General features: G+C 40.9%; 1 protein-coding gene across 1 annotated transcript; it reads left to right on the top strand.

Annotated features, from left to right (window-relative positions):
- Positions 1-110,439: 110,439 nt before the first annotated feature.
- Positions 110,440-235,697, top strand: LOC126106889 (histone acetyltransferase Tip60-like). Its single transcript, XM_049913299.1, has 9 exons — positions 110,440-110,560; positions 111,212-111,269; positions 111,363-111,431; positions 141,959-142,317; positions 172,152-172,370; positions 187,292-187,375; positions 203,132-203,456; positions 214,878-215,040; positions 230,616-235,697. The coding sequence occupies exons 1-9, from the start codon at positions 110,516-110,518 to the stop codon at positions 230,830-230,832; spliced, it is 1,539 nt and encodes a 512-aa protein (XP_049769256.1). The 5' UTR covers positions 110,440-110,515; the 3' UTR covers positions 230,833-235,697.
- Positions 235,698-286,526: the final 50,829 nt, after the last annotated feature.

The raw sequence follows: 286,526 nt of genomic DNA, 5'->3' as shown, positions 1-286,526 counted from the left end.
GTCCCCTCGACGATCACCAGTGGTGTACGGCCAGTGTAGGAGATCGCTCCCCACACCATGATGCCGGGTGTTGGCCCTGTGTGCCTCGGTCGTATGCAGTCCTGATTGTGGCGCTCACCTGCACGGCGCCAAACACACATATGACCATCATTGGCACCAAGGCAGAAGCGACTCTCATCGCTGAAGACGACACGTCTCCATTCGTCCCTCCATTCACGCCTGTCGCGACACCACTGGAGGCGGGCTGCACGATGTTGGGGCGTGAGCGGAAGACGGCCTAACGGTGTGCGGGACCGTAGCCCAGCTTCATGGAGACGGTTGCGAATGGTCCTCGCCGACACCCCAGGAGCAACAGTGTCCCTAATTTGCTGGGAAGTGGCGGTGCGGTCCCCTACGGCACTGCGTAGGACCCTACGGTCTTGGCGTGCATCCGTGCGTCGCTGCGGTCCGGTCCCAGGTCGACGGGCACGTGCACCTTCCGCCGACCACTGGCGACAACATCGATGTACTGTGGAGACCTCACGCCCCACGTGTTGAGCAATTCGGCGGTACGTCCACCCGGCCTCCCGCATGCCCACTATACGCCCTCGCTCAAAGTCCGTCAACTGCACATACGGTTCACGTCCACGCTGTCGCGGCACGCTACCAGTGTTAAAGACTGCGATGGAGCTCCGTATGCCACGGCAAACTGGCTGACACTGACGGCGGCGGTGCACAAATGCTGCGCAGCTAGCACCATTCGACGGCCAACACCGCGGTTCCTGGTGTGTCCGCTGTGCCGTGCGTGTGATCATTGCTTGTACAGCCCTCTCGCAGTGTCCGGAGCAAGTATGGTGGGTCTGACACACCGGTGTCAATGTGTTCTTTTTTCCATTTCCAGGAGTGTATTTTATTGGTGCGGCAAGCTATAAAATTAATATTCACCCAAACTGTGTCCTGCACATTATGTTAATTAAATTCGTGGAGAATGTATCACGTCTGTAATGTATTTAGTAAAAACAGTGCATTCTGGATATTGCGACAAATGCAGTGTTAAACAGTGCCCAATGTGTTCATGTTGATCGACCAACGGACACTCCAGCACACACTGAAATACAAACAGCAAGACATCATCTTGGCCTTTAACGCAGTGTGCTGACATTAGTATGTGCACGATCTTCGCGTAGCTGAAGTGAAACTATGTTCCCAGATATGATGGAGCATGTGGAACCAGTATCATGTCATTAGTCATCAGAATATTAACCAGTGGTTGACAACTCTCGTCTTACACCAGTAGGAAGAGAACTTACTTGCAAAGTAAGATGAGGTGACTTCAGAATTTATGCAACACAAACAAAAAGAACGAAAGAGCTGTTCTGCACTCGATAGTAGTACACAAGTAAATAGATTTTAAACATGGCTGCAACAGCAACTGTTGAAATTCTTCACAATAAAGGATGACAGCCAAAAACAGTTGCAGGATAAAAATTTATTAAAATTCTTGACCAAGGTTTCGGTACATATAAATATACCTTCATCAGAAGTAAAAAATCCTGAACAGGAAGACACTTTCATTAGAAAAGCCTTAGCATCCGAAGTGAGAAACACAAAAGCTTAAGTAATAGTGAAATTACCAGAGTAATACAGGCATAAAGTCTTTAGTTACTTACTAAAATTACATCATGCAATGGAGATTAATAAAACAATTGTGCCAAAGGCGTCGTCAATAATTAAGACATCTTCTCCATTTGTACAACATGACTATAGGCACAGGGTCAAAGCGAACAGTTTAGCACCATTACTTCGCCTATGAACTATCGAGACAAGACTGTGAAAGCACTAGGGCAGATGGTTTCGCCGAGAGAGGGCACTTGTCTGTGCCAGACACTCGCGCATATTAAAATCTATGAATACATACATAAGCGCATCAAACATTTTTAAAAGTTGTGTTATTTCAAACTTTCTGTCTTAATAAATAAAACATATCAGACCATTTAAAAACATTTATGTAAAATATAAAATATAGAAACAATTTACCTGTGTCCTAGTGTCAAACGGATAAAGCTTGCGCTGTGGAACATCTAACGAGAGGGGGCACTAGTGTAATGCGCGAGAATCCCGCGTAAAGTAGGCGGTGAAATACATACTAGCGAAAACAACCAAAATGTTATAATAAAACGAAACCATCTGTCGTTGTGAATAAAAACATACTTGTCAATTAACCACACATACACATCGAAAATCACAAACAAACATCCTGCAACTGTTTTTGGCTGTCATCCTTTATTGTGAACAAGTAAATAGCTTTCTGAGAAGCATGTAACTCATTTCCTTTGCTCGCATCAAAGCACTTGTTTCAATGTGAAGTGAGAAAATAAAAATTTTAGGGTTGTTTATCATAATCTGACACCAGATTCTAATTACAGTCCTGATCAGAAACGATATAACCCGAGAACCGCTATTCTTTCATGTGTAACTGCTGGTAAAAAATTCTCGTTCATCGACATAGTCTTGTGAACCTTGCGTTACCTTACTCATTATGGTATGGGGACATGTAAGGTTGGAGAGTATCCTGGGCCCCCCCCCCCCCCCCCCCACTCCCCTACCCGCATAATGCCGTGAACATCTTTGCGCATGTGTGCATTCAGCACTGACTCACAGTAGCTATAACAGTTGACAGAATTCATGCATGAGGCAACACAGCTGTTAGATCATTCAGACAGTATTAAGTCGACAGGACGTGGACTGATAATCAAATTGACATCAGTTCTTGTGACGTATTCATCCAAAAATAGAATATTACTCAAAGCAGTCAAGTGTTCCAGCAATTGCTCCTAGATAATTCCCATACAAATAATTTATTAATGGAAAGGCCCCATTAGTGTGAAACTGTTGGGAATTTATTAAGATCAAACTCAAGAATTGAGGCACAATGAAAATATAAATTCTCATCTACAAGGCATTTTTCATGTTTGTTGACAAAGCACCAGCAACAGTTACATTGCAAGCATCACAGAGATTGCTCGATGTTGTCTTCCCTTTTTAAGATCAGCAATTCTTATGAGGCTCTGTCTCTATCATCCTACTCCACAAGCTAAGCACTGTGGGTAAAGATCTCTGCCCTTTATCAGTATGAGACAAATTTAACTATTATTGGGTGAGGTTTGGTAGCACCTGGTAGTTTTTGTGCCAATTTATGGCTCCTGTCAATGTATGTCAGTCACTTCAGCACCTAATTTTTCATGTGCGACCAGTATAAGCAGGTTGTGTGTGTCTTCTTCCTTATTTCCTGCTACACCATAGAGTCGTAGACTACTGTGCCTTTGGAACTGTTCTAGCTCGTCTGTCATGGCAGATAGTTTTACTTCAAACTCTCGTGTGTTTTTCTTGTACTCGGACAGGTGTTTTTAATGCTGTAGTTTTGGCAAGATTGACCTCAACAGTTTCACACATTTTGGCCAATACTGCTGCTGTTACTGCATCTGACATAGTGTCTGCTATCACATGGAGATTGTCTTTGTCGTGAAGTGCAGTCTTTACTTCAGAGCGGACCAGTTCTGCTATACTGGGAGCTGCAGCCTAACCTTCTGCAAAGAGCAGGCCTGCCACATGTGCTGCTTCCCCACTGCTGGTTGTGCTGCTGTTGACTTTCCTGTTTACCATTTTTTCCAGCATAGATATTGGTGGAGCACAGAAAAAGTAGCACTACTGCACAAAACACTGTTGTTTACACAATTTCCACTAGTGCTAGACAACACCACTTGCGAAAGCACCCTCGAATTCAACTAAAATTAGCGAGCCGAACTTAACACGTATTACGCTGCAGCTGCCATCTTGGACCTTTTGACACATGATATGCTCTGTAGATTCACACAAGTAAAGGAAGATAGATTATTTCTTCACAAATAGTGATGACTGAGCAGGAGAGACTATCAATAAAAAGATGGAAAATTGCTTAGCTTTTGCTCCAAGTTGTCACAACTCACAAAATTCACTATGCTCTCCCTGTTCATTATTTTGAAAATCTACTTTTCTGCTGCTCTTTAATAGCATCAGTTTGCCTAATAAATTGTTCTCTGTATTCATTGGTCACATCATCATTTTCCACAAAATAATTAGTATTACTTTCTAGTTACCCCAATCATAGGTCATTGGACAGCTTGTCTTCTATTTCTCCTTTCCCTGGTTCGGTGACTGTGTTCCAGCCAGCTTTGTTCAGCAGTCCAGAAAATGGTCTCGGTGCAGTGTGTCCCTGATTGACACATACGACACTCTAGTCACGTGCCAAATATGTCCCCATAAAGCCGGTCAGAGTACAGCTGCCTTTGCACTATCCACAATGTCATCATTGTGGTTTGCTCTGAGTCCACTGCTTTCTTGTCGAACAGAGGTGTCTCTCTTGACAAGTGGTGTTAGTCAGCGTGCCATTCACAATATGCCTGTGCTGGCTTCTTTGTATGACATGCAAGCTGGGAAGATCCTTATCTGCGACAGTTCGCAGTGGCTCCAATCCCAGCTGTGCTGCTTGGTCACAGATAGTCACACTCCATTGATGACAGAAGTTCTTTTTTCCCATCAGGCTTCTGCCAGGCAGCACTCTTTGCATTTTGGACTGCTCAGCTGTGCTCACGCCCCACCATTACCTCCATGCTTCATTGCCAGGCATACCTCCCTGTGTCTCACACAGTTCCTTCTGACATCATAAACAAAATCAAAAGTTGTATATAATCACAGGATATCTACATAAGACTTCATTCATTTAGGTAAACTTCACCCTAGCTCCAGCTACATGTGCTTTTTAATCAGGCAAGACTGATAAGATTTTACTGAGACAACGTTATAAACGAGGATGCTTCAGCTGATTATTGGTGCATCAGTTCAGTTGAATTGGTATGCACAATTCTTGGTATATGGAAGGGCCCCTTATAAATAAGAATAATTTTTTATTCTAGTTTGTGGTCTTCTTTTACAGATCACACGTCTTCACTAACACCAAGTCACTTCTGTTGTATTTAATTGAGTTAGCTTTTAAGTTGATCCTTTCTTTCTGCTTGCCTGGAGCCCTAAACAAATTTTCCCTTGTCTTTTCTCTGACAGCCGCTTGTGTGCTGTGTAGGAATTTAATACCCTTGCGTGAAAGATATGGGTATTTCCTGTAAAAAAAAATCTCACACGATGCATATTGCGTACACCCAAGTGATGAGACTTCATTATGTCATCTAGTTCACCAGTCCTCATCACCCCACTTACCATGTTCGCAATGTGTGTAATACGCAATATTCAACCAATTTCTCTTGACACCTGCACTGCAAGGATGGAAGGAAGATATTTCCTGATGTAAATTGATTTAATCCCTTTCAAACGGCACACTATCCAAATAAGGTCATGTTGCTGGTGTTTTACTTGCTACTTGTCAGCCTATTTGGGAATTATTTGCTATAGGCAAGGATCTCTCCTTTGTTCCTTCACATGTCCTCGTACAGCTGGTATAGGAAATTTTAAAGTGGTACCTGCTTCAGGCAGAGTATTTTTGCCTTCCCTCTTTTCCTCCTTCAGTCAGAGGATTTTTCTCTTCTCCTTGTGGTACGTGAAATAGAGCATTGGCTACTTCATTCTCTTTGCCTGGATGAAACCTGATCTCAAATTCGTACAAATCTAGTGCCAAAACCCTTTCACATGAGAGTTGGGCACTGAACAAGGATGCCAATTATTTGTGATCACTCCACACCATTTTCCTTCAAAGCAAAAAGTGCGGAAAACTTTCAAATGCTCGCACAACTGCCAATGCTTCCAGTTCCATCACTGCATAGTTCAGCTTCCATTTGTTGAGCACTCGTACTTGTAAAAGCCACAGTTCTTCCTCCACCATTTGAAATAAATCGGGCTCCCTGTTCAAAAATTGAGCTGTCTGCCACAAGATGAATTTATTGTGTAAGGTCCGAATGTTGGCATCAACACATCCCACCTCCACACGGAAAGGTGACTTGTGAGCGCTAACAGGTGGGAAGCTTTGAGAACTTGGATTTCTCCTAAATTTTCAATAAAAGCATGCACTTGTCGTGTAATTCTCAGCTCAAGTGCTTCTCCTGTATACTTAAGTTTTGATGGGTCTGTCAGTATTCCTTCAAGGCTGATTGTGTGTCCTAAAAATTTAACGTGCCACTGTCCAAATCCAGAGTTCCTCAGATTTACTGTTAGTCTGTTGTCATAGGTGATCTGAAAACTCTCGGTTGAGTGGTATTGTGTTCTATCTGGCATTCTGTGGCTGTTAGCAAATCATCAATGTAAACAATCACCTGCTTTGGTTAGTCATGGTGCAGCTTTTCACCCAGGGCTATTACAAAGGCCAGTGTTGATACATGAAGACTGAACAGGTAAATTGGTATGTTTTTTCCCCGTACAGAAAGGCAGTGTAATGTCGACAATACGTTGCTAGCCTGATCTACCAATACCCTTCCGTAAAGTCCAGACTAGTCACAGTTCACACCCTGTCAGATCTTCGCAACAACTCATTTGCCAATTCAGGCTAACCTCTTTGCTTTATGAGAATTATATTTAGTTTCTTAGTATCCAGCACCAGTCAAGCTCCTCCATTCTTAAAAACTATTGTAGGGCTCTTTTATTTTACTTATGGGATAGGCATTCAGTAGGTAACGCAACCCTTTTTTCTGAAAGCAAGTTGGTTTTAGCCAAGATTCCAACACATTATATTATTCCACACTCTTGTGGCTACAAAACAATTTTTTTTTTTTTTTACATAATATCTCTTCAGTGAGACGGTCTTTCATCACTCTAATGGTTGGTGGTAAAAGTCAGCATCACTGCATCAATAACCTCACCCTCACCTAGGCAGAGCTTCTTGCATCCTTCTTCGGGCCAAACATGTGGAAGCTGGAAATTGCAAGGTGAAGGCTGTAGGGTGGGCGAGGAAGAACAATCCATTGAAGTTTTGTTAACTTCACTAGAGTACGCAGCCTGATGTGAGGCCTTGCATTGTCATGAAGAAGTAATTCATTTCCATTTTTGTGGCAATGATCACACCGAAGTTGTTTCTTCAGTTTCCTGAGGGTAGCACCGTGCACTTCAGAGTTTATCATTGTACCATGAGAGACGAGATGAAACAGACTAACCCCTGGAAGACTTGCCATCACTTGGCCAGCTGAGGGGCAGTTTTGATTTTTTGGTTCAGAGCAAAGGTGGCATGGTGCCACTCTGTAGGTTGATGTTTAGTTTCTGGTTCAAAATGATAAACTCATGTTTCATCATCTGTGACAATGTTCGAAAAAAAAAATTGTCACAAATTGCCTCATAATGCACAAGCATTTCTGCACAGGTGGTTTTTTGTTGCTCTTCATGGTCTTCTGTTATGCTGCGAGGAATCCAGTGGTCACACACCTTTGAGTATCCCAACTGGTGGATGAGTGTGTCAGCACTAACGGACATCCAGTTGAGTGGCGAGGTTTGTGATGGTGATCTGCTGATAGTGTCAGCAAATTAAAGTGTCCACATGTTCCAACATTGCAGCAGCCACACCTGTGTGTGGCTGGCTGGCACACGGGAGATCGGACAGGTTTGCACCACCAATTGTGATGCTGACAGCTGCCTCGCCCAATGACTCTTCGTGCTTTTGTTCACTGCCAGCTCTCCATAGGAATTCCTCAAGCTCCTACAAATATATGTGATCTGGTTTTCTGCCAAAAGAAACTCAATGACAGCTATCTGCTTGGAACATGGCTCCACTACAGATGCCGCTTTGAAGGCTATGTACAGTGCCTCCAGCTATCAGAAGTTCATGAAATGGTAGGGGCTGAAGAAGAAATGTTTCACAAATATTCACAATAAATTCTGCATTTTCCAACCAAAATTGATCATGAAAAAAATGTTGCATCATTTAATGAATGTCCCTCTTATTCATAAATAATTGTTGTTTTTTTAATTATCCTTCAGTGTGCCTACATTATACTTCCACAATTACCCTGTTTTGTATTCAACCATTACACTTTTCAGCCATCATAAATTATTACAAAAAACTGATTACCATGAAAAATATAAAAGTTACACAAAAATAACAAAAGAATGTTGCAGTTGTAAACAGGGCTGTGAACCAGCAAGCATACAAGAATATGATTTGTATAATATAGGCAACTAGTTTGTCGCAAGATGTAACATGACCTCGTTTGTAAACCAATGGTACATGTCACTAAAAATTATAGCTATGGGACATAGCACACTGTGTGCTGCTGTGGGCTGTAAGAGGAAATAGGCACTAAGTCTCGAATTTGCACAAAATATGGTCACAAAAATAGTCACGCCATCTATTAACAATTGAAGAAGTTACCTGCTTACATTAAGAGAAATATTTTAAATAGTATATAATTGTTCATCTTGCAAGTCAACAGCCAGTATTATGCAAAATGAAAATTTATGCAGGCCAACGCAATAATAAATATTCTATTAATTTCATGTGAAAACAAATTACAATGTAATAAATTAAAAAGAGAGAGGAAGATGATATTTCAAAAGTCCATTCTGAGGAAAATGACAAATCGGTTTTAGGCGTTTCTAAATAACGGCTTTACACCATCAAAGAAATTATTACATAACTGCAACTGTTCATTCAGAATGAAACTGTCATTAATAGAAAGAGATGTTCTTTAAATCTAACAGAGCTGCTCCACGACTGATGAAGTATGGCCAACTGTCCACACATTATGTAACTAACCATGTAACTCTTTAACTGAAGAATTAAAGGTACTCACCAAATACCTTTCATATATTATGGAGCACTTAAAAATGTAGAATTCATAATATTTATATAATTTGCACAACCACCCACCTCATATCTAAAAGTAGAAAACGCCAGAAACTGCTTATTGTGGTATTTAGTGCATATTCCTTAATGTAATTCTAAAATTTGTCACAAGAATGAGGCACTGGTGAGGAAACATTATGCTTTCGTAGGTACACCATCTTCCAGGTACATTCAGTGATGTGTTGTCACGTGATATGTTCAGAACAGGAAGAATCTGGATACATCTCTAATACACAATCTTTCAGATATCCCTCAACCAGAAGTAACATAGATTTATGTTGTGGGGTTTGGAAGGTTGAACATCTTGAAGTTGTCTGAAGATAACGTAGTTGTCACAGGTGGTCTCTAGAAGCAAATATTTCCCCTAGTAAGCAACTGCGGTGTTCCCCATCTTGCATTAAAACATTGGTGTGTCCACAGTTGCATTCTTGCAAAGCTGGAACCACATGTCGCACAAGGAGAGCCTTATAACGTGCATATGTCACTGTACGTGTCACAGGCCCACGAGGTGTCATCTTCTCAACAGACTGAGAATGAATGAGCTTTTGAAACTGACTGCACTTGAGGAAAAAACAGGCAAATGTTTATTTTATGACGAATGGTTTTGTTCGACCAACCTTGGGGATTGACAACCCCAACAGACCCTAGAGGTTCACCATTAAGCATAAAAGGATGGAAATTGACACGAGGAATCACAAATGAGGATGGAATTCTATTCCCTGTTGCACTTATTATGCAAATCAGCCTCTATGGTTCCTCTTTCAGCAGATGTTGTTATTTCTACAATTTGTTTCTAACTTTTTGAAGCAAGTATTTTTGGGAGTTCAAAAACAGTGCTGATTGAGGGCCCACCACAGCTCCATGTCACACGCTTCAAGTTTGTGATGTCCAAAACATGTATGTAATTTTTAAATATGGCTGCCACATTGTGTTTGTTGAAAGCTCTTCCATGAGGTGTGCTTGTGGTTTGAAGCTCCTGAAGAGATAATTTATCATTGTACTTTTTAGGAAAATCTCATAACCATTGCTTTCCAGTACTTTTACACTTTTACTTGCCAACTAAGGGGGGGGGGGGGGTCCGCAATTTTGTTATTCACTTTTGGAAATTCATAAACCAATCTCATTTCTCTAGTTTTCAATAATCCATGATGCATGTTTGCTGTCAAAGTAATCAATTAATAACAAGTCCTCTTATTAGTAAAGACCTTTCTCGGCTTTATCAGAGAATATTTATAGACTGAGGTACCAGCTTCTTCAAACTTTTTAAGGTGGAAAATTGAAGCTGGTTTTTTCAAATAAAAACGTTGTGCTGCTTCACAAGCATTCATTTTTTTTTCTCTTGAACTGACATATCAACTTGCAGATCATCTTTATCATCAAACCTTTAACACCAGGTTTGCTTCTTGGCGTCTTTACTCAATTTTCTAAGTACCTAGCACAAAATGAACCCAAACATACTAAAATTTCTATCTTACATAATGCTAAAATTACTGTAAGTAAAAATATTTGCCTATTGTGAAGTGATGATGTACCTTTGACCTGGTCAGAGGATCAACACCCCAAACTGAAAAACTTTTAAAGTATGATGATAGATGGCAGCTCTAACAAGGGTGGTCAAATGTGCATCACCTTCCCCTATATGAAAATGGGAATTAATTTTATAAACTATATTGCAAAGGTTCTGTAGTTATGCTGCACAATGAAAGATAATTACATTTAGGTAGAATTCTGTATTCTACAGATGGAAAATACTTTACATAAAACAGCCTGTTTTCGTCCGATGTAAGAGCAGTAGTGTAAATTGTACGTAAGTTGCAATAGTCCTGAGTGACAATAGTGTGATGTGCAATTAAATAGCGAAGAAAATTAATAAAATTATTTTTATAATGCCGAGTAAACACTGTACATTGTATATTAACTGTAAAGTTCTGCATAAGTAAGTGTTACTTTTTAACATTGACAGTGAGTTTTGATTCATTATCGTAAACAAATAATACTAAAGTAGATCTCTTAACTAGTACCACATGGTATTGTTACACAAATGAGCTGGTGCTCACAGAGAGCACAAATATTTGTTATTTTGTTCAGTGATATATTTCAGTAGTAGTGTGTGTGATCTTGTTTGGTATATATGCGAAGTTAACTGACTTTTATAAACTCTCATAGCCTTTTATGTTCACATAATTCTCTCTCGTTGTGAATAAAATTCCTTCTAATAAAAAATGTAATACATAGACACGCTACTGAAAGACAGGATATCAAAAGAAAATTTGTGTAGTGGAAATTACTTTAGTAACTTCTTTTGCTCATCTGTACTTTAACAATTGGTACAGATAGTGTTTTAAACAAGGTTAGAACACTATTTGCCTTGGGAATGAGAAATGGGCGCGTATAACAAGTAGTTTACCCACTACAAGGACAGATGCTATGATAAATTGTGACATAATACAGTGATTGATCAAAAAAGAAAATGCAGGCCATTTAGTGTACACCACCTCCTCTTTCATTGAAGAGGAATTTGACTGGTTTTGTTCCATTTGTGCACTAACAAATGCCACTAGTGGAATCACGAATAAATAAGTAAAGAATATTATCATTGTTGGCAACAATGTAGCCTTCTCAGTCACAGTTGGTGGGTTAAATAATATAAAGAGTTGAAAAAAAGACAATTAATAACTAACATAATTCAACAGAAGACCCCGTGGCAGGAATTTTCTGTTTCTTCTAATTGTTCCCATTAGAGAAGTGCCAACTGAATACAGCTTTTCTCCCAGGGGAATAGATGTAAAAAAGTTATCACAAAACACATGATAACCTTTTTGCATGTAGCTCCCAAGAGCTAGCAGTTTTGTGACAACTACATATCCCAGGCCATTCTCTTTTATTTTATTTTTGTCATCACAGTGTACTTTGAACCGTAGGTAGTAATTTACTACTGAATCACATAGCATCCAAAATTTGACTCCCCACCTGTGATGATGTTTATTGGGGAGGTACTGGATTAGCTGTGTGTGTGGGCCTTTGTCCCAACAAGACTTTCATCAACACTCAGTTGCTGGTGTGGAGTGTAGTGGCGACGGAAAACACTGTTGGCAATATCCACCAACACTTGAAATTTGGCTGTTGGATCATATAATGGGTGACCAGCATCATTTAAGACTGACCAGCATCATTTAAGACTGATTATGCCTTTCAGCATTCAGTCTGGAGCATAGCCCCCTTATGAAATTCCTCCATGATCGCCTATTCAGTGCTAACGTTGGTGCCTCTTCTGATGTTAAACCTATTACTTCAAAATCATTCTTAACCGAATCCAGGTACCTTCTCCTTGGTCTGCCCCGACTCCTCCTACCCTCTACTGCTGAACCCATGAGTCTTGGGTAACCTTGCTTCTCCCATGCATGTAACATGACCCCACCATGTAAGCCTGTTCACCCTGATTGCTACATCTATAGAGTTAATTCTCAGTTTTTCTTTGATTTCCTCATTGTGGACACCCTCCTGCCATTGTTCCCATCTACTAGTACCTGCAATCACCCTAGCTACTTTCATATCCGTAACCTCAACCTTGTTGATAAGGTAACCTGAATCCACCCAGCTTTAGCTCCCATACAACAAAGTTGGTCGAAAGATTGAACTGTGCACAGATAACTTAGTCTTGGTACTGATTTCCTTCTTGCAGAAGAGAGTAGATCGTAGCTGAGTGCTCACTGCATTAGCTTTGCTACACCTCGCTTCCAGTTCTTTCACTATGTTGCCATCCTGTGAGAATATGCATCGTAAGTACTTGAAACCGTCCACCTGTTCTAACTTTGTTCCTCCTATTTGTCACTCAATCCGTTTATATTTCTTTCTCACTGACATTGCTTTTGTTTTGGAGATGCTAATCTTCATACCATAGTCCTTACATTTCTGATCTAGCTCTGAAGTATTACTTTGCAAACTTTCAATCGAATCTGCCATCACAACTAAGTCATCCGCATATGCGAGACTGCTTATTTTGTGTTCACATATCTTAATCTCACCCAGCCAGTCTATTGTTTTCAACATATGATCCATAAATAATATGAACAACAGTGGAGACAGGTTGCAGCCTTGTCTTACCCCTGAAACTACTGTGAACCATGAACTCAATTTACCGTCAACTCTAACTGCTGCCTGACTATCCATGTAAAGACCTTTAATTGCTTGCAAAAGTTTGCCTCCTATTTCATAATCTTGTAGAACAGACAATAACTTCCTCCTAGGAATCCGGTCATATGCCTTTTCTAGATCTATAAAGCATAGATACAATTCCCTGTTCCACTCATAACACTTCTCCATTATTTGCCGTAAGCTAAAGATCTGGTCCTGACAACCTCTAAGAGGCCTAAACCCACACTGATTTTCATCCAATTGGTCCTCAACTAATACTCGCACTTTCCTTTCAACAATACCTGAGAAGATTTTACCCACAACGCTGATTAAAGAGATACCTCTGTAGTTGTTACAATCTTTTCTGTTTCCATGTTTAAAGATTGGTGTGATTACTGCTTTTGTCCAGTCTGATGGAATCTGTCCCGACTCCCAGGCCATTTCAATTATCCTGTGTAGCCATTTAAGACCTGACATTCCACTGTATTTGAGAGTTCCGATTTAATTTCATCCACCCCAGTTGCTTTATTGCACTGCAACCTATTGACCATTTTCTCCACTTCCTCAAATGTGATTCTATTTCAATCATCATTCCTATCCCATTCAACCTCGAAATCTGAAACATTACTGATCGTATTTTCACCTACATTGAGCAACTCTTCAAAATATTCCCTCCATCTACCCCGAGGCATCCACAGGATTCACCAGCAGTTTTCCTGACCTGTCCAAAATACTTGTCATTTCCTTCTTACGAGGGCAGTTCAATAAGTAATGCAACACATTTTTTTTTCTGAAACAGGGGTTGTTTTATTCAGCATTGAAATACACCAGGTTATTCCCCAATCTTTTAGCTACACAACACTATTTTTCAATGTAATCTCCATTCAATGCTACGGCCTTACGCCACCTTGAAATGAGGGCCTGTATGCCTGCACGGTACCATTCCACTGGTCGATGTCGGAGCCAACGTCGTACTGCATCAATAACTTCTTCATCATCTGCGTAGTGCCTCCCACGGATTGCGTCCTTCATTGGGCCAAACATATGGAAATCCGACGGTGCGAGATCGGGGCTGTAGGGTGCATGAGGAAGAACAGTCCACTGAAGTTTTGTGAGCTCCTCTCGTGTGCGAAGACTTGTGTGAGGTCTTGCGTTGTCATGAAGGAGGAGAAGTTCGTTCAGATTTTTGTGCCTACGAACACACTGAAGTCGTTTCTTCAATTTCTGAAGAGTAGCACAATACACTTCAGAGTTGATCGTTTGACCATGGGGAAGGACATCGAACAGAATAACCCCTTCAGCGTCCCAGAAGACTGTAACCATGACTTTACTGGCTGAGGGTATGGCTTTAAACTTTTTCTTGGTAGGGGAGTGGGTGTGGCGCCACTCCATTGATTGCCGTTTTGTTTCAGGTTCGAAGTTATGAACCCATGTTTCATCGCCTGTAACAATCTTTGACAAGAAATTGTCACCCTCAGCCACATGACGAGCAAGGAATTCCGCACAGATGGTTCTCCTTTGCTCTTTATGGTGTTCGGTTAGACAACGAGGGACCCAGCGGGAACAAACCTTTGAATATCCCAACTGGTGAACAATTGTGACAGCACTACCAACAGAGATGTCAAGTTGAGCACTGAGTTGTTTGATGGTGATCCGTCGATCATCTCGAACGAGTGTGTTCGCACGCTCCGCCATTGCAGGAGTCACAGCTGTGCACGGCCGGCCCGCACGCGGGAGATCAGACAGTCTTGCTTGACCTTGCGGCGATGATGACACACGCTTTGCCCAACGACTCACCATGCTTTTGTCCACTGCCAGATCACCGTAGACATTCTGCAAGCGCCTATGAATATCTGAGATACCCTGGTTTTCCGCCAAAAGAAACTCGATCACTGCCCGTTGTTTGCAACGCACATCGGTTACAGACGCCATTTTAACAGCTCCGTACAGCGCTGCCACCTGTCGGAAGTCAATGAAACTATACGAGACGAAGCGGGAATGTTTGAAAATATTCCACAAGAAATTTCCGGTTTTTTCAACCAAAATTGGCCGAGAAAAAAAATGTGTTGCATTACTTATTGAACTGCCCTCATACCTCCCTTTCGAAGATTGCTAATTACACTCCAGAATGGTTTTCCAGCAGCTTGACCCATAGTCTCCAACCTGTTTCCAAAGTCTTCCCAAGATTTCTTCTTGGATGCTGCAATTATCTGTTTGGCTTTGTTTCTTTCTTTAACATACCTTTCTCTGTCTACCTGAGTTCTAGTATGTAGCCATTTTTGATACACCTTCTTTTTCCTTTTACAGGCTGCCTTGACTGTGTCATTCCACCAAGCTGTTTGCTTCATCCTACTTTTACACACTACTGTTCCAAGACATTCTTTAGCCACTTCTAGTACTGTGTCCCTGTACCTTCTCCATTCCTTTTCCAATGACTGTAATTGACTACATTCAACTAACTGGTACCTTTCTGAGATCGCTGTTATGTACTTGTGCCTGATTTCATTATCCTGAAGTTTCTCCACTCTTATCCTCCTACATATGGACCTGACCTCCTGCACTTTCGGCCTCACAATCCCAATTTCACTGCAGATTAAATAATGATCAGTGTCATCAAAGAATCCCCTGAATACACGTGTGTCCCTAACAGCCTTCCTGAATTCCTGATCTGTTGTTATATAGTCAATGACAGATCTGGTTCCCCTTCCCAAGTATACCGGTGAATGTTCTTATGTTTAAAAAAGGAGTTTGTGATTACTAAGCCCATACTGGCACAGAAATCCAAGAGTTGTTTCCCATTCCTGTTGGCCTCCATATCCTCTGCAAATTTACCCATAACCTTTTCATACCCTTCTGTTCGATTTCCAATCCTGGCATTAAAATCACCCATCAGCAGAACACTGTCCTTGTCCTTCACTCTAACAACTACATCACTGAGTGCCTCATAAAAACTATCCATCTTATCTTGATTTGTCCCTTCACAATGCGAATATACTAACACAATCCTAATTTTCGTGCTAGACACTGTCAAATCTATCCACATCAGTCATTCGTTTACATGCCTTATTGCAACTACGCTGGGTTCCATTTCTTTCCTGATGTAAAGCCCCACACCCCATTGTGCTATTCCTGCTTTGACTCCTGACAGGTAGACCTTGTATTCTCCCACTTCCTCTACTTTCTCACCCCTTACCCGAATGTCACTAACAGCTAAAACGTCCAGCCCCATCTTACCTGCAGCCTCTGCCAGCTCTACCTTCTTCCCAGAGTAGCCCCCATTGATATTAATAGCTCCCCATCTCATTACCATTTGTTTGCCAAGTCGTATCTTAGGAGTCCCTGGTTTGTCAGTTAGAGGTGGGACTCCATCACCTCCAAAGGTCCGAGGCATTATTGCCAGCATCATATTTAAAGTACCAGGGAAGCAGGTTGCTAGCCTTACTTGCCCTGAGTCCCATTGGGTTTTACCACCACCACCTAAAGAGAAGGCCGCGGCGCGCTCTTGTGATGTCACGCAAAGCAGGCCAGGGTTGGCTTGGCGCTGTGCTTAAAGAATTGAGACGCACGGCCTGCAAATCTTTGTCAAACGGTTTAACAGAACCTATTCTGTCAAAAATAATTAATTTCTGAAATACTTTTAGCTTTATATGGCAGCTTCATGATGAAGTGCCAATCATTTCGATAATGGTCATAACTATTGTGGTATTTCACAGATGAGTATCAAATTTGAGAACGTTGCCATCAAAAATAGGGGTCGCTATGAATTTGTGTTTGATGCATATTACACATTCTATTACTGAGTATGAAATACAGATGAGGTTTTGAAATTTTTGTAAAACTTTGGATCAATATCTGCTTCCAATCTCGAAAAAATTGAGCATCTGCAGCAACTTCACTTCCGATCGCAACGCGCGGGAATGAAATATTCATAACGCCTGTCATATCTCGTAAACCGCTGGAGATAACGAAACGAGATCTTGGCAAATGATACCACGCAAAGAGGAGAATACTTTGCCGAATGGTTGAAATAAGTAACTTTATCAATCGCGATATAGCAGAAACTATAGTTTATAAATTTTTTTACCGGTAATGTAATTGCATAAGACTTATCAATAGCCAGTGAAAACGTACGAGTGCGGGATGTGAATAATATTGCGATATACATGGTAAAACAAGGTACATTTGTGAAAAATGCACTGTGATAAAGTACATTCTTTCTGGACCAGACAACTATTATTTACACTCACTTGAAAAATTCTGCACTAATACAGTGTATAATATTAAATTCCTCTGCCTTTAGTATCCTAAATAAATATTGTGTAGCTGTTTATAGAGCTCCCTCAGGAAAGCTGAGTACATTCCCCAAGCAAACAATCACTTTTAACTCACCTCACATAAACAATTATGCGTTGTTATTGTAATGTAAATTTTCTTTCCTGTAAAAATATGGCAGATTTTGAGCGTAAGTCAACAGTGAAAATCTACAAACCTTCAGTAGACATTTGCAGCAGTTGGAATGAGACAACATGTCAAGCTAAAAACGTCAATAATAAATTTAACCTATTTCTAGATTAATTTGTTCCATTGTTTGACACATCGAAAAATAAAACAGATATGCTTCATACAGAGAGATCGCTTTTTAAACATGAAAACAGCAGTTTCAACATTCGTTAGCACTCATGCTAACTAATGTGAGACTGAAAAACAACACCCACTCGCAAATAGAGAATAAAACATAATGGTAATGCGTAACAAAATACGAACTGCAGAGAAATTTAAACACGAATAAAAAGTAACACGAGCCACAAATTTATATTTCGTTTTCAAAATAAAAATAAAGCCACTTGATAACGAATACTAGCCCTATTTACTGCGAACTTTTGCTCACAATTTTAGTCAAATGTGTCCAAAATGCAAGATATTCCACCAGAAAAAAATAATAATTGTACTAGGTATATAGTTTTTACATACCTTCGTGTGCTCAGTGGGCTGGAAATTGTCCCGATGAATCGCTGAAAGACATTACCAACGCAGATTCGCATCTTTCGGAAAGGAAAACAACATTACTTTCGGTCGAGTTCCGTAATTCCCACGACACCTTGGCACACAACACTTGTAAACCATGTTCACAGTAGCTTCACTACACGTAAACACTGTAATCGCTAGTTTTAAGCACGAATATAGCACTCGATCCAACAAACGTGTAAATAAACAAACGCTTCGAAACACAACATGGTGGCCCGCTTGGAGTGACGTCACGACCTGCTATGAATTTCGCGCCGCGGCCTTGTCTCTAGATGGTGGTGGTTTTACCCCTAATGGTTGAGGGACTAACCGGTGGATTTGGTAGTCTTTGCCGTATGAGCACAAAGGTGACCACGACTCGGAATATGTCCGAGATGCCCATCCTTATTCCAAAGTAACTGGTATCCCGACTGTCGGGACCACTTACTTGGCCACTCATACGTTGCCCGTGGTTCATGAACTAGGACATGATTACAGGAACCCACACCATGAACCACATGAAAAGAACAAATTGAAAAACATCAGTTGGTGTGGCATTTTCTGGTATATGTTTAGGCCCTGGTAGTTCTACATAAACAATGCTTGGAGGGGGCGGATTGTCTGATGCCTCATCCATTATTTCAACAAAAGTATTTGCACTGCAATTGAGTTGTTTGGTCTTCATCGTGGTCATTTGCTGACACACAATCATCGCTTGAAGAAGAAAACGAGTCCTCTTCTCCACTGGACATCTCATCATCCGATTCACTTTCTGCAAAGCCACCTTCACTTTCACACTTGACGACGCCATGTTGCCGCGAAATACTCGGTAAATAAACAACACCAGAGAAGTTTATTTTAATTGACATATCGCACTGACAATCGAAAAGATGATCTATATGCAGTGCCTGTGACCTCCCTTCTGCGTCTTGCCTAGGAAACAGTAACATCTTTGCCTTCATGCGTGGAAAAAATGTAAGGCACAGTGAAGCAGTCAGCCCCAACACAAAGGCAGCAGAGAACTTCTTTAGCCACTTCAAGTTGCCCATAGATCCTGTAAGTTCTCTGCTGCAACAGGTTTCTGTTCTGGAAAAAGATGCCGAAACATACCTTTATAACTGCAAAGGAGAATGCATTGCCAGGTCACAAGCCAATGAAAGACTGTCTTGACTGCTGTTCTGTCCCAATGCAAGTGGCAAGTTTAAAATTAAACCACTGCTTGTTTACCATTCAGAAATTATATGAGCCTTTAAGAAGTATAAAATCCAAAAGAGCAGGTAAAATGTGATGTGCAGGTCCAACAACAAGGTTTGGGTAACACGTCTTTTTTGTAACCGGATCAACGAAGTATTCGGTCCTTCGGTGCAAAAAAAAAAAAAAAAAAAAAAAAAAAAAAAAAATTTCTTCGAGATGAATCTGCCACCCCATGTCTTGCTTGTTATCAACAATGCTCCAGTCCATTCCCCGGGCCTACAAAACCACCACCTTGAAGAATTTCAATTCATCAAGATCCAATTTCTGCCTCCTGGCACCACTCTGATACTCCAGCTTATGAAGCTGTAGATTATTTGTAACTTTAAGAAGCTCTATGATAAAGCAGTCTTCGAGCATTGCTTTGAGTTTACTGAAGCTATCAATTTCACTCTCGCAGAGTTTTGAAAATATTACTTCAACATCATTGCCTGCATAAGAAGCTCGAAAAAGTGTGGAAGGGGTTACCAAAAGAACTCTCACTTCTGCGTGGAAGAAACTTTGGCAAGAGTGCTTTGTCAGATGTGACTCTGAGGCATTTACGTCAGTACCTATGGAGTCTGTAGTCAATGAGATTGTGTCTTCAGCCAAGAGAATGGAACTAGAAGTGGATAACAATGATATCGATGAGCTTGTTGATGACAACTGAAGAGCTTACGGAGTTGGAATGTGTTCACAGCAGGAAGTTGTGGAGAGGAGTCCTTAGGAGGAGGTGGTGGTGGTGTGGTGGTAGGTGGTAACAGAAAAGCAGCAATCTTCTGGCACAATAAAAGAAATGCTGAAAGCATGGAAATTGGTTACATTGTACATTAAAAATCGTCACCCCAATAAAGCAGTGGCCATGCACTGTACAAATTTATTTGACGATAATGATGTGTTGCATTTTTGCCAAGTGTTGAAGTGCTGGCAGAAACAAGTGACCATAGACAGCTTCCAAGAAAATTATTTATGTACCGTGAACAATAAAATACAAAATACTGCATGTACAGTTTTCTTACAATAAATGGCATGAATAAGGTAAAACTTTTGATAATTTTTCTGTGTGGACCATATTATTATATTTTAATTAATTTACACTGTGATCTAAAGTATCCGGACACCCCCACAAAGATATGTTTTTCATATTAGGTGCGTTGTGCTGCCACATACTCAATATCAGCGACCTCAATAGTCATTAGACATCATGAGAGAGCAGAATGGGGTGCCCCGTGGAACTCGACAGACTTCAAACATGGTCAGGTGATAGGGTGTCACTTGTCATACGTCTGTACGTGAGGTTTCCACACTCCTAAACATCCCTAGGTCCAGTGTTTCTGATGTGATAGTGAATTGGAAATGTGAAGGGACACGTATAGCTCAAAACCGTACAGACCAACATCGTCTGTTGACTGACACAGACTGCCGACAGTTGAAGAGGGTCGTAATGTGTAATAGGCAGACATCTATCCAGACCATCACACAGGAATTCCAAACTACACCAGGATGTACTGCAAGTGCTTTGACAGTTAGACGGGATGTGAGAAAACTTTGATTTCATGGTGGAGCAGCTGCTCATAAGCGACACATTATGCCGGTAAATGCCAAGTGATGCCTCACTTGGTGTAAGGGGTGTAAACATTGGACAATTGAACATTGGAAAAATATTGTTTGGTTGACGAATCACGGTACACAATGTGCAATCTGATGGCAGAGTGTGGGTACGGTGAATGCCCGGTGAACGTCATCTGCCAGCGTGTGTAGTGCCAACAGTAGAACTCGGAGGAGGTGGAGGTGGTGGTGTTATAATGTATCATCTTTTTCATGGAGGGGGCTTGCATCCCTTGTTGTTTCATGTGGCACTATCACAGCACAAGCCTACATTGATGTTCTAAGCACCTTGTTGCTTCCCACTGTTCAAGAGCAATTTGGGGATGGCGATTGCATCTTTCAACATGATCGAGCATCTGTTCATAATGCACGGTGTGTGGCTGAGTGTTTACATGACAATAAGATCCCTGTAATGTACTGGTCTGCACAGAGTCCTGACCTGAATCCTATAGAACACCTTTGGGATGTTTTGGAACGCCGACTTTGTACCAGGCCTCACCGACCGACATTGATACCTCTCCTCAGTGCAGCACTGTGTGGAGAATGGGCTGCCATTATCCAAGGATCCTTCCAGCATCTGCTTGTATGTATGCCGCAAGAGTGGAAGCTGTCATCAAGGCTAAGGGTGGGCCAACTCCATATTGAATTCCAGCATTACCGATGGAGGGCACCACGAACTTGTGTCATTTTCAGCTAGGTGCCCGGATACATTTGATCACAGAATGTATCTGGGAGAAATTGTTTTGCTTAATGAGTGTTTCGCACTAAGAGTAAGATTGTGGAATTAATTATGCTTGCTATGAAATTTGGTAATCAAACAAAAAGAAAAAAAAAAAAAAAAAATTAAATAGCGTGTGACCACGTGTTACAGTATCTGGGTACTTCCTTAAGTAATTTTTTCTGAGTTTCCTAGAGACTGTCATGTTGATTTTCGTAGACTTAGCAGATAGGGTAAACAGATAGGGTATTCTACTGAAGTTTAGCTTAGCAAAGAGATAGACAGTACTAGGCAAGTAGTGAGATCATCGAAGGTTGAGGATCCTCTTACCTATTTCATATTGAAGGTAGTATCTTATTGTGTAAAGTTCCGTGGAATGTCTTGGCCACTGACAAATGGGCCAAGCATTTCCTTGTAAAAATGTATATAAAAAAGCATTTCCTTTTAGCCAGCAATGGCCATGAGTAGAGCATACAGTTACATCCCAGAATACTTACTGATGAATGTTTTATGAGCTATCCCAACCTCCAACAAATGGTCTAAGCATTAGTTTCATGGAAGTATAACTTCAGCATTGGGCAGATCATAACTATACTATGTATCAAGTTAAATAATTTAAATTTTTCTCAAAATGATAGTAGCATTAGATTATGTAGAGATTTTGACAATATTTAAACAGTAAAGAATAATTTGGCGTAATGTCAGAACAGATCCATTGAAAATTTATATTAGTATGTAGACATTACCTAAAATAATAATTAGTAATGTAGCTTGACTGTAACAACTATCGTGTGTGAAAAGCTGATTTTTTCACTTGTCAAATATTAGTAGCAACATGTTCAAATTTTTCTTTGCTGTCTTCTGTCTTACTATTGGTCAGTTAGCATAGGCAGCAAGCAAGCATTCAAACAAGAAATAATCATGATATACAGTAAAGTCTCAAGAAAGGTCCCTATTTACGTAAAAGTTTCAAAGTGGACTAATGAGTCTCATCTCTAACCAAAACAAAGAACACAGTGTCAGCTCAGTTTATATTTTGCAATCAGTTCAATAAGGTAATCCCCCATTTAGATAATTATGGAATTATTGCCCACTTTTCTCAAGTCTGAATAATCCATTACATTTTTTATTATGAGCATTTATTAGAATGGTGAGACAGCTTTATTATAATTCATCATCAATCGTTAACTTTTTATATAGTCAGCAACAATATACATTGTTAGTATTTCATATTCTCAGGCCAAAGCTGTCATTTACATAGTCATTTATTGAATTTCAGATACTAATGGCAGACCTATGTATCAACAACTTTGCAATAATTCTTAATGCAACCACAGACCTTAATATCTCATCAATTCACCTTATTCAGTATATCATTATAAATGTCAATATAAAACATTACAAACAGAGCCCAAAGAAATCCCTAATACATCCCTTCCCTAACATGTTCGTCATTAACGCAGACTACTTGACTAGAAATCATCATTCATCATCATAATATCTGATGAATCATAAATATGAAACTTCATGGCAGATCAAAACTGCGTGCCTCGAACTCAAGACCTTTGCCTTTTGCGGGCAAGTGCTCTACCAACTGAGCTACCCAAGCACGACTCACGTCCCATCCTCACAGCTTTAATTCCGCGAGTACCTCGTCTCTAACCTTCCAAACTTCATTCTGGAACCATAAATATCATTGTTGAACCCCCTATAAGTCACTGCAGAAAATCTCATCTTCAAAACTTCCTCTCAAATAAAAAATGCTTTAGCAATAATACATATATACTTCCTCCATAACAATAGCAATATCTCACTTATTTTGGCTAACTACAGCATTGCTCAAAATTTGACTGGATTATTGCATTCTTCTTCAAATTTAAAATAACATTATCATTGAAGGTCTTGATAGTAGTTCCAATTTTTTTCCTTTCTTTAATCTTTAGCTGTGATTCTAATTGTTCACTAGTTGATCCTACTTTTGTGTTCAGATCTCTCATATTAACTTATATACGGTTCATCAATTCATGGAAGTTTGGCTTTTTCTTTACTTGCATCTGTATCATTTTGGCAGTTCCCATTAATATATTTCCTAAAACAAAGTAAATTTTAAGGTATGTTACAACTTATCTTCTTGTTCGCTGTGCAGTTTGGTGCGACAGTCCTCTGAAATGTTTTTAAGAACTTTCATGTAATGTATACTTCTACATGCTTATTCTTCCATGGTAATTATGTGCTGCACATGTTTTCAACATGTAATATTTTTTATCCTTCAGATTCCATGGGCTCCATCAAGCAAATATTAACACATACTGTATTTTATTGTTCTGTTCTGCAAGAAAGAAAACTGTTAAACTTCATAATCAATTGCATTATCTTAGTCATGGCTCCATGTGTATCTATCTTCCACTGCATAAGCTGTATTGTAGTCCTGATCTCGTGATGTATCCCTGTAGGTACATCTCTTCAATTCCCAAGACTTCCATATCGTGTTTTGTTACACGTAACACATTCATAAATATACCTTTAAATTAAGAAATTGCCTGTGGTGATTTGAAAAGCCAGCAATGTATTGTGAAAAGCTCCATAAAATGTGTTGATGCAGAGTTTAGCTGGCTGCTGCTATATGAGATAGTCCCATACAAATGTTTAGTGAGATAGGTATTTGCATGTTCTATGGGTCATAACTGTGACCTCTTGCTATGAATGTGGACAGTCAGTTTTACAAACTCACTACACTTTCTCAGTGAAAATTATGGTGACATTCTACTTTCACAATCTATCAGCAAATGCATTACATGCAGTTTAGTAACAAAATTTCTCTGCTAATGCATTAAAATGTAGCAAATAACTCATATATTTGATGTGACATAATAGGTAATGTGACATAAAAGATAATGTTATTTTAAATTTCAAGAAGAATGCAATAATCCAGTCAAATTTTGAGCAATGCTGTAGTTGCACTGCCATGACTGAAGAAGTTGGAACAGGTGGAGAAATATTCATGTCTTTGGTAAGGGCTGGTGCAACTTGCAGTGCATAGCCTGGTATTAAGAATAAGTTGAATGTGGAGAGAAGAAGGAGAAGCAGAAGTTGAGACCATTCCTGTAAACTAATTGTGCTATACGGGAACATTTCTATGGGGAGATTATCTTTCTTAGATAAATGGAATGAAATAGTTTACTGATAGATAAATCCATTATCTGAGACACTACAGTGTTTTAAGAAATGTCAAACTGGTTGTATTGAGGTATTAAATGACACTCATTACTTGTAGGCCTACATATAACTACAATCAGTAAAGGCATACTGGAGAGTGATGCATATTGTCACAGAAGCATTGAAGCTTCATGGTGATGTAATATATTAAAGAATAATAGAAATCTTACACTCACTTCCCACTACCTTTACTCTTTAATGGTTTGTGTTGTGGATAATGATAGTTCCCAGAAAAACATTCACAATACAAGACACAAAAATAATTTTCATGTTGACATTACCTCATCATTTAGCGTTCAGTGTGGAATTATGTACTTCAGTGATAAGATGGTCAGCCAGCTCCCTTCTTTCATAAGGCAAGCAACTATTTAAAAAGTAATTAGCCACTCTTTCTACAAAAATGTAAATAATTCTTTTCTTTGAAAACTATAGGTACAGAACTTAATCATGTAAAAATGTAGTGGCGATAAACAGCAGTACCCTATATAACTGAAGCATCTATCCCCCCCCCCCCCCCCCCCCTTTACATTTAAATGCTGTTAACTTTTATTTGATTCATTTCGTCACAACCATCTGCACCTGGGAGACGACAATGTTTGCTGGGGTCTGACTGGCAATCCAATGCTATGTGTTCTGGCATTTTTCTTAAATAAGCCACCACAGTCTGTCCAAATGCTTCTAGTTTTGGAGGCTCTGTTGTCTTTTTTACAATATCGTGTCATGCTGCTACTGCCTGAGATACAGCTTCAATTTTTTACTCTGTTTATTCGAATTACATTTCATTTCTCTGCAAATCCTCTTTGGGGTGTCTTGGGTCTGTGACGACCCTGGAGAATCAACCAAGCTACTATAACTTGCATCATCTATCAATTGAATACTGTTTGCAGTGTCTGCTACTACTTCAGTTGAATCGTCTCCATCTTGACTTGGTGTATCCTAAAAAAGTCAAAACAAATCAACATTATATAGAACACATTGAACCAAAATAGTAATTGTGAATATTTTACAGCATTGACAAATTTAAATCTTGCGGCATGTAGTATGTGAAGCATTTTTATGACTTCCCACAAGAAAGATTTCTCACACACAACATATATTTTGCAAAAATATTTTTCTTGCACCCTAAATTATAATAAACCAGCCTGACAAAGACAAAAATGAATTTCAGCTACAGTTAATAGACAAATACAATGTGATTACATGTGTTGTAACATTTCAGGGACATAAAAATTAGCAGCTAAAAATCATTACTGCTTGGTCGTTCCATGGTCATGAATGTAAGATTTGTACACCTGACAGTGAAGTATAAACATGGAAATAAAACCCCACAAGTTAATACTTAGCTAATGTGTATTAATGTGAAATGTTGATTAGCTTCATCAGAGAATATTTCCATAGCTTTAATATTATTTTTTGGTACTGAAGTATTCTCTGATTAAAAGCATGAACAGTTAGCTTCTGTTACAGATAATCAGATACAATAGCATATGAAACTGGACAAATAACTGTTTTAGTTTCATTAAATATGAAATTATGGGTGTGGGACAGTTTTCCCTAAACAATTTTATTCTCTTGCCTCTAAAATGTAAAAAGTATTTCCAACTATTGTTTGAAACTGTTTGGAGATATTGAATACAATGAAATTTACCAAATACATGAAATCTTCAACAGTACATTTTCAGTAAAATTATAATCTACTGGTCATTATGGTGTGAAATATTGTAGCTACAAAGTCAGAAATTATACAATGTATCTTTTGAATTTGTGTACAAGAAGACAAAATCTATTGGGTTTCAGAATTATTCATTTTGATTTCACTTTTCATGGAATCACTGGAATTCTTGTCTGAAAGGTACAGAACTTTACTTGGGCGCAGATCAAACAGCTGTACATATTATTAAATAAGATGTTTTGGAAACACAATAAATGTAAAATATTACTTACCAAAGTGTTTCTCGTCTCTCTTGTCTCGACTACATGTTTTAATAACCGGTCTGCAGCTTCAAACTAAGCAAGGCTGGGTTTATAAATACCGTCTGTAGACACACCACTCTTAAGTGATTTCAGTACTTTATGTTCATTCATGTAAGCATTTCAAATGCTTTGAATTTTTAATTTTGTTGTAGCTACATCAATTCCAGGTACATATTCACGTATACTGTTTACTATTTCAATTAATGCAGCATCTCTCAAATTTCTGTCTTTGTATGATTTGCTTTTGTGGTTCCAAAGGCATTCTCGTTCTTGATACACCTCCAAGAATCTCATAATTGTCGCTGTTGATCACTTTTTTGACATATTAATAGCAAACGCACAAACAAAAGCACTATCTGGGAACAAATATGCACTAGAAAGGTTTGAATCCAGCCGCGTGGTAGCAATCGAATGACGTTATTCGATTGTGGAGAAGACAAAATGACGCAACAAAGTAGAACCAAGTTCAACTTTTTGTGGTGTGACAAAAGTTGCACTTCTTTAATGGCACCACCGAAAACTAGGAGTTCACACATGCAACTACAAAGCAACTGCAGTTCGCCATTAGCAGTGGCGATACTTTTGTTGCCTGTGTGAACCCGACTTTATAGAGTGAACGATGCTATCGTTAAGCCATTGCATAAAAAGGGGGATAGGCCTGATGCCAACAACTACCACCCAATCTTACTTCTGACAATGTTATCCAAAATTCTTGAAAAAGTAATGTATTCAAGAGTAGTTTCACATATTTGTAAAAATGAAGTACTAACAAAATGTCCGTTTGGTTTTCATAAAAGGCTTTTCAACAGAAAATCCTATATATGCTTCCACTGATCAAATACTAGATGCTCTGAATAACTGAACATCACCCGTTGGCATTTTTGTGATTTTTCAAAGGCTTTTTGACTGTGTAAATCATGAAATTCTTCTAGTTAAGCTCAAGTATTGTGGTATGAGTGGGGCAGTCTGCAAATAGTTTAATTCATATTTAACTGGAAGAATGCAGAAGGTTTAAATAAACAGTACACATAATGTGCAAAAATCAGCAGATTCTTCAAACTGGGGAGGTATCAAGAGTGGTGTCCCACAGGGTTCGGTCTTGGGTGCCTTATTGTTCTTGATATATAGCAATAACTTGCCACTCTATATTCATGAAGATGCAAAGTTAGTTCTTTTTGCTAATTATGCAAGTATAGTGATCACACCCAACAGACAAGAACTAACAGAGGACATTGTATGTAATGTCTTTCAGTAAATTATTACGTGGTTCTCTGCAAATGGACTCTCACTGAGTTTCAAGAAAAAAACAGTATTTACAGTTCTGTACCATAAATGGCATAACACCATTAATAAATATAGATGTTGAACAGAAATCTGTTGCTAAGGCAGAATATTAAAAATTTCTGGGTGTGTGCATTGATGACAGATTGAATTGGAAGAAACATGTTGATGATCTGCTGAAATGTTAGAGTTCAACTACTTATGCTATGAGGGTTATTGCAAATTTTGGTGCTAAACATATTAGTAAATTAGCTTACTACACCTATTTTCATTCCCTGCTTTCATATGGCATCATATTTTGCGGTAATTCACAATTAAGGAAAAAAGTATTCATTGCACAAAAGCGTGTAATCAGAATAATAGCTGGAGCCCACCCGAGATCGTTTTGCAGACATATATTTAAGTAACTAGGGATAGTCACAGTACCTTCACAATGTACATATGAAATTTGATAATAACCCATACCAGTTCAAAAGCAATAGCAATGTGCATAGTTACAATACTAAAAGAAAGGATGACCTTCATTATTCTGTTAAATCAGACTTTGGCACAAAAACTGTTGAATTATGCCACCACAAAAATCTTTGGTTATTTACCAAAAAGCATTAAAAGTCTTAATACGTAGCCAGTCGGCATTTAAAAACAAATTAAAAGAATTTCTGAATGACAACTTCTTATACTCAATAGATGAATTTTTTTCATACAAAGTAATTCAAAAAACTCAGTTATCTCATGTACAGATACCTTTCATTAAACTGACACATTCCACATCATTACAAAGTATTGTATTCATGATCTACAGAACAAGTATTAATGTAATGTACTGTACTGTATCTTCTCACTATAAGCATAAATACTTACATGAGTACTGCATTGAATCGTAGGTTAAACAAACCTTGAGTTTGCCAATATCCAATAGTGGTCTGTGTTAAGTAAATGCTTTCTTTGAAGTATTAAATAAATACAGCAGCCAAGTAGTTAAAAATCAAGAGTAGAACACGTGTTGATGTGCCATATCGTAGATTATATAAATCACGGAACAACTACCTAGGCTAACAGGTTAAGCATAGATTTTAAAGAATTGCCTGTAAATATTTTAAAAGCTACATTGCATAAGCTACTAGTAAACAATGTTTATTATACAGTTGAATTTTTTGAAGATGGACATACTGCTTTCTAACACACAATTTCTTCTTTTACCTATTTCATGTAAAAGACATTACATTGATATAATAGATAGTGTAGAATTGTATGCTCTTGACTTTTGTCTTTTGCTTTAATGAGTTAAATGACAAAATTTTATCATCATCATCATCATTTGTTACAAAGTACAAGCTGACTTTACTGGACTAGTCTGCAGTGGCTGCTCCTGCCTATTAATGATTAACAGTAGTAGTTTCACATTTCTGAATGGTCTCTTAGTTGATGGGATCTAAGGAACATGATGCACTATTGGAACATGAAAGGCAGAAAGACACTTTGGCAAGTAACATATGTATTTATTGTATTTTGAATACATTTTATTCAATAGTTACAGAAAATTACAAGTTAAATCATAGAGTCTTGCCATGGAACACTTCCCATTGTCATGAAGAATTGACAATATTGGTCCCTAACAAGTGCTGCTTCTCGTGAGTGATTGTTGCTTCCAAGACATGTCACTTCCTGAAGCCCGGCAGTATGAATGTCCCTCCATGAACCTAGTTATACTTCTCCTATCACAAGGTCTTCATTATCGGGCAGGCCTCGAGTGAGATACGAAGTTGATGTTCTGCGCAACCAGTTGTGCAATGCACAACAAGAAAGCACAATTTTTTCTACCTTTTCTGCCGATAATGTTATTGGCTTTTTGAATATGCGAAACTTTGCAACCAAAATGCCAAAGGCATTTTCAACAATCCTCCGAGCCCTGCTTAAACGATAATTGAAGAGCTTTTGTCCATAACTTAATACCCCACTTCTTGGGTGTGGCTTCATTAGATAAGTTTTCAGAGGAACATCATCCCCCACAATCACTGACGCGTCTGGTATGCATAATGTATTATCGTCTATAGCTGTTTTCAACTGTGAATGAGAGAATACACCACTATCAGATTCTTGTCCTGCTGCCCCAATGTCTATGTACTGGAAACAGTAGTTGCTGTCAACCAATGCCAGCAAGATGATGCTGAGTGCTCCTTTATATTTGAAAAAGGTGGAGCCTGATTTCCTCGGGCACTGAATCATTACATGTTTTCCATCAATTGCTCCAATGCACCCTGGGAAATACCACCTCGTTTCAAATCCCTGTGCCATCTTTTTCCATTCAGTCTCAGTAGAAGGTGTCTATAAAAAGAAAGGATAAGTCAGTTGTTTACAAACTAGCAGACCATAAAAATTTGTGGTTACAAAAGGAATGACAATGAATAATTTATATAGTGACTCTGTATGAAGTTTATATTATCTGACTCAAACATAGAAGGGTATTGCAGCAGACTTCAGCAGCAAGTAACATTCACCACGTATCAGGTGCCACTGGCTGGTCAGATTGAGTAAAATAAATGTCACTCTTTCTTTCATGTTCACACATAAAAACTGGTCACAACTATGAAATAAATTCCATGGAGGTAATTTATTACTGAAGTCACAATAGTAAAATTCTGAGCATCTAATGTTTTATTGCAAGTTCTTACAAATTGTGGTAGCAAAAATTCTTGACTGAATTAAGTGTAGCATAAAATAATCTTTGCTCATCTTGTTTAAAAACTAGGAAGCAGACAGAAATTGTGCTTCTAGGAGGAATGACATAATGAAAATATATAAAAATTACATCATGGGTAAACAATTATTAGAACTATGATTGAAGAACAGTTCGTTTGTACTTTCATCTATGATTAGCTCATTCCATAAGTAATGAAAGCTAGGGATCTGAAATATTGAGAGTATATTTAGACACTGTTAATTGCTGCATATTTCCAACACAGCAGTTAAAGCTCTGGCTAGTGAATCTGTGAAATATCTAAAGCAATGTTTCTGTGGGCTGGTTGTAAAAAGATTTCAGCTACACATGATATGTAAGACAAAATACTGAAATAGTATACAGGGTGGTCCCGAATTCATGGTACAAACTTTAATGGTAGGTGCAGGACATTGTAACAAGGATATATTGTATAGGAATGTATAGTCCCAGGTGACGCGGTGAGGCATAAACAGGGGAAATAACGGCCGAAAGGAAAACGAAAGATTTTATTGAAATCGTTGTTGACAAGTGTCATGTTTACAGTAAGTGTTCAAAATTGCGTCCACCATGAGCAATACATGCTTGACAGCGTCGGTGCAGCGATTGGCGTACACGTTCAAAGATGCCTGGTATTTCACGCACACCTGCAGCAGCTACAGATATGCGAGCAACGAGATCCTCATCTGAGTCAACTGGAGTCTCATAAACAAGACTCTTAAGATGTCCCCATAAAAAGTAATCGAGGCAAGAGAAATCAGGAGATCGGGGTGGCCAAGGGACTGGTCCACCACGCCCAATCCATCTAGCACCAAACGTGGCATTCAGGTAATTCCGTACAGCAGTGCTGAAGTGTGCTGGCGCTCCATCGTGCTGAAACCACATGCGGTTACGAATGGCGAGCGGAACATCTTGCAGCAGTTCTGGTAACACTTCTTGCAGAAAAATACGATAGCTTTCGCCACAGAGTCGCGTGGGTAGTAAGTATGGCCCAATCAAAAAGTCGTTCACAATACCAGCCCACACATTAATACCGAAACGTTGTTGATACACATGTGGACGCGTTGCATGTGGATTATCTGTTGCCCACACATGGGAATTGTGCGCATTAAAGACACCCTCGCGTGAAAATGTCGCTTCATCTGTAAATAGCACATGACCTACGAAATCCGGCTGCAACGCACATTGCTGCAACAACCACTGGCAGAAGTTCACGCGAAGAGGATAATCTGCCGGATTCAATGCTTGTACTTTTTGAAAATGGAAGGGGTGTAAGCGATTTTCATTTAACACTCTGCATACAGTCTGATGACTCACATGTACGTCACGCGCAACAGTTCTTGTGCTTGACTCGGGTCTATCAGCCACTATGTTCAAGATGCGTTCTTCCAGTCTTGGAGTGCGTACAGCTCTTAATCGACCAGCGTCATGTCTGTTGACGTCGAACGTACCTGTTTCACAAAGTTGACGATGTAACCGTTGAAAAATTCTATGATCCGGCATTCGTCGATTAGGATACTCCGCGCGATACATTCGTAACGCAGCTCTGGCGTTACCATTTGCACGGCCGTACATGTAATGCATGTCTGCTTTTTCTGCATACGTAAAGTCACCCATCGTCTACGGCAGCACAATTGTGAATGGCGCTTGTCCCTACTGCGATACATCATGTTCATCTACTGCCCTCTACCGGCAGTGACACCAACCGATCACTCCATTTCTCTTTCCCCTGTTTACGCCTCACCGCGTCACCTGCGACTATACATTCCTATACAATAAATCCTTGTTACAATGTCCTGTACCTACCATTAAAGTTTGTACCATGAATTCGGGACCACCCTGTATATTGCTGCTTAACGAGTGCAGAAACTTTCAATTCGGTGAAAAATCAATTTACTTTCACTGTTGAGAACAGCGAAAGGGGCTATGTTTTATCACTTACCTTCAAATGAGACTTAAGGGCATCGTAAATAGCATCCACACTTCGTACAAGAATACTGAAATAGTATTTTTTGGGACACGGTAGGTGTACTGGAGAGATGACATGGAATCACCACTTGCCAAATATCGGAGAGTTACTTGAAGTTTCACACGAGCAGGGATTGCATCTCTCATGTGTGTATCCGATCTTTGAATAGAACTTGGTACATAGCTCAACAAGTACTCGAAATTTATCTTCGACATCCGAAAATGGTTTACGAATGAATTTTCATTTTGGAATGTTAATTCTTTCATGAGCGTATTTGTTGCTCCCATATAATTTCTGTGCGATATCCACTTACGGATCCATATGCGTTTCCGTTTCCTTGTTGTTAACTCTTTGCTCAGTTCTAATGCCACAATTTGCGCTACAACATTAACACAGGCCTGAATCATTTCAGCTGAGACAGGTGACGCCATTTTGCAAACTGCGCAATTACGAAGAATTTGTGGCATCTTGTGTGAACGGTAGCTCACAGCGCCACTCCAGAATGACTTGACTTGTGGCGATACTTTCGTTGCGTGTGTGAACCCGGCTTAAGATACAACACGTTATTTCTCCTGGCTGCCTCACTGTATGATTAAGATCTTCGAAGCAGATCAGCACAGATATGTCTGTAGTTAGTTGACGAAGAAGTATTGGATGTCGTCAACAGATGGCAGAGCAATACAATTTTACCTAGAGAGCCTATATAGTAATGTGACCATATTTTCTAGACTCAAATTCGGGACATTAACATATTCTTTTGGCCCAAATCCAGGACACATTAAAAATTTTGCAAAATAGGCTATATTTATTTATTTATTTATTATATGAGAAGAAGGTTTCAATTAAATGTAATAAATCCAATATCAATTAAATTTGTAACAAAGAAAAGCACATTTACATTTTATTCAAATGGTTCAAATGGCTCTGAGCACTATGGGACTCAACTGCTGTGGTCATAAGTCCCCTAGAACTTAGAACTACTTAAACCTAACTAACCTAAGGACATCACACACATCCATGCCCGAGGCAGGATTCGAACCTGCGACCGTAGCGGTCGTGCGGTTCCAGACTGTAGCGCCTTTAACCGCTCGGCCACTGCGGCCGGCTTACATTTTATTAATTCCTTCTAAGATGAATGAGTGTGATCAGGGCAACTGTATTTATCAGTGCTGTGAATTTTCTTCATCAATTCTGTATTTTTCAACAACATATGAAAAAACTCAACACAAGTTTCATCATAATTTATTCTACTTACTAACATTGCTTTCATGGTTTCCACAGCCAACTGTGTTTTGTCACTTGTCCATATATTGTTCATGTGGGAAAATACCCTTTCAGTAGCAGCATTAGTGCCAGGAAGCAGAAAAGAAACTCCACTAGCTTGAGTACATTTGCGAATGGCACATGATTCTGGCTGAAATGAGATATCATCTCAACCCATCTTTGACCTGGTACCGTGTTCTTAGCAGTCCATTCAATGATTTTCTCTGTGGTTACTTTTGTGTTAGAGAGCCAACACCATGTTACAAGTGGAGGCCGAAATGCATGCGTTTTAGCTCATGCAGGCTGGCGTGAGGAGGGAAGAACATACTGACATGAGGTCTGGAACATGACAAGGAATGAGAATTCAGAAAGCGGACGTAATTAGTTTGATACTTAACTTTAATCCATTAATGATGAACGTCGCTCTTGACAGTACATGATTCACAATATTATCTGTTCAGAATACTTTCTTGAAGATAGTAATTACAGTAACTGAATATGGAGCCTTGCTAGGTCGTAGCAAATGACGTAGCTGAAGGCTATGCTAAACTGTCGTCTCTGCAAATGAGAGCGTATGTAGACAGTGAACCATCACTAGCAAAGTCGACTGTACAATTGGGCGAGTGCTAGGGAGTCTCTCTAGACTAGACCTGTCATGTGGCGGCGCTCGGTCTGCAATCACTGATAGTGCTGACCGCGGCCAATTTAAAGGCTACCACCTAGCAAGTGTGGTGTCTGGTGGTGATACCACAGTTACAAACTGTTTGACACTGACATACTCATCATACATTACACTTTCTGCAAACTGAACATATGGCACAGTTTCGTTAACTAGAGAAGTAGTTCTTTCAATGTCAACCCATACAGGTATTTGATTCAAGGTAACCCAATTGTAGCAGTCCAAGTTTTGGAAACTTTTTTCAATCCACTTTTTTTTTTTTTTTTTAAGTAGGATAGAGCAGTTTCATAGAAAAATAATACAGCACCATGAAAACTATTTACCTCTGCTGGAAGCAGACCTACCTCTGTTTCAAGAGTTTCAAAAATTGTTTTAACTCTTGAGGGAAGGAACTGGTCTTCAATTTTGGACTGCAATGTAGTTTTCAACTTACTAATACAATCAGCCACTTCAAATACAGTGACTGTCTGTCCTTCAACTTTTTTAACTGCTTCATGAAATGATCAAGCCTGACTATGAACAAAATATAGCCATATTCATCAATTTGCTCGAAGACAAATTCTTCAGTAGGTACGACTCTACGGAATTAGGTATTTTATCCTATCCCGATACGTAGATGACATTTTGATTATACAGGGTTATTACAAATGATTGAAGCGATTTCACAGCTCTACAATAACTTTATTATTTGAGATATTTTCACAATGCATTGCGCATACATACAAAAACTCAAAAAAGTTTTTTTAGGCATTCACAAATGTTCGATATGTGCCCCTTTAGTGATTCGGCAGACATCAAGCCGATAATCAAGTTCTTCCCACACTCGGTGCAGCATGTCCCCATCAATGAGTTCGAAAGCATCGTTGATGCGAGCTCGCAGTTCTGGCACGTTTCTTGGTAGAGGAGGTTTAAACACTCAATCTTTCACATAACCCCACAGAAAGAAATCGCATGGGGTTAAGTTGGGAGAGCATGGAGGCCATGACATGAATTGCTGATCATGATCTCCACCACGACCGATCCATCGGTTTTCCAAACTCCTGTTTAAGAAATGCCGAACATCATGATGGAAGTGCGCTGGAGTACCATCCTGTTGAAAGATGAAGTCGGCGCTGTCGGTCTCCAGTTGTGGCATGAGCCAATTTTCCAGCATGTCCAGATACACGTGTCCTGTAACGTTTTTTTCGCAGAAGAAAAAGGGGTCAACCGTTTCTTCGCTCACTGCAGGCCGACCCGTTGATTTCCACTTACAGAGGCATCCAGAAGCTTTAAACTGCGCATACCATCGCCAAATGGAGTTAGCAGTTGGTGGATCCTTGTTGAACTTCGTTCTGAAGTGTCGTTGCACTGTTATGACTGACTGATGTGAGTGCATTTCAAGCACGACATACGCTTTCTCGGCTCCTGTCGCCATTTTGTCTCACTGCGCTCTCGAGCGCTCTGGCGGCAGAAACCTGAAGTGCGGCTTCAGCCGAACAAAACTTTATGAGTTTTTCTACGTATCTGTAGTGTGTCGTGACCATATGTCAATGAATGGAGCTACAGTGAATTTATGACATTGCTTCAATCATTTGTAACAGCCCTGTATACAATGGCACTAATGAAGGAGTAGATGAACTGTTCAATAACCTCCATGAAAATAATTAGTTTCACATGTGAGTTACAAAATGAACGCCACGAGTTAAATTTCCTAGATCTGAAGTTGGCGATAATAGAGAATAAAATAATTTTTGAGATTTTTCAAAAACCCATGAGTACTGATCATACTGTACCTACAGACTCGACACACCCTCAGTCTCATAAGAAAGCTTTCTTTCATTCAGCAGTTCACTGTGCCCTGGTTACTCCCTTATAACCAGAAAAACTGCAAAAAGAAATTGATGTAATTAAGACAATAGCATTTAATAGCGGCTATGAACCCACATTAGTGGAAAACATCCTTAAAGAAAAAGCTAAAGGAGGAGTCACCACTTTAGGTACTGGTCAAACTAATAATAATGATAAAAAGTACATCTCAATACCCTTTTTAGGTAACATATCGTATAGGATTCAGCATCTGTTAACTAAAAAATACGGCTGCAAGGTTGCTTTCTCCATACATAAATAATTTACAAAAAAATTTAATTCATTAACTAAAAGCTTCAAACAAACCTTTACATGGATCAGGTGTATATAAAATTTCCTGTAATACATGTCCAGCATTTTATATTGGACAGATAGGCAGAGCTTTTTACAAAGAACATCTTTTAAGCAAAAAAGATACCAATGTGCAAAATTCAACATTTGCAGAACATCTTTTCATAACAGGGCATAACCCCAAAGAATTAAACGAAATGACAATTCTGCATAGAGAAAAGAAAGGGAGAAAACTTGATGTCTTGGAAGAACTTGAAATTTTCGGGCACACACCAAATAAAGATGACATGTTGAATGAACAAGTACAGTTGAAAAATAGAAATTTCTTTAATGCTTTTAAACCAGAGCTCTCAGTTTTATGATACTTATAATCTAGGTCCTCTCCTCCTTTTCAGAAACATTATTTTACCTCTGTTAAGTTATGCTCATTACTAACACACCATATGACCTCTGTTCCCTAGTTATGCAAGCATTCTTTTCAAATTTTGTGTCATATAATGAACTGATGTTCTTCATTACGTATATAATTCCAGTCGTATTTAACTCTGGTTTTACCTGTGCTACATGAATCGTAGCGAACTTTGTACTATTTTATCCTGTTTGAAGCCCATTTATAAATGTTACTCGATAATTTGTAAAATTAATTTTTGTTAAAAGCTATATTGGCTATACATCATATGATTTTCTTCAGAAAATGTGTAATATACAAAATTGTTTTTCTCACGTTACTAGTGGCCCACTTGTGGCGCACCCTACATTACGTTTACTTGGCAGCATGACTAGTTGCCACACAGTCAGTCTCCTCACACTACATCGGTGTTACTTATGTTTTAATGTTTGACTTTTTGAAGAACATTATGTCGTATATTTTAATGTATGACTTGAGCAACTCAGCTCTTAAATCATTGTACATCTTTGACGATAGTTCTTCATGTAAGTACTATTTGTTTCACACTCGTTTACATTATGTAAACTTTAATTAGATAAGATATTTAATTTGACATATTCATTTTAGGTAATTACCGTACCTTCTGATGACGTCACCCTTAGAGGTGACAAAACCTGGTCAAGGTATATACATAGAAAATCTATGCAAGCGGTTGGTAGATTTTTACATATTTTTCAAAAAACTCAGACAAATAGTTTTTCTGTGATGTTAGATAGAGGAAAACTGAACAACCTTTGCACCTTATTTTGGTTTTATTCGTGCAGCCAATGTTCTTACACCTCATGCCATTTTTCAACCCAGTCATTTCTGGTAAATGGGTTACAGAAGGTGAAAGTGACTGTGGCGACAATAATCTTCGCCTTTTAGGAGTTGACTTCTCACCATCTTCATCAGAATGTCGTTCCTCTTGGCCCCTTAATAAATGTTCATCAATTCTAATTTTGAAATCGAGGTACTACAGGATATTCTTCTTTGGCTCGTCATTCTTAATTTGGTCACTTCTGTACTGAATCCAGCTATTTGCAATTCCCAGATCTATGAAGTGAAAAATAGTTTTTACGGGCCACTTTTTGGTTCTGGTGCAGATCCTGTAAAAACTCATCATTGTGTCAATCAGGTCTATGCCACCCATATTTTTATTGTAGCAACTGATTACTGCTGGATGGGAAACCTGAATGTATCTCCGATCTTTTTTTGACCACCTTTTACATTGATCCATAGGGTTCTTCCCAACCTTCGTCGATTCAGTTATGACAGGCTTTTGGTCGTACCATTTTACAATAGAAATGCGTTTGTCTTTTCTCATAGTCTGGTCAACAGACCCACATCATTGATTTGCAAGAATCTTGTCTGCTGTCAGATGGACTGCTCTGGGTATTCTTGACTTCATGATTGTTCCAATGGCAGGCAAGATTTTTTTTTTTTCAGTCAATGATTCCAGTAAAGGAACAGAGGTAAAATACCTATCAAAGAACACGTGTGTTCCTTCAGGAAGACTCTGGCAAAGCCTGAGGACTGCTGAGGCTCCTATTCCTTGTTTTAATTGTTGACCAATAGCTTCTGGGAAAGTTCCTTTGCCCTGATAAATCTCAAAGTCAAGGACTAGTACTGAAGGAGCAGCCAACACAAAATTTTTAAGCCCTTCAGGATTTGGCTTTCCCATGAAAAAAAGTTTTATTGCACATGCTCCAGTACACGGGATCATTTGTTCATCCACTGCCACTTCAGGAGTTCGAGGTAAACTGAGGCATGCTCTCTTTACACGTTCTAAAACTGGCCTTCTTTTCCACAACTTATCTTTCCTTCTAGTTTCCTCTGTTACAGCATTATCGTCTGTCACCTTCAAATTACTTCCAATGGTGAAGTATCGGTCTCAATTCATTATTTCAGTAATGCTAATAACTCTTGTTGTTTTATCCCAGTACGTCCTAACTCTAGGGTATCTCAAACAAGACATTAGTATCGTTGCTCCAATAAATACTTTTAATTCCTTGGCAGGCAGCTTTAAAGACCTTCCAGTCTGCTGTAAATATCGCATATTGGTAAGTTCAGACGTATCCTTAAAAAAGGCCTAGTAAAAGTATTGCTGAAAGTAGTCCATGATCTGCTTCTCATTATGTTCTGCAACTTCTGTGATGAGGAGGTAGCCTGGAGTCCCTCAAACCTGAAATTTGGAAACAAAGCATGAAGGAAAGATCGAAAGTTTCAGGAATAATAGAAAATTATTTACAAGAAGGTATCACACTTACCTTTTGCGTTTCTCCCCAAAACGTCCTGCGACTCTGTGAAGAACTCTCATCGTCATCAAAATTCTCGTCATCATCAGAATTATCAGTGCTGCTGCTACTCTGTTCACTTGGGAAGGAACATTGCGTTGCTGCACAGCATCATCTGCCAGATCAAAATCACCATACTCCTCTTCACTAATCTCAAGATCTGACACGTGTCCATTCGAAAGAGGTTCTAAAATTTCTTCTGAACTGAGCTTTGATCTGTATCCTTTAAGAAAATGATTGTTTTAACATAGTGTCTACTTTCCTTACAGAAAATAATGATAGTACAGTAGTGCATCAGATAATGTCATTGAGCAACAGTCACAATACGAAATGTATTGGAAATTAGCGAAGGTAATCACCACTAATGCCTACGAAATAGTGCTCAGAAATGTGGCTGCAAGTCCCAGCGGACATTACTGTTTTGCAATGATAATTTATGGAAATGCACAGTACTACCAAACCTCATTGCATAGAAAGGTCATATAAGCAACACTTATAGATACTGTCTACAATAGGTCCTTTTTTCATAAAATAAATTTCAAAAAATACACAATTATGACGGAGAACTCACCTGCCATTGTAGCATGTCGTAAACAAAACTGCTACTTGACACCAAGTGATCGTAGTGACAGTTTCTCCTGCCAGGTGGCTGCAGCATACAGTCCATTCAAATGTGCCACAGGTATTACAAAGGAAAATGCAGAATCTTCGACAGCAGAACAGGAAACTCGATGTCCATTATAATGGACATCAGGTCTCAGGAGGATATATAGGCTCTCTAGTTTTACCTTCGAGACTACAACTGGCAAGTACGTGGTCGGGGTGCCGCTAGTGCGGACATTCGCAGCGCGGGAGTACATACTCAGACTCCTGGCTTAAGGGGTTAGTATGTGGTGTGGTGTCTACAGGCAGCAATGCAGGCACTGACTCTGGCATCCAGTTGATTGTACAGTTGGGGAATACTGTCTTGGGATATGTTATTGTACACCTGTTTGAACTATTCATGTAGTTCTGTAAGAGTTGTTAATTGACGAGTCGCACGAGTAACTTCTCATCCCATCATATGCCACACGTGCTTGATTGGAGACAAGTCCGGAGACCAGGAAAGTTGCTGCATGTCTTACACAGCACATTGCGTTTCATGGGCAGTGTTTGGATGAGCATTGTCCTCTTGGAACAATACATTACCTTCCTTTGCAAGAATGGCAAAAGAACAGGTCTAACATCCTGCACATACCAAGTGCTGGTTAGCAACCCCTCCAGAAACACCAAAGATTAACAAGAGTTTTAACTTATCGCACTCTGGACCGTAAGGCTTGGAGTGGGGTGAATTATGTCGTGGACGAATGCACTCTATGAGACAGTGGTCACCAGATGCATCCAGAAGCTTTTGAGGATCAGTTTATTTTGCTAATTTGATAGGATTCAGTGTGTTTTTTCGTTCAAGCTCAGGAAATCTTGGAAATTGTTTGCCCAATGTTTCCTTAGGTTTAAGATCTTTTTCGTCAAAAACCATGGGTGCACTGAAAGAATCTTTAAAAAGTTAAGTAAAAGGATTTTTCTTTTCCACCAAAAGTCATGTTTTGTATTCCTGGTACCTTTCAGACGAGTTATTTGTCTAAAGAACCTTCCAAGTTACAGAAGAATCCTGTATATAAACTACTAGAAATTTGCTGGTGCAACTGTTTACTGGTGTTATGTGACTAACACCTCCTTTTGACTTTTTTTTTTCGTTTTCAGTAACAGCAATATCCTGGTCACACTTCATAAATAAATGACCTGCTACCAAAAACAGCCATCCACACAATCAGTTGGGGCGCTGGCTACAACATAACACCAAAACCTAATGATTATAGCACTCATATTGTGTCCTCCACAGTTACTGCTAAATGTGACAATGTGTTTGACAGTAGATGGTGAGTTCTCAGTATATTTTAGTAAGCAGGATGGAATTTCCTGACAACTTTGCTCAGCTTGACCTTCATACCAAATGAACATTGTGGCCATAGAAGTTTTTAAATCATGGGTGCAAAAATTGTATGTCCACTACTGTCTGCAATGAAACATATTGCTGCAGGTGAGTGCTGAGGTTGGGAGAGTCATCTCTAAATCAAAATGCATGACTGCAGTAGACTTATCATCTCTAAAATGTTAGACTGCATTAGTTTTTGCTCGCTTTGCAGCTTTTGCTTTTGTCAGATGAATATCCTTCTGAATTTTGGGTGCACAAACATTTCGATAAACAAGTTGTGCATGGATCAGTGTGAGGTTTTGAACATAAGATTAAAATGGTTTGCAAATATACAGGGTGATCCAAAAAGAAAGAACAGATATCAGTTGTTTGTTACACACAAACCATCAAAGATAGAAACACATTTGTGCATGTCACTGGATAGAAGAAGGTTCAGAGTTTTTATGTTCACACAGACACTGTACCATACACTGCCTATGAGCACCCTGCATTGCTTGAGAAACATTAAAACTGTAGTCCACTTCATTCAATACTCGAATCAGGTCGCTGTTTATTGAGTTGACAGCTTCAACAATTCAGTTTCTCAACTCTTGAAGAGTAGCTGTGTGGCTGTCGCTGCGCTCCTCTTGATTATTGGTAATATTACTTGTGATAACCCAACACGATAAATCATCGGACTTCATATAGCGCAACTGCACACGGATGCGACAGATTGTACGCAATGACCTGTATCTTGGTGCCTGGAGTTTACAACCTTCACGCTATGTTTATATTATTGAATTTTTAAAAGCGCATTATTGCGCAACAACACACTTTTTCCGTAAGTACTCTTCTCGTTCTGCATCTTTTTAATATGAACCCCTCCATAAGATGTTGTTTTGGTAATGTATTTTTAAATAATTAATAACTTTTAGTGCACTTAGTAATTAGTCTTGGCCTGCTCACGTGCGATACGTCTGCTGCCTTGCTACCCCATGATTCGAATGCTCAATGTTCTTTCTTTCCACGGCCAGCTAGGCTATTCCGTTTGGGCTACCTGGGTGAATCCCCACCTTGCTACTTTTGCAAAATTAACTTGTACATTTACTTATATCCTATTTGCTTTCATACATTGTTTTTCCATCAGTCCATATTAATTACCTTTTTTATTCATTTAATTATTATCTATATTCCTTAAAAACTATTGAATATTTACTAGAGAATACTGGTCGTATAGTAATGCTTGCAGTACCGTTCACCTTTTGGCCGCTCGATGGCTCTCCTTGCCTGTCTCCAATCACTCCTGCCATCTCGTGCCATTCCTTTACACTAATACTACTGCTCTCAGCGCTTGTAGCGTCTTGTAGCATCTTAGCTGCCTTAGGTGGGTCAAACACTGTCTTTTGTGTATCCCCATTGAAAAAAATCACACGGTGTGAGATCTGACGACCTGGGACACTAAATCAATGAACAAGATCTTGGTGCCCACCTCTCCCAATCCAATGTTGTGGGGTGATGTTGTTAAGGGAACACTGCAACTCTGGGTGAAAGTGAGTTGGGACATAAAAATGAAAATGTTGGAATCTTAATGAAGTTGCAGAAACAATCAATTTTGCAGCATGTCCAGGTACGGCATTCTTATAACATTTTCCTCTGCAAAAAAGAGGGGTCCATAAACTTTATGAACAGAAATGGCTCAAAACCTACTCAATTTCAGTGAGTCATTCATGTTTGACAGTGGTGCCAGCAATCTGTGACCACCAAATTCTTACATTATGGGGGCTTACTGATGTAATGCCAATTCATCCAAAAAGATGAGTCATTTGGAATAAGTGTCCTTTCAATTTTCCTAGCGAATTGAAATGTGAAATTCATACCTTCTGTTATGATTGCCGGGAAGCGATTGTTTCAGTAACTGCAACTTGTTCCTAGTCTGCCCCTCTTGTCGTCTTCCAAGGGCTCCGTGTGAACACATCTGGGATACACTCGACATTTTAATCAGAAGTGTGTCGCTGACCGGTGCTTTCCCTTTGCATATGCAACCAATGTACAAGAGTTTATAAATCATCTATTTGTGCAGGGGCTGCTTCCTGCAGAATCGACAGTGGAATGTACATTGAACTTATACAGTGCATAGACTTAGTGCAAATTTCAACACAACATATGATTTCTCCTGTGATGTAGTCACCACATTGCTATAAACCAACAGTGCACCTGTTTGAAAACTTAGAACATTACTCTGTCCAGTGACGTGTGCAATGTATAATCCCCCTCCCCGTCCTTCCTTCTTCTATCTGTTATCCACATTAAACAATGTCCAGTCCAAGTAAAGTCTTTTACGAAGATTTGAGAGGAGCAAAGATTACAATAAACTTTCAAGTTTACTTACCTTGTCATGCTGAGATGACTCCAGTGCTTCTTGTCTAGGGGTCTGATTCTTGAAGCTGAAAATCTAACATCAGGTCGTCATGGTTGGTTTGAACTAAATAAATTGGAAGATCATTGCTGCAGATTTTTTTTACGTAAATATATTTTCCACTGATTTTCTCACATTGTAGTATATCATACAGTATTTTGATTTTTCACATTAACAAAGCCGAAATTACATTGTTCCCACCTATTAAACAAAAATACGTCCAGTCACCTCAGAGGCAAGCTTTGACTCTCCCACTCTGTGGAAATAACAATATTTCAAAGGGTTTACAACTATTCATTAACAAATGAATTCCCATTAGTTTTCATTACATTATTAATTTTGATTATCATTTCATAAATAATTAATCCAGAAATAAACACGATAAACAGTACAGAATTGCATAATTAATAATAGAAATTTTAAGTGTGCAAATAATTTATAATTTCAAAGCTTTCTAAAAATAATAATAATAATAATAATAATAATAATAATTTTAACTGTGCATTCAGAACTAGTACTTATCGATTGTAACAATTAAACTAAAACATTTCATAAAGTAATTCCTTCTCATAAATTTTAGCTTGAAATATAACACACTCTGTATAAAATTATGTGAAAGTTTCCAGAAAAGCAATTAAGATGCTATTTTTAGAATTTTGGGCAGGTCAATATTATTGGTATTGACAACTACTGTTGACGGAAAGTGATGCTAGAAGAGGATGTCCCTTCACAACATCCTCTTCACATAATATGGAAGCAATGTGTTTACAATATTTTGTGACCACCTATAAGGTTTGCCAGACAGTGTACAAAATGATGGCAAAAGATAGAACATGGATTGTGAAAGTTAAATTCCAAAATTGCAAGAAAATTTTAGGTTGTATAACCGTCACTTCCATACGAACATAAGTATAGGTTACCTTACAAAAAACTGCAAAAGGTATAGAAGGAAATACACAGATTCTGACAAATTTCTGATTATAGCAAACATAGTTCTTCTTGCTTACAATTTGTCTATAGTCCTTATGTGTGAAACGTGAGTAGTGAAATGGCAAAATTAACATAAAATTACAGACAAAATTTACACGAAGTTCCTCTAACATATCTAGCTTCGTACAGAATGGTCTAATCTGGTGTAATCTTTAAGTCTCCTTCAGCATTGCAGTGAATGCGGTTTAAGTGTCTATTAATGTTACGTAAAAATAAATAAATAAATTATTATAGGAAAATGTTACCATAATAACCTAATGTAAATGAACATAATACAAAAGTGAAACATTATTTCTACTAACATAGTAAATACCACAAGCGTTACGTGTATTAACCATCACGTTTTGAAAGACCTTTGATGTGCAGAAACATGTACGCTGCATATTTTTGTATTACGAAGGTATAAATTCGAATTCCACCAAACACTACACGTCACTTTCCGAAGCATTGAAATCGAGATTGCGATGCGCTTTTGTAAGCCAATCATAGCTCATGTCACGTGATCTCGCCAGCTGATGACAGCATAGGACACGTGATGTAGTCAGCCAATAGCAAGATCACTCTTAAGTAGTGCGAACACACAAATAAGAAAAGTTAATGGTTTAAATTAATATACACAGCATTCACCTATAATATTGGTCTCTAAGATTAATAAGATGGAAGAGAAGCTAAGCTGCCATATATAATGTTGATCTTTTTTGTGCTTGTTACACTTTAAGATACATCACACAAATATGCCAGTAAAATGTTTAGTAACGACGTAAATGTCTGATCTTCTGGGCTCGAAATTCTTCTAAATGGTCGTCCTCAAAGAGTTGATTTTGAAATGAGAGTCAGTCGTTCGCAGGAGAGCTTCTGTAAAGTTTGGAAGGTAGGAGACGAGGTACTGGCAGAAGCGAAGCTGTGAGGACGGGGCGTGAGTCGTGCTTGGGTAGTTCAATTGGTAGAGCACTTGCCCGCGAAAGGCAAATGTCCAGAGTTCGAGTCTCGGTCCGGCACACAGTTTTAATCTGCCAGGAAGTTTCCCCTTTCATTATGTCATAAAAGAAGCAAGACATTAGAGGATACTTCAAGAGCGTCGGAATTTCGTGAACCATACTAAAACGCATAATTCGGCTTAAAATGCACATTCGTATGCAAATTTTCTTGGAGTACCAGTACTGTATTATCTCATGTTTGATACTTTATTACGGCATAATGCCATACGTGCACTTGAATTGCAGCGAACAGTTGAAACTAGCCAATAGTGTGAAATTTAACACTTCGTTTCAAATAAATTGACTGCCTCAACAGAAAAATCAATAAAAGCCAAATCTCTTTAGCAAACCGGCCAAAATAACTTCATTGTTCTATAAGGCGATTAATGCTTGACTGTCAGAATGGTGGAAATAAAATCTAAAACTAATAACATATTTTAGCCTTTCATAATTATGCAAACGTATTTTAATTCATTTGATATCTCCCGGCCACAAAAATCCGTTTTATTATCATTTAACGTGAGAGCAATAAACAAAGAGGAAACAACAAAATCATTAAACGTAAACAGGCCACCACAACATAGACTGCTCTGTGCTTCAGCCCCAGATTTACTAATTTCCGAACTGGGGCAATATTAAGTAGTGGTGCCCAGCCACACTTTTGTAACCGGAAGCGGGAGAAGGTACTACTCATACGCGACTCAACTGCGCATGCGCAAGAGCCCGCCCGCAACTGCTCACACGAATCTAATTTAACCCTCTATTGCCCAAATTATTATTTCCTGTAGAAAAAAATATTTATATGCACAGATTGTTAGAGAATAATGTATTTAACACATATAAGGTGAATTTTTGTTTTTGAAATAATTTATTTTTTTAAAATAGTTCTGTGACTCTGAGGTCACAGTGGGCAGTTACATTTTTTTGTTCACTCTTGTACATATAATTTAGTATTTCTAATTCGAGACAAGAATGGAGCTGCATCTTACGTTAAAATTGGAAGTAAGTAAAGAATAATGAGATAACAATTAATTACAGATAAAAACATACGCAATACAATAATTAAAAAAATACAAACTTAGAAACTGATTTTAATATCGGCAATTTTCTGGTTATTTTTAGTTTCTGACATGAACTACTGAGTATGAAAATCAAAAAAACAGTTAGAATTTGGTGTGAAGCAAAGATGCACTTTACATTTTGTGCAAAATACTTTTGATGCACCATTACATCCTGGTTTTTTGCAACGACCTCTTTTTTCTGAAAATTGAGGCCAGTGGCCAATTCCATCCTTCCTCACTTCTTTTTCAGGCAGTGGTGCTGCTGACCCAGTCTTCTTCTTCAACTGAATTGCAGTTTCCATTGACGAAGTACTAGGTCTTCCCCTTTTTTCTGACCATCCTTATTCTGTTTGCAAAGACAAGCAGCAACAGTAGCTTTGAAGTCCAATAGGCTGAGCTGATCTAGTTTTCTCACGTTACACTCTGTACAATCTCTTCTGTATAGTAGCCAAGCATTGACTACAGTCAGATCAAGCAAGTGAAATACAATTCTCAAATACCATTTCTTCGACCGGATCTTGATGCGATACAATGCTATCAGTGTGTCCAACAGATCAACACCACCCATGCACTGATTGTAATAGTGAACAATACTGGGGCATTCAACATTTATTTTTTCTTTCTTTGTACGGTCCCATCTCTCCAGTCCCGTCTCTCCACTGTTGATGTTGGATGAGCACCAGCAAAAGTACTGAGCAAATGAACAGGCTTGTTATCATACCATTTTACTGCACTGCCATCAATTTTAGATAAATGTTCCTCATAACTCCCTAGACCCTTCTTTTTTGTGACTTTGTCAGAAGTGAACAGCCTTTGAGCCGATTAGGTCTCACAGTTCCTAAAGACTGAATACCCATCTTTTCTAGTTCAACTTCTAACCGAACTCCTGTGAACCAATTATCAAAATACAGTTTGTAAAACGTGTCTAGGTATTACAGAAGCCAATCTGAGAACATCATTTCCACTCACACCTACATCAGGTAAGGATGGGTCATGTTTCACTTTCCCTGAATATATCTCTAAATTATGTGCGATTCCATGTGAATCGCACAAGACAAATGCTTTGTAACCCCATTTTTTAGGTTCATTTTTGACGTAATTCTTCAAGGTGTGTCCTCCCTTGAAAGGAATCATCTGTTAAACCACTGACAATTTTTCACTCATGGGAATTCTTCGAAAATTTTCAACCAATGTCTCCATAAAGGGTATTATCTTGTACTATGTGTCAGCTTGATCTATAGTTTTCTTGTCATTGAAATGGAGTCATAATTTTAGCTGCTCCCACCTATTGCGGCTCATTACATCAGCAACAGCTGGAATCCGAGTAGTAGTTTTCCAATACATACGAGACGATGGAAGTCCATAAATGGACATGTACATACAACCACCAAAAAATTGTTCAATCTCATTTTTATCAGTGTTTATTGGTTTAGAAATGTCTTTCTGTATTGCATATAAGTTGGTTTGATCTACAGCATTTTCCACAATTTTAACGTCTAACAACTGCCTAAAATAGGTCATAGGTAGATGAGGTTCTTCCGGTGCACAAGGGAGACAACACTTCCATGGTTAAACAGGACGAATAATACGATTGCTAGAATGTCTCCAATCATAATTGACTTGAAATTCATCACTAACATTCTCGTTATCACTTTCATTATTCACAAGTACAGCATTATCACCGTCCTCTGCACTATCATTATCACTCTCGCCTATAATTATGTCACCTTGACGCTGTTTCTGACAGGCCTTCCTGTCAGCATCCAGTATATTTTCTTCGCTGTCCTGTGACCACGGTTGTCATTGCATAGCTCTTGTCTATGTGATATTGTTTTACATGGCAGATCTTATACGTGATGTGGCTCATGTCTATTGGTGGTTCTTCTGATGCAGGTTGCATTCTTCTTAGGAGTGCTGCTGTGATGCTGTCTTGGTTGTCCTCCTTGATTTGTAGCGTCCTTTTTAGCAGAGGCATCGCACATTTCGTTTTTACTTCCACAAGACCGAGTCGTCCTTCCATCGGTAGCAAGCATGTTTCCTGCGCCACTTTGAAGATTTCTCTGTGCCACAGGAGGTAGTATGCAGCTCCTGTTATTGCCTTAGCTATTTCTTCGGGTATGGTCAAGATCTGTGCCAGGTAATAGGATAGGCTTTTGATAGGATCGTGATATTTATGAGGTCTGCTCTTTGATGGAGGGTTAGTTTTCTGTTTGAATGTATCTCATGAGGCCTCATATTATATTTAGTGCATTTCTCCAGTTGTATGTAACCATTTTCTGTGGGCAAGGCTGCATGAAGATGCCGAGTACTTTATGGTTTTCGACTACTTCATACCACTGATTTGCTGCATTTATTTGCTATTCCCAATTGGCAGTAGCACTGTTTTCTTCTTGTTTATTTTTGCTCCTGACGCTTCTTCGAAAGACTGCAGTATTTGTTCTACCATTGTTATTTCTTCGTGTTGTTTGATGAAGATTCCCATGTCATCAGCGTAGGCTACGCAAGCCACTGTTTTATCTTCCACCGTGTAGCCTGCTATGCTATTGGCGATCTTCTTCAATAGCGGGTCTAGTGCTACTGCAAAGAGGGCCATTGACAGGGAGCAGCCTTGCCTCACAGACCTGTTTAGCGCTATGTATTTGGTTATCCAGCCATTTATGGCTATTCTGGATTTGGCATTCTTCAGTAATTTGTCGACAATGCTGTTAAATTTTGGTCCGAACCCTAGTCTTGTTTGCATCTTCATCAAGTAACTGTGCTCGATTCTATCGATCTATGGATATTATGGCTGCTGTACTACTGTTGGTCGCTGTGTGTGCTAACACATCTCTGTACATGGAGGTAGCGTTAAATATGCTTCTACCCGGCACCAAACGTCTGCCACGGCCTTATCGCTTTAGTCATAGCAGTTTTCATGTTGTTTGCAAGGCATTTTGCTATTAACTTATAATCAGCATTTAGGAGCGTGATGGGACGGTAGTCTTCAATTTGTCGTGCTTTTTTTCTGTTTTGGTATCAGTATGATCGTCCCATCCATGAGTGTGGCTGGTATCTCTGCTCCATTGAAAATCTCATTTATCATCTCCGTCACTTTTACTTCGATTATGTCCCAGTCTGCACTGTAAAATTCGGTCGGGTTGCCATCAGCACCCGGTGCTCTTCCTTTGGCACTGCTCTTCAGGACTGCTCTGACGTCATCTTCATTGACGGTCTCCGTCAGTTTTGCTCTGTCTGCCACTGTTAGTATCAGTGTTGTGTGTTGCAGAATGTTTGTTACTGCTCGCTGTTTTATTTCTTCTTTTTGGAAAAGTTGTTTGAAGTATGTCTCAATATGTATTTTGATTTTTGTGTTTGATTTGAGAGATCGCCCATCTCCGTCGCACAGTTCTTTAATAGTCTTGCTCGCTGTCCCTTCCCTCTCCCTGTTGATGTTGTGCAGCGTAGCGGGCTCGTCATCCACTTTGCCGTATGTTTTGCTTCTTGTTATTACTCACGTCAATTGTTGCTGTTTGATCTGTAGCATTTTGGCTTTGATCCTTCTCACCCTAGCAAGAATGATTGGTCATCTAGTGGCACGTTTAGGGCATCTTTGAGACACTGTTGGTAGAACTCGGCAGTATTCGTCCGCCAGAACACTCTTATGGCGCAGAATCGAATTAACAGATTTCTCAGCGCTGGTTTCGTACGCATGATCTACCAGTCTATTGTTGTACTGTGCTCTCCTCTCTGCGCCAAACATTCCTGCCACGTGGCTGCTATTTCCCTTTCTCAGAGAGGCATCTAGCAGGCGGTCGGTGTTGTAACTTCCAGGAGCTTCTTGCCACCACCGTCTTACCTGTTTCGAATCTGATGCTGCACTCATAGCAGGAGGGGTCAGAAAACATGACTGGGCAGACCTCTGCTCACGATATTTTGTGTATCAAGCCTCTGCTTACGTAAACCCCCGGTGTTCCTAGGCAGTCACCCATCCAAGTACTAACTGGGCCCAATGTTGCTGAACTTCGGTGATTGGACAAGAACCGGTGTATTCGACATGGTATGCCCATTGGCCGCCGCTCAGCTATTAGGGCGGACACTTAACAATGATGTTGCTGTTAGCTGACTATATCACGTGTCCTATGCTCTGAATGTCCGCTGTCATCATCACGTGACATGAGCTATGACTGCCTTAAAAAAGCGCATCGCAATCTCGATTTCAATTATTCAGAAAGTAACATGTGGTGTTTGGTGGAATTGCAATGCATACTTTCGTAATACGAAAATATGCAGCGTACATGTTGCTGCACATCAAAGATATTTACAAAACATGTCCTTTTTCCTAAGTTCCGTTTTCTAAAGTGCCAGGAAATTCTATACCTGTATATAAAACCATAACCATTCAAAGGATTGGTGCAGTTCCAAGGGAAAATATACTGTCAATTAACATGGAAAAAGTGAGTTTTCACCCGGGAGAAAGTGTATTTTTAACCGAGAAATCCGGGGAAAATCCAGGAATTTTTTTTCCTTGTCCACATATACACCCTGTTTAATTACTAAAGATAACTCCAATAACTAATTACAAATTATCTTTTTAACGTTGTATTACGATGAAATTATATAAATAGGCTACTAACTTTAAAAAGTAATTGTAACATTAACTTCAATACCTAAAAGACTGTATGATAAAAAAGTTATATTAGTTACTCAAAATATTAGCTTCAATAGGACTAACTAAAATAATTCTTGTTAATGGAGGATAAAAATGTTCAATCATTTCTACTGTAATCACTAGTTGGTTTAGTTTATTGTTATTCAGTTATCGTCGTCTTTCTGTAAGCAAAATTCACAGGCATAATGTACCTCGGCATCCCCGTCCTCTTCTCTTGAACATGAACAGTGAGCCCACTTTTTGCAAGAGACGCATGACACCCATCCTTCTGTTGAGTGCGAGTAGAAATAGCCGCAATACTGATACGCAGTGTCATCTTCTTCTGATGTGCTTTCTTCTTCATTTCCCCCCTTTTTTATCTTCTTTGCAAAGTTTGTCCTTTTTTTTATTATTTTCCCCAGTTTTTCCTGTACAAAGGAAGAGGAATTTTTAACATTCTTCTCAGGTGCACGCTTTCCTTCTTTTTGCCAGGCGTAGCTTAACTTGCAATCTCCAGAAGTTCTCTTTTGTAAGGGGAGCTAATAACAACAGTTTTTCCTTTTTTGTGGCCTGTTTTTTGGATGTTTTTCTTTCCGACATGAGGGATTGGGACAATTTGTTCAAGTGAAACAGCAAATGATCTTAATTGATTGGTGGTGTTCTCAGAAGCCTGCTTGTTTGTAGTGTGGTAAATGGGGTTATAATCGTCCCAAAATGAGCACCCAGGGCTTAGGCCTACAGCAAGTGCATAATGCTCTTTAGGACCGGCTTGGTTGACAGTACCATCGCTTGTCTCTGGCATAACCTGCTTATGCGAGCCAACTGAAGCATCTCTTTGGTCATTATTGACATAACATTAGCAGCCTCACTTGTAGCTAAAGGAGTGTCTGTAGTGAGAGAAGCTTGAAACACTGAATCTGGGAAGATGTTTGGTTCAAGAGGGGAAATTCCTGCCTCTTTATTATTATTTTTTTTTCTCCATTTATGGCAGTCAGCGTGGTTGCAGCTCTGAGAAACTTTTTGTCCAAAATCTCTGCAATCTAAAACATTGTAACAACTTTACCAGGATTTGATCTTAGCCAGTTGGTTAGCTCTTGATCATAGTACATGCTGAGAGGCTTCAGGAATGAAACATTTAGAAGCTGAAGCCTGTGGGTGCAATGTGGTGGAAAACAGAGGATGGCCACTCCATTATCCCTTGCTCTATCAATTATAGTCAGGCTCTGCATATGCATTGAATGTTCATCCACCAAAAACAGCATGGATTTCTCTTTGATTGCTCTATAAAATTCAATGAATGTGTCAAACCATTTCTCAGAAATGTCTTTGCATCTACATCTACATTTATACTCCGCAAGCCACCCAGTGGTGTGTGACGGTGGGCACTTCATGAGCCACTGTCATTACCTCCCTTTCCTGTTCCAGTTGCGTGTGGTTCGCGGGAAGAACAACTGCCAGAAAGCCTCTGTGCATGCTCGAATCTCTCTAATTTTACATTAATGATCTCCTCGGGAGGTATAAGTAGGGGGAAGCAATATATTCGATACCTTATCCAGAAACGCACCCTCTCGAAACCTGGACAGCAAGCTACACCGCGATGCAGAGCGCCTCTCTTGCAGCGTCTGCCACTTGAGTTTGCTAAACATCTCCATAATGCTATCACCCTTACCAAATAACCCTGTGACGAAACGCGCCGCTCTTCTTTGGATCTTCTCTATCTCCTCGTACGGATCCCACACTGATGAGCAATACTCAAGTATAGGTCGAACGAGTGTTTTGTAAGCCACCTCCTTTGTTGATGGACTACATTTTCTAAGGACTCTCCCAATGAATCTCAATCTGGCACCCGCATTACCAACAATTAGATTTATTTGATCATTCCACTTCAAATCGTTCCACACGCATACTCCCAGATATTTTACAGAAGTAACTGCTACCAGCGTTTGTTCCGCTATCATATAATCATACAATAAAGGATCCTTCTTTCTATGTATTCGCAGTACGTTATATTTGTCTACGTTAAGGGTCAGTTGCCACTCCCTGCACCAAGTGCCTATCCGTTGCACATCTTCCTGCATTTTGCTGCAATTTTCTAGTGCTGCAACTTCTCTGTATACTACAGCATCATCCGCGAAAAGCCGCATGGAACTTCCGACACTATCTACTAGGTCATTTAGATATATTGTGAAAAGCAATGGTCCATAACACTCCCCTGTGGCACACCAGACGTTAAACGTCTGTAGATGTCTCTCCATTGAGAACAACATGGTGTGTTCTGTTTCCTAAAAACTCTTCAATCCAGCCACACAGCTGGTCTGATAGTCCGTAGGCTCTTACTTTGTTTATCAGGCAACCAGAACAATTGTTAAGTAGTTCCAGCTTCATTCGCTGGTGAGGATACACCAACATGGGCGGCATAAAACCTCCCACTGCATTCATAAAAAATTCAATGGAGACAGTTTTCCCTCCTTCGGAAGATGATAACGAGCCTACTTGTTTTTTCCCATTCAATGCCAATATTTTGGAAGTGTTCTTTGAAACAGCGGAAATCCCACTTTCATTGCAATTATAAATTCGATCTGCTGTAAATTTGTGCTTGTCGTATAGCTCCCCTAATAAACCAAATAATTTGGATACATTAACTCTGTTAAAAGCCATCGCTGTAGCTGCGGAGGTTTGCTCAGGTTTACTTAAATAATAAACCTGGTTTTCTTTGCAAAAACCCCAAAGCCAATCCTTTCCGGCTGATTCTTCGGTCTGGTTAAAATTATGTTGCTTGTTATTTCTCACAGCTAACTAGTATGCCAGCCACTTTACGTAAATATCAGTCAAACCAAACAAATGGCTTTCCATATTCTTTATATAAATAACAAATCCTTGTTCTTCGTCAGGGCAAAATACACTTTTGTAAGGTCCCAGTTGATCCTTTACAACAACAGATTCACTTTTTTCAACTTCATTAGATTCTGATTTGAATTTTTTTACCTTACATTCAAGAGTTGTTTGAGGCACCTGAAATGCCGTTGCTGCTTGATAATAACCCATTAGGCTGTTAACTACTTCAGTGACAGCATTTTTCATAGCTTCTTCGCTCTCTGAACCCCTCTCCATTTTCCTTTTATATGTCCGAACCATTTTCTGGAAATAAAATAATTAGACTTCTTGCATTATGTGTTATGTCATTTGGGGCACCCCATCCTGCCCTCCCACTATGTACCTGTCTTTCCCCCCCAGGGACCATTTTTAGGTTAGGTTAATATTATAGCACGAAAGATATATTCAATTAGTTATTGCATACGTTATTTTATTGCTTTTTTCAATGATGATACTTACAAGTACAAGAACAATTACTTCTCTTACCTTTTCATGCCTGAAAATGACAAAAAATTATATCAGCACAGACGAAAACATGATTTGATGTATACACTCCAAATGGTTTGCTCAAAACGGCTGGTAGCACTTACAAAAACACCGTCTTGCCCTCCACCCCATCTTGCCCCATTCTCCCCTACCCGAAGCAGAATTAAGCTTGAGTTTGCACACAAATCAAGTTCGAATGAGATACAATAATGTAGTACTCAGGATAAATACAGGTAATAAGAGTCATTAATAGCTTGGAATGATGACGTAATAGAGTAGCATGAAGACCAAAATCAGTGTGTGAAATCACAAATGTATACATCTTGTTATACAGTCTATACACAATTTATGATCACAAACTTGAATATCTTCCACACCATTTGCTAATTGTTCATACAAGCTAACCTATTACACAGAAACCTAAAAAATTCATTTACAATTTACTAAAAAAAATACATACATACTAAGTGTTGAGATAAGAAAATTCATTGAATTGTGTGACTACTAATTTAACAGTGCCTAATTTTATCAGATTCTGATAATTATTTACAACATGGTTCATTGAATGTACTCCTGAACTTTTTAAGTTTTCACCTTTCTTTGTTGGACATAACAAATCATCAGTCATAGAACATCAATCTTCCACGGCTTACAAATTTCAGTCAAAAGTCTGATGTAATTGACAGATGCTTGAGTACATTAACCAGCACTATGATCTCTTGAAAGTTGACTGAACCAACAAGGGTGCAGCCATACAGGAGTATGGGAGTGGATCCACTCACATCTTTCAGTTTCCTCCCTAGATTTCTCATCACACACTCCAGCAGATAGGTAACTTTCTGTCTAGCTTTCACATCGAGTCCTGAAACATTGTTTTATGTACTAAGAATGCTGTTCAGTACCGCCCTCACATCACACGGCATATGTTTTGCCTCTCTATGAGGATTGTACCAAAAGTAGGGTTCCCATAATTTTTACTAATAGAAAACATTGTTTATTGTTATTAATTTATAAATTGTTGAAAAGCTTACTCTTTTGTCTATTTTTCAACAGTCTCCATTATTTATTTATTTTTATTATTATTATTATTATTATAATTTTTTTTCCAACAATCTTTTGAAGACAGTGCTTCAGCTTTTGTATTCCTAAGTTGAAGAAGTCTCCTGCTAACCAGTTGAGGAAGCACGTGATCTCTGCTCAGACTTCGTCGTCGCTCTTGAAGCATTTGCCATCTAAGTATTCCTTTAACTTGGGAAAGAGGTGATAAGTGCTGGGGGCTAAGTCTGGGTGTACGGGGGATGAGGCATAACAGTCGACCCAAATTTCTTCAAAAGTTCCTGTGTTTGACTAGTGACATGGGGTTGAGCATTGTCATGAAGAACCACTACTCCCTCTGTCAGTCGTCCTCTCCGGCGATTCTGGATTGCTCGCCGGAGTATGGTCAATGTTTCACAATATCTGTCTCAGTTTATTGTCGTCCCAGGTTGCATGAAATCGCTGACAAGTGGCCCCCTCTGATCTCAAAACACAGTCACCATAACCTTTCCTGCTGATTGTGTTTGTTTGAATTTCTTTGGTGGTGGTGAATTGGAGTGATGCCACTGATGAGATTGTTGTTTTGTTTTGTGGGTGTAATGAAACACCCGTGTTTCATCTCCTGTGACGATAGAGTCCAACAACTTCTCCTTGTTGCCTCCCCCCTCGCATTGTTGAAGAAATTTGTGTGAGCACAATCAAGGCATTGCTCCTTGTGTCCGTCAGTCAGCATTTGGGGGACCCAGCGAGCACACACTTTGTGATAACCCAACGTTTCTGTTAAAGTACTTTCAATTGTGCTGTGGGATGCTTCAGGAATGCGTTCAACAAGTTCACAGACAGTGACACTCCGATCTTTGAGTAACTCACTATTGATGTTCAGGACAGTCGCATCCGAAACCAGTGGTCTTCCACTCCGTTTTTCATCGTGAACTTCCGTGTGACCCTCAGCAAAAGTCCTATACCATTTGTGGACATGCGGAACGGACATGAACTCTTCACCATAAATCTCAGTCAGTTGCCAATGAATCTCCACAGCCGGTAACTTCCTTGCGTGGAGAAACTGGATTACTGCTCGAACCTCGCATTTGGGGGAAGCAGCACTCAACACTTCCGTCTCTGATCGCTGGCAAGCCAACACTGAGTGACGTAGCGAATTGCAGATGGCCGGGTTCGAGAGTGGGGGAACCACTGCGCACAGCTCTGTTGTCGGATTTAGCATAGCACCTTCCCTCAAGGCTGTAGTTCATTGGGAACCTTACTTCTGGTACAACCCTCGTATATTGAAAAAAGTAAGTATTCAGGATTTACCTCAGAATGAATGAAAAAGTGTTCACACAAATGGTACAGTTAAGAAACAGAGCTAAATGCAATGAAAAAGTGAATTAGTAAGGTAATATATACATACATACTAAAGATATTTCAAATAACATTCACTTGGAAATTAGTGGATTAAAAGAATTACATACACAAGCAAGACAAGTTGGGCTGCACTGATGCAGCATCTAACAAATGCCTACAAAATGGGGTATGGACCATAGTCCATGATGTACTGACATAAGAATTCTGTGTTTAACATACACATGTGTTTGATTTGCACATATGAAATTTCAAGATACTATTCCTAATTTGTGGAGATATGTTCCGTCTGTGCAGCTAATTGAAGGCAGTTTGTTTATTGCCATATGTGTTTCGCTTCTTTTATTTGGGATGCATCTTCAGTGGCAATTTCCAGCGCTGTTAACTCATGCGTGTGGTCCTGGAGATGTATTCATTAGTTTCCATACTCCAGCTGGCCGATTTCTGGCATTCTTTCGCCCACATTTGTCACATTGCATCTATCACTTTCACTTTCCATTTTGTGATCAACATATATACTCACCTTGGTTCACAATGTTTTGCAGATAGTTAAAACTTTTCCACAGTTTAAAATATAGAAATTAGTTTCACATAAGTATTACTTTTCAGTTTCAAAATAAGCAATTCCATAGCAGTCCGTCCGAAACAAGCCCCAACTTTCACTATCTAATTCATACCGAGAATTATATTTTCTTCCAGACTAGTGATCACTAAGCATCCATGTTCAAAGGTCTCGTCTTCTATACTCAGAGTTGAAAGTACGTGAGATTTTACCAATTTGCCTTGTGTACCTGTAGCTTCTCTTATCTTTACACCAACAATGGGCATTTCCACAAAATTCTTACTATACTTGATTTTGTCTCTAAATTGTTCAGATATACCTGTATCAATCAAACAGTTGCCTTCTCACCGATCAATCTTAATTTTAATGTAAGGACACGCAGAATCTGAATCATCCTCTCTGTTGTCAGATACTTCATGCAAAAGGTCACTTTGTTTCATCAAGTACTCCATCCACACTATCTTCACAAGGTTTTATCAACTTTACAGGTATGGTAACATTACTTTGATTACTCATGTTGCCAGATCAAGATTGAACACAATGAATAGATACCATGGCACAACTAACATTACTTGTTACAGAAGGAACACAAAACACATTACTGTCAAAATTACACTTCCTGCTTACATCCTCTTTCACTTCATTCCACCAATTGGGATACAAATTCTGACTAACCACAGTTAACTTACTCCAGAATGCACTTTTATCTAAGTTGTTATCAATCTGGTACCTAACTTCAGAAAGTTTTCACCTTTATTCTTCAGGGTCATAGATACCTTCACTGTTTGGATCATTACTCTGCATGACACGCGTGACTTTTTTGACTGGACTGGTATTCCATGACCCTCACTTACATCGTCTCACATACACACTTACCTTACCTGTATTGTCAGCATCATTTACAAATAACTCTGAAACTTCATTATCATTAAACTCTACAAATACCTGACATCATCATCATCATCCAAAATTGCTTCAACTACAACATCACTGACAATACTAAGTCTCATGTTCATCAAAGTCACTTACCTCACCTACATTCATTTGCAGTAAGCCACCAGTCTCAGACTTGTCAACCCCAGTTAGTTCGCAGCTCTTATTCACGTCTACATAAAAAATACCACCTGGTTCAGATCCAATGCAGTTATCACTTGGTTTACATACATCAATGATACTGTTTTGCACCCAAGAGAAGAAATTATTAGTACGTACTACACTAAAATTCTCACTACTCTCACATTCCGGTTTGTGATTTGCACTTACATCACCATAATTAAACATGGTATCCCAAGACTTGATGATCAAACCATAAATTTCAGATGAATATAGCATATCATTAACACTGTTATTAGGGGTCCTGTGCTTGTTATGTTTCCTGGCCCCAAAACTGTAGATCTTCATTGAGGTGAGCTGTTGTTTTCAGAGTAGTTACTTCTGTGATTGTTTCTTCTATTAAAATGCACATGGTTATTGCCATTATTCCTATCACACTGATGTTCAGAATTTCTGTTGTCACTTCGATCCTGATGGAAGTTACCATTATCTCTGTTTCTGTAATTACTCCCATTGTGATTTCTGTCATTCCCATTATTATGGTACATACTCTTTCCACTGCCCTATCCAGCCTGTCAGTATATCATAAAAAGTGTTAAAGACAGTTGTCAGGTCCGTATACCAAATCCAACTGCAATCTTTCCTGTAATCACCTTTTAAGTGCATCAATCAAGGTTTTTTAAGTTGGTTCTTACAAAACTCTTTCGAAGTGCCATCCCTATTCCTATAATTAGGACCATTCAAAAATTCAATTTTGATTCTCCCTCATTTTGTTCTGATCAAAATTTATTTAAAAACTTTTCTCAAAACTCTGATATGTTTCCCACTGAGTAAAATTTAAATTTACTCATAACTGAGCTTTGCCTTCAAGCAATCTTCTAAGCAATTTAATTTTTTGATCGTCGCTAATGCCCGATACAAAGCTCTCTCTGCAGTGGTGCGGAATATCCACTAGATGTATATTATCTGATGGCAAACTTTTGATAGGAGTGTTGGACTTTGCAATATCATTGTTTGCACATAGATTTTTATTAATACAACTTTCCTGAACTGCTGAAATTTGTTGATCTAGAACAGTTACATTAGTTCGCATATTGTTTTCTACATTTAAAATTTTTCTGTTTAAATTGGCGACATTTTGTTGGGTGGTAGCTCCCAACTCTCAGTTTCTCTGCTAAGGCCTTCTGTTCAACTCGGACGTCATCAACATCCTTTAATTGGTTCGCAACTCAGCTACAAACTTATTTTCTAAAATTATAAGTTTATTTTCTAAAACATCAACTTTTCCATTCACAATTTTTAATTGCTCTAACAACCCATTTTTTAACTCTGAAACTTGATTACAAAGTTGACCTGTCTGATCTGCGTAATTACAAATAGAAATTTTAAGTGTGTAAATAATTCATAATTTCAGATCTTTCATTACAAGTGTATTATATATGAGTAGAACAGGGTGGTCAGAAAATGTTTGAAACACTTGTAGGAATGTTGCAGGGCAGATTGTACTGAGACATAAATTAAAGAAAAAAATTAGATACATTGCACCATTTCTGACAAGGGAACCTACCCATCGCACCCCCCTCAGATTTAGTTATAAGTTGGCACAGTGGATAGGCCTTGAAAAACTGAACACAGATCAATCAAGAAAACAGGAAGAAGTTATGTGGAACTATGAAAAAATAAGCAAAATATACAAACTGAGTAGTCCATGTGCAAGATAGGCAACATCAAAGATAATGTAAACATAGGAGTGCCGTGGTCCCGTGGTTAGCGTGAGCAGCTGCAGAACGAGAGGTCCTTGGTTCAAGTCTTCCCTCGAGTGAAAATCTTTTTTCTTTATTTTCGCAAAGTTATGATCTGTCCATTCGTTCATTGACGTCTCTGTTCACTGTAATAAGTTTAGTGTCTGTGTTTTGCGACCGCACCGCAAAACCGTGTGATTAGTAGACGAAAGGACGTGCCTCTCCAAAGGGAACCGAAAACATTTGATCGCAAGGTCATAGGTCAACTGATTCCTCCACAGGAAAACACGTCTGATATATTCTATACGACACTGGTGACGGCATGTGCGTCAAATGACAGGAGTATGTTGTCGACCACCTAACTTGTACACTTGGCGAATGGGTAAAAAGATTCTTCTACCTTGCCCGATTTAGGTTTTTTTGTGGATGTGATAATCATTCCCAAAAAAGTGATGAAAACATAAAAGTTTGTCACATAAACTGCAACAAATTAATGCAACAGCTTCACAGTCGCCTTGTGCTCTGTCAAAACATATGTTTTTAATGTTTTCAAATTTTTCCGTATGTAGACCGTCAAATCCTGCATATGTCCAAGCAAATCTGAACATGTCCTGGAATTTTGGGGAGCGAAGTTGATTATGTGTGAGTGCCTGAACTTTGATAATTGACACACGATCCCGTAAACAATACTGCTCTGTGTACCTGTGCAGCTTCGCAAAATCATAGAATCTTTTCACAAAGCATTTCACTTGCTGAAAACCAAACACATCTAACGGTTGCACAAGAGGTGTACAACCTGGAGGAATGGTAATCACGTCTACTCCCACACTAAAATTGTACTATGCCTGATCCTTCTGTCCTGTACAGCTGTCAATGAGTAAGGCAAAATCTTTGTCCACGTAAGGAGCAATCACACGCTCATTAAAGTCTTTCACTAGTCTTTTCTCCATTTTTCCTGACGCACTGCAATTCACAATGACACTCGGCGTTTGCATAACTACCCTATTCACCTGTTGCTGAACTTGCGGTCCAAATATACCATTGTTTTCCTGCAAACATAAGTAAAATGTAGGTAAAAGACATCCTGCTTTGTTCAGAGCATATTGTATGGTATAACTGTGTGAAGTGTCATGCAGCTGGTGTACAGTACATTCCGTGTCGCCTTCTCCAACTAATGATAATGTGCGGGTCGATTTCATTTCATAGTTAAAACCGGACTGATCTGTGTTGATAATATATGCGTCTTCATATTGTTGGAATCTCACGTTAGTTTCTGTAACAAATGTCTTCGAACACTCTAAAAGTTATTCCAGTTTATTCGCGTAGTTCTTGCTTACATATTTCGTAATTTTCCTGCTCGTAATTTTGTATTTTCTTTTGAACGCCTGCATCCGAACACAGCAGTTTCAGTCCCTATCCATGCTAAAAACTGTTGTGCAAAGAACGTCTGAACTAGTCTACAGAGAGCGCAACGGAGTTTTTGGCATGAGCCAGCTACTTTAGATCTTATTTCTTTCTGAGATATCTTTCTCTCCGTCTCAGTTTCTTAGGCTAAGGGATTTTATACTCCGCCCCGCCATGATTTAGCTCTGGAGGTAGTTATGCTCGTCGTCCTAATCGCGAGCTGGACTTCACTAGTTATACAAAATTGTCATCATGCCCACATAATTAGAAGAATATCGCCAATTTGCGCTTCTACTACCTCGCACTTCATATTGCGGATACACATAATTGGCTATGTTGGGTAGTTCACCCATCAAATTAATCTCACCATGCAACTGCTCCAACTTTTCAAGTTTACGACGACTCCAATAGTCGTAAATTGTCCCGCTGCAGTGCAGGTGTCGGTAATACTCATCAATATCTTGGCCCGGTTGTAGATCTGGTAATCGCAACTCTTCTTGTGCGTTACTCATAAACATGGATTTATTTCCTTTCGCGGTAAAATCAATTGGGCCGGTTGCAACAAATTTTGGCAGCTTACGCTGCATCCACTGCATCATAGCATTGTAGTGATTTATATCCATATTCAGTTGTTGAAGTCCATACTTAGCCGGCATTATATCATTCCCGTTCACCAACGTCGGGTTCTCAGGTCCGCCTTCCCACTCAGCAGCAGGAATCGGGTTATGCCGGTAGAATTGCTGGCGCACTTGAAAAGGTGTTTGTGCATTTGCCAGAGCAACTACTGTCTGCCGTAGATTGGACAGTGTCACTGTTTCACTTTGTGGGCAGAATCTTCCCTGGCTGCGTCTGTTTGCGCACATCGCCGGGATGAAATATTCGTCATTATGCGACACGGGGCCGAGTGCATCTAGAAAAGTTTTCACTGCTACAGGATAAGCATTTATTGTTCCTGCAGCTTGAGAAAATTCATATGAAACTGCAAATGTATAGCACTCATCTGCTCTCACATTTGGGAGAGACTGGGTAGACACAAGATGGGTCATTTTCTTTTCAAAAAGCAGTAAATTTACACGATAAAAAGCATGTAAATGGCACATTTGCGGATTCCGCTCACGCATGGATTGTAAATATATTGAAGATGCGCAGAATCCTAGTTGCCTAGTTGTTACGAGTAGTGTCACTGCTTGTAGGGTAGCCTGAGCCTCCAATTTGCCTAATGCTGCTTCGAGCTCATTCAGGCCTACACCTATTTTTGCTGTTAGTGAATCACTAACATGACTCATCATTTCAGCGCCCTTGCGCTGGCGTAAATTTTCTGACCTGGATTTATTTCGCTCTCGGCGAACTTCATTTCCGTTGCCTCTGCGACCGTAGTTCTGCTGTCGCGGGCGTTGCTGTCTATCTTGCTGCCAACTGACAGCTCCCCAGTACTGGTCCTGATAATCGCCGCTCATGACTTGCTGAGGCGGTAGTCCTCCTCGCTGAGCGATACCTCGTCCGCGAAATATTCCACGAGGCATGCTGGTAGGTTAATTGCGGGTGCTACTTGGCCGGGAATCCAAAACCAAATGTATGTATTGCTCTATATCCATGAGTACTGTTACATTTCCCTTGTCTGCTCTTGTTATTAATGTTATTGTTTGTTAACTTTTGTTTTAAGCTTTTCATAGTGGCTGCTTCTGTTTGGTTGTTCTTATTGTGTGTCTGCTGTGTTTGTTTTATTATGCCTTTTATTTCTTCTTTTACTAGTTCTCTTGTGAGTCCTATGTTTATTTCACAATTAGTTTGTTGTTCTTCATGTGTAAGGATGTGTTCAGTTTCTACTATGAGATTTTCTATGTATTGGTAGTCTACTTTGCTATTGGTGCAGTGTTTCAACCCTTTTTCCAAGAGCATTTTTTCTTTTTCCTGTAATTCTATCTCTGTTGGGTTAACTAAACACGGATGGAATGTGTGTTGGTGTTCATGTGGTTTCACATTTAAAATGTAAATGTATTTTTCTCTTTTTTATTGTTAGTTTCATTATCTTCTGTTTATGCTTGTGTTGTAAATGTTTCACTGCTGTGTATATGTTGTGTTCAGTTTTTTCTATCAGTGCCATGAAAACTGTGGTGTTTCCTATATTTTTCACCAATTCTAGATGAGTCTCATAGAGCATCATGTTTAGGTACTGTTTTTTCGAATATAGCATCTTAATTTCATTAAGTAACCAATATCGTTCTGCGATTGATTTCAACTTTTGTGCCATTGTAGAACTGTTTTTAACCTTTACATTAATGTAACTTGGAATTAAATCATTCTTTTTGCATATATTGTTGAATTTTATGAGCTGTATCGTCTTATGAAGTCTCAGATGTATTTTCTTGAACCTGTTGTACTTGTTGACAGGGAATGTTTGACATAGCTGTATTGACATCTTCAACTTTTGTAGTCTTGTCTTCCTCAGTTGCGTGTAATATTATGGTATATTGATAATTTTTACTTTATAGACCATCTGACAACAACTGAATAAAACAATTTTTAGTGCCATACGCATTTTGCCTTTATTTTCTACAAGGCATCTACCATAATGTTACATGCAACTGAGGAAGACAGGATGACAAAAGTTGAAGATGTCAATATGATGACATTGTTTTCACCAAAACCAAAAATAGAACTCGGCATCGGTCTGTTCTTTGTTGACAAAAATAATGGAAGGATTTCTTTTTTATTTTTGCCTAATGTGTCGACTGGCTCTTGTTCTGTAGACATTTTTCAGTTCTTTGAATGGACATGAAATAATTGTCTAGTATTATGTTTCTACCACTGTTCAATATAGCAGCAGCAACCCTCTTGACTACATCAGCAGCCTCATTGCTCAAATTATAAATAAGGTCCTGGCAGCTGTTTTCTGGCACATATCGCCAAATTACACATCTAAAAGGTTTTCGCATCTACGAGGGTGTAGATTTTTATGCCGTATTTCGTGGGTTTATTTGAATTATATACCCGAAACTTACAGCGGCCACTGACTGACTCCAACATTTCATCAATAGTACAGTACTCTCCGGGTGTGTAATTGTCATTACAGTGTTGAACAAAGACCTTAAATATTTCTCGGATAGATGCTAGGTTATCAGCTTGCTTTGTTGCCTCCTGACTATTAATATCATCAAAATGTAACGCTCGTAACAAAAATAAGCACTTCATGGACATTGTTGCTGTTAAAAAAAAATCACAGGCGATACCACCATCAGTCCACATTTCTTTCACATTCAAATGATTTGTTTTCTTCAAACCAGCCACATACAACAATCCAATGAATGCCTTTATTTCAACCACGTCTGTCAGCTTACAATCCTGTTCTCGTGAAAATTTTTCTTGTAACTTTCTGATATGTATATTTGTGTATGTAACTATTTTATCAATCATTCCATCTTCCAAAAACATAGAAACACATTGTAAAGGAGTTTGTGCTTTCTTAGCTGCTTGTTTGACCCCTGGCAAATGAATTACGATATTACAAGTCCTAGTATGTATATTATTTATGGGTTTGTGTATAAATCATTTTGTAGACCCATCTTTTCCAGTATAAAATGGTATCCTACCTCTTGGTTTGTGTGGCTCTACAAGCGGCAACTTCATCCGAAGATTGTTCTGTATCTGTTTGATGGGGAGTATCAATATCAGAGCAGTTGCTTTCAGGGTTGTCTAGCCGATTGTCGTCTGTATCATCTGGATCCAATATACATTCTTCATCCAAATCAGGGTCTTCCAACCATGCAAGTATTTGTTTTGTTTGTCAGTTATCCATACTGATTATTGTAAGCTGTATATAATAAAGAACATAATTAATAAAAATAAAATTACCTTCGGCTTGTTCAAATGTAATAAAGCAAGAAATAAACATTTACATAACAATAAAAAAAATACTGACATGGATAGACGTGCAGTAAGCAAAATGCCGCACTTTATGGCACTTTGGCACAACTGATTCACTGCGAGGTCACAGGCACACTGAGCGACGTGAAAGTGTGGTGCACAGGGAGGGGATGAATGCTTAGGAAGGTACTGAGATAATTGCCGCACTATAGTGTTAATAACCTACACAATTATCGAAATGAATTTTTGTGTGAGAGAAATGCTCAAAGCGTGCCTTCGTACGGGTTAGTTAACAGAGCCCATTTGAGAGTATCTACATGACAAGTTTTCTCTCCCTGTGGTGTCATAGGCATTGTCATAGCCACTCTTCCTCTATGACATGCACCATGTCTTTTAGGCAGGAACCGATGACAGAGAGTAAACTTCTTGTCCGGCAGGTACCGCTTACATGGTACTACGCTTATTGAAATCCCGACATGCAGATACACTGCATCCATCCGTGTTATGATACACGTGCATGAATTAAACATACATGCAAGCAGCATATTCTGACTATGAATCTACACTGTACCATGTCTGACCCATCTTCAAAAGACATGAGTTCCCAATACTAACATAATTGAATTTGCTTATGCAAATATCTGTTAATTAACTAGGATAAGATATTTAGTAAATGAATCTTGTTAATTTGCATACTTGACATCTTTCATAAAATAGTATTTCAGCTTACCAAGAAAACTTCCTTAAACTCTAAGTAACTAGATAACTTTAAGAGTGATAATCCAGAGAAGAAACATAATAGCCAGTGGCAAAAGAAACAAGAGAAAAGTGAAGGTCAGACACTGCAACAAGGGGAATGTGATGCTTCAAAATATGTGGATGGAAAAAGAAGACAGAAAGCTGGTACTATTGGAAAAGTTTAGCCACAGCTACTCTGTCTCTAATTACTTTTATGTTGACAGGATGTTAACTCTTCCTATCTCTTTCACCCATTGACATAAGGAAAAAGAAGGGATAGCAACAGTGATACGGCTGTAGAGTAAGAATGTAAAATGGGTGAACCCAGCATAGTAGTGTATCTGACGCCAGCTGCCAACCAAAATAAATTTACAATGCAGATTGGCAGAATGGATATTTGTAATCGTGCCCCTGCAGCATAGAAACCTTATCACCAACAGATTTGTCCACCAGAGATGGTGTAAAAATGAACATATGTATATGTATTTGCATACAGGAAAGACATGAATATAGAATTTGATGTCAGTGTACAAATGATAAAATGATCAGCAGCTGATTGTGAGACTGTAACGAAAATTGATTAAATATGCATCATATTGAAAACATACTTGAATTATTGACAAAAATCGTCAAAAAACTTTGTAAGAAAAATCTATACATCAAAATAGTTATTCTTTCAAATGGAAGAGAGAGTGAGTATGGATACAAAGAGTCAACACTGATAGACTTTAAAAGTAAAGAAAGAGGAGGAAGCATAGAAAAAACTAAGAAGGGAACATTGCTACAACAGCTCAAGGCCCAAAGAGGGGGGGGGGGGGGGGCTGGAGCACTGACCAGTAGCATTAAAACATATAGATAAACATTGTTATGCTTACAAAAACATATGTTTAAAAATTTGCAGTCCTGTATTTATGATACAAAGTTTGATGCATTGACATGCTTTTGTTTGCATCCATTTTAGCAAATCATATATGATCCTTTCAAATGCCATAACTCAGTCCTCCAGTTAATTGAGATCCACATATCATTGTTTACAAGGTCTTCTTTTATTATGCTCCACAGTGCATTGTCTCGTGTGGTGAGGTCTGGACTTGTGTGGTCCTGGAAACTCTTGCGATCTGTGTCCCAGCCTGGCAGTTTGTACACAATTCATTTAGTCATTTATGGACACTCAATGCAAAATGTGTCAGAGCACTGTCTTGTTGAAGTGTAACAATGATAGCTATGCCTTTAATTCTAGAAGCAAGCAGAGTTAACTGTGGGAAGATAGCTGTGTTGGTTTACAGGACCATCAAATAATAGCAGTACAAGTAGATGGACCATCATTAATGCCACCCAAATTGTAACATGCAGTGGATTGTTCTCTATTTCCTCATGTAAGGGCAGATTGCCTTTTGACCAAAAAAGATGCTATGATTTTATGAGTTGCGATAATTGCACACTCATCAGAGAACGTAGATTTCTTTCTTTTATCATTTGAATGCGGTAAGTGTGCAAGCAGCATTTAACGTATGTGCTCATGTTACTCCAGGTCAATAACTCAATTCATTTACTGATGATGGCTGATGAAATGAAAGTTTCAAGCCTCTCTGCATGTGGTCTCAGAGTCAATAGGAAATTATCTAATTCTGCAGATTGCTACAGGTTGACTATATCAGCAATTATTCAGTTGATTCCACCACAGCAGCATAAGTTTCAATGGAAGTTGTAGGCCTTCCTGTACATTCTAACAATACCACCACTTGCAAAGTGGGTTAGAAATCAGATTAATAATGTTGCTCATGCAGCATATGTTCGCTTTATCAGGCAACAACAAAGTTATTGACTGTGGATGGTATCATCAGAATGGAAATAATGAAGTCACTGTAAAAAAAAAAAAAAAGTCATTAATTTTGGCGCTTATCTTGAATTGATTCCCACGTAGATTTCATCGAAGTTGTTATGGCTCATCTTGTTGATTCTAGGGTGATTCCACTTTGACTGCCAGAAGGTCCAGATCTGTATTTTAGCAATATTTGGAGACCTAACAAATGCGTTTTTCAGGAAATTCTTAATGATCAAACAATCCCAGATCAGAACAATGGTATGGTAGAAATAATTTTTGATTTGGTGTTCATGATCCACATTTTTATTAAACTTCTTGTAAAATCACATATACTTCTTCTTAATTGTCACATCATCAAGAAAACAGTTTTGTATCAATCTTCGTATATTTAGTTTCCACTTTAAGCAAACACAAGACTTGACTGTTCTTTTACAAAGTGAAATAACAACTTAACTTCTGTGAAGTGAAACAAAGACTGCTCCGTGCGCATTCACGCCAAAATGGTTACAAGTAAGTCAAAGATTATGACAGTCGCACAGAAATAAATACACACAAGAACCATATCACTGTAATATATCGATACATCGGAGTACCTATACATTAATAAAACCAAGTGTGAATATTGTCACAAAAATATGTCTGTTACTTCGCAGAAAAGTAGTACGATATTACTGGTACCGAGAACTGGGCTTGGAGTGCCGTAATGGTCACATAAATAAAGAACCATTACAACATGCTGCATCAAGAACATTTCCCGTTGAATAGGTTTTTGTCGCCCTGTAAGTAGCATTAGTTATGGCGGCAGCAGCTATACAATCTGACAAAACTATGATGAAATATTATTAAAACACACAATGTAAAATGAATGCCTACATGCATAACTGATTTTGAGCCAAAGCTGTCAGCAAGTTTTAATTTGCTATATTTACCGGTGGATATGCAGTTGTCTGAGACTGTGTACAATTGCATAACTGTGTTTCTCTCTTGTACTAGTTCCATTGGATGTTTTATCTGTTCTGTGTAGGGATAGGAATTAATTCTCTACTATCTCCCTTCCCAAAAAATGTTGTTCTCAATCACTGTATAGATGAAATGGCTTTAAAAGTTTTTTAAAATAATTGTTACACCAATGCTAAATCATATCCCAGACATCATGAGGGTAGATCACTGTTCAACAAATGAGGATGGGGTTGAGCAGTGGACAGTTGTACAGAAAGATCAGAAAATTTTTTAGGTCTAAATGAGCACACCATCAAAACTTTTCAGGTGACATAAACACTGAATAATGCATGAACACTTTTTTACTCATCTTCAGCAACTGTATTTCTATTTTTGAAATAAGTAGCAATCAGTTGCACAAAAGAAATTTAATTCCTTTACCAGTTTTTGCCACCTAGTGGCCTCCTCCAGAAGATTACAATTATTGCATTATTAGTAAGCATCAAAAATAAGCTGGTGTGTGCAGCATATTGCTTTGGTCCTGGAGCTAATCAGCTTTATTATTTTGTATGTTTTTCTTGCTATTTTGCCTGTCTTGAAACAAAATTTTGTTTTGGCTCTGTTGAACCACCACTTACTCTCAAATGAGATTAGAACATAGTTGTACATTTTGCATCGGAACACTTGATGTAGTGATGATGCATTGAAATTATATACTCCACAGTTGAAACTTCAAAAATCTTAATGTTTCAGTTAATCAACAGATGGCATTGCAGGGCAAAAAGTCACAACGGGACCTTTGTGCATGTTCTCTCTCTCTCTCTCTCTCTCTCTCTCTCTCTCTCTCTCTCTGTGTGTGTGTGTGTGTGTGTGTGTGTGTGTGTGTGTGTGTGTGTGTGTGTGTGTGGGTGGGTGGGCAGGGGGGGGGGGGAGTGCACATGTGCTCATTCTCTTTTTTAACATATATTTCATCTGAACTTACATGTCAGTTAACTTACATGTCAGTTACATTGAAATGTTTTTGAATATGGTCATTGTTGTTAAAAACCAGTTATTCATACATGTGGCAATGACATGGCAGTTTATAAGGACATACATGTATCTTTCATTGAAAAAAATAGTTATTGCTGTGATTTGCCTTATTCTTCTTTTAATTGTGTAGAAAGACACACACTTCAAGATACAAAAATACAAAAGTAGCATTATGGTTGCAAAGAGAAAATTGCTCAATATGAGAGTAATGACTAAAATACAAATGATTATAACATTGTGATGTTGCTCATGTACTTTCTGTGGTATACTAGAGTAATGTTATATCACATTTCTGTGTACGTTAGTACTGTGTATCTGTTTTTATCTTCCATATTTTGATATGTTAACAATTATTCAGAAACCTGTGATGTGTCTGTAACTTCCCACCATCAGACATGTGGCAAATGTAGGGTTATTTTGTAAAGGTATTTTTCATTAGATTGGAGTCAGTATGTGTGTCTGATTTAAGACTTTTGTCAACTTCAGTCATGAGAGATGCAGTGTTTGGACATTTGTAATGCAAATGCTGTTTGGCTATAACTTCAGGCTGAGTATAATGTAAGGAGTGTATTGCAGCTTGAAAATGCTAAAGTACCTTTTACTTAAGTGTTTGTGCCTTTTTAATTGTTTTTCAACTTTCTTACAATTTGTGTGTAAGATGTGATGAAAAATGTCTACATATTGTTATAAATAAAACATTAAATAGCATTTCCGCCTGATTGTGTTTTTCTTTACACTCGTAGTACCTATTACACACAAAAACTCCAGTTACAAAAAGTTGTGAATGCTTTGATAATACAGTAGGTAAGTGACAAGCCAGGAACATTTAAAACAAATAGAACAAAATAAAGCATCTCATTACTTTTATGAAAAAATCAGTATTGAAGAAGGTATATTGTCAAAGTTAATTAGCCACAGTTACACAACAATGGGTCATATTGTGAAAGTATTTCAGATAATACTGCACAACTGGCTATGGAGAAAATAAAGGAAAATATCAGTGAAGCACACATATTCAAGTCTTAGTACAAAAATATATTGACCAACAAGTACATATCTCTTCCCATTTTCTAGATAATGAAACGGCAGCTGGCAACGTTGAACACCACTTCTTAATTAATCAGCTTAAATTTATGGGGCTCAACAGTAAAGACATCAATACATTTCAAAAATTGTGCTATAATTAAACTGTCGATGTCAAGGTTGAATTCTCAATGGTGCCAGGCAGGGATGTTTATCATCTCCAACACTCGACAACTTAATTTCTTATGCTGTTTTTCCTAAGTCATTGGATGATGTTGACAGAGGAATTGAGATCAGTGGTTTGCTTTTCAATAACACAGATGACACTGTCATACTTGTTCACCTTAGCTGCTCCTAAACATCACACCTAGTAAAACTATTTCCACACTGAGGGTTTCATACAAACTTATATTTAGGCAGTTAATCCATTCCGGGAATGGAGAAGGTCAGTAATTTTTGCCTGTTCTCAACATTGATATTGACAAGATATTGATCCCAGGGATTCCAAGACATTTGAGAATGTTTTCATTTCAAGTTTGAAATCTGATAACAAATGACAAAAAAATATTTTTCCCTGTGAGACAAATACAAATTAACAATTTTCTGATGCTTGTTCCCATTTAGTTGTACTGTGAAACCTTTCTTCTGTCTACATTTCACAATTCGTCAAGGGGAAGTACCCTACAGGTTTTATTGAGCGAATCTGTGTGTGTCAAAATAAGTGACATAAATGGCTGTATCTTCTGATTACATTGACTTTGAAGCTTCTGTTTTATATCGTCAGTGTTTCATAGACCTTAATATGTAATATAAATTTCATCTTGGTATGTCACCCATTTCTGAGGAAAAGGGTTTCAGAAGCTGGACAGAGAAACAGATAGGCAGATAACAGAGTGGTCCTATAAGGGTTCTGTTTTAATTGATTGAAGTGTGGAACCCTAAAAAGTAACCAGCAAGAAGAAAGCGGACAACTTGATAATGTACTTGGCTGAAGACATATGTGTCAGCAAAATCAAATACCTAGGATTCTGACTAACAAAAAGTGGTATTGGCTGAGAAGATAAAAACTAAAATTGACACTGCAGTGTTTGAAAAACTCTTACGTCTAGGTTGTAATCACACCCTTCAGTTAAGCACGTAGAAAATTGTAAAGTGATGTGTGTCATTGATATTGCTGTAATTGCTTAAATCTTTCACAGTTATAGCCTAATCCATCAACAGGCTGAAGGTATAAGAAGGCATTTGAAATGCGAATGTATCACTGCATTTTAAAGATCCTGAGGTTAGATAATGTTACCAACGATGGGGTACTCCACTGCACTGATAAAAATCTTGAAATCCTAGCAACCATTAATTTTAGTAAAGCAATGTATCTTGTGTACATTTTTTAAAATGAAAAATACTGCTTCATATGAATACTGAAGGAAGTATAGAAGGAAGAGTTAGACGTGGTCAGAATTAATTTATGGTTGATGAATCCCTTGAGGGCTTGATGATTCAAATACTGGTACATTGATTAGAACAGCCGAGAACAGAGGAAGATACTCCATATGATCACAAATCTACTGTAAACCAAAGAAGAAACATAAAAGTATACAATTAATTAGGGCTACATAACTGTGTGTGATCTCTGCCTTTGAGAATTTTGTACACTGTAAAGCTCCCACGTGCTGAGTTACAACCGCTGAAAGTCGCGTGACACAGAATCCAAGCAGATCTTAATGTATTTTGGGGAGTCTGTCTCCACCATCAGCATTTCGTTGCTGTGACCATTCTGTCAAGAAATCACCACCATCATGGTACCTCAGCAGAAATCTTGACACTGTTCCCATTTACATTATTTTTTTTATTTTTTATTTTTTTTATTTATATATTTTTTTTTTTTTTTTTTTTCTGGTGTCAAGATACAACTGGTTCGAAAATTTTGTTCTGTGATAAAATTGTGTGCAGGATTTGGACTTGAATCCTGATGTCTGCTCTTCAATTTTGAAAAGAGTAGAGGGAAAGTACAGTGTCCAATCAAAAATATCTAGACACAGACTTTAATAGGGGATGTGTTTACTCTTCACCTCTACAGCAGCTTGAACTCGGTTGAGTCTGAATGTCTGTCGAGGCATGGCTGCTGTATAAAGCTGGACAGACGCCACTACCATTCATCAGTGATGCCGATTGCATGAGTATCTCTGGTTGGCGCAATCATTCACAATTAATAGCAACCGATTGTCATTCTGTTGATGCAGACTTGACATCCATATTTTGTCTAACTTAACACCATATTCTTTTCTGTTAAACTTATTATAGTCTTGGTAGATCTCAAGGACCTCTCAGTACATGTGCACATGATGTGTTGTCTTGGCCAAGATGGTCTTGCAGAATTTCATTCTGTAGTTTCCATCTTGGAAAACTTGTTCTGGTATTGCAAATTTGTCAGTATGTCCCAGGTGTCAGTTCCTTTTGTATTTGGGCAAGTATGTGTTTTACATTTCTGTTGTCTGCTTGCCCACAACTACAGAGGATTTTATAAAGTTCAGTTGTCTTTAGTGGATGCATTATGTATTTGCTGTTCTTAACCATTCTTTTATTTTTGTGGTGGGTCCAGAGATCACTTCAGCATACTAGGTAAATACTTTCCCAATGCATTCCATAATCCTGTCAATAAAAAGCAGGAAAAATTTCTCCCTATATGGCTGTTGTTCATTAGTCCTGATGTTCTTTCTTCTTTTATGGATAGCTCAATCCACATTTCCAATGGAGTAACAGTTTTTCTTGAAAGCTAATCATAGATGATTCAACTTATCTTGCAAATAAATTGTCATGTAAATTTTATTAGCCCTGTTCACCAAGGCTTTAATGACACCTTTTTTACAGGTGGTGGTTGGATTTGTTATGGAGATTGCAATCAGTATAGCTGTGCTGTATATCTTACAGCCCAAAGTCCCATCCACATTTTTGATTACCGATACAGTCAGAAAAAAAGCTGCCTATTGCTCCCTTTCTACATTGTAAATTGAATTTTTGGGTTGATACTACTGAGATGTACCAAGAAGACATCCAAGTCCATACATCAAAAGTATTGTCCACATAGAGGTACCACTTAGCTAGTCTTTCATTGACTGCCTCCAGTGCCCGTCATACAGAAATCTCCATAAACAAGTCGGCACGGCTGGAATAAGAAGGCTGCCCATGGCCCCCTGTTAAAATGCCTGTAAAATTCATAGTTGTACTGAAGTATCTGGTACTGAGACTTTGTCTAAATACTACTATAACAGTCAGAAAATGTCTGAAATATGAAGTAACTTTGTTCACTTGAACCATTGTAATTAAGGATACAGCATCAAAATGAAATGTTAGTGAATAGATACCTAAATTGATCACGGCCTCTCAGCCTGTAAGTTTTAACTGAACCACAGATTGGTAATGAAAGCCTACATTGTGTGGCTCTGAACAGTTTCGTGCTATGAGGACCCACATACCTGCAGGAAACTGCAGCTGAGTTGTGAAGTAAAGAAAGAAGAGTGGTAAGGGGAAAAGAGTGCAGACGTACAGAACATAATAAAGGTGTGTTAATGATGAGCTGAAAAGGGTGGTTATGTTTATTGTCTAAACTTTTACCTTTCATCTTATTCTGTGTACCGACATATTCCGGACAAGGACACTTGCATTGAGAGATGAAACACCCAAAAGAGCAAGTATAGGGACTGATTGGGAGATACTAAGTTGGAGTCCTTCAAGAAATGGAAACAGACAGATGCTCAACAGTCACACCTCACACACTCTTCCTGTTCTGAGGAGCTACATCTAGCGAAATAGATAGAGCCTTGGGTAGACATGGCATAAGGGCTATTTTTGTACTGGCAAGAAGATTCTGCACTACCTGTAACATGTAGCACAGTACTGGGTCATAATAAAATTCATTACCACACATACTGGTACCTCACAGACAAATAAAATGCCCAAATCTTTAATGGGTGTATCCGTATTTTGATACATTGCACCAATGTTGTTACTGAAATGGAGATTTTCTTGCAAACAGAACTCAACACGTTGTTCTTTACGGGGGAGAAATCATTTGATGTAAAAGAATTTTGAGAGAATTCCATGAGAGTTTTATAGGGTCACTATGTTCATAATATACAAGGTGTACAGAGTGTAGGTACAAATGAAAGGCGAGAATAGAGGATGATGAAAAAAACAAATAATCCTGATAAAGATAGGTCCAAAAGCCAGTGATTCCCCTAATGCGATAATATCTGCACATATGCACTGCTGTAGAAGCTAATAGACTGTGTGGATGATTGTCATTACCACGAAAATATATGTATGTGGTACATGCATAATGGCGCATCAGCACACTTTCATATGACTGTTCCGGAATTTGTAGCACAAATCTTTAACAACTAGTCAATTGGTCATGGTTCATCAGTGCCGTAGCCTCCCAGGTACCACAATTTGAACCCGTTGGAGTGTTTTGTGTGTGGATATTTAAATGGTTTGGTGTATTCAAATTTTGTCAGTAGTGTCGATGAAGTGTGAGAGTACATCCAGGATGGTGGCCGTGCCTTTGGAATGTGTGCGGGCTTTTTGAACTTGTAGAAACATTGATGAGGAGACATACTGAAGCCTGCTGTCACACAAGTTGGGGCCATCTGGAACAGTTGTTGTAATGCTTTTTTCCACAAGTGCAGATCTGCAATTTTGATCCTTGGAACTCGATTATAAGGTGTGCATTTACTCAGTCATAGCACATCCTATTAGGAAAATCACAGGTTTCCGGACCTATGTTTGCTCTTCATCCAGCTGTACTACCACCATTTTGACAGACAGGAAGGCGAAATAACACGTAGAAAATATCAATTTTAAATTTTCAACTGATTAATATGTATGAAGATAGAAGATGTCTAGCCTTTGCTTATCTTGCTGATAGACATGTCGAAAGTAGAGAAAACACACACACACAGAGAGAGAGAGAGAGAGAGAGAGAGAGAGAGAGAGAGAGAGAGATATTCCTTATTCACTCTGTTTTTTACTCTATTTTTCTTTTTTCTCCGTTTTTTGCCTTCAACTAACCCCCTCCATCCCCATTCTCTCTCTCTCTCTCTCTCTCTCTCTCTCTCTCTCTCTCTCTACTCACTCCACTTCTCACTTCTTTTTCCTTTAAATTCACCTTTACTTCTCTTTCTGTCCATATTCGATCCCTGGACTGGACTGAAGCTGGCACAGTGCTTACAAAATGTACTGTCTTTAATATCTTACTCTCTGATACCTGTCCTTTCATTTTTGTCCTTAAAGCAGGGGGGATCTCTCAGCTTGAATTCGGCATGAGATGCCCCTCTTTCACAAAACTCCCTGACAAAGGGACTGACCTTTCTGTAAGCTAAGAAGACTTTTTGTCTACTTTTAATGTGCATATTGACATTACTGGCATTTTGTCTCCAAAAGTAAGTTCTGGCCAGCCATTCTGTCAGTTTATAATTGTTGTGCACTTTCATCAAGTTGTGTGGGCATTTTGACTGTTAATTTATTATTATTATTTTACTTTTCTGGAATGAGAAAGAGGAACAACATATACTTTTTTGTGTCAGGCTGTGATTGGTCAGCCTATGCCATTGAGACATCACATCGATTGCCAGAGATCTGTGGAAGTGTGTCACACTGATGCAGGTTGACCAATCACTGGCTGATTATAAGGTCATCAAAGATGCAATCACAACAGTCATTTGTTCCTGATGAAGATGGTGGAGTGTTTTGCCGAGAGCTAGAGTTTGTACTCGTACTGAAATCAGCAATAATATTTTATATGAGGATGCTGGCACAAGAAACTTTGTCTCCGTTGACAGTACAAGTAGCCTCGGTGCTGTCTCTCATGTTTGACTGGAAAGGTGAGTGTTACATAAAGATCAGCCATTGGAGACGTACCAACTATAGTGGAAATGTGAAGTCAGTGTCGGAATGCTTCATCAGCACTACCAGTGAGAATTAAAATGGGGCATAATGATCACTTTCTGTTCAGTGAGTGTTTTTGTACTGTTATGTTTCAGATGATGCATGACATGTTGTTATGGCAGTGACGTGTGTACAGTACCAATTTATGCCAATCTAGTCATGTAAATCCAGTTTTCTCCTTGAGAACTTCATTTCACATTCCTGTATTCTGCTTTTATCCTTCATGTTGCATGTTTCTGGAGCATAAATTATGCTACAGTTTTCTAAGCCTAATTGTTCATGCATTGGTATATACTTAATCTGTGGTATTAAGTTCACTTCATTGCTTATATCCTTCTGGACATTATGGTTTTCGTTAGTTTTTACTAATACTAGACAAAAACCAATCTTTAGTTATTGCACTCACTGAACTACTGAGAGAAGAGAATCTGTGAGGTCTGGAAAGGCAGCAGAGAACACTGTGCAAGTTCAACACACAAGCTGGACTGTGAAATGTTCATGAACATCGCCAGTGGTGGAACACTGCCTGTAGCAAATGTTGAGATTTGGATATGCTTCCAGCACACAGTTCTAATGCATCACAAATTGCTGGTTCCACTATACTCGAGGCAGAATAAACTTGGTGAAACATTTTAAGAGTAAACAGTGTATGATATGTAAAAAGAAGAGGATAAGCAGTAATATGTGAAGTTTATAATTTAACAAGGGCATGTCTATTACAAGCATGGTCATACAACCTTGGTGTACTTTTTAGAATAATTTTTATGGTTAGATTTTTTTAAATACATTTCACAGACTTCTGCAGATGATGTACAAAACTCTGTTGACTGTGCTCTGTCTTGAATAAGTACACAGGGCTCGTGTGGATACCGTCTTACATAAACCACTAGTACCTTGAATCTGCTGATGCCATCATCAAATGCTTTGAACTTTAGAAGGTGCAGTGTGTTACCAGACCTGTATCTTTTATCTAAGTTTTAAATAATAACTGTCACTGAAGTTGCCAGCAATGGGACAAGTGAGAGGCATTCGTTACATCAGATGTGCAGGAGGCTGTTGAATTGAACCATCTGCTTAAACCTACATGCACACTGTGTCCTTCACTAATAGGACACTACATTACTGGATTGTTGTGAAATAATAAAACTCACTCATTTTAAACACAGTTTTATTTCACACAAAGCAAGCCTGTGATAGTCTGTTTCAGACCAATATTATTCATCCTGCTGAGCTACACAAGTCAGATTGTTTCAACTACACTACTGGCCATTAAAATTGCTACACCAAGAAGAAAAGCAGATGATAAACGGGTATTCATTGGACAAATATATTATACTAGAACTGACATGTGATTAAATTTTAATGCAGTTTGGGTGCATAGATCCTGAGAAATCAGTACCCAGAACAACCACCTCTGGCCGTAATAACGGCCTTGATACGACTGGGCATTGAGTCAATCAGAGCTTGGATGGCGTGTACAGGTACAGCTGCCCATGCAGCTTCAACACAATACCACAGTTCATCAAGAGTAGTGACTGGCGTGTTGTGACGAGCCAGTTGCTCGGCCACCATTGACCAGACGTTTTCAATTGGTGAGAGATCTGGAGAATGTGCTGACCAGGGCAGCAGTCGAAAATTTTCTGTATCCAGAAAGGCCCGTACAGGACCTGCAACATGCGGTCATGCATTATCTTGCTGAAATGTAGGGTTTCTCAGGGATCGAATGTAGGGTAGAGCCACGGGTCGTAACACATCTGATATGTAACGTCCACTGTTCAAAGTGCCGTCATCGTGAACAAGAGGTGACCAAGAAGTGTAACCAATGGCACCCCATACCATCACGCCGGGTGATATGCCAGTATGGTGATGACGAATACACGCTTCCAATGTGCGTTCACCGCGATGTCACCAAACACGGATGTGACCATCATGATGCTGTAAACAGAACCTGGATTCATCCGAAAAAATGTCGTTTTGCCATTTGTGCACCCAGGTTCGTCGTTGAGTACAACATAGCATGCACTCCTGTCTGTGTGGTCAGCGTCAAGGGCAACCGCAGTCATGGTCTCCAAGCTGATAGTCCATGCTGCTGCAAACGCCGTCGAACTGTTCGTGCAGATGGTTGTTGTCTTGCAAACGTCCCCATCTGTTGACTCAGGGATCGAGATGTGGCTGCACGATCCGTTACAGCCATGCAGATAAGATGCCTGTCATCTCGACTGCTAGTGATACGAGGCCGTTGGGATCCAACACAGCGTTCCGTATTACCCTCCTGAACCCACCAGTTCCATATTCTGCTAACAGTCATTGGATCTCGACCAACGCGAGCACGATAAACCGCAATCGCGATAGGCTACAGTCTGACCTTTATCAAAGTCGGAAACTTGATGGTACGCATTTCTCCTCCTTACACGAGGCATCACAACAATGTTTCACCAGACAACGCTGGTCAGCTGCTGTTTGTGTATGAGAAATCGGTTGGAAACTTTCCTCATGTCAGCATGTTGTAGGTGTCGCCACCGGCGCCAACTTTTTGTGACTGCACTGAAAAGCTAATCATTTGCATATCACAGCATCTTCTTCCTGTCGGTTAAATTTCGCGTCTGTAGAACGTCATCTTCGTTGTGTAGCAATTTTAATGGCCAGTAGTGTAGTTTTTGTTAAAAATATTTCTGTTATTTGGTTAATTCGCCTGAATTTGTTTCAGATTTCTTCCGAACCACTCATGGTCACTATAAAGAAGTTTGTTTGCCATCTGTGTTCCTAAATGACTAATCCAGAACATGTTGTAGGTTGCTTATGTAGTAGCTTCCAGGGGCAACAAAAATTTGAATTTCAATATTTCGCATAGTTATTGAATATATTTAAAATTCATTCATAATCTACTCATTAAGAGTATAATGCTAAAAGTTTAGCACAATAAGACAAATATTACAGTTAAATACTGTGTGTTTGTCTTAAGGCCGTGTATCTGATAGTGCTGAAATACCTGTACAGTGATAGAGAATGAGAGCACTTAATGACTTCCAGCAAACTTAACACACAATTTCAAAGCTGAACGTAAGTTTTCCTGACCGATAATCCCACCCCCCCAAAAAAAAAAAAAAAACGATGAAAGGAAAACAGTTTATCGCTTACTTCATTTTCGCTGTTCATGCATAAAACTTCAGCATTAGACATGTCATTTTAATTTACTAGTCATTTACTACTGACTATTCACAACACAGTTTGCAGACAGTATACTGTTGATGTACCTGCAAAATTACATATACCAGTGTACGACTCACAGTTCAAGAGATATGATTACGTAACATTTAGATGAGTGAAACTCTAGCTTCTGCTTAAAATGAAGTGTGCAAATTATCCAGACAAGCTATTCAGACATTTGAAGATGTTTCATATATCAGAGTTTGAGTCTTCAAAGATTCGAAGGTTTACTGATATGCTACTGATGGCTGCTCTACTCGTAATTCATTATTCTTCACAGTTAACTTCACAAAATTACTTCTTGCGTCTCGCAATTTACTGACCACTGCCCAGTGTGGATTTTGAGCAAGCCGTTCTGCAGTTGACCATCTCGTCACTTTGTCAACCCATGTCATGAACAATTTTCTGCAGAAATATCGAACTGAAGCCATGTTTTTCGATTAGGAGAAAGTCAACAACGCTTGCTGGAAGACTGGTATCCTCCATACTCTCTGTGTGTCTGGCTTCCATGGCCGCGTGTCCCATTTCCTTCAAGAGTTAAAAAAAAAAAAAATGAGTTTTAAACGTACGTGTAGGTTCTGCCTTGTCAGAACCTTTACCCAGGAAAATGGTGTGCCTCAGGGTTCCTTCCTGAGCATTGTCCTCTTTGCTATTATTGCCTTTAATCCTGTTATGGCCTGTCTCCCACCAGGCATCTCCGGCTCCCTTTTCGTTTACGATTTTGCGATCTGTTGCAGCTCTCCACATACTTGTCTCCTTGAGCAGCATCTTCCGCAGTGTCGTGATTGTCTTTACTCATGGAGCATCGACAATGGCTTTCGCTTTTCCATTGACAAAACCGTTTGTATGAATTTCTGTTGGCACAAGTGGTTTCTTCCACTGTCTTTACATCTTGGGCCTGTTGCTCTTCCATTCGTTGAAACTATGAAGTTCCTGGGGCTCGTGCTTCATTGGAAACTTTCTTGGTCCTCCCATGTGTCTTACCTGGCCACTTGCTGTATGCAGACCCTCAGTGTCCAATGTGTCCTCAGCGATACTTTCTGGGGAGCGAATTGGACCACCCTCCTCCGCTTGTACCAGTACCTTGTCTGTTCAAAACTAGATCATGGTGTTTCATTTGTGCACCTGCATCCATCCCTCTTACACCATCTCAATACTGTCCACCATTGTGGCATCTGATTGGCCACTGGCACTTTTTACACTATCCTGGTTGAGAGTCTGTATGCCGATGATGAACTACCACTTCCTCCCACGCATGCCATTTCTCTGCCATGCCTGACCACCCATCCTATGCCTCTTTCTTTGATGACTCGTTTGATTGCCAGTATGGGGCATGCCCCTCTTCTCTGTTACCTCCTGGAGTCCTCTTTTGGCTATTGCTACGGCAGCTTAACTTGATGCTACCTGCCAATTTCCTGATGGATGTGAACGCTTCACCACCTTGGGTTTGTGAGGGGGCCCGTGTTCACCTTGGACTTCTTTCACTTCCTTAGGACACTACTCCTGATTCGCTCTCTTGCCACAAGTTTCTTGAGTTCGCACGGAACTTTGTGTACACTGATGGCTCATGGACTGACCGTGGTGTCGGGTGTGCCTTCGTCATCGGCACCGACTATATTCAGTATTGGCTTCCAGAACACTGCTCAGTATTTACAGCGGAGCTCTTCAACCTGTATCAGGCCACGCAGTACATCCGGCGAAACGGGCCTTTCAGTTGCATTATGTGCTCCGACTCTCTTTGTGCCCTTCAGAGCCTATGTGCTGTACACCATCCACCCCTTGGTGCAATGGGTCCAGGAAAGCTGTCACTTGTTCACTCTTGATGCAGCCTCTGTGATCTTTATGTAGGTTCCTGGTCATATCGGTCTCACGGGAAAAAAAGCCACTGATACTGCTGCCAAGGCTGCAGTGCCTGTACCTCGGCCCGCTAGTTCTTCCACTCCCTCTGATGATCTCTGTGCTGCCATCTGTCAGCAGGTGGTATCACTGTGGCATCACCACTGGTCTTCCCTTCATGGGAACAAGCTCGTTGTTATTAAGTGTCTCACAGTGGATTAGAACACTTCCTCTCAGCCCTCTTGCCATGGGAAGATCATTTTAACATTTTTGCTAGGTTGCTTTTTAACCATTACCATTTGTTATGTGGTGCTGCCCCATCAATTTGTGCTCATTGCCCTCAACCTTTGATGGTTCACCATTTCTTGACAGCATGTCCTTTTTTTAACCACTTAAGTTCTAATTTATGTTTGCTGTCTGTGTTATTGGGAGTTTTAGCGAATGACGCGCATTGTGTCGACCGTGTTCTACTTTTTATCCGTCGTAGCAATATGGCTAGTTGAGGACCTCAGTTTCTCTACAGCGTGTTTTATGGACCTTTCTCAGACTCAGCCCGCATCTCGTGGTTGTGCGGTAGCGTTCTCGCTTCCACGCCCGGGTTCCTGGGTTCGATTCCCGGCAGGGTCAGGGATTTTCTCTGCCTCGTGATGGCTGGGTGTTGTGTGCTGTCCTTATGTTAGTTAGGTTTAAGTAGTTCTAAGTTCTAGGGGACTGATGACCAAAGATGTTAAGTCCCATAGTGCTCAGAGCCATTTGAACCATTTTTTTCTCAGACTCCCTGTTTTTAGCTGCCTTTCCTTCCATTGATTGGGCTTAACACTTAGTTGTTTTTAACTCCTTTTTTTGTCTTTGTGTTCTACGGTTCTGACATGGGTGCATATGAACCTAATTGTTTTCGCACTCAAAAAAAAAAAAATAAATAAATAAATAAATTACTTCCTGGGAATATTCAATCAAGATCACGACTCTGCATCACTTTCAAACTCATTGTGCTTCAATGTTACACTCTTTGTGCACTTCTGGGCCACAACCGAACAATGCTAGCCACCGACTGGCTTACTCTTATATCTCGAAGGTGCGTGCAGTCTGCTTGGAGGTACTCACCACTGACAAGAAATTGTAACATCCACAAACTTCTACAACATCAACAGCATCCCAACCATTGGAAATGAGCTGTTAATGTTGATCTTCAGTAAGATTACCAACAATCGTATCCTTACAAAGGTCATACTCGCAGCAAAAATTGTGCTGCATAGTTGTAATTTAATTGCACATGTTGAAGTGGAGCACATATATCAACTTCTGATGCTTTGATATCACTATCTCAAAGTGAGAACATCAGATAAGGAATGAGCAAGCGAATAAACTAGCTACACCAGAAAGACCACTACTGGTAACTACATGAACAAGCAAATTGCAAGCTGGTTTCAAGGTAAATCTTCCAGTTTTGATGCATATTTTAAAATTTACCCAGGTTTCTAGTAGTAGATACAGTCCCGTGAAATCAGATGAACTGGTATATCAGTACGATTTCATTGTTTAAAAAGCAAAATGGTCATAGCATATAACTGCTATGCGGAGGATTTGGATTTGATTTCAAGTACTTGCCAAGAATTTTCCCTTGGTAGGAGGACTTTAACAGGATGTACTCAGTCTTGTGATGCCAGTTGAGGAGCTTGGCTGCAATGTTTGGAAAGTTGACAACCACCAGGTGAGTGGTGTGTTGACCCTGTCCCCTTAATACCACATCCGAATGATGCCATTTGCAGAGAATGACACAGCAACCCGTTGGTACTGAATGGCCCATTGGAGCTTTAATTCTTATTTAAGTTAAGAACTATGAATTTTTTCAAAACTAATTCATAGTTGTATTTTGGAATGAGTTTGTTAACATTATTTCTTATCCAACAATGTAGGAAAAGACAGATTGCTGCTTTCCATAAAGAAGATGTGTCAAGTTGCAGAAAGGCACAGTTAAAAGACACTTACATAAACGCCTTTCAGCCACAGCCTTCATCAGTAAAACACACACACACACACACACACACACACACACACAAGCAAGCACACCTCAGACATGTATGACCGTCAGCTCCAGGGTCTCAGGGTGTCATGCAGCTATCATGGACGCAAGCAGGAAGCACGAGGGGGCACGGAATGGAAAGGGATAGTAGTCTACTGGTGAGGAGAGAGACTGGTGGAGTGTGCAGGGACTAGATTGCCAACGGGCTCAGCGTCAGTAGATTGTGGGGATAAAAGACGCAAAAAAGGAGAGGAGCAGGGAAAGACGAGTGGATGCATTGGTAGAGGTCTGCAAATAAACATGGTGGGAGATGAGAATGGGTAGAACATGATAGGACAGAGGGGGTGGAAACTGGTGGGTGGAGGGTGTGGCGACAGTATGTTACCGTATGCCGAGGCTGAGATAATTACAGGAGCAGAGAATGTGTTATAAGCCCAACTCCAATCTGCGCAGTTCAGAAAAGCTGGTGGTGGGGAGAAGGCTCGGGCAGTGAAGTAGCCATTGAAATCAAGTATGTTATATTCAGCTGCATGTTGTGCCACAGCATGGTCCACTTTGCTGTTAGCCACAGTTTGGCAGTGGTCATTCATCCTAGTGAACAGCTGGTTGGTAGTCACACGAATATAAAAAGCTGTGCAATGCGGAGCTGCTAAATGTCACGGCTGCTTTCGCAGGTGGCCCGGCCCCTGACGGGGTAGGATAAGCCTGTGACAGGCCTAGCAGTGCCGGGTGGATGGATTGGGCAGGTTTTGCACCTGGGTCTTCCACAGGGATATGATCCTCGTGTGCAGACGGATCTCCCGTACCATTTCCCCCTCACACCCCCAATCCTCCTACCAATCCCAAGAACCAGCCACAAAGGAGTGTCCTCTTCATCACCCAGTATCCCCCCCCCCCCCAAATCATATCCTTGTGGAACACCCAGGTGCAAAACCTGCCCAATCTACCCACCCAACACTGCTACTCCTGTCACAGGTTTACTCTACCCCATCAGGGGCCAGGCCACCTGTGAATGCAACCATGTCGTTTACCAGCTCTACTGCCATCATTACACAGCATTTTAGATTCGTATGACTACCAACCAGCTGTCCACCAGGATGAACAGCCACCGCCAAACTGCTTTCCTGAACTGCACAGATAGGAGTTGCGCTTACAACACATTCCCCGCTCCCGTAATCATCCCGGCATCAGCCTATGGTAACATACTGTCCCCACACCCTCCACCCTCTCTGTCCTATCATCCCTCCCCATTCTGATCCACCCTGTTTATTTGCAGCCTTCTGCCGATGCATCTTTCCCCACTTCCCTGCCCCACAACCTATTGATGCTGCACCTGTTGGTAGTCTACTGCGCACTCCACCAGACAGCGTTCATCTTTGTGTCCCCGTAGATTACTGTCCCTTCCCCTTCTTTGACCCCCTCCAGATTGCTGCTTGCATCCCATAGCTGCATTTCGGCCCAAGATGCTGGAGTGTGAGGTGTGCTTGCTTTATTTGTGTGTGTGTGTGTGGGGGGGTTTACTGATGAGGCTGTAACCAAAAGCTTTATGTAAGTGTGTTTTGATTGTGCCTGTCTGCAACTTGACGTGTCTTTCTTATGCTAAGTAGCAATCTGTCTTTTCCTACATTGTTGATATTTCTACTTGGTATTTCCATTGTTTGACTAGTTCTTATCCCCTCCTTTTCTGAACTGCATTGTCTTTATCGCCTCTTTACCGGTAGATGCTTTCTTGCTGCTTGTGGCTGCACATAGCCAGCAACTACACAAAGTCCTGGTTTGTCGTTTTTGTGAGAAGCAATTGCTATCTGACTGAAAGCTTCCTTACAATACTGAATGAAAACCGACTCTCATTAGAACAGTATCACTTGCTGAAACTGTTCGCTACTGAGACAACTAAGCAGAAATAGAAAGAAAGGCGCTGCCACATTTTAGTGACCTCACCATCACACATTCTGACCTGGACAAACAAAAAATAGTGCCTACAATGATGATGGAATGTAAAGTCCTAATTTCAAGTACAAATAAATGGCAAAAAAAGAGAATTCTTCTACATACACTGGATATGAGTCATCCATTTGAGGACTTTGAGAGCAACTTATCAGTGATCGTAAGAACTGACTAGTATATAAAAATGTAATAAAGGTAAAAAAAAGTCTTCACTCACCATACCTCTCTCAAAACCAAAGTAAAATACTGGACACTGTGTCTGCTGAACATATGCACTACACCACTCTAATGACAAGGCGAACACTCTCGCTCAAAATACTACACAGTGGACTTGTCAGCTTCAAACAGTTTGTAAACCAAACAAAGGATCACAGCTCCGTGTAATAGTGGGACATTCCTGTTACTGCGGGCACTCGTGTCCCAGTGATCAGAGTTCCCTTGGCAGGGTCATTGCCAATTTTCTGTCCTGTTTTCATCCATTCCCATCTTGCATCCCACCTCCAATGAAAATGTAACTGATACAACATAAAACCTTAATCTCCCCTCCTGCCTTTTTTGAACCTCTGATAATGCAAGACTATGAAATGACAAATGTAAGAGTGTATTTCATTTTACTTTGGGCAGCAGTCTGATTTATATTCAGCAGGTCAAAGAAACTAGTAAACAAAACACACCCTCATAAACAACTTGACCACCGATTTGTTAGCAAATAGAAGTACATCGTTCTATAAAAAGGGAAATTCACTTGAGAAAACTGTAAAATTATGGGCCAGAATTGCTCGCCAGTACTTAACCACAGGAGGAGAAATATTTAATGTTATCAGCAGATGCACAAAAGCATATGACACTGTCCCACCTTTTGGCACTACTGGTTCCTTCACAGTTTCAAAACCTAGAATAATGTTGTATGCTTTGATATATTTCTGTTGGCAGCAGTCAGTACTTGGTCCTTAATAGCAGACATAACCAGTAGCTAAATTAGCACCCTACACACTTCTTTTTGTTACATCTTCAACACTGAAAATATCCTTCTATGTTCTTTCAAAGTATGATGAAATTGCTTACTGTACACAATACATGCTCTGTACACTAACTGATCAAAAGTATCCAGACATCCCTATGTAGTGCAGAACTGAGGACTAGGTGTTCAGAGAGTCACAACAGGAATTACAAAAAGAGGTGGGGAGTATTGTGTTGTCAGTGGAGAAGTAATAACAGCAGAATGGGTCTTGAAAAAGGCAATGGATTGAGTCCTATATCAAACAATTTGGTATGCTTTTTGTGATTATCAAGGTCCTGAAACACATCAACCAGATAAAAATGCTGTACAAAATCACCAGCAGTGCAGTGCAGTGCAGTGCAGTGCAGTGCAGTGCAGTGCTCTGCAGGATTGACAGACAGCTTTCCTGTGACAATTGGCCTTTGTAAAGGCTCAGCTCTGTCTCCGCTGCTCTTTGCTACCATTTTATATATAAAAAATGGGTACTATAGCGTGTGACTTACAGAAGTGTGCACCTCGTACAATGCTATATGCTAATGACATTACGCTCATCGGTACAACCTTCAACAAAGATTTAAACATCCACAAGACTGAGTACGTTGAAACGATTCCGTGTCCTGGAACTAAACAAATTAGTGGAGCTCCTCTTACCAAGATGCACATGTTTTTGTATCTAGGTTCTCGACTGAAGAGTGACGGCTATGTGATGAGGAGGTGTGAGCAAGAATCAAAGTGATCTGGATGGGATTGCTGGTACTTTGTGATAATAAATGCCTATCCAGCTTCAGATGTCAGTGTGATAATAAGATGCCTATCCACCCTCAGATGTCAGTAACTAGCAGTTTATGTTGAAGGGAAAGGCATTCGGATGATAAGACTGTAGCATCTGTGACGATCGCTAGGTCACTTCTATGGAGTAATATATAGTCAATCTGAGTATTGTGCCTGTCACTACTGTGGGTGACCAGGTGTGATGCACCGAGTGAGGTGGCGCAGCAGTTAGCACACTGGACTCGCATTCGGGAGGACGACGGTTGAATCCCGCGTCCGGCCATCCTGATTTAGGTTTTCCGTGATTTCCCTAAATCGCTCCAGGCAAATTCCTGGATGGTTCCTTTGAAAGGGCACGGCCGACTTCCTTCCCCATCCTTCCCGAATCCGATGAGACCGATGACCTCACTGTTTGGTCTCTTCCCCCAAACAACCCAACCCCAACCTAGCTGTGATGTGCGTTTCTTAAAGAATGTATTGGTGGTAGCTAGGTCAATTCCTTCAGCCAATTCTAGAGTTCTGACCCCATCTTCATTTCTGATGCTGTAGCCAGAATTTCTGTGGCACCTGTACCCCTCGTGTGTACTGTCAATATGCCCATTAAGATTCCCTAGAGTATAAACAGATCTTCTTCATTGCACATCACAACAGCATTTTGAAACTCATTCCAGAATGTGTCTTTAGTTGTCTCTTTGCAGCCTGTCTATGGGGCAAACATGAATTCAACAAGCTGAGATGTTGGTGACTACTGATATGAGACAATCGGAGTATTGATGTACAGTTGTAAACCTTTTGGTTACATCAGGAGGTGAGTCTGGCAGTTGATAGAATGATCCAATTAAAATTTTATGTCCACTCGATACTGAGTCTTTGCCAAAATAATCTCACATGCAGCTTCAATTTCTGTCTCATTGCATGTCTTGTCTACTGCAAGAAATACACCACCTCTATTTCCCATTAGTCTGCCCTTTTTTTTCCCACAAAAAATCGCACTGCTATCAGCGTCAGGTTTGAACCAGCTCTCTGTACCTTGTACTATGTGAGCATCGTTGATTTTCAGGAGCACTTCAAACTCTGACAGTTAATTGTGACTGCATCAGCAGTTAATTACTTGGATTTTAATACTCTCTCAACTGTAGGGAGCATTCCTTTGGATCCTACACAGAGCTTTTTGGTCTGTTACAGCAGTTGTTGACTGGACAGGATGGAGAGTCGCCTAACCTTAAAAGACACTTGTATGCACTCCACACACAGTCAGCTACTTAGATAGCAGCCTCTGATGTGTAGTGCACACCTGACCTATTTAGGGACACCCTACAGTTCTCAACCCTCTGGTGCAAGTCCAGGAAGTTGTCACAGAACCTCCAAAGTCCTTCCATATGACTCAGAACCAAAATGGTCACGATCAGTTCTGGAGACAATGTTGTAAATTGTGAGCTTCATTGAAACTCCATGTACAAGGCTTTTCTCCTCAATCTTCTCTGCCAGTTGCTGGAATGCCCAAGACTGATCTTGGAGCCCAGACAACAGGCACCATTTGCCCATAATCGGCAATTGGTTGCATCCTGTTCCTTCAGGGTTTCCAGCATAGCCTCTTCAAGATGTTAAATGAGTCCCCCAGGCATGCACTCTGAGTGTACCTGGCGTTCATTCCTGTCCCTCACTTCCATTTCTCTAAGATGTACCATTATTCACCATATGTTTGAACTGCCAACGATTAATAGATCTCTATCATTTTGTGTCCATCTCATCTTAACACAGAACAAAACAGGTTTCCCGACAGGTGAAGTGAGTCCCACTGACTCATTTACTGTTTCGTTGAAAGACGGCACCTCAAACCTGTCGGTCAGGGGAAACGGTATAACACCCTGAGTCCTCCCTGGTTCCTGTCCTCTCTGTACATGATGCCTAGATTTACCATTGACACACTACTCACAGTCAAGTAGTCGAGTAATGACAGATCCTGTACTTTCTGCAGAGGAGAAAAATCTACAGGTGAGGATAGTATTTGAGGTATCTTTGGTTCCTCTGTTAGATGACTCTCAGGAACTCTCCCAATACACCAATTCGCAGCAGCTGCCGATCATTTGACAGTAGTCAGGGCAATTTTCAGCTGCTTACAAACATGACCTAACTCATCCCATGTTTGAGAACAGCATTCACAATAAGGCCGCATTGTGGTCGGTGCAATGTTTTACAGGACAATGAACAAATAAATTTAAACTAATCCTGCTGCTAATATTTTAAACGTGTCGAGCTAAGGTACAGGGTGATTCAAAAAGAATACCACAACTTTAAAAATGTGTATTTAATGAAAGAAACATAATATAACCTTCTGTTATACATCATTACAAAGAGTATTTAAAAATGTTTTTTTTTTTTCACTCAAAAACAAGTTCAGAGATGTTCAATATGGCCCCCTCCAGACACTCGAGCAATATCAACCCGATACTCCAACTCGTTCCACACTCTCTGTAGCATATCAGGCGTAACAGTTTGGATAGCTGCTGTTATTTCTCGTTTCAAATCATCAATGGTGGCTGGGAGAGGTGGCCGAAACACCATATCCTTAACATACCCCCATAAGAAAAAATCGCAGGGGATAAGATCAGGGCTTCTTGGAGGCCAGTGATGAAGTGCTCTGTCACGGGCTGCCTGGCGGCCGATCCATCGCCTCGGGTAGTTGACGTTCAGGTTTCATAACTAACCTTTTTCGTAGGATTCTTCATACAGTTGATTGTGGAATTTGCCGCTCTCTGCTAGCTCTGCGAGTCGATTTTCCTGGGCTGCGAACAAATCCTTGCTGGATGCGTGCTACATTTTCATCACTCGTTCTCGGCCGTCCAGAACTTTTCCCTTTGCACAAACACCCATTCTCTGTAAACTGTTTACACCAACGTTTAATACACCACCTATCAGGAGGTTTAACACCATACTTCTTTCGAAATGCACGCTGAACAACTGTCGTCGATTCACTTCTGCCGTACTCAATAACACAAAAAGCTTTCTGTTGAGCGGTCGCCATCTTAGCATCAACTGACGCTCACGCCTAGTCAACAGCGCCTCAAGCGAACAAATGTACAACTAAATGAAACTTTATAGCTCCCTTAATTTGCCGACAGATAGTGCTTAGCTCTGCCGTTTGTAGTTGCAGAGTTTTTAATTCCTAAAGTTGTGGTATTCTTTTTGAATCACCCTGTACTACTTATACCCTTTGAAGACTGAAGCAATTAGTACGCAAACGAGATTTCTATTAAGGAAACAGAGAAACATGTAGTAAAGATTACTAATTTACTAAAGTTTATTGATGCTACAGCGACTAACAAATTTCAAAACAGAACTAACTTGCAATAAATGTAGATAATATGCACTTCCCTTGAAACCGATAACTTCCAAAAATTCCAGTGAATGTATATTTATTCACATTGATATACACTGAAATTTGTGAACTATTCTCTGCTGCTAAATGTAAATCACAAATGCTGATTGCTATGAAATAAGGTATCCATAACACTTGCAACTTACAAAAATTTTCAAAAATATGCTTTTGTAAGCATCCAAAAATCCTCAAAAATATATCTACCAGCTGAAAAATGCTCTTGTTGGAGCACAAAAAAATGTGAATATGCTTCTCTTTAAAAGACTCAGACAGAAAAGTGGGGAGCTAGCTGTGTCAATCCTCATTCCGCATAAAATATGTTGGTACGTGAACAATTTGCTCTCTTTTAACACACCACATTCTAAATCCTTTTGCTCGGTCTTAAGTTGTAGTGAACCCATCATGCTCAGCATCTCTCTATCACTGCCACTGTATGTAAATGTTTCTCTCCCACTGTCCTCTTTTTCTCCCATTGGTCTTTTCTCTTATCTATTTCTCCAATTATCTCTCTGCCGCTTTAACTGTCTCTCTGTCCCACTGCCAATGTCTCCCGTTCTTTTGCATTCCTATTGCTACTGTCTCTTTGATTCTCACATACAATATGTTATCTTTCTCCTCAACCACAAGTGTCTCTTCTCCATACATGTCCTTGGGGATAGTTTGCTCTGGTTTTTGACCCCTATGGCTGGAAACATTAACCATCGGTGTAGAGGATGGAGGAATATGGGCAATTTTTTTGTGTCCAAGTTAATCAGTCTGAAAGTCCAGACCCCAATACAGTGTATGGTCTCCATTCATCTCTCTTTATGCATTTCCACTGCCTCCTCTCCCTTTGTCTCTTACTGCTGCTGTCTTCGTCCATCTCTCTCTCTCTTTCACTGCCATTTTCTCTCTCCCTATATCACTGTCTCTTCTCTCATTCTATCCCACTGGTATTGCCTCCTCCCTCTTCTACTATCACTGTCTCTCTTTCAGCACGAATATGTTCATAAGCCCAAGTTTTTGGTGAGGAAGGTGTAACAAGGATTGAGGCAAGTGGTTTCCCACTTTTCTGCCTCTACAACTATACTCTGCAAACCACCAAAAAGTGCATGGCAGAGGGTACATCCCATTGTACCAGTTATTAGGGTTTCTTCCCACTCCATTCACATATGGAGCATGGAAAGAATGATTGTTTTAATGCCTCTGTGGGAGCAGTCATTATTCTAATCACGATCCCTATGTGAGCATTACATAATGGTTTGTAGTATCATAGTGTCGTCATTTAAAGCTGGTTCTTGAAACATTGTTAGTAGACTTTCTCGGGATAGTTTACGTCTATCTTCAAGAGTCATTCAGTATCTCTGTAACACTCTCCCATGAATCGGACAAACCTGTGACCGTTCATGCTGCACATTTCTGTATGTTCAACATCCCCTGTTAGTCCTATTTGGTACGGGTTCCAAGCACTTGAGCAATATTCCAGAACCAGTCGCACGAGTGATTTGTGGGCAATCTACTTTGCAGCCTGATTGCAGTTCCCCATTATTCTACCAATAAACCGAAGTCTACCATCTGCTTTACTGACAACAGCCTATGTGATCATTGCATTTCATATCCCCACAAAGTGTTACACTCAGGTATTTGTAGAAGTTGGACAATTCCAATTTTGACCATTGAGTAGTCATAGGATACTGGTTTTTTTTTTTTTTTTTTTTTTTTTTTTTACATTTAAAGCAAGTTGCCAATTTCTGCACCACTTTGAAATCTTATCAAGATCTGACTGAATATTTATGTAGCTTCTTTCATTATAGATAACTGCATCATCTGCAAAAAGCCTGAATTTTCTATTATACTGTCTGCAAGGTCATTAATATACAACATAAACAGCAAGGGTCCCAACATACTTCCCTGGGGCGCATCCGAAGTTACTTCTACATCTGACAATGACTCTCCATAGAAGATAACATGCTGTGTCCTCCCTACAAAAAAGTCCTCAATCTAGTCACAAATCTCACTTGATACCCCGTATGAGCACACTTTTGACAGTAAGCGCAGGTGTGGTACTGAGTCAAATACTTTTCAGAAATTGAGGAATACTGCATGTACCTAACTGCCTTGGTCCAAGGCTTGCAATATGTCATATGAGAAAAGTGCAAGTTTGTTTTCACATGATTGACGTTTTCGGAATCCATGCTGGTTGGCACTGAGGTCGTTCTGTTCAGGATGCCTCATTATGTCTGAGCTCAGAATATATTCTAACATTCTACAACAAATCGATGTCAAGGCTACTGGACAGTAATTATGTGGATCACTTCTACTACCCTTCACATAAATGGGTGTGACCTGTGCTTTTTTTCCAAGAACTGGGCATGGTCTTTTGTTTGAGGGACCTATGATAGGTTATAGCTATAAGAGGGCTAGATCAGCTGCAAATTCAGTACAGAATCTGATAAGGATTCCATCTGGCCCAGGAGCTTTGTCCAGTTTTAACCATTTCAACTGTTTCTCAACACCACTGACATTAATGCTTATCTTGTTCATCTTTTAAGTGGTATGACAATTAAATTATGTGTAAACTGAAGGTGGGGAGGGGAAGAAAGAAAAGGAAAGGGAAGGTGAGGGATCAGTGCTGTCAGCCACATTGGGACATTATGCAGTATCAGCAGCAATGAATCAAAATGTGTACCAGACTGGGATTCAACCCTGGGATCTCCAGCGTACTAGGCAGGTGTGTGGTAACCACTGCGCCATCTGGGACACAGTGTTATCACAACTGCATGGAGTATCTGGGCCTGCCTCACGGCCGATCCACACTCACATTGTGCGCCACCTATCCACAGCCCCTGTCCATTTCCTCCATATTCGCTCTTCTGAGATTCCCACAGGAGGTCAGACGTATTTGTGCATCAGCATGGAAGGTGGATTCATTGCACAGCTAGACCTATCAAATTATATGAATATGTGGTGTCTGTTCTTTCGGACATGTCCGAATCCACCTTCAGTGGGTTTTGCGAAATATTGTTTGACAATATCCTGCTATCGTAGCCATTGAAGGCATCATGCATTGCTCTCTTGACAGCCAAACATGTTTCATTTAGCATCTCTCTTTCTATAGCCTTACACTTTGTTTTACCCATATTTTGCTGTAATCTCTGTTTCTTTATAAGTTTCTGTACAATGACTGGACACAATGGAAGTTCCATTCCATTATGAGCTTTTCTGCTGGGTACATATCTATCCAGTGCGTTCTTTAAAACCTGTACCATAGCTCCTCCACATTTTCTTGTGTCAGAGTCTTTTAAAGAGGAGCGTATTCACCTTTTTTGTGCTCGGACAGGAGAATTTTTCTGCTGGTTCCCTTCTTTTCCCTTTTACAGCAGGGTGTGCTGTTTATATAAAATGTATTCTGTAGGTCAGTGAAGTTTAGACAGTTTATTTATATATTTTAACACATTTATGTACCAATATTTTGACATGTATAAACAATAAATAAGTATTCATAATATAAGGTTAACACAAATCATCTGCTGTCCAGTGCAAGTTCACTTTACACTACAGGTACTTTACATAAAGATGCACATCATGTTTAGGCTAGCAGACCAAAAAATGCAGTATTTGATTTGCAAGTACAGAGAATTTCATATGACAAAATAACTTTTTATCAGGTGCTTACACCACCAGATGACACCATCAAAACATTTCCAGGTCAAGACTGCGTGATTAGGCCTGAGGTGCACATTATACAGAGACAGCACATCATAAAGAATTGTTGGTGAAAAAATGACAACTAAAAACATACTTTTGTGGCATCAGAGTTCCTCCAATGTCCCCAGAACCCTTGCCATGATGCCAGAAGACTTGCCATGTGTTCATTAAGCCTGTTAAAACTACATTTATGTCTTAGACTGGATACTACAGTCATATTTTATGCACATAAGTATGGTAACTCTGAACCTCTGGATTTTGGCAGTGGATAGTGAAATCACAAAAGTTTGAAGGTTCCCTGAGAACGTCATCTTAAGAATGGATGGTAAAAATTTTGACAATTTACCATGAACAGAAATTATTGAAGTGGCCATCCCCACAATTGGTACTTTTCCTAACCAAAAATAGGGGTTTTGTCAGGTCCCGCCCATGAACAAATTGTGCTTTTATGAGCTGCCTAAGGCCCACCCCAGACCACAGCTAAAGCAAAAAGATCAGCCAATGTGCTCAATTCGCCTGATCTAGAGCTAGTGTGTAATGTTTAAATTTTGAACCTGTCTATAGAATATTTAAAGTATGCCCATTCTTACAGCAGGTATGCAAATGGTCATTAGGTCAGGGGCTGATCAATAGAGCCCGTACTATGACTCCATGAAAAATCTGGTTTTCACATGCAGCTTTTTGGTATATACTGGCACTGTGCACTGTCAAGCATGGACTGATTTCTCACATGCCATAATTATACAGTGAAATTAGGGAACAATTGTTTCTGAACAAGGATAGACCTACCGTAGTCAAAAATGCCTAAAAGTGCATACTTTTAAATTTAGGCCTACAATTGACGATGATAGTTTACCGCGGCCCTCGCAAATATTTGAAATTTCACGATGTATCACAATACACCCAATTACCGACACAATTGAAGAAAGATTATGCAGAAGTGAAGTGAAGCAAACAGTAAAGTATTAGAATCTAGAATTCTGAAGCGGCAAATGAAACGTACATGCTGTCTCACGCAAAGAAAATTTTGGAAGTCGGCTTTCATATGTAAATAAATGTGCAAACTGGAAGGATTTTTTACTTAGCTGATTTTGTAACAACTTATACACTGGTATATCTCACTAAATTCAGAGCAATGAACAATGCTGGTGATTTTCGGAAGAATGCCATCCATACAATCCCAAAAGCAGCAAGGGCAGATTAGTGTGAGAGCTTCGCACAAGCAGCTTAACAGCTCATGCATCCAAATTGCTGACAAAAAAATATACAGAAGAATGGAATGAAAATTGAGGCTATGTTAGATGATGATCAGTTTGGCTTTAGGAGAGGCGAAGGCGCTAGAGAGTCAGTTCTGGCTTTGCACTTGATCATGGAAGCCTGACTGAAGAAAAATGAAGACATATTCATTGGATTTGTTGACTTAGAAAAAGCATTCAAAAATGTAAAATGGTGCAACAGATTTAAAATTCTGAGGAGGATATGAGTAAGCTGTAGGGAAAGATATATGATGTACAATATGTGCAAGAACCATAAGGGACCAGTAAGAACAGAAGACCATGAATGAAGTGTTCAGATGTCATCTTTCACCCATACTATTCAATGTGTACATTGACTCAGCAATGATACAAAAAAATAAAAATTCAGAGGTAGGATTAAACTTCAGGGTGATACAATATCAATAAGATTCACTGATGACATTGCTATCCTCAGTGAAAGAGAGGAAGAATTTGAGGATGTGTTCAATAGAGGAAACAGTTTAATGAGCACACACAGTGGATTGAGAGTAAACCAAATAAAGACAAAAGTAATGAGGTGTAGCGGAAATGAGATTGGCAGTAAACTTAACATCAAAATTGGTGACAACAAAGTAGATGAAGTTGGCAAATTCTACTCCCTTGGAAGCAAAATAACCATTCCTGGCCCTTTTTTTTATTTTTCAAGAATTTCAAATGCAGCAATGTAGATTGAAAACCACAACATTGACAATTAGTTTATGACTTATCAATATAATCTCAATCCATTTCCACATTTTCATCTATCTTTTAACAAGGGCATGTACTCCAGTGTTGTAATATGCATGGTCCTGTTTTCAAAGCCATTGTGCATGGACATTTTGATGGCCTTATCATCTACAAAGTGAATCCCATGATGAGCTTCTTTTAGAGGCCCAAACAGATGGAAGTCTGGTGGTTCCAGGTCAGGGCTGTATGGGGACTGAGACCAGATTTCCCATGTAACCTGTCAGAAGAATGACAAGTCAAAAGGGATAGGTAAAGTAGGTAGCAGATTTCAGTTCATTGATAGGATACTTGGAAAATGCCCTCAGTCTACACTGGAGACTGCTTACAGAACACTTGTCTGACCTATCCTTGAATATGACTTGAGTGTGTGGCTTCTTTATGCAAGGATTTCACAAAGGAGGATGCCGTGATCATAGTGTGTGGTCTGGGAAATAGCATTGACAGAGACTCTGAATATTCCATAGAGAGTGACCTGGAGAAGATAGCATCAGCAACGAAGCATACGAATGTGGGATTTGTGTCTGTGTCGAGACGCCACGATCGGCCTAATTTGAACTCTTCCGCCGGGAGGGTGAACCTGGAGTTGGAGTGGCTGCTTAGGATGGATATAGGGTCCCATACTGGTTTGATTCCTGCGGATGCTATCGATAGGTGGGACTACACTATGCATGGTCTTCACCTCAATAGGAAAGGGAAAGGAAAACTGTCTGGGTTGATTGCAGAAAACTTAAGGGGGCACTGACACAAGTGGTAAAATACCAGTGGTCACAGGTGTCAGAGGGATGTCTTTTTTGTAGGATAGGGAAGGGGGAAAGAAAATGAGTTTTAAGAGAGATTGGCAGACACACTCAGTTTGAGAAAACAGATGAACAGGAGTCAGATTTTAGCATACAGCCTCCATTTAAACAATGTTTAACAGAAAATAATCAGAAACTGCCAGTTCATCTTCGCCAAAGCAGCTAGAATCCCATTAGTATGCAGTATCAGTTATCTTTATTACACCAGAACATTTCGGGACTCAGAAATGAAGTTGATGAACTACTCATTTGTATTGATGAAATGAATTCATCTAACCAAATTGACATAATCCGCCTTTCTGAACATCAAGTGACCACTGGTATAGATATGTTAGACATTTTGGGATTTAAGCTAGCTTCCTACTTCTGCAGAGTAGATATGGATGGAGGAGGAGTTGACACATTTATTAAAAACTGCCATAAATTCAAGAACATTGACATTAATAAATTCTGTTTAGAGCAGCATCTAGAAGCATGTGCAACAGAAGTAGAGTTCCATAACAGATCCTGTATAATAGTAACTTATTTACCAAGCACCTGCAGGAAATTATAATCTATTCATAAATCATCTTAAGCTCTTTTGGGTTATTTAAAAGGAAGAAACAAAGAAATTTTGATTGCTGGTGACTTTAATACAGATTTTCTAATGCACTCTTCCAGTAAACATTTACTGCAGTGAGTAATGTTGTCTTTCAATCTAACTCACACTGTAAACTTTCAAACTAGGATCACTAAATCCTCAAGGACAGCCATTGATAACATTTTTATAGACAAATCAAAGGAACAAAATCATATCATAAAACCTGTAATAAATGGACTATCAGATCATTACCATGCAGCTCCTTGTTTTAGATGTAAATTCTAAGCAGGTTATCAAGACTGCTAAATCTGAGTACAGGAGAGTAGTCAATCAACCAAAAATTGAGTGTTTTAGAAAACTATTCAAAGATATGAACTGGAAAGATGTGTATAATGCTCATGACATGAATGAAAAATATAACACATTCATGAACAATGTCAGTACCATGTTTGAAAACTGTTTTCCTCTAAAAGTTACTCAAATTAAACAGAAGTCTATAATAAAACCATGGATTACACAAGGAATAAAGATTTACTGTAAGACAGAAAGGAAAATGTATCTGTCTACCAAAAATAGCTCCAATGCTGATGATTTAGCTAAATACAATGAATACTGTAAAATATTAAAAAAAGTAATTCAGACATCTAAACAAATGCACTACAAGAAGCAGATAGCAATGTCAGGGAACAAAATAAAAACAATATGGGATATAGTGAAATAGGAGACTGGTAGAACCAGAAAGGAATAGGAGCAAATAGCATTAAGGGTAGATGACACACCAGTAACCAATGGGCATAGTGTGGCAAATCTATTTAACAAGTACTTTATATCCGTTACTGATAGAATGGGATTGTCAGGATCAGTAAATAATGCCCTTGAATATCTGAAACTAGCCTTTACAAATAGCTTCAGGTACATGAATATGTCACTCACTTCACCGAAAGAAATAACTTCCATAATAAAATTTTTAAAAACAAAGCATTCTAGTGGTTACAATGAAATATCAACAAAGTTAATTAAGGCATGTTCTTGTGAGTTTAGTTCAATTCTAAGTTACTTGTGTAACCAGTCAATTATAACTGGGACATTTCCTGACTGGCTAAAATATGCAGATGTTAAGCCTCTATTCAAGAAAGGGGATAAAGAGATACAATAAAACTACAGACCGATTTCACTTTTGCCAGCATTCTCAAAAATTTTAGAAAAAGTAATGTGCAGGCAGCTTCTCAACCATCTGACCACAAATAACATATTATCAAGAACACAGGTTGGATTTCTGAAGGGTTCTGATATCGAGAAGGCTATTTACACCTACAGTGAAAATGTACTTAATTCATTAAATAACAAATTACAAGCAGCAGGTATTTCTGTGATTTGTCAAAGGCATTTGATTGTGTGAACCGCAACATCCTTTTAAATAAATTAGAATTCTATGGTGTCACAGGCAGTGCTGCAACAGGAAACAAAGTGTGTCAAGGCAAGGGACTAGTGAATTAAGTCATCAGTCATCATCAGAATGGGAAGAAATTACATGTGGTGTCCCATAAGGATCCATCTTAGGGCCATTGCTTTTTCTTGTGTACATTAATGATCTCTCATCAGTTACACTGCCAGAAGCAGAGTTCGTTTTGTTTGCAGATGACACAAGTATTGCAATAAATAGTATGTCGAGTGTAGTTCTAGAAAGATCTGCTAATGATATTTTCATTGATATTAATAAATGGCTTAAAGCCAACACACTGACATTAAACTTCGAAAAGACTCAGTATATGCAATTCAGAACCTGTAAGAGGTTTCCACCCAGCATTTGCATAAAGTATGCAGAAGAGCAGATAGAAGAGGTTGACAGTCTTAAATTCCTGTGATTACAACTTGATAGGCTAATAAATTCAATTGGGAGGAGCACACCACAGAACTGCAGAAACGCCTTAACAAATCTGTATTTGCAATTTGAGTGTTAGCTAACATAGGCTACATAAAAATGAAAAAGCTTGCATACTTTGCCTACTTTCATTCCATAATGTCATATGGTATAATATTTTGGGGTAACTCTTCAAGTCAAACAAAAGTTTTCAGAGTCCAAAAGTGTGTAAGACGTATTATTTGTGGAGTAAATTCACAATTGTCCTGTAGAAACCTCTTCACAGAACTGCGTATACTAACTACTGCCTCTCAGTATATTTACTCCTTAATGAGATTTGTCCTAAATAATATATCTCTTTTTTCCAACAAACAGCTCAGTTTATACATACAATACCAGGAACAAAAATGATCTGCACAAGGACTTAAAAGCACTTACTTTAGTTCAAAAAGGGGTCCACTACTCAGGAACACTCATTTTCAATAATTTGCCAGCAAACATAAAAAATTTAGTTACAAATAAAGATCAGTTTAAAAGGAGCCTGAAAGACTTACTAGTGGCCAACTCCTTCTACTCCACTGACAAATTTTTTTAATAGAAACAAATAATGTATTTTATATATTCATGCTATTAGTATTGTTATTTCAGCTTAAAAATTGACATGTTCCACACCCACGAGGATCTCATCAGCACGGATCTATGAAACGAATAACTAATCTACTCTAATCTGATCCATACTACATTGGACTAACAGGTGATATTCAGTATAACAAATAAAAAGAGAAAACCTGAATTGAGAGACAACAAAAGATAGATGCCAGTTTTTCCTTGAAAGCCTACTTATAAAGTTGCAAGTGGAGAATCTAGTATTGTACAATCCTCCCTCCTTGCCATGCACGGCATACTTTAATCACGGCAGCATGCAAACAGGTTCCAAACTGAGCCATGTTGGAAATACTTCCACCTTTGACCTGAAAGATGCTGATGGTGCCCTTTTGGACATCAGATAAATCACTCAGTTTTGCATAACAACAATGACTGCACTATTTTCCATGTCTCCCCAGACCCTTTATATACACTCCACTACTAGTGCTGAAACCTGCCATCTGTGAGTGGTTACTGCACATTGATGTCTTACATGGGCAGTGGTTACATTAATGTGACTGGACTATGTGTAAGGATAAACATAAAACAATAACAGTGTAAACGCAAATCCACACCAGGCCTGAACCTTGATAATAACCAACATGAAAAAAAAGTTTCAATATTTTCTCTGCTAAACTGCCAGTGAACAGTATGTGACTGACCAATTTAAGAACTTAGCTCTCATCGGCTATACATGCTCAAGAACAGCAAAAATCCCACATATTTGCCTGTTAGGTCAGGGAAACAAACCACACAGTTGTTATAAATGGCATGTGGCTCCACAAGGTAGGCGGTAGAACTAACTGAAGACAGGGTATTGTTCTCACCAACCACAGTCACAATCCAAGGGATATGGTCTCAGAATTCATACAAACTCATGGAAGCATTAAGATTAAAACTGCACACAACCAAATTGTGTCTCCCTCCCCCCCCCCCCCCCCTCTTTGCCATAAGTAACAGGAGTCTACTGTTCTCTCAAACATGATGTTGCCTGCTATGTACAAGACTCTAGAAGTAAATGTATACAGGGTGTCTCATAATTATTAGCAAAAACTGACACAGATGAAAAAATATAGTAACAGAAGGAATGATAAACATTCCAGTAAAAATAGATCTGCAGCGTGTGAGGTAATTGTGAATGTGTGGTTAGTTCAGCATGAAATGTTGTCCTAGTTAGTAGAAATTCATTTGAAATGTAAACTTTCTAATTAATTCGTCTCTAATGGAGCACAAATTTTACCTATGGCTCATGGTTGGGAAATGTAGTATATGCATTATGCAGCGTAGGCACATGTTAGAACTGATGTAAGACTGCATCTAACGTAGCAATATGGCGTGAGATGGATAGGTCAAGTAGGATCTGTATTTTGGCCTCCAAGATATCCAGTCCTCAGTCCTCTGGAGTTTTCTGTCTGGAATCATCTCAAAAATGAAATGTATATCACTCCCACTGGTACGTTTGACAAACAGGAACAGCAAGTTGTACAGTCTTGGCAAGATTTAGGAGATGATTCAGGGGTGTTTTCAAGAATAGGGCAGCATATACAAGTGTACAGTAAATTGTATTGTGTAACACGATGAAGCACTTTATGAAATAGAATCGCGTTCTTCGTCTGTGCACTGATATCAGGTGTTTGTGGCACATTAAAGTGTGCACTGGACCAGGACTCATCTGGAATTCCCTCTTATCGTGAGTGGTCACCGTAACCACTTCTGTTCATCCAGAACCAATCAAAACCTCTATATGCCTTGCAGTCGCAATCCTTATTCCCCCGCACTTTGTGACTCCTGCACAGGGAGACAAATACAGGGTGGGACAAATAAAAGTGGCCTGCATGAACAGATATGATTGGATGGGAGTGTATACATATAACCACACTCCGTGACACACGCATCACATGTACAGCCGCCACGTGATCCACACTGGTTCAGGGCATAGTGGGGGCTGTGTCTGTGTGGGTGAAGCAGTGCAAAGGGTACAATGGTCCTCACAGTGGAGCAATGAGTATTCATTGTGCAAAGTTACATGACAGCAAAGTTGTGGAAACGGTGTGGTCAGTTGTTTGCTGAGACTTTTAATGGTATCATAGTGCCATCAAAGTGTACCACCACATGCTTTAGTCCAAACATGGTGTCCGCCAGGATCTGTTTTAAACAAGTAAAAAACATTCTGAAACGTGCCCACACACCAGAAAATGTGGCTGCACTTCACCACAAAATGCATCAGATTCCTACCAAATCAACCCGACTCCAGTGTTTCTTTGTACCCTGGAACTCTGTTCTCCGGGCCACTTTTACTTGCCCAACCATATTTTGTATAACCATTTTAGACCATCAAGGTATGCATACATCATTGATGGTTACAATGTCTCTATCTTCACAATACAATGTCATTTAGATGTGAAGATACAGACACTTTATAAACATAGACATTGCAACCATCAATGATGTATCCATGCCTCCATGAGCTAAAATGATGATATAATAATAGCAGTCAAATGAAAACCAAACACCCATGAGACAATGAAATGGTTCCTTTCTAAAGTAATCATCACATGCTTTAGGATATTTATCCCACAGGCTGACAATACGATCAGTTCCTGTTTCGTAGTAAACTGTTGGCCATTGACAGATCCACAACTGCACCCACTCTTACACTTCCTTGGCTGAAACCAATGTCCACAGACGTCTTTCTTCAGGCCACAAAAGATGTGAAAATCACATGTAAAAGGATCGGCTGCACAGAGGGTGTTGCAGTTTTTCCCAACCAAATTGCTGAAATGTAGCCTTCGTCTGATTGTAAGTATGGGTGGGGCATTATCCAACAGGATGATTCCATCCAACAGCATTCTGACAGCCCAAAGGTAAACAGTAAAGCCAGCAGTGGAAACATTGCACATCTCCCCCACCCAAGTATAGCTGTTCACACAAGTTCTGGTAGATCACAATGACCTCCTTTGACTGTAGGTACTCTCTGCTCATCGAGTTCCTCGAGCGTGGAACCACAGTCACATACATTACTATGAAGACATTTTGCAGAAACTGCCATACACCATAAAATCAAAAAGTGCCCAGGAACACTGTCAGGCAGAATCATTTTGTTGCACGATAACACCTGACCGCGCAGTGCCAATTGGACAAAGGCTATGCTTCAGTGATTTGGTTGGGAAACACAGCAACATCCTCCATACAACCCAGATCTTTCGTCATGTGATTTTCACATCTTTGGCAATCTGAAGAAAGTAATGTGTGGACATCAGTTTCAAATGAACAAGTAAATATAAGAGTTGTGGATCCGTCACCAGCCAACCGCATTCTACAAAACAGGAATTGAGTGTCTCGTGTTCCAGTGGGATAAATGTTTTAACACATGTGGTGATTACTTTTGAATGGAACAATTCCATTTCCCAGTGTGGTGGCTATCCCTTATAATATTTGTCACCCTGTGCAGACATCACAAATTGTGCCAGCATAAGGGGTAGTGTCTACGTGATGCGTGGAAGTTTGGATCAGTGAGCCCTGGAAGTGTGCTTGGACACCTGAATTGGTTAAGGTGACTGCTCTACATAAGCAGGAAATTCAGGTTCAAGTCTCAGTCTGGAACAAATTTTCATGTGTTGCAAACAGATGACGTCCTTGCAGTCACAAAATGCAAATCTATTTTGTAACATTTACCACAGCTGTAATCAACAGTGACAGTGTCTGTTCCTTCAGACATGTATGCATATCTGAAGAAGATTATATTGTGAAAATATAGACACTGTAGGGTGAAATTTGAGCCCAGTTATATGAGGACTTATTCAAAGAATTCTCATTCCAAACACATTTGTCAGAGACAGTCAAATGAAAACAAGACAGACTATATAATGAGCATGGCACAAACATTGGGAATAGGGAAGAAACAGCACAAATGTTCACCGCTGTGCCATCTGCTTGTTAGTCATGTTCGATATGAGGTCAACAAATTGTGTGCGTGTCCAAATTCTTATGTAGGCTGGGAAAGAGGAACAGTAAGGTGTAGTGCAGTTTTTGACTGCAGAGGGAGTGCAGGGAAGTGAAAGTAATGCTTGAATGTCTGCTGTATATGGCATGCATGTTTGCATGGAATTAACAACTTCGAGAAGATCTGTTGTCGTAGGATGATGGCAGGACAGGCTCATTGTGACATTACCCCTTCTGTCATTGGTGCGGTGAATGCTGCCATCAGAAATGACCGATGGTGGACAGTAGAAGGGATTTGACTTATGTTGGACATCCATCATGGTGCCACATAGGCCAACATGACAGAGAATCTTAAGTTCCGGAAATTCTATGTGCAATGTGTTCCCCACAGCCTAACAGAAGATGAACAGAACATTGATGTCACTGCAGCACCTGGAATGGTATCACGATGAAAAATATTGTTTCCTATCCTATATGGTCAGAGGAGATGAAACATGGTGTCATCTTTTTGAGCCACAGAACATGCTTCAGAGCCAACGATGGAAGCACGTGGATTGAAACACACAAAAAAAATTCAAATCCATTCACTACAGCTCTGCAAAAATCGTGATGACCTTTCTCATTGGCTGCAAGGACCCACTGTTCATTGACTTTCTAAAACACGGCACTACAGTTGGTGCACAGTGGTATGTGAGCACTTTGCAAAACTTGAAGTGTGCTATCAAGTCTAAATGCCGAGGAATACTGATGGATAGTCATCCTGTTGCAGGATAACACTTTCCCAAATGTTGCCAAGGTTGTTTCAGCTATGCTACGAGTCTTGCTGGGAAGCCTTAACACATCCACCTTGCAGTCCTTGTCTCTCTCCATGCAGTTTCGTCCTTTAGGAACACTGAAGAAAGACATTTGTGGCTGGCAATTAGCTTTAGACGAAGAGCTGCACGCCTGGGTACAACCATAGTTCCATAGGCAGCTGCAAACATTTTTCCATGAAGGCATTAACCATCTTGTCTCCCAGTGTGATGAATGTACAGGGTGTTTCAAAAATGACCGGTATATTTGAAACGGCAATAAAAACTAAACGAGCAGCGATAGAAATACACCGTTTGTTGCAATATGCTTTGGACAACAGTACATTTTCAGGCAGACAAACTTTCGAAATTACAGTAGTTACAATTTTCAACAACAGATGGCGCTGCAGTCTGGAAAACTCTATAGTAAGATATTTTCCACATATCCACCATGCGTAGCAATAATATGGCGTAGTCTCTGAATGAAATTACTCGAAACCTTTGACAACATGTCTGGCGGAATGGCTTCACATGCAGATGAGATGTACTGCTTCAACTGTTCAATTGTTTCTGGATTCTGGCGGTACACCTGGTCTTTCAAGTGTCCCCACAGAAAGAAGTCACAGGGGTTCATGTCTGGTGAATAGGGAGGCCAATCCACGCCACCTCCTGTATGTTTCAGATAGCCCAAAGCAATCACACGATCATCGAAATATTCATTCAGGAAATTAAAGACGTCGGCCGTGCGATGTGGCCGGGCACCATCTTGCATAAACCACGAGGTGTTCGCAGTGTCGTCTAAGGCAGTTTGTACCACCACAAATTCACGAAGAATGTCCAGATAGCGTGATGCAGTAATCGTTTCGGATCTGAAAAATGGGCCAATGATTCCTTTGGAAGAAATGGCGGCCCAGACCAGTACTTTTTGAGAATGCAGGGACGATGGGACTGCAACATGGGGCTTTTCGGTTCCCCATATGCGCCAGTTCTGTTTATTGACGAAGCCGTCCAGGTAAAAATAAGCTTCGTCAGTAAACCAAATGCTGCCCACATGCATATCGCCGTCATCAATCCTGTGCACAATATCGTTAGCGAATGTCTCTCGTGCAGCAATGGTAGCGGCGCTGAGGGGTTGCCGCGTTTGAATTTTGTATGGATAGAGGTGTAAACTCTGGTGCATGAGACGATACGTGGACGTTGGCGTCATTTGGACCGCAGCTGCAACACGGCGAACGGAAACCCGAGGCCGCTGTTGGATCACCTGCTGCACTAGCTGCGCGTTGCCCTCTGTGGTTGCCGTACGCGGTCGCCCTACCTTTCCAACACGTTCATCCGTCACGTTCCCAGTCCGTTGAAATTTTTCAAACAGATCCTTTATTGTATCGCGTTTCGGTCCTTTGGTTACATTAAACCTCCGTTGAAAACTTCGTCTTGTTTCAACAACACTGTGTTCTAGGCGGTGGACTTCCAACACCAGAAAAATCCTCTGTTCTAAGGAATAAACCATGTTGTCTACAGCACACTTGCACATTGTGAACAGCACACGCTTACAGCAGAAAGACGACGTACAGAATGGCGCACCCACAGACTGCGTTGTCTTCTATATCTTTCACATCACTTGCAGCGCCATCTGTTGTTGAAAATTGTAACTACTGTAATTTCGAAAGTTTGTCCGCCTGAAAATGTACTGTTGTCCCAAGCATATTGCAACAAATGGTGTATTTCTATCGCTGCTCGTTTAGTTTTTATTGCCGTTTCAAATATACCGGTCATTTTTGAAACACCCTGTATTAACATTTATGATGATTAATTTCAGAATAATAAACAGTTTAGTTACTTTTAATATTTCTCACTGAAGTGAGTGGCCACATTCATAAATATCTCACAAATGGCTTGTTTGTGGACTCGTGGTTATTGGAACATCTTTGTGAGAATGCGCCTCAATCATGGATCTTTCCCTGCCCACTTACATAGAATCAGCGTATCATAGACACCCTACTGTTAATGTGAAGAGGAAACAATTGGTCAACTTTTTAAAGGAGCTCTTAAGACTTGGTCACTGCCAGCCACTTTGCACAATCCCAATTCTTGGAGACATAAACATGAGTACATATGATACAATATCCGTTTCTAGCAAGAGAAAACATAAAAATCTAAAATTAATTAAACTTGATTAACAAATAAATTTTAAGCAGTCAACTATGTTTTGTAATCTGATTATAATAATTTTGACCTGAAAACATATGAATGTATGCACGAAACAGTACATGTGGCGAAGAAAAAAAAAGTCATCATGTTGTGTGTGTCAGTACATTTATTTATGATAGCTAAAAAGTTTGTATGCTAGAAGCCAATAAAAAGTTAAAAAAATTGGAACATCTTTGTTTCTGTTGTAGCATAGTTTCACCCATGTAACTCTTTGCTGCTAGTTATGATACACTTTGCATAGTTATTTTATATAGCATCTTCATCAGTAGCAGTATAATCAGTTTCCAATTAAGGCGCCTACCACTGGTAGCTAACATTTGTCTAGAGTAATTCAAAATGTTATCCTCTTGATCGTGAGCTTATCATATCACTACTATAGAGGCATTCTTAATTGACAACTTGCTTTTAGTTACGTACTTACGTAGCAAGACCACCTAGACAATTGTAATTATGTTGATTGTCATAAAGTTCATTACTGCTGTTGGCATTTGGAACCATATTGTTGTGAAATGTTTTGTTTGCTCTCTGGTGTTACAACTCTGTTGTTCTGACTCTCGTGCTGAAATTTACTTGTTAGTTGACAATGTAAATACACCGCGCATATTTTTGTGCTGACAGTCCATTGCAGTTTGCTTTAGAGATAATTAACGCATTTGCCACCACTACATTTCTACCTCTCCAATGAAAATGTGCTCACAGATTTATTTTTTCTTTTACTTGCAGCTTACATTGTGTAGGCCATATAGTCTTATTTTCAGATTTGGTAAGCATTGTTTTTGTTGTTTTCCTGTTGTATTTTTGGACCTTGAAAGACTGTATTAAACTATATTCGTACGATACTTCGCAGTTAACATATTTGTATTTCTACTTCATCAGGTGTTACCATGTGCTAGCGCAGATAGTGTTTAGTTTCGACATAAAACTGAGCTTTGCCCTTGGAATCTCAGTTCTATGTCTTGTTTAACGATGGAATTCAAATAATCCTGGTAGTTGTTCTATTGCACGATACATTTAGGGGCGTTATAGTTTCATCAGCACGTGGATATTAACTGCAGACTGCATACTGTACGCTGTAATTTCATAAATTAGTTACCAGGGTGGTAGGCCCCTGCTTCGGTTCACGCCCCAGGGGTTCTTCTCGTTCATAGTTACTACAGAGGACGTTCTATTTTATAAGGTAATTGTGAAGATGTTATCTAGGCAAACATTGTCTCATTTTTCGCGTACAAATCATTTAAATTCATCGTACAACAAAACTGCGGTTTTCGTTGGAATGGAAAACAGAAATATGGCTGTGATAAGCATTAAGGGTTCAATTGTGATTTTTTTTTACGTCTGTTTATTTTTAAACTGTCATGTTGCATGTTAAAACTGGCGTAGAGCCACTCAAGTTTTTACGGGCGTTCTTCTTAATTTCAAACCGATAACGTGCTAAAAGCAGTTAACCGGCGGAAGTCACTTTTTAATGTTGGCGCCTCTGATGACCAGCTTCTCTGATCGCCAGCATTCACCTGTCCACTTACGTCTCCAGTACGGTGAAATATTCGATGTGGTTCGCAGTATCGCATTGCAATAAAAACGTCGATCAATTCTAATGTAGTTTCACACACTTTCGTGTTATTCTTACAGTGCGACTTAAGCCCATTACATCAAACGACCACCATATTTGGGACACTATACTACATTGAACCTTATACACGAATGAAACTACAGTAACGCAACAGATAGTAATAGCCTATTTCATATACATTCACGTGCTTGCTTAAACTACTCAACAAAACTTTGTAAGGCATTATTTAATTGTCTCGTTTTGATCAATGGCACTACCTTAACATATTTCCAAGGTTCCGTAAATAGTGACATTTACATCAGTATATCATAGCAGTTGCAAGAAACATCGTTCCAAAAAATATCTAAAGTTCAGTTGAACTGGGCGCCTCGTATGCATCAAACAGTGCTCAAGATTAATATCAGACTGATGAAAAGGGCATTGTGAATGTCTTTGACGTTATTTTTCCATGCGCGTAATTATTGTTTCCTTGGACTTTTCCCGAAAATTATACATTCAGAGAAAATACCATGGAAAATACTGTATACGATTGAAAATCCATGGTGACTACAACAATGTGCTTTCAACTGATTTCAGAAAAACACAGTAAACACAAAAAACGGGGCGGAAACCAAATTTGTATATACTCAAGAAAATTGCATTTATTCATATACGACAGCAAGAGATAAAATTTGCTAGTAGAATTTTCATGTATCTAATTTCAGACATGAATAACTTTGGTCGAAGAACGAATATGTTTCGTTATAAAGCAACCTTCATACATCAGTGCGATTAAAGTTATTTATATTGTTAAAATAACTGATACAAACACCACATGGTCTTCCATGTAATGAATACCGGCACGCTCGTGTGTTATGTTGGATAGGCTGTATAAAAACAAACGACAGTCAGAACTCGAAATTCAACATGACGGAAGAGGGAGATGACAGAGAAACTATCTGTGATTCGGTGGTAAATACAAACTACAGCTTCATTATACATACCTAAATACTGAAATATTCTGTACTTTAAGGCTTTATGAAAACCCCATGAGTCGTGTTCAGTTTGTCCTGCATTGTTGTTTCATCGTGTAATAGGTTAGGACAGGTGTCTGCTGTACACATTCAGCTGTAGTTTTACTTGTAAGCTGATTTTAGTGTACCACACGTTTTCATATACCATTTAAACAAAGCGGAAAAGTTCCAGCATGTCGTATGTGCAGATTTTTGTGTTGTTCGGATGTCTGACGCCTTTGTTTACATCTGGCATTTATTGTTTTTCGCTATGGCTATGATGCAGGTTATGTTTTGATACAAACAATCTCAAACAAAATGCAGTTTAGGGAAGAAATCATAGCTAAATATTCATGACACCGTACGAGATTCAGTTTAGTTCTTGTCCTTGTTTTTCCGTAACTATACTATTATGTCAATAATTTAGTGTAATTTAAATTTGAAGTTGCGATAGTGTACTTCATAAATACTTGCACGAAAGCCTTGTGAGTACGTGTTCAGTATATTATTAGCTACAAATAGTTATTATTACGTGTGTTGTTAATGATATTACTAATTGTGAATGCAGATTTCGGAAATGTTTTATGTTGACACTATTGTTTTGTTGAAGGCATCTCTAACGGAAGGATGTCGATTGCCAGTTCGGATGCATGGAGGTGACGATTGGCGTAAGTTAAAGGATTATCTGATACCGACGACTGAATTTATTCCATAATTCGATAAATGTTCCGTTCATCTAATGTGTTTTGGTTTTGTTACAGCTCTCGCAGAAATAGTCAGCTTACGTGAAGTCAATGGATCGAAGAGTTTTTATGTACATTACGTCGATTGTAAGTATCCACATTCATTGTCTTTTATTTTAGCATGAATTTTTTAGGTATTGCTCGGAAGTTAGAACGAACGTGTAATGTTTTCCAGCTAAGGTCGTTATTCGGTTATAGAGGGACTAGTTGGTATAGCATATTTTTAAATCACTAACGTTGTGAAATAATATAATTCGCCCCATATAAAACTTTTCAGTATAAAGGTGGTAGGCGATTTTATGACTAAGCGTTGTAGCTACTTTTGGAAAAATATTTGGGTATACATTTGTTTTTCACCACTGCCATTTCTGTAATACAGTGTAAAAGTCTGCAGAAGTATCAGTTCCGGTAAATTTTCTGTGTTGTAACTGTTGTTGGAAGAAGTCGATGAGAATGTTTCTACATTAGGTAATGTGCCAATACAAAAACATTTTTGTATGTTTGAGATGTGGTTGTGCCCACATTACTGTGTTATCATTAAACACTAGAAAAAGTAGTTTGTGGCAGACGTGATGTACACAGATTTCATGAGCTGTGGAAATATTTAAATTACGTTGGGACAACAGTGCTTTATGAACAGCCATAATACTTGCCAATAAACTAAATAAATTTATCATTTCATGTTCCACAATATAATGAGAGATTATTAAAAGGACACATTCGTTCTGCAAATTAAGATGTTCTATACCAGAAACATTTAATGAACAAAGTATTATAGTAGTACCAATCGTCATAGATGGTATTTAAGGCCAGAGTGTGATTCCGGTAGATACTAATTATAGAAACTGGTGGAAATTGTTGTATGTGCTCAGTCTGTGGGTGCCTTTCATCTTTTATGGCCTCTTGAGAGAATTTTATCTTCTGAGAATTGTTTACTGATGCCTCATGGCGGAATGTTAAGGTTCCAAATTTAACTGCTGTAAATCAAACACTGGAATAAATAAACACAGAGGAGAGGAAAATATATTTAGCATAATAAATAAATTGACAGCAGACTGCCCAGTTTCGTACTCCATCATCTATATAATATTGATATTATTATTATTATTATTATTTCTTTCCTTTCTTAGTTGTTATGTCTGGTTAAAAATGGGAAGTGACGCGGACCTTGATCAAGCGTGACTTAACTGTACAGTATATGTTACATTGCATTTAGGAACTTTCGGGTAATTGAACATTTATCAATAATTACAGATTTCTGTAGTTATATATATATATATATGTTTGGATGTAGCTGTATTGCGTTGATGTACTGGTGGATATTGTGTGGTATCCTGTTATTTTTTATTATTACGCGGATCTGATCAGCTAGTAGTTGTTCTGTTAAAAATTTTGGGATTACCGAAGTGTCCGATTCCACCCGTCTGCTTTGACCCATGACGTCATCAATATGCCAGACATGGCTATTCTAAGTGTCTCCAACATGGTGCATAATCTGTCACTACATACACACGGCAACAAACACGAAAATACGTATAAGTAAGACAATAACATCTCCCTCCAAAAATACAATCAGACTAACGGGGCAGCCGCGGGAAAATGGGGGTTTTATGGAGGGGACAAGCTAAATACAACAGTAAAAACAAGACACACCAAGATCCCAAAACACAAAAATGACGAGAAAAAAAATTACAAAATCTACAGCAATCAGACACTTCCCGTGACCAGTATTGGTCAACTGCAGCTGACGATACCGAAGCACAAACAGCAAAAGCTACAAAAATTGGAATCACACGTTTCCCTTGACCACAGCTGACGATACCAAAACACCAATACCTACATATAAAACTACGAAAATTGGAATCGGGCATTTCCCTTGACCTATATAGGTCAATCATAACTATTGATACGAAAAAACCACCATCTACAACTATGAAAAACAAAACCAAAACCGCACCACCTCAAAAATTCAAAAGTCAAACATTCCTACGTAAAATAAAAGACATTCAGAACACAAAAAACACAACAAGACAACATCTACAAACACAACCAATTCATAAACTCCACATAGCAATGACGTCACACACCACGACACCCTTACGTCATGGGTCAAAGCATACGGGTGGAATTGGATGCTTCCGTTGACCCAAAATTTTAATTCTGGGTATCTGGTAATAAATGTTGTGTATACTTGTGATCTGTATCCATTTGTGTTGGTTCCTAAGTTTGTTGCTTGGCAATAACAGAACATGAGTTGTCGGTTAACTTCATCTGACCATCTCATCCTCTGTCTTTGTTTTCCTTGTAGGGTGGTTGCAGGAAGCATATCTTGCAAAACACCTCTGTTTGAATTTAATTCATTTTCCATGTGGCTAGCAGTGTAGTTACCATTGTGGATGGGCATAGGATTCAATTGTCTTCAGAGTAAAACATGTGCCAGCTAAGCATGAAGCATTTGAACATTTGTTCTGCCTACATTAAACTCCTTACACTACTTAAACACATTCATTCTGTTGATAACACATTCGCTGCAAACTGTTTTGGTTTGCAAAAAATTTTTGGAAGGTGTTAATCCTTCTCCGAGTAGGAAGCAGATCACAGCTCATGGTTCATACTTGGCGGAATTTCTTACTGATATCTTTCATGCAACTGGACACTAAAACGTGAATGTATGTCGTACTGTGTTCCTGCGATGCTCGCACTAGTCAGGGGATCCCCCTCTACCACTCATTCTAACCAAACATCGAAAAAGAAAAAACCACAGTCCGTTATGATCACAGTACTTTAACTTTATGAACATGCCTCGTATTTATTATGATTGATGCAGTGTTATGATGAATGTCCTTTTTGATCAGAGTTTAAATTGACATCAGTTTGGATTTTACGAGAATTTTATTCACATATTAAAATTATAAAATACTGGGGGTCAATGAATGCTGTTTATTTTGCACTTCACTGGCGCATCAATGTCTGAAGATAAGCTTTTTAGGTGAAATCTGTCAGTGAACTTATGTTGGTATATTTCATTCACTTCATTGGAAAAAAAAGGTGCTCACACTAGTACGCAGGTCCAGATATAGTCGTAGCTCCAAACTTGTAAAGTCTTGGGAATTTATATTTACACTCTTCTACCAACACTGGGGTAACTTTTCAGTTCCACGACATTAGAAATTGTGGTTTTGAGGCCAAGAACTCATCAAGCGATGTTTGGAGCACATTTTCATTCAGAAAGGAAGTTCCGTGAAGGTTGTTCGATAGTGAGTGGAATAGGTGAAAATCTGAGGGCACAAGATGAAGTGAATAATGTGGGTGCAGAACGACTTTGCAGCCCAACTTCTGTATGTGTTTTTTGTTAGTCCAGTAGAATGTGGGTGGACATTATTGTGGAGTAGCATCACTTCACGCAGTCTTCCTGGACATTGTTCTTTGATTGTGGCTGCAAGATGTCTCAGTAGTTGACATTAAATGTCAGCAGTGATGCTTATGGTTTGGGGAAGCAGTTCGCGGTACATCACACGATTGCTGTTCCACCAGATGCATGACATTATCTTTTGTAGATGCGTGCAGGTATTCATATGGGGAGTTGCTGCTTTGTTTGGGCTCAAGCATTCCTTTCTTTTCTGTATTTGTTTAGAATAAAGACACCATTTCTGATCACCAGTCATGATACAGGATAGGAATAGTCCGCATTTTTCACAAGTCAATTGGTGGCGAGCAAGCAGAGATGCACATATGACCCACCCGTTGATTTTTGTGATTTTGGCTTAGATCATGCAGTAGCCATGCACTCAATTTTTGAACCTTCCCATTGCATGCAAATGTCACACGGTGGTGGAATGAACACAGTTCATCACATTTGCCAGTTGTAGAGTATACTGACATGGATTGTTGTGGATTAATGTGTTTAAACAATCTTTATCAGACTTCAAAGGTTTTCCTGAATGTGGAGAGTCACTAATGTCCAAACAATCCTCCTTCAAATGAGGAAATAGATTTCTTGCCTTGCTCTGCTCAGTGGCATTACCCCCATACATAACACACGTTTCTGGCTGCAACTGCCCCTGTCACATCTCCTCTTGAACTCAAACAGAAGAATATGTTGGAAATGTTCAGATTTCTCCACTTGACACTCCATTTTCTAATGTCCACAGCCCCAGTCACTATCTCCAAATGACAAATGACTATATTTAAAATTCAAATAGCAGCAGTGAACTACAAATAAAAAATGACAATCGATAAATAAACCCATAGCAAATGGAATACCAACATGCAAAACAAAAATGCTGCAGACTTATGCAACAACCTAATACCTAAAAAGCTTTCAAGGCATTCCCATGTGGGAAATTTATTCCATATGTGCAGACCTCTGTCTTTTTGTGGTATGTCTGTCTACAAGGATACGGTTGTACAGTGCAGATTGTAACTACGGCTGACCTTCTCATCCAAGGAATCCTAGGTGATTTACCAGAATCAGGTCTTACAAGCTGCATTATTCTGTCTTTGCACAGTAGGTTTTGTGTGCCCGAGTGATAGGGTGTAAGAGTTTCCTGCATTGCTTTTCCATCTAACTGCACTCCAGAACACTGTGAGTAATTTGCTGTAGATTATGCGTCTCCCTTTCCCTTAACAGGTTGCAGTAGTCTTATATGAATGCCGGGCTATACATGGATCAGTGTCTTCACTAATTTCAAACTAAAGCACAAAGCAAAGTGAAGTACCCAAAGCATTTAGTATTGATTGGCAGTGCTGTAAACAAGGTAGCAAGGGTTGACATTCACCATACGCAGCAGATCTCCTTAAATGTATACTGTTTTGATGTAGTTTGTCAAAATTGTTGTAAGAATCACACAGTAGGAAACAGTTTGAATGTAGAAAGGTTCTCAAAGTAAAGTAAGCAAAGCCAATTTCACGTGCTATGTTTGTTAACAAAAAAATATGAAGTGTTGTCTGTAACTGAAAATCAGCCTGAGCCAGTTTATTGACACTCTTCTGATACAAACCTTCAAGAATATGAATCAGTTTAAATACTGGTATGAAAGAAGAGGCCTCAAGTAACCGTTTGATTGGGATATTTGAGACCTGACAACTCTGCCTCGGCTAATGCATAGTCTCGCCTCAACTTGGCTGTCGAATACTTCCTGCATGCTCTCATTTCTCAGTTTCGTTTTGTCCAAAGTTTTCGACTCACACTTTGAATGTTAGGTGTATTTTAGGTTTATTTATACTGAGGTGACGAAAAATCATGGTTTAGTCATATTGACATATACAGATCGCTGTCGTACCGTTTACATAAGGTATCAAAGGGTGGTGCATTGGCTAAGCTGTCGTTTTTACTTGGGTAATTCATGTGAAAAGGTTTCCAATGTGATTATGGCCGCACTACGGGAATTAACAGACCTTGACCACAGAATAGTAGTTGGAGTTAGATGTGTGGGACATTCCATTTTGGAAATAATTGTAGAATTCAATAATGGCGTGTCAAGAGTGTGCCAAGAATACTAAATTTCAGGCATTACCTCTCACCACAGACAACAGAGAAGCCAATAGACTTCACTTAATGACCGAGAACAGTGACATTCGCATAAAGTTGTCAGTGCTACAGACAAACAACACTGCATGAAATAATCACAGAAACCAGTGTGGGACGAACAACAAAAGTATCTGTTAGGACAGTGCGGTGAAATTTGGCATTAATGTGCTGTGGCAGCAGACAAACGACATGAGTGCCTTTGCTAACAGCTCGATATTGCCTGCAGTGCCACTTCTGAGCATGTCCATGTTGGTTGGACTTTACACGACTGGAAAATCATGGCCTGGTCAGATGAGTCACGATGTCAGTTGGTGAAATGAAATGTCGTGTGGCGAGGGCCTCCCATTGGGTAGACAGGTCGCCTGGTACAAGTCTTTTCAGTTGACACCACTTCGGCGACATGCACGTCGATGAGGATAATATGATGATGAGGACAACACAACACCCAGTCCCAGAGTGGAGAAAATCTCCAACTCAGCCAGGAATCTAGCCCGGGCCCTACACATGGCATCCTGCTGTGCTGACCACTCAGCTATGGAGCGGGCATGTCAGTTGGTGAGACGTAATGGGAGACTTCGAATGTGGTACAGACCCCACGAAGCTGAGACGCAAGTTGTCAGCAAGGCACTGTGCAAGCTGATGGTGGCTCCGGAATGGTGTGGGCTGTGTTTATGTGGAATGGACTGGGTCCTCTGATCCAACTGAACCTATCATTGACTGGAAATGGTCATGTGTGGCTTCTTGGGACCATTTGCAGCCATTCATGGACTTCATGTTCCCAAACGATGATAGAATTTTTATGAATGACAGTGCACCATGTCACCAGGCAACAATTGTTTGCAACTGGTTTTGTAGAGCATTCTGGACAATTCAAGCGAATGCGTTGGCCACCCAGATTGTCTGACACAAATCCCAATGAACATTTTTGGAATGTAATAGAGAGGTCAGCTCATGCACAGTATCCTGCACTGGCAACACTTTCACAGGTATAGATGGTTATAAAGACAGCACAGCTCCTTTTCTGCAGCAGGCTTTCACCGGGTTTGTTTGTCCGTGCCACGTCGAGTTGCTGCAGTGCTCTGGGTAAAAGATGATCTGACAAGATATTTGAAGGTACCCCGTGACTTTTTTCACCTTAGTCTATGTAGAGTGTTTACAGTACAGCAGTCTTCATAGGAATGGTCTCGCAGCAAAGATAAAAAACATAGTCAACAGAAAACTCAACATGCATGTTCAACAAGCATCATCTGTTAGGTTTACGTAAACTACAAAGGTGATGCAGAAGGACTGCAAGCACGATTATTGAACTTATGATGAAGTTGGGCATTGTACATTGTAGTGCCAGTAACAATGAAGTGTGGTGAGAATTTGCAAATAGTGCTGGACTCAAACGGGCCCTGTATTCCACCCCAGCTAACCAATAAGCAAGCGTAAGTCTCAAATCTTTTACAGTAGTCATCCACACCTACATCTCTACTCTGCAAGCCACTTAATAGTGTGTGGCGAAGGGTACTTTGTGTATAACTGCCACTTCACCCTTTTTCTGTTCTGCTTGCAAATGGTTTGCAGTATAAATATTGCTGGTGACCTGCGTGAGCTCGAATCTTTCTAGTTTTACCTTCACGGTCTTTTTGCGAAATAGGAAGAAGCAATATATTGGTTGAGAATTGTAGTAGGTTGGTGCATATGTTTGTAGCATTATTGTTTTGCATGCTGGTATTCTGGTTGCTACGGGTTTATCACTCAGTTTTCATTTTTTGTTTGTAATTCACTGTTGCTATTCGGGTTTAGGTATCCCCATTTTGTGATAGCGAGTAACACTGTAGAAGCCAGAAAATGGAGTGCCAAGCTTAGAAATCGAAACATTTGTGGCATATTCTTCAGTAGAAGGTTGACAACAGTTGAGGCAGCTAGAGACATTTGTGCTATGCATGGGGATAATGCCACTGGACAGAGTACAGCAAGAAAGTGGTTTCCTTGTTTTGAAAAGTATCATTTTGACGTTAGTGACTCTCCATGTTCAGGAAGACCTTTGGGGCCTTGATGAAGATCGTTTAAACCCATTAATCCACACCAATGTACTCAAGAACAGGCAAATGTGATGAACTTTGATCATTCCCCCATCATGCAACATTTGCATGGATTGGAGAAGGTTAATAAATTGGGTGGATGGGTACCACATAATCTAAGCCGAAATCACAAAAACCAGTGGGTGGCTATATGTGCATCTCTGCTTGCTTGTTATCAACTGGCGCTTGGAAAACACCGGCCATTCCTAGCCTGTATCATTACCGGTGATGAGAAATGGTGTCTTTATGCTAACATACAGAAAAGATAGGAATGATTGAACCCAAACAAAGCAGCAACTCCTCATACAAAGATCTAAAAGCATCCACAAAAGATAATCTTTTGTCTCTGGTGAAACTGTGATGATGTGGTGTACCCTATGCTTTTTTTTTTTTCTAAAAAAAAGTTTTAGGGTACTCTGGCATTGGATATAACTTACTCACTGGTCATACCGGACTCGAGAGTCCATTACCGCAGCAACGTATTTTCGCTACCTGTCCCTGTCTTACGCTATTTCCTTCCATTCACCTTCAATACTTAGGCTCCTTAAATCAGCCTTCACATTGTCCTCCCATCTACGCCTCGGTCTCCCCACAGGATGTTTTCTCTCTAGGTGCCCTACCAGTACTCTGCGCGCTGTCCTGCCCTCATCCATTCGAGCTATGTGACCCGCCCATCGCAGCCTACGTGATTTAATAATACTGATTATGTCAGGGATTGAATAGAATTCGTGAAGCTCTTCGTTATGCAGTTTTCGCCACTCTCCGCTAATGTCATCCCTTTTTGCTCCAAAAATTTTCCTCAAGATTTTGTTTTCAAATACTCGAAACAGCTTTTCATTTTGCACAGTGAGAGACCAAGTCTCACACCCATACAGCATAACTGATAGAATAATAGTTTTGTATATTCTAATCTTTAAATTCCTAGACAATATCTGTGATGAAAGTAATCTATTCACTGAGAAGTAGCATGCATTTCCTGCCCGTAATCTCTTCTTCAGTTCGGATTCAATCTCATTTCTCGTAGTGATGTCCACGCCTAGATACTTAAATGTGTTTACTTTTTCAGACTGCATGTCTCCAACTCTTAACATTTCCTGATCTACTGCTGTTGGCATTCTAGTAGTAACCAGGTATTTAGTTTTGTCTTCACTTATCCTTAGACCTACGTCTTCACTAGCCTTGATTAACGCATTCGCATTTGCTGTTACAGATTCTTTCCTATCCCTAATGATGTTTAGATCATCTGCATACCCTAATATCTTAATATTTCCATTTAACTCCACACCCTCTGAATTATCTGCTACCATTCGTACAATATTTTCTAGGACTAAATTAAAAAGTAGCAGAGACAGGGCATTTCCCTGCTTAAGTCCGTTCTTTATTACAAATTCTTCTGACTCCAATTTCCCCACGCGTACTCTACCTTTTGTGTTTTTGAAACTCGCTTCTATAAGTCTAACATACTTCTTTGGTATTCCAAGTTCCACAATAAATCTTTACAATTTTGATTGCAATACTGAATCATATGCTTTTGTAAAATCTATGAAAAGATTATGAACTGGTTTATTGTATTCCCATTTCTTTTCCAAAATTTGACGCAGGGTGAATATTTGGTCTATGGTTGATCTGTTCCTCTGAAAGCCAGCTTGGTAATACCTCACAATTTCATCTGCATATGGTGTAAGCCTGCTTAGCAGAATAGTCGAGAAATATTTGGATCATACTGGTAATAGTAATATCCCTCTGTAATTACTACAATCCATTTTGTCGCCCTTCTTAAAAATTGGGATCAGAATCGACTCCTGCCACTCATCAGGTATCATCTCTGAGTTCCATACTTTAGTTATCACTTTGTGAACTACTTCCACCAATTTTTGTCCACATTTTTAACTAATTCTGCAGTTATGCAATCTGATCCTGGTGCTTTATGGTTTTTCAATTTGTTGATTGCATCTCTTACTTCCTTTAACATTGGCTCAGGTATCAGGGGTTTTGCTGTATGTATTTTGTACGCCTGCTCATTTCCTGCTTCCTGGTGTACATTTAATAGATGTTCAAAATGCGCCCTCCATTTACTTAATATAGCACTGGGGTCTGTCAGTATTCCCCAAGCATCCCCTCGAAGTGCATTTGTCCTAGCCCTGAAGCCCTTCCTATACCCATTTATGTCTAGGTAAAGTTCCCTAATGTTTTTTGTTTTACTGTTTGTTTCCATTTTTGTAATTTGATTGTTCAAATAATCCCTCTTCTTTGCCCTTAGCCTACGACCAACTTCCCTTCTCAAGTTCAAGAACTCCTCTCGTTTTCTGTCTCCCATTCTATCCCAATCTAATCGTGCTTTTCTCCTTTCCTCTACCAGGTTCTTGCATTCCTCATCAAACCACGGTTTCCTCCTGTTCTTCTTAATTGTACCTATTGTGACCTTCGCTGCCTCTTTGAAATTATTCCTCACAGTGATCCACTGTTTATTTACATCCTCATCTTGATCTTCGTGTCTCCTGAGAGCATCAAACCTATTTGAAATTTCTATCATGTACCTTCTTCTAAAGTTTTCATCATTTAGCTTGTCAGTGTTGAACCTAACAAGTTCTGTATCGTGACACCTTGATATTGCTGTAGATAGCCGTTGGTGAACTTTGGCAACTACAAGAAAATGATCAGAATCGCAGTCTGCTCCCCTGAAAGTCCTAACATTTTCTATACTAGTGTGCCATCTCTGATCTACAAGAACATGATCAATTTGGTTTCGGGTGTGTCCATCTGGAGAGACCCAAGTTGCTTTATGAATGTCCTTCCTTTTGAAATATGTGCTCTCAACAATCATGTCTTTTGAAACAGTAAAATTAACCACCCTTGTGCCATTATCATTTGAAATGTTATGTAAACTTTCTTTCCAAATTGTAAGCCAGAATGCTTTCTCCTTCCCTATCTTCGCATTAAAATCACTTATGAATAATTTTGTATCATACGAGGAGAATCCGTCCCACAGTTGATCTAGCTCTTCATAAAAGCCGTCTTTAACAACCTCTTCAGTGTCCTCAGTTGGTGCATGTACATTAATTACTACTAGTCTATTCCACCTGCCAGACAACACTATAACTGATAGTCGGTCACTAATGAGCCTTATATCTCTGATTGCATGAAGCACTTTTCTCTGTACTGCGAAACCTGTTCCGAAACTGTGAGCTTCCGCACTTCCATAGAAAAATGTATAGTTAGCCCTCTTTATGCTACCCTCCCCTTGCCACCGAGTTCCTTGAATAGCTGTAATGACTACATCGTATCTATCTAATTCGTCTAAAAATGTCTGGAACTTTCCTGGCCTGTTCAAACTTTTATCGTTCCATGTTCCCAATCTGAAAGTTCCTTTCGGCCTGAATCTCTTCGAAGTAGGTTCCGCCCGGAGATCCGAATGGGAACCTAGTTTACCTCTGGAATATTTTACTTCAAAGAGACCCATGCCCATTAATGTTGCTGATTCTTGATGAATAGATTTGATAGTAAGAGAAGAAGAAACAGGGATGGTTCTTCACGCCATCGCCTGCTCCCGACGGGCTGTCTGTGACTGCTTATTTTTTTGTATTCGCAGCTACCCTTCATATCTGAAGGCCGTATCTCCTATCCGCAACCTGGGGACGCGCTGTGCTGTGGTGGTAGGGGCCTACGAGACAGCGGCATTGGATATAATGCAGTGAAAATTACTTATAACTGAAGCATGGGATACCACCCATCTGCTTTTAGCCATGACACCATCAACATGTCTAACTTAAAAAAAAAAAAAGAGGGTATTGGACTCTTAAGTTGACTTTACTACAGCTCAAATGAAGGTTTACAGTTTCACTTCCGTCATCCACTGATGTTGAACTTCCTGGCTTTTCACTCACACACGAATTATTGACAGTTTTTGATTTTTTAGATGCAGGAGAACAAGTAAAGTAGTTTGTTAGTTTTCTGCTCATCTCTCACCTCCAACTTAACTTACAAGCTGCAACGAAAGACAGGACACACTGTAAAACTTCGCACAACTGACAAGAACAGAACAGCAAATGCAAACAAATAAAGAACAACAAAACTAAGATGGCAATGAATCTCGAAGGATTGTGGTAGCGGGATCGTAGAGACATCTATCGGTAGCTCGGCGTTTGAGCGTACGCATATCCGTTTAGCACTACTATCGCCCACTATTAGCGGGCGAGGGCACTACATACTAGTCGAACTGGCTGCCAGCGATTCAGTTGTCGAGAACGGTTGCCGCAGCTTTGAAATGCTTGAAACAGTCCATGACATCGCTTTTCCCACCAAAAACTGCACTGGTATCATTCGTATTACAATTACCAACGAGAAAAAATTAAATAAAAAATTTACCTCCGTGACATTGCAATTCTGTCAGAGACAGCAAAGGACTTGGAAGAGCAGTTGAACGGAATGGACAGTGTCTTGAAAGGAGGGTACAAGATGAACATCAACAAAAGCAAAACGAGGATAATGGAATGTAGTCGATTTAAGTCGGGTGATGCTGAGGGAATTAGATAAGAAAATGAGACACTATTAAAGTAGTAAAAGAGTTTTGCTATTTGGGGAGCAAAATGACTGATGATGGTTGAAGTAGAGAGGATATAAAATGTAGACTGGCAATGGCAAGGAAAGCGTTTCTGAAGAAGAGAAATTTGTTAACGTCAAGTATTGATTTAAGTGTCAGGAAGTCATTTCTGAAAGTATTTGTATGGAGTGTAGCCATGTATGGAAGTGAAACATGGACGATAAATAGTTTAGACAAGAAGAGAATAGAAGCTTTCGAAATGTGGTGCTACAGAAGAATGCTGCAGATTAGATGGATAGATCTCATAACTAATGAGGAGGTATTGAATAGAATTGGGGACAAGAGGATTTTGTGGCATAACTTGACTATAAGAAGGGATCGGTTGGTAGGACATGTTCTGAGGCATCAAGGGACCACTAATTTAGTACTGGAGGGCAGGGTGGAGGGTAAAAATCGTAGAGGGAGACCAAGAGAGGAGTACACTAAGCAGATTCAGAAGGATGTAGGCTGCAGTAGGTACTGGGAGATGAAGAAGCTTGCACAGGATAGAGTAGCATGGAGAGCTGCATCAAACCAGTCTCAGGACTGAAGACCACAACAACAAAAACAACAACCATCTCCGTGAAATAAATCTTTAGCACTCTTCCAAGTTCTCAACATTGTAAGAAAACTACTTCGTCGACGAAAAAGTTTAGGGGTATGCATCCCCAAGCATTCCCCCAGAAAAACAGCACTGGGTGTTACCCCCAGTGTTGGCAGACTGTTGTAAACAGTGAAGGAGAATATATTATTTTTGACTAAAGTCTCAGCTGTGTGTATCTATTGTGTTTATTACACTTATGGAAAAATACTATGAACTGATGTACCAACTAAACTGAACATATGCTCTCAGAACTTTAAAACTAAACGACATCGAGGTGTGTAATAGCTCTGTTGCAGCAGCTGCCACTGGGGTTGTCTGAGTATCTCCATGAACCTCATACTAAATGAATCTATAACAAAACATGCTGCCCGTCTTTGGATCTTCTTCATTGATCAATCTGGAACAGATCCTATACTGCCAAGCAATATTCATGTTTCGATGGAACGAGGGTTTTGTAAGTTATTACTTTGTGGGGAACTACATTTTGTGAGGATTCTTCTAGTGAATCTCAGTCTGGCACCTGCCTTACTTGTGATTAATTGTGTGTGGTCATTCCACTTGAAATTGCTCTGTATGTATTCTCCTAAATATTTTGTGGATGTGAGTATTTCCAATGATTGTTCAGCATTCCTGTAATTGTGCAGTAATTGGCCTTTCTGTCTATGGATGCATAATATGTTGGGTTTGTTTATTGAGGGTCAGCCACCAATCCCTGCACCAGGCAACCACGTGACTGACACATCAGTGCTAAAGAGCTTTCACACCTGACCACAATCATAGGTTTCCAGAATGAATTTTTCACTCTCAAGAAGAGTGTGCACTGTTTTGAAACTTCCTGTGTCCCAAATTAGGACTCAAACCCAGAACCTACCTTCCAGTGACTGTTCTCATGGGTGACCCTTAACTTTCCAAACTACACTTGTGGCAAGGTCTCCGCTTCAAGGGTAATCACGGAATTTGGAAATGTATCGTGAATAATGACACACTGTGCCAGGGAAATGGCAGCAACAGGTGGGTCAGACAGAATGTGCAGTCTTCTCTGTACACTGTCTAATCAAAAGTATCTGGATACTTATTAGTGAATATTTGTCCGCCCATTGCCTTCATTACGGACATTTTCGGTGAGGTGTCTAAATGTCTGTTGAAGAATGAGAATCCATTCTTCCTTGAGAGCCATAACCAGAGAAAGTAGTGATATCAGATGCTGGAGTCTGGAGCAGAGTTGACACTATAATCGTGCTGATACAAACACTCATTATCTCTGAATATGTGTCCATCCATTGCCTTCATTACAGACATTTTTGGTGAGGTGTCTAAATGTCTGTTGAAGAATGACAATCCATTCTTCCTTGAGAGCCATAACCAGAGAAAGTAGTGATATCAGATGCTGGAGTCTGGAGCAGAGTTGACACTATAATCGTGCTGGTACAAACACTCATTATCTCTGAACTGTTCCTCTACAGTATGCAGTACACGACGCTGCAAAATGTATTTGTATGATTTCATCATCTCTACTTCACTGTTGGCACTATACATGATAGCAGGTAACACAAAACACTTCCATGAGATGCCCACAGAGTAGAGCACAATTCATCAGTTCAGATCACTCATATCCAGTCATCCAGTGTTCAGCGTCGCCACTCTTTACACTGCCTTGAGAACCATGTAGCATTGGCTACAGAAATGTGTGGCTTATGAGGAGCTGCTTGGCCATTGTATCCAGTTTTTTTTTAAAAAACCTCTGCACACAGTATTGTGCTAGCTGGACTAATGGTAACACTTTGGAACTGTAGAGTTATTCCATCTGCTGATTTCATGCAATTTCTTACAACCACCCTCCACAGTGTTCGACTGAATGCTTTCTGGTCTTCGTGTAGCTGTAATTATTTCTCCACATTTCCACTTCACAATCACATCACCAAGTGTTGAATTGGGCAGCTTTAGAAGGATTGAAACATCCCTGATGGATTTGTTGCTCAGGTGACATCCTTACTGACAACACAATACTTCACACAATACTTCACACTTCCTTTTATACTGGCAGATCCACCTCCTGTGACATATAGTGGTCAATTCTGCAATACATAGGGGTGTTTGGAAACTTTTGATCGTATAGTGTGTGATTACCTTCATGCTTCCTACCACACGTCTCTGGGGCACTCCTAATGTTACCTTTGTCTCTGGTGAACACTCTCGGTCCAGAACACTGTATACTATTAGACTGTATTACTCAAACATTATTTGAGCCATTGACATAGTTGAGAACCTATACTTCGTTTGTGGTCTACAATGTGGCAAAGTGTCAAACACTGTCTATAGGAATATAGAATCTGCCTGTTAACCTGCATCTGTGATTTGCAGGATGCCCTGTGCAAAGGGTGAGCTTTGTTTTGTAGGAGTAATATTTTCTAAACTGATGTCGATGTGTGGACTGTGGGCTATTTGAGAAGGTAGAGATGAGTAGGTTTACTCATGATGTTTCTACAAAACTAGTGATCTGCAAGATTTGTTCGCTTCTACCATCCCCCAGTTGGCTCACCACTCCTTGGTGAGTTTGTGCTTGGATACCACAGGGCCCAGCCTTTGCGGCACCTTTTCCCTTTCCGTGCTGCATGTCTAATCTCCTCCTTTTCCCCCTTCCCTTAGGGAACATGTCTGGGATATTTTTGGGAATGTGTTCTGAAATTTCAGTAGCTGACATCAGAACAGTCCTTCCACTGTGTGTGTTCTTTCTTTCTTCATTCTACGTCTCCTGTCCTTCGTCAGCTTCAGCATTTGAGGTTCCTCTATGTTTCTTCTTCCTCCCTATGCACTTCTGAAGGTCAGCACATGGATCTGATGTGTAACAGCTGACTGGGAAATGCATAATTCCCAGCGTCGGATCACCAAGTAGGGTTGGCACATAACCCTGGTACAGGCCAGGCCCATGGAGGGGTGATTGCCTGAGCTATTACCGTCTCAAATTGCCTATTGGTCCCTCTGTCAGGAGTTCAGGTGGTGTGACCTGATGTGTGAACATTCACCTAAGGCGGGTGAGGCCCCTTCTGAGCTCCCCCTCCCCTCAGTTGGAAGGAGCACTCTACCAAAGACTCTGGCAATCGTGGGAGATTTTCTTGATATGACCCAATCATCATCTCAGTTTACATCTTCTACATATAAACAGAATGAGGCTAAAGATCCCAAGGATCTCCCAGCTACATCTCTGTTCTTCATGGTATAACGTACTGGAGGTCAGTCTTTTGCTATGGCTAATCTGTTTTTTATTCAGAAAGGTGTTGATGCAGTTGCGAGCCCTGTGAAATGCTGCTCTTGTTTACGTAATGGCACTTTGCTTTTGGAGACCAACTCTGATTTTCGAGCCCAACAAGTGCTTGCAGCTTCACTCCTCCATGGCTATCCTGTTCATGTTGAGGCCCATCAAATGCTGAATTCTCCTTGTGGTGTTATTTACTCTAGGCTGCTCAATGGTATGCCCGAGAGAGAAATCCAGACTTACCTCTCTGATTAGGGTGTCACTGCAGTCCTTCGAGTAATGAAAATGGTTGATACAGCGTTAGTGCCTATATGCACTTTTTTTCTCGCGTTTGACAGAGTAGTGGTTCCATCAAAGATCAAAGCAGGCAATGAAATCATCATGGTCCGACTGTACATTCCAAACCCGATGCAATGCTACCAGTGTCAACATTACAACACCTATCGAAACACAGCCAAATGTGTTACATATGGTAGGGATGCTCACGAGGACGATTGCCTCCATCCTTCTTCCTGCTTGCGAGCAACTGGGTGAGATACTTTTTCCTTTACCTGGATCTCCTGGACAGCCCACTCAAGATACAAGGGACAATCTCAAGATGAGGCTGCATGGTCACCATTGCAATTGATACAGCAGGAAGAGGGAGGATTGCAATGGTGACCATGCAGCCTCATCTTGAGATTGTCCCTTGTATCTTGAGTGGGCTGTCCAGGAGATCCAGGTAAAGGAAAAAGTACCTCACCCAGTTGCTCGCAAGTTGTTGGCTATTCGAAAGCTCTGCATCTTACCATCAGGCACGTACAATACTGTTATTGCTATGCCTCGCTCCACCAAGGACATGGTCATGCAGACTTATGACCTCAAATTTAGCATTGCAGTTACAAAATCGCCCAGTGTTACAGTAGCATCCCCGTCTCCTTCTGTTCCATCTGTGCAACAAGAAGCCACAAATTCTCCACCAGTAGCGAAATCCCTGCTACACGACCAGCAGGCCAGAAAGGACAGAAGGAATACTAATGTGAAGATTTCTTGCGTCCCTCCAGCCAGCAAACATCTGAATCTCCGTGTGCCAATCACAAAGGCTCTAAGAAATCAAACAAAGACAAAAAGTCTTCTCCTTCACTGACTCGGAGATCCTCTTCAGTGGTATCGATATGTGATATTCTCACCCAACTGACCTCCGTTTCGCCAGTGCACGCATTCAACCGTGTTTCTGCCCTGGAATCCGCAGACCAACTCAGAGAGACTGCTGACACATCTGTAGATCTCATGGAACAGGATCCTCCAGCCTCTGCACCCTGTAGCAGTGAGTCTTCTAAGGGTGGCATTCGGCAGCCACTGAGGTGACAATGCCTAATTTTTTCTCTCCTCGCTTTTCCCATTCATGACTCTCTTCCAGTTGAACATTCCCGGCATTAGATCCAACAAGGAGGAATTACAGCTGCTCATGGCATTGCAGCATCCAGTTGTTTTCTGCCTCCAGGAAACAAAATTGCATCCGTGCGACCACTTTGACCTCCCGCATGTCTTTCTGGTCTGCTTTGATCTTCCCCCCAAGGACAGCATTCTGCCTCGTGGGGGAGTCATGCTGCTGATCTGGGATGACATTCGTAGTCATACCATCTCATTGAACACCTGGCTGCAAGCTGTTGCAGTCCACAATTTCCTTCCTCGATTCACGTTTCCTCTTTGTAATGTGTACATACCTCAGTCATTTGGTGTCACCAGGGCAGACTTTCTCCAGCTTATTGGTTAACTCCCTCACCCCTTTTAGCTGCTCTGTAACTTTAATGCACATCATACCCTTTGGGGCCCTTCCAGAACCTGTCAGAGAGGTGCCCTCTCTGCTGATCTTCTCAATCAACTCAGCTTCATCTGCCTTAACACTGGAGTACCACATTCCTTTCCGACTCGGTGCACACCTGTTCCCATTTGGACCTCTCATTCTGTACTGCCCAGCTTGTCTGTCGTGTCGAGTGGTCCATTGTCTCTGACACATACTCGAACAAGCATTTCCTGTGTGCTATCCATTTGCTGACTCCTACCCCACCTACGTGTAAACCCCATTGGCATCTTTCTGAGGCCGACTGAGGGCTTTACTCCTCCCTGGCAACCTTTGATGAACAAAATTTCCCCAGATGTGACGACCAGGTAGAATACATTACAAACATTTCCGCAGAACGTTCCATTCCTTGCACTTCATCTTTACCAATCCCTGTCCCAGTCCCTTAGTGGATCTAGGTGTGGTGCAATGCAATTCACACACGGAGACATGCTCTCCACGTTTCTAACCCTACAATTGCAAACTGCATCCGTTGTAGACAGTTGCATGTGCAGTGTTGTCGAATTCCTTGCAATGGCAAAAATGCTAGCTGGATTTCATTTGCCAGTCTTTTTAACAGTTCCATTCCTTCATAGGAGCAGCCTGTGTTGGCACTCAGTGACCAAGGTCCTTTCCTCAATTTCTGGCCTGGCAGTAGCAGATGATGTCAAGTGGACACTATTGCTATCTCCAACACCTTGGGCTGCTATTTTGCGGAAATTTCGAGCTCCACCCACTATCACCCCGCCTTCCTTCATCGGAAATGAGTGGAGGTAGCTCGGGCGATACCTTTCTCTTCTCACAATTGTGAGTGCTACAATGCTGCCTTTACTCTATGGGGGAGCTAGATCATGCTCTCACTTCATCCTGATCCTCCACCCCAGGGCCGGACGATGTTCACTTTCAGATGTTGAAGAACCTTTCTCTTGTGGGCAAGCATTTTCTCCTTCATACGTACAATCATGTGGGCAGAGGGCACATTTCCCAGATGCTGGTGCAAAGCCACTGTTGTACTCATACCTAATCCCAGCAAGGACAAACACCTTCCTTCTAGTTAGCACCCCATTTATCTCACCAGCTGTGTCTGCAAGGTGATGGGACGTATGATTCATGCTTGGCTGGTATGATGGCTCAAATCTCTCAACTTACCACTGCACAGTGTAGATTTTGAGCGTGCCGTTCTGCAGTTGACCATCTTGTCACTTTGTCAACCCGTGTCATGAACGGTTTTCTGTGGAAATACCAAATTGTGGCCGGTGTTTCTCGGTTTGAAGGTAGCTTACGACATCTGCTGGAGGACTGGCATCCTCCATACACGCTACTTGTGGGGCTTCTGCGGCTGCAAGCCCTGTTTCCTTCAGCAATTTTTATAAGACAAAGTTTTCAAGGTACGTGTAGGTTCTGCCTTGTCGGGTGCCTTTATCTGGGGAAACTGTGTGTCTCAGGGTTCCATCCTGATTGTCGACCCCTGTGCTATTGCCAGTAACCCTGTAATGGCCTGTCTCGTGCCTGGCATCTCTGGCGCCCTTTTCGTTGACGATTTTGCGATCTATTGCTGTTCTCCATGGACTTGTCTCCTTGAGCGGCGTCTTCAGCGATGTTGCGGTCGACTTCACTTGTGGTGCATCGACATTGGCTTTTGCTTTTCCACTGACAAAACTGTTTGTATGAATTTCTGGCTGTGCAGTGGGTTTCTTCCGCAATTCTTACATCTTGGGCCTGTTGCTCTCCCGTTGGGCCTTTTGCTCTCCTGTTCGCTGAAACTACAAAATTCCTGGGGCTCATGCTTACACAGGTTTTTCAGCCGCTCCAATTCTCTCAGCGCCCTTCGCAGCCTCTGTGTGGTGTAAATCATCCATCCCTTCGTGCAACGGGTCCAAGAAAGCTTCTACTTGCACTTATCAGCTTTTTAGTCTGTTTCTGACCACCCATATAAGGTACTAGAGTTGTGTGACAACTCCCTCCCCCCCTTTTTTTTTATAAATGAGTCTAGGTCTATACTTTGTAACAAACTGTTTTGTTTCTGTTTCTGCCAAATCAGTTACATAGGCTTTTGGAGTTTACAAACATCTTTTTCTGGAATATCTTTATTAATATTGCATTTTGTTACTCAGGTAAGGAGGACACACAATATTCTGTAATTGTAAGGGAAATACATGTACATTATAGATTTTGTACCATGAATGAATCGACAGACACAGTATAATTAATAACAACAGAAGAACTTTACAATTTATCTGCATATTAACTAGATGATTTTCTTTCGGAACTGACATTAAAATGAAACACGTGAACTAGTACAGCTTCTAACACTTGTCATTCATCTTAAGATTTCCTGAAGGCATTTAGTGCCAATATATTATTAACTGACAATTAATTTTAAGCATCTAGTGATACTATACTTCATCAGAAACAAGTCATCTTTGAGTGAATCAAGGACCATGAGAATGACAGGCCATGCCGCTTACGTAACAGTACAACACTGCAGGTCTTAAGAGTACCAACAGCTGTCTCTGTTGGGGAGTAAGTCAATATTTCAGATGAGTTTAATAATTCTTAATTGCGTGTTGACATGCATGCAAGTCCTAAACAGCATGACATAATTCAGACCTTTTGTTGGGTACATTTTCAGAGTTAAATATTGATTTCCCATGACCCTTGCATGGAGCAGAGCATTCGTGAAGTGTGACAGCCCAGCTGACTAGTGTGACACCGTATGTTTCTTGCAGAGCCTGTGTATCTCGCTGGTCCCGAGTGAACAGCCCCCACCGACTCTACTTCTCTGCAACAATGAAACTCGATAGCAGTTGACAGATGTGCTTCCTCATTTTGACATTACTAACCAGTAAGCTTCAAGTGGGCTTCTCCCATGTGTGGAATTCCCGTGAGATTCTCATAGGGTGGTGTACTCTGCCCAGAAAGGGTGATATAGTGCTAGAGGTATCCAAAACATTCCCCAAGAAATGCTACAGAGCAGTGAGAATATTAAGGTATCACTTATGGAGTAAAGGAGAGAATGATGGGTTTGTACTGAAAATATCTCTCTCTCTTATGTGTTTATGGAGAGCACAGGCTACGCGGAATCTGTATTGGTAAATAAGAAGCTGTACTCCACTGAAGAAGAAATCCAGTATGCTTGTGAAAAAGTTTGGACAATTTTATGTCCGTATGTTGGACGGTACTCTGTATTGCACGCATTGATTGATGACTCTGCAGAGAGTTTGACAATTGATATTTATTGCAGTCTCACATCAGAAAAGTAAAGTTCCACGTAAGAAAATAACAGAAATGATCGTCCCTGATCAATATGAACATGAACCCACATTGGGATCATTGTTTTCCCACCCACCACAGACATTTGCTCCCGCCTCCCAGCCAGAGACAAATTATCTTCCTCCGGCTTCTCTTCTCAGCAAGAGGTCCCTTGGGACACTTCTTTCCCAGGTTCCTGTCGGTCTACAACTGGACACCAGCCAGTGGCTAAAGAAGCCACAGGCTTATGGTTGCAGGGATTCACAATTGTCATCATTACCTCAAACTGATACAGAGAAGCCTTCGTGTTACTCCAAATCCTCTAACGAGAGGAAAGATGAGAAGCAGTTTTCCAAGAAGGACGAGATTCTGGTGGCCCCTGAGGCCACAGGCTACTCCTCACGATGGAACCCAGAAACTGTTTGATGATGCCATAACCCCTTAACAAATGGCAGCAGGTGACCCTAGGGCCTAACCTGCCTCCTTGGTCCCTTCATGGCCTCATAGTACATAGACAACATTGTTCTCCTCTAGTACATAGACAACATTATTCTCCTCTGGAATTGTAGTGGCATTTTCCACCACCTGGCTTAACAACAACATATTTTAAGTGCTTCTTCTGCATTGCCCATCAGGAGACTTGGTTTCCAGCCATGCAGACCCCGGCCCTTCATAGATACCAGGGTATTATAAGAATCTAACTATCTATGACAGGGTGTAGCCCTTGGTTGCTTGCATCAGGGAGATATCAGTGAGGCATTCGAGAATACAACTACAGCAATTCTTTCATTTTTAGTGATCCCATGTTTCTTGGGACCGCTCCGGCAGAAGACAATACCTTGGTGGTCATCAGAAATCGCAAAGGCCATTAGAGATCATAGATGGGCTCTAAAACGCCATAAGCAGCACCCATCAATGGAGCATCTCATTGCCTTTAAGTGGCTCCATGCCATTTCATAAAGTGATGGAAGCGAGAATACTGGGAACTGTGTGTTTCAGCCATTGGACCACGTACCTCTCCCCTCACAGGTTTGGGCAAAGATCAGGTGTCTCTAAGGATACCAGACATCTGCAGGTGTAGCTGGTATTACCTTGAATGGTGCTGTCTACACTGACCCAGACACCGTCGCCAAACATTTTGCTCTGAATTTTGCTCTAGCCTGTGCGTCTGAGAATTATGAACCTGCCATTCATGTCCTAAATCAGTGGACGGAGAGAAAGCAATTACCTTTTACAAGACACCACCTGTGGCGAGTGAAAACTCTTCAGTGTCGTAGCCCACTGCCCTGACACAGCCTCAGGGCTGGACCACATCCACAACCAAATGCTCAAGAACCTATCGGTGGATTGTCAGCATCACATCCTTGCTATCTTTAACAGTGATTGGAGCAAGGGTGAGTTCCCATCACAGTGGTGAAAAAGCATCATCGTCCCAGTACTGAAACCAGGTAAACACTCTCTAGACATGGACAGTTATCGCCCAATTGGTCTCACCAGTGTTCTCTGTAAGTTGCTTGAAAACATGGTGAGCAGGCAGCTATGTTCGCTCCTTGAGTCTCGGGGTATTCTGGCTCCATCCCAGGATGGTTTTCACCAAGACCGTTCCACTAATGATAATCTGGTTTACCTGGGTCTGCCATCCGACAGGTTTTTCCTGACCTCAACACCTTATAGCCATCTTCTATGACCTGCAAAAACCTTATGACACCACATGGCAACTACATGTACTCGCTATGTTACATGAATGGGGTTTCTGAGGTCTGCTCCTGATTTTTATCCTGAACTTCTTGTCTCATCATATTTTCTGGGTTCAAGTTGGTGCCTCCCCCAGTTCTTGCCATATCCAGAGAATGGGTCCCGCAGGGCTGTTTACTCAGTGTCCCTCTCTTTCTAATAGCCATCAATGGTCTAGTAGCAACTGTGGGGTCCTAAGCATCACCCTCCTTGTATGCTGATGACTTTTACGTCTACTACTGTCCCTCTTGTGTGGGTGTCACTGAACATCGACTGAAAGGTGCCATAAGTGAAGTGCAGACATGGACTCTCACTAATGGCTTTTGGTTTTCATCTGCCAAGACTTGGGTCATGCACTTCTGTCGAAGTTATATCGTTCACCCACAACTTCCATGCAGACCTCTAGGAAGGACTGTACCATCCTTTGCTGGCTCCACATTGGCTACACTTGGCTGACTCACAGTGAGTTCCTCCATCACAAGGAGACTTATTGCTTTTTAAGACCAGTCTTCGATGCTCGGTTGACGTGGGTTTCCTGTCTTCTCCAGCAAAAGTTCTGGCTGAGTAACACCAATTGGGGTGCAGATCACACTACTGTTCTGCAGCTTTACAAAGCTCTTATACAATCTTGTCTTGAATATAAGAGTCTGACGTACAGTTCGACATCGCACTTAATGTTGTGGATACTGGATCCAATACTCCATTGTGGGGTTCGACTTGCAGCAGGAGTCTTTCAAACTAGCTTTGTGAACAGCATACTCGTGGACACTGGGATCCCTCCACTGCGGATCAGGTGCAGACAACAGCTTGTCAATTATGCTACACATGTTTGCAGCTCCCCTAAGCATCCGAACTACTGGCCCTCTTTCCAGACGTGGAAATCCATCTCCATCAGTGACAACCCAGCTCAGGAATTATGATCGCATTCCGTGCACGGTCCCTAATCTCTGAAATTCCATTGTTCCCTTTACTACCTCTCCTCCAGGCCCACCTCTGTGGCGCATCCTTCAGCCACAGCTGTATATTGATCTAGCACAAGGTCCCAAAGACTCAGTACAGCCCGAGACCCCCTGCCACCAATCTTTCTCCGTTGTTGGCGCATTCTGGTATTCAGAAGTAATCTATACTGATGGTTCAATGGTTGCTGGTCATGTGGGCTTTGCTTGTGCTCACATGGGACATACTGAACTTCACTCTTTTCCAGATGGTTGTTGCGTTTTCACTGTGGAGTTGATAGCCATCTCTCATGCTCTTGAGCATATCTGTACCAGCAGCAGTGAGTCCTTTCTCATCTGTAACGACTCCTTGAGCAGTTTGCAAGCTTTTGACCAGTGCTACCCTTGCCATCCTTTGGTCCCTACCTAAATGTCCTGCAACGGACCCTCAGTCTCACTGACACTCTATCCCTGGTGGTAGGAGATGATGCATCAGTGGCTGACTTAGTTTTACATTTTATTCATGATGGGGGGCCTTTACCACTCTCTTTAAAGGATGGTCACTTAACCTTATAGTCCGACTGAGGGCTTGGCAGAAAACACTGTTGGCTCCTGTGCCCAGACCAGGCTGTGGCTGTCTGGCACTACAACACTACACTACACTACACTACACTACAACCTCGTCCTCCCACCTCTCATGTGGTCTGTTTGACTTGTTCATCTACCATCTATCTTTCTCTTGCCCTGTCCATGTTGCTAATCTTTCCTAGGCAGTTTTTGAGTGGGGTGCATCTGATAAGTGGGGGGGGGGGGGGGGAGGTATGCCCCCTCATTGCACTCAGGTTTCGAGGACTTATGGCTGTTCCCTAGATGGGAGACCTCGCTTGCCTTTCTTCCTGTGTCCCCCTTTCTTCTTTTTTGCCCCTTATCCAGCATTTGGTGACCTTTGGTTGAGCTATGGGCTTTCTTCACATAGGTTTTGCATGGTAGGCCATTTCTGATGTACAGTTGTGTAAATCTGTCTGTTCAAGGAAAAAGGGACTGATAACCTATTACTTTGATCCCTTTAATCATCCAACCAACCAACCAACCAACCAACTAGCCAACCAATCAACACCCCAGATAGTGGTGGGATACCAACCTCACTGTCGCATGCCATACAGCAACCAGGAGCAGTGGTCTGGGGTGCCTTTCTTTTCACAGCAGAGACCTCTTTGGTGTTCGTCCACAGCACCCTTGCAGCACAATGGTACATCATTGATATTCTGTGCACCGTTGGGGACAGATGTGTATCAATGCATTAATGACATGCTCAATTTGTGAAAGTTTTTATCTCGAATAAATCATTCAATTTTCCTGAAATTGTAATCATTTGCTTGTCTGGGCATGTACATCACATATACTGGTTTCCATCCCATTTGGATGATTCCTTTGTGGTGTGTCGCCTTTTTCTTTACCAGAATTTGTATGCGGCATGTAAAAATGGGCAAATTCCAAAATTAGACAGTCAGTAAATGGTTAGCAGCTTTGTTGTAAACTTTTTTCAAAAATCTTTTATTCAGTGCAAGTTACAGATCCATTATTTAACTATTTACATTAATAAACTTGTATTGAAAAGTTGCAAGGTTACAAACATTGAAGTAAACTTTAGACCTTGAAAACGGATGGAATATGTTTGACGTAAACTGAATTTGGACAAGAGTTGGTTTTCTGTGTGAAATTTTTCAGTTTAGGAACCGATTGTGTAAACTTTGCTGACTGCAAATCAAATTTGACATTAGATCAGAAATTGAACTATGTTCAGGACTCAACTCTATTGTATAATGCTAAACTTGGATCCATAGAAGCAGATTAAGATTTGATCTTAGGTAGCACGTAACATGTTTGGCAACATGATTAAAATCCGCTATCAACACAATTATTTCACTTTGACTACTAATATTTATTGTACATCGTAGATAAGAAGTATTTATTATCAAAGGTGTGGTCCTATAGCCATGGGAACAAGTAAACAGAAAAAGGAGCGATTGTCGAACTTCTGTCAATATGACAATATAATGAAAAAGATAGTTGCTACTTGCCATAAAGTGGAGATGCTAAGTCGCGAAAGGGCACAACAAAAGACTCTTGGAAAGTTAGCTTTTGGCCAGCAAGACCTTTGTCAAAAATAAACAACATACACACAGGCACAAACTAACACAAACACAACTCACACATATGACCACAGTCTCTGGCAGCTGGAGCCAGACTGTAAGCAGCAGATCATTGTGGGAGAGGCAACCGGGTGGGGGGATAAGGAGGAGGGAAGGGGAAGTGGTGGCAGGATAGGGGTGGGGGATGTGTAGTGCTACTGGGAGGGTGCAGGGGCAAGGTGGAGAGTGGAGCTACTAGGTGCAGTTGGGAGCTTGGGGGGGGGGGGTATCAGAAAAGAGAGAAATAAAGACTGGGTATGTTGGTGGAATAGAGGGCTGTGTAGTGCTGGAATGGGAATGGGGAAGGGATAGAGGGGTAACGACAATAACTAATGGAAGATGAGGGCAGGCGGGTTACAGGAATGTAGGATATATTGCAGCGAGAGTTCCTACCTGCACTGGTGTTGGTGGAAAGGATCCAGATGGCACAGGCTGTGAAGCAGTCATTAAAATGAAGGAAGTCATGTTGGGCAGCATGCTCAGCTACAGGGTAGTCCAGTTGTTTCTTGGCCACAGTCTGTTGGTGGATATTCATGCAGACAGATAGCTTGTTGTTTGTCATGCCCATGTAGAATGAAGCGCAGTGGTTGCAGTTTAGCGTATAGATCACTTTACTGGTTTCACAGGTAGCCCTTCCTTTGACAGGATAAGTGATGTTTGTGGCAGAACTGGAGTAGGTGGTGGTGGGAGGATTTATGGGACAGGTCTTGCATGTAGGTCTGTTAAGGGATATAAGCCATGAGGCAAGGGGTTGGGAGCAGGGGTTGTGTAGGAATGTGCGGCCCCTACCGCTGGAGGTTTGACTTCTCCCGCAGGCATGGGTGTGTGTGTGTGTGTGTGTGTGTGTGTGTGTGTGTGTGTGTGTGTGTGTGTGTGTGTGAGGAGGGAGAAGGATAGTGGATTGGACATTTCTCATTTCAGGTTCTGACAAGAGATACTCGAAACTCTGTCAGGATTGTTATTCAGTTGTTCCAGTCCTCATTGGTACTGAGTGACGAGGAGAGTACCACTCTGTGGCTAGAAGGTGGGGCTTTGGAAGGTGTTGGCTGTCTGCAAAGATAAGGCACTGGAGATCTGTTTTTGTGCAAGGTTAGGAGACCCTTGGTATATTACGAGTGGGACTACCTGTCACTACAGATGCGACAGTCACTGGTGCCTAGGCTGTATGTAGGGACTTCTCGGTATGGAGTGGGTAGCAGCTGTTAAAGTGAGATATTGCTGGTGGTTGGTAGGTTTGGTATTGGGCACTGCTGTAGCCATCTTTGAGGTGGAGGTCAATGTAGAGGAAGGTGGCTTGACGGGTTGAGTAGGACCAAGTGAAGCAGATGGGGGAGAAGGTGTTGAGGTTCTGGAGGAATATGGATAAGATGTTCCACCCTTGATCTGGATCACAAGGATGTCTTCAGTGAATCTGAAGCAGGGGAGTGGTTTGGGATTCTGGGTGTGCAAGAAGGATTCCTCTAGATGGCCCATGAATAGGTTGCTGCCATGTGGGTGCCCATAGCCGTAACCCGGATTTGTTTTTAGGCAATGCCTTTGAAGGAGAAGAAATATTGTTGATCATCACGACTAGGAAGGAGGTGGTTGGTTTGGAATATATCAAGCATTGAGAAAGGTAGTGTTCAATAGCGTTAAGGCCCTGGGCATTAGGGATGTTAGTATAAAGGGAGGTGTCATCAGTAGTGATGGCCAGGGAACTGTGTGGTAAAGGAACAAGAAGTGTTGAGAGTTGTTGGAGGAAATGGTTGTTATCTTTCACGTAGGAGAGTAGGTTGTCTGAGTGTGTTTTAGTGAATTTTTTTGGATGTAATTGTATGTTATTTTCATATTTTTAGACGTTTCTTCCACCAACATGGATCCTTGCTCCTCCCATCTGCATCAGTACAAAAATGTTTCCTTATCCCTAGCCAGAACCCAGTCCCACAACTGTTCCTGTGTTGTTGTTTGGCTAATGGAATCCCCCAAATGACCTTATCATCAAGTACCCATCTCCGGCTGCCACCCTACCTTCCACAGTGATTTCCACCTTTTCATATTCCGCCAAGCCTTAGCCTTCACCAACCTGCAAAACCATATCAGTCAGGCCCAAACCTCCTTGCAGTACCTTCTCTCCATCTGTAAAATTCTCCTCCTTTGCAGTCTCTACCTTTGTTAGTCATCGTCTTACACATCTAGCACTTCCCTGTTCCCATTCCAGTGCTACACAGCTCTCTATTCCACCAACATACCCAGTCTTTGTATTTCTCTTCTTTTTCACCAACCCCCCTCCTCCGACAGTCTTTTTGTTGTGCCTTTCTGCAGCTCAGCATCTCCGCTTTATGATGAGTAACAACTATCCTTTCTGTTATATTGTTACATTCCATCCTGAATTTTCTCTCAAGACAAGAAAGATTTGCCGTTGGAAATGGTGTTGGGGCAATATAAAGGTATAATTGAGTGCCTAAAAACAGATAGTCACTGTGGTCAACAAGGCAAAGGCATGGAGAGAGTTTGTTGTTGACTTTAATTCTTTCATAAGGCCAGTATCTTATGGACAGCAGCAAGCTGTTGCTGTGTCTGCTTTAAACAGATTACCAACCACCATTCAAAAGGTGCCTGTGGTGTAATATTTTAAGGTTAACAGCAACCTGCACATTTCTGTCAGCAGTTGATTGCTTTTGGTTGTTTTCATCAGATAGTCTCTGAGCCTCGTTCCCAACTGCTTGACAGTGCTTTTCTCCAAACAAAACCTCAGCTTAAATGACTTGTTATTTAACTCCAAGAGTGGATTCACCCTTTACAGAATGTGCAGGGAGCTCATTGGGTCTTGTCATCGTCGTCCTCAATGGACACACATGAGTGCTCAGCTATTTGTAAAGTAAATGAAAGTAAACAATGTAATTCACATTGTGTAGTGATATTGCACGGCGAATTTTGCCCAACAGTGGTCCAGAACGCTCGGAAAACAGTGTGTGTGGAATGGTTTCAATGGTATGGAATAGCATGGTAATATTGTTATAATCATCTGTACAACCAATAAAGTAGGGAGAGTAGTAACAAGTGGGGAAAAAAATTCAAGATTTGACATGGGTTCGAATACGTGATCTTCAGCACTGTAGTCCACGACGCAACCTCTGAGCCATTGAAGTAAATGAAACATGATTTTGTTGTTAGTTAATTTCAAATTAATTGCTTATGTTCTATTTATCAATGCACATGGAATTGTCAGAGCAGTTTAGGGACAGGTTCAGTAGTTAAAGATTTAATACAAATTGCATAGTTAATGCTACTAGAGCTGAAAGAGAACATATATAAGTGATGTTGAGTCATCATTGGTTGCTGTCAAAATTCCCATACTTAACTGTTCACTGCCAAATGTTTCGAATTTTCCTTTTCTTGCTTTGCTGCTAAGTGTCCATAAAATGTCTTTGAACTAATCACATAAATTAAGAGTCGTCTCTCAAGAACTGTTGCGAGCCAGATTGAAAAAAAGTATTTCAAGCATCTGCAGTGTGCGAATGGCGTAGTCACATATTTACTTGCCATTTTTCTGTTAATTACTACTTTTTTATTATTGCAATTGATATCTGCTAAAAACAAAAACGGTGAATTGTAGTGCCATTACGCTATAAACTGATGATTAGAGCTGAACATTACTTTGAACCTCGATTTATCACCCGTCAAACACAATCTAACTTCATGGCAATATGACCTGGAATTAACATTTATACAGTGCAGATTTCCAGGTTAAGCTTGATCTAAGGTCATTTTCTGTCTTAACCTAAGGTTAAATGCTTTGTACAATCAGCCCTAGGAGTTGTACATTTTAGTTTAACTGATTTTTGTATTACATTATCAGATATACCATTAAATAGAACCAACATCAGGTCATTTTTTTTTCCTTAAAGGTATGAGAAGGAAAATTGCTGCTCACCATATAGCAGTGATATTTGGGGGGGGGGGGAATAAAAAGACTGAGTGTGGTGGTGGAATGACAACTGTGTAGTGCTGGAATGGGAACAGCAAAGGGGCTGGATAGATGAGGACAGTGACTAATGAAGGTTGAGGCCCGGAGGGTTACGGGAACGTAGGGCGTATTGCAGGGAAAGTTCTCACCCGTGCAATTCAGAAAAGCTGGTGTTGGTGGGAAGGATCCATATGGCACAGGCTGGGAAGCAGTCATTGACATGAAGGATATCATGTTTGGCATCCAGCTTGTTGGTTGTCATGCCTACATAGAATGCAGCACAGTGGTTGCAGCTTAGCTTGTATTGTGTAATACATTAAACACATGTGTTTATTCTGTACTGTCTGCTTCTCTGTCTGTTACATTATAAGTGGTGAAACTCTGGGCTTGGCAGTTTAAATCCCCAATGAGCAGTTTAGATTTAGATTTTCTACAGTTTCCCAGAAATGACTGACACGTACCAACATGATTCCTCTGCAAAGGACATGGGTAATTTCTTTCCTCATTCTCATCTTGCACCATATCTCTGCCTCCTGTGACTTCATCATCGAGACATTATACCTTGATCTTTTTTTTAATATATACTCTATTTTGGATTTGAAATTGCTTGTTTATTCCGTATTTGTGGAGTAATTTAAAATTAGCATGTCAGTGTATAAAATTAGCATCTCAGTGTAATTATTGTCGTCATTTTGCAGTCAATAAGCGACTCGATGAGTGGGTCACGGAAGACCGCTTGGATACTCGGAAAGTGCAGTACCCGCGACGCGATGGTGCCGGTCCCGGTACGGGGATGTCGACACCCAAGAAGCAGACATCGTCGGCGTGCTCGACGCCCGTGCACCCGAGCTCTGGCAATGCCAAACCCAACACTACCAGCACCGTCACCTCTGGCAGTGGAACCCTCCCGGTGCCTTCCGTCAGCACCAACAATGGCGGGCCGTCGCGGCCCACATCTCCTGTTGTACCGGAAATGGTCAATGGTGGTGCCGTTCTTGCTGCAGCTCTGCAGAAGAAGATGTCGCGTAAGAGGAAAGCTGGGTGGCCTGAAAATGAGGTGAGTATTCGCCGTGGATCTACATTTGTGAATGGGATATCTTTTATACAGATATCCTACCATAGCCTCAGAGAATTCGAGAAAGGAAGCCACATCTTCCTAGAAGAACCAGTACCACCTTATTAATGTAATGGCTATTTTCAATAACAATAGGTCAACTGAGACATGATAATGCTGTCGAAACCAGTCATTGTGTAAATAAAATTATATTGCAACTTGCTACTAGTCTTTTTAAATTTTTCACTTATTAATGTATAGTTATTTGTATGCATTGAAAAATAAGTTTCACGTTCACAAATTTTTTGGCAAAACATCTGTGTATAATACAAGTCTGCATCTGGCATTTGTGCTCGATTGAATTAATTAGTGTGTGTAGTTCCTGCTAATGTCAACATAATCGCTCTAGATGCGAAGAGCGACTGCATTTGACTTCTTTCGTGCTAGTTTGAGCATCCTCTGCTCAGACAGCTGGCCTGATCATTTTATTGACTACGCAATTTCCACTCAGTCCCCACTGCAGGATCGAGCTGGTTGTATGCACCCCAGAACGAGTGCCAAGAGGACCAGCCATTTATGGCATTATTTAAAATTGTACCAGCACATTTGTGTTTGATATATCTTAAAGGGTAACACAAGCTAAGAAAGACCAAGCTTTGAGGTTAGCTTTTCATATTTATTATAGTTCTTTAATAGATTACAAATGCAGTAATAATGGCAAAAATTATAATTATCAAGTGTGAGGTGAGTTCTTGAGCATTTCACACACAACTGGCTTTTCTACGGAAAACTCAGTGTTCTTCACTGCTGCTTCTTTTGAAGTGATTTTATAAATAGACAACAAAAGGCAACACCAGTATATTAATTTTAACGATTAACTTTATCTGTTTGTGTGTTCGCACTACCTAACAGTGATGTTGCTATTGGCTGACTACATCGTTTGTCCTATGCTCTGAATATCTGATGTGTGCAGCACAATCACAATTTTAGTGCTTCGGAAGCTAGCGTGCTGTAGTTCGTGGAATTCAGATTTATACTTTCGTAATACAAAAATGTGCAGTGTACATGTTGCCACGCATTGAAGATCTTTTCAAAATGCATTGTTATTTTGCTGGGTTTCGTTTCCGAAAGTGTCAGGAAGTTCAATGCTTGTGTATAAAACCTTTACCATTCAAAAGATTGACAAGTTTTGAAGCTGTGATGGAAATGTATATTGTCACGTAACATAGAAAAAAATGTATTTTCACCTGGGGCATAGTGTCTTTTTCACATGGGAAAAAGTCTGTTTTTAACTGGAAAATGTAGGTTGTTTTTTTTTCCCCGCATATACGACCTTTTGTGATACTTAGGTGAGACTACAGAGAGTGGAAGAAAGATTCATGTAGGATACCACATCCATGAATTTGTTGAAGGATGTTGTAATGCTTCACCTTGGCTCTTGCCTGGTTAACAGAAAACGAGAACCCACACGATAATCAATGACTGCCATGTCGTCCTCTGTCAATTATTATCAAACGTGGTATGGAGGGACATGGGTCAGCACAGCATCCACGTGGCCTTGACGTTTCGACTGTGGATCCACTACCTCTCAATTAGGTTTTGCATCATGGAGCTGAGTACATGCTAGTTCAGTCCTTCCACAGAGGAAAAACAGGACAGAGATTTTGTGTCATCAGTCATCTAACTGGTTTGATGCAGCCCGCCACAAATTCCTCTCCTATGCCAGCCTCTTTATCTCAGAGTTGAACTTGCACCCTACATCCTCAATTATTTGCTAGATGTGTTCCGGTGTCTCTTCCTCTACAGTTTTTACCCTCTGCAGCTCCCTCTCGTACCAGGGAAGTTATTCCATTATGTCTTAGCAGATGTCCTACCATCCTGTCCCTTCTTCTTGCCAATGTTTTCGTCTCCGATTCTGCAGAAAACCTCCTCATTCATTAACTTACCAGCCCACTTAATTCTCAACATTTTTGTGTAGCACCACACCTCAAATGCTTCAATTCTCTTCTTTGCCAGTTTTCCCACAGTCCATGTCTCACTACCGTATGATGCTATGCCCCAAAAATACATTCTCAGAAATTTCTTCTTCAAATTATGGCCTATGTCTGAGACTAGTAGACTTCTCTTGGCCAGAAATGCTCTTTTTACTAGTGCTAATCTGCTTTTTATGTCATCCCTGCTCTGTCCATCATGGGTTATTTGGGTGCCTAGGTAGCAGAATTCTTTAACTTCGAATACTTTGTGGTCACCAACTGTCATGTTAAGTTTAATTTCTTCTCATTTCTGCAACTTCTCATTACTTTTGTCTTTTCCTGATTTACTCTCAATCCTTATTCTTTATTCATTGGGCTGTTCATTCCATTCAACAGATTTTCAATTCTTTTTCACTGCCAATGAGGATAGCAATCTCATCAGTAAATGTAATCATTGGAATTAAAATTCAGGGTGAATGAATATCACTCTTGAACCTTTTCTCTACTTTTGTCATTGCTTCTTCAGTGTATAGACTGAACAGTAGGGGCGAAGGACTACTTTCCTGCCTTACACCCATTTTAATACAAGCACTTCGTTCTTGGTATTCCACTTTTACTGTTCCCTCTTGCCTCTCGTACTTACGGTGTATTACCCATCTTTTCCTATAGCTTATCCCTGTTTTTCTCAGAATTTTGAACATTGTGCACCATTTGACATTGTCGAATGCTTTTTCCAAATTTGCAAATCCTATGCACAAGTCTTTATTTTTCTTTTGTCTTGCTTCCATTATCAACTGCAACATCAGAATTGCCTCTTTGGTGCCTTTACCTTTCCTAAAGCCAAATGAACCATCATCTTACTCACCCTCAATTTTGTTTCCATTTTTCTGTGTATTATTCCTGTCAGCAACTTGGATGCAGGAGATGTTAAGCTGATTGTGCGTTAATTCAAGCACTCATCAGCTCATGTGCAACCTTCAGAATTGTGTGGATGATGTTTTTCAGCAACTGAGAATTTTTCCGGGTTGTGTGGCCGTGGTCCATGGAATCTCCAATCCCTGACATTTTGTCCAAGGCTACGTTGGACATCTTTGTTGGGGCTCCTGGTTGTGCTGAGTCTTGCCGACTGATGAGTCAGACGTCGAAGAGCGGCCTAAATACCGTGGAAAACGGGCGTGGTCTGGATTTCGTGTGATAGCAGAGATAAGCATTGTCAAAGATAAAATTTTTTAACTATTGATTATAGTACATCAAAGATAAAAAACTTCTCGTCGATTCTGTAGTGCCACAGTCCATATATCACTGAGTTTCATGGCTTCTTCTTTTCTGTTAAAATTATCCCCATATTTATATATTTCGATGGCTTCTCTATATAGCCATCGATAATAGTTCGTCATAGTACATAAAACTTCAGTTTCCGAAAATTTCACTATGTGATCACCTGATTGAAGAGCATGTTCTGCCACGGCTGATTTGTCTGTTTTCCCTAGTTGGTGAAGACTTTTATGTTCCTACAACCGTGTATTCCCACTTCTCTTTGTAGTTCCAATGTAGACCTTGCTACACGTACATGGAATCTTATATACACCACTTGCAGGCAGAGGGGGACGTTTGTCCTTAACGGAACGAAATGCTTGGCCTGTTTTCTTAGTAGGTTTGAAAATCGGTCGAACGTCATGTTTCCTTAGAATCTTGCCGATCTGAACCGTCACTTTTTTGATGAAGGGTAGAGAAACCATGTTCTTCCATCGCTGTCTCTTATTGTTGTTCTTAGGCCTCCTGTTATTCGGTCACAAAACTCTAATTATTTCCTTAGGAGAGTACCCATTCTTCTCTAAAGCCTGCTTTAGAGGTTTTAACTCGACATCCAGGTGTTCCCGCATACAAATCCTTTTAGCTCTGCCACTAGACTTTTAATTACACCTCTTTTCTGTTGTGGACGATGATTGGAATCCTTATGCAAGTATCAATCGGTATGTGTAACCTTCCGAAAGACTTTATGTTTCAAGCTGCCATCAGTCTGTCTCATGACGAAGACATCCAAGAAGGATATTGCATTGTCTCAGGCTTTTGAGAAGAATGGGTACTCTAGTAAGGAAATAAATAAAGTTTTGCGGCCGAATAACAGGCGGCCTAAGGACAACAATAGGTCACAGTGATGGAAGAACACTGTTTCTCTACCCTTCATCAAAAAAGTGACTGATCAGATCTGCAAGATTCTAAGGAAACATGATGTTAGACTGATTTTCAGACCAACTAAGGAAATAGGCCAAGCACTTCGTTCCGTTAAGGACAAACATCCGTCCCCCTCTGTCTGCAAGTGGTGTATATAAGATTCCGTGTACGTATGGCGAGGTCTACATTGGAACTACAAAGAGAAGTGGGAATACATGGTTGAGGGAACATAAAAGTCTTTGCCGACTAGGGAAAACAGACAAATCAGACGTGGCGGAACATGCTCTTCAGTCAGGTGATCACATAGTGAAATTTTTGGAAACTGAAGTTTTTTGTACTATGACAAACTATTATCCATGGCTATATAGAGAAGCCATAGAAATATATAAACATGGGGATAATTTTAACAGAAAAGAAGAAGCCATGAAACTGAGTGATACATGGACTGTGGCGCTACAGAATCGATGAGAAGTTTTTTTATCTTTGACGTACTATAATTAATAGTTTAAAAAATTTATCTTTGACAACGCTTATCTCTGCTATCACGTGGAATCCAGACCACGCCCACTTTCCACAGTATTTAGGCCACTCTTCGACGTCCGACTCATCAGTTGGCAAGACTCAGCACAAACAGGAGCACCTCCGAAGATGTCCAACATAGCCTTGGACGAAACATCAGGGATTGAAGAATTGCATGGACCATGGCCATACAACCTGGAAAAATTCTCAGCAGCTGAAACATCCGGTCGTGAAAGCCTCCATTGTTTTTCAGCAAGTCGGATGGTATATTGGCAGACTCATACGTTCTACACACCAGTGTGAGTAGTTGTTATGTTGCCACTTCCTCCAATGATTTTAGAATTTCCGATGGAATATTATCTTTTCATTCTGCCTGCAGCCATTTTGCCTTACGTTTCTTGTACCTTGTATTTATTTCATTCCTAAGTGACTTGTATTTCTGTATTCCTGAATTGCCCTTAACATTTTTGTACTTCCTTCTTCCATCACTCATCTGAAGTATTTATTCTCTTACCAATGGTTTCTTCGCTGTTACCTTCGTTGTACCTATGTTTTTCTTTCCAACTTCTGTGATTCCCCTTTTTTGAGCTGTTCTTTCCTCTTCAACCGAACTGCGTCTGAGCTATTCCTTATCGCCGTATATATAGCCTCAGACTTCAAGCATCTCTTTTCATTCCTTAGTACTTTTGTATCCCACTTCTTCGTGTAATCTTTCTTCCTGATTAGTCTCTTAAACCTCAGCCTACTCACCACTTCCAAATTGTGATCTAAGTCTATTGCTAGGAGTACACCTTAGAATCCAGTAACTGATTTTGGAATATCTGCCTGACCATTATGTAATCTAAGTGAAATCTTTCCATATCTGGCAACCTTTTCCAAGTGTACTTCCTCCTCTTGTAATTCTTGAACAGAATATTCGTTATTAGTAACTGAAATGTACTGCAGAACTCAGTGTTTATCATCTCTCATTCCTAGTACCAAGCCCATATTCTCCAATAGCTTTTTCTTTACCCCTTCTCTTACAGTCACATTCCAATTCCCCATGACTATTAGATATTCATCTCCCTTTACATACTGATTTCCCTCAACTCCTTTGGTTCCATCAGATTCACCTGGTCCTACTCCAAATCCCATGCCACTTTCCTTGATGTTGACCTTCACCTGTCCAATGGCCAGCTTCACACGTCCGTCCACATCAAACCCACCAACAAGCAACAGTACCTCCATTACGACAGCTGCCACCCATTCCACATCAAACGGTCCCTTCCCTACAGCCTAGGTCTTCGTGGCAAACGAATCTGCTCCAGTCCGGAATCCCTGAGGCATTACACCAACAACCTGACAACAGCTTTCGCATCCCGCAACTACCCTCCCGACCTGGTACAGAAGCAAATAACCAGAGCCACTTCCTCATCCTCTCAAACCCAGAACCTCCCACAGAAGAACCACAAAAGTGCCCCACTTGTGACAGGATACTTTCCGGGACTGGATCAGATTCTGAATGTGGCTCTCCAGCAGGGATACAACTTCCTCAAATCCTGCCCTGAAATGAGATCCATCCTTCATGAAATCCTCCCCACTCCACCAAGAGTGTCTTTCCGCCGTCCACCTAACCTTCGTAACCTCTTGGTTCATCCCTATGAAATCCCCAAACCGCCTTCCCTACCCTCTGGCTCCTACCCTTGTAACCGCCCCCGGTGTAAAACCTGTCCCATGCACCCTCCCACCACCACCTACTCCAGTCCTGTAACCCGGAAGGTGTACACAATCAAAGGCAGAGCCACGTGTGAAAGCACCCACGTGATCTACCAACTGACCTGCCTACACTGTGATGCATTCTATGTGGGAATGACCAGCAACAAACTGTCCATTCGGATGAATGGACACAGGCAGACAGTGTTTGTTGGTAATGAGGATCACCCTGTGGCTAAACATGCCTTGGTGCACGGCCAGCACATCTTGGCACAGTGTTACACCGTCCGGGTTATCTGGATACTTCCCACTAACACCAACCTGTCAGAACTCCGGAGATGGGAACTTGCCCTTCAGCATATCCTCTCTTCTCGCTATCCGCCAGGCCTCAATCTCCGCTAATTTCTAATTTCAATCTGCCGCCGCTCATACCTCACCTGTCTTTCAACATCATCTTTGCCTCTGTACTTCCGTCCCGACTGACATCTCTGTCCAAACTCTTTGCCTTTACAAATGTCTGCTTGTGTCTGTGTATGTGTGGATGGATATGTGTGTGTGTGCGAGTGTATACCTGTCCTTTTTTCCCCCTAAGGTAAGTCTTTCCGCTCCCGGGATTGGAATGACTCCTTACCCTCTCCCTTAAAACCCATATCCTTTTGTCTTTCCTTCTCCTTCCCTCTTTCCTGACGAGGCAACCGTTGGTTGCGAAAGCTTGGATTTTGTGTGTATGTTTGTGTGTCTGTCGACCTGCCAGCACTTTCATTTGGTAAGTCACATCATCTTTGTTTTTAAATATACTTACTTACTTATCGCGAATGGACCCAGAAGGATCACGCAAAGCTTTCTGACGTCGTTTCTTCCATACTTCTTTCATCCGTTCTCCATGTTTTCTTTTTCTTTCTTCTGTCCATTTTGTTCCTGGTCTCTTTAGTGCTTCCTTCTCCGACAATACAATCCACTTTTCCACCTTATTTCTAAAAGTTTTTCTGTCTTTGACATCTTTAAGTTCAATATTTGCTTTTTGTAAATCTAATTTTACTTGGCTAATCCATGGTGTTGTTGATTTGACTTTTTCTATGTAAGTGAGAATTCTGTTGGTGAGTCGTGTGGGGGGAAGTCTAGTGACATGTCCATAAAATTTTAATCTTTGCCTTCTTATGTCTGCTGCCAGGTTTGATATAGTTTCTGTGGTTCTTCTTGATTGTATCCGATATCCTTCTTCTGTTAATTTTGGACCTAAAATCTTTCTCATAATTTTGCGTTCTTCTTTTAGTATTTTTTCTAAATCACATTTTGTGTGGAGTGTGAGCGTTTCACTAGTATATAGTGCTGCTGGCTTAATTACTGCGCAGTAGTGTCTGATTTTTGTGTTCGAGGAGATGCATTTTTTATTGTATATTTCATGTGTCATACCATATGCTCTCTTCATTTTCTGTTGTCTGATCTTCTGTGCAACTTTCTCTCCTCCGGTTGGCTCCAAAATTTCACCTAGGTATTTAAAATGTTTTACTCTATTTATTTTTCCATATTTTGTGTTCAAACTGTGTACATGGAATTTTGTACAGAAAAATTCTGTCTTTTGAAACGAAATTTGTAAACCTACTTTATCCGCGCATTCCTTAAGGATCTCTATTTGTTTGGTGGCGATTTCTTCATCATCTGCAAGTATGGCCAAGTCGTCCGCGAATGCTAAACAAGATATCTCCACGTTGTCTTTGGTTCTACCAAGATGGATTGGTTTCCAGTAGGATTGATTTTTTAATTCTTTTTCCCATTCCTTAATGACTTTATCCAGGACTATATTAAACAGAAGTGGAGATAGCCCGTCACCTTGACGTACTCCAGTTTTTATGAGAAAAGGTTCAGAGATTTCTCCCCTGAATTTAACTTTAGATACAGTGTCTGTCAGTGATTCTTTGATAAGCCTTAGTGTTTTGGAGTCAAGTCCAAGTTCCTCTAAAATGTTAAACAAAGATTGCCGGTCTATTGAGTCATAGGCTTTCTTAAAATCTACAAATGTACAAATTATGGGGGCATTTCTAATTGCTTTGTGTTTTAATATTGTCTTTAAATTAAATATTTGTTCTATGCATGAGCGACCGGGGCGGAAGCCTGCTTGATAATCACCAATTTGGCGTTCCAGCTGCTTTTGTGTTCTTTTCAGCAGGCATGTTGAGAGAATTTTGTAGGTGACTTGTAAAAGTGAGATTCCCCTGTAGTTATTGACATTTGTTCTGTCTCCTTTTTTATGTAACGGGTGAATAAGGGCACATTTCCAATCCTCTGGTAATTTTTCTGTTTCCCATATTTTTGTTATTATTTTTGTGAGCTCTTGCAACGTCTTTGGTCCTAGGTTTTTTAATAGCTCTGCAACAATGCCATCTTCGCCAGATGTTCTATTATTTTTTAAGTTTTTAATGTGACATTTGATTTCTTCCTGTGTTGGTGGTAATGAATCCGGTTGAGCGTTGGCACTGATTTTTTTGGGAAACCTTAAACTAGGTTCTGGGCAATTTAGTAGGTTAGAAAAATATTGAGCCAATACTTGACAGTTTTCCTGGTTTGTTAGGGCTAATTTACCATCTGGTTTTCTGAAACATAAATTTTGAGGGATATATCCTCGTATTTTATCTGCGAAAGTTCTGTAGAAGTCTCTTGTATTATAGTTTTGGAAATTTTCTTCTATGGCATCCAGTTGTGCCTTTGTGTACTTCCTTTTTGCTTGCCTAATAGATTTTGAAACCTGTTTTCTAACCTCGTTAAATAACTGTAGACTTTCTTGTGATTTTTTACTGTTATATTCTTGAAATGCCTTTTTTCTCCTTTCCAATGCATTTTCACAGTCTGAATCCCACCAAGGGTGTTTGAATATCTTTTTCAAGGGAATAGTTTCCTTAGCTATTCGCGTGATTTTAGAATGAAATTCTTCCCATGTGTTTGCCTTTTCCTTCTCCCATTCTTCTTTTACTTTAGATTCTTTAATCTTCTTGGTGTCATATTTCTGTATTTCTGTTTTCTTCTGATGACTTCTTCGTGCTGTAAACTTGATTTTAATTCTAGTTAGGTAATGGTCTGAATCAATGTTTGCTCCTCTGCGTACTTGGACGTCGTAAATTTCTTTTTGTACTGGGTATGAAATCGTCACATGATCTATTTGAAACTCGCCAATTTGTTGTATAGGAGATCTCCATGTCTTTTGTTTTCTTGGACATTTTCTTAGAGATGTTGACATTATCTTCAGGTTATTCTGCTTACATAGTTCGACGAGCCTTGTACCATTTTTATTGGTAAATTTATGTGCAGGATATTTGCCTACGGTCTTTTGGTGGATTTTCTCTCTACCAATTTGGGCATTAAAATCGCCGAGTAGAACTTTTGTATCATCTTTTGGAATCTTGGCCATTATATTCTCCAAATTTTCCCAGAACTTTTCTGTTTCTATGGGGTTTTTCTTGTTGTCTCCGTTTGTGGGAGCATGAACATTAACCATTGTGTATGTTTTGTTGGCACATTGTAAGCGCATCGTCATTATCCTATTATTTACGGGAGTAACTTCCTTGATGGAGCTGAGCACGCTCTTGTGTATGACAAACGCCATCCCGAGATGGGGGGCTCCTCTTCCGATTCGTTTATCCGTCTTGCTCTTAAAGATGCGATAGTTGCCATAATCTGATGTTTCTTCATCTGTAAAACGCGTCTCCTGTAAAGCTAGTATTACTATCTTTTGCTTTTCAAGTTCTGTTGTAAGGTTTAGAAGTTTTCCTGGTTGGATTAATGTATTTATGTTAAAGGTTCCAATGTATGTAGGTGTTTTGAGTGGAAGTTTGCCAGAGAGCTCCGACTTTCTCTGATGTAATCGTGTAAGTCCAGGTTCCCCAGAATCCGAATTCCTGGTTGCCATCTGTTGATGGGTGGATTGGTTACCACCTGGGGTAATGTTGTTATTACTTGCACGAGTCATACTTGCTTGTAATCAAGTTGGTCCAGTGTTTCCACTGGGTGTTTAGAACCAGGGATTGTTAGTTCCTGGCGCATTATGACCAGCCGCACATTGTGTGAACAGACGCTGACCAGGATGCCGATGGTTCCCACTTCAGACGCGTCCTGGATTTGGGTGTTGACAATGCTTATTGTAATGGCGGCACTTACTCGCCATGACACAGCAACGTCTTCGGGTTCTGTGGTTTTTGACTGAGTGTGACCCTTGCCAAAAGTCACCCTCCCACACCCTCGTGATGCTGCCGCCTCGGTCCGGGACTGCTTATTTGGGTTTCCCCTTATTCGCAGCTGTCCACCATATCTGATGGATCGTTCGCTATCCGCCACCTGCGACCCGCCCTGTACCTGAGGCTCGGCTATATATATATATATATATATATATATATATATATATATATATATAGCCGAGCCTCAGGTACAGGGCGGGTCGCAGGTGGCGGATAGCGAACGATATATATATATATATATATATATATATATATATATATATATATGTCATCAATAAATCTGTACCAAACTTTGGGTTGGCAGGCCTGGGTAACCGAGAAGGCTTCCTCTAAGCGACCCATGAATAGGTTGGCGTACGAGGGGGCCATCCTGGTACCCATGGCTGTTCCCTTTAATTGTTGGTATGTCTGGCCTTCAAAAGTGAAGAAGTTGTGGGTCAGGATGAAGCTGGCTAAGGTAATGAGGAAAGAAGGAAGGTTCCGGGTTTGAGGAGATGAGGAAGTGGCTCTGGTTATTTGCTTCTGTACCAGGTCGGGAGGGTAGTTACGGGATGCAAAAGCTGTTTTCAGGTTGTTGGTGTAATGGTTCAAGGATTCCGGACTGGAGCAGATTCGTTTGCCACGAAGACCTAGGCTGTAGGGAAGGGACCGTTTGATGTGGAATGGGTGGCAGCTGTCATAATGGAGGTACTGTTGCTTGTTGGTGGGTTTGATGTGGACGGACGTGTGAAGCTGGCCATTGGACAGGTGGAGGTCAACGTCAAGGAAAGTGGCATGGGATTTAGAGTAGGACCAGGTGAATCTGATGGAACCAAAGGAGTTGAGGTTGGAGAGGAAATTCTGGAGTTCCTCTTCACTGTGAGTCCAGATCATGAAAATGTCATCAATAAATCTGTACCAAACTTTGGGTTGGCAGGCCTGGGTAACCGAGAAGGCTTCCTCTAAGCGACCCATGAATAGGTTGGCGTACGAGGGGGCCATCCTGGTACCCATGGCTGTTCCCTTTAATTGTTGGTATGTCTGGCCTTCAAAAGTGAAGAAGTTGTGGGTCAGGATGAAGCTGGCTAAGGTAATGAGGAAAGAAGGAAGGTTCCGGGTTTGAGGAGATGAGGAAGTGGCTCTGGTTATTTGCTTCTGTACCAGGTCGGGAGGGTAGTTACGGGATGCAAAAGCTGTTTTCAGGTTGTTGGTGTAATGGTTCAAGGATTCCGGACTGGAGCAGATTCGTTTGCCACGAAGACCTAGGCTGTAGGGAAGGGACCGTTTGATGTGGAATGGGTGGCAGCTGTCATAATGGAGGTACTGTTGCTTGTTGGTGGGTTTGATGTGGACGGACGTGTGAAGCTGGCCATTGGACAGGTGGAGGTCAACGTCAAGGAAAGTGGCATGGGATTTAGAGTAGGACCAGGTGAATCTGATGGAACCAAAGGAGTTGAGGTTGGAGAGGAAATTCTGGAGTTCCTCTTCACTGTGAGTCCAGATCATGAAAATGTCATCAATAAATCTGTACCAAACTTTGGGTTGGCAGGCCTGGGTAACCGAGAAGGCTTCCTCTAAGCGACCCATGAATAGGTTGGCGTACGAGGGGGCCATCCTGGTACCCATGGCTGTTCCCTTTAATTGTTGGTATGTCTGGCCTTCGAAAGTGAAGAAGTTGTGGGTCAGGATGAAGCTGGCTAAGGTAATGAGGAAAGAGGTTTTAGGTAGGGTGGCAGGTGATCGGCGTGAAAGGAAGTGCTCCATCGCAGCGAGACCCTGGACATGCGGAATATTTGTGTATAAGGAAGTGGCATCAATGGTTACAAGGATGGTTTCCGGGGGTAACAGACTGGGTAGGGATTCCAGGCGTTCGAGAAAGTGGTTGGTGTCTTTGATGAAGGATGGGAGACTGCATGTAATGGGTTGAAGGTGTTGATCTACGTAGGCAGAGATGCGTTCTGTGGGGGCTTGGTAACCAGCTACAATGGGAAGACCGGGATGATTGGGTTTGTGAATTTTAGGAAGAAGGTAGAAGGTAGGGGTGCGGGGTGTTGGTGGGGTCAGGAGGTTGATGGAGTCAGGTGAAAGGTTTTGTAGGGGGCCTAAGGTTCTGAGGATTCCTTGAAGCTCCGCCTGGACATCAGGAATGGGATTACCTTGGCAAACTTTGTAAGTAGTGTTGTCTGAAAGCTGACCAGTCCCTCAGCCACATACTCCCAACGATCAAGTACCACAGTCGTGGAACCCTAGTCCGCCGGAAGAATGACAATGGATTGGTCAGCCTTCAGATCACGGATAGCCTGGGCTTCAGCAGTGGTGATGTTGGGAGTAGGATTAAGGTTTTTTAAGAAGGATTGAGAGGCAAGGCTGGAAGTCAGAAATTCCTGGAAGGTTAGGAGAGGGTGATTTTGAGGAAGAGGAGGTGGGTCCTGCTGTGACGGAGGACGGAACTGTTCCAGGCATGGTTCAATTTGGATAGTGTCTTGGGGAGTTGGATCATTAAGAGTAGGATTAGGATCATTTTTCTTCGTGGCAAAGTGATATTTCCAGCAGAGAGTACGGGTGTAGGACAGTAAATCTTTGACGAGGGCTGTTTGGTTAAATCTGGGAGTGGGGCTGAAGGTGAGGCCTTTGGATAGGACAGAGGTTTCGGATTGGGAGAGAGGTTTGGAGGAAAGGTTAACTACTGAATTGGGGTGTTGTGGTTCCAGATTGTGTTGATTGGAATTTTGAGGTTTTGGAGGGAGTGGAGCTGGAAGTGGGAGATTGAGTAGATGGGTGAGACTGGGTTTGTGTGCAATGAGAGGAGGTTGAGGTTTGCTGGAAAGGTTGTGAAGGGTGAGTGAGTTGCCTTTCCGGAGGTGGGAAACCAGGAGATTGGATAGTTTTTTAAGATGGAGGGTGGCATGCTGTTCTAATTTGCGGTTGGCCTGTAGGAGGATGCTCTGAACAGCCGGTGTGGATGTGGGAGAGGAAAGATTGAGGACTTTTATTAAGGATAGGAGTTGATGGGTGTGTTGATTGGCTGAGTGGATGTGTAGGTGAAGGATTAGGTGGGTGAGGGCAGTGGATTGTTCAGTTTGGAACTGGTATAGGGACTGATGGAAAGAAGGGTTGCAGCCAGAGATGGGAACTTTAAGTGTGAGGCCTTTGGGGGTGATGCCAAATGTCAGACAAGCCTGAGAAAATAAAATATGGGAGTGTAATCTGGCTAGGGCGAAGGCATGTTTGCGGAGGGAATGTAAATAAAACTTAATGGGGTCGTTGTGGAGGTGTTGTGAGGGTGACATGGTACTAGAAGGTGGAAAGTGTAACACGAGGCTGAAATGAAAATAAAAATAAATATAAAAATATATGGGGAGAGATAAAGGTGAACTAGAAAGCAAATGGAGATCTGGTGTGAAAAAGGCGAAAAAGGGTTGGTTAGAGCTGGGCTATGTTGATCCTGTGGTGAACTTGTGTAGGTAGATAATGATGTGCATAAAGATTAGGTGGTTGTGTTGCCGCCAAAACACGTTAAAGGGTGGAGAAATTCGGGAAAATTTCGAAAAAACTACATGAGGATGTATTAAAAGGAGTAGTTTGGTGGTGGCAGATTATGGAAATGAGGCTAACAATTGTCTGATGAAGAAATAATGATCGGTGATGTGAGAAAAACGGAAATGGAAATAAAGCAAAAGTTATTAAAACTAGCCGAAAAGATTGTTTAATAGCTGAAAGGAACTGTTTGTGAACTAGAAACGTTGGATTTTATAGCAGCGGTAGTGTTGAAAGCGGAAAAAAATTTTTTTTTTTTTGTTATGGTTTGGAAGTGGGTTACGTATTATTGAGTATATATCGGCGGGATAAAATTGTATACTGGATTACGGTAAAAAAAGGAGAAGGTGAATACAAAGTGAAACTACTGGCAAAAACAGGAGGAGGAAATAAGACATATATATATATATATATATATATATATATATATATATATATATATATATATATATATATATATGAATATAATAGAGGGAAACGTTCCACGTGGGAAAAATATATTTAAAAAGAAAGATGATGGGACTTACCAAACAAAAGCGCTGGCAGGTCGATAGACACACAGACAAACACAAACATACACACAAAATCTAGCTTTCGCAACCAATGGTTGCCTCGTCAGGAAAGAGGGAAGGAGAGGGAAAGACAAAAGGATTTGGGTTTTAAGGGAGAGGGTAAGGAGTCATTCCAATCCCGGGAGCGGAAAGACTTACCTTAGGGGGAAAAAAGGAGGGAAAAAGGGGTGTATACACTCGCACACACACACATATCCATCCTCATATACACAGACACAAGCAGACATTTCTGCTTGTGTCTGTGTATATGAGGATGGATATGTGTGTGTGTGCGAGTGTATACACCCCTTTTTCCCTCCTTTTTTCCCCCTAAGGTAAGTCTTTCCGCTCCCGGGATTGGAATGACTCCTTACCCTCTCCCTTAAAACCCAAATCCTTTTGTCTTTCCCTCTCCTTCCCTCTTTCCTGACGAGGCAACCATTGGTTGCGAAAGCTAGATTTTGTGTGTATGTTTGTGTTTGTCTGTGTGTCTATCGACCTGCCAGCGCTTTTGTTTGGTAAGTCCCATCATCTTTCTTTTTAAATATATATATATATATATATATATATATATATATATATATATAAAGGGAGAGGGTAAGGAGTCATTCCAATCCCGGGAGCGGAAAGACTTACCTTAGGGGGAAAAAAGGACAGGTATACACTCGCGCGCGCGCGCGCACACACACACACACACACATATCCATCCACACATATACATACACAAGCAGACATATTTAAAGGCAAAGAGTTTGGGCAGAGATGTCAGTTGAGGCGGAAGTGCAGAGGCAAAGATGTTGTTGAATGACAGGTGAGGTATGAGTGGCGGCAACTTGAAATTAGCGGAGATTGAGGCCTGGTGGATAACGGGAAGAGAGGATATATTGAAGGGCAAGTTCCCATCTCCGGAGTTCGGATAGGTTGGTGTCAATTGCTACTCCTATCATGCACTGGTGCTGCTGCTCGCAGTGTGGTTTCAGTTGCCTGAGACTGCAGACGTGTGTGTGAGTTGCATTTGCGTGAGTGTGTATGTGTGTCTATTGTTGACAAAGGCCTTAATGACCGAAAGCTATAATTGTGTGAATCTTTTTGTTGTGCCTATTGCGACTCAGCATCGCTATATGGTGAGTAGCAACATTCCTTCTCTAATAACATTACCATTATATCTGGCTGCTGAGGCCAGACAGCAAGCAGCTATGTATGAAAGGGCCATCAATCTGAGTATGAAATTACACCTTTAGCTGCTTACAGGCATCGATAAATATCAATGGGGACAGTTGAAAAATGTGTGCCACAACTGACACTTGAACCCGGGAACTCCTGCTCACATGGCAGACGTTCTATCCTACTGAGCCACCGAGGACACAGAGGATAGTGTGGCTGCAGGGACTTATCTCTGGCACACTCCCCTTGAGACCCACACTATCCAACTTTCTGTCCGACACCACATTTGTAGTACACCTGCCCACCATACTCATTTCTCGTGGCAGTAAGTATACCGATTTGCGCAAGATTTCGGGCAGTGTGAGTTCATCTGCACTGAAGAAGATCATTAGCCAGTGAGTCTTATCTATATGAAGATGGTATCTGTTCTTTTGGACATGTCGGGACACACATTTTCATCATGTCTGAAAGAACAGATACCATCTTCATATAAATAAGACTTTCCAGCCAATGTTCTTAAGTGTGGATGCACTCACGTTGCTCAACTCTTACAGGTATCAGTAGATTGACTGATGCGAGTAATGAGTATAGTGGGCAGGGGCACTACAAATGTAGTATGTGGACAGTAAGCTGGAAATGTAGGTCTCACGGGTAGCATGCCAGAGATAAGTCTCTGCAGTCACACTATCCTCTGTGTCATTGATGGCTCAGTCGGATAGAGTGTTTACCACATAAGCAGGAGATCCCGGGTTTGAGACCTGGTCGGTGCACACATTTTCAACTGTTCCTGTTGATATTTATCAACGCCCATAAGAAGCTAAAGGTCTGATTTCATTGTAATTTCATTCTTCGAGAGCTGTAAGATCACCAATGGTATCTGTACAGATACCATCTTCATATATATCAGTCTGAGTAGTGGGGATGAGGAGGAGACTGGGGTGGGGAGGGAGAGGGATAGCAGGGTAGGACAATGATTAATCAAAGTTGAGGCCAGAAGGGTTATGGAAACATAAGATGTATTGCAGGGAAAGTTCCCACATGTGCAATTCAGAAAAGCTGGTGTTGGTAGGAATTATCCAGATGGCACAGGCTTTGAAGCATCATTGAAGTGAAGTATGTCATGTCAGGCTGTGTGTTCAGCAGTTGGGTAGCTCAGCTGTTTCTTGGCTGCAGTTTGTCATGGCCATTCATGTGGACAGAAAGCTTGTTGGTTGTCATGCCCACGTAGAACAAAGCGCAATGGTTGCAGCTTAGCTTGTAGATCACATGACTGGTTTCACAGGTATCCCTGCATTTGATGGGATAGGTGATGCTTGTGATCAGATTGGCGTGGGTGGTGGTGGTGGTGGTGGTGGTGGTGGTGGTGTTGTACAGGACAGGTATTGCAGTAGGTGTATTACAGATGTATGAGCCATGAGGCAAGGGATTAGCAGCAGGGGTTTTGTAGCGCTGGACAACTATATTGTGTACATTCAGTGGGCAACGGAATACCACTGGGGGAGGGGTGGAAAGGATAGTGGACAGGACATTCCTCACTTAAAGTACACAATAAGAGGTAGTCGAAACCCTAGTGGGAATGTGATTCACTTGCTCCAGTCCTGCATAGTACTGAAGTCCTGCATAATACTGAATCATGAGGGGCATTTTCCTCTGTGGTCGGATGGTGGGAATTTGGGAGTCGGTGAGTGACTGGAGAGATAAGTCACAGAAGATCTGTTCCTATAGAAGTTTAGGACGGTAATTGTGGTCTTTGAAGGCCTCAGTGAAATCATTATTATATTTAGAGAGACACTGTGCTCATCACTACAGGACGGATGTCCATGTGGACATGGAAGGGACTTCTTGATATGGAATGGATGGCAGCTGTCAAAGTGGAAGTATTTCTGGTGGTTGGTAGGTTTGATATGGATGGAGGTACTGATCTAGCCATCTCTGAGGTGGAGTTCAGCATTGAGAAAGGTGGATTGTTGGGTTGAGAAGCCCCAGGTAAAGCAAATGGGGGCGGGGGGGGGGGGGGGGGTATTGAGGTTCTGGGGGAATGTGGATAGGGTATTCTCACCCTTGATACAGATTACAAAGGTGTCATCAATGAAACTGAATCAGGTGAGGGGTTTGGAATTCTGGGTGACAAGAAAGAATTCCTCTAAATGGCCCATGAATAAGTTTGGCACAGGATGGTGCCATGCGGGTGGCCATTGCCGTATCCTAAATTTGATTGTAGCTGATACCTTCGAAGGAAAAGCATTTGTGGGTGAGGATATAGTTCGTCATGGTGACCAGGAAGGAGGTTGCAGGCTGTAGGTTTGCAAACCTACAATCTACTACCTGTTCCTTCATAGTTCACGATGCTACTTGTCAAAGTACAGGGTGATTATAAGAGCAGTGTATTAGATAAACTGCGTATGATTTTTTAGATTTTTTAAAAAATATAACCACAGATATCATTTGTCAGTAGTTAACTGCAACAAATTATACCAAAACATCACACTTTTGATCACCAATGGGCCATAGCTTTCAATTGGCATATCTTCATAGCACGTAAATTATACTGTGAAAAGCTTCAAGTATGAGAAGCTGTTAACTACCAAAATGTAGTTTCCTGTCATTTTATTATAACAAATTCTACCCAAAGTAATTTTTGAGAGCTCTTCAATGTGCTGGTGCTGTGAAACAGCTAATATTCATGCCGCATACACTTAAAACAAAGAAAAGCACCAAAACATGACGTCTCCTAAGTTCTGCATGTGATGTAAAAACAATGCTGCTTTTCAGAGGCCATGTATCTCTCCACAAGACAAAAATCTGACAAGCTAGATTCTTTGTTTCATGCTTCACAATCTAGTGGGACATGGAATTCCACATTGTGACATCATCAGATCCTCAGGCACATACATTTTCACATACTGTCTGAGGACAGCTTAACTCGTCTGAGTGCCCATTAAATGGTGGTGCCGGCTTCTGTCAGATCATAGTAAGGTGGCTGCCTGATCCTTAATTTTGCTGAAGTCTTCATAAGAGTCTTGGCACCAGCTGTTTCATAAGTTAGGAAAGTTTACTTTATGTAATGATGTCATTCTGAAATTACATCTCCTGTGGTCTTAGTAAATTATCATCATCATCATCATCATTGTTCTATCGCTGTTAAAATATGAAATCATCCAAACGGTTAGTGTGTCTGCCTTTGGTGGGGTAGGACCAAATTTTGGTTTCTGGTACAACCCCCGATATTGTTCTTGGGTAGCGATATTATGAGTAGGGTGAACTAATTTGGCCAAATGAGGAGCTGCGTGTATAAAGAAGCAGCATCATCATCAGGATTCATCTGTTGGCAATAACGGCTGGAGGGATTAATGACTTACATGTCCTGCAATCTGGGATCATCCCTCATACTGTCTTGCAGGCAGTAGTTGGCCAATTGGAACAGGCATAAAGCCTAATCTGTGAGTGGTGATTATGTTTACATTAAAATATGTAACGAAGCTGGCTATGGACTATTGGCCCATCCTTCCACTACTTCTTTCAGAGGCAGGATCCTTACTCACCATCTGACAAGGGACCTTCCGGCCTTGGAAATTAAATTCAGGATGAGGCTTCGCAGGGTAATGGTATACCTCAAGGGTGTCCAATCGTGGAAGTCGTATAGCGCAATATACAGAAAATTAAGAAAGGGGGGCTCTAAGGTTTTAAACCTACCTCATACACACATGATTCATGGATCGTAAGTAGCGAAGCAGTCAGTAAGTGAAGTATCTCAGTCAGTAGTGTGCACAACTGTTACGTGGACAATCTGGGTTCGAACCTATCTACTCATCATTTCGGTTTCATTTTGTATTTTAATTGTTTTAAAAATTATAGCCACCATTAAATAAAGTTAATGGCATAAAGTATTAGCAATTAAATCATAAATAATTGTATTTTGTTTATGAAATGGTTGTCACAACTGATTAAAATGTGAATTACACCCATATTTTCTTTTTAAAAAGTTTAAAATTTCAAATGCATTTTTAATTATGGTAAAGTAAACCTTTACTGTCATTACAATGTTATTACAGAATTGGGTGATGATATAAGCTGTGGAAAGGTTATAAATATTCGCTGTAAATTTGAGGAACTGATGTCTTCGTGGAAAAACAAAAACTCTTTAAAAAGAAGGTATTGACGAGTGTAATTCACTGTGACAGCTATTTAAAAAACAAAATAAAATTATTTATCATTTAACTGATAATACTTTAGGTAATTAACTTTGTTTAAAGCTGTTGTTAATTTTTAAAACAATTAAAACAAAATTGAGCCTGCAAGTAGGATCGAACCCGGATCAGCCATATGACACTCTAGCACACCACTGACTGTGCTATTTCACCTGGATGCTGACCTTGTATGAGATCTGTATGAGCTATGCTTAAAACTTTAGAGCCTTTCAACTTTCCAGATAGCGTTCTTTGAGACTTCTGCGAGCTGACACTCTTGAGATATACTACCAACCTGTGAAGTCTCATCCTGAACTGAGTTTCTGAGACCAGAAGGTCACCTTGTGAGTCATCCAGAAGTAACAAACACCTGCCCCAGCAGGAGTGGCAACACTCAACTTACGTGCTGCTAACTAACATTGCTCTGTCATGTACTTTGCAACAAATCTTCTCACAGTTTAATTTATTCATCTTATTAATAAATAAACGCACATCTGGTATGACCAGAAATACCACAGTCAGTCATTGAAGACTTACGTAATGCAATTACTTAACACTCTGCTTTGAACTCACAAGAAGCACAATGTAAAATTCCTTACGGCAAAATTAAATATGATGATGGAGAGCGTTAGGTAGAATATAAATAATAAAAGAAGTAAAGGTAGCATGTTGCCTTGTATGAGAATCAAGTTTTTCATGGCAATACTTACATAAAATATTTTCAGATGTCTTGCCAAGTCAAGCTTGTGTAAAACCTCAAGCTTTTGACAACACTACAATCTCCTTCATCAGAAGCAACCAACTGCCTTGGCAGTTGCTGTAGTGGCCTTATGTAATCTGTGAACAGCTTCTGATTGGTTGTCAATTTCATCATGGTGCCGAAGATGGTGTTGCCAACCACCTAAAAAGATAAAGGAGGTGCTGAAATGATTCAGGGACAGTCATAGCCTTGGGTCCATGGGATTTACAAGGTGTATAAATAAAGTAATGAGACTGATACTGTAGTGTATGATCCAGCAATGCTGGTGACGCTGGACTTGGAAGGGAGGCAGGTAAACACGTGACACATCATCAGTGCATGTTGGACCATGCTAGTGCACATTTGTTGTGTGTAGTGCCATTTTTTATAGTGACAAAGGTTTTGCTTGCACATTCTAACAGTGAGTGACACAAATATTGAGCAATGGTGTGCAATCCAGTTTTGCTTCAGACTTGGACACAGTGCAACAAAAACTTTGGAAAGCGTACGGAGACAGTGTTTTGTCAAGGGGCTGGTTTTTAAGTGGGAATTTGTAGAAAGGAAACAATCAATTCAAGGTGAATCTTCCAGTGGAAGGCCACCGGTTTCAGGACCTGTTGCAAATGTTGACTTAGTCCAGGATGTTGGGCATGCAGATATTCGGTTGACATTTCAGAATGACTGGGACAGAGTTAAATTTGAGTCACACCACCGTTCATCAGAGACCAATGATGAAAAAAAGAGTCTGGTGTTACATCACAATAATGCACCTTGTCACACAGCAATTTCAGTTAACAATTTTTTGGCCAGTAAGGATGTTCTTGTGGCTCCTCAGCATCCTTATTTGACCGACTTGAGTCCTTGTGACTTTTGTCACATTCCAAGACTGTAAACATACTTTTTGTGATGTCACTTTGGAGCCCTGGGCAACACTGAAATGGCTGTAATCAACCACCTGAAGGTTTTATATCAGAGCTCCAGTTATGCTGTGAGGTGTGGAAGAACCATCTCCAGCACTGTGTGATTTCCCAAGGCAAGTACAGCAACGGAGCAGTGTTCAGTTGTAGCATTATTGGAATAAAATGGGTGAAAAAAGGCAGTCTCATTACTTTAGTTACACATACTGTATATGATGACAATCCCATTTTGGGGACATTTGTAAAATATTAATGTGGTTGTTGGGCATATTGGTCTGTGTGGCGCTTCCTCGACTCCCAAATAAGCACACATGTGCTTCGCTTGGATGCTCACTCTCAGTTTGGCAGTATTTGGGATGGAGCTCCCATGGAACACTACTGACAAGTGTGAAGTTCACACAGTTATCTGATTTTTTACTGCAAAAGGCATTAAACTAGTTGAAAATCATCCCCAATTGATGGATGTCTGTTGACAGTTGAATATGCTTGTCATAACTGTTAGCAAATGGTCTAGAGAGCTAACAACCAGCTGTACTGAAATTCATGATGAAAGGGGAATGGTATGCCATCAATTTCTGACGAGGTGGTCACAGAGGTTGAGGAAACTGTGCGTAAAGATAGGAGGATCATTCTGGCTGCCATTTGAAGTTTGGTTCATGAGGTTTCCGTACAAGTATCATCTGCAGGATTTTAATGAAAAATTCAGGGTGGAGCAATGACAATATTGTAACAAGGATATATTGCTGCTCACTAAATAGCAGAGGTGTTGAGTCACAGACAGGCACAACAAAAAGGCTACTAAACACATAAGCTTCCAGCCAGAAGGCCCTCTTCCAACATAGTTAATATACACACACACATTCATGCAAATGCCTCACACACATATGACCACTGTCTCTGGCTGCTGGGGTCAGACTGTGACAAATGTGCACGATGGGAGAAACAATATGGGTGGTGAGGGTAAGGAGAAGGCTGGGATGAGGAGGGAAGGGAGAGCAGGGTATGAGTGGGTAATGGTAAAGTGCAGCTTGAGGGAGCATAAAGGGATGAGGTGGAGAGAGGGTAGGGCAGCGAGGTACAGTAAGGACAATGACAATGGAAGATGAGGACAGAAGGGTTACAGGAATGTAGGATATATTGCAGGGAGAGTTTCCACCTGCACAATTCAGAAAAGCTGGTGTTGATGGGAAGTATCCAGGTGGCACAGGCTATGAGGCAGTCATGGGAGTGAAGAAGTTTGTGTTGGACTGTCTGCTCAGTAACAGAGTGGTACAGCTGTTTCTTGGCCACAGTTTGTCATTGGCCATTCAAGCAGACAGGACAGCTAGGTTTCAGCTCACCTTGTAGATCACATGACTGGTTTCACAGGTAGCCCTGTCTTTGACGGTATAGGTGGTGCTTGTAACCAGACTATAGAAGAAGGTGGTGGTGAGACGATGTATGAGACAGGTCTCACATCTGATTCCGTTACTGGGATGTGAGCCATGAGCCAAGGATTTGGTAGCAGGGGTTGTGTAGGGATTGACAAGGATATTGTGTGTGTTAGGTGGGCGACGGAATACCACTGTGGGAGGGGTGTGAAGGCTGGTGGAAAAGACATTCCTCATTTCAGGACACTGGGAGAGGTAGTCGAAACCCTGGCAGGAATGTGATTCAGTTCTGCCGACTGCTGTAGCTGAGCAGTTCTGGGCACTTCAGCCCGGAACCGTGCTCTTGCTGCAGTCGCAGGTTCGAGTCCTGCCTCGGGCATGGATGTGCGTGGTGTGCTTAGGTTGGTTAGGTTTGGGTAGTCCTAAGTTTGGGGGACTGATGACCTCAGATGTTGGATCCCATCATGCTTAGAGCCATTTGATTCAGTTCTTCCAGTCCTGGATGGTACTGAGTCACGAGGGGAATCCTCCTCTGTAGGCAGATGGTGTGCATTTGGGAGGTGGTGAGCGACTGGAGAAATAAGGCAATATATCCTACACTTCCATAACTCTCCTGGCATTGACAGTCATTGTCCTTCACCCACATATCCCATCCCTGTTCTCATTCCACAGCCTTCTATTCCACAAGCACACTCACAGCTTTTTACCTCCCCATGTTTTCCACTCCCCCCTCTACACTCCCTCCCTTCTCCCGCCATCTAACCTCCCGTCGTCCTTGTGTGCTCCCACAAACAGTACTTTACTATCTCCCACTCTTACCCTGCCCGCCCCCCCTCCCCCAGCCTCCTCATTACCACCACCGCCCAGATTGTTTTTTCCATCATGCGCTGTTACTTGCAGTCTGACCTCAGCAACCAGAGACAGCAGTCGTGTGTGGGCTGTGTTTGTGCGAATGTGTGTGTGTGTATGTTGGCTGTTTTGGAAGAATATTATTATGGAAAGAAAAATTGGTATAGCGGAGATACTGAGTCGCAAATAGGCACAGTAAAAAGACTGGTTTTTTCAGTTACCTGGGACTGCAGTGCAGTCATGTGTGTGAGTTGCGTTTTTGTGTGTGTGTGTGTGTGTGTGTGTGTGTGTGTGTGTGTGTGTGTGGGAGGAGGGGGGGGGGGAATCTATTTTTGACGAAGGCCTTACTGGCCGAAAGCTTTGTGTGTCAGTCTTTTTATTGTGCTTATCTGTGACTCGGCATCTCTGCTATATGGTGAGTAAAACTTTACTTTTCATAATATTGTTACATTTCATCCTGGATTTTCCATTGTTTGCTTTTCTTAATATTGTCATTTTAACAGAAAAGTTGCAATATTGGAAGGTGTGTGGAGGTTGGAACATCATCATCTACCCACCCAACATACATACAGTCTGGATTGGCATCAAACTACTACCACTTGTTCCCTAAGTTGAAGAAACATTTGTGTGGGCAGATGTTCTGCTCCAAAAATGAGGTGGAAGTGCTTGCTGAAAGATATTGCAGTGAGCTTATGTGACATGAGCACCTACAAACAGGCATTGTCCAAAATGGCGATTATGTAAAAAATAAACCATTCTTCAACCTTTAAAATGGTGTAACTATTACAGAAAATAAATTGTTGTTTGTATACCAACAAATGTGGGAGACTTTACTTCTAGGGCTGGCCATTGTGGCCAACCGGTTCTAGGCGCTTCAGTCCGGAACTGCGCTGCTGCTATAGTCGCAGCTTCGAATCCTGCCTCGGGCATGGATGTGTGCGATGTCCTTAGGTTAGTTAGGTTTAAGTAGTTATAAGTCTAGGGGACTGGTGACCTCAGATCTTAAGTCCCATAGTGCTCAGAGCCATTCGAATTTACTTATAGCATTGCCCTCATAAATCCCATGTGAGTGCAGAAACGACTACATACCAGTTTTATGGTATTAAAGATGAGGTAACAAAGAGAATGTGCAAGAACATCATCAACCTGGAAAGTGGATATAATCATAATGTTGAGCTCTCGATGCTCAGAAGAAGTGTATAAATTTGCCACATCATTTATGCTCCTATGAGGGGGGGATAGCGCCACGAATGCTGACGTTGACACTATCCCAATATGATGTAATTGCCAATCAGTCAGAAGCCATCCACAGGCTATTTAACGTGTCCAGCAACAACCAAGACTGTGAGTTGCTCCTGATGAAGGCAGTGCCAGTAATCGTCAAAAGCTCTAAGTTTTACCCAGAACTGATGCAAGAAGTCAGAATATTTTATTCATCAAGTGCTATGGTTGAAAATATAATATGAATATCAAGGGCGTTCAAAAATAAATGAGCCTGAGGCATATTTGCAGAAACCAGTACCTGTATGTTAGAAGTATTGACCCTGGCTGTTGAAACACTTGCCCCACTGTGACACAAGGCAGTGAGTGGTCATCTCATTAAATTCTCAGGGCTGCAATGTTAACCAGTTCTGGATGTACAGGGACATCATATGAGGTGAATCGTTTGCCCCTCAGAGGCTTTTTAAGGGGACAAAAAATGGCGTAATCACAGGGGGAGAGGTCCGGACTGTATGCAGGGTGGCCAAGACCCTCCCATTTGAATTTCTGCAGGAGTGCCGAACCGAATTTCTGCAGGAGTGCCGAACCTGTGTTGGCCACACAAGGATTTGCATTGTTGTGGAGCAGAATGACCCCAAGGGCAACATTGCCTGTTCATTTTGATTTGATCGCTTGGCAGAGGTTGGTCAAAGTTTGCAAGTAACGCTGGGAATTCGCTGTTGTCCCATGCTTCAGAAAGTGAATCAAAAGGGGGCCATCTTGGTCAAAGAAGAATGTCAGCATAACGATTCACCTCGGACAACGACGTCCAGCTGTACATGTGGAACTGGTTAACATCCCAGCCTCGGGAATTTTATTAGACAGCCATTCACCACCTTGTGTCACAGTGGGACAAGTTTCTCAACAGCCAGGCTCAGTACTTCTAACATACAAGTACTGATTTCTGTAATTATACCTCTGGCTTGTTTCTTTTTTAACATCCCTTATAGATAAAAAATCTGTACACCCAGAAACACAGGTCAGGGGAGACTTAAGTTTCTGGGTGACTCTTCTGTAACTTAGCGCTCCATGAAACTCGCCAGTCCTGTTCTTTCATCCCTCTTACTTTCCCTTCAGCCCTTTTGCCAGAGAGAGCCACTGGCTCTTAAAGCTCGTGCATTTCCGTATCTTGTCTACTTCTTTTCTCCTGCCTCACTTGTTGAGTAGATTTTTTGCCTATGTTGTATTTTCCAACACTGATTATTTTTGTTGATGTAGTCATCATAGAGTTGAGATGTTAAATGGTTAATAGGCACATATATAAAATGAAAAATGTTGCTAAGATTTCAGATCATTCTTTCTTCAGAACTGACAAGATACAGTGGAACCCCTATTTTATGTTTTTATGTGGTTTAGACTTAAAAAATATAAAATTGAGTAAAATGTTAAACCCCTCTCCTAAAAAATATGAACAAAAAACCTATGAAATTAGCATATATGATTAAAAATCACAATCCTCTCCAGTACTTTGTATAAAATCTGTCTAGTGAAGAAAATTAAATGTACAATTCAAGGTTTATACAATAATTTGTAGTAGTGAATTTCATCAGTTCTTAAAAGAATCACAGATGCACGAGACCAAGAAAAACTCATCAAAAAACTGAAAATGGTATCTGCATACAAGACAAGGTAATTGAACTGTTTTCCGACATACTATGACCACAAATTATAAATTCAAAACAAGCGTTTTTGATGGATCATCCTCTGTGCTGACCCAGAAAAAAAAAGATTAACATGTTGAATTAAACCAAAAACATCACAGCAACTATGTGGTTAAACCATAAGCGTAAATGCGGACATCTGCTTAATGACAAACTTTGTCACCATTGCTGTGGTTTAATGCTTTTCTCACGAGCTGCACTTCATATGCTCACCATCATTAATGTGTTATTTTAGGCTTGATGAGTGAAAAAATGAGTTTTCCCCAGTTGACGTTACAAGCTTATTATAAGTCAGCTCAGTGAATTTCTGTACACTGTGTTAAATGTAAATTTGAAAAGCAGCTCAGCTGCTATAGTTCCGCTTCGTGCTCTCTATTGCTGCTGCCAATCTTTACAATGTACAGTGTGTGGTGCAAAGTATTTACATGAGTAGTGTATGTGGTTGTTACAACTACACTACTGGCCATTAAAATTGCTACACCAAGAAGAAATGCAGATGATAAACGGGTATTCACTGGGCAAATATATTATACTAGAACTGACATGTGATTACATTTTCACGCAATTTGGGTGCACAGATCCTGAGAAATTAGTACCCAGAACAACCACCTCTGGCCATAATAACGGCCTTGGTACACCTGGGCATTGAGTAAAACAGAGCTTGGATGGCGTGTACAGGTACAGCTGCCCGTGTAGCTTAAACACGATACCACAGTTCATCAAGAGTAGTGACTGGCGTATTGAGACGAGCCAGTTGCTCTGTCACCATTACCAGACGTTTTCAATTGGTGAGAGATCTGGAGAATGTGCTGGCCAGGACAGCAGTCGAACATTTTCTGTATCCAGAAAGGCGCGTACAGGACCTGCAACATGCGGCCATGCATTATCCTGCTGAAATGTGGGGTTTCACAAGGGTCGACCTAAGGGTAGAGCCATGGGTTGTAACACATCTGAAATGTAACGTCCACTGTTCAAAGTGCCGTCAATGCGAGCAAAAGGTGACCGAGACGTGTAACCAATGGCACCCCATACCATCATGCCGGGTGATACGCCAGTATGGCGATGACGAATACACGCTTCCAATGTGCGTTCACTGCGATGTTGCCAAACACGGACGGGACCATCACGCTGCTGTATCCAGAACCTGGATACATCCAAAAAAATGTCGTTTTGCCATTCGTGCACCCAGGTTCGTCGTTGAGTACACCATCACAGGCGATCCTGTCTGTGATGCAGCGTCAAGGGTAACCGCAGTCATGGTCTCAGAGCTGATAGTCCATGCTGCTGCAAATGTTGTCGAACTGTTCGTGCAGATAGTTGTTGTCTTGCAAACATCCCCATCTGTTGACTCAGGGATCTAGATACGTTACAGCCATGCGGATAAGAGGCCTGTCATCTCGACTGCTAGTGATACGAGGCCGTTGGGATCCAGCATGGCGTTCCATTTTACCCTCCTGAACCCACCGATTCCATATTCTGCTAACATTCATTGGATCTCGACCAACGCGAGCAGCAATATTGCGATACAATAAACTGCAATCGTGATAGGCTACAATCCAACTTTTATCAAAGTCAGAAACGTGATGGTACGCATTTCTCCTCCTTACACGAGGCATCACGACGACGTTTCACCAGGCAATGCTGGTCAACTGCTGTTTGTGTATGAGAACTCGGTTGGAAGTTTTCCTCATGTCAGCACATTGTAGGTGTCGCCACCTGCGCCAACCTCGTGTGAATGCTCTGAAAAGCAAATGTGAGGTACTCCACTGAGTGCTAATAAAGTGTGTTAAATTTCCGTTACACAGCAAATAACACAAATTGAAATGTTGTAGATTGACCAAATACCTAGGGATTACAATTACAAACAACTTAAATTGGAACTATTGTAGGGAAGCTGAACAGAAGACGGGGTTTTGCTGGGCAGAACATAAAAGATGCAACAAATGTATTGAAGATACTGCCTACACTACGCTTGTGTGCCCTCTCCTGGAGTATTGCTGTAATAGTATGGGATACTTACCAGACAGGGCTGACAGAGAACACCGAAAAAACTTCAGAGAATGGCAGCTTGGTTTGTTTTATCGCAAAACAGGAGAGAGATTGTCGCAGGTACTGTAAGCGAGGTGAAATGCCACACATTGAAACCTAGATATTTTCAGTTGCAGAGAGATATTTTCACAAAAAATTCAGTCACTAACTTTCTCCTCCGAATGCCAAAATGTTTCATTTCCTCACACCTACATGAGGAGAAATGACCCTCGTAATAATATAAGGACAATCGGAACTCGCATAGGACGTATTAGGTTTTCGTTTTTCACACACACTGTTGGAGAGTGATACAGTTTAGTAGTAAAGAAACTTCCTGGCAGATTAAAACTGTGTGCTGGACCGAGACTCGAACTCGGGACCTTTGCCTTTCGCGGGCAAGTGCTCTACCAACTGAGCTACCCAAGCACGACTCACGCCCCGTCCTCACAGCTTTACTTCTGCCAGTACCTCGTCTCCTACCTTCCAAACTTGACAGAAGCTCTCTGCAAAGTTCACAGGAGACCTTCTGTAAAGTTTGGAAGGTAGGAGACGAGGTACTGGCAGAAGTAAAGCTGTGAGGACGGGGCGTGAGTCGTGCTTGGGTAGCTCAGTTGGTAGAGCACTTGCCCGCGAAAGGCAAAGGTCCCGAGTTCGAGTCTCGGTCCGGCACACAGTTTTAATCTGCCAGGAAGTTTCGTATCAGCCCACACTCCGCTGTAGAGTGAAAATTTCATTCTAGTTTAGTAGTAGTCTGAAAGTTGTTGTATGAACCGCATGCCAAATACTTGAATGTGTATTGCATAGTGATCGTGCAGACGTAGCTGTCTGTTGGCGCATAGTTCATAATGACGTACCTCTTAATAAGATGTTAATCCTTTACAGGAACGCGTTTCCATTTTCCTAATTTCCTTGTACACAAGTCCTACGGTCTCAATTAAGCGTGTGTTGCTGTGCTAGCACTGACTGCGAAGTACGCTGTGCCCGTTAGCAGCTGCTGGCTGTGCCCGCAGGACTCGCAGGACGGTTCCACCCAGCCTGCGCCCGCTCCCGCGCCGCCACCGACGACGACGGCAGCTGTGGCGGCACCGTCGCAGGCCCCGCCATGCCCCCGCAGTACCGGCAGCATGGTAGCGCACCATGACGACATTGTCACCCGCATGAAGAACATTGAGATGATCGAGCTGGGGAGGCACCGGATACGGCCCTGGTACTTCTCCCCGTACCCTCAGGTACTGCTCTCTGGCTGTCATATTTATACTAACCATGTACAGCAGTGGTGTCCAAATCGTGGCCCGTGGGCCACGTGCGACCCAAAGCAATTTTCAGTCTGACCCAAGAAATGAGTATCTATCACACAATTGGAGAAAAAAAACCATTAAATTCCATTTGTGTAAAGGTATGATAAACTGAATATTTTAAATTTGAAACTCCTCCCACATGATACTCTTCTCTCCTTGGCCCATCCTGTGGTTATTTGCTCAGCTGCTGTTGTTACTGTGAAGTTCATTATGTGCACCCTACTTAAGCAAAAGTTTGGACACCCCTGTTACAGAAACTGCTTGTGTGACCTCGAGCTTTGTTAACCTTGTGAAATTTAAAATTTTCCCAGCGAACTAGATATTCAAAAAGATTTCGGGCTTGCATCCAGTCGTCGTTAGCTTCAAATTCTGAAGGTGGCAGGGGTAAAATACAGGGAGCGAAAGGCTATTTACAATTTGTACAGAAAGCAGATGGCAGTTATAAGAGTCGAAGGGCATGAAAGAGAAGCAGTGGTTGGGAAGGGAGTGAGGCAGGGTTGTAGCCTATCCCCAATGTTATTCAATCTGTACATTGAGCAAGCAATAAAGGAAACAAAAGAAAAGTATTAAAATCCATGGGGAAGAAATAAAAACTCTGACGTTCACCGATGACATTGTAATTCTGTCAGAGACAGCAAAGGACCTGAAAGAGCAGCTGAATGGAATGGACAGTGTCTTGAAAGAAGGGTATAAGATGAACATCAACAAAAGCAAAATGAGGATAACGGAATGTAGTTGACTTAAGTCGGGTGATGCTGAGGGAATTAGATTAGGAAATGAGACACTTAAAGTAGTAAAGGAGTTTTGCTATTTGAGGAGCAAAATAACTGATGATGGTCGAAGTAGAGAGGATATAAAATGTAGACTGGCAATGGCAAGGAAAGCGTTTCTGAAGAAGAAAAATTTGGTAACATCGAGTATAGATTTGAATGTCAGGAAGTCGTTTCTGAAAGTATTTGTATGGAGTGTAGCCATGTATGGAAGTGAAACGTGGGCGATAAATAGTTTATACGAGAAGAGAATAGAAGCTTTCGAAATGTGGTGCTACAGAAGAATGCTGAAGATTAGATGGTTAGATCACATAACTAATGAGGAGGTATTGAATAGAATTGGGGAGAAGAGGAGTTTGTGGCACAACTTGACTAGAAGAAGGGATCGGTTGGTAGGACATGTTCTGAGACATCGAGGGATCACCAATTTAGTATTGGAGGGCAGCGTGGAGGGTAAAAATCATAGAGGCAGACCAAGAAATGAATACACTAAGCAGATTCAGAAGGCTGCAGGCTGCAGTAGGTACTGGGAGATGAAGAAGCTTGCACAGTATAGAGTAGGATGGAGAGCTGCATCAAACCAGTCTCAGGACTGAAGACCACAACAACAAACTAAACCACAAACTCGAATCCCTTGCCTTTTGCCGGTGAGTGCTCTACCAACCAAGCTACCAAAGCACGTTTCGTGACCCATCCTCACATCCATACTTCTGCCAGTATGTCATCTCCTACCTTCCAAGCTTTACAGAAGTTGGTAGAGCACTTGCCCGCAAAAGGTAAAAGTCCCTAGTTTGAGTCTTGGTTCAGCAGACAGTTTAAATTTGCCAGGATAGTTTCAAGTCAGTGCATACTGTACTACAGCGTGAAAACTTCATTCTGGAAACATTTCCCGGGCTGTGGCTAAGCACATCTCTGTAATATCCTTTCTTACAGGAGTGCTAGTCCTGCAAGTTTTGTAGGAGAACTTCTGTGAAGTTTGGATGGTAGGAGATGAGGTACTGGCAGAAGTAAGGCTGTGAGGACGTGTCATGAGTTGTTTGGGTAGCTCAGTTGATAGAGCACTTGCCAGGGAAAGGCAAATGTGCTGAGTTTGAGTCGCACTGCAGCATTAGTTTTAATCTACCATACGGTCTGAGGGACGTGGATTTAAATGAGGCTGTACATTTTATTTAAGTGCAATACAATTAACCTACTCGTGGGTCCCTAAATGCTCCAATTTATTGTGCAATAATATTGTGTCCATATATTGCACAAAAATGCTAGGCCGAGAACAGCATAGTATTGTTGTGCAGTATGTGTGCCTGAGACGTGTCAGTTAGAATTCTGCCTTCCTAGTGAACATGTTGGCACTTAGTGATGTAAAACTCACATGTATTGTGATTGCAGTCACTGTGTGCCGCGAAAGAAAAACAGGGGAAGCAGCAGTGCGCGGAAAGTGGCTTGGAAGGCGTCCTATGTTCGACTACACTAACATGCTAAGAGAACTTGCAGCAAAGGCAGATGGCTATCGAAAGATTTTAATGATGAATGAGGAATCTTTCAACGAATTGGTGAACTTTGTTACACAAAAATGATGCTGTACGTGTACTACTCATATTTCATTTTTCACAATGCTGGAAGCAATGTATAAAATGGAAAGGAGAAGCAGTCTATAAAATGGAGAAAAGTTAGATACATTATTTTAGAGGATTGGTAGGCATTTCTACAATAAATAATTGAAGCTTGTGGAATTAAATGAAGAAATGAGCGGTTGCAGCATTATATCTCTGCACTGAAGCGCTTCAGTCGAGTGTTTATACAGCTAATTACTGAACAAGTATTAAATATGTAATCAAACTACTCTCCTAATGTATTCATATTTGTACGGTGTCGCAGTATTGGTATCCGCAAACTGTGAAGTCTCGGCAGGAATTGCCATGTGTAGAACATTACCATTCTTGGTACAACATATTGACTGAGCGTCAGTATGTTTGAAGCTCTGCTTTCACCTTCAATGTATTGCACAAACTGTCAATTCTGCTCACACATGGTCATTATTACTGCACAATACTCATTGTTGCTTAATAGGTATTGAGTGTATGGGGTCCCTTTGATAGTGTGAAACGTTATTGTATTATAGTGCTAACATGTACTCCAAAGTAACATAAAACAAAATTTTAAGAGTTTTTGAGTAAATTGTCTTCAGTTGGAGAGGGAAAGTGCCCAACAGAAAGTTCTTCATTCTTAAACTCTGACCCATTCCTCATAACACATTTAATATGCTCTGGCAAGGTGTTCAGTGTTAGTGTTGCATTCAAGTTTTTCAACATTTTTAATATAAAAAAAAGGTAGAAATTGTCAGTGCCAAAGGATATAAAGTCTGAGAGTTATCAAGAAGCTATGTTTCTTCAGAAGGAGGCTTTACTGTTGAGTAGCAACCTTCATGTGGGTAGCACTAAATATTCGCAGCCGGACGACTTGTCTTGCCCAGTGCTAGTAAATTATATACACGAATCTTCGTTGTGAAGTAGTCTGTCTGTTAGTGTAAACCATATGAAAATCGCTACAGCAGTTCCTGAGATTAGCTTTCAGATACAGACAGAAAAATATGGCATGGACTTTAATTTTGTAATATGTACAGTCACCAAATGTAATTTTTATTACACAGTTCTGTGTTACGAAAATACCATGTGCATTATCCATGTAAATTGACTTTACACAAAACATACTCTGCAACTCATTAATTGAATGTAGGATTCTAGTTTTCCAATTGAGACAAAAAACATACTCTGCAACTCATTAATTGAATGTAGGATTCTAGTTTTCCAATTGAGACAGACAGTCGTCCTTTTTAGTTTTTGGGGTTACAGCTAAATCACAACCTTAATTCAAAAACCTGAACTCTAGAATTGAGCTATGAGATGCAGAAAGGGGATATCTGACACAGCAAAGGAAACTCCAGGATTGAATAACAGCAATATTGTGAAAAGGATGTAGAGGAGGTGGTGAGTTGCCACATTTAAGCTTTCGGCCTAAAGGCCTTCTCCTGAAATAGAGAAAAACACACACACACACACACACACACACACACACACACACGGCCAATGTCTCTGGCTGCTGTGTCTACAAACTACCTAGAACAGATAGATGGTTAGACCTAATGGCTACAAATAGACCTGATCTCTTTGAGAATGTTCACATTGAAACTGATATCAGTGAACATGGGGCAGTTGTTGCAGCTGTGATTACCGAAACACAAAAAGTCGTCAGTAATGTCACATCTCAAGGACAAACTTGAAATATTTAGCTCTTGTTTTGAGCATATAGAGGAACTGTGGCTGAAGTTTACAAGGGTATTTGACTGTACACTGGATAGATATATACCTAGTGAAAGACTTTATGATGGGGTAGTCTCTATGGTTTACAGTCTCTATAAAGAAATTTTCAAAGAAACAATGACTACTACGTCATAATTGCAGAACAAAGCGTAGCGCCATAGATACAGAAATGTCAAATGAAGTGCTGTGGCTATCATAACTGACAAAAAGGCAGTTCAATTACTGTAACAGAATGTTATTGAAAGACCTCTCAGAAAACCATAAGAACTTCTGGGTATATGTAAAGGCTGTCAGTGATACTAAACTGATGTTCAGACATTCACAAAAGCAGAAGTGCCGTACTCCATTTTCAAATGTTCCTTTGCACAGTAAAATCTAGGAATACTACCCCAGTTCAGTTCTCTCACCACTGCAAAGATGAGAGGGGGTGATGAGAAATAGCTGAAATCTCTAAACTCTGATGAAGTTCCACGGCCCAATGTAATTTATAACAGATTATGTACACAATATGCTGCTGACTTGGCACCCCTTCTAATCTTATCATCATATATTCATGGAACAAAAAACTGTGGCCAGTAGTTGGAAGAAAGCTTAGGTCACACCCATCTACAAGAAGGGTAACCACGCTAACGTCCAACATCCTCAACATCCAGTCATTGTAAAATGTGAAAAAATGCTGAGCTCAAACATAAGTGAAGTCTCTCAGACAGAATGATGTCTTCCACGCCACCCAACACTGAGAATGACGGTTCAAACCTGTATCCGGCCATTCTGATTTAGGTTCTCTATGATATCCCTAAATCACTTCAGAGAAATGCCAAGATGGTTCCTTTGAAAGGGCACGGCTTACTTCCTTCACCATCCTTTCCTAATTCGATGGGACCGTTGACCTCGTTGTTTGGTGCCCTTCCCAAATCAACCAACCATGCCAACCAGCATGGATACCAAAAAATCAATAATATGTAACCCAATTCACACTTTACACACACACACACACACACACACACACACACACACACACACACACACACACTTAAAAGTATGCTCCAAGGTAGAATTAGATGCAGTTTTTCATGAGTAAAATATGTGACTGGATTGATGATTTCTTAGTAGAGAGGATGCACCCATGTTATTTTAGATGGAGAGTCATCAACAGACATAAAAGTAACTTACGCCATTCATCAAGGAAATGCAATATGGCCTTTTGTGTTTATGTTGTACAGGGCTGTTACAAATGATTGAAGCGATTTCATAAATTCACTGTAGCTCCATTCATTGACATATGGTCACGACACACTATAGATATGTAGAAATGTTTTGTTCGGCTGAAGCCGCACTTCAGGTTTCTGCCGCCAGAGCGCTCGAGAGCGCAGTGAGACAAAATGACAACAGGAGCCGAGAAAGCGTACGTCGTGCTTGAAATGCACTCACATCAGTCAGTCATAACAGTGCAACGACACTTCAGGACGAAGTTCAACAAAGATCCACCAACTGCTAACTCCATTCGGCAATGGTATGCGCAGTTTAAAGCTTCTGGATGCCTCTGTAAGGGGAAATCAACGGGTCGGCCTGCACAGAGCGAAGAAACGGTTGAACGCGTGCGGGCAAGTTTCACGCGTAGCCCGCGGAAGTTGACGAATAAAGCAAGCAGGGAGCTAAACGTACCACAGCCGACGGTTTGGAAAATCTTACGGAAAAGGCTAAAGCAGAAGCCTTACCGTTTACAATTGCTACAAGCCCTGACACCCGATGACAAAGTCAAACGCTTTGAATTTTCGGCGCGGTTGCAACAGCTCATGGAAGAGGATGCGTTCAGTGCGAAACTTGTTTTCAGTGATGAAGCAACATTTTTTCTTAATGGTGAAGTGAACAGACACAATGTGCGAATCTGGGTGGTAGAGAATCCTCACGCATTCGTGCAGCAAATTCGCAAATCACCAAAAGTTAACGTGTTTTGTGCAATCTCACGGTTTAAAGTTTACAGCCCCTTTTTCTTCTGCGAAAAAAACGTTACAGGACATATGTATCTGGACATGCTGGAAAATTGGCTCATGCCACAACTGGAGACCGACAGTGCCGACTTCATCTATCGACAGGATGGTGCTCCACCGCACTTCCATCATGATATTCAGCATTTCTTAAACAGGAGATTGTACAACCGATGGATCGGTCGTGGTGGAGATCATGATCAGCAATTCATGTCATGGCCTCCACGCTCTCCCGACTTAACCCCATGCGATTTCTTTCTGTGGGGTGATGTGAAACATTCAGTGTTTAAACCTCCTCTACCAAGAAACGTGCCAGAACTGCGAGCTCGCATCAACGATGCTTTCGAACTCATTGATGGGGACATGCTGCGCCGAGTGTGGGAGGAACTTGATTATCGGCTTGATGTCTGCCAAATCACTAAAGGGGCACATATCGAACATTTGTGAATGCCTAAAAAAACGTTTTGAGTTTTTGTATGTGTGTGCAAAGCATTGTGAAAATATCTCAAATAATAAAGTTATTGTAGAGCTGTGAAATCGCTTCAATCATTTGTAATAACCCAGTATATTAATGACATCACACAATATTAATAAAAACTCCAGATATTTTTCAGCTGATACAGCTACCCCTAAGGCAATACTGTCTGAAAAAAGCTGCACAAATATTCTGTCACATCTTACAAGGAGACATCTCAATAATCAAGTTTTTGTATTTTTAATATTATTTTATGATACATGAGGTTATTAAACAAATATATGCTAATTAACACATACCTGATCACCATTTTTGTATGAAAATTTGACATCTTGTTTTTAATTGCACATCACGCGAATTGCAAATACAAATTCTTCATTGTTAATATATATTATAAAAAGATTTTATAATTAAAAAATATTACAAATGTATTAACCATTTTTCATCAAATATTGATAATTATAAATTTATATTTGCTAAGAAAATTGTAATTTTGTGTGTAATATGGAATTAAAAACAAGATGAAGTGCATTTTTTATAAAAGATTGTCATTAGGTATATGTTAATTAGCATGTATTTGATAAATTTTATATTTAAATGGTGTAGGTATTGGGGAGGGGAGGAGTGTAGCACGTTTCAAACCAACGATCCATTAATCACCTGATTACCATTCTCCATTGTCACTGAATGAGCCATGTCGCCTGGCAGGAAAATTGACTTAATTTCAGCGAATTACAGTTCCTTGGAAACCTTGAAGGTCAATTTTCTCAGGAATTTTTGAGAGTTGCATTGAACTGCTTTGGGAACTTGGTATTTGAGCTCTGAACCTCACGTACGATAAATCTAAAAAAGAAATTATTACAAAATCTAATTACTAGGTATTCTTCTTGTTAGTAAGATTCCAAAGTGGTGCAGAGATTTGCAACTTAATTAAATGTTCAGAAATGTAAAACAAAAAATAGTAGTATCCTATAACTACAATGGTAGTGAGCCACAGTTGCAAATCAGTAAACTCGTACAAACACATGGGTGTAACAATTTCTGAGGATACAAGATGGAATATTCGCTTAGGCTCACTCAAAGGTAAAGCAGGCGGCAGATTTCAGTTTATTTGTAGATACTAAGAAAATGCAATGAATTTATAAATGAGACTGCTTACAAAACAGTTGTGCAACCGATTCCAGAATATTGCTGAAGTTTATGGGACCCATATCATACAGTATTAGCAGGTACTATTGTCCGCCCCCAGTAGCTGAGTGGTCAGCACAACAGGATGTCAATCCTAAGGGCCCAGGTTCGATTCCCGGCTGGGTTGGAGATTTTCTCCCCTCAGGGGACTGGGTGTTGTGTTATCATCATCATCATCATCATCATCATCATCATCATCATCATCATTCCATCCCCATCGACGCGCAAGTTGTTGAAGTAGCTTCAAATCAAAAGACTTGCACCTGGCAAATGGTCTACCCGATGGGAGGCCCTAGTGACCCGACATTTATTTAGCAGGTAATATTGAATGTATACAAATAAACAATACAAATACAGTTGCAGGTTTGTTTGACACCTGGGAGAGTCACAGATGTGCAGAAAACTGGAACTGGCGAATACTTGAAGACAGACCGCAACTATCTCACGAAAACCTACTAACCAAGTTTTAAGAATGATCATTAAGTGAACTGTGTATCACATTTCTAGGTACCGCGAAGACAGAGCCATTTAATCAATAGTTCCTTAGGCACTCCAGTCTCCAAAGGAAGAATTTCAAATATGTGGTACAATGGGAAGTACCCTCAGCCATGCCTTTCACAGTGCTTTGCAGTCTAGATGTAGATGTGATCTCAACTGAGGGGATTGTGGAAGCAGGTAAATAATGGAGAGGGTTTAAAGCAAGAGAGTTGGGGAGGGATAGCAAGTATTTGTCTGTATTTGTTTCTCTTCCTCGGGTCACCTGTTTATTGTAGAATAGAGAAGGCTGTAAATGGACACCTTTCGGTATAGTTTTGCACTGCTTTTTTGCAAGCAAAATGTCTCCTTATGAAATATTATATGAAGTAGTTTAATTGAAATCTTCTGAGCATCTGTATTACTAAATGACTAATCCAGTTCATTTTTTTCTGCATCCAGAGACAACAAAAACTTGATTTTCAGTATTTTGCATAATTATTGACCAAATTCAAAAATTTAAAATACTGTTATAATCTACCTATTAAGAAGTACAATCTTATGTTGCAGGTTTAACCCAGTAAACCAAATATTAGAGATAGAAAATATTTGTGTGTCTCAAGGCAGCAAAACTTACAGTGCACAAATCACCGAAATAATATTCATCCAGTATTTGAGAGCGAAAGCACTTAGCAGCTTCCAACAAACTTTACAAATAATTTCAAACCTTTATGAAACTTTTTCTTGCTGACACCACCACAAAATAATGAAAGGAAAAATTTGATCCCTTGTTACATTTTGACACTCTGTGCAGTCAGACTTCAGTATCAGGCATGACATTTCACTATCTTACTTCATTACTACTACTATCTTCATTTGTTACACAATATGATGACAGTATCTTCACATACCACCGAATGCAGCAGCAAAATTGTATCATTGTACAACATATAGTGTGGGGCATAAAATGTCATAAATATTGAGAGTCTTGAAAGACTGACTTAAAACGGAGTACACATTACCCATACTAAATATACCCAGTGTTTGATTATAAGAGTACTTAGTGACTTCCAAGAAACTTGAAACATAATTTCATACCTTTTCCAACTTTTTCTTGTTTCGTATTTAGCATAAAATATTTAAGTAAAACCAAACAATGGAAAATCCAGGATGGAATGTAACAATATAATGAAAAGGATAGCTGCTACTCACCAGCTAGCAGAGATGCTGAGTCACGGAAACACACAATAAGACATTTGTCAAAAATAGACAACATGCGCGACTTCGTGCGTGAACACACACACACACACACACACACACACACACACACACACGACACAGTCTCTGGCAGATGGAGCCAGACTGCAAGCAGCAGCACATTACGAGAGAGGCCCTTGGGGTGGGGGTAAGGAGGAGGCCGGGTTGGGAATGGAGAAGGATAGTAGGGTAGCGGTGGGGTATGGTGAAGCGCTGCTGGGAGCATGCAGGAAAGAGTTGGAGAGTAGGGCAGCTAGGTGAAGTCGGGAGGTCAGACGAAGTGGCAAGGATGGGCGGGGGGGGGGGGGGGGGGGGGGGGTAGCAGAAAGAAGCAAAAAGACTGGGTATGTTGGTGGCGTACAGGAGTTTGTAGTGCTGTGGAATGGGAATAGGGAAGGGGCTAGGTAGATAAGGACAAAGACTAACAAAGGTGGAGGCTAAGAGGGTTACAGGAACTTAAAATATATCCTACCCAGTTGCCTCTTCTATCATACGCTGCTGCTTGCAGTCTGGCTCCAGCTGCCAGAGACTATGGTTTTGTGTGTGTGTGGTGGGGGGGGGGGGGGGGTCTATTTTTGACAAAGGCCTTGTTGGCTGAAAGCTAACTTTATGACAGTCTTTTTGTTGTGCCTTTCTGCAACTCAGCATCTCCACTATTTGGTGAGTAGCAACTATCCTTTTCATTGGGATGTAATATTTAAGTAGAGTAATCTGGCATTTGGAGCAGTTTTATACATGGCAGTTTTTTAAAGAATTGGGTGTGGTGTGTTTACTGGTATAGAACTAAATGGGGAGATGACTTCAGAAGTGGAAGTAACATTGAGACATATCGTGCAAAATCATCGGATGCAAAAGTGGCTTCAGGAGTAACCCAGGGGGCTACTACTGTTCACAAAATGTAGAAATGATGTGGTGAATGGTAATGGAAATTCTATAGGGAAGTTTATAGATGATGGTGTTGTGTATAGGAAAGTTGCATTGCCAGACAACTACACTGAAATACAGAAAGGCCTCCAGGGTATCACACTTGTTGCAGGGTCTAACAGTTCAATCTCACCATGGATAAATGTGCTGCAGTACATAAATTGGTGGAAAGAATCATTATTTTTCAATTACTTGATGGGCAGTCAATCATTGAAACAGTGGCAACTGTAAAATATCTAGGAGTGTTCATCTTGAGTGATCTGTGAGAAAAACCACATGAAATTAATTGTTAGAAAAGCAGACGCCAAGCTGAAATTTGTTGTAATAGCACTAAGGAAACGAATTTGTCTATGAAAGATGAGACACATTTGTCACCTGCTGTTCTCATCAAACCACAGTGGCATCCACTACAAGAGATGTGTTGCGCGTCGCGAAGAGGGCTACTGTTACAGATCTGAGAGTTTACAAAGAGTTGAGCAACATATTACTTCCTATCAAATTCGTCAGTGAAATAATTCCACTACAAAAATTGGAGAAATCACACTTTATGTGAAGCCTCACTGACAATCGTTCTCGCAAATATTATTTGTGAGCAGAACAGAGAAGGGACAAAATAGATCAGTAGATTGATAAGCTAAAAGTGTGCATCAAGACTATGATTGTATGTGAATCAAATTACAGCATGTACACGAGGGTGGTTTGATGAGTCTGATAAAGAAGCAAGAAAGTTGTTTGTTTCATAAACAACTCACCTAACTTCTCGATGTAGTCTCCTTTGAGGAAATACATTTACCCCAGTAATCATCCAGCTGTTTTGTCCCTTCGAAAAATAGGTTCTGTCAAACTGCAAAATTCTCATTGACTTCAGCTATCAGTTCCTCATTTGATGAAAATTTCTTCCCGACAAGCCAAAGTTTCAAGTTAAGAACAGGAAAATGTCACTTGCTGAATAGGATTGATGAGGAACCAATTCAAAGCCCAGTTCATACACTCGTGCCACTGCTATCGCTGATGTGTGGGATAGTGCATTATCTTGGTGAAAGAGCACTTTTTTGCGTGCCAACTTTGATCTTCTTTCAGCCAATGCAAGTTTCAAGTTATTCAACAATGAAGCATAATAATGTCCAGTTATGGTTCTGTCTTTCTCCAAGTAATCTATGAGGATTATTCCTTGAGAATCCAAAAAAAGTGGACATCACCTTACCAAATGACAAAATAATCTTTGCATACTTGGATGCACTCTTTTTGACTACACTGATTGCTATTAAATACCATTTGACATTGTGTTGAAATGTTGCGCCATTGGTTGACTGTGAGCAATCATGGCACCCACCTTGCATGAGCTTTCTTTTTCATAGCCTATTTTCGATGCAGAATATTATGTACTCGCCCAGTTGAGATGCCTACTGTATCAGCAGTCTCTCAAATTTTTATTCATCAGTCTTGCATAATCGTGCCATGCATTTTGTCAATGGTTTCCTTCGTGATAACCTCAATTGAATTGTCGAGGCAGAGTTCATCTTTGGTGTTTGTCCGAGCATGTTTAAATTCATTAATCCAAAACCAAATTCAATCCAAAGGGACCATGATGGTGCAGACTATGCATGAACTTATCCAATTCTTTTTTGATTTGTGTGGCAGTCCAACAGTCCAGATGAAAATGTTTAGTAACAGCACAAAACTTGGTTTTCTCCGTTTTCAATCGCAGTCAACACACTGACCAATTCAGGCGGCTGTCAACAATGAACTGTTTGTTGTATGTTGTTGAAATTCTTAATAAAATCCTTTGAATAATCGAGCTCACCAACTCTGGAGACACAACAAAAATGTTCCATTCTTCCATGGAAATTTTCCAGGGTAATTATAAACTCCATGATACATTTCAAAAAATCACAGATGTATGACCCGTAACAAATGGTACAGTATATGAATGACAAACTCCTAATGCTTCCCCCTCCCCAATAATGTTTATAAATGTTGTGTGTTAAACATTCACAACATGGCCCACATATAGTCGGTAGTCCAGTTCTGCTCATACCCGGCCCAGGATATCAGGAATGACGCTAAGAACAGCTGCTGCAATGCCTTGTCACAAGTTCTCGAGATTCTGTCGTTTAGATTAGACTGATTTATCGTGTAACTGAAGTTTAATGGATTCCTTTTAGCGCTCTTGTGGATGACCTACCACTTCCATTATTTAGGGTCAGTTGCCAATTTTTGCACGCTTCAGATATCTTTTCTAAATTGTTTTGATCTTCTAATGAGTGTACTAGACAATAAACGATGGCATCATCTGCAAAAAAAACTTAAGATGGCTGCTCGGATTGTCTCTTAATCATTTATATAGATAAGGAACAGCAGAGGGCCTATAATGCTACCTTGGGGAACACCAGAAATCACTTCTGTTTTACACAATGACTTGCCATCAGTTACCGTGAACTGACAGGAAATCACAAATCCAGTCGCAGAAATGAGACAATATTCCATAAGAATGCAATTTCACTACAAGCCACTTGTGGGGTACAGTGTCAAAAGCCTTCTGGAAATCTAAAAATACGGTATCAATTTGAAATCCCTTGTAAGTAGCACTCAACACTTCTGTGTATGTAAAGAGCTAGTTGTGTTTCACAGGAATAACATTTTCTAAATCCGTGTTGACTGTGTGTCAATAGACTGTTCTCTTTGAGATAATTCAAAATGTTCGAACGCAATATATGCTCCAAAATCCTGCTGCATATCGCCATTAATGATATGGGCCTGTAATTTTGTGGATTACTTCTAATACCTTTGTTGAGTATTGGCGTGACCTGTGCAGCTTTCCAGTCTTTGGATACGGATCTTTCGTCGATCAAGCGGTTGTATATGATTACTAAGTATGCTATTGTATCTGCATACTCTGGAAGGAACCTAATAGTGGTTTAAGTTGCTTCACTACTCCGAGCATATCTACTTCTATGTTACTCGTATTAATTCAAATCCTGGAATATTTACTTTGTCTTCTTTGATGAACGAATTTCAAAAGGCTGTGTTTAGTGACACTGCTTTAGCAACACTGTTGTCAATAGTATTTACATTGCTATCGCGCAGAGAAGGCGTTGACTGTGTCTTGCCACTAGCATACTGTACATACGTCCAGAATTTCTTTGGATGTTCTGCCAGGTCACGAGATACAGTTTCGTTGTGGAAACCATTGTACAGAGGATTTTCCACACAGCTGGTTGAGCAATGATCAATTCTGCACTAGTTCGATAAGTAGTCTTCTAAGGGACTTAGCAAAATCACATCCCTCACACGGTCCACTGCATGTTTTGACGCACCCACTCAGCCCGAACATTTTGTGTCACACAGGCAACTGTTGTCCTCAAATTTCTTGTACTGTATCTCTCTGTTGTTGTAAACTTGTAGTGTCTTCTGAAACTTTCCACCAGATGCTCTTGACGACGGGCAAGTTATAGCATATCATATGCTTTTCCTGCCTTGTTTGCTGTCTTTTTCATCAACTACACTTGGTGGCATTCCTCTCTGCAGTTTTCCAAACTAAATTACTGGCACCATGTTAAAAGAAAAAACTTCGAGAGTTTCTCATTCCTGTACTGCATCATTTGTTATACTATATTTAGCCATTTACCTATACCGGTGTTTTAAAATGTTTCATTTGCTTTATAATTACCCTCTGTTATAGAACTATTAAGGTTGTATTGCTGTGTGTGTTGTCTTGAGTGTTGTGTATTACCACATTTTTTACTTGATGGTTGCAGTTTTCTTTTAAAATTTTGTGAGTCAGAATTAGTTAGTGCAAATGAAAAACAAATATGAAAATAATGTGTATTTAACAAACAAGAATACTTAATGGTAGTGCTATAAAGTAATACTAGATTTTTGCTTTGTTAGCTATAATGAATACTACAGTTGCAAAACAGCCTTTACCAGACACATGCATTAACACAAAAATTACACTTAAGTGTTCAATGTGCGTGCTGAAGTGCACATTAGAGATACATTTAGCAGAGTGATGCTTTTGGCTGGCACGTCAGGATACATTTTCTGTTGCAACTACATACCACCTCACCATCCATTTCGTTTTGTACACAGTTCCCTAATGAGAGAAAAATCAGTATTTTATTATTAAAGTATTACACTGATTTCATATGTTGAAAATTTGTTGCTCTGCAACAGAGTTACAATTTGGAGCTTATTTTCTTTTTAGAGTCTAACATTATACATATCTTGGCTGAAAATTTTGAAAGATGTCCTGTTATATTTGGGAGATAAAATCTCAAAACTTTTAGCATATCTTTCTTGTATTTGTTTGACTGTGATGCAACATAAACTCATCAGCGTGTGAGATTTTGTGTGCATCCACTGTGTTGTGTGGGTAGTTGGCAGACAGGGATCTACATTTTTGTGTGTGTTTATGATTGTAGCTATATTATAACAAATTGTCATCTGTCTCTTTCAGGAAATGGTTAACCTGCCTTGCATATACATATGCGAATTCTGCCTAAAATATAGAAAAAGTAGGAAATGTCTTAGGAGGCACTTGGTAAGTTTCAAACCACCATTTTTGTCATTTATATAGTTTTGATAAATATCTCAGTGAAATTGGTTATGTGGCTGTGCCGCTATTGTACTGAAACTCCCTCCCACCATTATTCACAATCTAGAACATAAACAGGCCCAAAATACAGTCATGAGCTGTCCTCCAAGAGCCTTAGTCCCAAAGAAGCATCAGGACTTTCCATAGGCCTTACCTTTTGCTCCACTCCCAAATTCGATCTTGCTCGACTTGTTAAAGATCTCTCCTCTCCCAGTCTCTACATTGGAGACACTTCGTTGCCACCATCCCTACCAATTGTTCTTAACCCAAAATTAGTACTGAACACTGCCTGACTCAGTTCACTCGTCCATCCAACCATGATCCACCCACACTGCGCCCCAATCATCTCTTGTTAACCTTCCAGAATTTCTTAACCTCAAACCTTGCCTCACAATCATTTCCCAAACCCCTCAACATGGAAACCAACCTTGCATCAGCAGAGAGAACCACAATCCACCACCTAAAAACTGATCCAAACCTTATAATCCTACCTACTGACAAAGGCTTTGCCACAATGGTTTGGAACTGCAGTGATTACCTGGCAGAGAGAGTCTGCCGGCTGTTACATCCATCCGCATAAAAACCCTGCCACAGTGACTCCATTCCAGAAATCCAACAGGATGCTCCTCATGTCATTGCTCCCTCTATACTATAGTCCCCAATGCCTATGGACTTGACTCTATTGAACACCACCTTTCCAAATGCCTGACTGACTACAGATTTACAAAGTCCTTCCTGGTCACCATTATCAGCTATGTCCCCACCCACAATTTCTTTTCCTCTGAAGGTATAACTAAACAAATTGGTGGTACATCGGTGGGCACAAGCATGATACCATCCTATGCCTCCCTGTTCATGACCCTTCTACAGGAATTCTTACTAACCACCCAGAATCTCATACCCTCCACCTGGCTCAGATTCATTAATGAGATCTTTGTGATTTGTTCCGAGATTGAGGACACCCTATACACATTCCTCCAGAACCTCAAAGTCTTCTCCGTTCAATTTACCTGGTACTCCTCATACCAACGAGCCACCTTCCTAGATGTTGACCTCCATCTCAAAGATGGCTACTTCAGTACCTCCGCCCATATCATACTTAACAACAACAAGCAATACGTGCACTCCAACAGCTGCACCCATTCCATACCAGGAAGTCCCTTCCATACAGCCAAGCCACCTGTAGTCATAGCATCTGTAGGGATGGGCAGTCCCTCTCCAAATACACCACCTGTTTGGTTAAGGCCTTCATAGATTGAAATTATCCTCTCAACCTTGTACAGGAATTATTGTGACTCGCCGATCATTCAAAGTGCCGCCACGCAGTTACGCACGTCCTGTACATGCGGCACTGTCTGCCAGCCATGCAGCAGCCACGCCACCTAAGTGGCCAGCCAGCCAGCGGCCGCTAGACTTGGACTCAGTGCTCATTCGAATGTTACTGTGTTCACATGTCTTGCTTGTCAACTTGCTCAGTGACTTATATGTGTTGTGTTGTTTTGAAATATATGTGTTCAACTTGATGTTATAACAGCAATATATCTCTTATGCCTTCTCTCTCGAGTCACCTACTACCTCCAACATTCTCACTGTCTGTCTGCAAGGAAGCTCACTCCCCTTGTGATCCAGTACCACCCAGGACAGGAGCAATTGAATCATATTCTCCACCAGGGCCTCAGCCACCTCATATTGTGCCCTGACATGAGGGATATCCTACACACTATCCTCCCCATCCCTTCCAATTGGTATTCCACCACCCACCAAACCTACACAATATCCTTGTCCATACCTGCTCCACCCCTACTCCACACCTGCTCCCAATGCATTGCCTCATAGCTCGTATCACTGTGGGAGACCTTGAGGCAAGACCTGCTCCATAAATCCTTCCACCATCACCTGCTCCAATCCGGTCACAGGCATCTCCTATCCCATCAAAGGCAGGACTAATTGTGAAAGCAGTCGTGTGATCTGCAAACTGAGCTGCAATAACTGTAATGCTTTCTACATGGACATGACAACTAACGTACAAATATGCACTGACAAACTGTGCCCAAGAGACAGCTGACCACCTGATTGCTAAACATGCTGCCCAACACATTGTGCATCATTTCAGTGACTGCTTCACAGCCAGCACCATCAGGATCCTTCCTACCAACACCAGATTTTCTGAATTGTGCAGGTGGGAACTCTCCCTGCAGTATATTCTGTGTTCCTGTTTACGCCCATGGCCCCAATAGTCAATAGTCCTTGTCCTCTGCCCACCTGTCCCTTCCCAGCTCACACTCAATCACTACACAGTCTGCTGATCCATCAGCTATGTCTTTTTCCCCTCCTGCAGTTCTCTCCTCTTCTGGTTCCCTCTCACCCCCAAACATCCCGACTGCTCCTAGCAGCCGTACCCTGTCCCCACCACATCCCTGCACACTCTCAGACGCAGCTCTTCACTTTCACCAACCCCTACCCTGCTATTCCTGCCCAACACCACCACCCCTATCCTCAGTACCCATGCCAGATTGCTACTCCCATAGGTGTGACCATAGTGACCAGAGACTGTGTGTGTGTGTGTGTGTGTGTGTGTGTGTGTGTGTGTGTGTTTTACACACTGAGCCTAAAAACTTACCACTATCCAAAGATTTGCCTATTAAAGAAAATGCTGTAATTAATCAGGGCAACAATTGAGCCGACCGAGGAAGTGGTGCTCTTGTCACAGACCCCTAGCACTCTTAAAACAGTAAGGAATGTTAGGTAAGAAAATAAATTGATCTGCAATGAGTATTTACTTAGTAATATGAATTTAAAGATGGAAGGAAATGGAGCATAAGCTACTGAATGACTTACTGATACCAAAATACAGTGTATGTGCCAAAACAATGCTCAAATTTGAAGTCGTGCTACAATCTTTTGCGTAAATGCTCTCTACTATACACTAACTTCACTTAAAATCAGCTTATATTAATTGTCACTAAGCCCAAGTTATTGCAAAATATTAAATACAGAGTCAGTAAATTTACTTTGAATGCGGGGAGAAGCTTTGTGAAAATAATCTCTTGCTGGAAACTAATGTAATAAAGAAAAATCATTTCTGATAAACATCATCATGATCTGAGTACTACATAAGGAAATCAACAGCTTTGAATATCCAATAGAAACAAAATACTCTTACAATGCCAACCTTCAGTTGCTAATTATGTGGCGTAATACTTTTTCTTCTGACTATTCACTGAAAAGGTATGGCTGAGGTTATATTGTTTTCATTAATCTGCAGACATTCTGTTAAAAGTAATTCCTTCAGCAGCAATTGATATTTATGTAGGTAACTAATCATTTAATGTTTTGCTCAGTATAATTTTTAATTGAGGCTCTCTCAGGTTAGATAAAAACGAGAAGCTAAAATAAAAATCCCGCGGCAAATATCTTTAATAGTTAATGCAAATATTTATTCCTTAACAGAAGGGACACTTTCAAGGAAACTGATATAGAATTAGTCTAACCATTTAGTTTTACACTCAATATAAGTTTCATTGGCAGCATGACTATGGATCATTTTCATAGTTCATACAGAGAAAAGACTGATGTCATAGTACTTCTACACCATTGTCTATTTCCTTTCGCACAATTGAATATATGCCTTTCCTCTTGCACTACTAGTAAATAAATCTATCTACACCGTGAATTTGACCCAAAATATTTCTTCCTTCGAATGTATATCTTCTGATCACTTAAATTCTGTCCTGGATTGAAAATATTTGGAAGTTCACTACTTTATTCACCACTAAATACCTTAAGAATCTGTTGAAAAATGTTTTTTCAGCAAGCAAGAGTTCTTCTCTATTTTTTTAAAAGTGACTTTATGTTCAGTGAGTTACTATTTCCACATGTGCAGTACCATGAATAATGTCAGTGTGATTCTGCCATTATTCATGGTACTACACATATTGCGTTCACAGTTAAATGTCCGAACACAAGCACTATACTAGCAAGTAATCAGCACTTTCTTTGTATGCATTAACAAGTAGCATATTTAGATAATTAGAAAACTGTTCAGTCTTTCTCCATGCAGTGTTAATTTATAATAGTAGCTCACTCCCATTCCTGTTCTCTTACTCCATGTTGGTCGTACTCATGCATTACCACTATTTCATTTTCTGTTGATAATTCCGCACTCAGCTGACCATAAATCTCGGTCTTCCTGCCCTATACTTTAGTAATTCCCACTATTGAACTTCAACCCATCCATTTCTCTTTCTGAGTTGTCTAACCTAACTGCTCTATAAGAGACCTCACTTTACACCCCCTACCCTCAGACATCAGATTCGTCTCATACAATAACATCCTCCTGAGTAGTCCCCACCTGGAGATCTGAATGGGGGGACTATTTTTCCTCCAGAAGATTGTACATCGTTAAACCATACAGTAAAGTCGCATGTTCATGGGAAATATAACAGCTGTAGTTTCCAGTTTCTTTTATTTATTTTTTTTTCCAGCCATTCGCAGTGCCATTGTAATGTGGCCATATTGGATAATGTTACAGTGCCATATGTTAGCCTGTCCTCTGCACAGATACCCATTTGATGATGTGTTTACACCACCTGTATAGCTGTTTGTATCATTGAGGCACACTAGCCACTCCACCATGACAAGGTCTGTGGTTTGTGATCGAAAATAAAGTGTAATATTCCTTAATAAAGGAAGGAACCCATTTATTAGTGCATGGTTGGGCAGCTTGGCAATGTTTTCATGTATCTGTGTGTGAAGTATGTATTTGCCATCTAACATAAAGATCCTTGTAGCATTTGGTATTATCGACAGTCGTTAGGTAAGTAAATAGAAAAGTCCTAAATGCAGCTGTGAAAAGATATAGTTGATGTTTTGCAGTGCACATATAAGTTCTGTAGCTATCATTCCCAAGATTACCATCATTCTTGGTCAGAGAAAATTGCTTTAATTTAGGCAGTATATGTGATCTGGCACTTTACATTTGCATCCTCCCCCCCAATACACACACACACCTCCCTATATGATTCATGTATCACAACCAGGAGTTCCAGGCACTGGTTCAAACTTCTCTCCAAAATCATTTAATGGCACTCAGGTTGCAATGGGCAGACAATATGCTAGCTGTCCCTTTCTCACTCACAGCAGGTAGTGCACTTCTATTAAGACACCAGTCTTGCAATGGCAGCTCTGCATCATTATACTACAGTGTAGAGTTGGCCTTACCTTAATGAACACCACACACCTTGTCAGTAATTCTCTTTACATACTCTAAACTAAACTCCATCCGAACAGGTCTCAAAAGATCCAACGGTACTGACCGACCGCTGTGTCATCCACAACTAGGAGCGTCACTGGATGCGGATGTGGAGGGCCATGTGGCCTGCACACTGCTCTCCCCGCTGTATGTCAGTTTATGAGACCGGAGTCGCTACTTCTCAGTCAAGTAGCTCCCCAGTTTGCCTCACAAGGGCTGATTGCACCCTGCTTGCCAACAGCACTTGGCAGACCGGATGGTCATCCGTCCTAGTGTTAGCCAAGACCAGCATCGGTGACCTGACGGGAACCGGTGTTACCACTGCGACAAGACTGTTGACCCACATTACTTTCGTGCTTGGAAAAATTTGGTACTGAAAACATCACCCAGTCATGTAATTTCAGATCGGTTGACTGCTGTTAGAAAACCATTGCCTCGGTGGTGGCATGTGGCCAAAGAAACTGGCACACCAGCCTAATATTGTGTACACCTGCCTAATATTGTGTAGCGCCCCTGCAAGCATCCAGAAATGCTGCAATACAATGTGGCATGGACTCAACTAATGTATGAAGTAGTGCTGGAGGGAACTGACACCATCAATCCTGTAGGGCTCTCCGTAAATCCGTAAGAGTATGAGGGGTTGGAATCTCTTCTGACCAGCATGTTGCAAGGCATCCCAGATATGCTCAATAATGTTCATGTCTGGGGAGTCTGGTACCCAGCAGAAGTGTTTAAACTCAGAAGAATGTTCCTGGAGCCACTCTTTAGCAATTCTGAACATGTGGGGTGTTGCATTTTCCTGTTGGAATTGTCCAAATATGTCAGAATGCCCAGTGGACATGAATTGATGCACATGATTAGACAGGATGCTTAGGTTTTGTCACCTGTCAGTCATATCTAGACGTATCAGGGGTCCTGTATCACACCAACTGCACATGCTTCACACCATTACAGAGCCTCCACCAGTGTGAACAGTCCGCTGCTGACATGCAGGCTCTACGGATTCATGAGGTCGTCTCTATACCTGTACACGTCCATCCACTTGATACAATTTGAAACGAGGCTCGCCCGACCAGGTGACATGTTTCCAATCATCAACAGTCCAATGTCATTGTTGACTGGCCCAGGCGAGGCGTAAAGCTTTGTGTCGTGCAGTCATCAACGGTACATGTGTGGACCTTCGTCTCCGAAAGCCCATATCAATGATGTTTTGTTGAATGGTTCGCATGCTGACACTTGTTGATGGCCCAGGATTGAAATCTGCAGCAATTTGCAGAACGGTTGCATTTCTATCACGTTGAACAATTCTCTCCCATTCTTGCAGGATCTTTTTCCGGCCGGAGTAATGTCGGAGATTTGATGTTTTACTGGATTTCTGATATTCGCGGTATACTCGTGAAATGGCCGTACGGGAAAATCCCCATTTCATCGCTACCTCTGAGATGATGTGTCCTTTCTCTCGTACACAGACTATAATGCCATGTTCAGACTCACTTAAATGTCGATAAACTGCCATTGTAGCAGCAGTAACCAATCTAACAATTGTGCTTGACACTTGTTGTCTTATATAGACATTACTGACTGGAGCACTGTATTCTGCCTGTTTACGTATCTCTGTATTTGAATACACACAGTGTCTTTGGCGCTGCAGTGTATATACACAGTGCAAACAAGTATTCCTTTTCGAAAAACCCCTAGTTGTGTCCCATTGAGATGTGTAAGTTTGAAATTTGGCCCAAAGGTGTCTACAGCCTTTCTCTGTAATGGTGTTAAAGTGTGGTGCCCGATGTCACCCTCGGGATGAGTGATGCTTGGAACAGCAAGGTGCTGAAACAAAGGCCACAGCTCAGAAATTTATGTTAGCTGTAGGGTGTGTTAATGATGTCTGACACCCCCACAGGTGGGATATTTGTGCCCAGGTGCCAGAGCAGCTATGAGGCACCAGTCATCTGAATGGTCATAAAAGGCTCCAATGGGTACAGATTTAATGTGCTCATCAAAGGTGTGTGGATAGGAATGAGGCTGTTGCCAAAATGGGGGTGGGCATCTTACAGGGACACATTACAATTTTTTTTCACACAAATGCCAATGTTGCACATGTCTGTCATCTGTCACAGGAGGTGCAAAACGAGAAGCCTGAAAAAGCATAAACACCCTTTAAAAAAACTAAACTCCATCCGAACAGACCTTCAGAGGCTGCCGTGTCATCCTCAGCCCACAGGCATCTCTGGATGCGGATATGGAGGGGCATGTGGTCACCACTTCGCTCTCCTGACCATTCTCAGTTTTCGTGACTGGAGCCACTACTTCTCATTCAAGTAGCTCCTCAATTTGCCTCATAAGGGCTGAGTGCACCCTGCTCGCCAACAGCGCTCAGCAGACCGGACAGTCACCCATCCAAATGCTAGCCAAGCCCAACAGCACTTAGCTTCGGTGATCTGATGGCAAGTAGTGTTACCACTGTGGTAAGGCAATTAGCCCTCTTGACATACTGTGACACACTGATAGTTTTGTTTTGTCCAGTCCAATAAATAATTAGGTAATATGAAGATAGGTCCCTATTTTGAAAATTGGAAAAGTGATGATCGATGAGCCTTAAGCATTAAAAGGGTTTGTAATGTTTTGGTTTTCAAAAAAGTTGTTCTTCAGAACTCTCTCTCTCTCTCTCTCTCTCTCTCTCTCTCTCTCTCTCTCTCTCTCTCTCTGCCCCCCTTTCTCTCTCATCTCCCCCTTCCTCCTTTTCCCTCTCGCCTCCCCTCTTACCCCCTTTCTCTCTCGTCTCCCCCATCCCCCCTTTCTCTATCGCCTCCCCCTTCCCCCTTCTCTCTCTCGCCCCCCCCCCCCCCCCACACACACATGTGCACACACTAATATGTAATTCCAAATTATTAACCTCAAGGTATGCTAATGTTTGCCAGAAAAGGTGAAATTACATTAAACATGCTGATAACTCTAAAATCAAACTTCCATGTTCATCTCCAGTACTGTTGTCAGATTCAGCAACATCCAAATTCAGCTGTGCGTAGCAGGAGAGTGAAATTTAATCATTTCACTGTTTGTCCTAGAAAGTACAAGTGTCTTAAGTTAGAGTCTCTCCGTAGCACTTATAGTAAAACAGCACACACTGTACAGGGCACAAAATAATCCTGTCATGGCTGTATAGCAGGAAAATACTAATCCTATGTTTCATCTTTCCATTGCTCTCTTTTTTCCTAATACACTAAATTCCAAAAGCAAGGTATGTGTGGTTCTTCGTGTTGCCAGTGTTAATAATCATTCTAGTAGCACAGATATTTTTGTAGATATTTACAGGTTTTCATTAAGAGCATGTGTAAGTTGCAGCATTGGTGCCAGGGGCACGACTAGACTTGTTAGCAGTACCAGTGTTTTATTTTACCACTTTCCCTGTAAATCTGTTACTTGTGAAGTTCTATCACAGATGATGCTTGTTTTTGCTGTTGTGATACTCTAAGACAAATTTAGTCTGAATTCTCAAAATAAATTGCAGCTTTTGCAAAGTGAGCTCAAGGGAGACTACAGGACTTACCAAATTGTTGCATAAATTCGTAGCATTTTTCCATAAGTTTAATAAACACAACAGATACACCTAACAGAGTCTTTAGTCATCAGTAATAAAGACTCCTTAACTAATTACAACAGTCTGCCAGTGCTGGGGTAACCTTTCGATCCCATGACTGTAGAAATCTTGTGGTTTTGAGGCAAAGAAGTCTTAGAGCCGTGTTCAGAGTCATTTTGATCTGGAAAGGTAGTTCCTTAAAGGTTGTTTGATAGTGGTAAAGATGAAAATCTGAGGGCCCAAGGTAAGATGAATAAGGTGGGTGCAGAAACGTTTTCCAACCCAACTCCTGTATAGTGTTTTTGGCAGTCTAGCAGAAAGCGGGCAGACGTCATTGTGGAATAACATCACTTCATGTAGTCTTCCTGGTTGTTGCTCTCGGATTGCACTTGCAATATGTCTCTGTTGTTGACAGTAAATGTCAGCAGTGATGGTTACACCTCAAGGCAGCAATTTGTAATATGCCACACCATTGCTGTTCCACCATATGCATAACATTACCTTTTGCGGATGTGCACAGGTCTTTCTACAGGGCATTATTGCCCTGCATACCTTCATTTTCTTATGTTAGCATAAAGACACCATTTCTCATCACCTGTAATGATACAGGATAGAAATCGGTGTTGTTCACAAGCCAATTGATGACGAGCAAGGAGAGGTGCACATTTGACCACATACTGATTTTTGTGATTTTGACTTAAGCATGCAGCGCCCATACTCCCGATTTTTGAACCTTCCGCATTGCACGCAAATGTTGCACGTTGGTGGAATGGTCACAGTTCATCACATTTGCCACTTCGTAAGTACACTGACATAGATCATTGTGGATTAATGCATTAAAACAATCTTTTTCCAACACCAAGAATGTCTTCCTGAACATGGAGTGTCACTAATGTCAAAATGATCCTCCTCAAAACAAGAAAACTATTTTCTTGCCATGCTTTGTCCAGTGGCATTATCCCCACACATTGCGCAAATGTCTCTAGCTGCAATGTAAATGTTTCTTGCTGCCTCCACTGCACTGCTGTCACCCCTATATTGATCTCAAACAGAAGAATGTGTCAGAAATGTTCAAATTTCTCCACGTGACACTGCCCCCCCCCCCCCCCCCCCCAGGGGGTCCACAACTCTTAGGGATATGTGCGTGGTGAGTACGGGGCTCCGAGCTAGTGAAGTTCTCCTTCCTTTCTGGGCTGCCCTACCCCCCTTCCCCCCCCCCCCCCCCCCCCCCCCCCCCCCCTCACACTTCCTCTTCTTGGGAGTAATGTATCGAGCCTTCATCCGGAGACGGACATTTGAAAACTCCAGGATCCTGTTTCCTTTGTTTTTCTGCATCCTCACACTTTCTTCCTCTGTTGGTCTTCTCCTTGTTTTCATGCCTCAGTCTCCTTGCCCTATTCTCCTTGTCTTCTTTTCCGTGTCTTATTCTCCTCTTCGGCGTTTGAGATTCTTTCTTCTATCCCTCTCTCTCTTTCCTCTCCTCTTTCCTCCCTGTGCATATCTGAAGGCCGAGCCACGTGTTCCCACACATAGCTGGTGATGGGGTAATGAAAAATTCCCCGCCCTGGGTAGACAAGTAAGGCACGCACGTACCCCCTGGTAAAGGCCAGACCCAGGGAGGGGTGATTGCCTGAGCTGTTACCTTCCGAACGTGCCGATTGGTCCCTCCGTCCATTTCTCGGGAGTTGTGACCTGAGGTGTGAACAATCACCTAAGGCGGGAGTGCCCTCTGAGAGGGCCTCCACAAGGAAGGAGTGCGCCATCGGAGATGCTGGCAATCGTGGGGGATTCATCCACAATGGATTTCTATTCTTCTACTTCCCTGTCTTCTGCCCAAAAAAGAAAGTTAGATGAAATTCCTGTTCCAAAAATTCTACCACCAGCACCGAAGTTTCTTGGTTGTCCCAAGATCTGACGGTCACGATTTCTCAACAGTCAACCCTTTTGTCATTCAGAAGGGTGTAGGTGCGATTGCAGGACCAGTGAAATCTTGTACTCGGTTGTGCAACAGTACCCTACTGTTGGAGACAGAGAGCGCCTTCCAGTCTCAAAAATTACTTTGAGCCCCTCTCTTACACACATTTCCTGTACGGGTGGAGGCCCACCACACCTTGAATTCGTCGCGTGGCATGGTGTATACCAGGTCACTCGACGGACTAACTGATGAGGAGATTCTGTCTTTCCTCTGTGATCAGGTAGTGACGGCCGTCCATCAGTTCGTGAAAAGGGTCGACAAGGACCTCATACCGACCCGAACCATATTCCTGACATTCGACAATGTGCAATTGCCATCACGAATTAAAGCGGGTTATAAGATCATTTCTGTTCAGCCGTATGTACTCAGCCCTACAAGGTTTTACCAATGTCAGCAGCTTAACCATACACGGCAGTCTTGTTCAAGTGTAGCTAAATGCGTTACCTGTGGCAGGGACGTCCATGAGGGTGACTGTCCACCTCCGTCCCCTCGTTGCATCAACTGTACGGGTGACCATGCTGCCTCCTCTCGCGACTGCCCCGTCTACAAAGATGAGAAAAGTATACAGGCAATTCGAGTGAAAGAGAAGGTGTCGACCTTGGCTGCTTGCAAGTTATTCAATAGCAGAAAGTCCACTGTGCTTCCGGCAGGTAACTAAAGTACTGTTCTCACCTCTACTCGGCCTACCAGGGAGGTAGCAACACAGACATGCAATCTAACATTTAGCGATTCGGTCGTCAGATCGGCCAGTGCTCAGATCGTCCAGTCAACGTCTCCTCTTCCTCCCACCAACCCTAAGGCTCAAACATCGTCATCTGCTACTGCTAAGACGTGGACCTCTAAATCAGATGCTCGGACCTTAAAAAAGGAACTGACACGCGAAGATTTCTTGCATACACCAACTTCACAGCCATCAACTGTTCTTTCGACAAAACGTAATTCTTCAAAGAAGGCTCATAGAGAAAAGAGTTCTCCATCTCCACCGAGGCGCATTTCTTCTCCTGCGCCACCCAGCGGTTTCCATCCCCAGCCATCTTCAGTTTTGCCAGACTGCATTGCTGGTAGCTGATCATCTGACCTTTCACCGGCGGAGGAAGCTGCCCCTCCTGATCAGATCAGGAAGGTGGCAGACTCAACTGTTGAGTTGATTGACCATGACTCACTACCTATCGATTGCAGCAGCAGTGCTCCCTCGAAGCCAGGCCCTCAGCAGCCATTGAGGTGACCCTTTCTTGTTTCTTCTTCTTCTTTTCGTTTTCATAATGGCACTTCTTCAATGGAATATTCGCGCCATTCGGTCCAACCGAGAGGAACTAAAATTGCTCCTTCGAATGCACTGCCAGCTTGTGTTAGGTCACCAAGAAACGAAGTTACCCCCATGTGATTGTATTGACCTGGCACACTATACCTCCGTGCGTTTTGACCTACCCCCTGTGGCAGGTATTCCGGCTCAAGGAGGGGTCATGTTGCTGGTTCGGGATGATGACTACTACGATTCACTCACATTGCACACAGATCTGCAGGCAGTTGCCGTCCGAATTACTCTCCCCACTTTCACATTTTCCATTTGTACTGTTTACCCTCCATCATCGTCTGCCTTTACTAGGGCAGACATGATACAACTGATTGCTCAGCTTCCTACACCATTTTTGTTGATTGGAGACTTTAATGCCCACCATCCTCTTTGGGGCTCTCCAGCATCCTGCCCGACAGGCTCCCTCTTGGCAGACCTTTTCAACCACCTCAATCTAGTCTGCTTAAATACCGGTGCACCTACCTTCCTTTTGGATGCAACGCATACCTATTCCACTTGGACCTCTCAATATACACTATCCAACTCGCACGTCGGTTTGAGTGGTATGCTCTGTCTGACACATCCTCGAGCAACCATTTCCCCTGTGTCATCCATCTCCTGCATCACACCCCTTCTCCACGTTCCACTAGCTGGAACATCTCCAAAGCCGACTGGGGACTTTTCATCTCCCTGGTGACCTTACGTGATCAAAACTTCTCCAGCTGTGATAGTCAGGTCGCATACATCACGGACGTTATTCTCACTGCTGCTGAATATTCCATCCCTCGTACTCCCTCTTCTCCATGTCGAGTCTCAGTCCCCTTGTGGACTACAGCATGCAGCGACGCTATTCGTGCTCGATGACGTGCTTCATGCACCTTCCAACGCCATCCTACAATGGCGAATTCTATCAGTTACAAACGACTCCGTGCACAATGTCATCATGTTATCAAAGAAAGCAAAAAGGCTTGCTGGGTGGCTTTCACCAGTTCATTCAGCAGTTTTACTCCTTCGGTTGCCTGGGGTGGCGTGCGCCAGCTATCTGGCACCGAGATCCACTCCCCGATTTCTGGCCTGACTGTAGTGAATGAAGTCCTTGTGGATCCTGAGGATATCTCAAATGCCTTCGGCCGCTTTTTCGTGAAGGTTTTGAGCTCTGCCCATTACCACCCTGCCTTCTTCCCCCGAAAACAAGCAGAGGAGGCACGGCCACCTTCTTTCCAGTCTTTGAATTGTGAAAGTTAGGACAATGCCACCTTCAGCGTGCGGGAACTCGAAAGTGCACTCGCCCGGTCCCGATCCTCTGCTCCGGGGCTCGATGGTATCCATATTCAGAAGCTGAAGAACCTTTCTCTGGCAGGTAAAGGCTTTCTTGAAACATGTCTCTGCAACATCCTTTCTTTCGGGAGTGCTGGTTCTGCAAGGTTCGCAGGAGAGCTTCTGTAAAGTTTGGAAGGTAGGAGACGAGGTACTGGCAGAAGTAAAGCTGTGAGGACGGTGCGTGAGTCATGCTTGGGTCGCTCAGTCAGTAGAGCACTTGCCCGCGAAAGGCAAAGGTCCCAAGTTCGAGTCTCGGTCCAGCACACAGTTTTAATCTGCCAGGAAGTTTCATATCGGCACACACTCTGCTGCAGAGTGAAATACTCATTCTGGAAAGGCTTTTTTCTTAGTGCCTATAATCGCATCTGAACTGAAGGTCATGTTCCCACATGCTGGTGTGCAGCAATTGTTGTTCCCATACCCAAACCAGGAAACGACAAACACCTTCCTTCCACTTATTGCCCCATCTCCCTTACCAGCTGTGTCTGCAAGGTCATGGAGTGCATGGTAAATTCTCGATTGGTTTGGCTCCTTGAACCTTGATGCTTCCTTACCAATGTTCAATGTGGCTTTCGTAGGCGCCGCTCTACTGTTGACCACCTAGTTACCTTGTCGACCTTTTTACGTAAGCGCCAGACGTTGGCTGTGTTCTTCGATTTGGAGAAGGCTTACGACACCTGTTGGAGGGCGGGCATTCTCTGCACCATGCACACTTGGGGCCTTCGCGGTCACCTCCCTCTTTTTATTAATGCATTTTTAATGGATCGAATGTTCAGGGTACGTGTGGGTTCTGTTTTGTCAGATGCCTTTCGCCAGGAGAATGGGGTGCCCCAGGGCTCCGTTTTGAGCGTGGCCCTTTTTGCTGTAGCTATCAACCCAATAATGGATTGCCTTCCAGCTGACATTTCAGGCTCCCTTTTCATGGACGACTTTACGATCTACTGCATCACTGAGAGAACATGTCTCCTGGAGCGCTGTCTTCAGCGTTGTCTAGACCGTGTATATTCCTGGAGTGTCCCTAATGGTTTCCGTCTTTCTGGTGAGAAAACGGTCTGTATAAACTTCTGGCGTTACTAACAGTTTCTTCCACCATCCCTTCATCTCGGTCCCGTTGCTCTCCCATTCGTGGAGACAACAAAATTTTTAGGTCTTACATTTGACAGGAAACTTTGCTGGTCTCCACATATGTCTTACTTAGCTGCTCGTTGTACACGTTCCCTAAATGTCCTCCGTTTTCTCAGTGGTACGTCATGGGGAGCAGATCGAATGGTCCTGCTTCGCTTATATCGGTCCATTGTCTGATCAAAGCTGGATTATGGGAGATTTGTCTACTCTTCTGCCTGGCCAAGTTGGTGTGCCTGGGAATGAAGCTGCGGGCAAGGCTGCTGTCCTCCTGCCTCGGACAGCTTCCTTTTGTGTCCCATCAACTGATGTTAATGGGGTTCTTTGTCGGTGCGTTTCATCACTGTGGCATGAGGCTTGGTCCTCTCTCTATGAAAATAAGCTTAGAACCATCAAACCGATCCCGACAGCTTGGGCGACCTCCTCACGCTGTTCCCGTCGAGAGGAGGTCATTTTGGCCGGGTTGTGGATTGGGCATTGCCAATTTAGCCACCGCTACCTGTTGTCCGGTGACCCCGCCCCGCAGTGCCCCTGTGATCATCCATTGACCGTGCACCATGTTTTATTGTCCTGTTTCTGTTTTATTCACTCTCGTGTTGTCCTGTGTCTGCGGTCTACCTTACAGGAACTTTTAGCTGATGACGCTTGAGTAGCTGCTCGTGTCCTTAGTTTTATTACATTGATGGCCTTGTCCAAAAAGATCTAACTCTTTTATTTTGTTTATCTGCGTCTTTTTATGTACCTTCTGGTGTTGCCCCCTTATGTTTTTCTACGCTATTAGTACACTACCGTTTGTGACTGGGCGCTAATGACCTTAGTAGTTGAGCACCTTAAAAAAAAAATAACAACAACAACACTTGACACTCCATTTTCTAACATCCACAGCTCCATTCACTATCTCTGAATGACAAAATGGCATAGTGTAAATTGAAATAGCACCAGTGAACTACAAATAAAATATGACAATCGATAAGTAAACCCATAGTGACCGGAATACATATGTGCATAAGAAAAATTCTATGAACTAATGCATCCAGCTAATATTAAGAGTAAAACTTTTTTCTGTTAATTGTATTACAATCCAGTCAGCTGTAATACTACCATCCAGTTGTGTTTGTCAGAAGAGTACCAGTTAATGTACAGCTGCTTTATTTTCTCTGCAGATGAAATGTAACCTACGGCATCCTCCAGGGAATGAAATATATAGGAAAGATAGCATCTCATTCTTCGAGATAGATGGCCGTAAAAACAAGGTGTACGCGCAGAACCTCTGCTTGTTGGCGAAGCTCTTCCTCGACCACAAGACGCTCTACTACGACACGGACCCGTTCCTGTTCTACGTAATGACGGATGCTGATGCCCGTGGCTTCCACATAGTCGGCTACTTCAGCAAGGAGAAGGAGTCGACGGAAGACTATAACGTAGCCTGCATCCTGACTATGCCCCCTTACCAGCGGAAAGGGTATGGGAAACTCCTCATAGAATTCAGTAAGTACTACATCACACTTTTCATTAGATCGTAAGGTTATGATGTAGACGTAAGGGGAAGTAAATATGTTGCACTGGAGGAATGATTTCGTTTGTGAAAGAAGGCAGTACACAGTCTTTCTTTAAAAGACTCTCTTAAAGTCCGTGAAGAATGCTCTTGGTCTGTGTAAGGTAGATGCCTGCTGTATTCTGTGCAGTTGTAGTCTCTCATAAACCAGTCAGACCCTTAGCACTGCAGATGATTGTTGTACAGAGCATAAGCATCATACATGTTTACAACAGCGAAGAAAATCTGCAATTTCAGAACATTGGCTTAGTACAGGTCATAACAACCCAAAGATTCTGACGTGTTATTAAGGAACAATTTGAGATGCAAGTGGCCTCATACATAATGCTTGAATGGAATGAGGATAATTAAGATGAACTTATTTAGTGATTTGAGAGAGAATTTTTTACAAAATTTTCGTAGCCAAGTGAAGAAGGGAATTGGCCAAGTGGGGTATCAAATTGATCGAGTGTGAAGTCTAGTTTTGCAAAGAAAGATTTAATTCCTTGGGTGTAATCAGGGTAACTAAGAAGAAATTGACGTGATTTTAGGGAAATAAAAATCTTTCATGAATACTTGCTGCTAGCTTTGTAAATCAAGTGTTAAAAAATATCATATCACAGCAGAAAATTAAACTTTCCTTTTTTTTAAAAAATCTATATACTCTTAATGATAATAGAATACCAGTCCATGTTTATATATAGGGTGATTATAATTAAAGTAAAACTTTCAAACTACTGTAGAAATAATACCACTGGTCAGAATGACGTCAAATTGCAACGGAATATTATCGGAGAAGGGGAAAACATATGGCAGAAGAAAAATAAATAGTTACAAAATGTAGCAATAGATGTTGCTGTAAGCATCATAATTTAATAGTGGTCAACTACAGATGACAAATGAATAATACAACAGTGCCTAAGATGTATGTTTGACGTTAAACAAACTGTACTACTCAGTGTGCATGGATGTACAGGTGTGATACTGTTAGTTACGTAAGCTCATTCACCACAGCAAGGTCATATCACATCAGATGGGAAAAATCGGTTTTTAATTGTCCCGAGGCCAAAAACCACATAAAAAGCATCACTCACATTGGTTTTTAATTATCCTGAGGCCAAAACCTGCATAAAAGCATCAGTCACATTGGTTTTTGATTGTCCTGAGGCCAAAAACCGCATAAAAAGTATAAATCAAAATCAAATCAGATTATTAATTTCCTAGCGCAAAACATGTTCAATATGCTGTCCACCTGTTTTCTGCAACAGGTTGAAATTGAGAAACACCATGTTCCACAACTGACCGGAGTGTTTCTGGGGTCATGTGCAGAATGTGTTGCACAATGCATGCCTTCAATGCAGCTAAGTTTGCAATCAGAACACTGAACACAACACCTTTCATATAGCCCCACAGCCAGAAGTCATGCGGATTAAGATCACGTGATTGGGATGGCCAGGCTGTAGGGAAATGAAGGCTGATAATTTTAGCATTTCCGAAATGGTGCTTAATTAGCTGCATAACTGGATTTGCAATGTGTGGAGGTGCACCTTCTTTCATAAAAATGATCCCATGTACACACCCACGCTGCTAGAGAGCTGGAATGATGCGGTTGCGCAAAAGATAGTCACATTGCTGACCAGTGATGGTACAGGTAACAGCACCGGAAGCACTTGTCTCTTCGAAGAGATATGGCCCTATGATAAATGATGCCATAAAACCACACAACACAGTAACATTCCAGGATGAAGTGGTACCGGTTGATTTGCGTGTGGATTTTCTGTTGCCCATACTCGACAATTCTGTGTATTGACATTTCCTATCAGATGGAAGAGGGCTTCATCTGTTCACAAAATTTTCCAAGGCCAATCGTTGTCCACGTCCATGTGAGCAAGAAATTCTAAAGCAAAGGTCTCTCTTGCTGGCATATCAACAGGAAGCAACTCGTGCACGGGGGTAATTTTGAATGGATAGAAAAGAAGGATGTTTCATAGGATTTTACGCACCGTGCTCACGGGTATGTCCAGTGTTCGGGCAATTCTCCGTGCACTGCACATTTGCATGGCACCACTCGTCTCCATCTGCATTGCTGTGGCCACTGCTTCCACTGATGTCAAGTCAGTTTGTTTCCTCCCTCTACCAGGTCACACATCCCCCCCCCCCCCCCCCCCCAGGGGGTCCACAACTCTTCTGTGGATACGTGCGTAGCGAGCACGGGACCCCGAGCTAATGTGGCCCTCCTTCCTTTCCGGGCTGCATACCTTCCTTTTCCACATCCTTCCCCCCCACCTTCGCCCCCCCCCCCCCTCCCCTCACCGCCGCCTCTTCCCTTCCCTTTCTCCCCCTCTGGGAGTACGTTTTGTGCCTAAGTCCGGAGACGGACGCTCGAAAGTGTAACGCTTTCTTCGCTTTCTCTGCTTGCAAATCTTCGTCCTTCCTTTGTCCTTCTCTTTTCCTTACCTCTTCTCTTTACCCTTTTCTCCGATGCGGTGTTTGAGACCTCTCTTCTTTCCTTTCCCTTTCTTTGTTTTTCCCATTCTCTTTTTTCCTCCCTGTGCGTGTCTGAAGGCCGTCCCACGCACTTTCATGCGTAGCCGGTGACGGGGTAATGCGTAATTCCCCGCCCCGGGTAGACAGGTAGGACACGTACGTACCCCCTGGTAATGGCCAGGCCCAGGGAGGGGTGATTACCCGAGCTGATACCTTCCGAAAGTGCCGACTGGTCCCTCCGTCCGTTTCTTGGGAGGTGTGAACAATCACCTAAGGCGGGAATGCCCTCAGAGAGGGCCCCCACAAGGGAGGAGCGCGCCATCGGAGACACCGGTAATCATGGGGGATACTTCCGCAATGGTTTCCTCATCTTCTCCTAAGTCTGCTCACAAGCGTAAGTTCAATGAGTCTCAGCCACAGACAGTTCTTCCATCGTTGCCACAGTTCCTTGTTGTTTCTCGGTCTGACGAAGGTCACGACTTCTCCACGGTCAACCCTTTCATTATTCAGAAAGGTGTCGACGCAATTGCAGGTCCTGTAAAGTCTTGTTCCAGATTACAGAATGGCATCTTGTTGTTAGAAACAGTCAGTGCCCTCCAGGCACAAAAATTGCTGCGTACCTCACTGCTCCACACCTTCCCTGTCCGCATTTTAAATTCCTCTTGTGGAGTCGTTTATACACGCTCCCTCGACGGATTGTCTGACGAGGAAAGTCAACACTACCTGTCTGACCAGGGCGTAATGGCTGTTCATAGAGTCATGAAAAGGGTTGACACGAACATCGTTCCAACCCACACTGTCTTCTTGACATTTGACAGAGTTCAACTCCCATCGAAAATAAAGGCAGGCTGTGAGATAATTTCCATTCGCCCCTATGTCCCAAACCCTAAGCGTTGCTATCGGTGCCAGCGGTTCAATCATACCAGCCAGTCCTGTTCCAACCCAGCCAAATGTGTTACAGGAGGGTGCTTGTCCACCTCCATCCCCTCGTTACATCAACTGTATGGGTGACCACGCTGCTTCCTCTCGAGATTGCCCCATTTTTAAAGACAAAAAGCTCATCCAGGAAATGAGAGTGAAGGAAAAGGTGTCGACCTTTGCTGCTCGAAAATTATTTGCCGGTCGAAAGCCCACTGTGCCTCAGACATGTAAATACAGCACTGTCCTTGCCTCTCCTTGGCCAACAAAGGAGGCAGCCACGCAGACTTGTGATCTCACCTTTAGTGCCACGGTCGTCAGATCGGCCAGCGCAAAGATTGCCCATTCAACCTCCCCATTTTCGCCTGCTCACTCTATGGCTCACCCTTCATTGGGTTCTGCTAAATCTCGATCCCAAAGGTCAGACACCCGGCCTTCCAAGAAAGAGCATACTCGTGAAGATTTTTTACGTACCCCAACTTCACAACCATCGGTTCCTCGTTCATCTAAACATCATGTTTCCAAGAAGGCTAATAAGAAACCCAGTTCCTCTCCTTCTCCGCCACGGCGTGTCTCATCTACAGCACCACCTGGCGGTAAACGCCCTCGGCCGTCTTCTGTGTCGCCGAGACGCACTGCTGGCGGCCGATCAACTGGCCGATCGCTGGTGGCAGGAGCTGCTCCTGAACAACCTATGGATCAGGATCTTCTGCCTTTGGCTGAGTGCCGTTCCATGCTGTTGGTCGCAAGCTCTGAGCAGTCGTTGAGTTGACGGCAACCTTGGTCACATTCTTCCATTTTCTGTCCATTATCCATTGGAATATCCGCGGCATTCGAGCCAATTGGGATGAATTGATGATCCTCTTACGATCCTACTCGCCGATCATCTTCTGTCTTCAGGAAACAAAGCTGCGTCCCCACAACCGCTTTGTTTTCCCCCATTTTCAGTCAGTTCGATTTGATCTCCCCTCTGTTGAAGGCACTCCAGCACATGGAGGACTCGTGATTCTTCTCCATAATACTCTCCATTATCACCCAATCCCCTTAAACACTTCCTTCCAAGCAGTCGCTGTCCGTCTATCCCTCTCGGGATACACCTTCTCTCTTTGTACTGTATACATTCCATCGTCCACATCAATGGCACGAGCTGATCTCCTTCATCTTCTTGGTCAGCTTCCACCCCCCTATTTGCTGGTTGGGGACTTCAATGCCCACCACCCGTTTTGGGGATCTCCACATCCTTGTCCGCGTGGCTCACTATTGCTAGACGTCTTCCACCAAGCGGATCTTGTTTGCCTCAACACTGGGGACCCTACACTTTTGTCTGCCCCCACGACAAATTTCTCTCATTTGGACCTTTCGGTCGGTACTGTTCCGCTAGCTCGGCGCTTCGAATGGTTCGCCCTTGCTGATACACACTCGAGTGACCACTTTCCATATGTCCTTCGATTGCAGCCACAACTGCCATATATGCGCCTGAGACGCTGGAAGTTTGCCCCAGCCGATTGGACACTTTTTTCGTCTCTAGCGACATTCGATGACCGTCACTTTCCTAGCGTCGACAATGAGGTCACTCATATTACAGATGTTATTCTTACAGCTGCGGAACGTTCAATACCTCGCACCTCCGAATTGCCCCGGCGCCCCCCAGTTCCTTGGTGGAACGAGGCATGCCGTGACGCAATATGTGAGCAGCGACATGCTCTTCGCGTTTTCAGACACCATCCTACATTGGCCAACTGTATCCCCTATAAGCAGTTCCGTGCGTGGTGCTGTCGCATCATCCGCGATAGCAAGAAGGCAAGCTGGGACTTCTTTACTTGCTCATTTAACACTTTCACTCCCTCCTCGGAAGTTTGGAGTTGGTTTTGATGGTTATCAGGCGCGCCTAGTTTCTCCCCGGTCTCTGGGCTCACTGTCGCGCATGATACATTAGTGGACCCCGTCGCAATTTCTAACTCATTGGGTCAACACATTGCTGAGATTTCGAGCTCTTCAAATTACCCACCAGCGTTTCTTCCGAAGAAACATGCAGCGGAAGTGCGACCTCTTGCTTTCTCATCTCAAAATCGCGAAAGCTACAATACTGTTTTCTCCATGCGGGAACTCCAACATGCACTCTCTTCTTCTCGCTCCTCTGCCCCAGGACTGGCTGGTATCCACATCCAAATGTTGCTGCATTTATCATACCATAGTCTGTGTTATCTCCTTCTCCTTTATAATCGAATTTGGACCGACAGTACTTTTCCCAGACGATGGCAGGAAGCTATCGTCGTTCCTGTTCCGAAACCTGGAAAGGACAAACATCTCCCCTCTAGCTATCGCCCCATTTCTCTCACGAGTAGTGTATGTAAGGTTTTGGAGCGTGTGGTGAATTGCCGTTTAGCTTGGTGGCTGGAGTCCAGCAGTCTTTTAACACCTGCCCAATGCGTTTCCGAAAGCATCGTTCTGCAGTTGACCATCTTGTTGCTCTCTCCACTTATATCATGAACAATTTTCTCCGGAAACGCCAAACAGTAGCAATATTTTTTGATCTGGAGAGAGCATACGATATCTGTTGGAGGACAGGCATCCTCCGCACACTGTTCTCTTGGGGCTTTCGGAGTCGGTTGCCCCTTTTTCTTCGCGAATTTATGGCAGAGCGCACATTTAAAGTGCGGGTGAACACTACTCTCTCCCGTACTTTCTCCCAAGAAAACGGGGTACCCCAGGACTCCGTGCTAAGTGTTGTACTGTTTGCCATTGTCATAAATCCAATTATGGATTGTCTCCTTCCTGATGATCTCGGGCTCCCTCTTTGTGGACGATTTTGCGATCTACTACAGCTCTCAACGGACCAGCCTTCTTGAACGGCGTCTTCAAGGATGTCTCGATCGCCTCCACTCGTGGAGCATCGAAACCAGCTTCCGTTTCTCACCCAGTAAGACCGTTTGTGTTAATTTTTGGCGACGTAAGGAGTTTCTTCCACCTTCCTTACATCTAGGAACTGTCAACCTTCCGTTTTCGGACGCCGCTAAATTCTTGGGTCTTATGTTTGACAGAAAACTGTGCCAGGGTGTATACGATCCGGGAAAAACCCGGGAATTTTTTCATCCGGGAGAAAACCGGGAAAAACCCGGGAAATTTTTAGAATTCCGGGAATTTTTCGTTATTTTAGGTTTCAGTTAAATTTTTGTAATCTTGACTGATAAGAATCGATACTCTAAGAAAGGATATTACTCTATCCCGCTACTGCAGAATAATACTACAACAATAAAACGTGAACGAGAAAAAAATGTGTAAATAATACATAAATAGCAAAGGAAATGTGCCATATACAACAACAAAACACAGTGCTCATACAAACGTTTGCCAACAGCAAAATGTGTCAAAGGCGTTAGGAAGACTATGCAATGCTTCATAAGAACAAAATGTCTCCGATGAGTGTGACGTCACAACTGTTTAACTAGATTAGTTATAGCAGTTACGAGCGGTCTCATGCGCATGCGCAGTTGAGTGGTGGGGCAAACCGATGTTGTTGTTGTTGTTGTTGTTGTCGTCGTCGTCTTCAGTCCTGAGACAGGTTTGATGCAGCTCTCCACGATGTATCTGACCCGAATGACAATTGAGGGGAGAGGAGGGGGGCGCCAAATTCATATTCTTGAGAAGAAAAAAATTGTATTTCACAAACAGTCTAGCATCCAGCGCACGTTGAAACGCATCCCTGTTGGTTTTTGAACACACTCTGTAAGTTGATTTCTGAATGAATCATAAGTTAATATTTGAATGCGTGCCTAGTGTACGTGATGTCTGTCAGGGGAATCCTCGTCACGTCTAGAAATAAACTTTCCTGCAAGCAAAAGGGGACCAGGTTGTACGAGCTGAGCGGAGTAAAGCCGATCGAGTGAACGCCAACCGCTGTCTGATTATATGGTTGATTGAGTTTGGAATGATCAGCTTTGTTATAATTACTAGCGAAATCCATAGTCAGACTACCAGAGTGGAAATAAACGACTAACAGGAAAGAAAGATTACGTATTATCTTCTCGGTGTATCCAAGAAAATGAAATTTTGTCAGAAAATTTTTGGCCAGATCGCTACACTAGTAAGGGCGAGTTGTACAGTCCCCGTCTAGCAGCCGCTTAACTTATATTCTGGAAGTAGCGCGGAAAGTGGTTTGTACGAACATAACAACGCCTAACCGGAGAATAATCAGGGATAACTAAACCGGTGATTCTGGCAGGGTTAGTGAAGTTAACCGGCGAGTAAATTTTAACAAAGGCAGGAATAGTTCCAGAATTAGTCATGACAAGATTGTTTGTTAGGACGTGGAAGGAGAAGAAACGGGGACATCAAACCAATTAGGGAAGAACATTAAATTGTTTGCTTGTAGTAGGCGTAATAGGCATTTTATGTTGGTCTTCGTGAATTATATTCTGTCGTGTTATAAAAATGACCATTTGTGCCAAAACAGTCTCGTTTATTTGGTGTATGTTACAATTTCTGCAGTGTTAGAAAGACCTATTGTGTTTTATCTAGCCGACAGTGACATAATAAATGTAATCAGATCGAGAAACCACACCAGTCATGGGTACTATTTGTATTAACAGCTTACACAGTATTAGACAACGATATTTCGGCCTCTTTTCTTTTATGACATAGCGTAAGATCTTTTAATGTCTTACACATACGAACATACGGGCTTCCTGCGTCATCGTAGCTGCCATAGCGCGGTGGCGCCTGTTATCTGGCGCTCTCTGACGACTGCTGAAACGAACCTGTTTCAAACAGGTCGCAGGAAAAATTGCGAATGGTGGTTTGAAAATCGTTACTTTCAAAGTAAATTTTCTTTTTCGCGAGTGGAACTGCGTGTGAGAGTGTACGATGAATTCCTTAAATCACAGAGCGTTTGATGACGAGCCATTAGAAGTATTTCGAGCCCATATCAGACAATCGTGTCGTTATTATGAGCAAATTGCTGTAGTGCTACGGGAAGCTCTCGCTCCTCTGCGGTAGCTAATTTATTTGTGGAAAACTTTGATAAGAATTCACTGGACTCGGCAAAAAATTTTACTAGCACATTTGTGTGATGTATCTTAAAGTGTAACACGGACAAGAAAAATCAACATTATATGTGAAAGCTTAGCTTCTGTTGCAGCTTATTAATCTTGGAGACCAATTTTATACGTGAAAGCTTTGCTGTTCTTGTAGCAACACTATGTATATTAATTTAAAACATTAACTTTTCCTGTTTGTGTATCCGCGCTACTTAATAGTGATGTTGCTATTAGCGGACTACATCACGTGTCCTATGCTCTGAATATCCGCTGTCCCGGCTGGTACCCTGAGTTTCGTTTTTTAAAGTGCTGGGAAATTCTACGCCCATGTATAAAAACATAACCATTCAAAGAATTGATAAGTTTTACAGTTCCGAGGGAAAATATACTGTCACTTAATAACACGGAAAAAGTGTGTTTTCATCCGGGAGAAAGTGTATTTTTAATCGGGAAATCCGGGAAAAATCCGGGAATTTTTTTTCCTTGTCCACGTATACACCCTGTGTGCTGGTCCTCCCACGTTTCCTATCTTTCGGCTCGCTGTCTGCGATCGCTCAACACCCTCCGTGTCCTGAATGGTACCTCCTGGGGAGCGGACCGAGTGCTCCTTCTCCGCCTCTATCGTGCCTTAGTGCGCTCGAAATTGGACTATGGAAGCATAGTTTACTCTTCTGCTCGGCCGTCTATTCTTCGGCGTCTCGACTCTATCCACCACTGTGGATTACGTTTAGTGTCTGGAGCTTTTTACACTGGCCCTGTGGAAAGCCTTTATGCTGAGACTGCTGAACCTCCACTGTCCAATCGGCGAGCTGTCCTTCTAAGTCGTTATGCTAGCCATTTGTCTTCCATGCCTGCTAATCCGGCCCATGACATTTTTTTCGACGCCTCCTTGGATTTAGGGTATGCAGGCCGCCCTTCCTCCCTACTACCACCGTGAGTCCGCTTCCGTCAACTGCTCCATTCTCTTTCCTTCCGCTTTCCTACAACTTCCTTGACAACTTGGGGTACAGGACCACCTTGGCTCCGTCGCCGGACCTGCCTGCTCCGTGATCTTTGTCAGTTTCCCAAGGATGGTACCCCTTCACTTGTTTATCGTCGGGCATTTTCTGCTCTATGCGCACAAATGAAGGGTGCCACATTTATTTACACTGATGGCTCAAAAACATCGTTTGGTGTGGGGAGTGCCTATATTGTTGGCGACACCCCAAATCGATTTCGGCTTCCCGACCAGTGTTCGGTTTATACTGCGGAGGTTTACGCTGTTCTCCAGGCTGTCCAATACATCCGTCGCCATCAGCGGATACAGTATGTTATCTGTTCAGAGTCTCTCAGCTCTCTCCTCAGTCTACAAGCTCTCTACCCTGTCCACCCTCTGGTCCACCGGATTCAGGACTGCCTACGCTTGCTCCACTTGGGCGGCATTCCTCTGGATCCCAGGGCACGTTGGTATCTGTGGAAATGAGGCGGCCGATATAGTGGCCAAGGCTGCAGTCTCTCTTCTTCGGCCAGCTATTCGCACGATTCCCTTCGCCGATCTACGGAGTGTTTTATGTCGTCGTGTTGTTCTTTTATGGCATGCACATTGGTCGACACTGCTCCATAATAAATTGCGGGATCTCTTCCCTGTGCTTGGACCTCTTCCTCCCGAGCGCGTCGTCGGGAGGAGTTAATTTTAACTAGACTCCGGATAGGGCGCTATCTTTTTAGCCATCGACATCTTTTAAGCGGCGATCCTCCCCCACTCTGTCCCCACTGCTCTCAGCTGTGGACGGTAAGACACCTTTTACTTGAGTGCCCCTATTTTACTCTGTTACGCGCCCATCTACAGCTGTCGCCTGAAATATCGTCCATTTTAGCAGATGACACGCACTCAGCCGATCACGTACTCGAGTTTATTAGTGACAGTGAGATGACGTCAGTCATTTAAAGCTCTTTTTGGGGACAACCAACCCCTTTCTGTAGTGTTTTTTAAGCTTTCCTTCTGCTTTTAGTTTCTCCAATTTTTTGAGTTTCGTTCCCATTACTGCTGGTTTCCATTTTCGTTTTTTACCTTTTCCTAAGCCACAGACCGGGCGCTAATGACCATAGCAGTTTTGCGCCCTAAAAACAAAAATGGTCACACATCAAAAGAACCTATCTTTTCGAATTTCCGAATCATTTTCTCTGGACCCACGGCAGTCATCGGACCAACGCCTTTTTTTCGACCCTTCGGTGTACACAACTTCTGCAGAGCAATGTGTGCAGTCATCATTATTGTAATACAGCTTTACAAGCAGAGTGCGATCCTGCATTGAGACGGTTATGGCGAATGTCGCAGATGCGAAAGGAGGAAAAGTCATGTACCCGGTGTGTTTATACCAACTTCAGTGGATCATGCGCATGACAGGTATTTTCATTTAGTATTCTGAGACATACAGCGTCATCTATTGATCAATTTTCACACTATTTTCCCTCTTCTACGATAATATTCCATTGCAATGTGATGTCATTCTGACCAGTGGTGGTATTTCTACATTGTTTTGAAAGCTTTGTGAGAAAAACTTGAAAATAAAAAATGGAAGAAATGGCAAATGGTTTGTGAAATGATTTATCTAAAAGTAAGAAACAAAACAGACGAGAGAAATATTTGATGTTCGAAATAATCTGCAGCAAATGCGATGTTTATGGAGAATTTAAATTTCAGTGTATAACTTAGAATTGTAAAGAGTACTAGCTGATATCTGTCTGCCTTACATGATTTTGAACATCATTCAGAGATGCTTAAAACATTTCTCCAATCTACCGTATTTCTTATTTTTAGCTAATTATTGCACAAAACATTTGAGAACCACTATTTCAAAAAGAAATGTCTATTGTTAAATATACAGTGCCAGTTATTATACCTCTCTATGGTAGAGACTAACAAATTTAACTATTATTATTTTTTATTTTAAGGCTACGAACTGTCAAAGTTTGAAGGCAAGACGGGATCTCCAGAGAAGCCCCTCTCGGACCTGGGGCTGCTCTCGTACCGTAGCTACTGGGCTCAGACCATCCTCGAATTCCTGATCAACGTCAAGCCTGTGGGGGAGAATGAGAAACCCCTCATCACTATCAAGTAAGTGACAAGTAAACTTGCAAATGAGGGCAAAAGCTTGCAAAATTTGTATTCTTGTCGTACATATGTAAGAATGTTTATAATCGGAGGAAAAAAATTACAAATGGACAGAATGGCTGTCCAGTACTTGCCTTCAAGAGGCAAAATTCCAATACTGTCCATAAACATGTTTAAGAGTTGGTTAAAAGTGTACTTACAATGTCAGTAGCTCATGTGTTGCATGCTGATATTAGCTGCCCCAGATATACATCCATCAGTGCCATAACCTACTTGTATGTCTTACTTCCAATTTTGCCGAATATTCTGACGCCATTTTTATATTCTAACTTAACAAAATACTGACTAACTTTTATTTTTTTACAAACCATAGAAAATTGTGAATGAGAATCTCATTGACTAAGTGCATCAGACTCATGATTCATTGTGTTGACTCCCTACAGTTCATGACGGGAACTGTTACCGACAGCAGTAACAGTGGAAACGCCTACACTGTAAGTGCACTTTTACCAAAAGTGATAAACTATTCTTAGGTTTTGGAGCTGTTAGTTCCTTACAGAGGGAAGAAGATATGTCAGGTAAGGTTAGAAAGGAGGGCTAGGTCAGTTTTGAACACCTACATCAAAAAGTAAATCATTAGTGAGAAAGATAAATGTAAAACATTAAAATAAATAAAAGTTTTTGAGCATTTTGTTTATACAGATCACAGAAGGTCACTACAATGGTTATGACATACCTAATAGCTGCACATTTATCCTTTGATTGTAAAATAATCCATTGTAATATGCACCCTAAAACAAATAAAAAGGTGGGCGAGTTCCATCACGAAGTAATTATCCAAATGGGATGGAAATCAGTAGATGTGAAGTACATGTACAGGCAAGTGATTTATTCAAGAGGAAGGGCTTTACAAATTCAGCAAGAAAAAATGCATTAATCCACATCTGGCCCTTACACAAGCAGTTATTTGGCTTGGCATTGGCTGATAAGAGTTATTGTATGTCCTCCTGAGGGGTAATGTATCAAATTCGGTCCACTTGGTGTTTTGGATTGTCAAAATCCCAATATGATCAGAGGACACTGCCTGTAATGCTCCAAACATTCTCTGTTGTGAAGATATCCACAACCTTGCTGGCCACGGTAAGGTTTCGTAAGCACGAAGACAAGCAGTAGAAACTTGCAATGTGAGGGAAGGCATTATCTGTCTGAAATGTAAGCACAAGATGGCTTGCCATGAATGGCAACAAATCGGGGAGTAGAATATCGTCGGTGCCCAGGGCACCTCCAGACTCGTCTTCGCTAGTCATCAGTTAGCAGGACTCATTACTGAAGACAGTTCTACTACAGCCAGTGAGATTCCAGGCCAAAGATATGTTTGTAATCTGTATATATAGGATACTTGAGAACTTCTACATACGTTAACGTTTTTTATTTATACAGAGTGTTAGGGGTATAAGTGCAGAGTGAGGACAGTGTACTGAATGACATTACATCAGTATTTACTTCATTTGCAGTCAAATAATTGTAACTATTGGAGTAGTACTTTTTTTAGATTGGTTAGTACCTCCAAGTCTGTGTGACAAAAGCAAGCCATTAACACCTATTTTCTCTGGGCAGAAGGTCAGGTGAGGAACTTTGGATGCAAATTGATTAGTCTATATTGAAAGGTGTGGTCCACTTAGTGGTACAGTTACGATTGTGCAGAAAACATCAGGTAGTAAATTATGTGAAGTATTTTGGGGAAGACTGATAGACGTAGAGAAAAACAACTAACACACTGAAATAAGAACATATTAAGGTACCGATGATCTTAAGGTCTGCACTTTGTATTTTTCACTAATGATCTACTTTGTGACATAGGCAGTGGTTTGAAAATGTCGAAACCAGTCACCATTAAGTAATATGTATGAAATGGTGACAGGAAACTAAATAAATAATAAATTATAGTTGCTCTCCCTTTATACCAGACAATTTTAGAATTATACGTATTTTCACTTTGATTCAAAATTTTATCAATGTTTTTGTGTATCAGATTAAAGATGGTTGATGTATTACAAAACTAACAACACACCTTTTATTTGTGACTCCATTTGTTCGCCTAAAAAACAATGCATCAATTGGAAACAGTGGTCATATCGGAAGGCTTAAAATCGTAGGAAAGTACTAGAGAGCATCAAATTAATATTAAAAAGCATTATGTTATGAGGAAGGTGACACAGTCATAATGAATGGAGAGAGTCTAAAAGGACATATTACTTCAAATACCTCAGATCAACTGTTTCAAGTAATGTAAATCTGAATTTTGATTTAGATCACAGCATGTTAACTGGCTGGAGGAATTGGAAAGGAAGTCTGGAATATTCTGGGCCCAAATACATAAATGCCAAAGCCTAGGGAAATAATGACAATTGTAATATTGTCATTATTCCACCCCAGACTTCCTAAGTCCACATGAAAGTAACATAAAAGGCACTCATAAGGCCAGCATTATTGTATGGAGCTGAGACGTGGGCATCATCTAAGAGACAGTACACTAGGCTTGGTGTAGTTGAGGTGAAGATCTTGAGGTGGATGTGTTAGGCAGCAAAATAGAGCAGATTTCAAATGAGAAAAACCAATGAGCTGTATAAGTTGTTGCAGTGCCCAAGGAAGTTTGGGAGAGACTTGAGTGGTATAGATGTATCATGAGAAGAGACCACATTCATGCTGCAAGGGCAGCGATGGTGATGGCAGCAAAGACTCCAGGAGAAGAGGAAGGTCTATAAAGAGGTGGATGGACTGCATACATGAAGAGCAGATGGAGAAACAACTGACAGAGGACGACACTCGGGATGGCGAAAAGTGGAAAAAATGTTAAGCCTGTCGGGCCAAAAAAATATAAAAGAAAATTGCACTACAATTGATTATTGAAAAGTGCTTTTCATCTCCTTACTTACTATGTGGCAATTATTTTCATTTCGTTAATATTACATCTTTATTTCCTTAGTAGTAAACTCTGAGAAAGTCAAATTATGTCTGGGAACTAAGAACTCAAAACTTTTTAGACAAACCTACCTATAGTGGTACTGGTGGCTACACACAAAGTCTACAGACCCCAAACTTATTATTGGAAATGAAACCACATAACTGGTCCGTGTACTTTTACAGTACTCAACTGATAATTTGGAGGTGAAGGCTGTGGCAGCATCACTCTCTTGTAGTATTAAAAAAAAAAAAGTGACAAAAGTATCCATGGCTCTTCCTATGTAACAGACTCTGAAAATTCTCTTATTAGCTCTGAATTTTCATAACACAGGGCTAACCAAACTATCCCATGAATAATAAGCCAAATTACTTCCTCACCCAAGGCTATATTATACAATCTTGCAATTGTTCTTGCCTCTTTCAGTTCACAAGATATGCACTGTTCACCTGCTAGCCACCAACTGACTCGTTCCACAAAGGAGCTTAGCAGTTTGATCGCAGACCCACCTTTTCTATTCCCGCCTAGGACTTCTCTCCAAGTTTTATATGACTACATACCTAGTGTCCATATGTATGAACCAGTATTACAGTTAAAGTTCTAACTTTTACATTCTTTTACAGCACAACAGTCTTGAAATTACAATTACATAAATTGTTGTAAATAATGAATGAAACCTTTACATCGATGTTATGTCAAAGTGCATGGTTATACAGAAGTTACATTAAGTAATAACAGACAAAGAATTTAGATGAGGCCATTATAGGTAGCATCAGCAGTAGTGTTACAAAAAACAGTATCAATATCTGTGCCCTGACAAAATCGTCAGCTATAATAAGTTTTTACAAAGTTTCTTTGTGTTTTAGCTGTTCTTTTTTCTGCTAATCAATGTCATTGGCTACCTGGGCATGTAATTGATTTGCACTCATCAGCAATGGAATCGGAGACAGCTGGCATGTCAGACCGTATGGTCAACAGTAGCCATGGCTAATGGAATTGTTCGGCATGTCGTGTGAACTCAGATGTTGTCAGAGCTTGTACTGCCCGTTGGAGGCAGTTGAGACACTCAATAGCACACCTTCAACACAGTGGTGTACGAATACCCTGGTGCCTGTGTGATCTCGAATACGGAGTGACATCTTGCTGTGGTAGTGTGTGCTGATATTGCATGTCTTTCTGTCCTGCACCCAAGCTCGGACAGTGTCAGAGTCATGTGACACATCGAACAGTTCTGTTCACTGTGGGTATTGAGGCACTCTCTTTCTGACACAGCAGTTGTATCTGATTCCATTGCTCGTGCCCAAAAAGACAATGATAAGTTGGAGGAACAAAGTAAATTGTTGTTGTTGTGGTCTTCAGTCCTGAGACTGGTTTGATGCGGCTCTCCATGCTGCTCTATCCTGTGCAAGCTTCTTCATCTCCCAGTACTTAACTGCAACCTACATCCTTCTGAATCTGCTTAGTGTATTCATCTCTTGGTCTCCCTCTACGATTTTTACCCTCCACACTGCCCTCCAATGCTAAATTTGTGATCCCTCGATGCCTCAGGACATGTCCTACCAACCGGTCCCTTCTTCTTGTCAAGTTGTGCCACCAACTCATCTTCTCCTCAGTTCTATTCAATACCTCCTCATTAGTTATGTGATCTACCCATCTAATCTTCAGCATTCTTCTGTAGCACCACATTTTGAAAGCTTCTATCCTCTTCTTGTCCAAACTGTTTATCGTCCATGTTTCACTTCCATAGATGGCTACACTCCATACAAATACTTTCAGAAACGACTTCCTCACACTTAAATCTATACTCGATGTTAACAAATTTCTCTTCTTCAGGGACGCTTTCCTTGCCATTGCCAGTCTACATTTTATATCCTCTCTGCTTCAACCATCATCAGTTATTTTGCTCCCCAAATAGCAAAACTCCTTGACTACTTTAAGTGTCTAATTTCCTAATCTAATTCCCTCAGCATTACCGGACTTAATTCTACTACATTCTTTTGTCCTCGTTTTGCTTTTGTTGGTGTTCATCTTATATTTGCCATTCAAGACACTGTCCATTCCATTCAACTGCTCTTGAAAGAGAGTATTCCAGTCAACATTGTCAAATGCTTTCTCCAAGTCTACAAATGCTAGAAACATAGGTTTGCCTTTCCTTAATCTGTCTTCTAAGATAAGTCGTATGGTCAATATTGCCTCACATGTTCCAACATTTCTACGAAATCCAAATTGATCTTCCCCGAGGTCGGCTTCTACCAGTTTTTCCATTTGTCTGTAAAGAATTCGCGTTAGTATTTTGCAGCTGTGACTTATTAAACTGATAGTTTGGTAATTTTCAAATCTGTCAACACCTGCTTTCTTTGGGATTGGAATTATTATATTCTTCTTGAAGTCTGAGGGAATTTCGCCTGTCTCATACATCTTACTCACCAGATGGTAGAGTTTTGTCAGGACTGACTCTCCCAAGGCTGTCACTAGTTCTAATGGAATGTTGTCTACTTCCGGGGCCTTGTTCCGACTCAGGTCTTTCAGTGCTCTGTCAAACTCTTCACGCAGTATCATATCTCCCATTTCATCTTCATCTACATCCTCTTCCATTTCCATAATATTATCCTCAAGTACATCGCCCTTGTATAGATCCTCTATATACTCCTTCCACCTTTCTGCTTTCCCTTCTTTGCTTAGAACTGGGTTTCCATCTGAGCTGTTGATATTGTGGCTCTCTTTTCTCCAAAGATGCCTTTAATTTTCCTGTAGGCAGTATCTATCTTACACCTCGTGAGATAAGCCTCTACATCCTTACATGTGTCCTCTAGCCATCCCTGCTTAGCCATTTTGCACTTCCTGTCAATCTCATTTTTGAGACATGTATTCATTTTTGCCTGCTTCATTTACTGCATTTTTGTATTTTCTCCTTTCATCCATTAAATTCAGTATCTCTTTTGTTCCCCAAGGATTTCTACTAGCCTTCGTCTTTTTACCTACTTGATCCTCTGCTGCCAAGTCCCATCCCCTTAAATTCCCACCTTTTTGCAGTTTCTTCAGTTTTAATCTACAGTTCATATCCAATGGATTGTGGTCAGAGTCCACATCTGCCCCTGAAAATGTCTTACAATTTAAAACCTGATTCCTAAATCTCTGTCTTACCATTATATAATCTATCTGATACAAAGTAAATAACAACAAAAAACTTTCTTAAAACATATTGTAATTCGAGATGTGTAACATCTTATTTCAACTGCAAACCATTGATGGCTGTTCTTTTCCCAAAGAGTGCTAACGAAAAGCACATGCGCCATCTATCTTGCTTCTAATTTGCAATTCTTCATTGACCCTCTCAGTTGTAATTAACTGAAGCACTTTTATTTGTTTTTACTGGGCTCTGTGGGTGTTACTCTTCAAATATGGAGGTCAGGGGCTTTTTCCTCAATAGTTGCTGCGATTTTTTTCTGTCGTGTTGCTACTTTCGCCTCCGATAATGAATTGTTAATGTGAAAAGTTCCCAGTTCCGCCAGGGTTCAGAGCTCTTGTTAAACTGTAGACACCCATATAACTTGCTAGGTAAGTCAGTCCGAACATCTGAGGAAGGCGAAAGCATACCATTTTTTATAGGACTATGGCTGGGAGTGGAGCACTGTTGCATTCTAACCAGCCTGTAGGTTAAGGTCAACTTTACCTTACACCAATACAACGCCACGACTTTTTTATATGGGCAGTTGTGCATCCTGTAGACAGAAAAGTGATGAAGTGAGGCAAGAAAATAAAATTCTCATTATATAAGGTGCTACAAAGGAACCTTCACAGTAAGTTAGTTGAAAATAGTAAATTTCATTTATAGAATTTGAGTCCGCCTGGAACATTAAAATCCAACTACAGGTTGGTTAGTACTAAACTATTGACGTCATCCTCATTGTATACTTTCAGTTCAACATTTTGTGTTTTGCCCCCTCCCCTCTCCATACACTTTGTCTAAAACTGCACCCTACAGGATAGCTTCCATTGATATGAGATAGGCAAATTTGATAGTATTTTAGTTCAGGTACAATATCTATCTCTCTTTGGTGGGAAACAGAATAGCATCTGAAATCACTTGCATAATGAGGAGCAATCCTTCACGATAGAAGTAGAGTTGTTCAGAACTGCAACTATGCATCATAATTTCTGCTGTCACAATAAATTGTGTCATGTAAGTTTACTATTCATAAAGTATAACCCTGTTATGTCACAATGTGATATTACTTCCCAAGCATTTACATCTGGTTGATTTGGTGTTAGCTACAAACCAACTGTTCAATTTTATGACTATCAGATAGCTGCCATTCTATCATTTCAGCTGTTGTGATAATGATCATATTATGTCGTGAAATAAACTGGAATCACTGTTGTATGAATTAAGCATTAGTGCAGAACGTTGGAATCTCCTGTAAGGTGGATCTGGAAACGGGTGGGAAATATACATTATCAGTTGCTGTAAGGCTTACAGGCACTGGGTAGACCTCCATGCAGTGAAGCTAATGCCATCATTCAGAAGAGTTCAACAAGGAGTGCTACTGAGATTAATGGGCCTTACTCGCACTACCCCAAATGATGTATTGTTACTAATTGTATGAATATGCCCATTGAACTTGGAATTCAGGAAATTGGATGCCCTTTATTGTTTAAAGAAAGTCAATGAAATGGAAGTATAAAGTATTCCTGGAACTGAGGCCAAAACAAGGTGGCATGTTACAACTGCAGAAAATGAATGGGACACTTCGGGCACTCGCAGGAGAACACACGAATTTCTCCCTATCATCACTGGGAGAGAAAAAATGAGTTTCCTGAACCCGTTGAGTGGATTGATACATTACCTGACAAGTAATGCCCTGTATGCTACACATCTATACAATACGAAAAAACAGATGCTAAATAGCTGTGGCTGCGGCAGTGTGGTACTCCGGAGCAGACATTGTGGGCTGTGCGGTCTGCAGAGCTGCAGTGGGCTGTGGTCATCAGGCTTTAAGGATGTAGGATCCAAAAGCACCACTAAGGAATGAGTACACTTGGCACGTCTTGAACAATGCTGCAACCACAGTATCCAGGAAGACTTCACGAGGCATTCAACCGTCTGTCAGCATGCTGCCATCTTGGCTAATCAGGGTATCCTACAAATGGAGAGAAGGCAGCTGAGGTCAGCAACCACAGAATGAAATGGTTTTTCATGACTTTGCATCACATTTGTGCAAGTGATAACAGAAATGTGGATTCTATGACATTACAGTGAATCACTTATTACAGTGAAAATGCTGCTGACATGTTTTCCTGTGTCCGAAGAATCCAGCAGGCATTGACTGTTGACCGGGCTAGTATGAGAGCAGATCCAGTAGTGGAAACAACCATTTACAGTTTAGATTCATCCTAATAAGTGAACATAACCAGAACAGAATCTGTAGTACTAACTGTGGTATTAGTAGTTGGGTAATTGATTAAGGGGTTTGATTGTAGTTGTGTTGTGGTAGAAAGTAGTTGCAGCATCAGCACTTGTATATTAGCATTAAAGTATCATAAGTACCAGGAATAAATAATCAATATACACGGTGTCTCAAATCTCTTGGGTCAAATCGAAACAGGTGATGTTGGGTCCACAACTGATTATATTGAGATAGGGAACCAGTGGTCAGAAATGCATATTTATTGTGTTTTAGATATACACAGTGTACACTGTATAATGACAATACTGTTTTTCATAATTGTTCAAAGTGACGACCACCCATCTAAATGCGTGTATTGCAAAGGTGCAGCCATGTCTGAAGTGAGGACAATCTACACGCCACCCACATTGGTGGCCACCAGCAATGATTCTCTGTCATGTATGGGCAGCCGTTGTCCAAGATCTTCTAATATGACCTTATTTGTTGCTTCCCCGTTTGACTGATCACCTGTTGACACACAATCAGCATGGATTTGGAAAATGTTCTTGTGAAACACAACTAGCTCTTTACTCACACAAGGGATTTCAAATTTATTCCGTATTTCTAGATTTCCAGAAGGCTTTTGACACTGTACCACAGAAGTGGCTTGTTCTGAAATTGAGCTTATGGAATATCATCTCAGTTATATGACTGTATTCATAATTTCCTGTCAGAGAGGTCACAGTTCGTAGTAATTGACATAAAGTAATAGAGTAAGACAGAAGTGATTTCTGGCATTGCCCAAGGTAGTGTTATAGGCCTTCAAACAACTTAAATTGGAAAGAACACACAGAAAATGCTGAGGGGGCAAACCAAAGACTGTGTTTTATTGGCAGAACACTTAGAAAATGTAAGAGATCTACTAAAGAGACTGCCTACACTACACTTGTCCATCCTCTTTTGGAGTACAGCTGCATGGTGTGGGATCCTTACAAGATAGGATTAACGGAGTACATCAAGAAAGTTCAAAGAATAGCAGCACATTTTGAACTATCGTGAAATAGAGGAGGGAGTGTCATGGACACGATACAAGATTTGGGGTGGACATAATTAAAACAAAGACATTTTTCATTGCAGCGAAATCTTCTCATGAAATTTCAATCACCAACTTCCTCCTCCGACCTACAGAGGGAGAAATGATCATCATAATAAAATAAAGGAAATCAGAGCTCGCACAAAAAGATATGGCTGTTCATTTTTTCCGCACACTGTTCAAGATTGGAATAATTGAGAATTATTGTGAAGGTGATTCAACGAACTTTCTGCCAGGCACTTAGTGTGATTTGCAGAGTATCAATGTAGATGTAGAATGGTCCACATTACCTGGTGTTCCTGCGAGATGTGCTCGCACAGTTCTTGGAGACTGTACCCCATGTTGTCCATGAAAGGATATTGTTTCAGCATGATGGTGCACTTCAGTGTTAATGTTGCCAAGCACCTGAATAACACGTACCCTAATTGTTGGATTGGAAGGGGGGTGGGGGACTCCTGTCCCATGGCCAGGATTTCACAGCTCTGGACTTCTTCCTCGTGGTGTCATGTCAAGATGTTGGTGTATTAGACACCCGTAGAAATTGATGAAGACCTGCTTGTTACGGTCCAAGCTATCTGTCTCCTGGTACAACAGACACCAGAGATCGTTGAGAGAGTGCTGCAGAACTTCCTGTGTGGTGGCCTTGTGCACATTGAGACTGGTGGTCGTCACTTTGAACAGTTACCCTGAGCTATGTTGTTGTTACGCAATGTACGCTGAGTATGTCTGTAACACAATAAATGTGCATTTCCAACTGTTGGTTCCAATCTCAATATAATTGGTTGTGGACCCACTATCACCTGTTTCAGTTTGACCCAAAAGGTGTGGACATCCTCATACTTCTTTTATTATTCACAAAAATGTGAGTTGTACAGCTTATGTTAGCTTCCCAGATAATAGGCTGAAGTTGTGAGAATAAATAAATAAAAATAATGATGAATAAATAAATTCTCTGCATGATCATCTCAAGGATTTATTTCGTGTCTCTGTCACAGTGAGATAAATAGACAGTCGGATGTTTTCCAACGATTTTGTTCTGAGTTGCCCACTGTAAGTCAATAATATTTCCCAGTGCTTTAAATTGTTACAGTAAATTGACAGTATGAGCTACACTGCTGCTACTGTAGATACAGCCACTCCCTGTTTCACTAAGTCGCTGTCAGTGTGAGGATAAAACTCCTAGAAGCAAGGAGTGCAAGTCCTGAAAGAACTTCTGAGAAGTTTGGAAGGTACAAGATGAGGTACTGGCAGAAGTAAAGTTGTGCAGGCCGGTCGTGATTTGTGTGCAGAAAGCTCAGTTGATACAGAACTTGCCCACAAACAGCAGAGGACCCAGGTTCAAGTTCCAGACTGGCTCACTGTTGTGATCTGCTAGGAAGTTTCAAATCGGCACACACTCCACTGCAGAGCGAAAGGTTTGTTCTGGAAATACACTGATGGAAAAAAATTACAACACTAGAAAATAATTAATGTAGAGTAATGAAATTTTGGGAATACATTCATTATATTTTGCAAGATCACAGGTTAATGTAAGCGCAAGATAAGCCGTGGCAAATGTGAACTGCTGGAACATTAATAAGTGGTGCAACCATCTGAATGCAAGCATGCAAACGTACATGCATTGTGTTGTACAGGTGCCGGACGTCAGTTTGTGGGATGGAGATCCGTGCCTGTTGCACTTTGTCGGTCTGTACAGGGAAAGTTAGTGCCGGATGTGGATGACACTGGAGTTGTAATCCAATGATGTCCCACATGTTCTCAACTGGAAACAGATCTGCTGATCGAGCAGGCCGAGGCAACATATAGACACTCTAGAGCATGTTGTGTTACAACAGCGGTATGTGGAAGAGTGTTATCCTGCTCAAAACACCCCCTGGAATGTTGTTCACGAATGGCAGCACAACAGGTCGAATCACCAGATTGTCGTACAAATTTGCAGTCTGGGTGCATAAGATAACCACGAGAGTGCTCCTGATGTCATACGAATGTCCACGCCAGACCATAACACCAGGTGTAGATCCAGTGTGTCTGATACCTAGACAGGTTGGTTGCAAGCCCTCGACTGGCCACCTCCTAACCGTCACACGGCTGTCACTACCACTGAGACAGAACCGACTTTCATCAGAAAACATAACAGACCTCCACCCTGCCCTCCAACTAGCTCTCACTTGACTCTAGTGAAGTTCCAAATGGTGATGACTTGGGATCAGTGGAGTGCAGGCTACCGGTCGCCTGGCTTGGAACTATCCTTGAAGTGACCGATTTGTAACAGTTCATTGTGTCCATGTGATGCTACTGCTGCTCAAATTGCTGCTGTAGATGCAGTACGATATGCCAGAACCACATGCTGAGCACGATGGTCTTCCCTCTCAGTAGTTCCAGGGCACCATCAGGAGACAGTACATTCTCGTAACCACCACTTTAGCAATAATATACTGTGGTGACATTCCCACCAAGTCTGCAGTATCACAGAGGGAACATCCAACTTCTAGTAGCCCTATTACAAGATTCATTCAAACTCTGTGAGGTGTTGATAATGGTGTCTCTGATGCCCTAAAGGCATTCTTGGCCATCGTCATCTCGCCGTGTCGAATCTCAGAAGCAACCAATACTCACAATCATTACAGTGTGTATTGCATCCTCATAGTGTTGCTGCTAGTGCCACCCTTGTGTGACTGGCACAAAATTCGAGTAGTGTTGTGTACATAGTTCCGCGTAGTCAGCGCATACACAACTTTCCCACTAGAGCGCGCCCCTCTAAGCACAACAGCGCAGGCACAGCGCTCGTCCGTCTCCGCACTACGAGATGGCGCTGTCTTAGAGACGGACCAAATTCTGCTTCCGCCAATCCGCGTATTAATATGTAATGCAGCCAATGAGATTGCTGCTAACATAGAACCTTTTCTCCTCGCGGATCACACTCGCGCAGTGATACATTAACGCGCGAGGTATTATAACGAGTGTACAGACCTCCGGTTAGTCAGTCTGCATTTGTCTGCACCAGTCTGTACCAGTCTGCATTAGTCTGTACCAGTCTATAGTCAAGTTTCAGTCTGCACCTAATAAGATTATCATATTCCTGTACATAGCCATGAAGAGAAATGTATAGACACTTTGTCAACTATCAGAGATATGTGAGAATAAGATTAACGTACCAAGACCAAAGGAACTTCAGAATGTCAATTGTAAATAGCATCCAGAACCAAGTTAAGTTATTTTTATGCTTGTTATTATTTTAATACATGTGTGTGAAATTTAATCAAGTTCTGTTTAAAGTTGGTCACTGTCAATGTGCTACTCTAAGCGTGCAAGTGGCATTTCTATCGTCTGACCTAACGGCAGAAGATAAACACGCCACGATAAGACCACGAGACATACTGCTGACACTCGCCTACTTCGTTAGAGCGACAAGTCAAATAATCTGATGGTGTGTGTACCGAAGGTCTTACAGTATGCACACCACAAATAGACATCATATTTCAGCAATAGAAAATGCCTACAAACTTTTGTTTACGTGGCACAACTTCTTCTCAGTGTTGCGATTTTTTTTCTGTTGGTATCTATTTTGTCTGCTTTAATTGAATCGTGATTCTTGAAATGTAGGATGACTGTGGCACTGAGCTTTCAAACTGTACCAAATATCTTGTGTAAGTGAGCGAGCATGTCTCCTGAACCTGGTGCTGAGTACTCTTGAGTACGTATTCAGCATGAAGGTAATCAGACTTTGGTAGAAATTAATACATTTCTTCTCAGTGTTGTAGAATTCTTTGTAACAGTAAACATCTAGTCAGGCTTTGCTCTCTCTTGGTGCTAAGGTGATAAGAAAACTAGAAAAGTTTGTTAAGGAAGTTGATTCGTATCCAGAATAAATGTTCAGTCTGCAGCGTGAGTAGTGTTCAGGTACCTCTGTTGGCATAACACTTGTCTGCAAAAAGCAAGTCCCAGGTTTGAGTCCCGGTGAGGCACACAGTTTTAATCTGCCAGAAACTTTGATTCATATTGTTTGCTATAAATGATAAGAGCTTTTCAGAAATCACCCAGTTTATTAAGAGATGGCCTGCAGCCTAGCGCAAAAACAGTTAATTATGTACTTCTACAAAGGGGAATGGCCTGAGGACTTCGCTGCAACAGTTATGATACCAATAGAGAAAAAGAGAAATACTAAAAAATGTGAAGAGCACCGGACCATCAGTCTAATTTCTCATGCAGCTAAAGTCTTGCTGAGAGTGTTGAACAGGAGGTTATATGGCAAGCTAGATGGAGGGATTGCAGAGGAGCAGTTCGGATGTAGAAGAGGAAAAGGAACAAGAGATGCTATTGGCCTGCTAAGAACTATAGGGGAAAGATATCTGGAAAAGGGTAGAGAAATCTTTGCTGTTTTTATAGATTTAGAAAAGGCTGTTTAATGTATACCTTGAAGAGATTATTGCAAAAAGTTTAGGTGGGAAAAGAGGAATATGTATTGGTGGAAAGAGAATAGAATGTATAAGATTTGCTGATGACATGGTACTAGTGGCAGAAAGTGAGCGGACAGTGAATAACATGCTCAAAGATCTGAATGAAGCTTGTGTGGAATATGGGATGCAAATAAACACAGCAAAAACAAAGAGTATGGTCATCAGTACAAGACGCAGTTGAACAAGCTGATGGATATCTTGAAGAGGAAAGGAGTAGATTGGAAAGAGAGACGACTGATACAGAATCTATATTTACCCCAGAAAGTAAGGATAAGGATTGGAAATGAAATGTGAGAAGGAAGCAGCATTGGAGGAGGTGTTAGACAAGGTTGTTGCCTTTCCTCACTGCTGTTTAATGTATACCTTGAAGAGATTATTGCAAAAAGTTTAGGTGGGAAAAGAGGAATATGTATTGGTGGAAAGAGAATAGAATGTATAAGATTTGCTGATGACATGGTACTAGTGGCAGAAAGTGAGCGGACAGTGAATAACATGCTCAAAGATCTGAATGAAGCTTGTGTGGAATATGGGATGCAAATAAACACAGCAAAAACAAAGAGTATGGTCATCAGTACAAGACGCAGACTGTCCAATATTAAAATAGGATAATCTACCATTAGCCAAATAAGTCAATTTATATATCTCGGAAGCACAATAACTGAAGACTTGAGATGTCACCAGGAGGTGAAAACCCAAATTGCCATAGCGAAGGACGCATTCAACAGAAAGAGGAGACTCTTGTGTGGCAAATTAGATAAAGGACTAAGGAAAAGGCTTGGCAAATGTTTTGTCTGTAGTGTGGCACTATATGGGGCAGAAACATGGACACTGAGACGAGAGGATGAAAAAAGGTTAGAAGCATTTGAGATGTGGATGTGGAGGAGAATGGAGAGAATAAGCTGGATGGAAAGAGTGAGTAATGAAAGAGTATTGGAAAGGGTTGGTGAGAGAAGATGTCTGCTGAAGGTTGTAAGAGAAAGGAAAAAGAACTGGTTGGGACATTCATTGAGAAGGGAGTGCTTGCTAGTAGGTGCTTTGGAAGGATTGGTTTGTGGAAGAAGACTGAGAGGAAGAAGGAGATACAAGGTGATAGATGACATAAAGGAAAGAGGAAATTATGCAGGCCTGAAGAGGATGGCAGAAGACCGGACAGCCTGGAGAACTACCATGTGAAAACCTGCCTTTAGGCAGAACACTACTGATGATGATGATGATGATGATGATGATGATATACTTCTAACACGAAATGGAGCTTAGAAGAAAAAGAAAATTAGTCAACTGTCTTCTTGTATTCCTAAACAAGCTAACTGAGATTTTAGAAAATGTTCCTGGAAAAAATATTATTATGGCAGATGAGGGGCCCCTCTGCTTATCTCTTTGACCAATGTACACTAAATAAAAGTATCTTATAGGTGCCTGAGTATGTTGCACATGGCATCAATATGAGTGCTGTTGTCTATAGTACTGTGTCTTTCACAGATAAACAGAGCAAGCTGAGAGTCAGAAGACCTCTTTTTGTGGGATTTGTGTCTATTCTTGAAGAGGAGAGTTTGCATTTGTTCATTATTATTGAATATTCTTCTAATTTTTTAAGTGTAAGGTGTTTCTTATGAACCATTATGTATAGTTGTGTTTCAGTTTCTAGTCATAACCACAGCTTATCTTTTCTCTTCTGGCAGTGAGATTTGTGAGCTGACGAGCATCAAGAAAGAAGATGTGATCTCCACGTTGCAGATACTCAATCTCATAAACTACTACAAGGGACAGTACATAATTACACTGACAAAAGAGACTGTAGCGAACCACAGGCGTGCGATGGAGAAGCGGAAGATCCGAATCGATCCCAAGTGCCTGCACTGGACTCCGAAGGACTGGTCGAAGCGTGCCAAGTGGTGACAGTGGCACGTGCCTCCCCCTTACTCGTCGTGTTCCCACTCGCCGGCAGCGGTAGCGCCGGCCGTCCCGCTCCACAAGCGTTCGTGCACCGCATCGGCTGTCCGGCATGTCCGCAGTTGCGCTCGGCGGCTGGCATGACCCAGCCCGGCTGCGGATTAGTGCCGCCTCTGTGACGGCGGCAGGCCCGCCGCGTGGCTCCGTTCTTCTGCCATGTGGCGGTGTAGTTAGAAGCTGTACAGTGTTCATATGTGGCTGTTACTGTGTATGTGTGTAATAGAGCATGTGTGTGTATGTGTGTGTGTGCACCATGCACACTTTTGATTGTTCTTACGTAAGTGTGTCAGTCAGTAAGTTAGATATTTGCCAAGCTTCAGCACTTGAGAAGACATTTACTGAAATTCAGGTGCACTGCTGGCAAATGATCCAACAGTAGGAAGCGGCAGCAAGATGAGGAGACGGTGACCTGAATGAGGAACACCACAAGGAAGCGTAGCTTCTACCCATCTCTCAGTCAGTAGCTTAAAAAATTAGTCGATCATATTTTGGAGAGATGCTACAAGGTAAAAGTATACCATTTGGTATGTTCCACAGTAATTACTGGTTGTATTATTTTCTTGCTGCCGCTCCTTCTTTGTTTGCAACTTTGGCCAGGCTGGCCTATTATATGTGCAATTGAGTGTCTTTACTACTATGCAGTTGAGATATCTGTACCAGCATTCTTAAAATGTGGCTAGTTGTGACTGTCTCAAAATTTATGCTGCAAGTTACTGGGAGACTAATGGCCTGAAACAGAACTCTGACTCATCGAAATTCAGGTTTTCTCAAGTTCCTTCCTGCTGTTAGGTTCTGAGTTAATTCATTTCCTCTCACTCATTGTCACATTAGTCAAAAATGTCTTCAAAGACTGCTTGCTGATCTGCTGGTAGCTCGTATGAGAATGTTGTAGGCAGGACATTAGAGAGACAAAAGAGAAGTTTGCAAACAGTGATGCTTCAGTATATTATTTGTTCTCATTCTTTGCATACTGGTACATAGGATCCTACTTTAATTAATCAAAATTCTTTTTTTGTACTTGTGCATTTGGTTTCTTTTCATTAATGAGACTGTTGGTTCTGTATCCCTTAATATTATCAGCTTGTATTCCATTGAAATCAGCTTATATTCCTTCACACATTTGGAAACAGAAATTAATCACACATGTGACCACATTGAACATTAAACTGCATTTTGCTTCAGACAATGATGCATTGAGCAAATTGGTTCATACTAAGTGCTCTCTTTGGCCAGTTTTCCACACCTTGTGTTCAGCACTGCCAGAGTCTCACAATAAATAAAATGAAAGGATTATCAATATGTACTATATCTTCATTTATGGGTAGCAGAACAGCAGGATCACGTATAAGCTTAAGCCGAGATTCTTTTACAATTATAATAAGCAGAAGTGTTATTGGAATAAACTTTCCAGTTCATTACTGTCATGTTTAGCAGTTCAAATTAACTTGACTGTATACAAAAGCCACAGTAATATAGCTATTTGTCGTAAATGACGAGTATAAGCTTCCGCATCTTTTCACGTGCATTCAACAACAGTGTAAGGTATCAAATATGTTAATACAATAAATTTGTCAGAAATAATTTGCTTTCCTGTGAACATTCTTACTGTCAGTGCTGTTTAATTCCATCCCTTTTGCATAGTTTCAAATTTGTATTTTGGTAAATTGAGAGATTTGTGTGCAATTTTAGTCTGAACAAATCCAGGTGTGATCCAAAAGACAATAATTGGAAATTTTGCTGCAGGTTGAAACGTGAAACACCCGAGTATTTATCACTCTGGTTGTTGACAGCCCTCTATCCCAGAGTTACATACTGAAATTTATTAATTTTTGTGATTATTTGTCCAGACATGTCTTCAAACTTTACAAAACACATGCCCACATGAAGAAAAATCTTGGGAAAAATAAAGAATTTTTTTAAAAGTTGTAATTTCATTTAACTTTACTTTCATACAAACTATATTCTGAAGGTGTCCTACGAGAAAATCCTTAGAACTAGTAATATGTGTATTTCATTCTTGAAATGATGGATTCAAGACAACATACATTTTCTGTATTTTTGGTTAAGAAGCACCACTCAGTCACACCTAGCCATTCTTTTAAGATAAATCATATAACTGAATCTGCCAGTGATGAATGTTATAGAAAATGTTTGCTGTGAAGAGTTACAAGTTTCCCATTCATGCTGATGGTCATATTGTATAATACTGTTACCACACTGTATATAGTATTCATCTATTGTGAGACTGTACTTTCAAAAATTGACAAAGTAAGAGACTGTAATTGTATCAGGATTTATGTAGAAGGTAGGAGCAGGTTGCCAAAATAATAACAAAGATGTCAATATATGTATATATAGGTACAGGAATAGGCTCCAAATCACTTCCAGGAAATTGTATGTTGTTTTAGAAGAAACTGCAGATGAGGTTTCCGTGAAAGTTGTAAAAGTATTTCAGCACAACAAATTATTTATAGACAGTATTATCAGGAATCTTGTGATAACGGTTTAGATTGCATAATATTATGTTCATAAATACAGTAAGGGTGAAATAATTGCTGACTAATCTGGGAAGTTCAATCATTGTGAACAGCAGTCAGTGTCCGTTTCTGCTGCACCAATTTTATATTGTATTACTTTCTTATTAGAAATTCTGTACAAGAGACAGTCACACAGTTGATCGTCCACATAGTTCAGCATACACTCCATTTCCTACAACATAACAGGGAGACAAATGATAACTGTTACAGATACTTCAAACTTGCTTTTTTTTTCATTAATCATGAATTACAAAGCTCAGCAGATGCTACAGGTATTTTAATCTCGCATAGTGATGTCCAATCTTTTGGTGCTATAGAAAATTTAGAGATTATTGATGAGATTTTATGTAAAATCACGTTTTAAAGGGGAAGCTTTCTCCTGCATGGAAATACCCCAATGTTGTATTGCAATTACGTTTTGCTTTGGTGAAAATGTTTTTACTTTAAGATCAGAAATTAAAAATGATTCATGATAATTTTTTTGCTTAGAGGAATTTCTGTGACAGATTTATCTGATTTATAAAGTTTGTGATGTGAATTCAAAAATTTTGCTTTTTTGTGCATGTATTGCAGAGGGAAAATGATAATTGTCAACTGTTGGGGCAGGGAAAAATCAGCTGATTTTGGAACTATATTTCAGTCACAGCTTTACTGTAATGAGAAACTGCAGAATTGGTGCTCTGGTTGTAATCTGCTCCTACCTTTATTATGTGCCACCTCCATGAAAGGAAGTGGAAATAACTTCAGAGAAGCTGTGATAATGGAAGGCAAAAAAAAAACTGTTCAGAATTGTAAACATGTAATTACTTTTATCTGTGTAAAAATCAATGTTCTCTGTTCGTATTCAAGGAAAAATTTTATTTGGTTCCAAATTGTCAGTCTGTGGTGCCCATGGAAGTTAGTTTCTCTTTTCTCTCTCTCTCTCTCTCTCTCTCTCTGTGTGTGTGTGTGTGTGTGTGTGTGTGTGAGAGCGCGTGCTAAACATGTAACACATTTGTTCCCATACTACATCATCAAGAACATATAATCACCCGAGCTGTAACAAACAGAATTATAAATGAAATAGCACCCATTTTCTTCCTTTTTTTCTCTAGTTTATATTAGTTGCCACTCTTCAGTATTATAGTGTTATTCAGAAAATTATATTTTGTACCTAATTTTTCCAAACCCCTGAAATTTGCAACTGTAGTTTTAAATTTGTTGCTAAATTTATTTTAGTATGAAAGTGAACAGTGTGTCAGATTTGTGGTGGAAAGGTTATTAGTTGGTGACAGGGTGGTATTATTCAAGTACTAAAGCATGGAAAAATCAAATAGATGGCCTCTGGTAAGCATATTTTTACATTGCATGAATGGATAATTTTCTGAAATTTAGTTTTATCAATGGTGTCACATCCCTATAAGACCTAATAGCCTTTCTACCAGCACGTCTTTCAGAATGTACTTGCACAAATACAACAAATTGACACTGCTCTTACCTGGCTGTGTTGTCCACAGACTAGAAACTTTGGAACCATGTGGCTAAAAATTTATTGGAATGCTCATTAGTTTTGGATTGTTTGTAACTTAGAGTGCAGTTGGAATGTGAAGAGACTGTGAAGTATTACTACTGTTGTGCCACTGGAATGGGAAACTTCCCTATGTACACACAATTATTGGTCTTTCATTGATGTCTGTCTGTTGATTTTTCAGAAACAACTGATTTGCCTTTATCTCTCTTAAAGTTGCAAACATTTCAAAATTTAAGAGCTAATATTTGTAAAACAAACAAGAGAAAAGATAAAAAGAAGATAGTACAAAACTGAGAGCAGTGTAATAGAAGTTCTGGATGAGTAATGGCAAATTTATCATGAACTAATAAATGTTATTAGATGGAGGAGGAAGCAATAGTTTGATTGCTGTAGTGCACAATATTTTGAATTGACAGTGAAGTTATTTTGGCTTTGTGTAGAAATTTGTGAACCAGTATTTTCTTCCTCTCTCACTTTCTTTTCAATGTTTGCGTCATCTCAGAATCGTTACTTGGCATTGCTCATTCAGTACTTGAAGTGACGCTTCTTAATTAGATATTGAAGTCATATCAGGGTTGATCTGTGGAATGCAAATTGTATTTGTTTTATATTTTGTGTAATATTGCAGACTGCTGCAGAAGCTGTGTGTGCTAATGGTGCAAAGTGGAACTAAATTATTGTGTAGTTGTAAGATAATTTCTGGACTTTACAGACATGTATGTGAAATCCGTGCTTTATCTCATTGAATTCCATGTCTTTTTTTACTTGGCCTTTTTTATTTGTGCACATTCTGATGATTACCTCACCCATTGCAGTCCTTCTCCTGTCATATCATTTCACATTTCTACGAGGGTGATTTGAAAAGTTCTCAGAACAGAATAGATAAAAAGTACATACACCACTGAAACCTTTTTTTTTATTTTTCGATGTAATCTCCTTGTATATTAATGCATGTGGTCCAAGTGTGCAAAATAGTTGTCAACTCCAGGTATCACTTCTTTATTGGAAGTGAATCTTCGTCGATGAAGTTTTGGGAAAAGGTGGAAGGCTGGCGGAGACATATCAGGTGAATAAGATGGCTGTGGCAACAATTCATACCTTAGTTCGTGTAATTTTGCCATTGCAATGACACGTGTGCAGGCGCATGTTGTCTTGATGGAAGATGACTTTCTTCCTTGCAAAATCTGTTTTTTTTTTTTTTTTTTTTTTTTTTTTTTTTTTTTTTTTTTTTTTTTTTTTTTTTTTTTTCCCCCTCCACCTAACTGTTGTTGCAATTTGTCTAGGAGGTTAGTGTAGTATTCTCCAGTAATTGTTTGCCCAGTGGGGATATAATCTACAAACAGAATCTCCTTCACATCCCAGAACACTGATGCCGTGACCTTTCCTGCTGAAGGAATTGCCTCTGCTTTCTTTGGTGGTGGAGAATCAGCATGTTTCCACTGCTTTGACTGTTGTTTTGTCTCTGGGGTATAGTAGTGCACTCAAGTTTCATCTGTGGTCACAAACCGGTGCAAAAAATCGTTTGTTTCTCCTAAAACAGGTCAAACATTGTTCCGATATGTCATTCTCATGCATTTTTGATCCAGCATCAAGAGTCGTGGCACCCATCTTGCAGATAATTTTTTCATTTCTAACTCCTCAGTTAAACTGTGATATGCCCTTGCAGATCTGCCAAGCGTGAGCAATTTTTCGCACTTTCGATCGGCAATCCTCCATGACCATTTTGTGCACATTTGCCATGATTTTGGAGAAGTGACATCTTGGCTGAACGCTGCACAGATCATCATCTAAGCTCTCCCGACCAAATTTAAATTCACTTATCCACTTGGCAACAGTTGAATATGAAGGAGCAGAGTTCCAGTGTATTCTGGAAATTGGCATAAATGTCCTTTGCTTTCATACCTTTCTTTACGAAGTACTGCTCGAATCTCAATTACCCCCCCATCTTCGCAAATCACTACACGGGAACAACAGAGCCACGTCACCGCCGCAGCTTTCTTCCAAGATCACTGACGTGGCACCTGTTTACAGGCAACAGTCCAATGAATATCATGTGAACAACTTGTTGCACTAGTGCTGACCTCCAGGGGTGATTCCGAGAACTTTTCAAACCACCCTCATCATTGGATTTATGAGGGTTGCCCAGTAAGTAATACACCGCATTTTTTTTTTTTTTCCTAACCAAAAACAATGCTACAAATGTGAAACGTCATGTACATGTTATTTGAAGTCTCCTGAGTGAGTGCGCCAAATTTCCGTCAGTTCCGACAAATTGCGTAGTGGCAGGACAGTTTCAAAATGACATCTGTAGGTGATGTACGTAAACGTGCCGTCATTGAATTTCTCACTGCAAAGAAAGAAACTGTGGGGAATATTCACAAACACTTGTACAAAGTCTGTGGAGCATCTGCTGTCGACAGAAGTACAGTTAGTGGGCACAGTTACAGTCACAAGCAAGTGCTAGCAACTCCTGCAACATCTTCCATGTGTAAAATGCTTGTGTCACAAATCCATGTGTGCCACCACACATAGCGGATGTGATTTGATTTGTGCACGTGTTGCAGGTTACTTGATTATCTCTGTTTGGGTTCATAAAACGCATTTTCTTTGAGACTCCTGGAAAAATTGCAAGGATCTCTGTTTCTCATAGCCACAAAACGTGACAGTCAATTATCTGTAGTTTTTAGTTTTGTTAATAAAGACAACAAAGAAACAAGACATCAGATAGCAGTTATGAAGCCCACAAAATGAAAATTTCTTAACAGAGAAAGCAAAAGTTATTTTTGATCTACCCAGCACATACTCGTAAGTATGCATTGCTTCAGCATATCTGAACTGATACAAATTCAGTGATACAGGCATGTCACGGAAGAATGGGGTGGCAAGATGACTCCGCAAAAAATTAATTAATGGACACATCATAACAACATATTTCAAAATCCATACCAGTGTTTACAGGAATCAATTGTGTTGCAGTAAGTAGGAAAATATGTAAATAATTAAGAGAAATTGTAACATGTGACCTTAATGAAAAACCTACGTGGCATAATGTGATAAACAACGTAACCAAAGGCTTGTCAATAGCCCCAAAATTAAAATACCTCAAAGCAGTTACACAACGAGAATAAGATAAGCTAGCAAAATGTATTTTCAAAACTGCTAACTCTGCAGAAATAGACAGACACAGGAGACTGCCTTTTAAGGAAACGTTCTGCAAGGAATGAAAGCAGTAATGAATATTATCTGGGAGAAACACATTTCTTTGTTTAGACATTTAACCAGAACAAAGAGTTGAAGGGGGAATTATGAGAAATAATGGAACAGAAATTAAGGAAACTAAGTAATTCAGGAGAAGATTTAAAAACAAAGCAATTAAAAGGCAAATAAATGAGACTACTAATCAAGAGCAACATATAGACAATAGGAGGGGTGATTTAAAATGATGAAAGAAAGAAGAGAGCTGAGAGAATGATGTAGTTTTGAACCCTCTGGAGACTGAAAAACGCTTTATACACACATGTGCAGGAGACCAGGATCCAACTCCGGTCTGGCACAAATTTTTAACTTCCCAATTGATTTAAACCAATGTCCACTAGCAGCTAATGTCATTACTTCCTTTGTGCCTTTACCCTTTTATGGAGTTGACAAAAGTACACAATGAAGGCCATAAGATCAAAGTAAATAGCCAGTGAAGGTTATGGACTGTTAGTGAAATTTTTGTAGATATATAAAACTAAATCATATTATCACTAGAGTGAAAAAAAAAAAGATTACCCTTTCTATAGGGTCAATCCATACCAAGCACTGGTTGCTTGATGACCATCTCAGAATAATTTTATATTTGCTGGATGAATTCCCCAATGTTTAGCAGCCACAAAAATATTTTTTTAAAGAAATTTATTATTTATTATTTTGAAATGGCGGTGATATTTGTCCCAGGTCGCATGCGTTTTTTTGTATTTGAAAGCATCTACATTTTTTACATTTATTCAGTAGTGGATTGTCCTAAGCCTTTCAGATAAAATGTATTTAGTTCAACACACTCTGGGCTACAAACTAACATCATTATCACTTAGCTGAATGTATTCTTTAATATATTTTTAATAGTTCAAAGTTATCAGCCACAAATTAAAAAGCTCAATTTTTGAACAGTAGGTTTCCAAAGAAAGATTAATTTCTCAGCTTTAATATTTTGTCTGCTATTACACTGTATAGTGTAGTTACTTTTAATAGAGTATCAATGGTGAGAAACTTGCACTTAAAAAAATACCGTAAAATAGGGCGAATAGGATCAATTCTGAGAGAAAAACTTTAAAACAATAGAAACTACACAGGATCGCAATAAAGTATAGAAATCAGTGCGTCAATCTGCAGTATTGCCCTTGAGAAACACATTCATGAACATTTTGTGTTCAAATAGTGGCTACCCTGGCTTCTAGAGCACTGTAAACATGTACGTTCTGAAAACTTGGTATACAGTGGTGTGTGGTTGGGATTGTGTATCGTCAAAATCAGTGCTTCTACCAAGAATTGTGTTCTGAAATCAGGTCCTCCTTTGTTTTTGGTGAGTATTAAATATATTTCTTGATTTTATTTTATTTCGCTGGAACGAACGCACTTTCTTTAAAAAAAAAAAAAAAAAAAGAAAAGAAAAAAAAAAACAGGTGAATAGGATCAGTATAAAATAACACTATTATCGGGCTTACATTTGCTTATGGGACGCTACCTGCTTGTGTTTTGAATGTTTCATTCTACTTAATTTCCAGACTGATTAAAATGCCCAGAAATTACATTCCTGATCCTTGTGGGAAATCCTACACAAAGAGAAGCAAGGATGAATTAGCCCAAGCCATTGCTGCTGTTAAAGGAGTGAGGACCATTAGGCAAGCTGCCAGAAATTTCAGCATTCCATACACAGTTCTCCACCGACATTTGAGGAATAAGAATGTGCGCCCCCAAGGGGGACAAACTGCACTCTCTGCAGATGAAGAGATGTTGATTGTGGACAGGTTTGCTATTTGTGCTGAGTGGGGCTATTACTTTGACCGGTTGACTCTGCAATTGTTTGGCAAGGATTCTTGGACCGGATAGGTAAAGTTGTTAGAAAATTCAAAAGTAATTTACGTGGTCACAAATTCACTGTTAGCTTTTTGAAGAGGCACAAAGAAAAACTGAGTCTAAGACTGTACCAGAACATAAAAAGAGCACATGCCTCTGTTTTGAGAGTTGTCCTGCGGGAATATTTTGATAATTTAAAGAAGAAAATTAAAGATGTTCCCCTAAGTAATATTGTCAATTTACATGAAACAAACTTAACAGATGATCTGGAACGTGTGAAAGAGATTACGAAAAGAGGAACAGAATTCCTGAGAGAGTCATGAATACCTCAAAGTAGCAACGTCAGTTGTGTTTGCTGCTGCAGCAAATGGAAAACTGCTGCCTTTGTATGTTGTTTATCTCTTGAAGCACTTGTATGCTTGATGGATGGATGGTGCTCCCAAAGACACCAGACCATTTTTTTTTTTTTTTTTTTTTTTTTTTTTTTGTCATCAGTCTACTGACTGGTTTGATGCGGCCTGCCACGAATTCCTTTGCTGTGCTAACCTCTTCATCTCAGAGTAGCACTTGCAACCTACGTCCTCAATTATTTGCTTGACATATTCTAATCTCTGCCTTCCTCTACAGTTTTTGCTCTCTACAGCTCCCTCTAGTACCATGGAAGTCATTCCCTCATGTCTTAGCAGATGTCCTATCATCCTGTCCCTTCTCCTTATCAGTGTTTTCCACATATTCCTTTCCTCTCCGATTCTGCGTAGAACCTCCTCATTCCGTACCTTATCAGTCCACCTAATTTTCAACATTCGTCTATAGCACCACATCTCAAATGCTTCGATTCTCTTCTGTTCCGGTTTTCCTACAGTCCATGTTTCACTACCATACAATGCTGTACTCCAGACGTACATCCTCAGAAATTTCTTCCTCAAATTAAGGCCTGTATTTGATATTAGTAGACTTCTCTTGGCCAGAAATGCCTTTTTTGCCATAGCGAGTCTGCTTTTGATGTCCTCCTTGCTCCGACCGTCATTGGTTATTTTACTGCCTAGGTAGCAGAATTCCTTAACTTCATTGACTTCATGACCATCAATCCTGATGTTAAGTTACTCGCTGTTCTCATTTCTACTACTTCTTATTACCTTCGTCTTTCTCCGATTTACTCTCAAACCATACTGTGTACTCATTAGACTGTTCATTCCGTTCAGCAGATCATTTAATTCTTCTTCACTTTCACTCAGGATAGCAATGTCATCAGCGAATCGTATCATTGATATCCTTTCACCTTGTATTTTAATTCCACTCCTGAACCTTTCTTTTATTTCCATTATTGCTTCCTCGATGCACAGATTGAAGAGTAGGGGCGAAAGTCTACAGCCTTGTCTTACACCCTTCTTAATACGAGCACTTCGTTCTTGATCGTCCACTCTTATTATTCCCTCTTGGTTGTTGTACATATTGTATATGACCCGTCTCTCCCTGTAGCTCACCCCTACTTTTTTCAGAATCTCGAACAGCTTGCACCATTTTATATTGTCGAACGCTTTTTCCAGGTCGACAAATCCTATGAAAGTGTCTTGATTTTTCTTTAGCCTTGCTTCCATTATTAGCCGTAACATCAGAATTGCCTCTCTCGTCCCTTTACTTTTCCTAAAGCCAAACTGATCGTCACCTAGCGCATTCTCAATTTTCTTTTCCATTCTTCTGTATATTATTCTTGTAAGCAGCTTCGATGCACGAGCTGTTAAGCAGATTGTGCGATAATTCTTGCACATGTCAGCCCTTGCCGTTTCGGAATTGTGTGGATGATGCTTTTCCGAAAGTCAGATGGTATATCGCCAGACTCCTATATTCTACACACCAACGTGAATAGTCATTTTGTTGCCACTTCCCCCAATGATTTTAGAAATTCTGGTGGAATTTTATCTATCCCTTCTGCCTTATTTGACCATAAGTCCTCCAAAGCTCTTTTAAATTCCGATTCTAATACTGGATCCCCTATCTCTTCTAAATCGACCCCTGTTTCTTCTTCTATCACATTAGACAAATCTTCACCCTCATACAGGCTTTCAATGTATGCTTTCCACCTATCTGCTCTTTCCTCTGCATTTAACAGTGGAATTCCCGTTGCACTCTTAATGTTACCACCGTTGCTTTTAATGTCACCAAAGGTTGTTTTGACTTTCCTGTATGCTGAGTCTGTCCTTCCGACAATCATATCTTTTTCGATGTCTTCACATTTTTCCTGCAGCCATTTCGTCTTAGCTTCCCTGCACTTCCTATTTATTTCATTCGTCAGCGACTTGTATTTCTGTATTCCTGATTTTCCCGGAACATGTTTGTACTTCCTCCTTTCATCAATCAACTGAAGTATTTCTTCTGTTACCCATGGTTTCTTCGCAGCTACCTTCTTTGTACCTACGTTTTCCTTCCCAACTTCTGTGATGGCCCTTTTTAGAGATGTCCATTCCTCTTCAGCTGTACTGCCTACTGCGCTATTCCTTATTGCTGTATCTATAGCGTTAGAGAACTTCAAACGTATCTCGTCATTCCTTAGTACTTCCGTATCCCACTTCTTTGCATATTGATTCTTCCTGACTAATGTCTTGAACTTCAGCCTACTCTTCATCACTACTATATTGTGTATTGTGATCTGAGTCTATATCTGCTCCTGGGTACGCCTTACAATCCAGTATCTGATTTCGGAATCTCTGTCTGACCATGATGTAATCTAATTGAAATCTTCCTGTATCTCCCGGCCTTTTCCAAGTATACCTCCTCCTCTTGCAATTCTTGAACAGGGTATTCGCTATTACTAGCTGAAACTTGTTACAGATCTCAATTAGCCTTTCTCCTCTTTCATTCCTTGTCCCAAGCCCATATTCTCCTGTAACCTTTTGTTCTACTCCTGCCCCTACAACTGCATTCCAGTCGCCCATGACTATTAGATTTTCGTCCCCCTTTACATACTGCATTACCCTTTCAATATCCTCATACACTTTCTCTACCTGTTCATCTTCACCTTGCGACGTCGGCATGTATACCTGAACTATCGTTGTCAGTGTTGGTCTGCTGTCGATTCTGATTAGAACAACCCGGTCACTGAACTGTTCACACTAACACACCCTCTGCCCTACCTTCCTATTCATAACGAATCCTACACCTGTTATACCATTTTCTGCTGCTGTTGACATTACCCGATACTCATCTGACTAGAAATCCTTGTCTTCCTTCCACTTCACTTCACTGACCCCTACTATATCTAGATTGAGCCTTTGCATTTCCCTTTTCAGATTTTCTAGTTTCCCTACCACGTTCAAGCTTCTGACATTCCACGCCCCGACTCGTAGAATGTTATCCTTTCGTTGATTATTCAGTCTTTTTCTCATGGTAACCTCCCCCTTGGCAGTCCCCTCCCGGAGATCCGAATGGGGACTATTCCGGAATCTTTTGCCAATGGAGAGATCATCATGACACTTATTCAAATACAGGCCACATGTCCTGTGGATACATGTTACGTGTCTTTAATGCAGTGGTTTCCATTGCCTTCTGCATCCTCATGTCATTGATCATTGCTGATTCTTCCGCCTTTAGGGGCAATTTCCCACCCCTAGGAGAACAGAGTGCCCTGAACCTCTATCCGCTCCTCCGCCCTCTTTGACGAGGCCGTTGGCAGAATGAGGGTGACTTCTTATGCCGGAAGTCTTCGGCCACCAATGCTAATTATTTATCAAAATTTAGGCAGTGGCAGGGATCGAACCCGGGACCGAAGACGTTTTTGATTATGAATCAAAGATGCTACCCCTAGACCACGGGTGCATTTAATAGAAGTGAAAGTGGGTGGTTTGATGCTCAGTGTTTTGATGACTGGATTATTGCAATCTTTTTGCCTTATTATAGGAAGATAGAAGGCCCCAAAATTTTAATCAGCGACAACCTTTCCACTCATCTTTCAGTGGCTTCAGTCAAGTCTTGTGAAGAGACTGGTGTAAGAATGATTTTTCTTCCCAAAAACTCTACGCATCTCACTCAGCCTCTTGACGTAGCATTTTTTCGTCCATTGAAGACCAGGTGGCGAAGCATTCTCCAAAAATGGAAATTGGGTTCCGGTCGTAAGAAGACCACCATTCCCCCCGATTACTAAACCAGCTTGTGAGGGCTCTGGAAGTAAATGCCGAAAAAAACATACAGGCTGGTTTCGAGAAATGTGGGATTCTGCGGTTCAATCCCGAGAGAGTAATTAGCAAGAGTTCTGGTGTTGAAGATGATGGTGAAGGATCCGCAAATCCACAGGATGTTGATGGAGCCCTCATAGAATTGCTCCAAGAAATTCGAGGGAGCGATGAAAGGCCTGTGAGACAATGACGAACCAGGGTTCCAGTGCAGGCTGGGAAAAGTGTGTCAGTACATGATTTCCCTGATAATGAAAAGAGTGACACCTCAGACAAAAGTGACAATGCTTCTGGAGATAACGGCTCACCAACTCTCTCTCCACCAGTGACCGTGAGAACACAAGCGCAATCAGTGGCTCTGAAGTCTTTTTGCCTTATGAACTTCAGCCTGGTGACTTTGTCATTGTTAGATTTGGCACAAAAAAGACACACAGGAGGTTGATAGGCACAATTGTCACTGTAACTGAGTCAGCAATGACTGTTAAGTGCCTTCGAAAAAGGGTTGGGAAAAAGAACACACTTTTTTTTTTCTGGTTGTGGACAATATATGTGAGGTGACCCCAATACAAGTGGAGAGAAAGCTAAAAGTCACTAACATTCAAAGGGGTCAACACACCTGTTTTGTGGATCCCATGTTTTTAGAATAAGGTGTAGCATTATTTTAAGTTTTCTATGTAAAATTTATTTCTTTTTTTTTTTTCAATAAAATAATTATAATTGTATGTATACTTCTTTTTTCTATTTCGCAATCATCTTTTACTTTTTTTTTTTAAATAAGCCTAATCGCAAAACAAGCGTCTTAATGGAATAATTTGGGAAAATACTATGACTGATCCTATTCACCCCAACCTTCAGAACAGTAGGATCAAAGCATTTAAAAAATTATTAAAATTCGTCATAAACAGTAAAGAGAAAGCCATATATTGGATTCAAAACTGCAGATGAAGACGCACAAAATAGCTTTTGTTTCATCGCTTTACATAAATTGGTTGAGGAGATACACATCTTTGAACATGAAGAGTGATCCTATTCACCCCGTTTTACGGTACACTATTTTAAAAAATTGATTTTTTTTTAAATTTTTCTATTTTGTGGCCTGTAATATCTGTGTTGGGGGACCAGATAAAAATCTGAAAATTTCACAGTTAATAGATCTTTATGATATCAAACTTCAGTATAAATTTCAACTTTGAGATTCAATTGGAAGTTATAGAAAAAAGATTACGAACACGAGTCAAAAAAAAAAAGTTTTTTAACGTCTGCGATATCTGGTAGGCTAATCAAGTAAAGTATACCAATTGCATAATGTAACACACCACATTACACTAGCTAATGATTATTTGTCGAAACAATGCTGTGGTAATTGTTTCAGCCAGCTAACAATTGCATCTGCAGGCCTATGCAAGCCTGATTGTTGTCTTCCCCCTTACACCAACAATTGTCTGCTCACACTTATTTAGTTAGAAATTCTTGACGTGTGCAGTTGAAATTGGTGTCTGTGTTCTGTTGGTGTTATTGTTAATTAAGCATGTCATACAAATGTATGGAGTGCATCCTAAAGACATTACTTTAATCGAAGGTTACAGTGAAGAAGAAAAAGTGTTGTTTTACTTACGAGTCGGCCCAGAGGTGAAATCAACTTGCAAGTACCATGAAATGAAATACTTGAAAAAATTTCATCACCTTTTTGGTCAGTCTTGCATGGACCCTTTTGAGAAACACAAGAAACCTTTAACAAAAGGTCTGCAAGAAATAACATTTGATCATTATTATATAAAAAAAAACCTTTTGTCAATCTCATACCAGGAAAATCATTGTGTCCACCATGTTATTCTTAGATATTTGTAATTCACAAGAGAAAAGATAGTGAAACCTGACACAGAATTTTGTGACTTATCAGCAACAAATTAAAAAAGTAGATACAGCTTGTGAAATCCTGGGTATATCACCTGCTAGTAAAATTAGAAAACTAAGTCAAGATAAAAGACCAAGTGCCTTGAATACAAAAATTGAGAAAGTGGCAGCTACAGTCAAAAAGAATTTGGAAGTTTCATTTCAAAATACAATTTATACTAAAACAGATGGAAGTTGTAAAACTTCACCAGCTGAATATGATGATTTAATAGAAAAACTAAATGCAGTACTTCAAACAAAGAAGGTAAAATTAAGATTATCAGTTTACTGCCGAATTCTTGGAATCGAGCAAAAGTTAGTGAGGAATTTAATGTGTCGGAATATCTTGTTAAGTTAACAAGGCAATTAGTAAAAGAACGGGATTTTACCAGCATTACAAAAGAAAAGTGCATCTAATTTGGTAGATGAAAACACAATCAATAAAGTTATTAAGTATTATGACAATGACAATAATAACCGTTTGATGTCTGGCAGAAAAGACTGTTTTTCGGTGAAAGAAAATTGTTACAAGATTCAAAGACGAAAAAGGTTAATATTGTGTGATTTAAATGAACTATTCACTGAATTTAAAAAAGAAAATCGTGGCATTAAAATAGGAAGATCAAAGATTTGCGAGTTGAGAGCAAGATGGTGTATTGTTGCAGGGGTTCCGGCACCCATAATGTTTGTGTTTGTTTGTATCATCAGAAAGCAAAGTTGGTGATAGATGGGACAAAACTTTTGGAAGTTAGGGAATCCAATATTGACAGTTACAATTGTATGATCAAGAGAAAATGTGAAGATTGTCCAGGCAAACAAGCCTTACCTGACATGTTTGAAGAAGACGATTTGATTCCTGACAATATAAAATACAAATGGTGGGTGACACAAGACAGAACTGAAATGGTGACAGTCGTAAAATCATGAGGAGGGTTTTTTTGAAGTGTTGGTGGCTAACCTTGAAAATCTGAAAATGCATAATTTTATTGCAAAAGCTCAAAGTAAATTTCGGAAGACAAAAAGCAAACCTTGGCAGCTGATGAATGCTTAGTTCTTGCTGACTTTTAAGAAAATTATTCCTTTGTTGTTCAAGATGAAGTACAAGGGCACCACTGGGTAAACAAACAGGCCACAGTTAATCCACTTGTATTCTGTTATAAAGATGAAGATAAACTAATGAGCCACAGCTTTTGTGTCATAAGTGACTACCTTGAGCACAGCAGTGCACATTTTTCAACTAAAATTGACAAACTACATTAAACAGCACCACCCTTCCATTAAAAAATAAATAAAAAAACTGATTTACTTTTTGGATGGGGCAGAGCAAGTCAGTATATAAAAAAAGTCAACATCTCTTTTCATAAAGAAGATTTTGGGTTTGATGTAGAACGGCATGTTTTTGCTTCATGCCATGGGAAGAATGCTTATGATGCTGTCAGGGTTACAACAAATCAGCTGTCACAAAAGCAAGTCTGCAGCGGACCGATGCCAATTGTATCATAACACCTCAAGAAATGTTCGAATTCTGTAAAAAACATATCAAAGGAATTACCTATGTTTTTGTACAGTGTGAGGAAATACAAGAAGTCTATGACAGTGTCTTGAAGGAAAGTTACAACACTTGTCAGAAGATGAAAGGCACTTGATCTTTTCATTGTTTTGTACCCCATTGACACAACTTACTGAAGTGTAAGATCACATCAACTTTGCCTGATAGTGAACTTCATCAGTGTGGAAAACTTGTACAACTGGTTCTTCAAAATAAAGACATAGTGGCTTGTATTTACGATGAACAGTGGTGGATTGGTGAAGTTGATAATATTGACTGTCAAAACCAAGATGTACATGTTGTATTTTATCACCCTCCAGGATCAAGCACATCTTTTGAAAAAATTGAGAAGGATGAAGTTTGGATGCCACTTAAAAATGTACTGGGCGAACTTATAATCTAACACCCAAACTGAGTGAACAAATTTCTCAAATGTTCAATGAGTGATGTACTAAAAATAAATAACAAAAGAACAATATAATGTAATTAGTAGGCTTATTTTCAATGAAAAAGTAGATAATCATAGATATGATTAAATTATATACTGTAACTGATATATTTTATTCCATAAGTCTAGATATCTCGGATGTTAAAAAACATATTTTTGACTCGTGTTTGTAATTTTTTTTTCATAACTTCCAATTGAATCTCAAAGTTGAAATTTATACTGAAGTTTGATATCATAAAGGTATAGTAACTGAGAAATTTTCAGATTTTTATCTGGTCCCCCAACAAAGATATTGCAGGCCACAAAATGCAAAAATAAAAAAAATCCATTTTTTAAAATAGTGTATTTTTTTAAGTGTAAGTTGCTTACCATTGATACTTTATAAAAAGTAACTATACTATACAGTGTAATAGCAGACAAAATATTAAAGCTGAGAAATTAATCTTTCTTTGGGAAACTACTGTTCAAAAATTGAGTTTTTTTAATTTGTGGCTGATAAATTTGAACTATTAAAAATATATTAAAGAACACCTTCAGCTAAGTGATAATGATGTTAATTTGTAGCCCAGAGTGTGTTGAACTAAATGCATTTTATCTGAAAGGCTTAGGACAATCCACTACTGAATAATTGTAAAAAATGTAGATGCTTACAAATATGAAAAAATGCATTTGGCCTGGAACAAATATGGCCACCATTTTAAAATAATAAACAATAAATTATATATATATATATATATATACCCAAAAACAAAGATGATGCGACCCACCAAATGAAAGCGCTGGCAGGTCGACAGACACACAAACGAACACAAACATACACACAAAATTCAAGCTTTCGCAACAAACTGTTGCCTCATCAGGAAAGAGGGAAGGAGAGGGAAAGACGAAAGGATGTGGGTTTTAAGGGAGAGGGTAAGGGGTCATTCCAGTCCCGGGAGCAGAAAGACTTACCTTAGGGGGAAAAAAGGACGGGTATACACTCGCACACACACACACACACACATATCCATCCACACATATACAGACACAAGCAGACATATTTAAAGACAAAGGTAAGTCTTTCCGCTCCTGGGACTGGAATGACTCCTTACCCTCTCCCTTAAAACCCACATCCTTTCGTCTTTCCCTCTCCTTCCCTCTTTCCTGATGAGGCAACAGTTTGTTGCGAAAGCTTGAATTTTGTGTGTATGTTTGTGATCGTTTGTGTGTCTGTCGACCTGCCAGCGCTTTCATTTGGTGGGTCGCACATCTTTGTTTTTGGGTATATTTTTCCTTCGTGGAATGTTTCCTTCTATTATATATATATATATATATATATATATATATATATATATATATATATATATATATATATATATATATATATATATATATATTATAACCACAAGCAGACATATCTGCTTGTGTCTGTATATGTGTGGATGGATATGTGTGTGTGTGCGAGTGTATACCCGTCCTTTTTTCCCTCTAAGGTAAGTCTTTCCGCTCCCGGGACTGGAATGACTCCTTACCCTCTCCCTTAAAACCCACATCCTTTCGTCTTTCCCTCTCCTTCCCTCTTTCCTGATGAGGCAACAGTTTGTTGCGAAAGCTTGAATTTTGTGTGTATGTTTGTGTTCGTTTGTGTGTCTGTCGACCTGCCAGCACTTTCATTTGGTAAGTCACATCATCTTTGTTTTTATATTTAAAAAGAAAGATGATGAGACTTACCAAACAAAAGCGCTGGCAGGTCGATAGACACACAAACAAACGCAAACATACACACAAAATCCTAGCTTTCGCAACCAACGGTTGCCTCGTCAGGAAAGAGGGAAGGAGAAGGAAAGACAAAAGGATATGGGTTTTAAGGGAGAGGGTAAGGAGTCATTCCAATCCCGGGAGCGGAAAGACTTACCTTAGGGGGGAAAAAAGAACAGGTATACACTCGCACACACACACATATCCATCCACACATACACACATACACATGCCTTTACAAATGTCTGCTTGTGTCTGTGTATGTGTGGATGGATATGTGTGTGTGTGCGAGTGTATACCCGTCCTTTTTTCCCCCTAAGGTAAGTCTTTCCGCTCCCGGGATTGGAATGACTCCTTACCCTCTCCCTTAAAACCCATATCCTTTTGTCTTTCCTTCTCCTTCCCTCTTTCCTGACGAGGCAACCGTTGGTTGCGAAAGCTAGGATTTTGTGTGTATGTTTGTGTTTGTTTGTGTGTCTATCGACCTGCCAGCGCTTTTGTTTGGTAAGTCTCATCATCTTTCTTTTTAAATATATTTTTCCCACGTGGAATGTTTCCCTCTATTATATATATATATATATATATATATAAACAAAGATGTTAATATAATAGAGGGAAACATTCCACGTGGGAAAAATATATTTAAAAAGATATATGACTACTAAACATTGGGGAATTCACCCAGCAAATATAATTTTTTTCTGAAATGATCAAGCAACCAATTATTTTTTTCTTGGACTACTTGGTACAGATTGACCCTGTACAAAAATTGCAGTGCCGTGTAACACTAGTTAAAGGAAGCCAAGACTGTGCCTCTGTGCCTTCCTTATTCATATGATTTATTAGCTACTGAAATGGCATGAAAAAATATCATTGGAGTTACTGACTGCCATTAAGGCAGAGAGGTGTAATCAAATTTACGACAGTGTAGTTTGGTATGTTTAACAAACATTGTGTCTTAGCACAGGTGAGAGTTGTTTTAGGTGTGTGAAAAGCCCTAGGAGTAATTAGTCATATTTGGATTAATGGTCGTGACAATAAGGAGCCACTTCCAACAGTACAGGATAAATATAAGAGTAAAAACAAGTGTAAAATGGTTTTGTTTACAGGAACTTTTTCACACAAGGGGAGGGGGGGAGGGGAGAGTTCATTTCCAACCAATTATAATTGTTAGGTAACAAAGTGAAGTGTCAACAGGCATGTCTGAAATGAAAGAATGCAGAAATTAATCCCAGAAATAATGGAGCCAGGGAGGAAACCACCAGAAAAAACTTGCAGATAATGGAAAGAAAAGATGAGGTAATCAGTTAAGAAAGTGGCACCACTAAAGACAGTCGCAGACGCTGCATCCAATAAGTTGAAGTATAAATGTTCCATTGTTGTAATCAATCAGAGGCCTGGTTTGATGTAACTATCCTATCCTGTGCAAGTATCATCATCTCTGCATAGATACTACAATCTGCAGACATTTGAACCTGCTTGTTTTGTATTCAAAACTTGGTGTCCCTCTAGAACTTTTACCTGCTCTCCACAGTTACCTCTATTACAAAATTAACTTGCCTTGATGCCTCAAGATGTGCCGTGTCAACACATCACTTCTTTTATTCAAGTTGTACCATAAATATCTCTCTCCTTCCTGACTAGCTCATATTAAATTACCCAATCTACCTATCTAATCTTCAGCATTCTTCTGCAGCATCACAGTTCAAAAGCTTCTTTCTTATTGGTAATGTGTATTGTCAGTATCTCACTTCCATGTACAGCTAGCCTCCAGTCAAATACATTTTTATGAAAGACTTCCTAACACTTAAATTTATATCAGTGTTAATATATTGTCTGGATATAATAGAGGGAAACATTCCACGTGGGAAAAATATATCTAAAAACAAAGATGATGTGACTTACCAAACAAAAGCGCTGGCAGGTCGATAGACACACAAACATACACACAAAATTCAAGCTTTCGCAACCAACAGTTGCTTCATCAGGAAAGAGGGAAGGAGAGGGAAAGATGAAAGGATGTAGGTTTTAAGGGAGAGGGTAAGGAGTCATTCCAATCCCGGGAGCAGAAAGACTTGCCTTAGGGGGAAAAAAGGACAGGTATACACTCGCACACACACCCATATCCAACCGCACATATACAGACACAAGCAGACAGAAAATGTCACACACGGACAGTGCAACAATGTCTGAAGTACCAAGGTGACCATTGCTGTGGCTTCTGCTGATGTGGCAACAGAGACAGGTGCACCAGCAGAAGTGTGCCCAACAATAATACTGGATGTAGCAATGGTAGACCCAGGTAGTGTATAGAAAACTCTGGCATGCACAGTTTGTAATTTGGACAGCAAGCAGTATATTTCTGATGTACTGAGGCTAGTTTCTACGCATTGGGTCATGTGAATAAAAAAAAGAAAATTTTCAGAGGAAAAGAACATTCTCTGAGAAAGTTCTCAATTTTGTATGAATAAAAAAATTTGGAGCATATTCTGTAATGAGGGAGTTCTTTCTTACTACCTCCTCTCTTTGAAAAAGTTCTCAGATTGTGTCATCTGCCACAGAACACAAGTGCAATGGTACATTTGATTCAGCTCACTCAAGCAGGCAAAGCATTCAATGTTCAAATATTGGATTGGCATCAATATGTTCTGGAAGTGTTGCGCTGTGCTTCGATCTCAGTTTTATGTGTGGCACCAAATTATTGAGACTATTCCACACAGTCTACAAAAATGCATTTTCTAACAATGTTACCAAATTTTCGACATACGGGCAACTTTTTGTTGCTGAAGTTAGGTGAACCCATTATGTGAAAAAAATCTTGAGAATACATCATGTTTTCATCTACTCCAAACTGGAACTCTGACAGAGATTTCCAACACAAGATTATTTTGGTTAAATATGATGCATAATGGCCCACTCACATTTCAGGAATTTAAGCGATTGGCTGTGCAGTTTCGTTACAAGAAATAGATTGCTAGGCTTGTAATAAATTAGTTATTAATTTTTCTGATCTGCCTAGTTATTTCTAACATACTACTATATAAGATTTTTGCTGTGAGAAAACATTATAAACATCTCTTACACCAGCCTGAAAATCTGGGTGTGCTAAATAACACAAAAATGTATTCATTTTCACTTTATATGATAGGTCACACCCTCTTCATTCATGATTTTCAGGAAGTAAGTTCACCAGCCAAATAATGTTTTTATTGTTAAACCTCTATAAACTTCTACAGTTTTTCTCTTCTACCTTTCTTTGGGCTGTGTATATTTATTTTTTGGCTTCCAAGGAACATAAAAACTATACATACAAGAATCATATTCATCTTTGTGAATATTGCTTAACTTTGGCTGCACTATGCATTGGTGACAGTGAAAATTTGTGCATGGACTGAGACTTGAACTCAGATCTGCTTGATGCTGGCTGTTGCCCTGATGACCTCAGCCACGGGAGTATGCTCCCCAGACCAACCCAAACATCCATATGTCACTTCCTTGGCTATGTCCTACACTCACGTAGATACTGTGGGTGTTGTACGGGAAGAGATGTATGATTAAAGTCAAAGCCCAGTTATTAGGCATGAAATACTATATTTTAGTGCCTGTGTTGTCCTAATGCATATCTGAGAAAAGGGCACTGCAATGATTAACTGCAGTATGAAATAAGAGATTCGTATTTGCATTTGCAATTATTGATAATCTTTGGCTGCACTATGCACTGGTGACAATGAAAACTTGTGTATGAATTGGCACTCGAACCTGGGTCTTCTGTATTTCATATGGCTGTCAATCACTATAGTATTCATTTCTTCAGACATGATTTCATGTCTGAAGGATATTTTAAAGTGCATTAGAATAATACAGGCACTGCAATATAGTATTTCACACCTAATAACTCAACTTCAGTTTCAATCATGACTCTTCCTGTATGGGACTCACAGTAGCTGTGTGAGTATGGAATGTAGAAAAAGACATGTGGATGTTTGGGTAGGTCCAGGGAGCGTGCTCAGGTGGCTGAGGCACTCAAAGTCACCAGTTGTGTCGAGTGCAAGATCTGAGTTCAAGTCCCAGCTCATACACAGACTTACGTTGTAACCAATGCATAGTGCAGCCATAGTTCAGCAATATTTACAAATGCAAATACAATTCTCATATTTCATACAGGTGTTGATGGCTGCAGTGCTTGTTACTTCAGACATAATGCATTTTGAAGGGCATTGCAAAGTACATTAGAACAACACAGGCACTGCAGTATAATAGTAACATAAATTCTTCCATTTTTACTAAAAAAAGCTCAGTATAACTTAACCTCGTCAGAACTTAAGCGGCCTGAAGTATGCCACAGAGTTCACTTCAATTAACAGTGAATACTCTTTGTTTGAGAGGAACTTCTCTAGTTTTATTCATACAAAATTGGAGAATGTTCTAAGCATTAAGTAACTGTGCCCACCATTTTACTCAAGCTGAGAAATTCTCAGATGAAGTACATTCTCTGACACACTTTAATTGTGTGAATCTGAGAATGTTCTCTGATTCCAAGAATAGAGTACATTCTCCATTTTGATTTATACTACCCATTGTCTTGAGAGATATTGGTGGTGATATCTTTCAACAGAACAATGCAAGACCTCATTTTATTTGTATTACCCACTGGCATTGAGAAGTGTCGGTTGTGATATCTTTCAACAAAATAATGCAAGGTTGCAAGTTGCCCATATTGTCTGGGTCTGTCTCGATACGGATGGTGTTTAACTGTCAATTTAGTCAATACATTCTCTCTCTCTCACCCACTGGAAATATCTGGTAGCAGTTTGCTGAGAGAGGATGATGCCACTACATGACAGGCACGATGACTGATAAACTGTGGCACAGAGTTGAAGTAGTGTGGATTGACGTACCTCATCTGATTTCAATTTGGCTCGATGTTCAGCTGGGATAGAACCATTGTTGCTACCAGCGGTGACAGGTCTGTGTGCTAAATTTTTCACTGTGTATACACCCAGATCATCTACAAATTTAATCATGCTGTGTGTCATTACGAAGGTTCTGTTTGGTTCAGACAACAATAAAGTATGATCAGAAGCTCTGTATGGCCACTCTAATGAAGCAGGGAATGAGACAGGTGGACGCTGCAGCAAATGTCAGTGTGAGTCAAAGTTATGTCTCTATACTCTGGAACAAGTTTCCCATGACAGAATCAGTTAAGGATCGCCACTGATGTGGCTACAGAAGAAAAACAACAGGTTTGCCAGACCAATATTTGAGTATAACAGCAAGCAGAAATCCACAACATAATGCTACACATATACGGCAGCAGGTCCAAATCACTACAGGAGTGCAGGTGTCAAAAAAAATGATACAAAGTAGGCTCAGTGGGCAGGGTTTATGTGCCAGAAGACCTCTCAAGGCTCCTCTAAATTATAGTTGGAGAGAGGCACAAAACTGCTCTTTGTGAGCTAGGCAGCAGTGGTGCACAATACAGGTTTCTGATGAGACCTGTGTCAGTCTCCAAGTGGACAGGACTGACATTCATCTGCGGAGACAATGAACACAATGTTTACATCCTAACTGTATCGTAGATGGCCACCCGTATCAAGGTGGCTCAGACGTGTTTTGGGGTGGAATCGTGTATGGCCACAGGACATCCCTTGTACCAATACATGGGAAGATGAGTGACGTGAAGTATTGGGACAACATCCTCACACACATTGTGGTTTCTTTTGGTGGATGTACAAGGGGGGGACCCAAAAATAACCGGAATTTCTTTCTAGAAAGCATATACTTTATTGTTTTCAAATACAACCTTAATCTCCTTCGAAGTACTCTCTATTAGCATTAATACACTTGTGTTCGAAGCACCTTTTAAATTCATCTTCTTTAATACCTGCTAGCACTTTCATGACATTGCGTTTTACGTCTTCCACATCCACAAAACGCTTCCCTCTCAAGTCTCTTTTCTTCCTCGGGAATAAGAAGAAGTCCGAGAGCGCTAAATCTGATGAACAGGGCACATGGGTCAAGGTAGTCATCTTCGTTGAGGCCAGAAACTGGCGAACGCTGAGAGCCGTGTGTGCGGGAGCGTTGTCGTGATGCAGGAACCACATGCCAGAATCCCACAAAGCCGGATGTTTTCGCAACAAACTTCTGTGAAGCCATTTCATAACCTCCAAATAGAATTGCTGGTTTACTGTCTGGTTTTCAGGGACAAATTCAGAGTGTATGATCCCTTTGATGGGAAAAAAAAAAAAAAAAAAAAAAAAAAAAAAACACAGATCAACATCGTTTCACATTCGACTTCACTTGTCAAGTTTTTTTGGTTGAGGTGAGCCAGGTGACTTCCATTGTGATGACTGTTGTTTACTTTCTGGATCGTACCCATAGCACCATGACTCAGCACCTGTAATGATTTTGTTGAAAAAATGTGGATCATCTATGAACGTGTCCTTCATTTCGAGACAGGCTTGAACGCGACGATCCCTTTGATCTCCGGTAAGAAGCTTCAGCATGAATTTTACTGCCACTCTTTGCATCCCCAAATGCACTGAATTGAGCTCCAGGACAACCCAGACAAGTTCTCGAGTTGGTCAATTGTCCTGCGTCGATCTTCACTGATGAGATCACTGAGTTTGTCAATGTTGTTTCCGCTTTGAGCAGTTGAAGGTGGACCAGAATGGGGCTGATCTTCAACCACCATTTCTCCCTTTTTAAACCAAGAAAACCATTTGTACACTTGCATTTTACTAAGAGCATGGTTTTTGTAGGCTGTCTGAATCATCGCAACAGTTTCTGCTGTGTTCTTGCCGAGCAAGAAACAAAACTTCACTGCTGCACGTTGTTCGTAAGAACTAGCCATTTCCTCATGTCATGTCTGCACTGTACGCACACTCAAAGAACTGCCAAAGAAACCACACTTCTCAGTGTTGTGTGACATCGCATGGCAGAATGACTCAGCAGAGATCCTACTACAACCCTCTGCTACTACAAGTATACGATGTGCAGCATTACGATTCCGGTTACTTTTGGGTCCCCCCTCATATTGGAACAGTATTTGTGCTGATGGACACACAATCTTATGAACATCTTTCCAAATGGAGCACAGAATCAGTCAGGTGGGATAGCCTCCAAATTTTCCAGCTCTCAACTCCATTGAGAATGCATGGGCCATGATAAAACAAATGCTTTGCAGTTGTCCTATCCCACCAGAGACCATACAGGGAATCGCAGAGGCCACTGTGGAGTAATGGGACAATTATTTATTTATTTATTCATGTTAAAAGTGTTGCATAAAAAATAGACAAAAGGAGAAAAGCAGAATAAATATATAAAATTAATACATACAGGTATAGACAGAATGTGAGGCAAATAGAGCCATATAATAATAGTTATACATAAACAGATTACAAACCCTAAATATAATCAGACCAAAAATTAGCAACCTCGACACCATTGTCTCTGGCTCACAGCAGGTCCTCCAGCGTGCACGAAACTGGGCACCGAGGGCACTTGTACAGGTGCTCGGTGGTTTGTTTGGCTCCACATTCACATATAGTTGATGGATCCCCAAGATAGAACCATTTGGTCATATTATCCTTTGTTCAACCCACACCATTTTTTAGTCTTCTGAGGGTGTTCCACATTTTCCATTACAAGTTTTAGCCTAGGGGAGGGCCTCTAAATGTGGTATCCAGGAAGTAATATCTGCATTTCTGGTTGTCAACTGGTTTTATTATGACACTGGTGTTGTTGCACAGTCTTTGACAGAAAGTTTTAGAAAGCTCTTCCTAGATTTGAGCCTGCTTGGGGGGAGGTTGGTATCCATGTGGTGGGTGAGCCACATTTAGTTCCACTTTGCTTTTCTCTGTGTTCATGCAACTTTCTGCCTTACTTCTGGTGGGGCTATCACCACAATCTGTACAGTTTGTGGCTAGATGTTGCTCTAAGGCACACTGATGTTATTTTACAATACCCACATGCCTAGCATGTACAGAACTGTACCCAACAGGGCAGGCATATTCATCAGCAGAGTAACATAATGCAAGTGCTGATGTTCTGAGTACTTTCAGTTGAGCACCCCATCTGCTACTTGGGAGCTTTCTAGCTTTCTGATGATGTTATTGTGTGTGTGTGGGGGGGGGGGGGGGGGATACTTTTTGTTGGTGTTTAGGCAGTGCTTCCTAAATGTCAGCTTATAGTCCAGCATGATCCCCAGATATTTTGGAAGCATTGCGAAGTGTGATAGAAAAAGTGTAAGCATCTTTCCCAAGACCAAAACTGATGATGACAACCATATACATTGAAGGCTTATCAGCCAACAAAGAAGAACTTGTATAAACTTCAAGACATAAACTGTGATGTCTTGTGCATGCAAGAAATGCTCAGAGCTATTATGCAATGGGAATATATCCCACTTGCTTATGTCAACAGTTTGGTAAGAAGTATTCCTAAATACATTCAAAAGAGTGTCTCATTATGGGGAGGGCCAGTCAGTTCACAAACAATGTGTTATGCAATTTTACAGTGAGAAGGAACTGTAGTGTTTGTAGTGGAAATATTTGGAAGGTTATGTGTTTTTGTTCTTTATTTTTGTTTTCTTATGACTGGATCTGAAGGAACAAAATCTTTTTGTTTCCTTTTATATCATGTATTGACAATAAAGCAATAAGCAACATTTATATTGAACTCTGTATTAGTAGTAATCTCAGATTTTTTTGCAAATAATGGAGGTATTATCTAGAATGAAGTACTATCTGGAAAAAGTGCACAAATATTCAGTCAGATCTTGACATGATTTCAGAGTGGCGCAAAGATTGACAATTTGTTTTAAGTGTTATGAAATGATCATGTAGGGTAAATCACAGAAAAGACAGGTGTCAGACTTCAGTTCATTGACAGTTTTCTGGAAAAATATGGTCAATCAACAAAAGAAACTGCTTACAAATCACTTGTAAGTCCCATCTTAGAACATTAATCAAGTGTATGGGATCCATGCCATAGAAGATTAACAGGGGAGATGGAACATGCCATGTGCAAATGCAGTTTATGTAAGCACAAGACATAATAATCAATTGCAACAAGTAATGGTAATTACGAGACTGCTAAGAACATCTAAAGGGAGTCCATAATTAAAGTTACAGTTTCAAAACACTGTATAAAGAGAACCACTGCTCAGAGTCACATCAAATTTGAACAGCAAAATAGTGATGGGGGTTGGAGGGTACCATGGAACAAACAAAAATTTGACAAAATTTTGAGAAATAGATGGTGCTGTAAGCATCAGAATGTGTACATCACTATTCCTCAGGTAGTGACAGAGATGTCCATGACTGTCTCCATGAAGGACTGTGTGCTGCTGGTAAAGCTCTTTTACAAGAACATTGACTGTGTGCCAGTAGCCCTGCAGAAGTTCTGGACACTTGAGGGTATTAAAATGGTGCAATGTCTGCTAAGTGTCAGGAGAAAATGATTACAAAATTCGAAAAGACAGGTTATTTCGAAGTGCAGTGTGGCAGAGGGAGGGAAGCAGTTGATCTGATGTCTGTCAAAGATTTGGGCACAGCATTGCAGGAGAGTCTGAGCAGTGGGTGTGCAAACATGCGCTGCATGGGGAATTGCCTGAACGCTGGACATTCCTGTGAGCACAATGCAGAAAATCCTACGAAACATCCTGCATTGCTACCCGAACAGAATTAACCATGTTGAGGAGTTGCTTCGTGCTGACCTGCCAGCAAGACAAATGTTCACTTTGGAATATCTTGCTTGCATGGAAGTGGACAATGAACAGCCATGGAACATTCTGTGGACAGACGAAGAGCATTTCTATCTCCAGGTACATGTCAATAAGCAGAGAAGCAGAATATGGGAAGTGGAAAATCCACACATACATCACCCAGTATCACTGCATTCTGCAAAGGGTGACCGTGTGGTGCAGATTTACAGCATCATTTACATAGGGCAATATTTTTTCGAGGAGAAGAGTCTTGTGGATCCTGTTACCTGTACCATCACTGGTAAACACTATGAGAGTCTTATGCATAACAATATCACCACCATCCTTCAAAAGCAGGATGTGTGGATAGGATCATTTTTATGCAAGATGGCAATCCTCCATACATTGCTCAATCAGTGAAGTGGAAGATGCAGAGGCATTTCAGAAATGCTAGATTATCAGCCATCTTTTCCCTACAGCATGGCAGTCCAGATCATCTGATCTTAATATGTGTCACTTCTGGTTGTTGTGGGTGATCTGGAAGATGTGTTAAGTGCTCCAATAATGAACATAGCTTAATTTAAGGCACATATTGCACAACACATTATGAACATGACTACTGAGACACTCCAATTGGTTGTGGAACATGCTGTTTCTAGTTTCAACTTGTGTCAGAAAACAGTTGGCAGTGTATGCCACACGTCTTGTGCCAGTCTCACGATAATTAGAAACCGATGTCATTTTACTTTTTATGTGGTTTTTCGGCTTTGGGAGAACTAAAAACTGATTTTTTCCATCTGATGTGGTGTGACTGTGCCATGGTGGATGGGCTTACCTAACTAACAGTTCCACAACTGTTGACCGAAGAACTTGTACAGTCATGCACATTTAACAGTATGGATGGTGTAATGTCATACACAAATCATAGCCATTGTCTTGCGATTCATCTGTCATTTATGTTAAGACGCTTACAGCACCATCTATTTGTAAAATTTTCATTAAATTTTGTTTCCCCGCAGCATCAATAATATGTGTGGTGTCACTGCCAGACACCACACTTGCTAGGTGGTAGCCTTTAAATCGGCCGTGGTCCGCTAGTATACGACGGACCCGCATGTCGCCACTGTCAGTGATTGCAGACCGAGCGCCGCCACACGGCAGATCTAGAGAGACTTCCTAGCACTCGCCCCAGTTGTACAGCCGACTTTGCTAGAGATGGTTCACTGACAAATTATGCTCTCATTTGCCGAGACGATAGTTAGCATAGCCTTCAGCTACGTCATTTGCTACGACCTAGCAAGGTGCCATTATCATTTGCTATTTATCTTGTGATGCAATACCGTCAGACCGATATTCACCAATTATGAATTAAAGTTAAGTATTCCACCAGCTATGTTCTTTGCTACTATAAATTCCCTTAACTTTTACAGACCTCACGCCACCCTGCGTGAGCTTAAATGCGTGCCTTTCGGCTACCGGTCATAGTGGCTTGGCTGTCTTGCCAAGTCACAACAGTTTGGTGACGAGAATTTTGCGTTTGTATTGATTTACTTGTGTCATGGCTTCGCCACAATCTCCAGATGTACTGTCTGAATTTTATCGCTTGCAGAATCAGCAGACGCAGGCCTTATTGGATGCCCTTGGACAGCTCGTCCAGGGTCAACGTGCAATGCAACACGATGCGGCAGCCACCGCCTCACCGCTACCACAGCTACAACACGCAGTTGCACCACCTTTTCGTCCTTTTGATGCTGCACTGGAAAGCTGGACGGAGTGGTCACGCCAATTTGGATTTCATCTCGCCGCCTACAGAATTCAAGGTAACGAGCGGCAGCCTTTTTTGTTAACATCCGTAGGCGTCCAGACGTACCATGTGATAGTGAAATTATTTCCCCAACGCAACGTAGCAACTCTGTCCTATGAAGAAATTTTGTCTGCATTAGATGCATATTTCAAAGAATAAGTCAATGTAATTGCAAAACGGTATACCTTCTTTCGTACAAAACGTACGGCAGGTCAGACTAATAGGGAGTGGGTTGCAACCTTGCAGGGCCTTACTAGGGATTGTGCTTTTGAGTGTGAATGTGGACTCCCTTATTCAGATCTATGGTGTGTGATGCAATTGCACAGAACATTTCTGATGTTCGTATAAGGGAACAGATTTTGAAACCAGTCAATCCCTCCCTTCAACAAGTGATGGACATATTGGATTGGCAGGACACACTTGACTTTGCTCAGGAATCATTTGAAACTTCACCACCTGTGTGTCACTTTCACCGGCCCGCCGGGCGAGCTGCACGGAACAGTAAACAGTCCTCGTGCACGGCCACGCCAAAGCCGCCTGGCTCTCAGCCACGTGTCCCGTGCCAGCAAGCAAATGCAGTGAAATCATGCCCGCGGTGTGCTACTAGACATTCGCGTGAGAATTGCCCGTCACGCCAGGCTATTTGCTTTTTCTGTAATAAAAAAGGACATGTTCAACATGTTTGCCAGAAAAAGCTCCGATCGGAAGCTCAAAACCATTCCAGGCCCTTTGCTTCGCGCCGGAATCGAAATCGAACCAAGAATACTCGGGCTCGTGAACCTTCACCCATGGAAATTCATGTAGTTCATTCCACTCTGCCCAGTGCCACTCTCTCTAACAGTGACTGTGTTCGTCCCACAAAAAGTGTGTGGCGACATCGATGGAAATCCCGTCAAGTCGCAAGTGATTTTGTACCAGTGTCAGTTCACGTTGCACAGTCGCTCTTGTCGTCAGCAGGACAATAAACTTTTTGTTGATTTGGACATTAACGGCAAAGTGATACCGTTCCAGCTCAATACCAGAGCTGCAGTTTCACTAATCAACCATGACACATACAAACAGCTGAGCACACCTCCGTTGCATGCCACAAATGTTAAGCTAACTAGTTATTCTGGACAAGCGATCCCTGTGTTAGGACAGTGCAGCCTCCTTGCAACATACAAGGGACGAACAAAACTTGTGTCATTTTACGTCCTTCGTTCTTCTTCTGCTGTGAACTTGTTTGGTTTCGATTTATTTCAGTTGTTTAACTTGTCTATAGTAAATCAGGTCCTATCAGTGAACCAGACTGTGCCTTCAGACAGTGTTTCTCGTCTATGTGAAGAATTTGCAGACATTTTTGCACCGTGCCTTGGTTGCGCTAAGAACTATAAAGCACATTTGGAACTGAAAGTACACGCGCAACCGAAATTTTTCAGAGCGCGCAGTGTTTCCCACGCATTGCGTGATGAGGTCGCAAAAACATTACACGATTTGGAATCACAAGGTGTGATTGAACATGTGCAGGCTTCTTTCTGGGCATCACCCTTAGTAATTTTGCAAAAACCTTCCGGAAAATTGAGACTTTGTGTGGACTTCAAGGCAACGGTGAATCCACAACTAGTGACTGCTACTTTTCCTTTACCCCGCCCGGAAGATCTTTTTGACAAACTGTGCCCCGGTAAATATTTTTCGAAGTTGGACCTAGCAGATGCGTACTTGCAAATACCGGTGGACGAAGAATCCCAGCGCGTATTGGTGGTTAACACGCATCTTGGTTTGTAGCGATTCAAACGACTGCCATTCGGGTGTGCATCCGCCTCTGCATTGTTTCAGCAATATCTACAAACTGTTTGTGCATCGGTCCCTACTGCAGCAAACTATCTGGACGATATTGTGATCTCCGGAAAGACAGAAGACGAACATTTAGCCAATCTCAGAACTTTATTTCAGGTCTTGCGACAAAATGGTCTTTGCTTGCGGAAGGACAAATGTGTGTTTTTTGCTTGTGATTTGCCATACCTGGGACATGTACTCAATGCCCAAGGCATACATCCCAGTCCCACACACCTTCGTTCCATACAAGACTTGCCTTCGCCACAGATTTTGAAGCAGCTACAGAGTGTGCTGGGAAAAATAAATTGCTATAACAGATATGTGCCACATGCCTCTTCCATTTCAGCTCCGCTTCATCGCTTATGCCGTAAAGGTGTTCCGTTCGTCTGGACGACGGAATGCAAATGCGCCTTTCGCCAGTTGAAATCGGCATTGCTTTCCAATACTTGCCTTACGCCATTTGATCCCCAGAAACCCCTTTTGTTGATGGTGGATGCATTGGATTTTGGGATCGGTGCTGTGCTTGCGCACAAAGATGGTTCGCACGATCGCCCTATTGCCTTTGCTTCTAAATTGCTCTCGTCTGCGCAATGAAATTATTCACAGATCGAGAAAGAAGCATTGGCTCTCATATTTGGTGTTACAAAGTTTCATGATTTCTTGTATGGTCGTCCCTTTACCATCATCACAGACCACAAACCTTTGACATTGCTTTTTCATCCAACCAGGCCTGTACCTCCACGTACAGTGCAGAAATTCATTCGCTGGTCTATTTTCCTCTCGCAGTACTGCTACGATATATTGTATCGGTCCACTGCTAAGCACGGAAACGCCGATGCGTTGTCCCGTTTGCCTGTTGCTGAGGATAGAGCATTCGATTCTTCCGAGCTTGCTTGCATGTTCATTGATTCGGAAACTGATGACGTGGTCGAATCATTTCCGATTGATTTTCGTCGTGTAGCTACAGCCACAGCTGCCGACCCTGTCCTTGCTACCGTTCTGCGTTTTGTTGCTACGCAATGGCCCTTGCCAAAGTCACGGATCAGAGATCCATTGGTTCACAGATTTTTTGCTCACAAGGAGAGACTTTTTGTACGACGTGGTGTTTTGCTGTTGCGTTCTGATAATGATCAGTCCAGGGTCGTGGTCCCACGTTCGTTACAGTCCTCTGTCTTACAGCTTCTCCACCAAGGACTTTGGGGTATAATGAGAATGAAACAACTTGCTCGTCAGTACTGTACTTGGTTCGGAATCAATGCTGCGATTATGACTATGTGCTCTTCTTGCATGGCATGTGCCGAACAACAATCAGCACCACCACGGAAATTCTTTGCATGGCCAAAAGCCACTTCCCCTTGGCAACGCTTACACATCGATTTTGCTGGTCCATTCTGGAATGCTCGATGGTTGGTTGTGGTAGATTCATTCAGTAATTTTCCTTTTGTTGTCCGGATGTCTTCCACAACATCATCTGCCACCATCCAAGGGTTATCCGCTATCTTTTGCATTGAAGGTCTTCCACAGACTATTGTTTCCGACAATGGCCCACAATTCGTGTCCACAGAATTTCAGTCATTCTGCAAGGCCAATGGTATTCAACATCTGACGTCCGCGCCGTTTTCGCTACAGTCCTACGGTGCCGCTGAACGATTGGTCAGGACTTTCAAGTCACAGAGATGTTGAAGCTGAAAGAGTCTCATTCTCGGAAGGACGCGTTATTGCTCTTTTTGTCCTTGTATCGCTCTCAGCCCCGAGATGGTCGCTCGCCGGCTGAGTTGCTCCATGGTCGTCCTCATCGAACCTTGATGTCTTTGCTACATCTGCCGCATCAGGTTCCTGTGCAGCAGCAGCGACCTGCTTTTGCTCCAGGCGACGTTGTCTATTATCGCAACTATCGAGGTTCACAGCGTTGGCTCGCAGGGCGCATTCTTCGCTGCCTCAGCCGTGCTATGTATCTGGTTTTGGGGGCCTCTGGGAGGTGCGTTGGCATCTCAATCAGCTGTGCCTCTGTCGTCGCACGGGATCTGCCGCTCCCCGTCTGCTGTCCGGTCAGCGCCCTGGGGACCCATCTACTGGCTCGCCTCAGCCCCAGGTGTTACCGATGCTGCCTTCCATTTTGCCCCATGGCGACGCGCCGCTGCCGCAGCCGCCACCGCCTGTTCTCCCGCCGGCAACGCCCGCAGTGGACGCGTCGCTGCAACTGCCGGATGCCTCCCTGGGTCACGCGCCGCCGATCACTTCCCGTGACCAGTTGTCCTCCGCCATGGACTTCTTGCCCGCTCCGGACCACATGGCGTCTTCACCCGTCAGGTGCCCCGGCTCAATGGACGTCGACCCTTCGGCCCCTCCTGTCTCTCTAAGGGCGCATACACCGCATGTTGGTGTGCACCCTGAAGCAGGTTTTCAGGCGTTTCCTAGCTCCCCTCGGGCCGAATGGCAGGGTGCGGGTGACACAGCCTCGCCTGTTGTTAGGCTCCCCACCTCGTCGCATACGCCAACATGGGGTCCTCCCCACAGCGGGCGGAAGCCTTATAACACAACCGTTCGCCGATTTGCGGAGGAGGAATGTGGTGTCACCGCCAGACACCACACTTGCTAGGTGGTAGCCTTTAAATCGGCCGCGGTCCGCTAGTATACGACGGACCCGCGTGTCGCCACTGTCAGTGATTGCAGACCAAGCGCCGCCACACGGCAGGTCTAGAGAGACTTCCTAGCACTCGCCCCAGTTGTACAGCCGACTTTGCTAGAGATGGTTCACTGACAAATTACGCTCTCATTTGCCGAGACGATAGTTAGCATAGCCTTCAGCTACGTCATTTGCTACGACCTAGCAAGGCGCCATTATCATTTGCTATTTATCTTCTGATGCATGTACCGTCAGACCGATGTTCACCAATTATGAATTAAAGTTAAGTATTCCATCAGCTACGTTCTTTGCTACTATAAATTCTCTTAACTGTTCCAGACCTCACACCAGCCTGCATGAGCTTAAACGCGTGCCTTTCAGCTACCGGTCATAGTGGCTTGGCTGTCTTGCCAAGTCACAACAATATGCTGTTCAGATCTGATGTCATTCTGAGCAGAGGTTCTCTTTCTACAGCTTTTAGAAACTTGAACTTTCTTATGGACACCATTTGTACCTATAGTTTGTTTTGGACTCAGAGGCAGTGTGGGGAATCAAAGAGTTTACATTGAGCAGACATATCAATGTTCACATCATTCCAACCTTCTTCTCCCCCCCCCCCCCCTCCCCCCCTCCCAACCCCCAAGAGTCAACAGTATTTGAGGTTTGAGGCTGAAATGTGTACTGCACCCAAAATGAGGTGTGACTTGCAGTTTAATTGGAGGCTGTGGAAGACTAGCTGTATCCTGTGTCCTAATAGAATGACAAGTAAGTAGCATCTCGGTGTTAATCAGGTGAAGGCTGGCTTGAGTCTGTTCATGGGTATTGTGATGGAATGTTTCAGCACAGCATTCCAATGCCATGTATGGATCATTGTATGGTGGTTGGAGAGGGTTTTGAATAGCGTCATGCTGGATGAAAACCTGTTTGCATGACTTCAAGTCACACAAAACAAATGATTGCTGGGCACAGTGTTCTTTGGAAATTGCAAGACAGAGCTTACATATCTGCAAGTGAATATATCATGCAAAATCCAAGGCTTCAATAATACAATTTGATGTGTCAGTAAAGAACTCTCCCAGTAGTCAAATTGTCTACCCATACACTAATCCACCACTTGTTGTTCTTTGAAGGCTTTCAGAAGGCCTAATAGGACAATAGATTGGTTGCAGATCAATGTTCTGTAGCATGGCATCTACATATACATACACATACATATTCCACAAGCCACTGTATGGTGTTTGGCGGTGGGTAACCTGCACCATTACATCCATTTCCTTTCCTGTTCACTCGCAAATAGAGCGAGGGAAAAGTGACTGTCTATACCCCTCTGTACAAGCCCTAATCTCTCTAATCTTATCTTTGTGGTCCTTATGCAGAATATACATTGGTGACAGTAGAATTATTCTGCAGTCTACTGGTTCCCAAATTTTTCTCAGTAGTGTTCCTCGAAAAGAATCTCGTGTTCCCTCCAGTGATTCCCATTTGAGTTCCCGAAGCATCTCCATTAACTTGCATGTTGTTCAAACCTACCAGTGACAAATCCGGCACACCACCTCTGAATTTCATGGATGTCTTTCTTTAATCTGACCTTCTGCAGATCTCAAATACTCAAACAGTACTCAACAATGGCGTCACACTAGTGACTTATATGTGGTTTCCACTCTTTCCTGAAATACTCCCAATAAACTGAAGTTGGCCACCTGCCTTCCCTTCTAAAATACTTATATTCTCATTCCATTTCGTATTACTTTGCAACGTTATGCCTAAATATTTAATTGACATGACTGTGTCAAGCAAAACACTACTAGTACTGTATTTGAACATTATGGGTTTGTTTTTCCTTCTCACCTGTGTTAACTTACATTTTTATACGTTTAAAGTGAGCTGCCATTCATTACATCTAATTTTGTCTAAGGTATCTTGTATCCTCCTAAAGTCACTCAACAAAAAACACCTTCCCAGACACCACAGAATCACCAACAAACAACTGCAGATTGCTACCTACCCTGTCTACCAGATCATTTATGTATATAGAAAATACACTCATGCTTTTAAATTAAGGATAATTGCAGAATGTGATGCCACACAATGTGGCACTACACAAAACTGGTGCTAATAGCGAGGGCACAAAGGGAACACACACGACACAGATCTGTAAGTCCATGGTATTGGTGATAAGTTGAGAAAACCGTCCCGAAACACATGTGCTACAAAACACCACTGTTTCCTGCACATGTACCCCAATATCAATATGGGATACGATCACCGTGCATATGTACACAAGCCGCACAATGGATTGGCATGCTCTGGATCAGGTGGTCGAGCAGCTGCTGGGGTATAGCCTCCCATTCTTGCACCAGTGCCTGTCTGAGCTCTTGAAGTGTCGTAGGGGTTTGAAGACATGCAGCAATACATCGACCGAGAGCATCCCAGACAAGCTCGATGGGGTTTAGGTCTGGAGAACAGCCAGGCCACTCCATTCGCCTGATATCTTCTGTTTCAAGATACTCCTCCACGGTGACAGCCCGGTGGGGCCGTGTGTTATCTTCCATCAGGAGGTAGGTGGGACCCACTGCACTCATGAAAAAGTGGACATACTGGTGCAAAATGACATCCCAATGCACCTGACCTGTTACAGTTCTTCTGTCAAAGACATGCAGGGGTGTATGTGCACCAATCATAATCCCACCCCACTCCATCAAACCATGACCTCCATATAGGTCCCTTTCAAGAACATTAAGGGATTGGTATCTGGTTCCTGGTTCATGCCAGATGAAAACCCGGTGAGAATCACTGTTCAGACTATACCTGGACTCATCCGTGAACATAACCTGGGACCACTGTTCCAATGACCATGTACTGTGTTCTTGACACCAGGCTTTACGGGCTCTCTTGTGACCAGGGGTCATTGGAATGCATCTTGCAGGTCTCTGGATGAATAAACCATGTCTGTTCAGTCATCTGTAGGCTGTGTGTCTGGAGACAACTGTTCCAATGGCTACAATAAGGTCCCGAGCAAGGCTACCTGCAGTACTCCGTGGCCGTCTGCGGGCACTGATGGTGAGATATCAGAGATATATGTGGCATTGTATGCTGTGGACGTCCCGTACTGTAGTGCCTGGACATGTTTCCTGTCTGCTGGAATTGTTGCCATAATCATGAGATCACTCTTTGTGGCATACAGAGGGCCTGTACTATGACCTGCTGTGTTTGACCAGCCTCCAGTCGCCCTAATATCCTACCCCTCATAACGTCATCAGTATGTGTTCTTTGAGCCATTTTCAACGCACAGTCACCACCAGCCTCCAGTCGCCCTAGTATTCTGCCCTTCATGATGTCATCAATATGTGTTCTTTGAGCCATTTTCAATGCACAGTCACCATTAGCACGTCTGAAAACGTTTGCACACTTACTCGCTGCACCGTACTCTGACATGCACCAACACACCTCTGTGTATGTGGACCGCTGCCAGCACCACCATGCGATGACCGCAGGTAAGATGCACCGCATGGTCTTACCCCGAGGTGATTTAAACCCGTAAATCACCCACCAGAGCGTTGTTTCACCATGTATCTGCATTATCCTTAATTTATGAGCACGAGCGTAATAACGGTCCTATCACACTTTCCTGCTGTCGAGGACAAATACTGGATTCTGTTACTTAAAGAGTCTTTGAGCCACTCACACATCTGGGAACCTATTCCATATGCTGCTACTTGCATTAACAGTTGGCAGTGTGGCACCATGCCAAATGCTTCATGAAAATCTAAGAATATATAATCTGAATCTGCCTGTTGCCCTTCATCCATAGCTAGCAACATCTCATGTGAGAAAAGTTGAGTTTTGCATGAGCAATATTTTATAGAAAAGTGCTGATTTGTGGACAGAAGCTTTTCCCTCTCAATGAAATTTTATTATATTTGAGCTTGGAATATGTTCAAGGAATCGTCAGCAAACCTATTATAAGGAAATTGATCTGTAATATTGCAGATCCGTTCTTTTACCCTTTTTATCTACAGAAGTCACCTGCACTTTTCCAGTCACTTGGGACTTTGTGCCGGGAGACAGATTTGCGATAAATGCAAGATAAGTAAGAACCCAGTGCTGTAGAGTACTCTTTGTAAAACTGAATTGTGATTCCATCAGGACCAGATGACTTATATGATTTCAACTCTTTTATTGTTTCTCTATGCCGGGTTTGCTTATTACTATGTCCTCCACACAGGAGTCTGTGCAATGGTTAAATGATGGTACATTTGTACAATTCTCCTGTGCAAATGATTTCTTAAATGCAACATCCAAATTATTTCTTAAATGCAAAATTTAAAACTTCGACTTTAATTTTACTATCTTTTACTGCCACACCAGACTGATCAGCAAATACCTGGATGGAAATGTTACGTTGATTTAGTGATTTTACATAGGACCAGAATTTTCTCAGGCTCTCAGCAACATATTTAGCAAAGGTATGGTGGTGGTAGTTGTAAGCTTCAGACATCAATCCATTTCTATTGGCCTCAGCCTGTCACCATTTGCACTTTCTCTTTTGAACTAAGAGTGTAACGTTTGTTGTTACCTCAGCATCTTTCAAATTTCGTTGTTAAACCACAGTGAGTCATTTCCATCTGTAATCCACTTACTGAGCACATACTTCGCCAGAGCATGATTTGCAATCAGTTTAAAGTTTCTAGAATGAAATTTTCACTCTACAGCGGAGTGTGCGCTGATATGAAACTTTCTGGCAGATTAAAACTTTGTGCCGGACCGAGACTCGAACTCAGGACCTTTGCCTTTCGCAGGCAAGTGCTCTACCGACTGAGCTACCCAAGCACGACTCACGCCCCATCCTCACAGCTTTAATTCCGCCAGTACCTCATCTCCTACCTTCCAAACTTTACAGAAGCTCTCCTGTGAACCTTGCAGAACTAGCACTCCTGAAAGAAAGGATATTGTGGAGACATGGCTTAGCCACAGCTGTGAGGATGGGGCGTGAGTCATGCTTGGGTAGCTCAGTCGGTAGAGCACTTGCCTGCGAAAGGCAAAGGTCCCGAGTTCAAGTCTCGGTCCGGCACAAAGTTTTAATCTGCCAGGAAGTTTCAGATCAGCGCACACTCCGCTGTAGAGTGAAAATTTCATTCTAGAAACATCCCCCAGGCTGTGGCTAAGCCATGTCTCCGCAATATCCTTTCTTCCAGGAGTGCTAGCTCTGCAAGGTTAGCAGGAGAGCTTCTGTGAAGTTTGGAAGGTAGGAGATGAGGTACTGGCAGAATTAAAGCTGTGAGGAAGGGGTGTGAGTCATGTTTGGGTAGCTCAGTCGATAGAGCACTTGCCTGCGAAAGGCAAAGGTCCCGAGTTCGAGTCTTGGTCCGGCATAAAGTTTTAATCTGCCAGGAAGTTTCAGTTTAAAGTTTGCCCGTAATTCCATTAAATCCATCATACTGGAACTAAATGATGTTAATTCATTGTCTAAGTTGGATGCCAATAACTGTCTATCTGCTCTTTCTATCAGAAATACTTTCCTAGCCTTCTTGATTGATTTATTAACTTTAGTAAGCAAAGTTGCTATGATGACATTGTGGTCACTAATCCCTGTCTCTATAACGCCACTGTTAATGAGGTCAGGCCCTTTTGTAACTAAAAGCATCTGAGCAAAGCCTTCAGTTCTTGATGAAGCCGTTCCACAAGACCATTAGCAGTGGGGTTGTAGGTACAGGTTCGATACAGCTTATGCCTAGCAATGCTGAAAGTGCTTTAAAGAAATGTGACTCGAATTACTTTCCCTAATCAGCAAGCCAGCCGGAGTGGCTGAGGGGTTCTAGGCGCTTCAGTCTGGAACTGTGCGACCGCTGCGGTCGCAGGTTCAAATCCTGCCTTGGGCATGGATGTGTGTGATGTCCTTAGGTTAGTTACGTTTAAGTAGTTCTAAGTTCTAGGGGACTGATGATCTCAGATGTTAAGTCCCATAGTGCTCAGAGCCATTTGAAATTAATCAGCAGTAACATGAAGAGACATGCTGAAGCACAGGATTCAATTGTGGAAGGATGTCATGTCTACAGCTGCTGCTGCTGCTTTTCATAGGATAGACTTTAGGCCAACAACAGAAACAGTCAGTTTCTTCCAGGCAACATTGGGTACCATTCTGATGGAGGCAATGCTCCAATGATGTTGTGGACATGTTCAAAACATTGACTGAGTGGGGCGAAGGAACTGAGCAGAGCTGATACAAGCTGAGTTACTTTGCTGCATTGGTGAACAAATGAACAAATGCCTTACAGCCCTTCTCAATGTTTGGCCAAATAAATGCTTTCTTCACTAGTTGTACAGTAGCCCTTACTGCTGGAGAGACAAAATACTTAGCTGGCAAAATCTGCTGTTACGAATGGTTGCATTTGTGGTGTTGATATGTCACACCATTTGTGGTGTTGATATGTTACAGTATGGCACCATGTTCGAGCTCGGTATTTGGATGCATCAGAGCTTTCATGCTTTGAGACATGTCTTCAGTTTTCTGTCCCCACCTTCTGGGCATTGCCAAGTGCTATGAAGTTAAGTTCCTTCAATATGTCATCAGTGCAAGATAATATATCTGTTGGTGTCTTCCGTTCACCACCAACAAGATAAATATCTTTTCAAGCTTTCCCGGCAGATGTGTTGTAAATAGTCTTCACAGCGGCAAACCCGTGAAGAGTATTTGCAAGATGAATATCCACAGTAAATTGTACAGTAAAGTCCAGATGTCATAACTGGTGCAATTATGCCTTGTGTGGCTTGTGATGGAAAGCAAACACATGTGGTTTATGGTCTGTGAGAAGCATAAAATGCCTACCTTTGAGCATATGCCTAAAGTTTTTGACTGAGGCATGCACTGCATAGAGGTTGCAGTCATGCATTGAGCAATTAGCTTGCAAAAATGATAATTTCTTGCTGAAGAAAGCTAGATGTTCCCAATCATTTTGCACACATTATTGTAACACTGCTCCAGTTGCACTTGATGATGTGTGTACTATAACTGAGAAAGATGCATCAGGAAGATGTGCTAACAATGCGGCCTCTGCAGAAGCAGCTTTTACTCTGACCAAGGACACTTTCTTTTCGTCAGTCCACTGTGGTGTGTCTACAGGTTTAGGCAAAAATTTTAGCATTTCATTGAGTGGTGCTGCCAACAATGAATGATTGTGCAAAAAAATGTTGATAGAAGGTTGTCAAGCCCAAGAAATGACGTAATTCGCATATTGTAGTGGACTGGGGAAACTGAGAAATAGCTACCACTATGTTGATGACATGTCAGAATTTTTTGTGCATTGATAATGCGCCCTAAGAATTTTACTTCCATCATTTGTAAGAGACATTTCTGAGGGTTGATTACTGAACCATGTTCTTGTAGTCCAGTGAGTAGTTGCTGTAGGTGTTCTCTACCTTACTAGACAACATTACAAACAGGTTACCAATGTTGATGCAATGAAAATATTTCATCCATGAAGCGCTGGAAAGCCTGGACAGCAATGCACAGTCCAAATGGCATTCACACAAATTTGTTAAGTCCAAATTGAAGGTAAACAGTAGTTTTGGGTAAATCTTCTGGCACAGTCTGTATACGATAAAAATCACGGAGAATGTTGATTGTGGAGAAAATCATCTTACCACAAATGTGCACAGCAAAGCCATCAGTATGTGGCACAGAATTAATAATCAGGTACCATTCAGTTGTTAAGCTAATGATAGCCAACACACTGGTACCACCTGTTATTCTTCTTAGGAACTACATGGATTGGAGAAGCATAGCTACTATTTGAAACCCTTGTGATCACACAAAAGAAACCTCTTGCTTTGCAGTCTTTAGTTTTTCTGGATGCAGGCAACAAGGCCGTGTATGAACTGGCAGCCCTGGCATTGTGACAGTGTAATATACTGTCGAGTGTCTTACCGGCACTGGTGTAGGCAATGGATAGATGGTTTTAGAGAAATGATGAAGCAGGTCATTGTATTGTAAATCACCTTCAATCACTTTGATGCCAGCATGGCTGGCACGATGTTGATGCCTATGCTAGACATTTGTGTTGTGGAAACATCAGGTGTAGATTGTGAAGAGAAACAACAGAAAGAGTTGAAAACAAATAAATCACAAGGTCTGAATGAAATCCCAGTTTGGTTTACAAATAGTACTCAGTGACATTGGCCCCTTTCTTAGCTTGCATTAATTGCAAATCTCTCTCCTAGCGCAAAGTCCCAAGTGACTGGAAAAAGGCACAGATGACTTCTGTATACAGGGTGTCTCTCCTAGGAGTTATCAGGAGCATTTTCTCTGGTGTTTCAGCAGATATTTGCAGTTTCATTTTAAAAGGGTGTAGCTGGAGTCAGCCCAGACAAATAATGCTCATCATGCCTTTCATCAGGCACCCAGTGTTGACGGAAAACATTCATTTGTTTCCCGTTACAAACAAAATTATTTTTAAAGCAGAATTTTAGGTGTCTGTTTAATAGAGCAGTCCAAAATTAGTCTAGTGCAATATTTTTTTTTAGAATATATGTTTACAGGAATAGCAAAATATGAAGAATAACCAGCACTCCAACAGCAGCAACACCGCAAGGCCCACACTGACTGCTACCGCCACGCAGCATCCCTGCTGTAATACTTGTTATTCCTTTTTTCTTTAAGTTTCTATTAATACACATCAATAAAACAAAAGTTTCACTAGACTTATTTGGTACTGCTATATTGAACGAGCATTTAAAATTCCATTCTAAGCATAATTTTGATCATAATGGGGAATGAACTGATGCTTTCCATCAACACTGGGTGTCGCATGAAATACATGGAGTGGTATTTGTTTGGCCTGACTCTAGCAAAAATGAAACTGCAAATATCTGCCGAAACTGCAAACATTTGGAAAAACAGCAGAGGAAATTTGCCTGATGACTCTTAGAAGAGGCACCCTGTGTAAGCAGGGTGAAAGAATGGACCTGCAAAAATACAAATCAGTACACTGAACATCAATTTGCTGCAGAATTCATCATACATTTCCTTGAGACCAAATTAGAACTACATATCATTCAGTGTTAGACATGTATTTTGTATTGTGTATTGTGTATTTTGTATCCTTGCAGAATATAAATTGCATTTTATAAGTAATAAAAGTAGTTTATTGCATAACGTCCATGATTTTATACAACCAAAGCAATTACTTTTGCTGGAAGTACAGTTTACATGCATAGACATACAAAAATAGATAATTGTTGTTGTTATTTTGTACTATGTAGAACATTCTTTATCATGATCAAAGGTAAGAGTTTCTTGTTATTATATATGAAGATGGTATCTGTTTTTTCGGACATGTCCGAAAGAACAGATGCCATTGGTGACCAGGCAGCTCGTTAGAATGAAATTACAATGAAATGAATACCCTCAGCTGCATACAGGCGTTGTCATAAGTCAATGGGGATAGTTGAAAATGTGTGCCCTGACCAGGATTCGAACCCAGGATCTCCTGCTTACATGGCAGACGGTCTATCTATCTGAGCCACTGAGGACACAGAGGACAGTGCGACTGCAGGGACTTATCTCTGGCACGCCTCCTGTCAGACCCACATTCACAACTTATCGTCCTGCACTATATTCATAGTGCCCCTGCCCATCATATTCATTACTCGCAGCTTTACTGTTGATTCCCACAAGAGTTCAGGCACTGTTTGTGCATCCGCACAGAAGAAGATGGTCAAATGGCCGGTGAGCCTTAACTATGTATATACATGAAGATGGTATCTGTTCTTTCGGACATGTTTCTATGCAAACATAATGTATTTCACAAGTGCTCATCGTAATAGTGAAATATGCAGCTAAACTTTATAAAACTGAAATATGGATGTGAAAATGATAATAAGTATGTAAGTAAGTGGCAAAACTGTCACCACAGCATAACTATAATAATGATGCTTCATCTTTACTGATCTCCAGCAGTATAGACATGTACATGAATGTGTAAACACCTGAGGATGGGCGCAAGCCCAAAACCGGTCGTATGACAAATAAATAACCTTTTATTGTGACTGGTAGTGGATATTTTTCATTGTAATTTCCTGTTATTGTTGATAAATGTAAAAGTTGTTTAGAATAACAGAAACCTGTACAATGAACTATTGAAGCAATGTTTGATATATTTGTTTGCAGTTTTTTTTATTTTACCTTTTTGTGGAGAAAACTGGATTTTCTAGCAGTATATGATAAATCTGTATTGTTTTCTTTATTTTTATTGCAACACTTATCTGCTTCACATTACAAATCAGCAATTCTTGAATGAAACCTGACTTAACATGTGCTGTAGGTTACTTGGACCTTTATATTTTCTCACTCATTTTCTAGATATTTCTCACCGATCGCATGCATAAAACAAGTGATCGTTAGGGGGTAATACTCAACAGGTATGCAACATGCCTAACATACAGGTAACATGGATATGACCTTAACTGACCAAAGCTACTTGGAAAACTACAATGCCTATGGTAGCATGCAGTAGTTTTACAACTCTTTTCTCAACTGCTGTGAGGAATTCTTGTACAGAGTGGGGTAGTGTGAAACCATTCAACTTCGATTTGGATACTAAGGTGCTCATCGTTAACTTTTTTCAGTTCTGCTGGAACTCTATTCAAAATGAAAGCTGCTAAATAGTGCACACCTTCCTGTACAATCCGTGTGTTATCCAATTGTGTATTGTTTTCTTGCATAGTGTTCACTGAATGAGTGTTGCAGTTTCTTTTGAATGAATCAGTATTGCCGACAACAGATCCGATGCTGGAATATATGGACAGGGATGGCAGGGTAGGATCCCAACACACCTGAATAATGGCCAACACAAAGTTTGCTGCAGTTCTGAAATTGTCCTCGTTCATTGCAAATGGCATATTGCACAAGTTTTCGCAGCAGAAGAGCCTCTTAAACGGGCCAGAAACACACCACTGTGAGCTTCACTCTCTCCAAAGCTTGATGTCATTCTGACAGGTGGCACCACGGACACCACCAGAGGACACTAGCTTCACTTTAAATCACTGCAACCAAATGCAGCTCTCTGCACACCTTTTTAAGATGCTGCACACTGAGCTCTGCCCAGATCTCAGAAGACTTGCAGTGAGACAACATTCACGAACTAGCATGATGCTACTAGTCTTCACAGAAAGACATTATTGTACAATTGCCTGTGTGGAACACTTACATCTAAGCATGTATAGCATGCTGGAAAACACATTTCATTGAATGGAAAAGCTGCACCGGCATGGGATATGGACACTGTCCCTGTGTGCTTGTAGCTCATATAGGCTTAGTGATGAGTGTGTTAAATGGTTCAAACTTGAGCATATTTATTTATATTATTTACAACATGTACAGATGAAGAAAATAATTAGATAACCTGTACTAGAGTCATATGGTTATTACTTACTGTAGGGGCGATGCCAGGACAGTCACCCTGAATTTAATTAGGATTTTTGGAACCCTTGGATTTCTGAAATCCATGTTTACTGATAATGCAAGCTGTTTTACTACTGAGACATTTAAAGAATTTTGTGTAGGGATGTGGGTGCAATGCATGACCATGACCCCATACTATCCTAATTCCTTCTACGCTGAGTGCCTTAATTGCTATTTCAGATCTGCACTGATAGCCTACCATCATAAATATCAAAGTAATTGTGACTGTTCTTTGTCCTGGTTGACCACAGCATTTAATTGAGGGTCTGTTGCCTGTAGGGAAGAATCCCACATAGACAGGTTGCTGCACAGTGGAGGTTGGCCAGGAGAAATATCTGGGAGTCCTGCAGAAGGGAAACTATGCGTTACAACAGCAGCACCGGTCAAATGTTTACCCAGTGGGCGATGCCGTCTACATTAAGAATTTCAAGGGGGCAGAAGGAATATCTAAAAAAATGTTGCATTGGTATAGAGGGCTGTTGTGTATTAGAAGATTTATTACTCAGGTAATTGTGCTCTTAGAAGACAGAGCACTGGTAAGGAGGTTACAGCTCACCTTACTCAGATTAAGCTGGGTGCTAAGAATTAATGAAGGGAGTTTTCGGCCCTGGTCAAGATTTGGATGGGGGGAGGGGGTTGGGCATGTTGGTGTATTTTTTTATCTCCCTCCTTCTGTAAGGATGGAGTTTGTGGTCTGTGTCATCAAAATGGTGCAACAGGTTCATGTGGTGTTGGTGCACAGTAGACGGCATGATGTCGGTGGAGTGGGGAGAGACAGCCAGGATGGAGCCTGTACAGCTGGTCTTTGGCTCTGGAATCATGTACCAAAGCTGTCTATGAGTCCTTGTGGTTGGATAGAAAGGCTCCAAGAACTGAGTGTGACGGTTGTACTCAGAGGCATACATTAGCCCTGACTGAATTGATATCATTTATCCAGTGGGACACACTATCACCCTCCAGACTTGTAACTGGTGGATATGCATCATAGTGGAAAAGTAAGACATATCAAGAATTGTGTAACTTTTGTGAGATATGACTGATGTGAACATGTTGTGGCTGTGATAGGAACTTGTCGTCTTGTCACCCTGCAGACAATAAGGGAAAATATGTTTTTTTTTCTTTTCAAGCTTAGGGTACTGGTTTAGTGTGTGCCTGTTCTGTAAAGTCTAATTCATGAAGTGCTCAAGGTGATGATGTATTTGATGGAATAATTTTAATGCTCCCATGTTATTTGACTGTCATGGATTCTTGAAGGCAATGCATTTCAAAGTGTTGGCCTTAATGTACAATTATTTGGATAAGAGTGATTTGCTGAGTGCTTGACATGATGAATTTTCTGGCAGACTCTTTCTAATGCACTGATGTTAATTATTAGTTTTCCATATTTTGAGAGTTGCTGCATTTCAGAGATTTGTTAAATCCATTTCTCATGCTTATAAGATTAGTGCTGATGTGAGGAGAGAGTAATTTTGTGGCCTGTTGGCTAGTTCCTTGTTAACGTCAGTTACTGATTAATTTTCTGCTGCATGTGTGTTTTTTCAGTTATTTGTGCATTACTGAGAAAACTTATGATTGATATACAGGGTGTTACAAAAAGGTACGGCCAAACTTTCAGGAAACATTCCTCACACACAAATGAAGAAAAGATGTTATGTGGACATGTGTCCGGAAATGCTTAATTTCCATGTTAGAGCTCATTTTAGTTTCGTCAGTATGTACTGTACTTCCTCGATTCACCACCAGTTGGCCCAATTGAAGGAAGGTAATGTTGACTGCGGTGTTTGTGTCATCAACACAGATTTTCTGTGAATGTGTGGGCAGGCATTGTTGGTGATGTCTTGATTGGGCCCCATGTTCTTCCACCTACGCTCAATGGAGCATGTTATCATGATTTCATATGGGATACTCTATCTGTGCTGCTAGAACATGTGCCTTTACAAGTACGACACAACATGTGGTTCATGCACGATGGAGCTCCTGCACATTTCAGTCGAAGTGTTCGTACGCTTCTCAACAACAGATTCGGTGACCGATGGATTGGTAGAGGCGGACCAATTCCATGGCCTCCACGCTCTCCTGACCTCAGCCCTCTTGACTTTCATTTATGGGGGCATTTGAAAGCTCTTGTCTATGCAACCCCGGTACCAAATGTAGAGACTCTCATGCTCATATTGTGGATGGCTGTGATACAATACGCCATTCTCCAGGGCTGCATCAGCACATCAGGGATTCCATGCGACGGAGGGTGGATGCATGTATCCTCGCTAACGGAGGACATTTTGGACGTTTCCTGTAACAAAGCATTTGAAGTCACGCTGGTATGTTCTGTTGCTGTGTGTTTCCATTCCATGATTAATGTGATTTGAAGAGAAGTAATAAAATGAGCTCTAACATGGAAAGTAAGCGTTTCCGGACACATGTCCACATAACATATTTTCTTTTTTTATGTGTGAGGAATGTTTCCTGAAAGTTTGGCCGTATCTTTTTGTAACACCCTGTATTGATGGATTGTTTGGATCAGCTAGATCAATGGTTATTAGTTTACGTGTTTTTATATTGGCCAGTCTGTTTCAGTCTAGTCCATATTTACAAAATGTGATATTTTATTGCTGTTTTCTTAAGATTGTCTCAGCCTGGTATATCTTAATAAATGTATTTAAAAATTGTATCCCAAGTCATGCTCAATCAGTCACTCTGTGCTTTTACACCCACCTTCCTGTTACAGAATTTTATATTGATGGAATCTATGCTGGAAGTCTTCCTATGTGAGCTCCTTGATGACATTTACTTCTTTTTCTTTCAGTGCTTCAATGGACCAAAATCTTGTTCCTTTTAACGCAGATTTGGCCTTGGCTAATAGGTAAGAGTCACAGAATTCTAGGTCAGGCAAATAATATGGATGAACTAACACTAGGATGGTGTATTCTGCTAAAAACCTCTTAACAGACAATGTGTTGTCTTGATGCAGACCCAGTGATGTATTTTTCCACAGCTAGGGTTTTTTTTTAAATTTCTTTTCTTATTTTCTCATGGAGTTGAGCAATAGTTTGACCTTCAGGAATCCAGTGAATGTACACCATTCAGGAACCCAGTGAAGATACACCATTCAACACACACACACACACACACATGGTAAAGTTGAGTCCTTCCAATGCATGGACTGCCACTTATTTTCTAGATCATAAGTGAAAAACTAAAATTTGTCCTCCTTCCAAGAAATTAGGATCATACTCAGTGGAATTCAAAGTTTCAGTACAAACATTTTCATGTGCTTCTATTTGTTTGAAGGTGGTAATTTTTGGAACCAATTTTGCACACACTTTTCTCATGTTAAATTAGTTATGTAAAATTTGTCTTGCAGATTATTTGTGAATTCCTAAGGATTCAGCAGTCAATCAGATACTCAGCTGATGGTCAGATCAAATAAGATTTCCTGCTTTTTCAATATTTTCACCTAATTTTGATTTTGTAGGGCATCCCGGGCGTGAGTGATCTTCAGCGCCTTCTTAGCCATCTTGGAAATGCTTGAACCACTTGAAAACTTGTGTACATGATAAAGAGTATTCACCATACACTTCTTTTAGTAAAGATATGTCCCAGTAGCAGTTTTTCTATGCTTAATGATGATCTTCATGACAATTCATTGCTCTATTATTAAACTTGTATTTTTTTGCGCAAAACAAAATAATACCTCTTACACAAACAAACACTGATTTGCCTGCAGACACCAGACATACCACATTCAATTGAGAAGGCATCACAGTTTACAGCTATTTATCTTTGGCTCGTGCATATTTACTCTGTGACAGCATCATCAGTCCCATTATTTTATAGCCACACCTCGTATACCAAGAAACATGATGGATCCTGAACAGAGCCCTGAGGCACTAGCCACTTTACGTGACCCCAGTCAGTTTTAAAACTCTTCCCTGTTTGTTGACCCTGGAGGATGACCTTGTGCTTCCTACTTTCCAGATGAAATGCGAGGGGGACTTGGGGGGGCGGGGGTGTACAGGTCTGTAATGAAAAGTTTTTTCCCTGAATATTCAATCTCAACTGCATGTGCTCCAAATAATTGGACTTTACAATGTTTTAATGTGGCAACTCTTTTAAGTGAAACATTACATTTGACATAAATGGCCACTCCTCCCTTCTGCAACAAACTTCTTGCATAGAAATTGGATAAAATTTACAAATCAGATAAGATTTACCCCTCCAAGGGAAGCCTTACTATTTCTTTTTGACATAAATGATGCTCTGAGATACAAGAGGTGTCCAGTTAGTAATGCAACACATTTTTTTCTGAAAGTAGGTTAGTTTTATTCGAGATTCCAATACATCATATTATTTCCCACTCTTTTGGCCAAAAACCCTGTTTTTCAATATAATCTCCATTCAATGCAGTGGCCTTATGCCACTTTATTGGGAAACATTGTATGCCAGTATGGTACCACTCTGCTTGTCGAAGTTGGAGCCAACATCTTGCTGCATCAGTAACGTCCCCACGATCCACGTACTTCTTGCAACAGAGTGCATCCTTCATGAGGCAAACAGATGGAAATTGGAATATACGAGACCTGAGCTGTAGGATGGATGAAGAAGAACAGTCCAATGAAGTTTTGTGAGTTTCTCTCAGGTGCACAGAATTGTGTGAGGCTTTCCATTGTCATGGAGAAGGAGAAGTTCATTTGCATCTTGGTGGTGACAAGCACACTGAAGCCATTTCTTCAGTTTCCTGAAGGTAGCAAAATACACATCAGAGCTGATTGTTCCACCATGAGGAAGGACATTGAACAGAAAAATCCATTCAGAGTCCCAGATGACTGTCACCATGACTTTAGTAGCTGAGGCTGTGGCTTTGAACTTTTTGTTCAGAGGAGAAGTGGAGTGGCACCATTCTGTGGATTGCCATTTTGTTTCCAGTTTGATGTGATGGACCCGTGCTTCATCACCTCTGAAGATGTTCAACAGAAAATTGTCATGATCAGTCTTATGATGTGCAACCAATTTGACACAAATAGCACTTTGTTGCTCTTTATGGTCTCCTGTTAGGTAGTGTGAAACCTAATGGGCACACACCTTTGAGTACCCTGCTGGTTGATGAAGGTCCCAACACTACCAACAGAGACACCCAGTTGAGCAGTGAGTTCTTTGATTGTGATCTGTCTGTCACCTCATATGTGAGGGTCTACATGTTCCAAAATTGCAAGAGTCACAGCTATGTGCGGCCAGACAGCATATGGGAGATTGGACCATGTTGCAATGATAACAGATGCCATGGTTTTGTTCCCTGCCAGTCTCCACAGACATTCTACAAGCACCCATGAATATCAGAGATTCTCTAGTTTTCTGCCAAATGAACCTCAGTGACAGCTCTCTGCTTGGAATGCTCCTCCATTAGAGACAACATTTTGGAGGCTACGTATAGCTCTGCCACCCATCACCACTTCATGAAACTGGTGATGTCGAACCACTACCTATACCCCCCCCCCCCCCCCAATAATATCACTGCCCTGCTACGTATAGCTCTGCCACCCATCTCCACTTCATGAAACTGGTGATGTCAAACCACTACCTCTACCCCCCCTCCCCCCCCCCCCCCAATAATATCACTGCCCTACCACACCAAGAGGTTGTAATAATGGAAAATTGTACTCAAATGTAGGAGGATCTGCAACAAATTGACGCATGGTGCAGGGAATGGCAATTGAATCTCAATGTAGACAAGTCTAATGTGCTATGAATACATAGAAAGAAAGATCTTTTATCATTTAGCTACAAAATAGCAGGTCAGCAACCGGAAGCAGTTAATTCCATAAATTATCTGGGAGTAGGCATTAGGAGTGATTTAAAATGGAATGATCATATAAAGTTGATCGTTGGTAAAGCATATGCCAGACTAAGATTCATTGGAAGAATCCTAAGGAAATGCAGTCCGAAAAAAAAGGAAGTAGGTTACAGTACGCTTGTTCGCCCAATGCTTGAATATTGCTCACCAGTGTGAGATCCGTACCAGATAGGGTTGATAGAAGAGATAAAGAAGATCCAACAGAGAGCAGCACGCATCATTACAGGATTATTTAGTAATCACGAAAGCGTTATGGAGATGACAGATAAACTCCGGTAGAAGACTCTGCAGGACGCTCAGTAGTTTGGTACGGGCTTTTGTTGAAGCTTCGAGAACATACCTTCACCGAGGAGTCAAGCATGGTTTGACACAAATAGCCCTTTGTTGCTCTCTCCTACGTATATCTCGTGAAGAGACCATGAGGATAAAATCAGAGAGATTAGAGCCCACACACAGGCATACCGACAATCTTTCTTTCCACGAACAATACGAGACTGGAATAGAAGGGAGAACCGATAGAGGTACTCAAAGTACCCTCCGCCACACACTGTCGGGTGACTTGCGGAGTATGGATGTAGATGTAGATAACTGTATCTTTGCCAGATCAGTTCTCTGCAAGTGACAGGAGTGTGAGTGATTATTTTTCGTCATAATTACCACACCTGCTCCCCACTACCTACAAAACCATAGGCACTGAAGCAGGAATATTCCATTATGTCCCACAACATTTTTTTCACCCAAAATTGTCCAAGAAAAAAAAATGTGTTGCATTACTTATTGAATGTGCTTCCTACAAGTGATGTCAGTGTCGAGATCTATTAGCAGGTCATCAACTTTATCGTCAATTCCCATAATAGTTTGATGAAATAAGCTTTCAACACTTTCTGATCTGTATTTCCCATTTATTAAAAAAATTTCCGCCACTAAATGAGCCTTCCTCAAGCACAGATACCTCCTACTTCATCTTAGAAAATGTCTAGCCATTCTTCATGTTATTACCAGAATTTGACCTTGAGTGAGCCTATATCCACCTACTATACAGGGTGGTCCATTGATAGTGACTGGGCCAAATATCTCCCGATATTGGCATCAAATGAAAAAAGAAGAAGAACGAATCTGTTTGAGCATGATGGGGGAAAACAGATGGCACTATGAATGGCCCACTAGATCACTCTGCATAGGACAAATTGATAGAAACTGCATTTTTTAAACAGGTACCCCCACTTTTTTTACATATTTGTATAGTCCATAAATAAATAGGAATGTCTGATTTGGAACATTTGTTTTGCTTTGTGATGGATGGCGCTGTAATATTCTCACAAATGTAGCAGCACACTCAATAGCACTGTGCGCAATTCAAAACTTAATAAACCACAGAATAATGTAGATAGAGAGGTAAAAATTGACACACGTGCTTTGAATGACATGGGGTTTTATTAGAACAAAAAAAAAAAAAAAAAAAACACCTCATACTGCTAGACGCGTGAAAGATCTCTTGCGCACATCGTTTAGTGATGATCGTGTGCGCAGCCACCACTTTCATCATGCTTGGCCTCCCAGGTCCCCAGACCTCAGTCCGTGAGATTATTAGCTTTGGGGTTACCTGAAGTCGCAAGTGTATCGTGTTCGACCGACATCTCTAGGGATGCTGAAAGATAACATCTGACGCCAGTGCCTCACCATAACTCCGGACATGCTTTACAGTGCTGTTCACAATATTATTCCTCGACTACAGCTATTGTTGAGGAATGATGGTGGACATATTGAGCATTTCCTGTAAAGAACATCATCTTTGCTTTGTCTTACTATGTTATGCTAATTATTGCTATTCTGATCAGATGAAGCGCCATCTGTCGGACATTATGTGAACTTTTCTATTTTTTTGGTTCTAATAAAACCCCATGTCATTCCAAGCATGTATGTCAATTTGTACCTCTCTATCTATTGCGTGCAGAGCTGCATCAAACCAGTCTCAGGACTGAAGACAACAACAACAAACTATCTATATTATTCCGTGATTTATTCAGTTTTCAAATTTATACTGACTTTTTGATCACCCGGTATTTAAAGAAACAGGGAGTGTTCAGCCAAAGAAGAGGACACGACCAAGAACTGCAACAAATGAAGTTGCCCAAATAAGTTTTTTAGCTGCAGTTGAGGTTAATCCACACATCAGTATCAGACAAATTCAGCCAGAATCGGGAATTTAAAAATCATGTTTTGAGAATTCTACATCAGTATACATTTCACCCTTACCATATTTCTACACACTAGGAATTGCATGGTGATGATTTTGAACAGCATGTAAATTTTTGCCACTGGGCACAAAATAAGTTACGAGATGATAACAGGTTTTATTTCAAGAGTTCTATCTAGTCATGAAGCATCATTCACAGAGGTAATGTAAACTAGCATAATATGCACTATTGGGCAACAGAAAATCACGATGGCTGTGACAAGTGGAACATCAGCAATCCTGATGGGTTAATGTATGGTGTGGAATTATGGGAGAACATCTAAACATCTAATTGGCCCTTATTTTATCGATGGCAATATAAATGGTGCCATGTATGCTGATTTCTTAATTAATGTTTTACCGATGATCCACTGAGAACACCTGAAAACATGTATCAGTGAATTGTCAGTGCATGTGTGACAATTACTGAAGGCGATCTACTTGCTGTTGAGAGGAATTTCATTACGCATATTGCCAAATGCATTAAAGCTGAAGGACATAATTTTGAGCATTTATTACATTAATGAGGTTATTACACTTGCACATACAGTAACAACATGTGTTCCCATAATGTATGATAATGTCACAAATGTAATTGTATCACACTGGAACAATAGAAATAAAGTGCAAAAGTAACTACTTTTTGTGTTTTAATTTAAAAAACCACATTGTTACCAACTGTTCATCTAAATGCGTGAGGAATATTACAGTGCCATCCATCACAAAATGAAACAAATGTTCCAAATAAAAATGCAGTTTCTATCAATTTGATCTATGGAGCATCATCTAGTGAGCCATCCATAGCGCCATCTGTTTTTCCCTGTCACACTCGAACAGATTTGTTGTTATTATTTGTTTATTTGATGCTAATTTCGTGAGATATTTGGCCGGTCACTATCAATGGAGCACCCTGGATATCACGTATGAGCTTCACCAAGCATTCCTCCCCAACCCTATTCAAGTCCAGGCCAAGATCTAATTTAGCCCAACCTGTATATACTCTCAACTGGCACCACTGAACTGTGTAATTCATTAGCAGTTATCAGCACCTCCTCAAGTTCTGTATTAAGATGCCCCACAGCACTGTCAAGATGGGGTTCATCCTAATGCCAGAACAGCTGTGTAAAGTGAATATAAGTGGACTGAGTTTAAGCAGTAACCCAATCCAAGCTACCAGGTATGAAGTCTGTTCACAAAATTCAATCACGTGAAACCGAACTTGCAGTTTTCTCACACGACATACTGCGAG

This window comes from Schistocerca cancellata, chromosome 10, assembly GCF_023864275.1.
Source record: "Schistocerca cancellata isolate TAMUIC-IGC-003103 chromosome 10, iqSchCanc2.1, whole genome shotgun sequence".
Lineage (NCBI taxonomy): Eukaryota > Metazoa > Arthropoda > Insecta > Orthoptera > Acrididae > Schistocerca > Schistocerca cancellata.
Note: the sequence above shows the minus strand (reverse complement) of the source record. Positions and strands in the feature narration are given on the sequence as shown.

Excerpts from the sequence above, each read along its gene's own strand:
- LOC126106889 (XM_049913299.1), top strand. The coding sequence starts at position 110,516 with ATGACGGAAGAGGGAGATGACAGAGAAACTATCTGTGATTCGGTG. Across the intron at positions 111,270-111,362 it reads GCATGGAGGTGACGATTGGC|CTCTCGCAGAAATAGTCAGC; the intron begins GTAAGTTAAAGG and ends GTTTTGTTACAG. Across the intron at positions 111,432-141,958 it reads TTATGTACATTACGTCGATT|TCAATAAGCGACTCGATGAG; the intron begins GTAAGTATCCAC and ends GTCATTTTGCAG.